The sequence below is a fragment of the Zootermopsis nevadensis genome, unplaced genomic scaffold (genome assembly GCF_977971745.1).
Source record: "Zootermopsis nevadensis isolate Lab colony 2312 unplaced genomic scaffold, Znev_1.0 Znev_ptg000058l, whole genome shotgun sequence".
In the NCBI taxonomy this organism is placed as follows: Eukaryota; Metazoa; Arthropoda; class Insecta; order Blattodea; family Termopsidae; genus Zootermopsis; species Zootermopsis nevadensis.
The window spans coordinates 122,550-356,511 of record NW_028259189.1 but is presented as its reverse complement, the minus strand read 5'-3'; the positions used below and the strand labels follow the sequence as shown (position 1 = coordinate 356,511).

The window sequence follows — 233,962 nt, the reverse complement described above, 5'->3', positions numbered from 1 at the left end:
GAGGCCGTGGGGGTAAAAACTTCGAAGTCCTCCCTCTGTAGGCCTTATCTCCGCCTGGACCAGCTTAATTTCTCGATTTCGCACGCACAGTTCACGCTGAGGCGAAAAATCCAATTGTCGGCAGTTGGTAGTCAGTCGAGTGCTTTAAAAACATTCGTGTGCACAAGAACTTGTCAATGGGGCGCATTTTCATACACCTTTTATTCTTATCCACCAAACTATGTGCTTTATTCATCCGCCGGTCAAATGCGGTAAATTATATTACCACAAAAACTTTTCCGTTATTTTTGTAACATTGCAAATTGTACAGCACTTTACTTTTGAGACATCTGGTGGCATCCGTGTTAGTCAACGTCGTCGTTTAATACGCCCGTAAAATTACCTCAGAAACAAACATCCTAACAGGGACTCGAACCGAGGACTGTATTCGTGTCCGTGACCTTAGACCCGGTAATTTCCTCTCCGGAACGAAAGAAATTTGCCTTGGCGTCGATTTCTTCTCGTGGGTGCTTTCCCGTCAACAGAAATCATCTTTGTCGGGTCTCGAACTCAGTGTCGAGGCCTTCGTTTCCGAAATCTCCTCTTCGAAGCAAAAAACTCTTCTTCTGTCTCGCTTAGTTTCGGAGCCAAAGGAGCCGCCCTTGAAGGAAATCGAACTCAGGACACTTCTTCCAGAGTTCTTACCTTCCTGCGTTCTCTTATTGGTCAAAATGAATAGTCGGGATTCGAAGGAAGGAAACATTTTCCCTGTCGCAGGGGCGATGGGTTCAACAGCGGCCGGGGCCCTCAATAATCGTCTTAAAATTAAAAAAGTATAAAAAACACGACGTTGTTTTTAAACAAGTGCAAATTAAACCGCAAAATTTACTTCAAGCCTCCTTTCATTACTTTTAAATTAATTTCCTTTCACACAGAAAATATTTAATATTAATAATTGACTTCTTACATTTATGATGGAATGTCAAAAAATTATAACTTTGAGTAATTCAATTTGTATTTCTTGAACTACAAAGAATGTGTAAATATGAAACGCAGGTGTTCTTATAAAATACGAACACGCGCAACAATCTCGGCTGGCATGCCATAAGGTTCATTTCTCATTTCTTATGCACGCCTGAATGAAACGTATTGCACTCCCTCTACTGACTGTTGCGCCATACGTGACGTCACACTTTTATGGTATAAATAGCAGTTACGCTCTACTCAGTACTCACTGGACAAGCGAGGATTGGGAGTCAGAGTGAGGAGTGGAGGATTGGGAGTGGACGAGATCCCCACCGGCACAGCCTGGAGAGAGGTAGGGACGATGCTTGCGCTTGCGCAGGCCTCCGCCCTCAGTTAGCTTTTTGGTTGTGTCCAGTGGGACTCGTGTCGAACGAGGGCTGCCAGAGGTCGCCCAAGGGCAACCGAGGGCGACCGATGTTCAGCAGGCCAGCCGAGGCCGTCCCCAAAAGACGGCCATGTCGGCACAACGAGTGGTTAGACTACTCGGCTACCCTGACTGAGGTTTTCCGTGCTTTTCCTCAGTTGTAAGGCGAATGCCAGGGTATAACTTAATAGGGGCACGGCCCGCCACCCCGACCACGATCACGGAGGCCATCAGCTGAAGTGATCTTCCCCCCATGCCGCAGAGGCCTTCAGCCGAAACGGCCCCTCCCTCTCTGGGTTCAAACCCCGGAGATCCAACCAACCAAATTCCTTTGGACAACTTGCCTGACGGGATGACCTCCCATCAGCAGCAACGGATCCCAGTTTGAATGGTCGAGGCTCCCGCCACGACGTAACCCTGTTAGCGATAGCAAAATTTCCGTTTCTTATATTAAGACTGTTTACCATTTCCAGCAATGCGCCTTGTGTGCAGGAATGGTTTCACCTAGGTAGGGACGATGCTTGCGCTTGCGCAGGCCTCCGCCCTCAGTTAGCTTTTTGGTTGGTTTGGTTGGTTTCAGTACTCACTGAATTTGAGAGTGAGCATTGGTGGAGGACTGATCAGGCAGACGCGGTGGGACCGAGTGGAGAGTGGTATGAAAACCGACCACGCGAGTGGAGAACGGACAGAGGTCGCCCAAGGGCAACCGAGGGCGACCGATGTTCAGCAGGCCAGCCGAGGCCGTCCCCAAAAGACGGCCAAGTCGGCACAACGAGTGGTTAGACTACTCGGCTACCCTGACTGAGGTTTTCCGTGCTTTTCCTCAGTTGTAAGGCGAATGCCAGGGTATAACTTAATAGGGGCACGGCCCGCCTCCCTCCCCCCCGATCATGGAGGCCATCAGCTGAAGTGATCTTCCCCCCATGCCGCAGAGGCCTTCAGCCGAAACGGCCCCTCCCTCTCTGGGTTCAAACCCCAGAGATCCAACCAACCAAATTCCTTTGGACAACTTGCCTGACGGGATAACCTCCCATCAGCAGCAACGGATCCCAGTTTGAATGGTCGAGGCTCCCGCCACGACGAAACCCCGTTAGCGTTAGCAAAATTTCCGTTTTTTTTTATATTAAGACCGTTTACCATTTCCAGCAATGCGCCTTGTGTGCAGGAATGGTTTCACCTAGGTAGGGACGATGCTTGCGCTTAAGCAGGCCTCTGCCCTCAGTTAGCTTTTTGGTTGGTTGGTTGGTTGGTTGGTCAGTACTCACTACTCTGGTGTGAGGTGAGTAGAGGAGTAGGAGTAGAGTGAGTGGAGAGTGAGTGAGTGGAGGATTGGGAGTGGACGAGACCCCCACCGGCACAGCCTGGAGAGAGGTAGGGACGATGCTTGCGCTTACGCAGGCCTCCGCCCTCAGTTAGCTTTTTGGTTGTGTCCAGTGGGACTCGTGTCGAACGAGGGCTGCCAGAGGTCGCCCAAGGGCAACCGAGGGCGACCGATGTTCAGCAGGCCAGCCGAGGCCGTCCCCAAAAGACGGCCAAGTCGGCACAACGAGTGGTTATACTACTCGGCTACCCTGACTGAGGTTTTCCGTGCTTTTCCTCAGTTGTAAGGCGAATGCCAGGGTATAACTTAATAGGGGCACGGCCCGCCACCCCCACCCCGATCACGGAGGCCATCAGCTGAAGTGATCTTTTCCCCATGCCGCAGAGGCCTTCAGCCGAAACGGCCCCTCCCTCTCTGGGTTCAAACCCCGGAGATCCAACCAACCAAATTCCTTTGGACAACTTGCCTGACGGGATGACCTCCCATCAGCAGCAACGGATCCCAGTTTGAATGGTCGAGGCTCCCGCCACGACGTAACCCTGTTAGCGATAGCAAAATTTCCGTTTCTTATATTAAGACTGTTTACCATTTCCAGCAATGCGCCTTGTGCGCAGGAATGGTTTCACCTAGGTAGGGACGATGCTTGCGCTTGCGCAGGCCTCCGCCCTCAGTTAGCTTTTTGGTTGGTTGTTGGTCAGTAGTTGGTTGGCTTTCCTCAGTGTGAAACGAATGGTGGTGTGAGCAGTTTAGAACAAGATAATTCTATATATAGTGAAAATATTTCCTGCAACGTGTTTAATTTCTTATTCAAATATTGCTGCCTGCGACATGGAGGTCTCCAGCTCTTCACAATGGGTGAGCCTACTTATTACTAATATTATTATTTCTGAGATGATAAAGTTGCGTCATATTGTGATAAATATATATATGTTTAAATCTTGTCAGTCACAATCACAATAAAATTCCTATTAAATATTATTATAATTAGCATTTAAATATTTAAAATATATTAAATGATGTTCTCTATCGAAATGTTCCATTTACATTAGAACATCACTTTTTACACGACATGTTTCAGTTCTAAAAGAACCATCTTCAGGTGTATAAAATTATATAAACTTAAATATAATTTCTTAAATGCAACTTTTAGTCAGATGTTTATCAGATTTCAAATGAAGTTTTCTTCCAGATTTTATTGTATTTTTTAATATCGTATTCGAAGTTGTTCTGTATATGTATGTCGTGCTTGACATGATTTTGTGTGGGTGAACGTTTTGTTATCATCCTGTAAAGTAAATAATATAAAGACTAAATGAATATTAATAAAATTAGAAATAGAAAATAAAATAATATATTTGATAATTTAATTTTGTTTCAAAACATGTCGTGTAAAAAGTGATGATCTAATGTAAATCGAACATTTCGATGAGAACATCATTTAATATATTTTAAATATTTACATGCTAATTATAGTAATATTTTAATATTTAATAGGAATTTTATTGTGATTGTGACTGACAAGATTTAAACAAATATTATTATTTCGTTATCTTGAGGGATTGTATGTCATTCTTAAGAATTCAAATGCTAGCAGCAACACACGTCGGCCATCATCAACAAAGTTACTTGAATTCCGGCTAAGCTAAACGGCTGATAGGGACCTATGACTGGGTCACTTGTCGCATTCAGACATTGTTAAAGGTTGTTTTCAGTCTTAATTTTTTCGTCTAGAGGAAAGTTATTGTTGAGTGAACAGCTTAATTTCTCAGGATCGTTGTTTTGTATTACAGATTAATCATAAACTGACTTGTATATTGCAATTAAAGCTTTGAAACGTTTCCTAACATGCTAATTTTAAAGGTAAATCATTGATTTAAAGGAAGCCCTCGTTATCTGACACAGCCTTAATTTCTCTTTCTATAAGTGAGGTCTTCTTAATATTTTCTGGCAGAAACGAAAATCGATAGCAGTGCAGCACAAACAGCCAAGGCACATGCGATTTGTGTGTGACTGGGACAACAATTTCATAATAAATATTAACCTCATGAAGTTGCAGAGAATTCTTGGACTATAAAATGACTCATTTTTTGTCTGTCCTCAGGTAAACCCTGCTGAAACTGAAGACACGAGGATCACTTGCTTCTTGATGAACAGGATTAGGATGCTGGCAGCAGAGAGTAAGTGTGGTTTAATTCCGTGCATGCAGTAAGTTGTGGAGTACAGTCCGTAAACCTCGTCAGTGTGATGTTTATGTACGTCTTTCTAGATGTCCAGATATGCCCCCCAGACTTCCAGCAACTCTTCATTATTTTAAGTGATTTTGTCAGAAGGAAAACCAAAAAATGTTAAATGCATTGCAATTTTGCTTTTTTAATAGTCATTCTCAGACATTTTAAATTTGCTGGACTTCAAAGAATCATTTTCTAGTGAATTATGTACGTTTACTTTGCTCTCTGAGAGTTGAGACCAGGAATACTTAATTTTGTGTCCACGTGTACCTTGCGCCTCAGTCACAAGTGACGAGGATGAGGTCTGTCTGATGGTCCCCCAGGGTAGACACCCATCCCTCTTTCGGGAAGACTCGATGAGAGCCAGGCTGTTTAACGACGTCTTCGTTAAGAAGAATGTTTTCCGGTGACCAGCATGCAAATCCCAGTTTTAAACACTGCAAATAGCAATCAGTAATGCATTGCGTAAGAGACACTGGTTTTTCCAACTGGAAGTGACTCTTAAACTGAATTTGGAATTTGATCACGGGCAAGAAAAATGCAATTTCAAAATTACAAACTCTTATTACAGTTCATTTTTTTTAACTAAACTAACTCTTTTCTTTACGTAGTAATACTTAACTCCTGAAGCTGTTTCTTGAAATAACGTCACATGAGGAATTTAACAGACCATTTGATGCAGTCGTGAATTGTTACAGACACGGAACTCAAAAACCAAATCTTGTTTGAGCGCCGGCAAGGGGAGAAACACAAAGTCAGTCTCCGAGCCGTCAGAGAGGAGAAGGAGAAACTGAGGAAGGAAAGAAATCTGCAGGCTGAGCAGATCAAGGAGCTGCAAGCAGAAAGTATGTTTGCTCTCATTCTATTTAAGTACTAAGTCAAAGATTACAGGCTGCAAATTGCCTCAGTATGAAATTCTGTTCATTACCATGTTCCTGCATGTCTCATGAGATATCGAGATATTCTCCTAGGCATTTTGTTCTACTTACCTTCAATATTTTGTCTTCGCCCTGAGTTGCAGACTAATTTATGTACCCAAAGAAGAAGAGAGTTTGCTCTCATATTTTGACCTCGAGCCTTACGAGGTGAAAGGTATTAAAGTTTGAAATTATCCATTTCGGTTGCAATCTCTGACCTGAAGAAGGCAACTCCATTGTTAGTCGAAATGTGGGATAATTTTCAACATAATCAGCTGCCACTCTTTACACCTAAGGCTGCATGAGACATGGGTTTCTGGTCTTCGGAAAACCCTCTCGTCTTTTTCCATCTTTACATTCGTAACAGTTTCGAAAGACAAACTTTCTTGTTTGTTAACATATAGTCAAAAGAGGAATTTTACTATCTAAAATAATTATCGATTGTTACAGACTTTGCTGCAAAACAGCTAATTGAGAAGCTGAAGGCAATGAAAGATGACAAAACTCAGGTACGTTTAAACTTTCTGTTGCATTGTGGGGCATGGCTCCGAGTTATTCTGTGCATTAATGAACGATTCCTTGAAATCGTAAATACTAAACAGTAACTGAAAATTGTCAGATATTGGAAAAATGAAGAGGTAAGTGCTTTCTAAGGCGTGTAAATAAAAGTGAGAAGTCAAATCCATTTCGGACTGAATCATTTGTTGAAGAGGAGGAGAAGGATTTCATCTGTAGCTGTCAGAGTGTAGTTTGTAGGACGAAGTATAGCTTAAGGCAGTTACTCGGTGACTCGCGATGTCGATGGGGTCGGACACGAGTATTCCCTGTCAAAAGAGAGGGTACCCAAGGCTTTTACGGATGAAATAGCATAATTTGGGTGTATCATCTTTCACTGATGATGCAGTTGTGAACATATAAACTGTGATAGAAAATAATAAAGTGAACAGTTCTACGTCAACTGCAGCAGAAGAAATGTTGTATTTTTTGTGAGAGGTGATGAACACAACACCTGGAGCCTAATTTCAGTCATGTACTGTTTAGGGCTTTATACATACAGGTCTCTTATTATCTGAGCTGTAGGAAGCATCGAGTAATGTATTAAATGCATGATTAAAGCCAGAAAATGGAAAAATTGTACGTAATACTGTGATCAAAACAACATTTAAGAGTGAACACTTTTGGTTAATGTTGTGTTGCTTTGGTGTCATTCACAGCAGCCTGCAGCAAGGCCAGCCACTGAAACTACAAACACCATGAGCACCAGGCCGGTCATTGAAATAAAACTCAATGAGGTGAAACTGGCGAGATGTGAAAACGCCTGGCGACCTGGGCGAAGGAAGCCGGCGACCAACGAGCAGGCTGCCCAGACTCAGGTATGTTCCTGGCATTCATTTAAGGACAGGATCCTGGAAACAGTCAATAATGCTGTATCTGCCCCAATGCAAGATGGCTGAAAGGAACAGTCCTGCGCTAAGAAACACGTTCACTCTAACTAACTAGGTGGCTTATTGAAACTGAAGGTTCATCACCAAATTAAGGAACATGCAAAATTGTAGGTCTATATTTTAATCTTGATGCTCTTAAAGATCAGACATTTCGATCTGAGAAGCTGCAAGCATTTCCGGAATTCGTCTCCTCCTAATTTCCTCATCACTTCTTATTGGAACTTTGCCACACTAAAAAATAAACTTTCTGTTTGCTTACTCTTTGATTTTAGAAGCAATGTTTACCTTTCCAAGTGTTTAATTGCATATAATGAGTATGCATTGTAATTATATTTCTCAATAGACATTGGCTTCTCATAACAACAGACTTCTTCTTCGGTGTAGACAAAACGCGGCTGGACGGCGCATGCAGAGCAACTGGCTCTAGGTTTTAATCATCTCTATGAAGGCTTTAAGGAAGTAAAACATGTTTCGCTTTATTTCTGTGTTTGCGTTCTGTCAGATGATGAGAGGGAACTTGATGTTGCAGGAGCTGTTAAAGAAGGCTCGCAGTTTGCTCAACAAACTCACGCCTGACAAGTTTGACAGACTAGTTTCCCAAGTCCAGGATCTGCCAATTGACAGCAGCGATCGCCTGAAGGGCGTCATCGACCTCATATTTGAAAAGGTGAGGCACCGGTCTTTAGCAGCTGATACATTCAGACAGAGACGTCATATTGATAGAAATTCCCTTCTTTTGTAACTTTGCAGCTCAATTTCTTAAATATTGAAGTTATCCTCAGTGTAGTATTGGAGACGCTAGGGGCAAGTGAAAATTATAATTGTTACTGTTCACTATGATAATAATCTTAAAAACCAGTAAGCTGATTGTTCTCTCTTTAAATTCACCTCCAAGCTTAGAATTTATCTGCTCTCATCTAAAAATGTTTATCTTATGCAAGAAAATTAAGGCTGTCATGAAATGTGTCTTGCATCTGACTGAGATTTTGAGTTTCTCAGGTTTAAGGGATAAAGATTTATTTTGTTGAAGCTTCATTTAGGTGGCCATCATTTCATAAATTTAGTTTATGTAACGTATGCTCAACAGAGTTGTTTTTCATAAATATAACATGAGAGCAAAGTGATAATGTTGTGTGTTTTTATGTGCAGGCTGTTGATGAACCAAAGTTCACAGAGATTTATGCACGAATGTGCAAGGTTCTCTCCGGCATAAAAGTTCCGGCAGAGCGTGGGAACAATGGCGAACCAGAGGTCACCTTCAGGAAGTTGCTGCTAGGTCGATGCCGGGCAGAATTTGAAAAGAATCCTGAAGCAGAAATAAATCTAGAAGCCACACAGAAAGAGATTGAGGAAACAGCAGACCCAGTAAGTGCTTCTCTAATGTCTTTGTCTACGGTCATATGTTACTACGCTTCTGTCCACTGATTGGGAATAGCTCCGTCTGCTTGATCGAATGGAATAGTTGTCTCCTCCCTTTTTGCTTGAAGATGAATATCTATCATTTGAAAAATTATGATTCAATATGTTGTTCAGGTTTTAAGACTTCTTGAAAGACAAGAAAGAGACATAATTGATAAAGACTGACATAAACTTAATTTAAATTATTATGATATATATGGTACCTCAAGATGAAAAAACATTTTCCTAACTTCTTAGGTTAGTTTAACTTCCTATAATGAGCACTTAATGTACTCATTTTTTTCAAAATGTTGTAAACTCTCATAATAATGGACTCCGGCTGCACTCGACATTTCTCATTAGGTCATGGCATTCTTTTGGAGGCACAAAGGCAGGGGGCTTCGTGGACACAGACTTTGAAATGCAAACTTACATATGTTGAAAGCGGTGCATTAAAGAAGGGCTCTTACAAGATACCATCAAAAAAGGCGATTTCTAATCTTTTCTACTTATTTTTTCTGCAGGCAAAGAAAACCGAACTACAGCAGGAACTGCGTAGGATACAAATGAAATCAATAGGAAACATCAGGTAACTTACATTTTTCTTTGTGATTTTGAAGCTCTACATTTGATTCATCAGTGACTCTGAAAGTAGTGAACTTAAGAGTTGTGAATTAGGACAAGACACTGAGAGGAAATTTGAAATGTTAATGGGTTCTTGCCCTCCAGTATGCAAGTGTTCCACAAAATCCAGGACAAATTTCTAAATGTGCTTCATAATGCTGCTGCTTACATGATCACACACTATCATAAAGTCTCCACTTCCTCGGTATTTCTTCTTCTTCTTCTTGGTATTTGCATCGTGAAATGGCACTGATGGCTTACCTCCATACAGAATCAAATGCAAATTACATAAAAATAATTATTTAATTTGAAATTTTCAATATTCTGTCTCAGCTGTTTTATATTTATAAACAGATACAGATTTTTACAGGACCACGTACAGAAATATTATATTTCACCTCAAAAATATATATCACACACAAGACACTGATTAAATTCCATCTATTTAAACAAAAGTTCTCATTATTTTAAGGCACAAATCTTTCTGTACCTTGTAGAGGCAAAGAACCTCGTTTCTCTTCTGTTCTTTGGACTTTTACTATTGTCTTAACTCAACCCAAGTGACATATTCTTCACTATGTTACAGGTTTATTGGCGAGCTGCATAAAGCAGATATGCTCGCCACAAGCACCATGCAGCATTGCATTAAACGTCTCCTTACCAAAGAAGACGAACATTCCTTGGAGTGCCTCTGCACTCTTCTGATGACGGTCGGCAAGGATTTGGAGAGCAAGAGCCAAGTATGTTTGTTTTCATTTTTTAATACTTTTAGTTTTAATTTGCAGTTCTCCTACCGTGTAATTTATTGCCTTCCTTTGGGCTCTATGATGACCACAGATTTATACGGAAAGTACAATGCAAAAAGCAGTAAGTGTGTCCCTTTGATCTCACTGACTTTCTGGCTTCCATTTTGTAACATGCAAGTCTTCTTAATTGTTATACATTCTTTGCACAAAATCATAGCGAGAAGGCATTATGGGCTGGTCGCACCTTCTCGTCCATCTGTCTTTCCAGTCCATTCAATTCGAGAACCAATGGACAGACTAGGATGAAATTTGATATGGAGTTTGTGGTATTCTGCACGACCTCGCATAATCCTATTTTGAATATCCTCCTAGGTAGAAAGTCAGGTGCTGCAATCTGGTGGCCAAATTGGGAACTGTCACAGAAGGTGGATTCGATGGTTGAAAGTGCACATTGTAAAGAACGCGTGAGGATGTTGCATCTATTCTGATATGAAATACCTTTCTGAGCTCGCTGACAATATTCTGAATAGTGTTTCTGTGTGATAAATGATCACCGTGACATGTTCTTCTGAAATTCTTCATACTCTTCTACACTCTAACACGTTTCATATAAAGACGCCTCATGCCGTGACTTCAACTTGTCCCCGTCTAGTGCGACGGGAATCTTGCTCAGTATTGGGTTACACTTTTACGTTTCCTCTCATCACCTCTGCTGAATCATGTCAGAATTCACTCAGTCCTGACAGGACAAAGCAGGAATCTGATCGAAGGGTCATGTCTAGGCTCAGCCACCAAAAATCTCGGTTTATGCCTTTGTTTAGATGAGACACATACTTACGTTTTGTTCGAGACAGCAACCTTCAGCTCTCAATTTAAATTTACACGCGCCTTCCCACACAGCAAGTTCTATGTGAACTACATGAGTAGTGGCAGAATTTTCTAGTTTTATGTGTAGGCTTATAAGCGTAAGAAGTTAATTATGCCCATGAAATGTGACTTTAAATTTTTGTTTTCTTGCAGGATCTGTCTGAGTTCCTTCATACAATGAAGGAACTAACAAATAAGAAGGCGATGCTCTCTAGCAGAATAAAGTTTAAGATCGACTACGTCATCGACCTGAAGCAAAGCAACTGGGCTCCAAGGAATGGACGTTAGATGAGATTTTTTAAATAAATAAATTATTTAGTTTTTTTGTTAAATACTTCAGTATTTAAATAGTAAAATAGTTTAGTTCTTTGTAAAATAGTTCAATTGTTTATTTTTTGTTAAATAGTTTAGTATTTAAATAGTTAGACTGTTCATTTTTTTTTGTTAAATATCTGAATTGTTCACATTTGTTAAATAAATAAATAATTTAGTTTTTTTGTTAAATACTTCAGTATTTAAATAGTGAAATAGTTTAGTTCTTTGTAAAATAGTTCAATTGTTTATTTTTTGTTAAATAGTTAAATTATTTAATGTTTTCTGAATTGTTTCTAATTAATATATTTAAGAATATTAAATAAAAAACATGTTCATAAACTTTCCTGTTATTATTTTAGCAAAGTAATATTTCAACGAACTTGTCGCCCTCATTGCACTAGTGGTTAATGTCGTCGCCACTGGACCCAAGGTACGCGAGTTCAAACACTGCTGAGGTTGATGGAATTTTAAGGGGTGATAAAAATCCATAGAACAACTTCCTTCGGGAGGGAACTAAAGCCGGCGGTCCCATGCCGTAGATTTATGGCACAAAAAACAATGAACGAGATGTTTCCTAAGCAAAACTCCCTGGCCATTTCTCACACAAGTCTCTCCTGATTCCTATTAGATGGCTATAGCAGACAAAGATAAGGATTGAGTAGAAATTGTGCAGAGGCAGTGGGCTGGTCGCTCACTACTGACAAATGCACACTTCGAAAAGACCAGGAAGACAGAATATCCTATCTGCATTACTATCGAAGAAGCAGTGCAGATATATAAAACTATACACGGACTGAAAGATGACTCTACCGAGTACGAAGCACCATTAAACAAGAAGGAATGGTCTCATCCAGCGGAAAGAATAACTCTTGATGAAGTGAAAGACTTCAATAAATACACTGTGGAAATCTATATAGATGGAAGTAAACACCAGGAAAGGTGAGCGCTGCCGCTGTTATCTTCAAAAATGGAGAACTAATTCATAGCTTAAAAACCAAGTTACCCGATCATTGCTCAAACAATCAAGCTGAGCAGATCGGAATTCTAGAGGCCTTGGATGCAGTAACAACTTTAAGGGAAATCAGCATTGAGGAAAGAATAGTAGCGGTGTACACAGATAGTCCAGTTTCTCTCGATCTACTAAAAAACAACTTCAAACATGGCTTTGTAATATCTGAGATAAGAAATAGATTAAGGAATCTCAAAGATCAAAATTGGACTATTCATTTTGGGTGGATCAAAGCACACATCGGAATTTTCGGTAATGAAAAAGCAGACAGATTAGCGAAGGCAGCAGCAGAAGATGGTGGAAATGTAGTATATGCAAAGAAGCCTAAAAGTACAATTATTAAAGAAACAAAGGAAGAAGGGATTATAAAATGGCAAAATGAGTGGAGCGCCACCAATAAAGGAGCAGCGTGCAAGAAATTCTTCCCGTCAGTGTGACAAACAATGAAGCTAAATATTGAAATAATTCCTGAACTGGCAGCAATGACGACTGGACATGGCAAAAACAAATCATATCTACACAGGTTTGGAATCATTGACGATCCAACATGCTCATGCCTGAAAGCAGCACAAACAGTGGATCACCTCATCTATGACTGCGAAAAACTACAACAACCAAGGCGGAACTTAATAGATGCAATAGTCAAGAATGGTGGCACGTGGCCAGTGTTGCATGAAGTAATTGTTCAGAAATTTTTAGGTCATTTTAATAAATTCATTAAATCCATTGATTATAATACAGTTTTGCATAGGAACATAGGTGCAAACGGTGGCAATGGATCATGATATTAGAGTTGTATACTCTATTGAAGTGTTTTATATTAATGCATGTAATAGTGCAATCTTGTAATGGGGCATGCTGAATAAATGTAAATAAAAAAAGACAGAATACTTTAACTTGGTATCGCAAATACACGAGTGTGTGTACTGAAATATTTAGCAATAATATTCTGGTGTGGGGGAACATTTTTTATTTCAACATTCTCAAGATAACAGATGATCGCTGCTACTTGCACTACATGACTGAAACTCTGAATACATGCTCTTGTTGGAGATCCAAAACAACCCGAAAGGCTCAAAATATTCATCACTTTTCGCTTATGTAAGACATGTTTAATTTGGCCCACAGTTTAACAACGCACTCCTCTGCATCTGTCTTATTACCAGTCATATTTCGTTCTATGTAGGTTTTGAGGTTATGACGATGCAAGCAATTTTTACTTTTTATTTTATCATACAGGTACGAAAACCTAGCTCTGTTCTGCTAACTTCTCACTGGAGTCGGCTTGCATGTTTATAAATATAAACAATTAGTCCTCTTTAATGACCGAAATAAAATAATGATTATCTGGCTTGCCACTTTGAAACGCAAGATCTAAAGTCACAACACTAATAAATATTTCACTTACGCTTACAGCATCATCATGGTACTACAGACTAATTATTCCGTGCTGACATCAAAGACACAAGTTATTTGAATACGCAAAATCAAATTAAGACTGCATAATAGTCACCTCATTTAAAAGACGCATCCAATGTTTGATAGAGATTTATTTAACGTGTTTTATTCACGGCACTCCCAGTATCGAAGAACATATACTCATAGCTGAGTAGGTAGCACACACAAAGCACGTTAACTTTGTTAATTGAAGTATCATTACGCAACTCTCTAACACATAAACGGAACAGACCTAGTGACACCTACAAACACAATCTGCTTTAAAAATAAAGAATTCAGAGTTCTACAGTGTAAACAGCGATTATTTACTTCAAAAACATTAACCCTTGTAATGGCTGAGTTGTCTTCTTTGATTTACCACTGAATGTTCAAATATTATTTAGGCGACTTTAAGCTAAAAAAATTGAGTATCTTATTGATGCTGATGTGGCTACAAAACAATCGCACGAGAAAAATGCAAATGAAAATATTAAAATATTGTGAACATAAGAAACGTATAAGAAAAAGAAAGGTCTTTACCATTCTTTTAAATAAAAAGATGGTTGACCTCAACAGGAACTGAAGAAGAAGTGAATTGTACCAAAATCACCCACAAACTGCAATTTTCATAAACACAACTGCAGTGACGGTGGAAGACCATTTGAAGTTTGTGGAAACTAGATAAAAATGTTATTCAATGTTTTTTAGAAAAACTATTGTCAAGAAGAAAATTCATGGAGAAACTAAAAACATTAAAATATGGGAGACATTACCAACCTATATAAAACCCTGAGAGTGAATATAAGGAACACAATATGTACACTGGGAACTTTTGTTTTGCAATATCATTTTTACCCATGGTTAACAGCTTGCAACAATCTGAGAGAAACTGATTTGCTGGCCATAATTGATCTTCCAAAAATGTTGAAATGTTTTGGATTTCGGGGGCCTTTAACAAACTTATGACTTACATGCTTCACGAAAAGAAAAGAAAAACACGAATCTTACGCCAAACATGTACAGTACACGCAGGTCATTCTTTATTTAAATCTCCAAAGAAATTATGAGCTTCTGGAGATCCAACTTACATTTAGTAGTTCAGAATATAATAAAGGAGTTTATAAAAATTAAGAAATATTGAAATGGGTGACATGACTTGTCTGCTGCCAGTTCAAGAACTACCATTTAGAGGTCAAGAATTATCTGAGTTGCCCCTTGACAGAAGTAATTGTAAAGAATATTTCGAACATTATGAAACTCTGCTGAATGACCTTTTGCTAAGGCACATCTCTGGCCATTGAAAATAATTTGTTAAAAGCCCTCCATGAAGTGTTGCTAGTTGACATTTGAAGACAAATTCAAGAACCACCTAATATTGGATGAAACTTCTCATTTTCATTTTGTCATGAGGTACATTCATGATAGTAACAGGTCTTTCTGCTCAAACCCTTTCTCTCTGTGTTCGCAAATTCTTACATTTTGGTTCATACATTACAGACAGGTCTGGGTATAGATTTTATTCACAAAATAAGAGAAATTCAAAGTCACGTGCAAAATGAACATGACACACTTCTCAATTTTCTAACAAAAACCAGGGAAATGAAGAAGGCAAATCCTGACACAGAAAATTCTGCAGAAGAGAAGTACAGAAAACTTTTCTACAAAATTACTGCTACTACATAAGTGAGAAAGTTTACATACATAAGTTTAAGGCTGCCTTTCCTGAACAGCATACACAAAAACTGCCCGTGTATTTTTTACATTCTATTCTTCATGAAAACCTTGACACTAACAGTAGTCCGAGCTACTGATATTGTTGAAAATAAGCCATAGCACTGAACGGGACAAACCAACAAATTAAGCAGACATCACACAAAATATCATTGCTGGGTAAAAACTCAGAGCACTGAGAAATAAACAGTCCATTCTTCTCTGTCATTCCAGCGCATGGTGCATGACGGCACAAACCTTGTGTTTTGAGTCACTAAATTCAGTAACCGATACTGAGACGAGAACAAAAATATGATCTGAGACTGTTGAAACCATAAGTATTGCAACTGTGTTTGTCGGCATAACTGTAAGTGTTTACACAGGCGGTTGAAATTAACGGATAATGAAAAATATTAAGAACTGATGATTTCAACAGAATAAAACTAATGAAAAGACACAGACATTTTTAAGATAACTGGAACTGAAACAAATGAGAGGCCTCTGAAACAACCAAGATGTTCTTGAAAGGACATCAGACACAGTATGGAAGAGACTGGAATAATGTTTACATATTTCTCAATGTGAGATTACAGACTGCAGTGCACTTTTATGCAACACTACAAAGGTGAAATGATGTACAGAAATTAGAGGAACAGAGTTTAAGTATGTGAAATTTGAGGTTCTAACAGCATTTTGAATATGTTGATGCCAGAAAATGCTGTGAGAACTTGTAGGGAGACATAAGTTCCTATGAAGCATTTACTCCCACCATTGTCAGGGCTGATGATGTAGGCAGTAGTTTCTCTTAAGTGTAAGCAGTTACATGGCTTAACACTCTAGAATACCAACATCCACACGGAGTTCCACTGTCAGGACACACATAAAATTTTAGAAATATTGGTTAACGGATGACGTGAGTATCTCACCTGGTCTTTGAGTGGTGGAGCATGAGGTTAAACGTTTGGGTGTAGAAGCAAATGGGTCACTTGATTCTTGCGCCATTCAATTCACATTCTGTTCACAAAAAGAAGAAAAACAAAATAACACCAGCAGTCAGTTCCATGCAACAGTTTGTTCAACAAACACATTCACACTTCTTATGGAGTGTTCTCACTACGATAACTCAATTCAAGTTTGAAGCAACTGTTCTTGAACTTGGCACTTCACATTCAACTGAAATATCCACCTCTTTCAGTTTGTGTCACAACCTGCTGTTAAGTCGTGCAACTACAGTCTTTTCTGACTCACTGCTACTCACACCTGAGGCCATTTCACCTGCTTCAGTAGGAAAAGTCGATCTGGAATATAATTTAATGATGAACTCAGCAACCAAGAGTTGGTTCTGTGAGACTACCAGGAAGTTTCAAGTCCGGTGTGACCTGGTTTGGTTCAGTTTCAATTGCTTCAGAGCGAACACTCCCCAGATACTAAACACCAATCACAACTGAGTTTCAAGAAAGAAAATGGAACACAAGAATCTAACAAAATATACGTGGCAATACAGAAGTTCCCTGGTCTTTTATTCACTCCCTTAGTTCACTGTAGTTTTTGACAACACTTAATAAGACTTTGGGTAAACTGCTCAACTTCTTCCTGGCTGCATTCGAACCGCGAGCTCTCCCAGTGAGGGAGGGTTTGCAGAATTATATTTATCAGTGCACTGGTGTGACCCTCCACATGGCTGGTTAATATTTATGTTATGGACACTGACAAATGATTATTGCAAAAATTTTATAGGATTATGGTAGAACACGAGTCAGGAAACCAGGAACTGGCCCATTATCACAGAATACCACTGTAGTCAACACAGAACTAGAACATCGGTACACCGCTGATGATCACAACACACACTGGGCCAGCGGAACAACAGCATACAAGCCAACACTAAACATATATTACAATAAGAAATAATAAATTGCCACCCCATAATAATAAATGTTTAATGCTCCATGTAAAGCTGGTCCCAAGTTTACATTTAGTATTGATAAAGGAGAAACACCAGAACCACATTTCACACGGCAACAATAGATTTTATACAATCCACAGACCATCCCATATTTTAAATTATTGATTTTAATTCTGTATCGTTTTTATTCTAATACTGCAACGTTCTGCATTACTGTTATTATCGTGAAGGGAAGCAACTGCCTGTCTGGAAATGCGTCCCATAGAAACCTGATCTTACAGCCCACAAATAATGCGAAGCAACGGACACAATTAATCTAGTGTCTGAGTGAACGAAATATCTCTGAGAAGAGTGTTCTGTGTCATTTTGCCCACCATAAATCCTACATGGACTGTCTTGGGTTTCAACCCGGGCTCCCACATTGAGAACTCGGCAACTAACCACATGAGCTGTGGACTTTTTCTAAGGTCAGTTGATGAATACAGCCTGCCATGATGGAATTAAACTTTTGGGAATAAATTCAAGGTTGCAAATATTACCTAATTGTGTCTTTAATCTTAATCTAAAATGTAATGTAATATTATGTATGATCTTGAGCTTTCATGGCGACTGTGTACAATAAAATCCTTTCGGGCTATCAGCCGCATCAACTGGTTAAAACATGAGGAGACTGTTTCGAGGTCCATCTCTGTCCTCATCCTCAGGGTAATGAACTGTTTGGGGCTCTCAGCAGGTATATATATGACACGGTTGAGAGCCCCAACCACTTCATTACCCTGAGGATGAGGACAGATGTGGACCTCGAAACGTTGTTCTCCTCATGTTTTAACCAGTTGATGCGGCTGATAGCCCGAAAGGATTTTATTGTACACAGTCGCCATGAAAGCTCAAGATCATACATTAAATACCGTTTCAAGATTAAACATCGTAATTCTAGGCAAAACTTGCACTGATTACACGGCCACAGGAATCTGGGAGTCTAAAATGTCAAATTTCGTAAACTGGGAGTAAAGTAGATCGTAATGCTAATTCACTTTATTGATAGAGCTACCAAAACCGGCTGAACTTCTTTATTGCCCCGAGAGATGGCTCAGCGAGTATGAACCCCTCTCTCCTCGACTACTAACGCTCATAGTACCAAGACTACTCAATAGAGTGCATCCGCTACCGCAAAATAATATTGATTTTATTTTGGCCTGCGTGAAAGAACGCTGTATAGAACACAGATTTTAAGATCACGAATGAAATGAGGCAGTGAAATTTATTTTACCCATTACTTTTACGAGCTGCATACGGACCTGTCCCTCTGATCCAGTCACCAAATCAGCCAACATTTCTTCATTAAATCTGGCGTGAACAGAGTGCACTGGAAGCCTTTTTAAGGAGTAATTAGATTTGTGTCAGCCCAGCGGAATTCGGCATAGAATTCACAATATTCTTTATTAAAATTTCTAAAAAAAGAGATTCTAGAACGAACTGTGGATTAATATAAGCCACAAAATACAACTATAAAATTGTCAAGTCCAAATTGTAGGCATATATGAAAAATATAATACCCACCTATCATATTAGCCAACATAGACATATGCTTATTTTGCATGGATCGCGTTAAAGAGCAAATGAGTGTAAGAACAGTCATTTGTTTTTTATCTTTGACTACGCTTAGTCCAGCTGAGGTCGTTGCAAATATTCCGTCCCAGTCAGAGGCCACGCCCAACATTTCGGAACAATTTCTTATTCTCACGGCCTGGAATTGTTAGCCCCGCGTCGACCCAAAGGTCGGAGAATCACCCCTTGTCGGCTGTCCGCAAATGCTTATTCGAAAACTCCGTATCTGGCGGCCATAATCTATCATGATCCTGGTTTTGTGTGGACTACGGGGCGAAGTTATCCAAGCGATTTTCAGTTCGAATCTCGTACATCGACACAATCCCCACCTTGTCGAAGGCAAATTCCTCAGCAGTTCCTAAAATCCATTTACACATTAAACCTGTCCCATTCACAATTCATAACAAACTTAGCATCCGCCATTTAAAGCCGCCTGTGAGATTAATGAAACTCTGTGGCACCAAAATCTAAAAGAAGAAATCGATCCAATTCCTGCCCCCCCTTAAAACACGCCCAAAATATCCGTTTCATCCAATCGCAGTAGACTAACATGTTGGTATCGGCTACCCCCAGTTTTCTGGTTCTTCTCAGTTACTTTAAAGCAAGCACAGAATGTACTCTCGCGATTTATCATTCATAAACATCCTGGCATATTTAATTAATGGATACGCAACATTATCAGTTGATAGAGCGTTGAAGGAACAAGAATGAAACACCATCTTCTCAGTCATGGTGAACGCCTTCTAACTGGTTTACCCATCAAACTACGTGTATCTCAGCCCTCAAAACAGTGAAGGAGGCCGTGGGGGTAGAAACTTCGAAGTCCTCCCTCTGTAGGCCTCATCTCCGCCTGGACCAGCTTAATTTCTCGATTTCGCACGCACATTTCACGCTGAGGCGAAAAATCCAATTGTCGGCAGTTGGTAGTCAGTCCAGTGCTTTAAAAACATTCGAGTGCACAAGAACTTGTCAGTGGGGCGCATTTTCATACACCTTTTATTCTTATGCACCAAACTACGTGCTTTATTCAGCCGCCGGTCGAATGCGGTAAATTACATTACCACAAAAACGTTTCCGATATTTGGGTAACCCTACAAATTGTACAGCACTTTACTTTTGAGACATCCGGTGGCATCCGTGTTAGTCGACAGTAATACAGAATTAAGCTAGGATTTATCAATGGATTTGATGCTCCTGTGCTACGCCTACTGAAAATGCGTCGTTAAATAAACCACGAATAAATGAAAAATCATTAACTACTATAACCACACAGAATCAGCAGATTAATTTGGAGACACCCGGTAGCTTATGGGCCTCATCAGTAAACGTGCGTCGTTTAATACGCCCGTAAAAATTATCTCAGAAACCAACATCCTAAGAGAGACTCGAACCGAGGACTGTGTATTCGTGTCCGTGACCTTAGACCCCGTAATTTCCTCTCCGAAACGAAAGAATTTTGCCTTGGCGTCGATTTCTTCTCGTGGGTGCTTTCCCGTCAACAGAAACCATCTTTGTCGGGTCTCGAACTCAGTGTCGAGGCCTTCGTTTCCGAAATCTCCTCTTCGAAGCAAAAAACTCTTCTTCTGTCTCGCTTAGTTTCCGAGCTACAGGAACCGCCCCTGAAGGAAATCGAACCCAGGACACTTTTCCCCAGAGTTCTGACCTTCCTGCGTTCTCTCATTAGTCAAAATGAATAATCGGGATTCGAAGGAAGGAAACACTTTTCCTCGCCAAGGGGCGATGGGTGCAACAGTGCCCGGGCCCCCCAAAAATCGTCTTTAAAATTAAACAAGTATAATAAAATACGACGATAATTTTAAACAAGGGCAAATTAAATTACAAAATTTACTTCAAGCCTCTTTTCATCACCTTTAAATTTATTTCGTTTTACACAGAAAGTATTTAATATTAATTATTGACTTCGTATATTTAGGATGGAATGTAACCAAATTATAACTTGTAGTAATTAAAATTTGTATTTCTTTAACTACAAATAATGTGTAAACACGAAACGCAGTCGTTCTTATAAAATACGAAAACCTGCGCGAGAAAGATTGGAATTCGTAAAGCACACCTGTGACGCAGACGTGCAACAGTCTCGATTGGCAGGCCATAAGGTTCATTTTTCATTTCTTATGCACGCCTGAATGAACCGAATTGCACTCCCTCTACTGACTGTTGCGTCACAGGTTATGTAGGTATAAATAGCAGTCCACACCCCCCCACTACTCTACTCAGTGGTTGGTTGGCTCTCCTCAGTGTGAAACGAATGGTGGTGTGAGCAGCTTCTAGAACAAGATAATTCTATATATAGTGAAAATCTTTCCTGCAACCTGTTTAATTTGTTATTCAAATCTTGCTGCCTGGGACATGGAGGTCTCCAGCTCTTCACAATGGGTGAGCCTACTTATTATTAATATTATTATTTCGTTATCTTGAGGGATTGTATGTCATTCTTAAGAATTCAAATGCTAGCAGCAACACACGTCCGCCATCATCAACAAAGTTACTTGAATTCCGGCTAAGCTAAACAGCTGATAGGGACCTATGACTGGGTCACTTGTCACATTCAGACATTGTTAAAGGTTGTTTTCGGTCTTAATTTTTTCGTCTAGAGGAAAGTTATTGTTGAGTGAACAGCTTAATTTCTCAGGATCGTTGTTTTGTATTACAGATTAATCATAAACTGACTTGTATATTGCAATTAAAGCTTTGAAACGTTTCCTAACATGCTAATTTTAAAGGTAAATCATTGATTAAAAGGAAGCCCTCGTTATCTGACACAGCCTTAATTTCTGTTCATATAAATGAAGTCTTCTTAATATCTTCTGTTAGAAACGAAAATCAATTGCAGTGCAGCACAAACAGCCAAGGCACCTGCGTTTTGTGTGTGACTGGGACAACAATTTCATAATAAATATTAACTTCATGAAGTTGTAGAGAATTCTTGGACTATAAAATAACTCATTTTGTGTCTGTCCTCAGGTAAACCCTGCTGAAATGCATATGAGGGAGCTGAAGAGCCTTCAAAATAACATTGGATGGCTGGCAGCAGACAGTAAGTGTCGTTTAATTCTGTGCATGCAGTAAATTGTGGAGTATAATCTCATCAGTATGATGTTCTGTCAATTATGATGCTTATGCATCTTTCTAGATGTCCAGATATGCTCCCCATAATATCATTATTTCATTATTTTAAGTGATGTTAGCAAAGGGAAAACAAAAAGTGTTAAATAGACTGTAATAAGAATTCTCCAAATAAAATCAATTTTGGTTTATTATAGTCACTGTCAGACATTTTAAATTTGCTGGACTTGAAAGAATCATTTTCTAGTGTTGAATTATGTACTTTTACTTTGCTCTCTGAGAGTTGAGACCAGGAATACTTAATTTTGTGTCCACGTGTCAGAAGCCATCTTATTTCTTGCGCCTCAGTCTCTAGTGACGAGGAAGAGCTCTGTCTGATGGGTCCCCCAGGGTAGACACAATTCCCTCTTTCGGCAAGACTCAATCAGAGCCAGCCTGTTTAACGACGTCCTCGTTGAGATGAAAACACAAAACTGTGCGTCTCTTATTCACAATTCACATATTCTCTGTTATACTGATGTTACTGAAACCTCGCTCCTTCTTTACACACAACCACATTCAGATACGTCAACAGCGCATTTTATTACTTACGCTTCATATGTCTGTAACTATTCAGTAAAAAAAGCGTCAGGTACACTGGAGATAGCCATGTTTCTTTATATAATGTTGGCCATATTCTGATTATCATAATTTTTATACATGGATTCCATCATTCTTTCAGGAAAAACTCAGGAACACCAGCAGCTGCAAGTTACAGGGCAGCCAGAGAAGATCGAAGGGAAGAGGAAGGCAAAAAGGTGCCAAAAAACACCAAAGTGCGCAAAGATAAAGAGGCCGCCTAACGCCTTCATGATCTTCTCAAATGAATGGAGAAAAGAACTGGCTGCCCTGTACCCTGCAGACAGCAACAATCAGATCAGCGTGAGGTAAGTTGTAATACAAAATGTACTTCAGGACAATTACGTGTTAATAATTTAATGTGCAGAGCATTCGTGAATGACAGATTGTCTTCAAAGATATTTGAATTCAGTGGACATGTATGATCATTGAACGTACGTGAACGATGATAAACATGGCGACGGTGCGAACCTGTAAAATTATATGTGAGAAATTTCTCGTGTTCAGAACGCGCACTTAGAAATTTGTACTTCTATTTCGTGACGACACTGATAATTGCGGTGACGATAAACTATGAAACCTTATAATTAAAAAAATATTGGCTCTTGCAAGATTTGATTCACAAAGTCAGCACTTTAAGCTGAAGGCTAATTTGCTTTCCATTGCTGGATTATAAATTTATATTTACCTTATTATAAAATGAACACAGGATATTTAGGGCAGTAGAGAAGTAGAATTTATAAGTCCGCCGGGAACTATTCTTTTACTGTAAAAGTGCAAAGATCCAAAATTGACAGAGAAAGCATGAGGTGAATTCGAATTGGATATATTATTTCCCTTTGCTGAAAATGTTCTGATCGTCGAGAACAGGTGAAACATTTTGCACGCCGTCATACGCCACTGCCTTTGCCTTTACCCAGCTGCAGCCCTTGGATGATGGTCCTCCGGTGCGTCCTACAAACTGCCTGTGTTCTTACAACTTCTGCTTTTCTATTTGCAGACTTGGATGTATGTGGAAGGCACTAAAAGGTGTGCAGGACGATTATTTTGACCGCGCGCGACAGGCGGCCGCGGAGCATAAGAAGAAATATCCCGGTAAGTAATTAATTCTCTTTTAACCTCAAAAAGCAGCAAGAAGCTTCCAAAAAATGTACCCGAGAATTACGAGGAAAATCACATTCAGATTTATTTGGGATTGACTGCTAGCGATTTTAAGTAAGAGAACTTTTCACGAGACTTTACTTTTAGCAACATATTTTAAGATTTGAGTCGATCAGAGCTGGAGTGGCAAAAGTCAACAAAAGCACAGAAGGCGTATTTTTTTCCTTATATTTCGAGTTCATTTCCTCCCAAGTCTACACTGTATCAAAATCCAGAATTTAATCATCATCCTCAGCCTCACCACCACGAAAACTCATCAAAGTCTTAAAGTGACTTCAACCTCGACACTGAGGCAGTACTTTACCCGGAAGACCTCCCTTTGATGCCACTTCAGTGTCATTAATTTTTGCTTCGTTTTAACAATCGCAATAGAAATATTAATTTTGTATTATCAGGAGCTTTCACGGCGACTAATTCGATGCCAACGTTTCGAAGAAAGATGCATTGTTCTGTTCCTGTCTTTCTGTAATATATGATTTATGAATGTCGCTGATTTTCCTTCTCTGATGTCAAATCACGAGATCACAAGCGACCGTTAACGGAATGCTGTGACCTGAATGTCATTCTTTCCGATTTCAGGTTACATCTACATCCCAAATGAGGTCCGCAAACAAAAGCGCCTCCGGGAGGAGACCCGTGATAGGAAGTTGAGACGCCAGTCAGGGAAGCGACGCTCCACCACCGCGCAGAACAGCAGCGCCCTTCCCCTCCCTATCCAGGAACATCAATGGGGAGGATTCCCAGCCACACAAGACGTCCTATCATCAGAGGTGAGTCGTCGTCGTCATTACTATTTGGACGAACTCACTCGCCTGCCATCTGCCGTCAGGTTGAAGCCTGTAATTTATATAAAAGTCCACACAACTAGAATAAGTCCAGTGTCTTTCACCTTGAGCTTCGTCACAAATTCCTTCACAACCTGCATCCTAAGAGATCGCGTGCCACGAGATATTCACCGCATGTTTTTCCATACTTGTTACCCATAATTCCAATTGCAGTTCTGATCCAAATGTTTACTTCCTTTCCAGATTTCTGACGCAACAATAAATCCAAGTGCAATTAGTGACATGGCATTTCAAGAAATTCTGAAAGAGCTTAATTTGTCTCCTGAATATTGCCCACCCAACAACTATCTTGGATTCCCAGCCACACAAGACGTCGCTTCGTCAGAGGTAAGTCGTCGTTATTACTATTTGGACGAACTCACTCGCCTGCCATCTGTCGCTTTCACATGGAAAACGAACAAGTGTGGAATGTCAGAGGCGAAAGATGATCAGAGTAAACTCCCGATTGCCGCTGTTTGTAAGAGCGCATTGCAGTGGATTTTATTTAGGAGATTCCACTATTTAAATCCCTGAAACTCTGCTCTACGTTTTAAACATTAATTTATCTGTTTTCTGTTTCTTTAAAAATAAACTGGCTGTGGACAGGAAATATATGTTACAAAAAGTTTATATTTATAAGGACATTAATTATGCACACGTCACCATTTTTCTTGACCTACGAATATTACGTCATTTCCTACTTGAGCACTGAAATCTCCTGTAATTAAACTTTTATTCCTGTTAGCCATTTCTGTTGGGTTTACATCAAAATCCTCTGTCACATTTTTACCAGATCCCATTTGGAAAGCGTGCATCTGCAAAATATCCACATTAATTTCCATCGTACTATTATATTGCATGTCGTATCAATACTTTGTTTCATTGGTTGCAGCCCACTAATCCACCACTTTCTAAATTTCAGGGACAAAATAGAAGCAGCGAATATGAACTGCCATTTCACGAAGGGTTACTGGACGCCGACCTTCAGCAGTTCATTAATGATGAGGTTAGTGTCAACTCTCCTTTGGATTACAACAATTACGTGGGCCGAACACTGATTCGTGGAAGCATTTGACCTATTTCCAGCCCTCCAGAAAGTAAAGTAAAGTTTGTCCCGCTATGCGCCATGTAGGCGCTTGGGGTGAGTTTAGGTATAGCTCCTCTCTTCCTTGACCTCGGCACTAGATGGGGGGCTTTACCCCCGGGAAAGGACCCCGGTACCCATTGTAGAGGAGGCTTGGTGGGCCCCAGAGCCAGTCTGGACGCAGAGGCTAGAGGAAAAATCCTCTGCCCCTGTCGGGGATCGAACCCCGGCAGCTAGTCACTATACTGACTGAGCTATCCCGGCTCATAGCCCTCCAGAAGTTACCCCAAAAACTGCTGAATCAGGTTGAAGCCTGTAATTTATATAAAAGTCCACGCAACTAGAATAAGCCCAGTGTCTTTCACCGTGAGCTTCGTCACAAATTCCTTCACAAGTTGCATCCTTAGAGATGTGTTTCTATACTTGTTACCCATTGTTTCAGTTGCTATTCTGATACAAATGTTCATTTCCTTTCCAGATCCCAGAAATGGACAATGAGCAATATGCCCCCATTTGGGAAGATATCCTGAATATTCTGAATTCAGAAGATTTTAGTATTTAAATACTTTGATTCTTTTTAGAAAATATGTTACAAAGTTTTTTTGTTAAATCGTTTTAGTTAAATAGTTAAATCGTTTTAGTTAAATAGTTTAATCGTTTTTGTTAAATAGTTCAATTATTAATTTTTTGTAAAATAGTTGTTTTTAAATAGTTAAATTGTTCAGTTTTTGTTAAATAGTTCAATTATTAATTTTTTGTAAAATAGTTCTTTTTAAATAGTTAAATTGTTCAGTTTTTGTTAAATAGTTAAATTATTAATTTTTTGTAAAATAGTTGTTTTTAAGTAGTTAAATTGTTCAGTTTTTGTTAAATAGTTAAATTATTAATTTTTTGTAAAACAGTTGTTATTAAATAGTTAAATTCTTTAGATTTTGTTAAACACTTAAATTATTAAATAGTTTCTAATTAAATATGAATTATATATTTAAGGATATTAAATAAAAAACATGTTCATAAAATTCTCTGTTGTTATTTTGGCAAAGTAATATTTCAACGAACTTGTCGCCCTCATTGCACTAGTGGTTAATGTGGTCACCACTGGACCCAAGATACGCGGGTTCAAATCCGGCCAAGGTCGGTGGATTTTTAAAGGGTGATAAAAATCCATAGCACAACTTCCTTCGGAGGGGAATTAAAGCCGGCGGTCCCATGCCTTAGATTTAGGGCACGAAAAAGCATGAACGAGATGTTTCGTAAGCAAAACTCGCTGGCCACATATCTCCTGATTCCTACTAGATGGCTCTAGCAGACAAAAATAAGGACTGATTAGAAATTGTGTGGAGGCAGTGGGCTGGTCACTCACTACTGGCAAATGCACACTTCGAAAAGACCAGGAAGAGAGAATATTTTAACTTGGTACCACAAAACACGAGTATGTGTACTGAAACAATTAGTAACAATATTCTGGTGTGGGGGAACATTTTTTATTCCAACATTCTCAAGGTAACAAATCATCGCTGCTACTTACACTACATGACTGAAACTTCGGGCTCTGAATGCATGTTCTTGTAGGAGATCCAAAACAACCCAGAAGGCACAAAATTTTAATCACTTTTCGCTTATGTAAGACATGCTTAATTTGGCCCACAGTTTAACAACGCACCCCTCCGCATTTGTCTTATTACCAGTCAACTTTCGTTCTATGTAGGATTTGAGGTTGTGATGATGCAAGCAATCTTTACTTTTTATTTTATCATACAAGTATCAAAACCTAGCTCAGTGTTCTGCCAACATCTCTCTGGAGTCAGCTTGATTGTGTATAAATATAAACAATTAGTCCTATTTAATGACCGTAATATAAAATAATGATTTTCTGGCTTGCCACTTTGAAACGCAAGATCTAAATTCACAACACTTACAGCATCATCATGGTACTACAAACTAATTATTCCGTGCTGACATCAAAGACACAAGTTATTTGAATACGCAAAATCAAATTAACACGCTCTGGCATTGCATAATGCAAATAAAAATATTAAAAAATTGTGAATATAAGAAAAACAAAGGTCTTTACCATTCTTCTAAACACAACAAAGGTTGACCTCAACATGAACTGAAGAAGAGGTGAACTGTACCAAAATCACTCACAAACTGGAATTATCATAAACACAATTGCAGTGATGTAAGTTTACGTGTTTATAAACACTGGAAGACCATTTGAAGTTTGTGGAAAATAGATAAAAATGTTATTCAATGTCTTTTAGAAAAACTATTGTCAAGAAGAAAATTCATGGAGAAACTAAAAACATTAAAACATGGGAGACATTACCAACCTATATAAAACCCTAAGAGCGAATGAATATAAGGAACACAATATGTACACTGGGAACTTTTGTTTTGCAATATCATTTTTACCCGTGGTTAACAGCTTGCAACAATCTGAGAGAAACTGATTTGCTGGTCATAATTGATCTTCCAAAAATGTTTAAATGTTTTGGATTTCGGGGGCCTTTAACAAACTTATGACTTACATGCTTCACGAAAAGAAAAGAAAAACACGAATCTTACGCCAAACATGTACAGTACATGCAGGTCATTCTTTATTTAAGTCTCCAAAGAAATTATGAGCTTCTGGAGATCCAACTTGCATTTAGTAGTTCAGAATATAATAAAGGAATTTATAAAAATTAAGAAATATTGAAATGGGTGACATGACTTGTCTGCTGCCAGTTCAAGAACTACCATTTAGAGGTCATGAATTATCTGAGTTGCCCCTTGACAGAAGTAATTGTAAAGAATATTTTGAACATTATGAACCTCTGCTGAATGACCTTTTGCTAAGGCACATCTCTGGCCATTCAAAATAATTTGTTAAAAGCCCTCCATGAAGTGTTGCTAGTTGACATTTCAAGACAAATTCAGGAACCACCTAATATTGGATGAAACTTCTCATTTTCATTTTGTCATGAGGTACATTCATGATAGTAACAGGTCTTTCTGCTCAAACCCTTTCTCTCTGTGTTCGCAAATTCTTACATTTTGGTTCATACATTACAGACAGGTCTGGGTATAGATTTTATTCACAAAATAAGAGAAATTCAAAGTCACGTGCAAAATGAACATGACACACTTCTCAATTTTCTAACAAAAACCAGGGAAATGAAGAAGGCAAATCCTGACACAGAAAATTCTGCAGAAGAGAAGTACAGAAAACTTTTCTACAAAATTACTGCTACTACATAAGTGAGAAATTTTACATACATAACTTTAAGGCTGCCTTTCCTGAACAGCATACACAAAAACTGCCCGTGTATTTTTTACATTCTATTCTTCATGAAAACCTTGACACTAACAGTAGTCCGAGCTACTGATATTGTTGAAAATAAGCCATAGCACTGAACGGGACAAACCAACAAATTAAGCAGACATCACACAAAATATCATTGCTGGGTAAAAACTCAGAGCACTGAGAAATAAACAGTCCATTCTTCTCTGTCATTCCAGCGAATGGTGCATGACGGCACAATCCTTGTGTTTTAAGTCACTAAATTCAGTAACCGATACTCAGACGAGAACAAAAATATGATCTGAGACTGTTGAAACCATAAGTATTGCAACTGTGTTTGTCGGCATAACTGTAAGTGGTTACACAGGCGGTTGAAATTAACGGATAATGATTAATTGATTGATTACATAAATCTATATTTACCTTATTATAAACTGAAGACATGATATATAGGCCACGAAGGCATACTATGAGCCTGAAGTTCTCTTTGTAATTTTTATATTCTTGCATTTGACCTATTTCCAGCCCTCCCTCCGACTTGTAAATTCCGTGCAGATGAAAATCACACGACATAAAAGTTACAACACCAGGCTGGTTATGACAGGTAGATGAAACAGAGGGTAAAACAGAAGTCACCCCAAAAAATGCTGAATCAGGTTGAAGCCTGTAATTTACATAGAAGTCCACGTAACTAGAATAAGTTCAGTGTCTTTCACCATGAGCTTCGTTACAAATTCCTTCAAAACCTGCATCCTTAGAGATCGCCTACCACGAGATATTCGCTGTACGTGTTTCCATACTTGTTACCCATAATTCCAGTTCCTATTCTGATCCAAATGTTTATTTCCTTTGCAGAATCCAGAAATGGCCGACATTGAATTTGCGTCCTTCATTGAAGAAATAATGAATCTGCCCCTTCAGTTACGTAGTTTGTAATTAAAAGGTTAAATAGGTTTACTTAAATAGATACATTCCTTTAGTTAAGTAGTTACTTTGTTTTATTTAAACAGTTAAAGTTCACATATTGTATATTTCAATTCATTTATTAAAGTGCCTGACAACAGCCAAAAAGGCCAATAACAGCCAAGCACTAACAACAATACAGACATTACAATACAAAAGCAAACAAACAATGAACTGAAAACATAAATGTACAATATTGATTTATTGCATAATAACTAATAAGTAAAAAACTAAATGTTATAGACAAGTAAAGTAATAATTAAACTAAAAACAGTTTAATTTTGGACAAACAACATACACAATAAAATGTCATACTAAGTAAACAATAAAAAACCATGATTATTGTTTAAAAAGCTGACTGACCTCAGCAAGCAAAATGCAATCTTTGTTAAAGATGTCGATGGTCCTACAGACTGCATTGGCAGCAGAAACACTTCTGGCAGAGGGACTGGCCTTGAAATTACGTTGTACAGTAAAGGTAGAATAGTCTCTGATAGACCTAGTAGGTATGCAGAGACTAACTGTATCAACAACAGATGAGCAACTAATTTTGCCTTTAAAAATATTCACGAGGAATAGAGTATCCAAAAGCCTCCTCCTTAAATGTAACGATAAGAAATTTAATCTAACTAATATATCGTCATAATTATAGGCACAAACGCCATTAAAGAATCTCGCGTAACACAGAGCTACAAATTTCCTTTGAATCCTTTCCAATTTAAAGGAATCAGTATTAGTAATAGAGTTCCAAACAACAGAAGCATACTCAATTTTGGAACGGACTAAGGTACTGTACAAGACCAAAAGGCTATCAACAGTGGAGAAGGAAGAAGTAATGTACCGAATCAAACCTAGCATTTTCAAGCTCTGTGATAATATATAGTTGATATGCTGGTGAAAATAGAGCTTACAGTCCAGTAGAACACCGAGATCTTTAACACAATGGGAGCGTGCCACCAGGTTGTTACACAATTTGTAATTAAAATAAATACTGTTTGTCTTCCGGGTGAATGATATAACAGTCGTTTTACTTAAATTAAGTTGCATCCCATTCACAAGACACCAATTTTGCACTGAATGGATGTCGTCCTGCAACAGTTTGCAGTCATCAACATCGCTGATACTCCGATACATCTTTAAGTCATCAGCAAATAAAAGGCACTGTGAATTATGTATGGAGTCGCAGATGTCATTAATGAATATATTAAACAGTAAGGGGCCTAGGGTGGAACCCTGAGGCACTCCACACTTAACACGATAAGGATACGAAAGAGTTCCAGATACACGAACAAAAGATTGCCTGTCAGAAAGATAACTATGGAACCAATCAACATAACTGGGTGATAGTCCAAAGTTTCTAAGTTTCCCAAGAAGAATACTATGAGGGACTAAGTCAAATGCTTTAGTAAGATCAAAGTATACCGAATCTGTTTGTCCTTGAGTACTAACTGAAGGTAAAACGGAATTAAGGTAAGTAACCAAATTTGTTGCTGTGGAATTAAATTTACGAAAACCATGCTTTGAGGGATTTAATCTGTACTTAAAATTTTTTTGCAAATGATCATAGACAATAAATTCAAATATTTTTGAAAAGTTATTAAGAATAGAGATGGGTCTATAATTACTAACAATGGAACTGTTGCCTTTTTTAAACACAGGAACAACAGCTGTTTCTTTCCACAGGGACGCAAAGGTGGCACTAGTTACACTTAAATTAAAAATATAGGTTAATAAGGGAGTGAAAATAACCCTTAATTACTAACGAAGGAATTCCATCTAACCCCACACACTTTGAGGGTCTGAGGCGCTTGATCGCCTTGCTAACTTCAGCAGGAGAGATAGGAGCGGCGGGCAAAAAATCAGAAGTAAAAGTATCGGTAGGAGTGACGGACTGGCAACAAGTGTTAAAAATTGATTCAAAATGCGTAGCAAATTCATCAGCAATGTGTTTCGGGTCACTGACAAACTGATCACCAATTTTTAGCTGAATCAAGGAGTTATCTTTTCTTTTGAAATTTGAAACGTGTTTCCAAAAATGCTGAGGGTGAGTTTTAAGACTGTCATCAACAGACTTTAACCACCGCCGCCTATCAGACTTGATGGTAGCCTTAACTAATTTACGAAAGTGTGCAAAGTTGGAGTAATGTAATAATAATAATAATAATAATTCATTTCATTTCATTTATTAGAGTGCTTGGCAACATCCAAAAGAGGCCAATAACAGCCAAGCACTAACAATAAACATAAACATAACAATACAAAAACAAACAAACAATAAACTAAATATATAGATGTACAATATAATAATGATAATATATCAATTCATTAATTTGTTACAAAATAATCAACAAGCAAATGAGCTGAATAATATGCCTAGGTATATAATAATTAAATTAAAAACAGTTAAATATAAATAATACATACAAAATGAAACTTTAGTAAAAAAAAAGAAAAAAAAAGAAAAGGAAATTGGCTAAATAAAATGCCTAAGAAAAATATTCTCCTTGTTAAAAATGTTGATGCGCTGACAGACTGCATTCGCAGCAGAAGCACACCTAAACAAGGAACTAGCTTTAAGACTACGATAAACAAAGAAACGAGAAGTAGTCCCTAATGGATCGGAGGGTACGCACAAAGAAACTGAATCAAAAACGGATGGGCAGCAAATTTTACCTTTAAATATATTAATGAGAAAGAGAGCATCAAGATGGCTCCTCAGCAGGTGCAGTCAAAGAAAATTTATCCTCACTGAAACGTCTTCATAATTATAGTCACTTAGGCCATTAAAAAATCTGGCGTGACATAAAGCAGCAAATTTCCTTTGAATTCTTTCAACTTTGGTAGAATCAGTGGAAGTAATAGAATTCCAAGTAACAGATCCATACTCCAATTTAGACCAAACAAGACTATTGTATAAAAACCAATAAGCTATCTAAAGTAGAAGTAGTACCTAATTAAATTTAGCATTCTATCTAGTCTAGCAATAAGATGTTTCAGTCTTCTTGGCAAGAACTGCAATAAAATTAATGAAACTTCACCACGAGACCCAGCTATAATAAAACATTTATGCAACTGGTTTATCCAGACAATGAATGAAGATTCACTGACCCACAAGTATTGTTCTTTACTGACAAAGCCTGGTTTTACTTAATTGGACATATGAACACACAAAATAACTGATTCTGGTAGTCAAAAAATTCCCTCATTTCATGGGCCATCACTTTTTCATATAATACTTTTGACCAACTTCCACGTATGCCTAATTATATAAAATTTCTAAACTTTAAAATGGAACCATATACTGTACAGTATTTATAATTTCATTATCACTGACCTCTCTAAACACTTTATGCAAAGTGTAGAGAAAAAAAGGTTTATATGCACGTAAATGAGTAAATAAATTATTTAAATTTGATCATTTGTCATGTAAATGTGCAGTAATAGTGATTAAATATCACTTATGAATAATAACTGACAATCATGTACAATTCTCTGCTAGCGATATTCTATAATTGCAGGTCATTATTGATAATAATATAATGACAAGAAAAATTATACAGTAAACTGAGACAAAAAAGGTGAATGAATCACTGGGTCCTACGTCCAAGAAGCCTAAAGTTTAATTTGTGAACATATGGAATTATCTCTATTTGAGAAATTTTTTTTAAGAAATACTCTTATTGCTGACTTCCTTTACTGATCAATTCTTCTTCTTATTCTTATTCTTTTAAGAATCTTTTATTCCTTACCTGCATAAAATTTTAAGATCATGTGAAAATATCCCACATGTGCTTCCTACATAATAAACTATCCATTGCATTAAAATGTTCTAATATCTGATAATACAAATTTAACAAACATCAGAATTTACTACATCTAGATATAGATAAACATATTTCTAATTATAAAATATAGGCTATTAGAATTTCATAAGCATTTTTCTTTCCAACCCCTGATGACTTAATGGTGAATATGATCCTGTAATTTTGTGCCATGCCTGTGGAGGAGTGGAAGACTGCATACCTTTTTGGTATTGTGAAGAATCTGCGACAGGTGTCTGAAGCATTCTAGTTCTTTCTTTAGGCCTCGAAGGAAGAGGACTGGACCATCTGAAAGTTACAAGACATATAATTAAAATGTTTTACCTTCTTAATGTCCATTGACAAATTCTGTCCACCATTTCCACTTCTTTGTAATTCAACTTTATTTTCCATAGACATTTATTTAAAATTTGAAAAACATGTCTTCTTGTTGATGAAAGACTCGGGTTACAAGCCGCGTCAGGTGGCTGAATGGTGAATAGACCATATCTTCTGCCAACGTTTCGAAAACAACCCCTGCTCTCATCCTCAAGGCTGCTGTGTAACAAATCTGAGCCCTGAGGATGACAACAGAGATTTCTCTCACAATGTTGGCAGAAAATATGGTTCATTCACCATTCAGCCACCTGACATGGCTTGTAACCTGAGAGTCTATCATGAAAGCTTCACTTTATACATGTCTTCTTGTTATTATCCATATGCACATACGAGAAACTCTACTCTGACAAAAAGGAGTTTTAAAAAACTTTCTGTGTTTATCGAAATACAAGAAAAATATTAAATCAATTTAACAATCAGAAACTTCAAAGTGGAACATAACAGAAATATTATTAAAGCTGAAACCATGATCTTGTAAGCATAATTACACAATTTAACAATCCATTTCCACATGAACATTCCAAACAAGATATTTACTATTTAGTTTGAAAGTGAAAACAGATGAAATACTATGGATGGCTAGGAACGTGTTCATAATTCTTTTTTAATTTAATTAATATTGTGTACAAAGATAATACAAATACAAACAATGGACAACAAATTGAACTTGTACACTTCATACAACATAGAGTACTATGGACTGTCCATGGAAAATGCAGTACATACAAAAATTGAATGTTAAATTTTCTGGGAACCATGAAAGTTGGAATTATCGTAAATGTCATTTTGATTTATTACTGGCTAATTTTATTTACATTAGACACATTACTTACATGGCTCTCACACTTTCAGAGTACAGCAAAACCAAATGTCGCCATCTATAAATGTTAGGATATTCTATAGGGTCTATATTTAAGCCATCCAATGCCTGCATTACAGTGGCATCCAACTTGGTAGGTGAGTCACTAGAAAAAAAAATTATATTTCAATAAGACTATTTTGTGCTCATATACTTAGTATTCTGGGCACTCTTTAAGGTGGTTACAGATTTTTCATCATTAGATCTAAATGTTGCTAACCACATATAAGACTACATGGCAGCACAGGCGTTTGAAAATTACAAGATGAGGAAACAACAAAACACAGCTTCTAGCACTTTAAGTGATTAAAATTTTACTGTCTACAAAAATTAGGTAACAATTAGTGTGTTTGGGTACTTCACTGTCAGATAAAGATTTTATGATTGACGAACTGCTGACCAGGCAAATATGAATTCTATGCAGCTGGCAAAAAAACTTTCCCCAACATTTTGGTTAAATAAATGTAGCAGCAGTAGTGGGTAGACAAATTATTCTACTCTTTGCTTTATGTGACATTCAGTATTTACCCTTGTATAAAAACATCTGGCCATTCGTCTGGTGTTAACATTTCAGCGTCATCGTCATCATCATCATCGCAGTATGAATGTACTTCATTTCTGCAGAGTTTTGCAGGTGTTGATGGTGGTGTGAAATATTCATCATCATCATCATCTGGAATACAAATAAAACTCACATGCATAAGACATGATCTGTTAGAGGCTAACATCTATACATTTCATAAAATTATATGGTCAGAACCCCTACATTCTGTAAATTACAACTAGTCCCTTCAGGTCTTTATACAGGGCTAATCTAAAAGATGTTCCCGATTTGAAACACGTTACTCACGTTTAATGAAATTCAGATGCACAAAATTGGTACCGATGGAAAGAGAAACTCTCCAAGTTTATGTTGGTATACTTCGCGGCCGCATAGTAACACTGTTCGCCGCCAGGGGCGATATGACAGAAAATTACTGCCAACGAAGGCAGAGGAGCCTTTTGTGTCCTGGATTTCCACATTCACCGGACCTGACGCCCTGTGATTTTTTTCTGTAGGAGTTCATCAAAGATATTCTTTGTGCCACCCTCACCACAGACCTTGCCAGAAGCCATTACAGCAATCGATCATGATATGCTGCAACGTGTCTGGGAGGAACTCGACTACAGGCTGGATGTGTGCCGAGTTACCAAGGGGGCTCGCATTGAACACCTGTGATGTACTGAAACAAAACTTGGAGAGTTTCTCTTTCCATTGGTACCAATTTTGTGCATCTGAATTTCATTGAACATATTATTTCTTTCATATCGTGAACATCACTTAGACTAGCCCTGTATTCCACTAAACCAGGGGTTCTTACCCTTTTTCGCCGCCATACCACTAATTCTAATTTAACACACTAAAAGTACCACTAACCAAATTCGTTCAGGGAAATCTTATTTATGTTAATATTATCTTCTGCTTTTCTTACTTAGTTCGCATACCACCAGTGGTACGTGTACCACAGGTTGAGAAACGCTGCACCATACAATATTCAGTCTCCAGCACTTATATTAGCATAAATTCACATTTTAAAAAGACATGTACATAAAAACACGCATCAGAAATCTTACCTTCTGAAAACTCACCACCTGATGATATGTATGTCATTTTATGTAACTTATTAGTTTCTGAATTATATGTCTGTCTCTTTTTAAAGATGCTCACTTTCAGATTACAGTGTGTTTCATGAATGGAACCTTCCATCTCACTAATTCTTGTACTATCACACTGCTGGTCAGAATCTAGTGGAAAGTACATAATTAATTAGCTTCATTATTTATTATAATGTACAATATGCTAATAGGATCAACAATAATGAACATGAGGAAGGAGATCAATTGTAACAGTAACTATATTGTCTAAAATCCCCTGAGTGTCACAGAAGAAGAATAGAATGCAATGGTATTTACAGCATTCACAGCACCATCTACAGAAGTAAAATATTGGTACTGCTAAAAATCTCTTTTTAGACATTCTAAACTTGTATGATTTTTCAAGAACAAATTGATTCTACAAACTCCACTCACTGGAAACCCTAACACTTGGAGGACTTATGTTTTCAAGAAAGAGACCAGTATATGCAACGAGTATAGGCGTGAATGGATAAGAATTTGATTTGTTACAAAGGTCGCTCAGTTACATTTGGGAGTGTCAAAGACTTCAACCTACATCACATGAACTGATTCCAACAAAAAATCTGTAATTCTCCTGCTTCATATTTGGGGCATATGATTTAAATCTTAGCCTGGAGACTAGTTATCCTAAGGTTTTTCATGGTTTTACTCAGGACTTCCCTGCAAATTCTGGGATCAGACCATGTCCACCTTCTTCCATATCCTTTCAAATTCATTATTCATTACTCATCTCATCATTTGATGCTAAGTAATCTCAACTACTGACAGTATCATTAAATAAACCACAAATAAATAAATACATACATAAACAATTTTTAGTCACATTCAGCATTTACTTACTTTAGTTCAGAGGTTCAAATAATGAAGAATTATCACTAGATGGAACTGAAATGGTGATGGATATATATTTATTTTCAGTGCTTTGTTAATCCCCGAGTATCACTACATTTTTAAGGTGGAATAAAGGTACCTTACATAAACTAATATAATTTCTACAAATAATAAATAAAATTAAATTCTACATTTATTTTATGCAAACAACGTAACAAATATGCACTCACCATTATCTTCTACAAATGTAAGTCGTCTTGTAATTCCATCTGATGAAGATTGTGTGTTAGCTTTGTCAGATGTAGACCGCACATGATTTCTCTTGAAGGACCAACCTTTCCTAGCATTTCTCATAAAATTATGATTTTGTCTGAAGCATAAGCACTGTGAAGCATCAGACCAAATCCTCATACATTCTTCTTCTGTTCGGACATGAATATCTTTCTTAGCACCACTGGTTTTGTCTGTGTCTTTACCATTTCCTTGTATTTCTAAGGCGCAAAGAATATACTCGGCAATACATTTTACCTGATTACGTTCACAATTGGTTTTTCTTTGGTGTTCAGCATATGCATGTGCATCACGGTAACATACGCTCACATCATCCTCTTCATCTGAATAAGAACATGACAATGGGGAAACCGTAGATTGAAGACCAGACACGACAAATTCCAGTTCATCACTAGTAAGCTCAATAAGCTTTGCTGCTACAATTACGGCGATTCGAGAGTGAACGAGATTAAAATCGACAGATGCGAATCTGGCGTCATCTTTAAAACTGCTGACAAGATCTTGGAGATGCCTAATTTCTGGATCAAGCATGTCAGGCACTGAATCACTAACCTGTACACTACGACCAACAACCGCGAGTCCATCAAACATTCGTTTAGCGAACACACAACAAGATTTTTCTACACTTAAGAATGGGCTAACACCTGGATTCAACAGAGTTTCATCTTCCATGCCAGCATTTGCATCCACTTTTCGATGACTGTACACATTTGATTTGGTCTTAAACGCATTCTCTACTAGTGGTTTAACTGGACTGGTGTCAGACAGACTGCACGCTTTAAAAGCAAGGCACAGATTTGACACTGGACTAATCTCATCATCAACTGACTGATTTTCACTATACTCTGTTAAAGATGATACACAACCACTCACTACACATTCTGAACTATCATAACACTCCTTGGTTGAATATGGTTTCTGTGCAGCCTCCTCAAATCTGTTCTTCAGATAAGCCTCAAGTTTCTGAAGCCCATCCTCAGAGGCCAAATTTGTAAATGTATCAAGAAATGGCCAATATTCATTCCAACCAACCCTGAATTCCTCAGCCAGGTCCCTGTAAGAAATCACAGGCACAAAATATATTATACTTTCGGGCAAAGTAAAGCAGATATTTTCTTCCTTTGCATTATGCTTCATGGTCAACAGTTTCTTTGGCCAATAACATCAAGCTACTAACTGAAACTGTTTGAGCAGGACACCATTCTACTACTAAAACAAATATACTAATATTATTTCATGTGAAAATTTCTTGCATCCCATTATTTTTATATGGAAAAACTGAGGAACACTGTCAACAAAACTGAATGAATAATAAGAGGCAGAGAAACAGCATCAAGTAGAATAAAACACGCATCTAAATACAGAAAGATAAAATGGAAGGAAAGAATAAATGGCCTTGTAATTTACCATCAACAATGCTTGATATTACTTATGATTGGCTGATGTGTGAGTAGTGGAGTCAGCATTTTCCTGTCAAACAGACTGCCTCGTGAGGTTCTAAATTTTAAAATCTATACATTCAGTAACAGTAACATATCATTTTGCTTCATAATCTAAACTTCATTTGAAATTACATATGCACAATATTCGGTTTTAGAGGTTAACTGGGACGTGCAAGGCTAAAGGTTCACATGGGGCACCAAATACACTTGCCCTTTCTCAGGTCATGGTGCATTTATCTTATAATACATAAGAAAATAACTGTTTGTTGAGTAAAATAATTTCTATATTTGAAGCTCTGACTTCAAGAACCACTTAGATTTGGGCAAACAGTGTCTCACTAAAGCAAAGTGAAAGAAACATAAGCTTGAAGTCGTCCGTATCTCCCACCTGCCAACTCTTTCTAATCCTTTCTCCACATCCAGCAGTCTAAATGCATGACAACTCAGACTTCCTGTATATGCCTGTCTGCAGGCATTCTGCTTTGGAGTCCGAGGCATCCGAGGAGGAGTCTTCCACTTCTTCCGGAACACGATTGCTTTTTCATGATTCATTGGTCCTGCATAAGCCCGGATTTCCATCCTTCCATTAAGTGGATCAGCTTTTAATACCTGATGAATAAACATTTTAGAAACATTTTAGAACAAACAGTAAATTAATAGAATGACGTCTCCTCTGATGATGAGCCATGTTTGTATGAAGTTAATTTTCTGCATTTCACAGACTGTGTCTGCCTCCAACACCAGAGACTGACAGGTTGATTTCATTGGTGATTGGGTGGGTGTAGTATAGATATATATGCACTGTCAGCTCATGGAGCCCAGTCTCCTTGATCAAGAATGGACCAAGGGGACAACAGTAGGTGGTGTATGGCGATCACCCTACCTAAAAGGACACAGTCCCTAGATTATTTCCTATAGAACTGAAAACTGAAACACAAAGACAAATAAATTCAGAAGGCATTCAAAATATAATAAAGTCAAGATACAATTAAATAATGGAAAACAGCTATTAAGCACATAAAAACAGAACGTCTACAAAAAAATTCAAAAAAGCTTTAATCAAGGTGTTTTGAGAGGAACACATTTAATCTGTACTCTTCAATGCGAGGCAATATGATGACGAAAAAAAAAATTGTGACAAAACATTTCACGTTAAGTAAAAGATTTTACAAACTGTTATATTTGATAGTTTTGGTTACATATGAAGTACACACACAATACATGAGACAGAACATATAAACCTCCTTGCATCCATCAAATAAGCAGTGTGTGGGGTCTAAACATGGTAACAGAAGTAACTGTCAACATTCCTGCTAGAAATGAATCTCCAGACATCCTGTGAACACCCTGAATTGTCTCAGCTTCACTTTGAAAACTACGTGCTCTGATATGAGAGAATTCTCTGACTAATTTAAATTTCTCGACAGGACCCTGCATAGTGAATACATGTGTAAAAACAATTTATTACCAACCAGAGGGCAAGCAGGAGAGAATGGATCACCAACAGTAGGCTGTACAGAATTATCCTCTGATCTAAGTACAGGAACATAAAACATCTCATCCAGTAAATTTGACAGTTTTTGCCTTAGACTTTCATCTGGAGAGGAAACACGACTGCAGATAACCTGGAAAAAAAGAAGAAGGAGAAATCATGAGTATGGTAAGTAAGATAGAAATAACGTTATGTACATATAACGGGTTACAGGAAGTAGCCACACTATTTTAATTGTTTCAGCTATGTAAAATCCTACATCTCAGCAAGCAGACTGGTCCTCTGGCAGCACTCCACATTTGTATTAGGGAGGTTAGCTAGTTTGAATCTTGACCAGTCTAATGACTATCTGGATTGTCATTTTTCTGTTTGTGAGTCTCTCCAGGCAATTTCATGGAACTGACATAAGCCATGACAGACTCTTATCTATTCACAATTCATAATTATCGTCACATCACATTCAATTATATCAAATTTCTAAACTTTAAAATGGAATCATATACTGTATATATATATATATATAATCATTTCATTATCACTGACATCTCTAAACACTTTATGCAAAGTGTAGAGAAAAAAAAAAGGTTTATAAGTACGTAAATGAGATCCTTGGTAAAACTCTAAAAGAAAGGTCTTCACAAATTCTTACAAACAATATTTTAAAATGTCAATGTGCTAAATACTTTATGATATACTTAATTTAATTTTTTATGAAAATCAATAACACTGGGTGTGAAATAAATTTCTGGGTTATATTATCACTTTTTTAACAAACTGAGAAATATTTTGGACCAACTAACTCCAAGGTAGAGGAATTTTCCTTAAAAATTTCTGTCATTCAAATAATCAAAAAAATTCCCTCATTTCATGGAATTTGATGCGCCATCACTTTTTCAAATAATACTTTTGACCAACTTCCAACTATGCCTTGACCTCTTGTCTTACGGTTTCCCAAACAAAACTTTGTACATATTTCTTGATTCTCCCATCATACTACATTACCAACCAATCACATTCTTCTTAGTTGAAGCACAGAGAATAACATAAATATTTTATACCAAGTACTCACTCCTGAAGAATACTGTGATGTATATATGATAATGAAAATACATGTTACTTGCATCTCTTGGTGTTTGTCCATATTTATTCCTCGCATGTCTATCACATTGTGGATAAGACACCAATACATCTACAACTGAAAGAGCTCCCAATTTAACTGCAAAATGTATCGGAGTCTCATTCAGGGCCTTATCAGGAGTATTCAGGTAAAGATCCAACAAGATACGAGCTCGGTCCTCACAGTTGGCAGCATCATCATCTCCATACAGCAACTGAATAAATGCAACATTGCTCACTGTCTGTAGAATTAGATCACATATTTGTGCGTCACAAGCCTTGGCTGCTACATGCATTGCGTTATACCGTGAGCCTTCCTAAACCCGGAAAAGACAAAGAAACAGTAAATAAATTATTTAAATTTGATCATCTGTCATGTAAATGTGCAGTAACAGTGATTAAATATCACTTATGAATAATAACTGACAATTATGTACAATTCTCTGCTAGCGATATTCTATACTTGCAGGTCATTATTGATAATGAATAGATTATTCACTTTTACCGTCAGGCAGAACAAAGCATAATGATTAATAAGTTTATAGAGTAAATTACAGCTAACGTAAAATAAATAAATAATATATAATTTAAAGACTGTGACACATCTTACTGTAGTTCCCAGTGGAATTAAGGTTGAAAGTACCCAGAAAAAATGGTAAATCCCATTAAGAGTTGAAATCAAAGAAGAACATGGATGTTCTTCTCTGTTTTACATTTGGATCTCAAGATAAATCTCAAAGAACAACATTGACTTTTATTCTAATAAAAATGCACAGCAAAGCACACTCCAGTTCACACACTGCTGCTTGCTGGGAAAATCTTGAATATTGCTTCCTCAATATTCTCTTTGATTTATTTTATGCACTTTGTCTTTCAAGCTACCCCATAAATAAAAATCACACAGTGTGAGGTCTGGGAAACAAGTTGGTCATAAACTTTCATTAATACATTTTTCAACAAACATGTCAGTTACTGTGGCCACAGAGTTATCGGTTGTGTTCACCTTTACTGAATCCTGCTGAAAGTAACCATACATTTTCTTTTTTTCTGTTAACTTAAGGAAAATCCTTTTCAAAATCTAATTAACATAACTTCCTGAGTGAAGACTATCCATAAAAGAAAAACTGAGACAATTATTCACCATACACTGATTCCACACCAAACACCAACTTCTCGATTTTTAAGCAGAATATAATGAAGGACTCCAGGGTATTTTGAGCACCAGAATCAGTTATTTTGTGTGTTCATATGTCCAATTAAGAAAAACCAGGCTTTGTCAGTAAAAAACAATACTTGTGGGTCAGTGAATCTTCATTCATTGTCTGGATAAACCAGTTGCAAAAATGTATTATTATAGCTGGGTCTCGTGGTTGTTACAGAAAAAGGTGAAGTTTCATTAACTTTATAGCAGTTCTTGCCAAGAAGACTGAAACATCATATTGCTAGACTAGATATACCAGTGATTTCTTGACAAATGCTCTAATCTTGCAATAGTATAATCAAGTTTCTCTTCTCTTTATTTTCTTATGCAATTCTAACACATTCCTTTGAATGTATTAACGAAACCTTGGGGAAATATCAACACCAGATAATTTTTGTTTAAGTTCTCTGTGATATATACATAAGCTAAATTGTTTTTTTACATAATTATAAAAAATACAAAATAACAAGCCTGTATCTTGAACACACAAATAACAGAGGGAAAAAAAAACAAAAACATTACTCATGCCAGTTTTCATAACCCTATCTTAACCCATGGACTTAAAATTTTTTTAACAAGCATGGTTTCTGTATATAATCGCCCATACAACAGCCTGGATTTCATTTAGTCATTCATAGATGGCTCCCAACTACACATATAAAAATAAAAGAAACACCTAACTTCAAAATCCCTGCTTCTGATGCTCACTCTTAATGTTGTGAAACCATTTTATTGCACAGAATGTTTTGGTAGGGCAGTCTGATTTATTTTTTGTGTATGAAAAGAGCATTAAAATCAGTGATGACCGAGTTAGGAATTCTATGTAGAATACTAACACATACATTTCAAAACTACTTATAAGAAAGCAACCTGCATACCTGAAGAATGGCTGGAGTATCTCCACTACTCACTAGGTAACGAGGATTATACCAGATGGTATTTGTGAATGTAAGAGTGTCACCACATTCTATCACTTTCCTCAGCCAAACCAAATCCTGTGATTTAGGTGCTTTGAAAGGACTTGGTTTTTCACCTATTACAGGACTGCTGGTTTCTAAATTTCCTGATAACACACATATGGGAACTACAATTTCAGGAGCTTTAACTGCAAATTCCACAGCCTCCTGTCTTGTCTTAAAGGAATTAAACCTCGCTTCCTTGTATTTTTTCACAATTTTCAGTGCTTCTGATTTGTCATTATAGACATGCAGAGTGTCTGAAAAATGAAGCAAAAATGTTTATATATACAAATGCTGCATAAATCTGTCAATGGAAATTCAACAGACAGTAATTACCTATTTTACATCCAAAAGAAAATAATTAAAATAATGACAGGTTTTAAAAGCAGAGGCTCTTGTAGAAAATTTTCTACACTTTCATTTGCAAGTGAATACATACTCTCCTTACTATCATTTACTTACCATCAGATTCCAAGACAGTGTCACTAGGTATATTTACACCGTAATACATTTCTTCACAATTAGCAGTATCACAAAATTTCTGTTTCGAAATTGCCGCGTCCTTCACATATAAAACGTTGCGTTTAAATATAAAAATCTACTGTACACATAACTTTCATAAAACCCTTCTTAAAACAAGAACTTCAAAGGATTCACGGTAGGAAGACGTTAAATCAAAGCAGAAGCTTTATAAAACTCGATTTCAATTGTTTTTCCGTTATGATGCAATTACTAATACCAACCACAGAGACGTACCAACCTCGGGATGATAGACACCATTTCACGGACTGTAAAATGCTATTTTCTTTGGTAGTATATACATCATGCCTGATGAAATCTAAGGTTCTCACGGCTTGAGTGCAATTGATTCAGTACTTGGGCATTCATATGCTAATGGAGGATTAAGTACAGGAGCTTATAAAAGTGTGAAGGAGTGAATTAATTGCATATATGAGGTTCTCACAGCAGTGAGCAGACATTACAATACAAAAGCAAACAAACAAAGAACTGAAAACATAACTGTACAATATTGATTTATTGCAAAATAAGTCATAACTAAATGTTATAGATAAATAAAATAATAATTATACTAGAAACAGTTTAATATTGAACAAAAAACATACACAATAAAATGTCATACTAAGTAAACAATAAAATACCATGATTATTGTTCAAAAAGCTGACTGACCTCAGCAAGCAAAATGCAATCTTTGTTAAAGATGTCGATGCTCCTACAGACTGCATTGGCAGCAGAAACACATCTGGCAGAGAGACTGGCCTTGAAATTATGTTGTACAGTAAAGGTAGAATAAGAAGATATCCTTCTTCTGGGTTATTGCGCTGTGTAGTCTGGTCGATGTTAACCAACGTTTCAGAGGTCATACTGCCTCTGTCATATGACCTCTGAAACGTTGGTTAACATCGACCAGACTACACAGCGCAATAACCCAGAAGATGGATATCTTCATACTCACCGCTGTGAGAACCTCAAGTCTTACAAAGGTAGAATAGTCTCTGAAAGACCTAGTAGGTATGCAGAGACTAACTGTATCAACAACAGATGAGCAACTAATTTTGCCTTTAAAAATATTCACGAGGAATAGAGTATCCAAAAGCCTCCTCCTTAAATGTAAGGATAAGAAATTTAATCTAACTAATATATCGTCATAATTATAGCCACAAACGCCATTAAAGAATCTAGCGTAACATAGAGCTACAAATTTCCTTTGAATCCTTTCCAATTTAAAGGAATCAGTATTAGTAATAGAGTTCCAAACAACAGAAGCATACTCAATTTTGGAACGGACTAAGGTACTGTACAAGACCAAAAGGCTATCAACAGTGGAGAAGGAAGAAGTAATGTACCGAATCAAACCTAGCATTTTCAAGCTCTGTGATAATATATAGTTGATATGCTGGTGAAAATAGAGCTTACAGTCCAGTAGAACACCGAGATCTTTAACACAATGGGAGCGTGCCACCAGGTTGTTACACAATTTGTAATTAAAATAAATACTGTTTGTCTTCCGGGTGAATGATATAACAGTCGTTTTACTTAAATTAAGTTGCATCCCATTCACAAGACACCAATTTTGCACTGAATGGATGTCGTCCTGCAACAGTTTGCAGTCATCAACATCGCTGATACTCCGATACATCTTTAAGTCATCAGCAAATAAAAGGCACTGTGAATTATGTATGGAGTCGCAGATGTCATTAATGAATATATTAAAAAGTAAGGGGCCTAGGGTGGAACCCTGAGGCACTCCACACTTAACACGATAAGGATACGAAAGAGTTCCAGATACACGAACAAAAGATGGCTTAACCTTAAGTTATTTACTCTTTCAAATTCAATATCTGGGCCATTTTTAAATATAGAATTACCAAACAAACGATGATTGAAAGATGAACTGTCAGACAGCACACAGCATGCTTATTTCAACAAATGTGGCCCTTACATGACATTTATGTTTACATTTTTAGAAATACTGAGAACGTTATCATTATTATTGATCATTATGCCACTGACAAGGAATCTAGCTGAAATAAGGTTGTAAATACTTAATTTCTGACATACACAATACATTATGCAACCCTACGGGCAAATGTTCAGATTTGAAACACTAAACATACACCTGTGACAAAGTTGGTGGAAGTTCAGCTGAACACAGCTTACAGATAGCAGATGTTAAAGAGATGGATCACTACACAGAAGTTGAGTGAACATAAATGTGGAATATGCTCAGATCAAAATATCACAATGTCCTGTTATGTGATTTACTGATAATACCAAGTAATTGGTCCTTGAAATATTTGCACCACCCATATAGGTCCTGCTTGGAAGCTGTAGCAGCAATGTATCCTAGCTGCATATATATAGCAGTTGGTGTGGCAGTCTGAGGGCCTTATTTCAATTTTGTGGTGCTTTGAAATCAAGTTCTCTATAAGTCTGTACTGGAATTCCAACCTAGTAATTTTGCCTTGATTTTTCTTTTTCTTTTTTTACAGGAAGTAAGAAATGGTGCAATAGATGTCAATAAAATGATGAAAGTGTTTCTGACAGAACTTCTTCAGCCTGTTCATAGTGCTGCAGGAGCTTATCAGGTAAGCATTACTCATATTCATTCCTCCTATCACTGAATTATATTAAATAACTACTTTAGGCTTCTTGACATCTCGGTCTCAAACCCTAACATGGATCAATTTTTCATCATGAGTGATACTCTTGTCCTTCCCCTTCATGATCACCAATCTGTCCTTGCATACTGCCACATTATCTCCTTTCCTTAATTTTGCCTTCCTTGTTTTTTCACGTGTTGTTCTCATGGTGTCACTCTGTTTACTAGCAAACAAAAATTTCACAACCATATCACTTCACAGTCACTATCACTCAATTCACTCTCTGAGTAAACACTAAATTAATCTCTGTTCACCACATATTTCATCATCTAATCACAACCTTTTTATTAGGTTTCACCATGATTTTGGCCAGGTAGGGCTTGAAGTCAGGACTACACAAACCACTTTATAATATTAAAAACTAAAACAAAGGGCCAATGAACATGGCATGTGTGTTTACACAGCTGAAAATCATTATATTTGTTGAATCTACAAACATCATACTATGGTAATTGTAGTGGACACACCACACCCACTGGACAGGGTAAAAGCATTGTGGTGTGAATTAAAATATAAAATAAACTTAATAATTTACCGACTGGTTCTGTGGGGAGTTTTTACCTTTCCAGAAGAATAACTGGTGATAGTGAAAATTGCCATGATAATGGACTTAAACATATTTCACTATTACACTAACAATAATTTTGAAGAAATTTGTTGTCCTACTTCTTTTTCCATGAGCACAATACAACATTTTGTAGGAGAATGGTTTTTATGAAAGCACACATTAGCAGTGCATACTATAATAACTAAACTTGCTACACCTATAATTTTTGCTGATGATACTAGCATCCTATTTTCTCATTCTAATACAAACGACTTTAATAAACACATTCATGCAACATTTGAAAATATAAATAGATGGTTTAGAATGAACAGATTATCACTAAACTTTAATAAGACACATTATATTAATTTTAAAATTAAGAGAAAAATGTCAGATACTGTCACAATAAGTTATAATAATAAATTCATTAATAATATCTTCTGTACTAAATTCTTGGGAATTATGATTGATGGTGCATTAACTTGGAAGAATCATATTGATCTACTTATTAAAAAATTGAGCAAGGCTTGCTATGTAATTAGAATTATGAAACCATATATGTCTATTTCAGTACTAAAGACAATTTATTATGCTTTCTTTCATTCCTTAATGAGCTATGGCATCATTTTCTGGGGAAATTCATCTAGTAGTTACACTATTTTTCTCCTTCAGAAAAAGGCAATTAGAACAATGATGGGATGTGGCAATAGAGTATCGTGTAGAAATATATTCAAAGAATTAGATATCTTACCGTTGGCATCACAATATATATTTTCTTTATTATTGTTTGTATTACAAAACAAAACTCTTTTTCCATCAAACATTGACTCTCATACTATTGATACTAGACAGAGACAAAATTTGTATCTACCCCAAGCCAATTTAACTATCTATCAGAAAGGAGTTCACTATGCGGGTATAAAGATATTCAATAAATTACCCACAGAGGTTAAGAATACCTCAAATAATTTTAAAAAGTTCAAGGTTGCATTAAGGCATTTCTTAATTACTCACTCGTTTTACACTGTGGATGAGTACTTAATTGGATAACTATTGTAATAAAAATAATAATTATATTGTCTTGAATTTAGTACGCTGCTTGTCTAGATGTAATTTTTTAATGTATGTATTTTATGTTTTTATACTTGAGTTTGTGACGTGTTCTATATCCACTATTGGATTCTTGGAACTTGTAAATAAATAAATAAAAAAAATAGAAAATTAGGACACCCAGAATAAAAGTAATCATTTTTTTAAGATTGGCAAATGTATTGATGATGCAAGCAGAGTAGGAACAAAATTTTGAAGTACTAAACAACTGAAAGTACTATTTTTCTTATAATAGATTATGTACAATTAGAGCAAAGAGAAACACAACACAACAAGCATACGATAGTAATACTGAAACATACCAGTACATGACATCATTCAAACAAAGCACTGCTTATTTACATGTATCCTTCAAATAATACAGCCAGTTCTTAAAATTAGATTTACAGACAGGAGCTTACATATCAACAACCTGAATAAGCTATTTCAGAAATAATAGCGTCCAACACAATACACAATTTACTTGTTTCAAATGAACACTGAATGTACAAAATTATATATTTCCCTACACAATCAACAGTTATTTCACAGATCCACCTCGCAATTTATGCCACCAGTGTAATAGAGGTTCCCTCTTCTGCCAAATATATGCATTACCCCAATAACTCCAAGTACTGAAAGAGAAGAAAGACAGTCAATACTTCTGCAGGCAGCTTCTGCGACAGGCTCAGCCTTCAACGTGAGATAAGTTATAATATTATCACAGTTTCCTTGCCACAAAGTGTAGATAATGAAGCCCATAGCTACTATAACATTATTTCATTTTTATGTGAGGATCAAGCAAGTCTAGGAAAGAGCCACACATACAAAGTGGTACAGAATGGTCATAAAATTAGCTTAAAATCACAATTTTAATAATTCTGTAATATTTATTTTTATTTTAAGCATAAGTAACCTATTTCATCATCATCAAACAGTCAAGGAGTTTGGTCTTATTGACCTGTTCTGGTCTCATAGTCTAAAAGCCTCTTCTGTGGTCTTCCAGGGTTTCTTTGTCCACAGTGTGTGTAGTTTTTAATAATTTGGGAAGTCTGTCTCTCTGCATTCTGTTAACATGTTGAAGCCAATTGTTTTTATATTTCAAAATCTTGTCTAAAATGGGTTTTGTTTTTAACTCTTTAAGTGTGTCTTCATTTCTTTTATAGGCCATCCAAGTGTACTTTGCAGTGCATCTCATAAATTTCATGTCAGCAACTGTAATTCTGTTTTTGTCCTCTTTTTCATTGTCCAGTTTTCAATGCCATATAAAATTGTTGGTAGTGCCAAAGTATTATATATTTTTATTCTAGTTCGTTTTTGGACTTCTGATGGTTTAAAAATCATGCTGATAAGGCCAGTAACTTTCAGGAATTCTGAAAGTTTGATATCTATGTCTTTTTCTGCTTCATATGATAGGGAACAACCAAGGTAATTAAAAGTGTTTATTTGTACAATAATTTTGTTGTCTATTACTATTTTACTTCTTGCTGGTTCTCAGCCACAGAATGCCATTGTCTTTGTCTTTTCTGTTGAGATCGTCACCCTGTATTTATTTATTAACTTATTCATCTTATAAATTGATATTTGTAAATCTTTTCCTGAAGTTGAGATTAGTACTTGGTCAATAGCAAAAAGGATTGTTTTTAAGCTTGTATTCTTGAGATTGGAAATCCTTTTATTTTTTCTGTTTCCCAAACATGTTGTATTTCATTCAAGTATACACTGAACAAAGTTGGGGATAGTGGACACCCACGATTGATTGGTGAAGATACAGATAACTTGGAATTAAATTTGATCTTTATTTTATTGTCTGTATAAATATCTAGTATTGAAGTAACTTACTTTTAAATTATAACTTTAAGTATAATTAATTCTAAAGAGTTCTGGTAGTGGTATGTTACTATTAGTACTGGGTTTCCAGACTTTTTCCATGGTCTAGAATTCCAAAGAGAATGTTTCAGATGGTGGATCTGCTTCCATCCTCAAGTGACAGATGCCACATTACACTTGCAACATTCCTTATGAATATGAAAGATGATATGTTGGTGAATCAGGTAGACAGCAGTATAATTCTCGAAACATGCTCACTATCTCAAATAATCAAAACTGGTCCAACATATTTATGAAGATCAGTGGACAGGTTAGGATAAAGCTAGGATTTTGCAGATCAAAACTAACAGCAGGAAAATGAAACACAAGACATTGGCTCACATGGTGTGTATGACCAATTCGATCAGCCAACCTAGTTATGAGATCAATCAATCAGCAAAAAAGATTTGCAAGTTACAGGGCAGTCCAACAGGCCATGATAGGTTATTTAAGGTTCTGTATGTTCTGTGGGTGGGTACTAATGACAAGCAGGTATTATCTAATCATGCCAATTTGAGTGTTCAAATCATCAATGTTTCTGGCTTATGTTCTTTGTTTGGTTTTAATGATTTCTGATTTTGTCTTAATTTTTGTTCTTCATGAGTATTCCTATTTGTTTTGTTAATTTTTCTTATTACTTCCTGCTGAAAAAATCTGATCATAGTGACACATAACGTTTCAGTTGACTTATTATGTCCCAACAGGAGAAACTACATAAATTCAAGCTGATGTGATGGAGAACTTGACCATTCTCCACCCATGCTCAAACCATGTTGTTAGAGTTTAGTCTTTTTTGTTCAATGCTTGTGTTCCTTGCAATCATGACAGAGTGTAATGTATAAGTGCAAGTATAAGCATGTATATAATCAGAATTATTTTTGTTAAACACATACTCCTATAATGTTTATGCTTTGAATCTCCTTTGGAGGGTCACTGACCTAGTCACACCAATTCCATGCAACAATCTGATTAATTTGCAACTTGAAAACACAAGTTAATTCTTGCAGTCCTTCAATGAATGCTGTTTAATCAATAATCAACCATAAAGAAATGTTGTTCAAGAGCGTACGGTCTACAGCATTTTTAGTAATTTCTAATTTTCAGCTTGATAATGTAAAAGAAAAAGGTACAATAAGTATCGCCATGTTTTAGTCATTTATCAACGGTGATCGTGAAATATTTTAGTAGAGCGTTATCACAACAGAAAATTAAAATATCATTTACATCAAAGGAAGAAGCAGGTCAGTTCTGAATATGGGTTCCCTCCTCTGGCCCTTTACCTTTAGTAGGGGCTCGATTTCCACTAACAAAATTTCGCAGATAACATTCAAGAACAATGTCAATCATCGGTCATCAGAAAGAGAAAGGTATCATTCACAGAAAATTTTGATTTCCTTCGGCTCGTCAGAACAAAATTCCGAGCTATTTGCAAACATCTTGAAGAAACAAACATTCTCTGGTAAACTTTATGGAACATTATTAATCAAGACTTCGATCTGGGTTTAAAGAGATTATGATCCTACAACACTTGTTCATATTAGCAAATGTCAGAATGGAGTAACTCTTGTAACTGACGTCTAAAATATTGATTGTTTCTGCAGATTCGTTTGCGTAAATGTAAGTCACGTGAGTGTTCCTAGACGGAGGCTGTATACACTGTTCGTTTTTGTGTGAATTATTTTTAAGTTCACAGTAATCTTGTTGTGGAAAAGCATGTTCTTTGTTGTTCTGATAATTTTAAAGCCTGTACATTAATTTTAGTTCATACAAATTCACTACCAGAAAATACACAAGGAAAGAAACAAAAGTATACTTGTTTCTTCATGCATTATCAATGACAGGTTTTTCACACTACTGTTTAAAAAATGGTAATTCTTGTCTTGTTGGCTTAAGGATGAAAAGTATTGGGTTCCTAAAGTGTAACTTTTTTTGATTGCCTAATATGCAAAATCAAGGTTCTTAATGAACTTTCAACCATAACAAAAATATAACTGCAACAGTCACATCAACTTATGGAAACTGTGATACAGCCATTCTTTATGAATTCAGAAGCTTCAAACAAATCAGGGAGGAACAGGCATCTTGTTAGATCCAAGAACAGAACAGACTACAAAGCAAATTTACTGAATACCATAATAAGTGCAAAACTGCATTAAAGCTACAATTTGTTCATGAACATTTTGAAACTTAACCACCAAATCTGAAAAACCTTTTCCTGCTATACTAATTGCAGACAAATTAGAAATGAATCAAACTCATTTTTTTACAGCAATGCATGAAATTTCTGTGGGACATGGTCCTCAGAGATGGGCTGGCACTGTCAGAGAACTGTGTAAGTTAACTGACTGGAGTCAAATGCTGAGTCAAATTACTGTTCATTTTTTATTTTCAAACATTATTTAGAGGGAGGGTTCTTTTCCTGTCAGTATGGTATGCAACAGTATACCATACTCATACCTCCTTTCCCATAAAACAGAAGAATACATAATAATAGCATATATTGGTGAAAAACTTGAAGCTCCCTTACCTGAGTACCAGTGCCTTGTCTACTAGACAAAAGCAAGATACTGCTCAGAAGTAGTTATACATCCAGCGGTAGCAGGAATGTAAAATAACAGCATGTGAGTGGTCTGGCACATACATATAGGTTAAAAGATATGGTCATGAATCATGTGATATGACACTATTATAAAGTTACCTAATAATGGGGTGACAATTTTAAATAGAGAATTAAATGATAAACAGACTGTCAAATTATATGCCCACAAGTGAGAGCATTTTATTTTATATTGAAACAAACAATTTTTTATTCAATGAAACTAGAGCGCTGAATGGTAGATACTTTGCCTCATGTGTGTGTGCTTGTATCAGTATACATGTGTTACTGTGTGCATATAAAAATTATAAAAAAATGTCCTTATTCTAACACTCGGGTGTCCCTGTGGTGTGTGTACCCATTTCTTGTGCTGGAAATTGCTCGGCTAGTCTTCTTGACCACCAGCTTTGTTATTGCCATGTTACTGGTAAAGGAGAACATTGCAGACCTTGGTTTACTAGGAGGCTTTGTCTTATGTAAGTTCTAGAAATCCATCGTACAAGAATTTCATGCAATATAGTGTGGTTGTACAGTTTTTTATAATAGGTTAATGTGATGTGCTCCTTATGATGTTGATATTGCTCATAATTTTTAGTTCAGTGTTTTAATTACAAAAAGTTTAAATCAAAAATAAATAGGTATCAGAGTCCTTTAAAATATTTTATCTACATTTCATTTCTATTTATAAAAAAATCTATCTTATATTCTTTGATATGCCTCTCACTCAAAGCTATGATGTAAAGACCCAGTATACCAAGAAAATGGTTAACAATCATCTTCAGACTTACTGCAGCGAAAACCTCAAATCCTACAATCTTTATTATTCTTGCATTAAAACTTGCACTCAGTCCAGATCTAAATAAGCCACTTTGGCATACTGAAAACAGTTAGAAGTGAAACTTGTATGTCGAGGTATTGTCAAATTATCATCATTAATTGACATTTCCACGTGGTTCAATTATCGTATGATAAAGTATTCTCCATTCTTCCATGTTCTTTCATAGAAACGTTTTCATTTCTCTTACTGTATAATTTCATCAGTTTGTTTTCACACCAGTCATGTATTCACAGTCTTAATTTTTTGTGCTCTCAAAGAATGCTGCTGTCATCTGTGCATAATGTACATCTCCACCACATTATACTCCATTTCACTTCACTAATTCTTTTCACAATGTTACTAAGTTTTTACCTGCAGATCTTGCCTAATATCTTGTTTTCAGATATTCAGGTCAGTCTGCTATGTACAGAAAGACATTACTCCTTTCAAAGCCTTGAAATTAGGAATATTACATTTTTTGGGAATTAAGGTTTCCTGGCAATAAAAATATGGAATTAAATAAAATGTTTATTATCTACTAATTTCCTTCTTGCCGGTTACAGTGGCCACACAGTCTGGGGCGTGGGCTTCGTGCTCTCAGACACTGGGACCATGGGTTCGAATCCCACTCAAGGCATGTCTTTCTGTGATGTTCTGTTCTGTGTACAGGTGGACTGATCACTCATCCAAGGAGTTCTATCAAATGTCTAAATAGATCAAAAAACATCTGAAAGGAGGCCCCTATGCTCAAGATAGGAATGAAAAGGGCATAAAGAAAGAATTTCCTTCGTCTTATCTTCCCCCAAACTTCGATGCAATCTTAAGGTGGAAATCTTCTGTTTTGTTTAATTCAATCCTGTTCTCCTTTCCTTCTCTAATTTAAGATATATTAACAAAATGAACACTAAAATTAAATTAATCTCTTGTCCTTCTACCCCCTTCTAATTTGAATTATTTTGGCAGAAAGTAACTATAAGAAGTAGCTAATTTAGACAGTAACATTTTCATGTTCAAGCAGATGCCTAGTTATTATGATGTAACAGTGTCCAGACTCACAGACAGTGTTTTCTAAGTGAGATTTGAAGTTTTCACATTGTGGCGAGGATGATGTTCTTTTTGGTTCTGGTGCCATGTGGACTGGCTGATAGATACCAGTGTTTCAGAGAAGCATACTGTCTCCATATTCAGAGCCGAAGTGACAATGCATTGTCCAATTGGAAAATAATGTGCCCACAATACATGTTACTTCATTTGTTTGCAGTATTTCTCTTCTACCAGTGGTTCTGTGTCCTGAGCTTCATACAGATTGTGAAGGAACTTGAGCTGGTGCATAAGATGGGTCACTATGAAGAAGGCAAACTGAATTTTCATAAATACCAGCGCATGAATGTACTGGAGCTTGGGGCAGAACGTTATCCAATGAGTGAAGATTTTGTACCAGTTGCAGACTTCAGTCGCCACTATAATAAGAAATCAATTAATGAGAATATTCGTTCAAGATTTAGCATAGAAAGTCATTACAATAATGTAATGGCCAGACCTGTATATTAGAGTAAGTCCTTGCACATTTCAGTATGGAGTCAGGAAATTCAAATGAAGACATCTGGTTCTCTACAAAATGTTTGCACTGCTTTACTGTGCAGGTAACTCTTATAATTTGTTAGCACTGTCACCTTCTATCTCAGTGCATGTTTTCCAATGTCATGACGTCACTGTGTGGTCATGCTACATGCTGCACCTTCTCACTGAGTGTGAAATTTTATAAAAGAGACAAGTCTGTGAGGAGACTTCTTTGTTTTCTTGCAACATCTGTTTGAAATTACAATTCAGTAGTAGAAAATAGGTATATGCAGCGAACTGAGGGATGACTAACACAATTCCTCAGAGAACTACATAGGACAGAATATGTTGGAAAAGGGGGTTAGAGGCTACCAACATAAAGATGTTTAAAACTGAAAGTTATTTATTATTAAATAAAGCCACTATTATACAGAAACTTTTACACTTACTGTCCAACTGGGTAGCAGTCCTTACAGTTCCAGCCTCCAACACATAAACAAAAGCTAAACCATGTTTTGTATTTTAAACAGCAGTGGAATTTTTTGTATGATATTACATGTTTGGCAAACCATGTATAATCAAATTTTCCATGTTCAACCAATAATTGTCCATATTTATTTTCACACATATAATGGAATGTGTTCTTTTCTGTATGCCCATTTGTTAGAAATTAAAATATAATTGCAACATGTGACATCTTTCTATTCTTAGTATTAATTTTTATAGCCATTAAAACTATTAAAATCTGTAATACATCACTGTTTAATTTATTTCAAACAGGTGAAACCTCTTTATTGTTAACAGTATGTTGTACTTTACGTGTATTTATATAGAATTTATCAGAAACTACTTTTATTAACTTTTCTTATGTAAGTACATTTCTGATAATGTTCTAGCTGGACTCATATTCTTTTTCTGATGTCTGCCTTATACTGCAGTACTGATGTCATATTATGTACCACAGTTGTTACAGTGTTGTGTACTTTAGAAAACATTAATAACAACACTTTCCAATAAATTCTATATAAAATAACACTTTGTATACTACAATATAATAATAACACAGTTCTCACTGCAGTGCTAGTCCCAGTTCTCACTGCAGTGCTCGTCCCATTTCTCACTGCAGTCCTCGTCCCAGTCCTCACTGCAGTCCTCGTCCCATTTCTCACTGCAGTCCTCGTCCCAGTTCTCACTGCAGTCCTCGTCCAGACACCACTGCAGTCCTCGTCCCAGTCGTCACTGCAGTCCTCGTCCCATTTCTCACTGCAGTCCTCGTCCCATTTCTCACTGCAGTCCTCGTTCCAGTTCTCGTCCCAGACCCCACTGCAGTGTTTGTAGCAGTCCTCACTGCAGTGCTCGTCCCAGTTCTCACTGCAGTGCTCGTCCCATTTCTCACTGCAGTCCTCGCCCAGACCCCACTGCAGTGTTTGTACCAGTCCTCACTACAGTCCTCGTCCCATTTCTCACTGCAGTCCTCGTCCCAGTCCTCACTGCAGTCCTCGTCCCATTTCTCACTGCAGTCCTCGTCCCAGTTCTCACTGCAGTCCTCGTCCAGACACCACTGCAGTCCTCGTCCCAGTCGTCACTGCAGTCCTCGTCCCATTTCTCACTGCAGTCCTCGTCCCATTTCTCACTGCAGTCCTCGTTCCAGTTCTCGTCCCAGACCCCACTGCAGTGTTTGTAGCAGTCCTCACTGCAGTGCTCGTCCCAGTTCTCACTGCAGTGCTCGTCCCATTTCTCACTGCAGTCCTCGCCCAGACCCCACTGCAGTGTTTGTACCAGTCCTCACTACAGTCCTCGTCCCATTTCTCACTGCAGTCCTCGTCCCAGTCCTCACTGCAGTCCTCGTCCCATTTCTCACTGCAGTCCTCGTTCCAGTTCTCACTGCAGTCCTCGTCCCAGACCCCACTGCAGTGTTTGTACCAATCCTCACTGCAGTGCTCGTCCCAGTTCTCACTGCAGTGCTCGTCCCATTTCTCACTGCAGTCCTCGCCCATACCCCACTGCAGTGTTTGTACCAGTCCTCACTGCAGTCCTCGTCCCATTTCTCACTGCAGTCCTCGTCCCATTTCTCACTGCAGTCCTCGTCCCAGTTCTCACTGCAGTGCTCGTCCCAGTCCTCACTGCAGTGCTCGTCCCATTTCTCACTGCAGTCCTCGCCCAGACCCCACTGCAGTGTTTGTACCAGTCCTCACTGCAGTCCTCGTCCCATTTCTCACTGCAGTCCTCGTCCCAGTCCTCACTGTAGTCCTCGTCCCATTTCTCACTGCAGTCCTCGTCCCAGTCCTCACTGCAGTCCTCGTCCCATTTCTCACTGCAGTCCTCGTCCCATTTCTCACTGCAGTCCTCGTCCCAGTCCTCACTGCAGTCCTCGTCCCATTTCTCACTGCAGTCCTCGTCCCATTTCTCACTGCAGTCCTCGTTCCAGTTCTCACTGCAGTCCTCGTCCCAGACCCCACTGCAGTGTTTGTACCAATCCTCACTGCAGTGCTCGTCCCAGTTCTCACTGCAGTGCTCGTCCCATTTCTCACTGCAGTCCTCGCCCAGACCCCACTGCAGTGTTTGTACCAGTCCTCACTGCAGTCCTCGTCCCATTTCTCACTGCAGTCCTCGTCCCATTTCTCACTGCAGTCCTCGTCCCAGTCCTCACTGCATTCCTCGTCCCATTTCTCACTGCAGTCCTCGTCCTAGTTCTCACTGCAGTCCTCGCCCAGACCCCACTGCAGTGTTTGTACCAGTCCTCACTGCAGTCCTCGTCCCATTTCTCACTGCAGTCCTCGCCCAGACCCCACTGCAGTGTTTGTACCAGTCCTCACTGCAGTCCTCGTCCCATTGCTCACTGCAGTCCTCGTCCCAGTCCTCACTGTAGTCCTCGTCCCATTTCTCACTGCAGTCCTCGTCCCAGTACTCACTGCAGTCCTCGCCCCAGTCCTCACTGCAGTCCTCGACCTATTTCTCACTGCAGTCCTCGTCCCAGTCCTCACTGCAGTCCTCGTCCCATTTCTCACTGCAGTCCTCGTCCCATTTCTCACTGCAGTCCTCGTTCCAGTTCTCACTGCAGTCCTCGTCCCAGACCCCACTGCAGTGTTTGTACCAATCCTCACTGCAGTTCTCGTCCCATTTCTCACTGCAGTCCTCGTCCCATTTCTCACTGCAGTCCTCGTCCCAGTCCTCACTGCATTCCTCGTCCCATTTCTCACTGCAGTCCTCGTCCCAGTCCTCACTGCAGTCCTCGTCCCATTTCTCACTGCAGTCCTCGTTCCAGTTCTCACTGCAGTCCTCGTCCCAGACCCCACTGCAGTGTTTGTACCAGTCCTCACTGCAGTCCTCGTCCCAGTCCTCACTGCAGTCCTCGTCCCATTTCTCACTGCAGTCCTCGTCCCATTTCTCAGTGCAGTCCTCGTTCCAGTTCTCACTGCAGTGCTCGTCCCAGACCCCACTGCATTGTTTGTACCAGTCCTCACTGCAGTGCTCGTCCGAGTTCTCACTGCAGTGCTCGTCCCAGTTCTCACTGCAGTGCTCGTCCCATTTCTCACTGCAGTCCTCGTCCCAGTCCTCGTCCCATTTCTCACTGCAGTGCTCGTCCCAGACCCCACTGCAGTGTTTGTACCAGTCCTCACTACAGTGCTCGTCCCATTTCTCACTGCAGTCCTCGTCCCATTTCTCAGTGCAGTCCTCGTTCCAGTTCTCACTGCAGTGCTCGTCCCAGACCCCACTGCAGTGTTTGTACCAGTCCTCACTGCAGTGCTCGTCCCAGTTCTCACTGCAGTGCTCGTCCCATTTCTCACTGCAGTCCTCGTCCCATTTCTCAGTGCAGTCCTCGTTCCAGTTCTCACTGCAGTGCTCGTCCCAGACCCCACTGCAGTGTTTGTACCAGTCCTCACTGCAGTGCTCGTCCCAGTTCTCACTGCAGTGCTCGTCCCAGTCCTCACTGCAGTCCTCGTCCCATTTCTCACTGCAGTCCTCGTAACATTTCTCACTGCAGTCCTCGTCCCATTTCTCACTGCAGTCCTCGTTCCAGTTCTCACTGCTGTCCTCGTCCCAGACCCCACTGCAGTGTTTGTACCAGTCCTCACTGCAGTGCTCGTCCCAGTTCTCACTGCAGTTCTCGTCCCATTTCTCAATGCAGTCCTCGTCCCATTTCTCACCGCAGTCCTCGCCCAGACCCCACTGCAGTGTTTGTACCAGTCCTCACTACAGTCCTCGTCCCATTTCTCACTGCAGTTGTTGGTTGGCAACTGCTATTTATACCCATACAACGCGTGACGTCACGTATTGCACAACAGTGAGAAAAGGTGCTCAATTCGGTTCATTCAGGCGTGCATAAGAAATGAAAAATGAATCCTATGGCCTGCCAATCGAGACTGTTGCACTTCTGCGTCACAGGTGTGCTTTACGAATTCCAATCTTTCTCGCGCAGGTTTTCGTATTTTATAAAAACGACTGCGTTTCGTATTTACACATTATTTGTAGTTAAAGAAATACAAATTTTAATTACTACAAGTTATAATTTGGTTACATTCCATCCTAAATATACGAAGTCAATAATTAATATTAAATACTTTCTGTGTAAAAGGAAATAAATTTAAAGGTGATGAAAAGAGGCTTGAAGTAAATTTTGTAATTTAATTTGCCCTTGTTTAAAATTATCGTCGTATTTTATTATACTTGTTTAATTTTAAAGACGATTTTTGAGGGGCCCGGGCACTGTTGTACCCATCGCCCCTGGGCGAGGAAAAGTGTTTCCTTCCTTCGAATCCCGATTATTCATTTTGACCAATGAGAGATCACAGGAAGGTCAGAACTCTGGGGAAAAGTGTCCTGGGTTCGATTTCCTTCAAGGGCGGTTCCTGTAGCTCGGAAACTAAGCGAGACAGAAGAAGGGCACCAGGATCAGAATTTTTTGCTTCGAAGAGAAGATTACGGAAACGAAGGCCTCGACACTGAGTTCGAGTCCCGACAGGATGGTTTCTGTTCACTGGAACGCAACCGCAATAAAAGAATGACGTCAATGAAAAGTTCTTTAGTTTCGGAGAGGAAATTTCGGGGTCTAAGGTCACAGACACGGATACACAGTCCTCGGTTCGAGTCTCTCTTAGGTCGTTGGTTTCCATGATTTTTTATTTATTCGTGGTTTATTTAACGACGCAAGTTTTTACCCCCAAGGGTTCCTTCACTGTTTTGAGGTGTTGGCGGACATTAGCCACGAGGGCTGAGATGTACGTAGTTTGATGGGTAAATATGAGCTGCCAATACACTGTACTAGGGTGCACAAAATGTGTCCAAAATTGGAATGTGCAGTTCAAATTCACACACATGACACCAGCACTGCAGTATTTCCAAAGAAGTCTGTGGGCCAGGTGCTGGTAAGAATGTGAAAGAGTTCAGAAACGTCTGACGCACACACACAAGCTCATAAATATATCAGAAATCAAACAGCTCACAAAACGCATCTGATAAAACTATCTACAAATCTGTGCACGATAACTGTCACAGAAATTAGAAACATCAATACCAAGCTTGTCTTGTTACGTTGATCTGTGTCTTATGCTTCTTGGTTCAAATTTAATATATATATCGGGTGTGCGATTTATCAAATCTTTCACAGCCTTACAAGTGCCTTTTGACCTGACCAACTGGACCATTCCCTTGTACGACATTTAGAAGCACAAGCAACTTGCTTTGGTCTCTGGAGTATCAGCGTGCACATTCTATACCTAAATACTGTTCAAGATTAAACATCCTAATTCTAGGCATAACTTGTACTAATTACACGGCCACAGGAATCTGGGAGTCTAAAATGTCAAATTTCGTAAACTGGGAGTAAAGTAGGTAATAATGCTAATTCACTTTATTGATAGAGCTACCAAAACCGGCTGAACTTCTTTATTGCCCCGAGAGATGGCTCAGCGAGTATGAACCCCGCTCTCCTCGACAATCAACGCTCATAGTACCAAGACTACTCAATAGAGTGCATCCGCTGCCGCACAATAATATTGATTTTAGTTGGACAGATTTCGCCTGCGTGAAAGAACGCTCTATGGAACACAGATTTTAAGATCACGAATGAAATGAGGCAGTGAAATTTATTTTACCCATTACTTTTACGAGCTGCATACGGACTTGTCCCTCTGATCCAGTAACCAAATCAGCCAACATTTCTTCATTAAATCTGGCGTGAACAGAGTGCACTGGAAGCCTTTTTAAAAAGTAATTAGATTTGTGTCAGTCCAGCGGAATTCGGCGTCCTAATTCACAATGTTCTTTATTAAAATTGCCAAAAAAGGAGATTCTGGAACGAACTGTGGATTAATATAAGCCACAAAATACAACTATAAAATTGTCAAGTCCAAATTGTAGGCATGTATGAAAAATATAATACCCACCTATCATATTAGCCAACATAGACATATGCTTATTTTGCATTGATCGCGTTAAAGAGCAAATGAGCATAAGAACAGTCATTTGTCTTTTATCTTTGATTACGCTTAGTCCAACATTTCGGAACAATTTATTATTCTCACGGCCTGAAATTGTTAGCCCCGCGACGAACCACAAGTCGGAGGATCACCCCTTGTCGGCTGTCCGCGAATGCTTATTCGAAAAACTCCGTATCTGGCGGCCATAATCAATCGTGATCCTGGTTTTGTGTGGACTACGGGGCGAAGTTCCCGCCCTCTCTGCGGCCAGTCTGTTTCTGGGGCTCAGCTAGCCTCGTATCCCCTGACCACCGAGGGTAAAGCAGGCCGAAGCGTGAAGATGACGCTTGAGCACAGGAACAATCATCGCATCAACGAATTATCTGACGCAGAATCGGAGTCAACGCCAGAAAATTCTCTAACTTAACGAAAGTTAAACCACGAAGTACTCAAGACAAAGCTGACAGGTTATCCAAGCGATATTCAGTTCGAATCTCGTACGAGCCAATCCCCACCTTGTCGAAGGCAAATTCCTCAGCAGTTCCTCAAATCCATTCACAATTCATAACAAACTTTGCATCCGCCATTCGAAGCCGCCTGTGAGATTATTGAAATTCTGTGGCACCATAATCTAAAAAAAAATAGATCCAATTCCTGTCCCCTCTTAAAACACGCCCAAAATATCGGCTTCATCCAATCACATTAAACTAACATGTTGGCACCGGCTAACCCCAGCTTCCTGGTTCTTCTCAGTTACTTTAAAGCAAGCACAGAATATACTCCCGAATATAATGACCGCAGAAACCAACATCCTAACAGAGACTCGAACCGAGGACTGTGTATTCGTGTCCGTGACCTTAGACCCCGTAATTTCCTCTCCGAAACGAAAGAATTTTGCCTTGGCGTCGATTTCTTCTCGTGGGTGCTTTCCCGTCAACAGAAACCATCTTTGTCGGGTCTCGAACTCGGTGTCGAGGCCTTCGTTTCCGAAATCTCCTCTTCGAAGCAAAAAACTCTTCTTCTGTCTCGCTTAGTTTCGGAGCCAAAGGAACCGCCCTTGAAGGAAATCGAACTCAGGACACTTCTTCCAGAGTTCTTGCCTTCCTGCGTTCTCTTATTGGTCAAAATGAATAATCGGGATTCGAAGGAAGGAAACATTTAAATATTTAATATTAATAATTGACTTCTTACATTTATGATGGAATGTCAAAAAATTATAACTTTGAGTAATTCAATTTGTATTTCTTGAACTACAAAGAATGTGTAAATATGAAACGCAGGTGCTCATATAAAATACTAACAGCTGCGCGAAAGATTGGAATTTGTACAGCATATCTGCGATGTTCACGTGCAACAATCTCGGCCGGCATGCCATAAGGTTCATTTCTCATTTCTTATGCACGCCAGAATGAACCGTATTGCACTCCCTCTACTGACTGTTGCGTCACAGGTTATGTAGTTATAAATACCAGAGCACACCCCCCCCCCCGTACTCTACTCAGTGGTTGGTTGGCCCTCCTCAGTGTGAAACGAATGGTGGTGTGAGCAGCTTCTAGAACAAGATAAGTCTCTATATAGTGAAAATCTTTCCTGCAACGTGTTTAATTTGTTATTCAAATCTTGCTGCCTGCGACATGGAGGTCTCCAGCTCTTCACAATGGGTGAGCCTACTTATTATTAATATTATTATTTCGTTATCTTGAGGGATTTTATGTCATTCTTAAGAATTCAAATGCTAGCAGCAACACACGTCGGCCATCATCAACAAAGTTACTTGAATTCCGGCTAAGCTAAACAGCTGATAGGGACCTATGACTGGGTCACTTGTCACATTCAGACATTGTTAAAGGTTGTTTTCAGTCTTAATTTTTTCGTCTAGAGGAAAGTTGTTGTTGAGTGAACAGCTTAATTTCTCAGGATCGTTGTTTTGTATTACAGATTAATCATAAACTGACTTGTATATTGCAATTAAAGCTTTGAAACGTTTCCTAACATGCTAATTTTAAAGGTAAATCATTGATTACAAGGAAGGCCTCGTTATCTGACACAGCCTTAATTTCTCTTTCTATAAGTGAGGTCTTCTTAATATTTTCTGGCAGAAACGAAAATCGATAGCAGTGCAGCACAAACAGCCAAGGCACATGCGATTTGTGTGTGACTGGGACAACAATTTCATAATAAATATTAACCTCATGAAGTTGCAGAGAATTCTTGGACTATAAAATGACTCATTTTTTGTCTGTCCTCAGGTAAACCCTGCTGAAACTGAAGACACGAGGATCACTTGCTTCTTGATGAACAGGATTAGGATGCTGGCAGCAGAGAGTAAGTGTGGTTTAATTCCGTGCATGCAGTAAGTTGTGGAGTACAGTCCGTAAACCTCGTCAGTGTGATGTTTATGTACGTCTTTCTAGATGTCCAGATATGCCCCCCAGACTTGCAGCAACTCTTCATTATTTTAAGTGATTTTGTCAGAAGGAAAACCAAAAAATGTTAAATGCATTGCAATTTTGCTTTTTTAATAGTCATTCTCAGACATTTTAAATTTGCTGGACTTCAAAGAATCGTTTTCTAGTGAATTATGTACGTTTACTTTGCTCTCTGAGAGTTGAGACCAAGATTAATTTTGTGTCCACGTGTACCTTGCGCCTCAGTCACAAGTGACGAGGATGAGGTCTGTCTGATGGTCCCCCAGGGTAGACACCCATCCCTCTTTCGGGAAGACTCGATGAGAGCCAGGCTGTTTAACGACGTCTTCGTTAAGAAGAATGTTTTCCGGTGACCAGCATGCAAATCCCAGTTTTAAACACTGCAAATAGCAATCAGTAATGCATTGCGTAAGAGACACTGGTTTTTCCAACTGGAAGTGACTCCTAAACTGAATTTGGAATTTGATCACGGGCAAGAAAAATGCAATTTCAAAATTACAAACTCTTATTACAGTTTATTTTTTTTAACTAAACTAACTCTTTTCTTTACGTAGTAATACTTAACTCCTGAAGCTGTTTCTTGAAATAACATCACATGAGGAATTTAACAGACCATTTGATGCAGTCGTGAATTGTTACAGACACGGAACTCAAAAACCAAATCTTGTTTGAGCGCCGGCAAGGGGAGAAACACAAAGTCAGTCTCCGAGCCGTCAGAGAGGAGAAGGAGAAACTGAGGAAGGAAAGAAATCTGCAGGCTGAGCAGATCAAGGAGCTGCAAGCAGAAAGTATGTTTGCTCTCATTCTATTTAAGTACTAAGTCAAAGATTACAGGCTGCAAATTGCCTCAGTATGAAATTCTGTTCATTACCATGTTCCTGCATGTCTCATGAGATATCGAGATATTCTCCTAGGCATTATGTTCTAGTTACCTTCGCCCTGAGTTGCAGACTAATTTATGTACCCAAAGAAGAAGAGAGTTTGCTCTCATATTTTGACCTCGAGCCTTAGGAGGTGAAAGGCATTAAAGTTTGAAATTATCCATTTCACAAAACATTTCCATCTTTACATTCGTAACAGTTTCGAAAGACAAACTTTCTTGTTTGTTAACATATAGTCAAAAGAGGAATTTTACTATCTAAAATAATTATCGATTGTTACAGACTTTGCTGCAACACAGCTAATTGAGAAGCTGAAGGCAATGAAGGATGACAAAAATCAGGTACGTTTAAACTTTCTGTTGCATTGTGGGGCATGGCTCTGAGTTATTCTGTGCATTAATGAACGATTCCTTGAAATCGTAAATACTAAACAGTAACTGAAAATTGTCAGATATTGGAAAAATGAAGAGGTAAGTGCTTTCTAAGGCGTGTAAATAAAAGTGAGAAGTCAAATCCATTTCGGACTGAATCATTTGTTGAAGAGGAGGAGAAGGATTTCATCTGTAGCTGTCAGAGTGTAGTTTGTAGGACGAAGTATAGCTTAAGGCAGTTACTCGGTGACTCGCGATGTCGATGGGGTCGGACACGAGTATTCCCTGTCAAAAGAGAGGGTACCCAAGGCTTTTACGGATGGAATAGCATAATTTGGGTGTATCATCTTTCACTGATGATGCAGTTGTGAACATAGAAACTGTGATAGAAAATAATAAAGTGAACAGTTCTACGTCAACTGCAGCAGAAGAAATGTTGTATTTTTTGTGAGAGGTGATGAACACAACACCTGGAGCCTAATTGTACGTAATACTGTGAACAAAACAACATTTAAGAGTGAACACTTTTGGTTAATGTTGTGTTGCTTTGGTGTCATTCACAGCAGCCTGCAGCAAGGCCAGCCACTGAAACTACAAACACCATGAGCACCAGGCCGGTCATTGAAATAAAACTCAATGAGGTGAAACTGGCGAGATGTGAAAACGCCTGGCGACCTGGGCGAAGGAAGCCGGCGACCAACGAGCAGGCTGCCCAGACTCAGGTATGTTCCTGGCATTCATTTAAGGACAGGATCCTGGAAACAGTCAATAATGCTGTATCTGCCCCAATGCAAGATGGCTGAAAGGAACAGTCCTGCTCTAAGTCTACTCTAACTAACTAGGTGGCTTATTGAAACTGAAGGTTCATCACCAAATTAAGGAACAGGCAAAATTGTAGGTCTATATTTTAATCTTGATGCTCTTAAAGATCAGACATTTCGATCTGAGAAGCTGCAAGCATTTCCGGAATTCGTCTCCTCCTAATTTCCTCATCACTTCTTATTGGAACTTTGCCACACTAAAAAATAAACTTTCTTTTTGCTTACTCTTTGATTTTAGAAGCAATGTTTACCTTTCCAAGTGTTTAATTGCATATAATGAGTATGCATTGTAATTATATTTCTCAATAGACATTGGCTTCTCATAACAACAGACTTCTTCTTCGGTGTAGACAAAACGCGGCTGGACGGCGCATGCAGAGCAACTGGCTCTAGGTTTTAATCATCTCTATGAAGGCTTTAAGGAAGTAAAACATGTTTCGCTTTATTTCTGTGTTTGCGTTCTGTCAGATGATGAGAGGGAACTTGATGTTGCAGGAGCTGTTAAAGAAGGCTCGCAGTTTGCTCAACAAACTCACGCCTGACAAGTTTGACAAACTTGTTTCCCAGGTCCAGGCTCTGCCAATTGACAGCAGCGATCGCCTGAAGGGCGTCATCGACCTCATATTTGAAAAGGTGAGGCACCGGTCTTTAGCAGCTGATACATTCAGACAGAGACGTCATATTGATAGAAATTCCCTTCTTTTGTAACTTTGCAGCTCAATTTCTTAAATATTGAAGTTATCCTCAGTGTAGTATTGGAGACGCTAGGGGCAAGTGAAAATTATAATTGTTACTGTTCACTATGATAATAATCTTAAAAAGCAGTACGCTGATTGTTCTCTCTTTAAATTCACCTCCAAGCTTAGAATTTATCTGCTCTCATCTAAAAATGTTTATCTTATGCAAGAAAATTAAGGCTGTCATGAAATGTGTCTTGCATCTGACTGAGATTTTGAGTTTCTCAGGTTTAAGGGATAAAGATTTACTTTTGTTGAAGCTTCATTTAGGTGGCCATCATTTCATAAATTTAGTTTATGTAACGTATGCTCAACAGAGTTGTTTTTCATAAATATAACATGAGAGCAAAGTGATAATGTTGTGTGTTTTTATGTGCAGGCTGTTGATGAACCAAAGTTCACAGAGATTTATGCACGAATGTGCAAGGTTCTCTCCAGCATGAAAGTTCCGGCAGAGCGTGGGAACAATGGCGAACCAGAGGTCACCTTCAGGAAGTTGCTGCTAGGTCGATGCCGGGCAGAATTTGAAAAGAATCCTGAAGCAGAAATAAATCGAGAAGCCAGACAGAAAGAGATTGAGGAAACAGCAGACCCAGTAAGTGCTTCTCTAATGTCTTTGTCTACGGTCATATGTTACTACGCTTCTGTCCACAGATTGGGAATAGCTCCGTCTGCTTGATCGAATGGAATAGATGTCTCCTCCCTTTTTGCTTGAAGATGAATATCTATCATTTGAAAAATTATTATTCAATATGTTGTTCAGGTTTTAAGACTTCTTGAAAGACAAGAAAGAAACATAATTGATAAAGACTGAATGTAGAATGCACATAAACTTAATTTAAATTATTATGATATAAATGGTACCTCAAGATGAAAAAACATTTTCCTAACTTCTTAGGTTAGTTTAACTTCCTATAATGAGCACTTAATGTACTCATTTTTTTTCCAAATGTTGTAAACTCTCATAATAATGGACTCCTGCTGCACTTGACATTTCTCATTAGCTCATGACGTTTTTTGGGGGCGTAAAGGCAGGGGGCTTCTTGACCGGCTGAGTATCGTGGACACAAACTTTAAAATGCAAACTTACATATGTTGAAAGCTGTGCATTAAAGAAGGGCTCTTACAAGATACCATCAAAAAGGGCGATTTCTAATCTTTTCTACTTATTTCTTCTGCAGGCAAAGAAAACCGAACTACTGCAGGAACTGCGAAGGATACAAATGAAATCAATAGGAAACATCAGGTAACTTACATTTTTCTTTGTGATTTTGAAGCTCTACATTTGATTCATCTGTGACTCTGAAAGTAGTGAACTTAAGAGTTGTGAATTAGGACAAGACACTGAGAGGAAATTTGAAATGTTAATGGGTTCTTGCTCTCCAGTATGCAAGTGTTCCACAAAATCCAGGACCAATTTCTAAATGTGCTCCATAATGCTGCTGCTTACATGATCACACACTATCATAAAGTCTCCACTTCCTCGGTATTTCTTCTTCTTCTTCTTGGTATTTGCATCGTGAAATGGCACTGATGGCTTTCCTCCATACAGAATCAAATGCAAATTACATAAAAATAATTATTTAATTTGAAATTTTCAATATTCTGTCTCAGCTGTTTTATATTTATAAACAGATACAGATTTTTACAGGACCACGTACAGAAATATTATATTTCACCTCAAAAATATATATCACACACAAGACACTGATTAAATTCCATCTATTTAAACAAAAGTTCTCATTATTTTAAGGCACAAATCTTTCTGTACCTTGTAGAGGCAAAGAACCTCGTTTCTCTTCTGTTCTTTGGACTTTTACTATTGTCTTAACTCAACCCAAGTGATATATTCTTCACTATGTTACAGGTTTATTGGCGAGCTGCATAAAGCAGATATGCTCGCCACAAGCACCATGCAGCATTGCATTAAACGTCTCCTTACCAAAGAAGACGAACATTCCTTGGAGTGCCTCTGCACTCTTCTGATGACGGTCGGCAAGGATTTCGAGAGCAAGAGCCAAGTATGTTTGTTTTCATTTTGGAATACTTTTAGTTTTAATTTGCAGTTCTCCTACCGTGTAATTTATTGCCTTCCTTTGGGCTCTATGATGACCACAGGTTTATACGGAAGGTACAATGCAAAAAGCAGTAAGTGTGTCCCTTTGATCTCACTGACTTTCTGGCTTCCATTTTGTAACATGTTATACATTCTTTGCACAAAATCATAGCGAGAAGGTATTATGGGCTGGTCGCACCTTCTCGTCCATCTGTCTTTCCAGTCCATTCAATTCGAGAACCAATGGACAGACTAGGATGAAATTTGATATGGAGTTTGTGGTATTCTGCACGACCTCGCATAATCCTATTTTGAATATCCTCCTAGGTAGAAAGTCAGGTGCTGCAATCTGGTGGCCAAATTGGGAACTGTCACAGAAGGTGGATTCGATGGTTGAAAGTGCACATTGTAAAGAACGCGTGAGGATGTTGCATCTATTCTGATATGAAATACCTTTCTGAGCTCGCTGACAATATTCTGAATAGTGTTTCTGTGTGATAAATGATCACCGTGACATGTTCTTCTGAAATTCTTCATACTCTTCTACACTCTAACATGTTTCATATAAAGACGCCTCATGCCGTGACTTCAACGGGAATCTTGCTCAGTATTTTGTTACACTTTTACGTTTCCTCTCATCACCTCTGCTGAATCATGTCAGAATTCACTCAGTCCTGACAGGACAAAGCAGGAATCTGATCGAAGGGTCATGTCTAGGCTCAGCCACCAAAAATCTCGGTTTATGCCTTTGTTTAGATGAGACACATACTTACGTTTTGTTCGAGACAGCAACCTTCAGCTCTCAATTTAAATTTACACGCGCCTTCCCACACAGCAAGTTCTATGTGAACTACATGAGTAGTGGCAGAATTTTCTAGTTTTATGTGTAGGCTTATAAGCGTAAGAAGTTAATTATGCCCATGAAATGTGACTTTAAATTTTTGTTTTCTTGCAGGATCTGTCTGAGTTCCTTCATACAATGAAGGAACTAACAAATAAGAAGGCGATGCTCTCTAGCAGAATAAAGTTTAAGATCGACTACGTCATCGACCTGAAGCAAAGCAACTGGGCTCCAAGGAATGGACGTTAGATGAGATTTTTTAAATAAATAAATTATTTAGTTTTTTTGTTAAATACTTCAGTATTTAAATAGTGAAATAGTTTAGTTCTTTGTTAAATATCTGAATTGTTCACATTTGTTAAATAAATAAATTATTTAGTTTTTTTTTAAATACTTCAGTATTTAAATAGTAAAATAGTTTAGTTCTTTGTTAAATATCTTAATTGTTCACATTTGTTAAATAAATAAATTATTTAGTTTTTTGTTAAATACTTCGGTATTTAAATAGTGAAATAGTTTAGTTCTTTGTAAAATAGTTCAATTGTTTAAATCTTGAAATTGTTTATTTTTTGTTAAATAGTTTAGTATTTAAATAGTTACACTGTTCAGTTTTTTGTTAAATATCTGAATTATTCACATTTGTTAAATAAATAAATTATTTAGTTTTTTTGTTAAATACTTCAGTATTTAAATAGTGAAATAGTTTAGTTCTTTGTAAAATAGTTCAATTGTTTATTTTTTGTTAAATAGTTTAGTATTTAAATAGTTAGACTGTTCATTTTTTTTTGTTAAATATCTGAATTGTTCACATTTGTTAAATAAATAAATTATTTAGTTTTTTTGTTAAATACTTCAGTATTTAAATAGTGAAATAGTTTAGTTCTTTGTAAAATAGTTCAATTGTTTATTTTTTGTTAAATAGTTAAATTATTTAATGTTTTCTGAATTGTTTCTAATTAATATATTTAAGAATATTAAATAAAAAACATGTTCATAAACTTTCCTGTTATTATTTTAGCAAAGTAATATTTCAACGAACTTGTCGCCCTCATTGCACTAGTGGTTAATGTCGTCGCCACTGGACCCAAGGTACGCGAGTTCAAACACTGCTGAGGTTGATGGAATTTTAAGGGGTGATAAAAATCCATAGAACAACTTCCTTCGGGAGGGAACTAAAGCCGGCGGTCCCATGCCGTAGATTTATGGCACAAAAAACAATGAACGAGATGTTTCCTAAGCAAAACTCCCTGGCCATTTCTCACACAAGTCTCTCCTGATTCCTATTAGATGGCTATAGCAGACAAAGATAAGGATTGAGTAGAAATTGTGCAGAGGCAGTGGGCTGGTCGCTCACTACTGACAAATGCACACTTCGAAAAGACCAGGAAGACAGAATATCCTATCTGCATTACTATCGAAGAAGCAGTGCAGATATATAAAACTATACACGGACTGAAAGATGACTCTACCGAGTACGAAGCACCATTAAACAAGAAGGAATGGTCTCATCCAGCGGAAAGAATAACTCTTGATGAAGTGAAAGACTTCAATAAATACACTGTGGAAATCTATATAGATGGAAGTAAACACCAGGGAAAGGTGAGTGCTGCCGCTGTTATCTTCAAAAATGGAGAATTAATTCATAGCTTAAAAACCAAGTTACCCGATCATTGCTCAAACAATCAAGCTGAGCAGATCGGAATTCTAGAGGCCTTGCATGCAGTAACAACTTTAAGGGAAATCAGCATTGAGGAAAGAATAGTAGCGGTGTACACAGATAGTCCAGTTTCTCTCGATCTACTAAAAAACAACTTCAAACATGGCTTTGTAATATCTGAGATAAGAAATAGATTAAGGAATCTCAAAGATCAAAATTGGACTATTCATTTTGGGTGGATCAAAGCACACATCGGAATTTTCGGTAATGAAAAAGCAGACAGATTAGCGAAGGCAGCAGCAGATGGTGGAAATGTAGTATATGCAAAGAAGCCTAAAAGTACAATTATTAAAGAAACAAAGGAAGAAGGGATTATAAAATGGCAAAATGAGTGGAGCGCCACCAATAAAGGAGCAGCGTGCAAGAAATTATTCCCGTTAGTGTGACAAAGAATGAAGCTAAATATTGAAATAATTCCTGAACTGGCAGTAATGACGACTGGACATGGCAAAAACAAATCGTATCTACACAGGTTTGGAATCATTGACGATCCAACATGCTCATGCCTGAAAGCAGCACAAACAGAGGATCACCTCATCTATGACTGCGAAAAACTACAACAACCAAGGCGGAACTTAATAGATGCAATAGTCAAGAATGGTGGCACGTGGCCAGTGTTGCATGAAGTAATTGTTCAGAAATTTTTAGGTCATTTTAATAAATTCATTAAATCCATTGATTATAATACAGTTTAGCACAGGAACATAGGTGCAAACGGTGGCAATGGATCATGATATTAGAGTTGTGTAATCTGTTAACGTGCTATATATTAATGCATGTAATATTGCAATCTTGTAATGGGGCATGCTGAATAAATGTAAAAAAAAAAAGACAGAATACTTTAACTTGGTATCGCAAATACACGAGTGTGTGTACTGAAATATTTAGCAATAATATTCTGGTGTGGGGGAACATTTTTTATTTCAACATTCTCAAGATAATAGATGATCGCTGCTACTTATGCTACATGACTGAAACTTGCTGGAGATCCAAAACAACCCAAAAGGCACAAAATTTTAATCACTTTTCGCTTATGTAAGACATGCTTAATTTGGCCCACAGTTTAACAATGCACCCCTCTGCATCTGTCTTATTACCAGTTATCTTTGGTTCTATGTAGGATTTGAGGTTGTGATGATGCAAGCAATCTTTACTTTTTATTTTATTATACAGGTACGAAAACCTAGCTCTGTTCTGCTAACTTCTCACTGGAGTCGGCTTGCATGTTTATAAATATAAACAATTAGTCCTAATTAATGACCGTAATAAAATAATGATTATCTGGCTTGCCACTTTGAATCACAAGATCTAAACTCACAACACTAATAAATATATCACTTACACATACAGTATCATCATGGTACTACAGACTAATTATTCCATGCTGACATCAGAGACACAAGTTATTTGAATACGCAAAATCAAATTAACTCGCACTGTCACTGCATAATTCACCTCATTTAAAAGGCTCGTCCAATGTTAGATAGAGGTCTCTTTAACGTGTTTTATTCACGGCACTCCCAGTATCGAAGAACATATACTCATAGCTGAGTAGGTAACACACACAAAGCACGTTAACTTTGTTAATTGAAGTATCATTACGCAACTCTCTAACACATAAACGGAACAGACCTAGTGACACCTACAAACACAATCTGCTTTAAAAATAAAGAATTCATTGTTCTACAGTGTAAACAGCGATTATTCACTTCAAAAACATTAACCCTTGTAATGGCTGAGTTGTCTTCTTTGATTTACCACTGAATGTTAAAATATTATTTAGGCGACTTTAAGCTATAAAAATTGAGTATCTTATTGATGCTGATGTGGCTACAAAACAATCGCACGAGAAAAATGCAAATGAAAATATTAAAAAATTGTGAATATAAGAAACGTATAAGAAGAAAGGTCTTTACCATTCTTTTAAATAAAAAAATGGTTGACCTCAACATGAACTGAAGAAGAAGTGAATTGTACCAAAATCACCCACAAACTGCAATTTTCATAAACACAACTGCAGTGACGGTGGAAGACCATTTGAAGTTTGTGGAAACTAGATAAAAATGTTATTCAATGTTTTTTAGAAAAACTATTGTCAAGAAGAAAATTCATGGAGAAACTAAAAACATTAAAACATGGGAGACATTACCAACCTATATAAGACCCTAAGAGCGAATGAATATAAGGAACACAATATGTACACTGGGAACTTTTGTTTTGCAATATCATTTTTACCCATGGTTAACAGCTTGCAACAATCTGAGAAAATCTGATTTGCTGGTCATAATTGATCTTCCAAAAATGTTGAAATGTTTTGGATTTCGGGGGCCTTTAACAAACTTATGACTTGCATGCTTCACGAAAAGAAAAGAAAAACACGAATCTTACGCAAAACATGTACAGTACACGCAGGTCATTCTTTATTTAAGTCTCCAAATAAATTATGAGCTTCTGGAGATCCAACTTACATTTAGTAGTTCAGAATATAATAAAGGAGTTTATACAAATTAAGAAATGTTGAAATGGGTGACATGACTTGTCTGCTGCCAGTTCAAGAACTACCATTTAGAGGTCATGAATTATCTGAGTTGCCCGTTGACAGAAGTATTTGTAAAGAATATTTTGAACATTATGAACCTCTGCTGAATGACCTTTTGCTAAGGCACATCTCTGGCCATTGAAAATAATTTGTTAAAAGCCCTCCATGAAGTGTTGCTAGTTGACATTTCAAGACAAATTCAGGAACCGCCTAATATTGGATGAAACTTCTGATTTTCATTTTGTCATGAGGTACATTCATGATAGTAACAGGTCTTTCTGCTCAAACCCTTTCTTTCTGTGTTCGCAAATTCTTACATTTTGGTTCATACATTACAGACAGGTCTGGGTATAGATTTTATTCACAAAATAAGAGAAATTCAAAGTCACGTGCAAAATGAACATGACACACTTCTCAATTTTCTAACAAAAACCAGGGAAATGAAGAAGGCAAATCCTGACACAGAAAATTCTGCAGAAGAGAAGTACAGAAAACTTTTCTACAAAATTACTGCTACTACATAAGTGAGAAATTTTACATACATAACTTTAAGGCTGCCTTTCCTGAACAGCATACACAAAAACTGCCCGTGTATTTTTTACATTCTATTCTTCATGAAAACCTTGAAACCAACAGTAGTCCGAGCTAGTGATATTGTTGAAAATAAGCCATAGCACTGAACGGGACAAACCAACAAATTAAGCAGACATCACACAAAATATCATTGCTGGGTAAAAACTCAGAGCACTGAGAAATAAACAGTCCATTCTTCTCTGTCATTCCAGCGAATGGTGCATGATGGCACAATCCTTGTGTTTTGAGTCACTAAATTCAGTAACCGATACTAAGACGAGAACAAAAATATGATCTGAGACTGTTGAAACCATAAGTATTGCAACTGTGTTTGTCGGCATAACTGTAAGTGGTTACACAGGCGGTTGAAATTAACGGATAATGATTAATTGATTGATTACATAAATCTATATTTACCTTATTATAAACTGAAGACATGATATATAGGCCACGAAGGCATACTATGAGCCTGAAGTTCTCTTTGTAATTTTTATATTCTTGCATTTGACCTATTTCCAGCCCTCCCTCCGACTTGTAAATTCCGTGCAGATGAAAATCACATGGCATAAAAGTTACAACACCAGGTCAGGTTATGACAGGTAGATGAAACAGTGGGTCAAACAGAAGTCACCCCAAGAAATGCTGAATCAGGTTGAAGCCTGTAATTTACATAGATGTCCACGTAACTAGAATAAGTTCAGTGTCTTTCACCATGAGCTTCGTTATAAATTCCTTCAAAACCTGCATCCTTAGAGATCGCCTACCACGAGATATTCGCTGTACGTGTTTCCATACTTGTTACCCATAATTCCAGTTCCTATTCTGATCCAAATGTTTATTTCCTTTGCAGAATCCAGAAATGGCCGACATTGAATTTGCGTCCTTCATTGAAGAAATAATGAATCTGCCCCTTTAGTTACGTAGTTTGTAATTAAAAGGTTAAATAGGTTTACTTAAATAGATACATTCCTTTAGTTAAGTAGTTACTTTGTTTTATTTAAACAGTTAAAGTTCACATATTGTATATTTCAATTCATTTATTAAAGTGCTTGACAACAGCCAAAAAGGCCAATAACAGCCAAGCACTAACAACAATACAGACATTACAATACAAAAGCAAACAAACAATGAACTGAAAACATAAATGTACAATATTGATTTATTGCATAATAACTAATAAGTAAAAAACTAAATGTTATAGACAAGTAAAGTAATAATTAAACTAAAAACAGTTTAATTTTGGACAAACAACATACACAATAAAATGTCATACTAAGTAAACAATAAAAAACCATGATTATTGTTTAAAAAGCTGACTGACCTCAGCAAGCAAAATGCAATCTTTGTTAAAGATGTCGATGGTCCTACAGACTGCATTGGCAGCAGAAACACTTCTGGCAGAGGGACTGGCCTTGAAATTACGTTGTACAGTAAAGGTAGAGTAGTCTCTGATAGACCTAGTAGGTATGCAGAGACTAACTGTATCAACAACAGATGAGCAACTAATTTTGCCTTTAAAAATATTCACGAGGAATAGAGCATCCAAAAGCCTCCTCCTTAAATGTAACGATAAGAAATTTAATCTAACTAATATATCGTCATAATTATAGGCACAAACGCCATTAAAGAATCTCGCGTAACACAGAGCTACAAATTTCCTTTGAATCCTTTCCAATTTAAAGGAATCAGTATTAGTAATAGAGTTCCAAACAACAGAAGCATACTCAATTTTGGAACGGACTAAGGTACTGTACAAGACCAAAAGGCTATCAACAGTGGAGAAGGAAGAAGTAATGTACCGAATCAAACCTAGCATTTTTAAGCTCTGTGATAATATATAGTTGATATGCTGGTGAAAATAGAGCTTACAGTCCAGTAGAACACCGAGATCTTTAACACAATGGGAGCGTGCCACCAGGTTGTTACACAATTTGTAATTAAAATAAATACTGTTTGTCTTCCGGGTGAATGATATAACAGTCGTTTTACTTAAATTAAGTTGCATCCCATTCACAAGACACCAATTTTGCACTGAATGGATGTCGTCCTGCAACAGTTTGCAGTCATCAACATTGCTGATACTCCGATACATCTTTAAGTCATCAGCAAATAAAAGGCACTGTGAATTATGTATGGAGTCGCAGATGTCATTAATGAATATATTAAACAGTAAGGGGCCTAGGGTGGAACCCTGAGGCACTCCACACTTAACACGATAAGGATACGAAAGAGTTCCAGATACACGAACAAAAGATTGCCTGTCAGAAAGATAACTATGGAACCAATCAACATAACTGGGTGATAGTCCAAAGTTTCTAAGTTTCCCAAGAAGAATACTATGAGGGACTAAGTCAAATGCTTTAGTAAGATCAAAGTATACCGAATCTGTTTGTCCTTGAGTACTAACTGAAGGTAAAACGGAATTAAGGTAAGTAACCAAATTTGTTGCTGTGGAATTAAATTTACGAAAACCATGCTTTGAGGGATTTAATCTGTACTTAAAATTTTTTTGCAAATGATCATAGACAATAAATTCAATTATTTTTGAAACGTTATTAATAATAGAGATGGGTCTATAATTACTAACAATGGAACTGTTGCCTTTTTTAAACACAGGAACAACAGCTGTTTCTTTCCACAGGGACGCAAAGGTGGCACTAGTTACACTTAAATTAAAAATATAGGTTAATAAGGGAGTGAAAATATCAGAACCCTTAATTACTAACGAAGGAATTCCATCTAACCCCACACACTTTGAGGGTCTGAGGCGCTTGATCGCCTTGCTAACTTCAGCAGGAGAGATAGGAGCGGCGGGCAAAAAATCAGAAGTAAAAGTATCGGTAGGAGTGACGGACTGGCAAGAAGTTTTAAAAATTTATTCAAAATGCGTAGCAAATTCATCAGCAATGTGTTTTGGGTCACTGACAAACTGATCACCAATTTTTAGCTGAATGAAGGAGTTATCTTTTCTTTTGAAATTTGAAACGTGTTTCCAAAAATGCTGAGGGTGAGTTTTAAGACTGTCATCAACAGACTTTAACCACCGCCGCCTATCAGACTTAATGGTAGCCTTAACTAATTTACGAAAGTGTGCAAAGTAGGAGTAATGTAATAATAATAATAATAATAATTCAATTCATTTCATTTATTAGAGTGCTTGGCAACATCCAAAAGAGGCCAATAACAGCCAAGCACTAACAATAAACATAAACATAACAATACAAAAACAAACAAACAATAAACTAAATATATAGATGTACAATATAATAATGATAATATATCAATTCATTAATTTGTTACAAAATAATCAACAAGCAAATGAGCTGAATAATATGCCTAGGTATATAATAATTAAATTAAAAACAGTTAAATATAAATAATACATACAAAATGAAACTTTAGTAAAAAAAGAAAAAGAAAAAGAAAAAAAGAAAAAAGAAAAGGAAATTGGCTAAATAAAATGCCCAAGAAAAATATTCTCCTTGTTAAAAATGTTGATGCGCTGACAGACTGCATTCGCAGCAGAAGCACACCTAAACAAGGAACTAGCTTTAAGACTACGATAAACAAAGAAACGAGAAGTAGTCCCTAATGGATCGGAGGGTACGCACAAAGAAACTGAATCCAAAACGGATGGGCAGCAAATTTTACCTTTAAATATATTAATGAGAAAGAGAGCATCAAGATGGCTCCTCCGCAGGTGCAGTCAAAGAAAATTTATCCTCACTGAAACGTCTTCATAATTATAGTCACTTAGGCCATTAAAAAATCTGGCGTGACATAAAGCAGCAAATTTCCTTTGAATTCTTTCAACTTTGGTAGAATCAGTGGAAGTAATAGAATTCCAAGTAACAGATCCATACTCCAATTTAGACCAAACAAGACTATTGTATAAAAACCAATAAGCTATCTAAAGTAGAAGTAGTACCTAATTAAATTTAGCATTCTATCTAGTCTAGCAATAAGATGTTTCAGTCTTCTTGACAAGAACTGCTATAAAATTAATGAAACTTCACCACGAGACCCAGCTATAATAAAACATTTATGCAACTGGTTTATCCAGACAATGAATGAAGATTCACTGACCCACAAGTATTGTTCTTTACTGACAAAGCCTGGTTTTACTTAATTGGACATATGAACACACAAAATAACTGATTCTGGTAGTCAAAAAATTCCCTCATTTCATGGGCCATCACTTTTTCATATAATACTTTTGACCAACTTCCACGTATGCCTAATTATATAAAATTTCTAAACTTTAAAATGGAACCATATACTGTACAGTATTTATAATTTCATTATCACTGACCTCTCTAAACACTTTATGCAAAGTGTAGAGAAAAAAAGGTTTATATGCACGTAAATGAGTAAATAAATTATTTAAATTTGATCATTTGTCATGTAAATGTGCAGTAATAGTGATTAAATATCACTTATGAATAATAACTGACAATCATGTACAATTCTCTGCTAGCGATATTCTATAATTGCAGGTCATTATTGATAATAATATAATGGCAAGAAAAATTATACAGTAAACTGAGACAAAAAAGGTGAATGAATCACTGGGTCCTACGTCCAAGAAGCCTAAAGTTTAATTTGTGAACATATGGAATTATCTCTATTTGAGAAATTTTTTTTAAGAAATACTCTTATTGCTGACTTCCTTTACTGATCAATTCTTCTTCTTATTCTTATTCTTTTAAGAATCTTTTATTCCTTACCTGCATAAAATTTTAAGATCATGTGAAAATATCCCACATGTGCTTCCTACATAATAAACTATCCATTGCATTAAAATGTTCTAATATCTGATAATACAAATTTAACAAACATCAGAATTTACTACATCTAGATATAGATAAACATATTTCTAATTATAAAATATAGGCTATTAGAATTTCATAAGCATTTTTCTTTCCAACCCCTGATGACTTAATGGTGAATATGATCCTGTAATTTTGTGCCATGCCTGTGGAGGAGTGGAAGACTGCATACCTTTTTGGTATTGTGAAGAATCTGCGACAGGTGTCTGAAGCATTCTACTTCTTTCTTTAGGCCTCGAAGGAAGAGGACTGGACCATCTGAAAGTTACAAGACATATAATTAAAATTGACAAATTCTGTCCACCATTTCCACTTCTTTGTAATTCAACTTTATTTTCCATAGACATTTAGTTTAAAATTTGAAAAACATGTCTTCTTGTTGATGAAAGACTCGGGTTACAAGCCGCGTCAGGTGGCTGAATGGTGAATAGACCATATCTTCTGCCAACGTTTCGAAAACAACCCCTGCTCTCATCCTCAAGGCTGCTGCGTAACAAATCTGAGCCCTGAGGATGAGAACACAGATTTCTCTCACAATGTTGGCAGAAAATATGGTTCATTCACCATTCAGCCACCTGACATGGCTTGTAACCTGAGAGTCTATCATGAAAGCTTCACTTTATACATGTCTTCTTGTTATTATCCATATGCACATATGAGAAACTCTACTCTGACAAAAAGGAGTTTTACAAAACTTTCTGTGTTTATGGAAATACAAGAAAAATATTAAATCAATTTAACAATCAGAAACTTCAAAGTGGAACATAACAGAAATATTATTAAAGCTGAAACCATGATCTTGTAAGCATAATTACACAATTTAACAATCCATTTCCACATGAACATTCCAAACAAGATATTTACTATTTAGTTTGAAAGTGAAAACAGATGAAATACTATGGATGGCTAGGAACGTGTTCATAATTCTTTTTTAATTTAATTAATATTGTGTACAAAGATAATACAAATACAAACAATGGACAACAAATTGAACTTGTACACTTCATACAACATAGAGTACTATGGATTGTCCATGGAAAATGCAGTACATACAAAAATTTAATGTTAAATTTTCTGGGAAACATAAAAGTTGGAATTATCGTAAATGTCATTTTGATTTATTACAGACTAATTTTATTTACATTAGACACATTACTTACATGGCTCTCACACTTTCAGAGTACAGCAAAACCAAATGTCGCCATCTATAAATGTTAGGATATTCTATAGGGTCTATATTTAAGCCATCCAATGCCTGCATTACAGTGGCATCCAACTTGGTAGGTGAGTCACTAGAAAAAAAAATTATATTTCAATAAGACTATTTTGTGCTCATATACTTAGTATTCTGGGCACTCTTTAAGGTGGTTACAGATTTTTCATCATTAGATCTAAATGTTGCTAACCACATATAAGACTACATGGCAGCACAGGCGTTTGAAAATTACAAGATGAGGAAACAACAAAACACAGCTTCTAGCACTTTAAGTGATTAAAATTTTACTGTCTACAAAAATTAGGTAACAATTAGTGTGTTTGGGTACTTCACTGTCAGATAAAGATTTCATGAATGACGAACTGCTGACAAGGCAAATATGAATTCTATGCAGCGGGCAAAAAAACTTTCCCCAACATTTTGGTTAAATAAATGTAGCAGCAGTAGTGGGTAGACAAATTATTCTACTCTTTGCTTTATGTGACATTCAGTATTTACCCTTGTATAAAAACATCTGGCCATTCGACTGGTGTTAACATTTCAGCGTCATCGCCATCATCATCATCACAGTATGAATGTACTTCATTTCTGCTGAGTTTTTCAGGTGTTGATGGTGGTGTGAAATATTCATCATCATCATCATCTGGAATACAAATAAAACTCACATGCATAAGACATGATCTGTTAGAGGCTACCATCTATACATTTCATAAAATTATATGGTCAGAACCCCTACATTCTGTAAATTACAACTAGTCCCTTCAGGTCTTTATACAGGGCTAGTCTAAATGATGTTCCCGATTTGAAACACATGTTACTCACGTTTAATGAAATTCAGATGCACAAAATTGGTACCGATGGAAAGAAAAACTCTCCAAGATTATGTTGGTATACTTCGCGGCCGCATAGTAACACTGTTCGCCGCCAGGGGCGATATGACAGAAAATTACTGCCAACGAAGGCAGAGGAGCCTTTTGTGTCCTGGATTTCCACATTCACCGGACCTGACGCCCTGTGATTTTTTTCTGTAGGAGTTCATCAAAGATATTCTTCGTGCCACCCTCACCACAGACCTTGCCAGAAGCCATTATAGCAATCGATCATGATATGCTGCAACGTGTCTGGGAGGAACTTGACTACAGGCTGGATGTGTGCCGAGTTACCAAGGGGGCTCGCATTGAACACCTGTGATGTACTGAAACAAAACTTGGAGAGTTTCTCTTTCCATTGGTACCAATTTTGTGCATCTGAATTTTTTTATTGAACGTATTATTTCTTTCATATCGTGAACATCACTTAGACTAGCCCTGTATTCCACTAAACCAGGGGTTCTTACCCTTTTTCGCCGGCATACCACTAATTCTAATTTAACACACGAAAAGTACCACTAACCAAATTCGATCAGGGAAATATTATTTATGTTAATATTATCTTCTGCTTTTCTTACTTAGTTCGCATACCACCAGTGGTACGTGTACCACAGGTTGAGAAACGCTGCACCATACAATATTCAGTCTCCAGCACTTATATTAGCATAAATTCACATTTTAAAAAGACATGTACATAAAAACACGCATCAGAAATCTTACCTTCTGAAAACTCACCACCTGATGATATGTATGTCATTTTATGTAACTTATTAGTTTCTGAATTATATGTCTGTCTCTTTTTAAAGCTGCTCACTTTCAGATTACAGTGTGTTTCATGAATGGAACCTTCCATCTCACTAATTCTTGTACTATCACACTGCTGGTCAGAATCTAGTGGAAAGTACATAATTAATTAGCTTCATTATTTATTATAATGTACAATATGCTAATAGGATCAACAATAATGAATATGAGGAAGGAGATCAATTGTAACAGTAACTATATTGTCTAAAATCCCCTGAGTGTCACAGAAGAAGAATAGAATGCAATGGTATTTACAGCATTCACAGCACCATCTACAGAAGTAAAATATTGGTACTGCTAAAAATCTCTTTTTAGACATTCTAAACTTGTATGATTTTTCAAGAACAAATTGATTCTACAAACTCCACTCACTGGAAACCCTAACACTTGGAGGACTTATGTTTTCAAGAAAGAGACCAGTATATAAAAATTTGATTTGTTACAAAGGTCGCTCAGTTACATTTGGGAGTGTCAAAGACTTCAACCTACATCACACGAACTGATTCCAACAAAAAATCTGTAATTCTCCTGCTTCATATTTGGGACATATGATTTAAATCTTAGCCTGGAGACTAGTTATCCTAAGGTTTTTCGTGGTTTTACTCAGGACTTCCCTGCAAATTCTGGGATCAGACCATGTCCACCTTCTTCCATATCCTTTCAAATTCATTATTCATTACTCATCTCATCATTTGATGCTAAGTAATCTCAACTACTGACAGTATCATTAAATAAACCACAAATAAATAAATAAATACATACATAAACAATTTTTAGTCACATTCAGCATTTACTTACTTTAGTTCAGGGGTTCAAATAATGAAGAATTATCACTAGATGGAACTGAAATGGTGATGGATATATATTTATTTTCAGTGCTTTGTTAATCCCCGAGTATCACTACATTTTTAAGGTGGAATAAAGGTACCTTACATAAACTAATATAATTTCTACAAATAATAAATAAAATTAAATTCTACAGACCAACACACCACACCATGACATTTATTTTATGCAAACAACGTAACAAATATGCACTCACCATTATCTTCTACAAATGTAAGTCGTCTTGTAATTCCATCTGATGAAGATTGTGTGTTAGCTTTGTCAGATGTAGACCGCACATGATTTCTCTTGAAGGACCAACCTTTCCTAGCATTTCTCATAAAATTATGATTTTGTCTGAAGCATAAGCACTGTGAAGCATCAGACCAAATCCTCATACATTCTTCTTCTGTTCGGACATGAATATCTTTCTTAGCACCACTGGTTTTGTCTGTGTCTTTACCATTTCCTTGTATTTCTAAGGCGCAAAGAATATACTTGGCATTCTCTACTAGTGGTTTAACTGGACTGGTGTCAGACAGACTGCACGCTTTAAAAGCAAGGCACAGATTTGACACTGGACTAATCTCATCATCAACTGACTGATTTTCACTATACTCTGTTAAAGATGATACACAACCATTCACTACACATTCGGAACTATCATAACACTCCTTGGTTGAATATGGTTTCTGTGCAGCTTCCTGAAATCTGTTCTTCAGATAAGCCTCAAGTTTCTGAAGCCCATCCTCAGAGGCCAAATTTGTAAATGTATCAAGAAATGGCCAATATTCATTCCAACCAACCCTGAATTCCTCAGCCAGGTCCCTGTAAGAAATCACAGGCACAAAATATATTACACTTTCGGGCAAAGTAAAGCAGATATTTTCTTCCTTTGCATTATGCTTCATGGTCAACATTTTCTTTGGCCAATAACATCAAGCTACTAACTGAAACTGTTTGAGCAGGACACCATTCTACTACTAAAACAAATATACTAATATTATTTCATGTCAAAATAGTAAAAACATTTTCTTGCATCCCATTATTTTTATATGGAAAAACTGAGGAACACTGTCAACAAAACTGAATGAATAATAAGAGGCAGAGAAACAGCATAAAGTAGAATAAAACACGCATCTAAATACAGAAAGATAAAATGGAAGGAAAGAATAAATGGCCTTGTAATTTACCATCAACAATGCTTGATATTACTTATGATTGGCTGATGTGTGAGTAGTGGAGTCAGCATTTTCCTGTCAAACAGACTGCCTCGTGAGGTTCTAAATTTTAAAATCTATACATTCAGTAACAGTAACATATCATTTTGCTTAATAATCTAAACTTCATTTGAAATTACATATGCACAATATTCGCTTTTAGAGGTTAACTGGGACGTGCAAGGCTAAAGGTTCACATGGGGCACCAAATACTCTTGCCCTTTCTCAGGTCATGGTGCATTTATCTTATAATACATAAGAATATAACTGTTTGTTGAGTAAAATAATTTCTATATTTGAAGCTCTGACTTCAAGAACCACTTAGATTTGGGCAAACAGTGTCTCACTAAAGCAAAGTGAAAGAAACATAAGCTTGAAGTCGTCCGTATCTCCCACCTGCCAACTCTTTCTAATCCTTTCTCCACATCCAGCAGTCTAAATGCATGACAACTCAGACTTCCTGTATATGCCTGTCTGCAGGCATTCTGCTTTGGAGTCCGAGGCATCCGAGGAGGAGTCTTCCACTTCTTCCGGAACACGATTGCTTTTTCATGATTCATTGGTCCTGCATAAGCCCGGATTTCCATCCTTCCATTAAGTGGATCAGCTTTTAATACCTGATGAATAAACATTTTAGAAACATTTTAGAACAAACAGTAAATTAATAGAATGACGTCTCCTCTGATGATGAACCATGTTTGTATGAAGTTAATTTTCTGCATTTCACAGACTGTGTCTGCCTCCAACACCAGAGACTGACAGGTTGATTTCATTGGTGATTGGGTGGGTGTAGTATAGATATATATGCACTGTCAGCTCATGGAGCCCAGTCTCCTTGATCAAGAATGGACCAAGGGGACAACAGTAGGTGGTGTATGGCGATCACCCTACCTAAAAGGACACAGTCCCTAGATTATTTCCTATAGAACTGAAAACTGGAACACAAAGACAAATAAATTCAGAAGGCATTCAAAATATAATAAAGTCAAGATACAATTAAATAATGGAAAACAGCTATTAACCACATAAAAACAGAACATCTACAAAAAAATTCAAAAAAGCTTTAATCAAGGTGTTTTGAGAGGAACACATTTAATCTGTACTCTTCAATGCGAGGCAATATGATGACGAAAAAAAAATTGTGACAAAACATTTCACGTTAAGTAAAAGATTTTACAAACTGTTATATTTGATAGTTTTGGTTACATATGAAGTACACACACAATACATGAGACAGAACATATAAACCTCCTTGCATCCATCAAATAAGCAGTGTGTGGGGTCTAAACATGGTAACAGAAGTAACTGTCAACATTCCTGCTAGAAATGAATCTCCAGACATCCTGTGAACACCCTGAATTGTCCCAGCTTCACTTTGAAAACTACCAGCTCTGATATGAGAGAATTCTCTGACTAATTTAAATTTCTCGACAGGACCCTGCATAGTGAATACATGTGTAAAAACAATTTATTACCAACCAGAGGGCAAGCAGGAGAGAATGGATCACCAACAGTAGGCTGTACAGAATTATCCTCTGATCTAAGTACAGGAACATAAAACATGTCATCCAGTAAATTTGACAGTTTTTGCCTTAGACTTTCATCTGGAGAGGAAACACGACTGCAGATAACCTGGAAAAAAAGAAGAAGGAGAAATCATGAGTATGGTAAGTAAGATAGAAATAACGTTATGTACATATAACGGGTTACAGGAAGTAGCCACACTATTTTAATTGTTTCAGCTATGTAAAATCCTACATCTCAGCAAGCAGACTGGTCCTCTGGCAGCACTCCACATTTGTATTAGGGAGGTTAGCTAGTTTGAATCTTGACCAGTCTAATGACTATCTGGATTGTCATTTTTCTGTTTGTGAGTCTCTCCAGGCAATTTCATGGAACTGACATAAGCCATGACAGACTCTTATCTATTCACAATTCATAATTATCGTCACATCACATTCAATTATATCAAATTTCTAAACTTTAAAATGGAATCATATACTGTATATATATATATATATAATAATTTCATTATCACTGACATCTCTAAACACTTTATGCAAAGTGTAGAGAAAAAAAAGGTTTATAAGTACGTAAATGAGATCCTCGGTAAAACTCTAAAAGAAAGGCCTTCACAAATTCTTACAAACAATATTTTAAAATGTCAATGTGCTAAATACTTTATGATATACTTAATTTAATTTTTTATGAAAATCAATAACACTGGGTGTGAAATAAATTTCTGGGTTATATTATCACTTTTTTAACAAACTGAGAAATATTTTGGACCAACTAACTCCAAGGTAGAGGAATTTTCCTTAAAAATTTCTGTCATTCAAATAGTCAAAAAAATTCCCTCATTTCATGGAATTTGATGCGCCATCACTTTTTCAAATAATACTTTTCACCAACTTCCAACTATGCCTTGACCTCTTGTCTTACGGTTTCCCAAACAAAACTTTGTACATATTTCTTGATTCTCCCATCATACTACATTACCAACCAATCACATTCTTCTTAGTTGAAGCACAGAGAATAACATAAATATTTTATGCCAAGTACTCACTCCTGAAGAATACTGTGATGTATATATGATAATGAAAATACATGTTACTTGCATCTCTTGGTGTTTGTCCATATTTATTCCTCGCATGTCTATCACATTGTGGATAAGACACCAATACATCTACAACTGAAAGAGCTCCCAATTTAACTGCAAAATGTATCGGAGTCTCATTGAGGGCCTTATCAGGAGTATTCAGGTAAAGATCCAACAAGATACGAGCTCGGTCCTCACAGTTGGCAGCATCATCATCTCCATACAGCAACTGAATAAATGCAACATTGCTCACTGTCTGTAGAATTAGATCACATATTTGTGCGTCACAAGCCTTGGCTGCTACATGCATTGCGTTATACCGTGAGCCTTCCTAAACCCGGAAAAGACAAAGAAACAGTAAATAAATTATTTAAATTTGATCATCTGTCATGTAAATGTGCAGTAATAGTGATTAAATATCACTTATGAATAATAACTGACAATTATGTACAATTCTCTGCTAGCGATGTTCTACAGTTGCAGGTCATTATTGATAATGAATAGATTATTCACTTTTACCGTCAGGCAGAACAAAGCATAATGATTTATAAGTTTATAGAGTAAATTACAGCTAATGTAAAATAAATAAATAATATATAAATTAAAGACTGTGACACATCTTACTGTAGTTCCCAGTGGAATTAAGGTTGAAAGTACCCAGAAAAAATGGTAAATCCCCATAAGAGTTAAAATCAAAGAAGAACATGGATGTTCTTCTCTGTTTTACATTTGGATCTCAAGATAAATCTCAAAGAACAACATTGACTTTTATTCTAATAAAAATGCACAGCAAAGCACACTCCAGTTCACACACTGCTGCTTGCTGGGAAAATCTTGAATATTGCTTCCGCAATATTCTCTTTGATTTATTTTATGCACTTTGTCTTTCAAGCTACCCCATAAATAAAAATCACACAGTGTGAGGTCTGGGAAACAAGTTGGTCATAAACTTTCATTAATACATTTTTCAACAAACATGTCAGTTACTGCGGCCACAGAGTTATCGGTTGTGTTCACCTTTACTGAATCCTGCTGAAAGTCTAATTAACATAACTTCCTGAGTGAAGACTATCCATAAAAGAAAAACTGAGACAATTATTCACCATACACTGATTCCACACCAAACACCAACTTCTCGATTTTGAAGCAGAATATAATGAAGGACTCCAGGGTATTTTGAGCACCAGAATCAGTTATTTTGTGTGTTCATATGTCCAATTAAGAAAAACCAGGCTTTGTCAGTAAAAAACAATACTTGTGGGTCAGTGAATCTTCATTCATTGTCTGGATAAACCAGTTGCAAAAATGTATTATTATAGCTGGGTCTCGTGGTTGTTACACAAAAAGGTGAAGTTTCATTAACTTTATAGCAGTTCTTGCTAAGAAGACTGAAACATCCTATTGCTAGACTAGATATACCAGTGATTTCTTGACAAATGCTCTAATCTTGCAATAGTATAATCAAGTTTCTCTTCTCTTTATTTTCTTATGCAATTCTAACACATTCCTTTGAATGTATTAACGAAACCTTGGGGAAATATCAACACCAGATAATTTTTGTTTAAGTTCTCTGTGATATATACATAAGCTAAATTGGTTTTTTACATAATTATAAAAAATACAAAATAACAAGCCTGTATCTTGAACACACAAATAACAGAGGGAAAAAAAACAAAAACATTACTCATGCCAGTTTTCATAACCCTATCTTAACCCATGGACCTAAAATTTTTTTAACAAGCATGGTTTCTGTATATAATCGCCCATACAACAGCCTGGATTTCATTTAGTCATTCATAGATGGCTCCCAACTACACATATAAAAATAAAAGAAACACCTAACTTCAAAATCCCTGCTTCTGATGCTCACTCTTAATGTTGTGAAACCATTTTATTGCACAGAATGTTTTGGTAGGGCAGTCTGATTTATTTTTTGTGTATGAAAAGAGCATTAAAATCAGTGATGACCGAGTTAGGAATTCTATGTAGAATACTAACACATACATTTCAAAACTACTTATAAGAAAGCAACCTGCATACCTGAAGAATGGCTGGAGTATCTCCACTACTCACTAGGTAACGAGGATTATACCAGATGGTATTTGTGAATGTAAGAGTGTCACCACATTCTATCACTTTCCTCAGCCAAACCAAATCCTGTGATTTAGGTGCTTTGAAAGGACTTGGTTTTTCACCTATTACAGGACTGCTGGTTTCTAAATTTCCTGATAACACACATATGGGAACTACAATTTCAGGAGCTTGAACTGCAAATTCCACAGCCTCCTGTCTTGTCTTAAAGGAATTAAACCTCGCTTCCTTGTATTTTTTCACAATTTTCAGTGCTTCTGATTTGTCATTATAGACATGCAGAGTGTCTGAAAAATGAAGCAAAAATGTTTATATATACAAATGCTGCAGAAATCTGTCAATGGAAATTCAACAGACAGTAATTACCTATTTTACATCCAAAAGAAAATAATTAAAATAATGACAGGTTTTAAAAGCAGAGGCTCTTGTAGAAAATTTTCTACACTTTCATTTGCAAGTGAATAAATACTCTCCTTACTATCATTTACTTACCATCAGATTCCAAGACAGTGTCACTAGGTATATTTACACCGTAATACATTTCTTCACAATTAGCAGTATCACAAAATTTTTGTTTCGAAATTGCCGCGTCCTTCACATAAAAACGTTGCGTTTAAATATAAAAATCTACTGTACACATAACTTTCATAAAACCCTTCTTAAAACAAGAACTTCAAAGGAGTCAATGTAGGAAGACGTTAAATCAAAGCAGAAGCTTTATAAAACTCGATTTCAATTGTTTTTCCGTTATGATGCAATTACTAATACCAACCACAGAGACGTACCAACCTCGGGATGATAGACACCATTTCACGGACTGTAAAATGCTATTTTCTTTGGTAGTATATACATCATGCCTGATGAAATCTAAGGTTCTCACGGCTTGAGTGCAATTGATTCAGTACTTGGGCATTCATATGCTCATGGAGGATTAAGTACAGGAGCTTATAAAAGTGTGAAGGAGGAAATTAATTGCATATATGAGGTTCTCACAGCAGTGAGCAGACATTACAATACAAAAGCAAACAAACAAAGAACTGAAAACATAACTGTACAATAATGATTTATTGCAAAATAACTCATAAGTAAAAAACTAAATGTTATAAATATATATTTTTATTATCACAGTCTATACACAAACTTATTTCAAATGTTGTTGTTAAAATTTATATAACACTATAATATCTGTAGTATAACATATTACAATAAGTTATATTATGTTATATTGTGGCGCTTTTATCCATGCTCATTTCATAATAGAAAATTGGACGTTAATTTCACAGAAAATGAACGTCTAACTACAGACATGCAGAGCATTATGAAGACAGAAGAATCTACAAATATACCTATAAATCAATAAATGCATTGCATCGAAATATATAATAGTTTTAAAATGATAAAAACGACGATATAAAGCAGAAGATGGTGTCATAAAACATCGAAACATGTCGTACAATTAATAATAAGCGCCATAATAAATGTAACATCATACTACGATAATATAACATAATATAACTTATTGTAATATTTTATACTACAGATGTTATAGTGTTATATAAATTTTAACAACAACATTTTAAATACGTTTGTGTATAGACTGTGATAATAAATATATATTCAGCAATATATTATTCATGATTTTCTCAAAAACACAAAAATATTGTATTTTAATTCAAACTCACCTTGATCTTGCCGTCCATAAGAAGTGTACAGGAATGCAACTAAATTCCAGCATGTGGAAAGCAGTGAAAAATATTCCTCTGCGTGTCTCTACTATGCTCTCTGTACAAGTACGTTCTGTGCACCTTCGTTCTCTAATCTGTGACTTCGTATTTATTAGCAGAAATAACCCTTGATAACAAAACGTTTCGTCTTATTTCATCATGTTGCACACTGAAAGACTGGTATATTCTACACCACAACTTAATATATGGGGAAGTTAATGCATTTTTCGATTGCTTAAACACAATTCGTAGCGACCCAAATTCACAGCTAACACTTTAAGCCTTCGTAAAACAGGAGCTGAAAGAGAAATACTAAGTCAGTAAATACACATAGTAACTTCAATAGTAATAATACTATATGAAAAGCGCACAGGTGTGCATAAGAAAGTTTTCCTGTATGTAGTACGTCCTAATCCTTGCCATATTCATTGATCGATTTGGTTCTGTTTTTACATTTTGTTATGTGGTATCTGTCGCATCGTTGATCACATAGTTTCGTGGTAGAGTTTCGTTTTACAGATCTTGTGGTGGTAGCCGTGAACTGCCGGGCTCTGTAATTGCGGGACGCAGTAGTTGGTTCGGTCCTGTCCATGCCCGGTCGTTCATCACGCTTGTGGTGTAGAAATCCAGCCATATATTCTCCCATTTCCACTTCCTCTCTTCAAGTAGTCGCGACGAGTTTTCCATAGATGGCAGCAGTAGCCTGTAACGCAGATCTTCCATCAGGAACGTTTCCTTCGCTAGCTCGTAGGCCAGTCTTGATGGCGCGTATTTTGAAATTCCAAGAGTAATTTTCAGGAATCTTGCCTTGACGTTTTCCAGTGATTTTACGTCTTTCAGACTTAGGTTGGACCATGCGATTTCGATTCCATAGGTTAGCAGTGGGACAGTTTTAACTTCGAATAGTCTTACAGCGGTTTCAAGGCTAAATTGTCTTAGATTTTTTATTTCTAGCTTCCCTTTGGTAGCTGCAATGGCTCTCTTTTTAATGTGGATCCGGTAGGACTTCATTGTAGTCTTCAGTGTTACTCCAATAGCCAGGCTTTCATTTCGTCCTTCTTTGATTAAGACGTCGGTGGGTTTTGTCTGTCTGAGTGTTGTGATACGAGGCGTTATCAATGACCAGAAAGGAGATTGAACGAACAGGTGGCATGTTGTTAACACAGCACTGACACAGACTGTATTGACCGACAGAAACTCCTTCCTTCCTTGAGTGGTCTGCATACTGGGCACTCCGTACAAGGTCAGGGGCCATAATCGGTGGATCCAATTCTATTTGCATGGCACATCAGAATGGTTAGCAACCAGCAGCTTGACTTGGGTCCCATGGTCCTCTTTCCTTCACCTGGTATCACAAGGCAGCCAGCTCTCCCCTTCATGGCTACCTCCCAACACTGACTTTATGTACTTTTGGCAAGAATTTGGGCACGTCTAGTCCTACACATGCTATCGGTTCACATCCCCTTTTCAAGTTGTTTTACATTTTGAATGTCCTAACCTATGCAAACTGAACTAGCGATAACTAGTCTCACTTCGATTACAACAGCTCTCATGAATCCACTGCCAGAATGTCTGTGGATTCTATTATCAGACTTGAATTTCCTAATTTTATGGCTTTTGGCCACAACAGCTCGCATTTATGTCTCTACTAGCAATGCCCAGTGAAATTCAAGGCAATTACACGTAGCCCTCGATTCACGCCGGGGATGCGTTCCTGGACGAACCGGCATAAATTGAAACTCTTTTATAATTTAAACAAATGGGAAGTCAACGACATGCGTTCCCAGCACCCAAACATTCACGAGTAATATAATGGCATTACATTTAAAGCTCTGAAATAACGTAGATAAAATAAAGGGAATTTAAAAAAATATATTTTATACACTTACAATCGGCAATTTGTTGGTCCCCGCGATTGACTGCGATTATTTCATGTGACTGATGTGTACAGTCAACTCTGCTGTTATGCGATAGTTGCATTCATGTAAGACGCCGACCTATAGAAAATCGCGTAGTAAAACTAACCCCGTTACCTCCACAGAGATTAAATTAGTCCTTTGAAAGTTTAAAGTGCCAGGAATGAAATTGCATAAGAGTATGCAAAAGTTTATATTTCACAAACAGCTGTTGCCGATTCTTCAATCTCATTAGAGCAAATTCGCGTTAACGAGACCTCTATTTTCTACAATGCAACATTAAACAATCTTCAGTTACTTAAAATGAAAATCTTCATAATGTGGAAAACTTAATTACTTCCTTCCCCTGCGGCATGCCAAATATTCTGGATAATTCTGTTCCTAATTTTAAAAACATAATAAATTAATAATTTTCCTACGATTGTATCTTCAAGATGAATAATTTTTTGTGCACCAGTTTTCTAAATCAGGCTGTTGTACATGAATTTTCAATAGCTAATTTCCAAAACTGAGAAGTCGATAATTTTTCTGATATTATCTCTCGAAGAGGAACATTTTTGTACTTATCCCGTTATATATCATGCAAAATGTCTGGCACATCTGATCCGTCTTCATTCAACCCTTTACAGCCTAGAGGAAATTCAATATGCCACATCCTTTGGTATTCAATGACTGCATTTTTCCCACCAAGTATATTTGTGTACTTGTTATGATTCTCAGAACAAACAGCAAGCATTTCCGTAACAGCATCAACAGACTGATCCTCACAATAGTGGAGTGCTGTGTTCTCTTTGAGGTAGGAGCTGATATCTGAATATTGTTACAACCAGTTGAGGTCAAAGGGTTTATTAGACACAGAATATAAAATATGAAGATTTAATTAATGACATAAAATATAAATACTCCATAAAGGAAAATCCAAAAATAGTCACACTACAACGTGTCTGCAATAAACAATTTATGCCTATGATTTCAAATTTTTTCCTGTTAATTCCTCTCCAAAAGACATCAGTTATTCTTCTTCTTCTTCAGAGTTATGTGGACTGGTGACTTCCCTCATAACCTGGTTGCGTGAGGAAGCCGTTTGTCCAAAAGAAGAGCAGGAGAGTACATCTCTTTCCGAAGTCCCAGATGTCTGGTGGGCATGATATGCTGTTCTCAGAATTGCTGCTCCTTTTCACTCTAACTGGACTGGTACCAACGGCAGAACCCTGGAATCTTTGTTACCAAGCATAAACATTAATTATAGTACAATCATCATTCTACACCTATAAATATTTTTAATTTTATTCTAAAGGGTTTTGATGACGGTAGTTTACATCAAAAATTATTCTTTGTCAGGACGTTTTCCATCGCCTGTTATTTAAAATCACGATGTTTCAGAGGCTGGTTCTGTGACAGAGACTATCTCTATCCAACGGACCCAACAGAGTATTTACCTCTCACCTGAAGACGGAGACAGAACCAGCCACCGAAACGTCGTGTTTTAAAGAACAGACGATGGAACAAATAATTTTATTTGTAATTTTGTTTCCCTACTCCTTGTTTATGAAGATCATTTTTTTAATGTTCTTCCATCTCCTCACGAACCTCAAACAGACACTCTCCTACTTTCTTCACTGTATCTTCATTCCTATTTTTTCTTTTTAATTTCAACGTTCCTACATGATCAATAAAGACTGCGTGTTCAGGCACCGAAAACTGCTTTTTAAGCACTTAACATAAGCGCACATGTACTTGAAAATATGCATTCATTTGTTAAAAATATAACAGCGATATCAAGCGACAGGTACACTGGAAAAACATGACGAACCAAATAAACACTAGCAATTTGTGCAATTCTATTTTGCCAATGATGTAACTAAACATTATTTACTGAAAACTACAAATTATATTGCAAGATAATTTTGAAAGACAAACTGCATAGAATGTTAAGTCAGGTCTAACAACCTATTTAATTTACTATCCCGTGGAAACCCACAGGAAACTTTCAATAAAGAAGCAAAATTAACGGGTACTTACCACTCTCCATTGCTGGGTTATTTTCATCAGGAAACATATTAGGTCCATGAAATGCACTGTTTCACCGATCTGCGTACCTTGGGACCGCTGCAGAATCATTCATCTCTTCGGATTCTTCAATATCCAACTTCCTCGATAGATACGAATCTGTAAAATTTTATGAACGCTTGAAATTGTCTGTAGAATATCTCCTGATAAAAGTACATAACATTTATTCTTTAGCTACGATAATCAGATCAAGAAGGATGAGATTGGTGGGGCACGTAGCATGGCAGAGATAAAAAGCACATACAGGATTTAGTTCAGAAGCACTGATTGGACAAGACTGAAGACATGAAGAGGAGGATAATATTAAAATGAATTATGAAACACTGAAAGGAAGAGGAACCTGGATTGATACGGCTCACAACCGACACCACTTGTGGTCTCTCGTGATTCTTACGGTAACAATAGCAACTGAAATCCTTGACAAAAGGATGGATAATTTTCAAAATCTGACATGTCTCATTCCCGATAGCCAAAGCCGTTGAAAACAACACACTAAAATTTCATCTTCTTTGGAAGCAAAACTCATTCTCTAACTCGGATATAAGAACAAATTTTGGGAGCAATTGGTAAAGAGCGCTGAGCAGAATATCTACATTTCTAAAGAGATATGCAGTCAAATGGTAAATGAGAGGACTTCATACTGAGGAAGTTTATAGTATGCGCTCTTCAACTTAGTAAATACACGCAATAAAAGCATACGTACTGTCTTTGTGCAGTTTGTCGATCTCACTCCCCATCCATGAACACATTGCTTGTAACGTCTTAATCACATCTGTCTGGATAGAGATCGTGCCCTCATGCTTCTTCACAACCGATTTCTGAAATCTCAATTCGTTCTGCAGATCCATTTCTGAAACATTTTAAGACAAAGTAAAACAGTCTGCTAAATTCCTTGCATGACAGAATTTCAAGAAACCACGCGCTACAGCACACAGTCTACATAGCTAAAATTTAAACAAAGGATTTAAATAAAGTGAGCATCTTCTTTGAACACTGTTTGTCTACATTACTGGATCCCAAAAACTGTCGAAATCATTAGATGGCAAAAGACCAGTGCCTTTTCCAATTACGGTGGCCTGATGTCATACAATATATACGCCCTTTCATCACCGACACAAACAGTAGGGATGTGGTGGATGGAGCATGTAACAGGCTTCAGAAATGAGAAATTCGTAAAGAATTAACTTTGTAAGCAAAATGTCATTTTGACAGCCCGGGGATAAGAACCCGAGTAATATTAAAAGGGATAATAAACACAGAGCGTCTTCAGAATATGAAAGTAACACATCTTCTTCTTCTTCTCTGAAAGCAGAACTTTATCTGTAACTAACTAAAGGGAGGCGAATAAATTTTGAACAAAATTCCAAGCAAAATATCTGCGCTTCTGAAGAGACATGCAGTTACATGGTAATTGACAAAATTTCATACTAAGAAGTGTCTGCACTATTCAACTTAAAACATAAATAGAATAAAAGCATGCATACCCTCTGTCTGCGGTTTGCTGTTCTCTCTCGCCCGCTCTTTCTCCTGCATCTGGAAATGAAGTGCGTCCCCATTCTTCTTCGCAATAAATTTATGGTGTCTGAGTTCATTCCGCAGCTCTGTCACTGTAACATTTTGTGACTACATTAGATCATCTTCTTAGTCTTTTGTAGCTCGAGTTAAGATTATAACTACGGCTTCCAGGAATAAGTCTTGCCGAATATCGAGAATGATCCCGCGTTACAGCTGACAATGGAACTACTTCTTTCAGGGTGGCAATGGCAACTTAAATATCTGCCAAAATCTTGGATAAGTTTTAAAATTTGACAAGATTCATCCCCGAGAGCCATAGTTGTTCAAAATATGACAATAAAATCTGTTCTACTGTAGAGCAAAGCTTCATCTTGAACCCACTAGTTAGGAATTTTTTTTTTAAGATAACTGGAACAAACTGCCAAGCAGAATATCTGCACTTCTGAAGAGACAAGTAGTTAATACGGTAATTGACAACATTTCATACCGCGGAAGTATATAATCTGTACTCTTCAACTTTGGACATAAACACAATAAAAATATACATACTCTCTGTCTGCAGTTTGCTGTTCTCTCTCGCCTGCTCTGACAGGATTTCTCGTAATTTCTGATTCTCCTGTGTCTGAAATCGAAGTTCGTCTCCATTCTTCTTCGCAATAAATTTATTGCATCTCAATTTATTCCGCAGCTCAGTATCTGTAACATTTTATGACCATGTCAAATTGTGAAATTCCTCCTGTGAGGGTATTTCAGGAAATAAGAAATCAAGCATTACAGTTAAAAGCAAAATTTATACACAGCTATTTGAGTCCACTAGTGAATCATACAAATTTCTGAACCATTGTGTGGCAAACAAGCAGTGGCTTCTCCAATTACAGCGCGTGACATCATACTAAAAACATGTCTCCGAGAGAGACAAAAACAACTGGGATGATGTGTGTGTCGAGAAGGCAGCACGCATGAGCCAGATGAGAAATTCATTAAGAAAATTATATTGGAATAATGTATGGGAAATATCACTTTCATGGGCTGGTAATGACACTGTTCGCCGACAGGGGCGATATGAGAGAAAATGGCCTTTTGTGTCTTGGATTTCCACGTTCACTGGTCTGTTATTAGTGTGCAATGGCGTTTCTGAACCAAGTTTGCGGCAGATCGACCCAGTGGGCATACAATTCGTAAGTGGTATTCCGAATTTAAGAAATGGGAGAGATGTAAGAGAAAGCCAACCAGCCGCTCGTCAGTAAGTGAGGAAACAGTGGAGCGGGTCCGTGAAAGTTTCACACGCAGCCCGCATAAATCCACCGTCAGAGGCAGCACAGAGCTTGGTATCCTGCAGAAGAATGTGTGGAAGATTCTGCGCAAACTTGGAGAGTTTCTCTTTCCATTGGTACCAACTTTGTGCATCTGAATTTCATTAAATGTGAGTAGCATGTCTTTCAAATCGGGAACATCATTTAGACTACACCCTGTACTTGGACCTAAAAGAGAGTCGATGATAGATGAAGGGAGAAGCGCATAATGTAGAACACCGTACTATGCAGTCTTCTACAACAGGAATCAAATCAAGGGCGATGAAGCAGGTGAGGCAAGTAATACGCATTGGGAAATGAGAACATAAATAACTCTACGGCACACACAACTTTCAACGTGTGACAAGGTTAACCCCGGAAAGCTGAAGTCAACCTATGTTCTTCTTTGGAGGCAAAGAGCTTTGTCTCTAAGCGAGACAGAACCAATTCTCAACGTAACTGGAAGAGAGTACTGGGGAGAATATCAGGGCTTCTAAAGAGACACGCGCAAACACAGAAATTGACATAGAATTAAATCATACATACTGTCTGCATTCAGAGTCCAGATCTCTTTTTCCTGCCTAACGATCTTCTCTTCTGACCATCTTTTGTCCTCAATTTGAGTTTGGAGAGATTCTTCCAATTCCCTCACAATACAGCCACTCTTGTCATTGACTGGGCACACGTGAGCCGGTTTTGACTGGAAACAGAGAAAAAATGGGTCATTCTACAGACTAAGAATTCTCTGTAACATAATGAAGTTAATATTTAATCTGGAAAATCTGTTTCAACTTTGAATCATTACAGCAAACAAGAATTAAATTCAACACAGGAAACCAGGCCCAGGCGTCTAACCAGTAAGCTGACCATAACAAGGCGAGCTCATGACATCATCCACCAGTCACACGGGGCTGGAGCCAGTACCCTGAGGACAACAAACCGTTGGTCTTTTCATGTTTTAACCACTTGGCGCGGCTGATAACCCGAGAGGATTTTCAAGAATTAAAACACTGAAGGCCAGTCTGCCTCATGTCATTTGCTGCCACATTGATGGAGACAAGCAATCATCTAAGAAATGTCTGCGAATTTCTACCAGACTGCGCAGGGCAACAACACGGAAGACAGCCATATTCCTCCGCAGATGGTTAGACAGCAATCATTCAGGTGAAAGAAACTGTGTTGACTAGTTCAAATAAGAGAGAGTGTTGTATCAAGGAACTCGTATATTACGGCTCTACGACATTGCCATTTTGAAGGCATCTGAACCTTGCTACAATGTCACGTACACATTTGCCATGCAGAGACTTAAGAAGCAAATTTTCACTAACATTTATCTTACAAGTGCATGTAGGAAAATACGGTTGCTCAGAAAGAAACATCACTAATGTCTAATGGCCTTATGATTTATTTACGTCAGTGTTTAAATGTCACATCACATATTTGCTTTGTCTTCATACTTACTTGTTTGCAAAAATCTTTATAAACAAATGTGTTCCATTTTGTTATTTTGGTTATGTTTCCTTGCATGTTTGCATACTGATTAATTCATTGTCAGGATCAATGTTAAGATATCAGGTAAAAGAAACAGTTGGAATTCTGAACCCACACGGATGGTTAACAGAAGGAACTTCTGAATTGATACAATTTAAATGTGGTAAAATTGAGGAGTAAAATATACTCTATCTAGATCCATTAAAGAAAAGATAAATTGTATTTTGTTTTGTTCTATTAACACAGCAGTGTATCTGAATTTTTCTTACACGAAGCTGCTTGTAATTTCCTTGTTTTCTTTACAAAGCAACAAGTGAGATTTGAGGTTATCATGGAGGTAAGTATGAAGATGGCCGTCTTCAGGCTTGTTGCACCATTCAGTCTCATTTCCCTGATGATACAGAGAGCTAGCACCTCTGAAACATCGGCAAGCTTCTACTAAACAATGTATTCCAACAACGCACAAGACAATCACAAATAAAAAAACCTTTCTTAAAAACAATTTTGAATAGTACAAAAATAATCCAATTACCGGAGGTCAGATTTCAAGTCAAACTATTTGTTCACTTACATCAGCTTCCCAAAATTAAGCCAAAATAATCTAAATACAAATTCCTTTAATTTGACAGTTCATCTTCTCTGCTCACAACTGAACGATAATGGATTCACATACACCATTCATCACAAGGCATCACATTACAGATATAGGACAGACTTTATTTCCCTACTGACGCCATATTGGGAATTTCTGTGCAAAATGCAGAAAAGTTTAGTCACATATGAAAACAAGCATTTTATATTACTCATAAAAACATATGTGGTCGTGATTCTTTTAGATTTCGAAATTAAAGTTGTGAAGGATAACAGACGCTTTATTTTACGAATTACTTGTCTTTAAATTGGGAGCCAGGAAACATTTCAAAGTATAAGATGGTAAAGTTACGTCATATTGTGATATAATAAGTATATATTAAATCTTGTCCGTCTAATCACAATACTTCTTATTAAATATTAAAATATTACAATAATTAACATTTAAAATATTTAAAATATTAAATGTTGTTCTTTATCGAAATATTCGATTTACATTATATACACCTGAGGATGGTTCTTTTAGGAACTGAAACATGAAAAATGATGGTCTAATGTAAATCGAATATTTCGATAAAGAACATCATTTAATATTTTAAATGTTAATTATTGTAATATTTTAATATTTAATAAGAATTATTATTGTGATTAGACGGACAAGATTTAATATATACTTAATATATATTTCAAAGTATGTTGTAGGCTATACATTGCATTTCTTGATTAGTACTTAATACAAAGTAAATGGCCATGGAAGTGCGAAAGAAAACTTTTGAAAATCGTGTCCACATATTTCAGTGAGAACTATGTAATGTACGAAAATTGCATTGCAATAACCTCTAACTTCATTTGTGAGGAAGGTAAGTGGGATAAACGTGCATAATTATATCATATTGAAGAGAAACGTGTGTACATCGCCTGTGGACTACAGAGTTTACGATTATTATACTGCCAAATTAATTTTGAATGCAATGATACAAAACATAAAACAACTGCGTACTCTGTTACACAGCCTTTACTTTTTGGTATCGTGTCGAAGTAGGCCAATACCAAATACGTTACCCCAATTAAGGGCGAGTTCCATACTTACTTTGTTCAGCGACTTTGATTTGTGACTTCCTTTGAAGTATTTTATTAAATTCTTCATCTTGCAGGGTTCGCTTTCACAGATTAACTTTTGTTTTATCTCACCACTTCGTTAGCTCTATACGGAAGGTAATGCGGCAAAGAAGTGAAACCAAGATCCGTCGCAGGCAGCAAGATTTGAATAAAGAATTAAACAGGTTGCAGAAAAGATTTTCACTATATAAAGAATTATCTTGTTCTACAAGCTGCTCACACCAAAATACGTTTCACACTGAGGAGAGCCAACCAACCACTGAGTAGAGATGAGTGGGTGTGTCCTGCTATTTATACCTACATAACCTGTGACGCAACAGTCAGTAGAGGGAGTGCAATACGGTTCATTCAGGCGTGCATAAGAAATGAAAAATGAACCTTATGGCCTGCCAATCGAGATTGTTGCACGTGACCGTCGCAAATATGCTTTACAAATTCCAATCTTTCGCGCTGCTGTTAGTATTTTATATGAGCACCTGCGTTTCATATTTACACATTCTTTGTAGTTAAAGAAATACAAATTGAATTACTCAAAGTTATAATTTTTTGACATTCCATCATAAATGTAAGAAGTCAATTATTAATATTAAATATTTTCTGTGTAAAAGGAAATTAATTTAAAAGTAATGAAATTTTGCAGTTTAATTTGCACTTGTTTCAAAATAACGTCGTGTTTTTTATACTTTTTTAATTTTAAGACGATTATTGAGGGGCCCGGCCGCTGTTGAACCCATCGCCCCTGCGACAGGGAAAATGTTTCCTTCCTTCGAATCCCGACTATTCATTTTGACCAATAAGAGAACGCAGGAAGGTAAGAACTCTGGAAGAAGTGTCCTGAGTTCGATTTCCTTCAAGGGCGGTTCCTTTGGCTCCGAAACTAAGCGAGACAGAAAAAGGGATCAGAGTTTTTTGCTTCGAAGAGGAGATTTCGGAAACGAAGGCCTCGACACTGAGTTCGAGACCCGACAAAGATGATTTCTGTTGACGGGAAAGCACCCACGAGAAGAAATCGACGCCAAGGCAAATTTCTTTAGTTCCGGAGAGGAAATTACCGGGTCTAAGGTCACGGACACGAATACAGTCCTCGGTTCGAGTCCCTGTTAGGATGTTTGTTTCTGAGGTAATTTTACGGGCGTATTAAACGACGACGTTGACTAACACGGATGCCACCAGATGTCTCAAAAGTAAAGTGCTGTACAATTTGCAATGTTACAAAAATAACGGAAAAGTTTTTGTGGTAATATAATTTACCGCATTCGACCGGCGGATGAATAAAGCATGTAGTTTGGTGGATAAGAATAAAAGGTGTATGAAAATGCGCCCCACTGACAAGTTCTTGTTCATATTAGCCAACATAGACATATGCTTATTTTGCATGCATCGCGTTAAAGAGCAAATGAGCATAAGAACAAGTCATTTGTCTTTTATCTTTGATTGCGCTTAGTCCAGCTTAGGTCGTTGCAAATATTCCGTCCCAGTCAGAGGCCGTGGGGGTAAAAACTTCGAAGTCCTCCCTCTGTAGGCCTTATCTCCGCCTGGACCAGCTTAATTTCTCGATTTCGCACGCACAGTTCACGCTGAGGCGAAAAATCCAATTGTCGGCAGTTGGTAGTCAGTCCAGTGCTTTAAAAACATTCGTGTGCACAAAAACTTGTCAATGGGGCGCATTTTCATACACCTTTTATTCTTATCCACCAAACTATGTGCTTTATTCATCCGCCGGTCGAATGCGGTAAATTATATTACCACAAAAACTTTTCCGATATTTTTGTAACATTGCAAATTGTACAGCACTTTACTTTTGAGACATCTGGTGGCATCCGTGTTAGTCAACGTCGTCGTTTAATACGCCCGTAAAATTACCTCAGAAACAAACATCCTAACAGGGACTCGAACCGAGGACTGTATTCGTGTCCGTGACCTTAGACCCGGTAATTTCCTCTCCGGAACTAAAGAAATTTGCCTTGGCGTCGATTTCTTCTCGTGGGTGCTTTCCCGTCAACAGAAATCATCTTTGTCGGGTCTCGAACTCAGTGTCGAGGCCTTCGTTTCCGAAATCTCCTCTTCGAAGCAAAAAACTCTTCTTCTGTCTCGCTTAGTTTCGGAGCCAAAGGAACCGCCCTTGAAGGAAATCGAACTCAGGACACTTCTTCCAGAGTTCTTACCTTCCTGCGTTCTCTTATTGGTCAAAATGAATAGTCGGAATTCGAAAGAAGGAAACATTTTCCCTGTCGCAGGGGCGATGGGTTCAACAGCGGCCGGGGCCCTCAATAATCGTCTTAAAATTAAAAAAGTATAAAAAACACGACGTTGTTTTTAAACAAGTGCAAATTAAACCGCAAAATTTACTTCAAGCCTCCTTTCATTACTTTTAAATTAATTTCCTTTCACACAGAAAATATTTAATATTAATAATTGACTTCTTACATTTATGATGGAATGTCAAAAAATTATAACTTGGAGTAATTCAATTTGTATTTCTTGAACTACAAAGAATGTGTAAATATGAAACGCAGGTGTTCTTATAAAATACGAACACGCGCAACAATCTCGGCTGGCATGCCATAAGGTTCATTTCTCATTTCTTATGCACGCCTGAATGAAACGTATTGCACTCCCTCTACTGACTGTTGCGCCATACGTGACGTCACACTTTTATGGTATAAATAGCAGTTACGCACGGCCCGCTCTACTCAGTAGTTGGTTGGCTTTCCTCAGTGTGAAACGAATGGTGGTGTGAGCAGTTTAGAACAAGATAATTCTATATATAGTGAAAATATTTCCTGCAACGTGTTTAATTTCTTATTCAAATATTGCTGCCTGCGACATGGAGGTCTCCAGCTCTTCACAATGGGTGAGCCTACTTATTATTAATATTATTATTTCTGAGATGATAAAGTTGCGTCATATTGTGATAAATATATATATGTTTAAATCTTGTCAGTCACAATCACAATAAAATTCCTATTAAATATTATTATAATTAGCATTTAAATATTTAAAATATATTAAATGATGTTCTCTATCGAAATGTTCCATTTACATTAGAACATCACTTTTTACACGACATGTTTCAGTTCTAAAAGAACCATCTTCAGGTGTATAAAATTATATAAACTTAAATATAATTTCTTAAATGCAACTTTTAGTCAGATGTTTATCAGATTTCAAATGAAGTTTTCTTCCAGATTTTATTGTATTTTTTAATATCGTATTCGAAGTTGTTCTGTATATGTATGTCGTGCTTGACATGATTTTGTGTGGGTGAACGTTTTGTTATCATCCTGTAAAGTAAATAATATAAAGACTAAATGAATATTAATAAAATTAGAAATAGAAAATAAAATAATATATTTTATAATTTAATTTTGTTTCAAAACATGTCGTGTAAAAAGTGATGATCTAATGTAAATCGAACATTTCGATGAGAACATCATTTAATATATTTTAAATATTTACATGCTAATTATAGTAATAATTTAATATTTAATAGGAATTTTATTGTGATTGTGACTGACAAGATTTAAACAAATATTATTATTTCGTTATCTTGAGGGATTGTATGTCATTCTTAAGAATTCAAATGCTAGCAGCAACACACGTCCGCCATCATCAACAAAGTTACTTGAATTCCGGCTAAGCTAAACAGCTGATAGGGACCTATGACTGGGTCACTTGTCGCATTCAGACATTGTTAAAGGTTGTTTTCAGTCTTAATTTTTTCGTCTAGAGGAAAGTTATTGTTGAGTGAACAGCTTAATTTCTCAGGATCGTTGTTTTGTATTACAGATTAATCATAAACTGACTTGTATATTGCAATTAAAGCTTTGAAACGTTTCCTAACATGCTAATTTTAAAGGTAAATCATTCATTACAAGGAAGGCCTCGTTATCTGACACAGCCTTAATTTCTCTTTCTATAAGTGAGGTCTTCTTAATATTTTCTGGCAGAAACGAAAATCGATAGCAGTGCAGCACAAACAGCCAAGGCACATACGATTTGTGTGTGACTGGGACAACAATTTCATAATAAATATTAACCTCATGAAGTTGCAGAGAATTCTTGGACTATAAAATGACTCATTTTTTGTCTGTCCTCAGGTAAACCCTGCTGAAACTGAAGACACGAGGATCACTTGCTTCTTGATGAACAGGATTAGGATGCTGGCAGCAGAGAGTAAGTGTGGTTTAATTCCGTGCATGCAGTAAGTTGTGGAGTACAGTCCGTAAACCTCGTCAGTGTGATGTTTATGTACGTCTTTCTAGATGTCCAGATATGCCCCCCAGACTTCCAGCAACTCTTCATTATTTTAAGTGATTTTGTCAGAAGGAAAACCAAAAAATGTTAAATGCATTGCAATTTTGCTTTTTTAATAGTCATTCTCAGACATTTTAAATTTGCTGGACTTCAAAGAATCATTTTCTAGTGAATTATGTACGTTTACTTTGCTCTCTGAGAGTTGAGACCAAGATTAATTTTGTGTCCACGTGTACCTTGCGCCTCAGTCACAAGTGACGAGGATGAGGTCTGTCTGATGGTCCCCCAGGGTAGACACCCATCCCTCTTTCGGGAAGACTCGATGAGAGCCAGGCTGTTTAACGACGTCTTCGTTAAGAAGAATGTTTTCCGGTGACCAGCATGCAAATCCCAGTTTTAAACACTGCAAATAGCAATCAGTAATGCATTGCGTAAGAGACACTGGTTTTTCCAACTGGAAGTGACTCTTAAACTGAATTTGGAATTTGATCACGGGCAAGAAAAATGCAATTTCAAAATTACAAACTCTTATTACAGTTCATTTTTTTTAACTAAACTAACTCTTTTCTTTACGTAGTAATACTTAACTCCTGAAGCTGTTTCTTGAAATAACGTCACATGAGGAATTTAACAGACCATTTGATGCAGTCGTGAATTGTTACAGACACGGAACTCAAAAACCAAATCTTGTTTGAGCGCCGGCAAGGGGAGAAACACAAAGTCAGTCTCCGAGCCGTCAGAGAGGAGAAGGAGAAACTGAGGAAGGAAAGAAATCTGCAGGCTGAGCAGATCAAGGAGCTGCAAGCAGAAAGTATGTTTGCTCTCATTCTATTTAAGTACTAAGTCAAAGATTACAGGCTGCAAATTGCCTCAGTATGAAATTCTGTTCATTACCATGTTCCTGCATGTCTCATGAGATATCGAGATATTCTCCTAGGCATTTTGTTCTACTTACCTTCAATATTTTGTCTTCGCCCTGAGTTGCAGACTAATTTATGTACCCAAAGAAGAAGAGAGTTTGCTCTCATATTTTGACCTCGAGCCTTAGGAGGTGAAAGGCATTAAAGTTTGAAATTATCCATTTCACAAAACATTTCGGTTGCAATCTCTGACCTGAAGAAGGCAACTCCATTGTTAGTCGAAATGTGGGATAATTTTCAACATTATCAGCTGCCACTCTTTACACCTAAGGCTGCTAGAGACATGGGTTTCTGGTCTTCGGAAAACCCTCTCGTCTTTTTCCATCTTTACATTCGTAACAGTTTCGAAAGACAAACTTTCTTGTTTGTTAACATATAGTCAAAAGAGGAATTTTACTATCTAAAATAATTATCGATTGTTACAGACTTTGCTGCAACACAGCTAATTGAGAAGCTGAAGGCAATGAAGGATGACAAAACTCAGGTACGTTTAAACTTTCTGTTGCATTGTGGGGCATGGCTCTGAGTTATTCTGTGCATTAATGAACGATTCCTTGAAATCGTAAATACTAAACAGTAACTGAAAATTGTCAGATATTGGAAAAATGAAGAGGTAAGTGCTTTCTAAGGCGTGTAAATAAAAGTGAGAAGTCAAATCCATTTCGGACTGAATCATTTGTTGAAGAGGAGGAGAAGGATTTCATCTGTAGCTGTCAGAGTGTAGTTTGTAGGACGAAGTATAGCTTAAGGCAGTTACTCGGTGACTCGCGATGTCGATGGGGTCGGACACGAGTATTCCCTGTCAAAAGAGAGGGTACCCAAGGCTTTTACGGATGAAATAGCATAATTTGGGTGTATCATCTTTCACTGATGATGCAGTTGTGAACATATAAACTGTGATAGAAAATAATAAAGTGAACAGTTCTACGTCAACTGCAGCAGAAGAAATGTTGTATTTTTTGTGAGAGGTGATGAACACAACACCTGGAGCCTAATTTCAGTCATGTACTGTTTAGGGCTTTATACATACAGGTCTCTTATTATCTGAGCTGTAGGAAGCATCGAGTAATGTATTAAATGCATGATTAAAGCCAGAAAATGGAAAAATTGTACGTAATACTGTGATCAAAACAACATTTAAGAGTGAACACTTTTGGTTAATGTTGTGTTGCTTTGGTGTCATTCACAGCAGCCTGCAGCAAGGCCAGCCACTGAAACTACAAACACCATGAGCACCAGGCCGGTCATTGAAATTAAACTCAATGAGGTGAAACTGGCGAGATGTGAAAACGCCTGGCGACCTGGGCGAAGGAAGCCGGCGACCAACGAGCAGGCTGCCCAGACTCAGGTATGTTCCTGGCATTCATTTAAGGACAGGATCCTGGAAACAGTCAATAATGCTGTATCTGCCCCAATGCAAGATGGCTGAAAGGAACAGTCCTGCGCTAAGAAACACGTTCACTCTAACTAACTAGGTGGCTTATTGAAACTGAAGGTTCATCACCAAATTAAGGAACAGGCAAAATTGTAGGTCTATATTTTAATCTTGATGCTCTTAAAGATCAGACATTTCGATCTGAGAAGCTGCAAGCATTTCCGGAATTCGTCTCCTCCTAATTTCCTCATCACTTCTTATTGGAACTTTGCCACACTAAAAAATAAACTTTCTTTTTGCTTACTCTTTGATTTTAGAAGCAATGTTTACCTTTCCAAGTGTTTAATTGCATATAATGAGTATGCATTGTAATTATATTTCTCAATAGACATTGGCTTCTCATAACAACAGACTTCTTCTTCGGTGTAGACAAAACGCGGCTGGACGGCGCATGCAGAGCAACTGGCTCTAGGTTTTAATCATCTCTATGAAGGCTTTAAGGAAGTAAAACATGTTTCGCTTTATTTCTGTGTTTGCGTTCTGTCAGATGATGAGAGGGAACTTGATGTTGCAGGAGCTGTTAAAGAAGGCTCGCAGTTTGCTCAACAAACTCACGCCTGACAAGTTTGACAGACTAGTTTCCCAAGTCCAGGATCTGCCAATTGACAGCAGCGATCGCCTGAAGGGCGTCATCGACCTCATATTTGAAAAGGTGAGGCACCGGTCTTTAGCAGCTGATACATTCAGACAGAGACGTCATATTGATAGAAATTCCCTTCTTTTGTAACTTTGCAGCTCAATTTCTTAAATATTGAAGTTATCCTCAGTGTAGTATTGGAGACGCTAGGGGCAAGTGAAAATTATAATTGTTACTGTTCACTATGATAATAATCTTAAAAACCAGTAAGCTGATTGTTCTCTCTTTAAATACACCTCCAAGCTTAGAATTTATCTGCTCTCATCTAAAAATGTTTATCTTATGCAAGAAAATTAAGGCTGTCATGAAATGTGTCTTGCATCTGACTGAGATTTTGAGTTTCTCAGGTTTAAGGGATAAAGATTTATTTTGTTGAAGCTTCATTTAGGTGGCCATCATTTCATAAATTTAGTTTATGTAACGTATGCTCAACAGAGTTGTTTTTCATAAATATAACATGAGAGCAAAGTGATAATGTTGTGTGTTTTTATGTGCAGGCTGTTGATGAACCAAAGTTCACAGAGATTTATGCACGAATGTGCAAGGTTCTCTCCGGCATAAAAGTTCCGGCAGAGCGTGGGAACAATGGCGAACCAGAGGTCACCTTCAGGAAGTTGCTGCTAGGTCGATGCCGGGCAGAATTTGAAAAGAATCCTGAAGCAGAAATAAATCTAGAAGCCACACAGAAAGAGATTGAGGAAACAGCAGACCCAGTAAGTGCTTCTCTAATGTCTTTGTCTACGGTCATATGTTACTACGCTTCTGTCCACTGATTGGGAATAGCTCCGTCTGCTTGATCGAATGGAATAGTTGTCTCCTCCCTTTTTGCTTGAAGATGAATATCTATCATTTGAAAAATTATGATTCAATATGTTGTTCAGGTTTTAAGACTTCTTGAAAGACAAGAAAGAGACATAATTGATAAAGACTGACATAAACTTAATTTAAATTATTATGATATAAATGGTACCTCAAGATGAAAAAACATTTTCCTAACTTCTTAGGTTAGTTTAACTTCCTATAATGAGTACTTAATGTACTCATTTTTTTCAAAATGTTGTAAACTCTCATAATAATGGACTCCGGCTGCACTCGACATTTCTCATTAGGTCATGGCGTTCTTTTGGAGGCACAAAGGCAGGGGGCTTCGTGGACACAGACTTTAAAATGCAAACTTACATATGTTGAAAGCGGTGCATTAAAGAAGGGCTCTTACAAGATACCATCAAAAAAGGCGATTTCTAATCTTTTCTACTTATTTTTTCTGCAGGCAAAGAAAACCGAACTACAGCAGGAACTGCGAAGGATACAAATGAAATCAATAGGAAACATCAGGTAACTTACATTTTTCTTTGTGATTTTGAAGCTCTACATTTGATTCATCAGTGACTCTGAAAGTAGTGAACTTAAGAGTTGTGAATTAGGACAAGACACTGAGAGGAAATTTGAAATGTTAATGGGTTCTTGCCCTCCAGTATGCAAGTGTTCCACAAAATCCAGGACAAATTTCTAAATGTGCTTCATAATGCTGCTGCTTACATGATCACACACTATCATAAAGTCTCCACTTCCTCGATATTTCTTCTTCTTCTTCTTGGTATTTGCATCGTGAAATGGCACTGATGGCTTTCCTCCTTACAGAATCAAATGCAAATTACATAAAAATAATTATTTAATGTGAAATTTTCAATATTCTGTCTCAACTGTTTTATATTTATAAACAGATACAGATTTTTACAGGACCACGTACAGAAATATTATATTTCACCTCAAAAATATATATCACACACAAGACACTGATTAAATTCCATCTATTTAAACAAAAGTTCTCATTATTTTAAGGCACAAATCTTTCTGTACCTTGTAGAGGCAAAGAACCTCGTTTCTCTTCTGTTCTTTGGACTTTTACTATTGTCTTAACTCAACCCAAGTGATATATTCTTCACTATGTTACAGGTTTATTGGCGAGCTGCATAAAGCAGATATGCTCGCCACAAGCACCATGCAGCATTGCATTAAACGTCTCCTTACCAAAGAAGACGAACATTCCTTGGAGTGCCTCTGCACTCTTCTGATGACGGTCGGCAAGGATTTGGAGAGCAAGAGCCAAGTATGTTTGTTTTCATTTTTTAATACTTTTAGTTTTAATTTGCAGTTCTCCTACCGTGTAATTTATTGCCTTCCTTTGGGCTCTATGATGACCACAGGTTTATACGGAAAGTACAATGCAAAAAGCAGTAAGTGTGTCCCTTTGATCTCACTGACTTTCTGGCTTCCATTTTGTAACATGCAAGTCTTCTTAATTGTTATACATTCTTTGCACAAAATCATAGCGAGAAGGCATTATGGGCTGGTCGCACCTTCTCGTCCATCTGTCTTTCCAGTCCATTCAATTCGAGAACCAATGGACAGACTAGGATGAAATTTGATATGGAGTTTGTGGTATTCTGCACGACCTCGCATAATCCTATTTTGAATATCCTCCTAGGTAGAAAGTCAGGTGCTGCAATCTGGTGGCCAAATTGGGAACTGTCACAGAAGGTGGATTCGATGGTTGAAAGTGCACATTGTAAAGAACGCGTGAGGATGTTGCATCTATTCTGATATGAAAAACCTTTCTGAGCTCGCTGACAATATTCTGAATAGTGTTTCTGTGTGATAAATGATCACCGTGACATGTTCTTCTGAAATTCTTCATACTCTTCTACACTCTAACATGTTTCATATAAAGACGCCTCATGCCGTGACTTCAACTTGTCCCCGTCTAGTGCGACGGGAATCTTGCTCAGTATTTTGTTACACTTTTACGTTTCCTCTCATCACCTCTGCTGAATCATGTCAGAATTCACTCAGTCCTGACAGGACAAAGCAGGAATCTGATCGAAGGGTCATGTCTAGGCTCAGCCACCAAAAATCTCGGTTTATGCCTTTGTTTAGATGAGACACATACTTACGTTTTGTTCGAGACAGCAACCTTCAGCTCTCAATTTAAATTTACACGCGCCTTCCCACACAGCAAGTTCTATGTGAACTACATGAGTAGTGGCAGAATTTTCTAGTTTTATGTGTAGGCTTATAAGCGTAAGAAGTTAATTATGCCCATGAAATGTGACTTTAAATTTTTGTTTTCTTGCAGGATCTGTCTGAGTTCCTTCATACAATGAAGGAACTAACAAATAAGAAGGCGATGCTCTCTAGCAGAATAAAGTTTAAGATCGACTACGTCATCGACCTGAAGCAAAGCAACTGGGCTCCAAGGAATGGACGTTAGATGAGATTTTTTAAATAAATAAATTATTTAGTTTTTTTGTTAAATACTTCCGTATTTAAATAGTGAAATAGTTTAGTTCTTTGTTAAATATCTTAATTGTTCACATTTGTTAAATAAATAAATTATTTAGTTTTTTTGTTAAATACTTCCGTATTTAAATAGTGAAATAGTTTAGTTCTTTGTAAAATAGTTCAATTGTTTAAATCTTGAAATTGTTTATTTTTTGTTAAATAGTTTAGTATTTAAATAGTTAGACTGTTCATTTTTTTTTGTTAAATATCTGAATTGTTCACATTTGTTAAATAAATAAATAATTTAGTTTTTTTGTTAAATACTTCAGTATTTAAATAGTGAAATAGTTTAGTTCTTTGTAAAATAGTTCAATTGTTTATTTTTTGTTAAATAGTTAAATTATTTAATGTTTTCTGAATTGTTTCTAATTAATATATTTAAGAATATTAAATAAAAAACATGTTCATAAGCTTTCCTGTTATTATTTTAGCAAAGTAATATTTCAACGAACTTGTCGCCCTCATTGCACTAGTGGTTAATGTCGTCGCCACTGGACCCAAGGTACGCGAGTTCAAACACTGCTGAGGTTGATGGAATTTTAAGGGGTGATAAAAATCCATAGAACAACTTCCTTCGGAAGGGAACTAAAGCCGGCGGTCCCATGCCGTAGATTTATGGCACAAAAAACAATGAACGAGATGTTTCCTAAGCAAAACTCCCTGGCCATTTCTCACACAAGTCTCTCCTGATTCCTATTAGATGGCTATAGCAGACAAAGATAAGGATTGAGTAGAAATTGTGCAGAGGCAGTGGGCTGGTCGCTCACTACTGACAAATGCACACTTCGAAAAGACCAGGAAGACAGAATATCCTATCTGCATTACTATCGAAGAAGCAGTGCAGATATATAAAACTATACACGGACTGAAAGATGACTCTACCGAGTACGAAGCACCATTAAACAAGAAGGAATGGTCTCATCCAGCGGAAAGAATAACTCTTGATGAAGTGAAAGACTTCAATAAATACACTGTGGAAATCTATATAGATGGAAGTAAACACCAGGGAAAGGTAAGTGCTGCCGCTGTTATCTTCAAAAATGGAGAACTAATTCATAGCTTAAAAACCAAGTTACCCGATCATTGCTCAAACAATCAAGCTGAGCAGATCGGAATTCTAGAGGCCTTGGATGCAGTAACAACTTTAAGGGAAATCAGCATTGAGGAAAGAATAGTAGCGGTGTACACAGATAGTCCAGTTTCTCTCGATCTACTAAAAAACAACTTCAAACATGGCTTTGTAATATCTGAGATAAGAAATAGATTAAGGAATCTCAAAGATCAAAATTGGACTATTCATTTTGGGTGGATCAAAGCACACATCGGAATTTTCGGTAATGAAAAAGCAGACAGATTAGCGAAGGCAGCAGCAGAAGATGGTGGAAATGTAGTATATGCAAAGAAGCCTAAAAGTACAATTATTAAAGAAACAAAGGAAGAAGGGATTATAAAATGGCAAAATGAGTGGAGCGCCACCAATAATGGAGCAGCGTGCAAGAAATTATTCGCGTCAGTGTGACAAAGAATGAAGCTAAATATTGAAATAATTCCTGAACTGGCAGCAATGACGACTGGACATGGCAAAAACAAATCATATCTACACAGGTTTGGAATCATTGACGATCCAACATGCTCATGCCTGAAAGCAGCACAAACAGAGGATCACCTCATCTATGACTGCGAAAAACTACAACAACCAAGGCGGAACTTAATAGATGCAATAGTCAGGAATGGTGGCACATGGCCAGTGTTGCATGAAGAAATTGTTCAGAAATGTTTAGGTCATTTTAATAAATTCATTAAATCCATTGATTATAATACAGTTTTGCATAGGAACATAGGTGCAAACGGTGGCAATGGATCATGATATTAGAGTTGTGTAATCTGTTAACGTGCTATATATTAATGCATGTAATATTGCAATCTTGTAATGGGGCATGCTGAATAAATGTAAATAAAAAAAGACAGAATACTTTAACTTGGTATCGCAAATACACGAGTGTGTGTACTGAAATATTTAGCAATAATATTCTGGTGTGGGGGAACATTTTTTATTTCAACATTCTCAAGATAATAGATGATTGCTGCTACTTGCACTACATGACTGAAACTCTGAATACATGCTCTTGCTGGAGATCCAAAACAACCCAAAAGGCACAAAATTTTAATCACTTTTCGCTTATGTAAGACATGCTTAATTTGGCCCACAGTTTAACAACGCACCCCTCCGCATTTGTCTTATTACCAGTCAACTTTCGTTCTATGTAGGATTTGAGGTTGTGATGATGCAAGCAATCTTTACTTTTTATTTTATTATACAGGTACGAAAACCTAGCTCTGTTCTGCTAACTTCTCACTGGAGTCGGCTTGCATGTTTATAAATATAAACAATTAGTCCTAATTAATGACCGTAATAAAATAATGATTATCTGGCTTGCCACTTTGAATCACAAGATCTAAACTCACAACACTAATAAATATTTCACTTACACATACAGTATCATCATGGTACTACAGACTAATTATTCCATGCTGACATCAAAGACACAAGTTATTTGAATACGCAAAATCAAATTAACTCGCACTGTCACTGCATAATAGTCACCTCATTTAAAAGGCTCGTCCAATGTTAGATAGAGGTCTCTTTAACGTGTTTTATTCACGGCACTCCCAGTATCGAAGAACATATACTCATAGCTGAGTAGGTAACACACACAAAGCACGTTAACTTTGTTAATTGAAGTATCATTACGCAACTCTCTAACACATAAACGGAACAGACCTAGTGACACCTACAAACACAATCTGCTTTAAAAATAAAGAATTCAGAGTTCTACAGTGTAAACAGCGATTATTTACTTCAAAAACATTAACCCTTGTAATGGCTGAGTTGTCTTCTTTGATTTACCACTGAATGTTCAAATATTATTTAGGCGACTTTAAGCTATAAAAATTGAGTATCTTATTGATGCTGATGTGGCTACAAAACAATCGCACGAGAAAAATGCAAATGAAAATATTAAAAAATTGTGAATATAAGAAACGTATAAGAAAAAGAAAGGTCTTTACCATTCTTTTAAATAAAAAAATGGTTGACCTCAACATGAACTGAAGAAGAAGTGAATTGTACCAAAATCACCCACAAACTGCAATTTTCATAAACACAACTGCAGTGACGGTGGAAGACCATTTGAAGTTTGTGGAAACTAGATAAAAATGTTATTCAATGTTTTTTAGAAAAACTATTGTCAAGAAGAAAATTCATGGAGAAACTAAAAACATTAAAACATGGGAGACATTACCAACCTATATAAAACCCTGAGAGTGCATATAAGGAACAAAATATGTACACTGGGAACTTTTGTTTTGCAATATCATTTTTACCCATGGTTAACAGCTTGCAACAATCTGAGAGAAACTGATTTGCTGGCCATAATTGATCTTCCAAAAATGTTGAAATGTTTTGGATTTCGGGGGCCTTTAACAAACTTATGACTTACATGCTTCACGAAAAGAAAAGAAAAACACGAATCTTACGCAAAACATGTACAGTACACGCAGGTCATTCTTTATTTATGTCTCCAAAGAAATTATGAGCTTCTGGAGATCCAACTTACATTTAGTAGTTCAGAATATAATAAAGGAGTTTATACAAATTATAAATATTGAAATGGGTGACATGACTTGTCTGCTGCCAGATCAAGAACTACCATTTAGAGGTCATGAATTATCTGAGTTGCCCCTTGACAGAAGTAATTGTAAAGAATATTTCGAAACTGCTAGAAAAGTATGAACCTCTGCTGAATGACCTTTTGCTAAGGCACATCTCTGGCCATTGAAAATAATTTGTTAAAAGCCCTCCATGAAGTGTTGCTAGTTGACATTTGAAGACAAATTCAAGAACCACCTAATATTGGATGAAACTTCTGATTTTCATTTTGTCATGAGGTACATTCGTGATAGTAACAGGTCTTTCTGCTCAAACCCTTTCTTTCTGTGTTCGCAAATTCTTACATTTTGGTTCATACATTACAGACAGGTCTGGGTATAGATTTTATTCACAAAATAAGAGAAATTCAAAGTCACGTGCAAAATGAACATGACACACTTCTCAATTTTCTAACCAAAACCAGGGAAATGAAGAAGGCAAATCCTGACACAGAAAATTCTGCAGAAGAGAAGTACAGAAAACTTTTCTACAAAATTACTGCTACTACATAAGTGAGAAAGTTTACATACATAACTTTAAGGCTGCCTTTCCTGAACAGCATACACAAAAACTGCCCGTGTATTTTTTACATTCTATTCTTCATGAAAACCTTGACACTAACAGTAGTCCGAGCTACTGATATTATTGAAAATAAGCCATAGCACTGAATGGGGCAAACCAAAAAATTAAGCAGACATCACACAAAATATCATTGCTGGGTAAAAACTCAGAGCACTGAGAAATAAACAGTCCATTCTTCTCTGTCATTCCAGCGAATGGTGCATGACGGCACAATCCTTGTGTTTTGAGTCACTAAATTCAGTAACCGATACTCAGACGAGAACAAAAATATGATCTGAGACTGTTGAAACCGTAAGTATTGCAACTGTGCTTGTCGGCATAACTGTAAGTGGTTACACAGGCGGTTGAAATTAACGGATAATGATTAATTGATTGATTACATAAATCTATATTTACCTTATTATAAACTGAACACATGATATATAGGCCACGAAGGCATACTATGAGCCTGAAGTTCTCTTTGTAATTTTTATATTCTTGCATTTGACCTATTTCCAGCCCTCCCTCCGACTTGTAAATTCCGTGCAGATGAAAATCACACGACATAAAAGTTACAACACCAGGTCAGGTTATGACAGATAGATGAAACAGAGGGTAAAACAGAAGTCACCCCAAAAAATGCTGAATCAGGTTGAAGCCTGTAATTTACATAGAAGTCCACGTAACTAGAATAAGTTCAGTGTCTTTCACCATGAGCTTCGTTACAAATTCCTTCAAAACCTGCATCCTTAGAGATCGCCTACCACGAGATATTCGCTGTACGTGTTTCCATACTTGTTACCCATAATTCCAGTTCCTATTCTGATCCAAATGTTTATTTCCTTTGCAGAATCCAGAAATGGCCGACATTGAATTTGCGTCCTTCATTGAAGAAATAATGAATCTGCCCCTTTAGTTACGTAGTTTGTAATTAAAAGGTTAAATAGGTTTACTTAAATAGATACATTCCTTTAGTTAAGTAGTTACTTTGTTTTATTTAAACAGTTAAAGTTCATATATTGTATATTTAAGAATAAAAATAACAAATCGTTCATAATCTTTCGCTGCATGTGTTTCTATACTTGTTACAGTAATTGCATTTCCTGTTCTGATACAAATGGTTCCTTTGCAGAATCCAGGATTGGACGACGTGGTGTTTGCATCGTTAATACAGTACATCATGAATCTGCCCAATTTAGTATAGTTTGAGCATTTGTAGACGAAAAGTTAAATAGTTGAATTGTTTAATGAAAACGTTAAATTGTTTTAGTTAAATATTGTATTTCAATTAAATTGTTTATAGTTCAATTGTTTATATTTTAGTTAGGCTAATGTAGATGGATCAGAATTGCTGGACACTTTGCATGCATTGAATGATACAAGTGATACATTCAGAGTTTTGACTGGGGATCATCAGTTTCAGAGAGGATAGTTTGAGGTAGGCAACTTAACAAACACAGGTTCTGGGGAGAGATGAGATTTTTGTTTACCACAAAGAAAAGACGACAATCCCGACCACCATAACAAATCGTGACTGTTTCTATGATGTCACCAGAGATGTCAGTGCGAGCAGAGCGCGCTCATTTCAAATCGTTTGAAAGATAATTCGGGTCACGTGATTCCTCTCCCCCTCCTCAAATCCCCTGTTGTTAGACACTGAGATTCTGATCGTTTACAACGGATACTAGAAGTAATGTTAAGCATTTGTTTCACCGCTTCACTTTGGCTGAATGTAATAATACACACAATATTCATATTACTTGAAAAAGAGTAAAACAATGCGACGTGGCGTAACATATACTTGAAGTGACTTAATATCGATTTTAGACAATCGGAACCCCAGTGTTTAGCATCACTGTAGTAATACGAAGAAGGTGGTGATGCCCTGAAAATGGAGCTATAACCCAAAACATGCCATCACAAGTGAAATGAAATCAAACCATGAATTGTATGAATGGATAGTAAAAATATTTTAGACAATTTTCAGTACATGGTGCTTTTGTATAATATTAGGTTTAAGTTTATTTTGATAGCAAAATAACACCACAGAAGAGGCGAGTACCACACAATTTGTTGTAATACTAAATCTGCTGGAAGGGAGAGTACTGTTCAGTCCGAGAGATTCGCCTCTACTACACATAACAAAACAAACCAGAGAAAGCGTTGGATTGACTAGGGTGCGCCGTATAGTTCACGGGAAACTTTAAAAATAAAGAAACGTAAAATTCCCAAGGACATCTACTCTTCATCATAATTGCCTTGCCAATTCCCTGCCTGTGGACTGTGCTGAATGCTTACCTCGGATTAGTGTCAGCTGAGAAATTTTGGGTGTTTTTATTCAACAAGACCAGGGATTATTTAATCATTAGTACGCACGGAACGACAAGAACTCGCACATGAAAACAGTGAAACTAATCAGAAGTCCGAACGAGAGAAACACAAACACTGATTGTAGATGAGAAAATGTCAGCGTTGAGGACTCTTGTTCGGTGCACAGAACCCGTCGAAGTCTCAGGGTGGTCATCATCTCCTCCCACCACTGCCCCAGCAACCAGCTTCCACCGTGCGCTGGACAACACTGTCAAGTCTCTCCAGTAGGTGACTCCCTTTCGTCAGATACATCACGAAGTCATAAGTCAGAATTGCATCATGAAAAGGATTGAAAGAATTTCTTCCACTTCGATCATTGTACTCAAAGCTGTTCTTGTACTGCGCAAGCGTACTCGACACTAACATTGCGAAGTCCCCTCTTTCTGCCATCTGTCTAAAAGTCATCCCCAACGCCAGCGCAGTGACTGCGGCGAGATAGTATCTTATCCGTAGAGTCGAAGTATCTGTCAAATCCCGAGTGGTACCCGAAATCCAATTTGGATCGCACTAGCTCATCAACGGTACGAACCTGTTTTTCGAACTCTGGATTTATGAGGAAGCTGGTTAAGAACGAGAGGTACACTGCATTGATGTGCAGGCAATATATGACCCAGATCAGATATAAAAGTCGTGTCTGAGAAGCACGCGGCTGTTCTGGTAGTGAGACCCCGAGCACGACGGCCCACACGTGAGTCAAACTTTTGAACAGAGTTTCGTAAGACGTCTCCTCGGAAAGACAACTCATGCGCCATAACAGCAGGGCCACTGCGATACTGAGGACGATGATGACCACCCACGTTTCCTTCTCAAAAATCCTGTACAAGCCTTTCCAGTGCGGCACCTGATTGGGACGTCTCACGTGCCACACCAATGCGTCTTTAAAATGAGGGTCCGTGCTTTCGAACACCTCGCATAATTCCATGTCCAGAAGTAAAGCTGCAAACCTAGCTCACTTACGTCATTGAAGAGATCCCCCTTCATGCCAGTCCACGTGTTATTGGGAGTTTGTCTCCCCATTTCTCATTTCCGGTCAACTTCAGCTGAAACCGCAAATTCATCTTCATTATCGATTGGAATAAACGTCCCTCGAGACGGTCTATCGATGTCACGCCAGGGTTGTTGCTGTAAGGTAGAATAACAAAGGGATCGATTTCTGTTGTGGAAAACTTGATGCTGCATCCTTTCAAGTCATGGGGAATCTTCTGTGGGAACAAAGAAGAACCAAGAATAAATCGTCCACTGTCTTCAAAGACCCAATAGTTCAACGTGGTTACCCGTAATTGTGTGCACGTTCTCGGTGACCCATAAGGAAACCAAGTGTACGAGGTGCGATAGGAAAGTTTCAAGACTGTGTCAATAGAGGGCGAACCGGATGTAGTACGAGCTTCTGCCGCTTGGGGGTGCGGCCTACATTCATAGTGAATCAGTGTGCCAGCCGGCATCATCGAATTAGCATTTGTTTCTTAGTTACGGGCGTTTTGGTAGTGCATTATACCGACCCTCCTGCGATTTCGGAATGGCGTGTGCATCAAATTTTGCCAAAGACTCGCCAAAACGGCTACGGAAACATATGAAATGCTAAAGCAAGCATTTGGGGAGTCCGCAAACTTTTGTGTGGCATTCACGTTTTAAAAATGGCAGAACCTCTGTCAATGATGACGAGCGTTCTGGACGACCATCTTCGAGCACAACGCCCGAAAATGTTACGAAGATTCGGCAGGCCATTCACGAAGATCGACGTCGTACCATCAACGACTTGTGCGACATTGTTGGGATAGGCTATGGGACCTGTCAGCTGATTCTAAAGGAAGAACTCCACATGCGACGCATCATGACAACGCGCCAGCGCACACCGCCCTCAAAGTGCGGCAGTTTTTGGCCTCAAACACCATGGCCGTCATCCCGCACCCTCCTTAGCTCCGTGTGACTTCTTCCTCTTTCCAAAGATGAAAATTCAGCTAAAGGGAATGAGATTTGAGACGATAGATTCAGGCAGAATCGCAGATGGTGCTTGACAGGCTGACAAAGAAAGATTTCCAGGGATGCTTCCAGGCTTGGCAGGGGCGCTGGGATCGTTGTGTTCACTCCCAGGGGAACTACTTCGAGGGTGATGGATGAATTTAATACCTGAGATAAGTGTACGGTTTTTATATATATATATATATATATATATAGGCGCAGTCTGGATACTTTCCGATCGCACCTCGTATGTAAGAAGAGCATCAGTATCAAACAAAACTTCACCAAAGTAATTTTTATCAAATGAACAAGAGACTGCAGTACGAATTCAAAGTAACTGATAACCTATAATAATCTTATATAAAGCAACTAATTTATTTCAAATCTGAACCCAAACAAGGAACATTAAAAGAAACAAGCCATGACACACCAACAGCCCATGTAGGAGAACATTTAAAACCAAATTACTTATCTTATTTAAACCTTTTCATTCCACACACAAATAGCATCCCCTCAAGTCCAAAGTATTCTCAGCACAGAGTAAGAAAGTGTCAATAAATTATGCTAATTACAAAAACACAGATGGCGATGTGCTTCTCCTGCCATCTAGACACTACATCGGAATAACACAAAGTTGTAAAGGTGCCGGTAGATGGACATGCTATATGACACACAACAAAGAATACCACGGGTATTAGATTCATATCATGTGCACAGGACATATTTCTTAAGTTCCTTTTCATCACTAGATTGTTTTATTCACCACATGTTTAAATGTGGGGGGGGGGGGATTTTCTCCCTGCTTTGGGTTTTGATTTTTGCATATAACATTTCACTTTAAGATATGAGCTGCCAAGCAAGAAATATTATCAGAATATTTGGTTTCAGGCAAAGAAGCCAGAAACTCTGAGAACAACAAACAGGAAGACATGGAAAAATTTAAGTAATTCAAATTAGAACCAGAAAAGGACCACAGTTCTGATGATGATTCTACTATATGTTCGCAGTCTTATTGCGGCATGAGTTATTGAAGCTTACGGATGTTTCACCATGTATCTGGTATTAATTGATTAAAATATCAAAGGTGCTTACCGCCTCTGAAACTTCAGTGAATTTCTACCAGACTACACGATGCAACACTCCAGAAGATAGGAAACTTCTTTATTTATCTCCATGAGAGCCTGATATCTAATTTCACTTGTTATGGTTCAAAGTAGGCTACAACAGCTTACAGACTCAAATGACAGAGCCAATACACAAAAGCTTCCTGTATTATGACACACTGTGTGTAAACCCATTACTATACACTCACTTGGCACGAGAGAAAGGACAGCCTCAAAATGTGGCAGGTTACACAATGCGACAGTCCGGAAGGGCCAGCATCTCACGTAGCTCTTTAACTCTGAATGCCAGCTGCAATGCACCTTGCCCGTCAATCAGCATCACAAGACAAACTCTGCTATAGGTTATGGGTTGATAGGCACATCAGCTACTCTGGCTATTAGCGCTCTCTGATGTTAGTACTCTGGAAAAATCATAAAATGTTATACACAAAGCAAATGCTTCAATTTTCATGCGTTGCAAACTGTTCCTTTTCGGTTTGAAATTCAATGGTTAAGCAGCTGCTAATTTCATTAGGAGTCCGTAAAAATTATTTTGCCCACAGGCTCGTTACAAACTAAGCTCCTACTTTAAACCATCTTCCTCAGTTCATAAGAAGAATAGGTCTTGTAGTATTATATCCATGTGTATGTAGTTATTTAATGATTATAGAAATGACTGACTGAATTTCATGAAATTCAATATGAACTACAAGAGGACAATAAAAGCACTCCAGAAACAGTAAACAAGATGACTGTGGTCATGGGGTGGGCATTTATTGTAATATTATCATGGAATTGTTTATATAAAACTAATTTCTATTGTAATAAATCTTTGGTTCTACTCACACCTCCACAGACACTGAAATACTTTAAAGAAAGTAGAGTTCATAAATTGTTCCCACATATTGCTCATTAGTGTCAGCACATTAAACAAATGAAATTAAAACTAAAACTGAACTTTTATCTTAACCCTGACTTTAAAAGAGGCAACTCCTTCATAACAGATATAACAGTCATAGTTCCATAATTTCACCTTCTAGAATTAAGGTAATGGCATTTTTTATTACGAAGCAGACACAATCACACCATTCCTGTTATCAACTACATTTAAAAAAAAGATGTAACACGTGAAGGTGAGTTTGCCATTATTCACACCCTGGCACTTGCAACCCAGTGTAAGGAAACTGTGGAGTGCTATTCCAACAAGATGGGGCTTAGAACAGATGATTCTTGAAGCTCAACCATAAGTCAGCCAATGGATGTAAACACAATGCTGGCAACATCCAAATCAACTTTTCCCTGGCCCAGTACTGCACCCAGCTCCACATTCAAGTTAACAGAAATGTCTGCGTCCCTCGGCAATACGTTGCACCAGCCCACAAACCTCCTGGACAAGATCACGTTCCTAAGCTTCTCACCTTTAACCCCCACAGTCCTTGATCCTCATGTGCACCACATGCCTGCCAACAATGCGACCATCAATCATGTACACCTTCATATTAGAAATGTTTTTAAAAATGGTTTATAGATTCAAAGGAAGAAAATATTACAGTTAAGCCTAAAATTTATAGACTGACTAGCTTCAAAACATTGTGAAAGTTTCTCCTCTAACAACGAAGGTTTTCAGTAATGGAAAAATATAATATAATAATAATCAGAATACATCTGTGAAAGAGAAGTCAATTCTTGCATTTGGGTCATTCTATATTAAGTCAACAAATGGAGTGACAACAATGGCAGAATTAATTATGATGCTTCTTCTTCTTCTTCTATGGCTCTCCGGTCCATACTCTGTCCATGGGCTCCTGTTCCATTCAGTCCTATCCTCTGCTCGGATGTTAGGTCCATCTGTCAGAGGCTTTGATTGAGGTTTCGAAACATCTTCCTTTTTACGGTGCAAGGTTGTTAGCCTTGCGACTAACCCCCAACCTGGAGGACCACGGTACCTGACTTAGTCTGACCTCTCTCCCTCGATCAATCTGGATAGGAAGGCCCTACCAGTAGCTATGCTACCGCCAGCTAGTCAGTTTTAATATGTGAATCCTAATGAAGTAGCGTACATCTACTGAGTTACTTATCTGGTATCAACATTTTACAGATATTACCAATTTTCAGAGAGTATACACAAAAGAAAATGGCACACATGTCATATTAACAAACATAACATGGCAATAATTTTGGAATCTTTGATAAGATTCACATTATTTTACCCTCAAACTTTAGACCTATAAGATCAATTCTGGAGAAAATCTGCCTTACTGCTCTTGGAATCAAATTTCATGGTACATTTTGGATCAAAACTCACCACAAAATTTAGTGCTTTCTGTACGCTAGAAACAAATTGATATTTATGTTATCACATATCTCAGAAATGTTAACAAATGCAAGTTTTAAACTTCTACAATTTACCACCCGAAGGCAGGCACTGGTGTGTATTAATATTAAAGTTGTAGCTTAGGGCACTACTCAGAGAATTGGGGTAAAGTAAGATGCAATCTCATTATGTTGCAAAAATTTCAACTTTCATACCCATTTGCTCATAGACATGTCATTTATACCAAAGATATGTTGACATATGGCAAAAATATACTCAAAATTCAGCACTACATTCATTCTCTACTCTGAAATAACCCTGTCTCTAAATATATCTATAAGAACGTGTGCATCCTAACCTGAAGCACACGTAGGTTCCTGTCCAAGTACCTTTGCATTTGTGGTTAGTACATGATCAATAACAACACTACTCCTATGTTCCTTCCCAATTCAGGATAATAATTCTGGTAGCATTTTATATGTTTGACCTATCTTGATGCTTGGAGCTGAACACCATTATCTTCAATCAAGAAGGAATCTTCTCTCTGAGGGGGAAAAAACAACAACAAACAAACAGAAAGTGGTCAATAAGGCTGCATAAATTTTTCACAGAACACTCTTGTTTTTCTTGAACAACCAACCATCAAAAACCATCATAATCATAGGCAATATATGTCTGTGTTGTTTAACTTCTCACACCTGTTATTTGGTGTTATAAACGATGTGGACAGAACAGAAACAGCTGTAGTGACCTCTCTGGAGTTTAATGAGTTAAAACATGGTATGTTTGAGCTCCCGGTATTGCAAGTGCATAACTATGTACAGTTATTAATACATTACAAATAATTCCTTAAAGTTTTCTGGTCAAAATATATTATAATGGGTAGTATAATGTATCAATAGAATATAATGGGTGGATTTATTTGTATTTTATGTAAACCCTTATACTATGTGATATCTTTATAACTGTACAAATTGCAATTGTATTATTCATACTTATAACACATCCTACTACCATCCAACTACCTTAGAGATCCATGCAATTAAATAAAAATGTACGCATGTATTCTAATGATGTGTATGTTGCTGATAGAGTAATTTAACAGTTTATGAGGTATTTGAAGTTGACTTGTAGATCTGCATTTGCAGCCAGCATTTACAATTCTCATGACTTGATGCAGAAAAGTATAACAACTTAAAAAAAGGAACATTTTCAATGAGCCTCGGAACCATTGTCATCGAGTTAGTCTGTCATTATGTACTGTTTGTACTCTATTGTCATATCACCAACAAGTTCAATTAGAAGTAATACTTTCAGTGTCTATGCACCATACATACAATTCTCATTCTAAGTGTTGTACACATACTTATCGTTTCATGAACTCATGCCCTGATGAACAATACACACACACACACACACACACACACACACACACACACACACACACACACACACACACACACACAAGAATATACTGCAAAGCTTACTGAAATACTTGGGTGTCTTTCTTTGAATTATACAGACTTTTTTGAGGTTATGCAACACATTTTTCTTTTTTTGACTGTCTCTACTCAGTTCTGCAGATGGTGTCAATTATTGTTATTAATTGTGTACATCATACATAAAATGTTTAATTATATCCAAGGCAAACACACAGTTCAAAGTCCAAAAACAATGTTTTATACTAATCAATACCCTGAAAGGAGTTCTTACACGCTGGCGACATCTGTCGGATATAGCGAATACTTCGTTACTAAAACTCGACTCACAATCGATACATGTATCGATTGCGGCCAGGTATTGCGCAACAGCCACTCGTCAACAACGGTTGCAAGTTTTGAAATGTGGGGAAAACGGTTTGGAAAATTTTTCGAAGAAAACTGCGGAAGAAAGAACTGGACAGAAAAAGTAAGTGTACCACAGAAAGGACAATGCACATTCCTTCATGTGGACCATTAAATCCAACCGGCGCACAGTATTTTTGCTGAGTTGGGTAAGTAATATACAGTGAACAGCCTTCGGCTCCAACATATGTAGTTTCTTTCGTGGTTAATGTTCCAACACAATATAAAATACAAGTGATAGAATAATATATAATCCTTGTTCGGATCAGAATTTGAGATAAGACTGCAAAACTACAAAAGTGCGTATTTTAAGCTACTGACATGTCTTCAAATCATTCATACACAGTTCTGCATCATTGCCATATTATAAATGTTTAGCAAGAAATATTACTGCATGTAGAATTTATAGGTATATTTTTGCTCTAAAGCATATCGCCAGGCAAACTTTACATGTATGTTTCCAGTTTGCAGTGGTTTTGCTAGTTATCATATTCACACCAAATGCAGATTTTACGCAGACACCATTCGCTACACCAAATTCTACAAATATAGGATTTCAGAAATTGCGGGCTTTTCTCTCCAAAATTATATCACGGTGTGATATTTCGGATCTCCATATGAAGTGGTCCTAGTGTGTGGAAGAAGACAAGTGGCATTATATTTACACCAATTTTTTTTTAAATCGATCGGTGCTTGAAATGCTTAAAGGACAAAAAATACACACAATGTATGTTGATTTTGTAGCTGGCATTACCATTGTGAAAGGAAAGTAGCTTAAAAAATTGTTTTCAAGATGTATAGCTTGGCACCGCAGGTTGTAATGTGCAAATTTTGTTAGGCAGAAGAGGCTCAAGTTTAGTTACTTTCCGTCCTATTTGTCAGCCTCAAAGTTCAGTTTAATAAAGTGTTTCAATGTAATGGTTGACAATACGCCTGCAACTATTACAAGTTACTCCATCAGCAGACAGTCCACTCAAAAGGCAATAACAGGAGGGGAAATGATTAACAATGAGCAATATAAGTTGTAGTATTTAACAAATGCTATTACACTGATGAAATGGATGGTGAATGTAGCACACTTGGGAGACTTAGTTGGATTTGATTAATATTAAAATAGACAGTGTGTGAGGATGAGGATTGGATTGATCTTGCACAGGAGGTTAGGATACAGTGGCTGGATATTTTGTACAGAATATCACACAACTTCCATTTCACATTCACATGGAATGCTCAGACGGTAGGGTCCATCAGAAATGTTCCTCAAGAGAGAATATTAAGCACCTAGTTTCCATACCCTTGCAGAACAATGGGGCAGAAGTTGATCTCCCATTAATGTACACTAAACAGACCATCTTCTGCAAAGTCAAAACACTCAACTCATTAAAGTCATGTTTACTGACAATTTAGGGTTCACATGTTGTTGCTGGCACTCCTGCTTCATATTTAGAGAGTCCTAGATTCACATCTGTGCCCAGAGACTGAATACCCTGACATTTGCAAATTGGAAAAGTAAATAAAAATATGTATTTAAAGGATTATATTTCATTTCATTGGTTTTATTATTTGAAATTAAAGCAAATTCTTTGAAGGCCAGTTCATTGTAACATTTACAATGGGCTTTATAAAGTCAACTTCATGTAGACCTGCTATTATTACTTTTGATACAGGTTCAACTATTTTAAGATAGGTCCCAGGGATGGATTTCTACGAAAAAGGCAATGAATGTCAGATTCTGTGGATGCAGGGAATTTATTGTCACCATGAGCAGCTACCAACCATTGAGGTCCCTGCACCAGACATTTAATGATATTATCACTACAAATGGCGCGGCTAAGAACAATTCTGGGAATACTTGCTACTGTGCAGTTCAGAATATTTTATCTTACAGACTGCAATCTATCAAGAAATGTAATAAATGTAAAGCTAAAAAAACACAAGAACTGAAACTTTATACTCGATCTCTCACATCAAGGAAAGATGACTGAGAAGGCAGTTGTCATCTGGGATGCTGCTACATGTATTCTAAGTTGAGGGTGTCTAACGATAGTGTGTTAAAGAGAACATTTGAAATTACGGGGGTGGGGGCCTGCAGAATCTGAAAATTAACGAGCTGCATAAAGTACACTCATCAGGTAGTATATGAATGATACACCATGCAAGATGAGATGGGCAGGACATACAGCACACACAGGAGAGATTATAAATGCTCTGTAGATGGAAGAACACTCATGAGACGTAGCACAGACGAGAGGGAAACATTAAAACACATCTTGTATGTGATGTGTGGGTATAGACTGGACTGATTTCAGATTAACTGTTACTTTTGTAATGTGTATGAGGAGTTTCGTAGCTTTGTCAATTTGACAACCAGACAGTGACTAATTTGCCTGTCATATCCTCTCTTTCCAGTTTTGTAAAAGCACTGAATTGGACCAAGACATGGGGTGCCCCGTCAACCATGGGGATGACTACGAGAAAAACTGTGACAAATACTGGGACAGAGACTTTCACAACTGGAACAACAAACCTGTCTCTGACTGGGACAGGGACGAACTTTATGCCTGGTACAACAAAAATGTGGAAGACTGGGACTGTACCACAGAAAACTGGGACGACGACAGTCTCAAGAACTGGGACGAGAACTTCACGGAGGACAGACCCTCAGGTATGTGACCAAACATCTTATCACTTTGTGTTGCTTGCTGTTAACAAGGGGAATATTTGGCTCATAAAAGACAGGTAGTAAAATGTTTGATACTGGACAGTTTTGCTCCTGATGCCAAGAGAACATATGAAAATGGTACATATCTGAGCTAATAGATTTTATCATCTATTTATATCTTAATTTGTGGTTTATATAAAGGATATGTCAGATGCTCATACAATGTAGCGTAGATGACAATATTTATATTCCTGCTTTTAAGTTCATAAACATGCTATTTCTTGCATGGAAATTTTAGAATGCCATCAACAAAGTGTGGAAGAATGGAGTCATGTTTTCATATTTCTTATCTTTAATTTCCAATGCATTAATCTGTTACGAGAATAATGGTTAATTGCAAATGTCTGTAAACAAACTGCTAAGGAAAATATTGTTGAATGAAGATTTCAGTTGGCAATTATTACATGTATAGCACCAAATTTCGCTGGTTATGTGCATCTCATGTTACTTTTAGGATAATAAAAGGAAGGAAGGTGGCATTTCAATAATATTGATGCACAAGGTATGCATGTACTGTGTTTGAAAGAATATTTATTATAACTGGCCACTTCATTGACGTGGGGGAGGTGGCATGGAAACATTACGATGGATTTTAGGTAAATATGTTTTGAGCCTCTGAGATGACTGGAAATGGCTGACCACAGCTTCCCATATGCAGGTGTTGTTATTACTCTTGATTAATCTTCCAACTGAAGGCTGCTACTTATAGTGGCAACGATATCAAATATTTTCCAAGTGGGCACAATGCTTTTTATTTAAGAATGATCATAATCTCCTGCAGTGGAGAACATGACCACATTATGCTACTGAAAATGTTATTATTTGATGGTACCACACCAACGACCATGAAGTTGTAAACCCAACGTCCCTGAATTAGAAAATTAATATACACACTAAATATTATTGACCAGACTGCACTATAAACAGCATTACATACATAGGAAGACAATATTAAAATCATCTCCTAACTGATTCGAACACTCAGCAAGTACATGAATTATTGCTCCTGTCAGTATGAGACCTGAGTTCTGAACAATTACCTCACAATTACGCTTTACATTCTGACAGCAGACCATGCTTGGCAATTAAGTTATAACTGAATCTATAATTAAGCCGTGCAAATACTAATTGCTGCACCGTATTTCATAAGTTCTTCATATGAATCTGTTATTGCACAAAAAATTGTGAGTAAACACAAAACAGTCATGTCTTATGTGTATTTGACATCTTGTCAATGCCTTGTTTCCTGAGACTAATGCCGGTCAATGTATAATTTTTAGAAACCATCAGAAATAATAACTATCATTAGGACTACCCGAGCAGTTCTTAGGAAGTGGAAATGCCAATATGTACGGCACAATATAGACTAGTATTATAAACTTCAATTTAAATTACAGGCTGTTTTTAGAGACAACAAAACTTCAGACCACTTAGTTAAAGAATTGCCTACTACACAAGTCCTACAGACTGTAATTTAATACATCAGGAAGGTCACCACCATCTGTGGTAACATTCCTCTTCAATTATGATGGACGGTCCATTCAATGGGCAAATTATGTGGCGTACTACGAAAATTATTTTAATCATGTTGTATGGTTAGGATGCCTTAGAACATGCCTGTAATTTTGAAAACTTTGTTACAGAAAAGAATTTTCGGCCTTACGCAACAAAGCTGAGAGACTTTGACCCGCTGAGACTTCTAGGGGAAGGAGGTAAGTATAAATTTCCATTAACACTTGCCTATCTCTGCTGATAAATATAGGCCTGATTTTCTGTAATCCTCTAGATCAAAGGGCAAAATAGTAGAAGTCGTAGCACCAACAGCTGTTACTGTATTCAGACATGTGATTATGATCAGTAGATATCTAACCACAACATTTACAAACTCTGAACCAAATATTTATTAATGTTTGAGCAAAATGAAGCTTCAGAAATATTTTCTTGCTTCAAGACGTCATGGTGTGGTTGAGAACAGTTGGAAACAACTCAAAATTCTTTTATGCTTAAATTAAATGAAAATACACATTTTGCCAACAATACCATTCTTTTTCTTATTGCCGACTATTTTCTTGAATGTTATCTGGAAAGAGTGGACTGACAAATGGTAGCCATTATTAACCGTTGTGTCTTTATCTTGGTACACATAAAGACCCACAAATTCATAATTTTAGCACAAAATGCACACAATCACACAAATGTTTGATATTACACAAAACGTTTATAAACAATTATGATCTTTATAAAGGGACAGTCTACAAATACCTCAGACCAGTATTGAGCAGAAAGCAACAAGAATCATAACCGTGTGCTGTTACAGGTTTTGGAAAAGTTTTCATGACAAGGAAGAACTGTGGCATGGATAACAACAAGACCTATGCGATGAAAATCATGGATATTCCCGTTGAAGGCGACCGAGACAAATACCAAACAGAGTGCTACGTCCATCAACTCTGCTCCCAATTTCCATTCTTGGTAGCACTCTGTTACGCCTTCAACACAGAGTCAAAGATCTGTCTCGCACTTGGTGAGTACATGAAAAACAATTCCTGATTCGAGGATGGTTGAGAAGCAAAGTGAACAATTTAACAACAGAAGTGTCAGTGCATTGTAGTGCCAAGTAATGCTGTAAAATTTACATAGTTGCAGAGGTACAACATCCTGATAACACAAAGAATAAGAACCAGGTTCAAACTTAAATTCCTAGCATTCCATGTTTTCAGAATATGCGTACTCTGCTGGAATCAAAACCTTCAAAATTCTGTTAATTAGTGTCAAAACTATTAAAGATTATACGGACAAATTTGCTGTACTTAGGCCTATCTTCTGCATAACAGTGCTTTTAGTGCAACATCTTAAAATCGTTATTAAACCTCTATCTTCCGTGAAACCTAATTGCTATTTTAATTTGTACACATCTGTATGTCCCATATTCCACATCCTGTAGTCAGTCTAAGATGTGAATCCATGGAAAGTTTGCAGATATATGTACTGTCTATCTGAGCGAAGAACTACCTTGACCTTCATACACAAGTGCCCACCTGCAGTGATGCGCATCCCTCCTAACACGCACAAGAGAAATCAACAGCTGACACTCATTAGTTTTCCAGCGATTCACCTCATTTTTCTAGTTTCGGCATTTCTTAGTTTCTCTTTTTAATTCAATGATCACTGCCAGCACCTGCAACGGAGGGAGTGTTCTTCGTGTCGTTTAATGTTTTTAGGACCACATTCAGGATGCCTTCAAGTTTGAGATAGTTATTACTTTAGACAGACAGACAGTATGTATGATACAGGAAATCCTCCTGCTGAGCACGGTGGTCTGGTGTACTGAGTGTACATCAGTTTGAATGATTCCAGTCAACACCAGTTGCGTGCTGTGGTGTTAACACACTGTCCTATCACTCATGTTTTGTGTGAGGAATCATGTTTACTCAGAATTTATAACTGTTTATAGTAGCCTATAGTGTACATAGCAGTAAAATAAGTTTCAATAACAACTGAATCATTTTAGAATGGGTAGCACAAGGAGTGACCACCATGTCGACCGGAGGACGAAGGGTCAGCGTATTATTTATTTGCTTCTCAAACATCGAGTGCAGTGTCCTGCATGGGCTGTGAGTTTTGTCTCTGTCTACAGATTGTGCTCCATCCCCCACTGACGAACAAATCTGCTGTTTCCAGTCTTCTGGAGAGGAAAACATTGCAGTAACTCCATTGTCAAATTCAACAGATAACGCAGTAGCACTCACTAGTACCCCTAGTATCATGAAGTGTCCTTACAGTAACAATAATGCATTATTATTTTTCCAGACTATTATCCTGGTGGAGACTTGTTCCATTTGCTGCGTTACTGGGGCAAGTTTACAGAGACTGCAGCAAGACTATACCTAGCGGAGATAGTCCTGGCTGTTGAACACCTGCATCAGGTATTCAGACATCACCTCACTTGTCTGCATTAAACTACTTAAGTGAATGTGGGGCTATAACTTTTTTATTCTATTCAATGTCATTTTTATTTTCTGTGGTAATCAACAATAACAATATTATATGACATCTTAGTTTAAGCGCTATAAAGCAGAAATGCAAAATAGTAGTACTACAACTTTCTGCCACATTAACCTTTATCTTACTAGCGTTCCTTGTCTGGGACATAAGTTGTGTACTCAGCCCTATGAACGTTCCCTGTGCGGAACTCAAAACTTGCAACACTGTAAGTAGACTTGGCTACGTCTTTTGGCCTCTTTTAGGGGCTGCAGATATTGAATCACTTTCTCTAGGGTTCCCACAAGTTCAACCTGAGCTGTCAACCCGGAAACTATAAACAGCAATTAACTTTGTTTATGTCAAGTGGGTTTGGGCTTCATTTTCAGTCCCCCTATTCAAAGTTTCTCACGTTCTTCCTCATGATGGGTGAAAAGAATGTGTATCCACTGAAGTAGCGGAAACAACTTTTTCTGTGTGGTCATTAGTTCACAACCATGGCTTCTATCATGTCGAATGAGCTTCAAAAGAACAAAGTAAAGTTACTAAGGCCTATTTAGGCAATTAAGATATTAACTGCATTTTTTCTCTGTTCTATTCGAATAAATATGGCTTTTATTTCGTGAATTTATCATGTTTACTTTAGATAATATTAAAGTTTTCCGTGGAGTGTGCACAAAAGTTTAAAAACCTGCAAAAAACCCCAATAGGGCTACTACCATTTTGTCGTTTAAATCCCCGTCGTGTAAAGGTTAAAAAGCAGCATATCACACTATGCAAATAACTCGTTAATTTCTTCCTTTCAGATCGGTGTCATACACCGTGACTTGAAACCAGAAAATATACTTATTGATGCACGCGGCCACATCGCAGTCTCTGATTATGGGCTGTGTAAAATCTTCAACTGCCACACAAAGGTAAAGTTAAATCCACCTTATCTTTTGTTGGGTTTACTTACAGGGTCGCATAGGCTACATGGACCACACTCTGTCTGGCACTACTCCTTGTTTAAGACTGGATAGTTTACAGGAGGACAAAATCTTTATGTAGCGATTCTTAATGGAAAAAGTGTAAACAAATGTAACAAGGTCTTTCAATTAGAGGGGATGAACTCAGAACTAATACTTATAGCTCTATTAGAGTTTCATAAATTATTGCTGTTATGCAATTCATACACCATTAACATGCTGTTTACTATACCAGATATGAAATATATTAGATAAATAAGCCTGGTTCTTACTTTGCGGAAACTACATCAGTTAACAAGTGGTTTGAAGAAAGGGCAATACTGGATGCTAAGGAGGATAGAGCAAGGGGCTAGTCCAACTAACTAAATAACTAGATGGCTTACGGAACGCGAAGGTTCATCACCGAATTAACCAAAGCCCTCCACCAGACACTGTTCTGGGGAAACAAAATCCAGTCTCCTTCAACTCCTATCTCCCAAAGATCTTGCCTGAGATTATCCTCCCATCTACGTCTAGGTCTCCTTAGTGGACCTTCCCCTCAGGCTTCCCAATCAATAACCAATGAACACCATTTGCCCCATCAATGCGTGCCACATTCCCCACCCATCTCATTCTTCTTGAATTAATCACCCTGAAGAGATTGGGGGGAAAACAAATTATTAAGCTCACCATTATGCAGTTTTCTCCATGCCCCATCGTCTTCTCTCCTAGGCCCGAATATCCTCCTCAACACCCTATTGTCAAACATCTGCAATCTATGTTCCTCCCTCAGAGTGAGATACCATGTTTTGCACCCATACAAAACAGGAAAAATTATTGTATAGTATATTTTAAACTTTAGGTTTTTATAAATCAGACCGGAAGACAAAACACTATGAACTGAACAGGAGCACGTATTTCCAGTATTTGGTCTCCTTCTAACTTCCTAATGAGTATCATTTTGATTTGTTCCCAAGTATTTGAACTGCCACACTTACAAGGGATCTATTAGCCACACTAAGATAATTCTGTCTGCTGATGAGATACAAACATAATATTAGTTTTTTTGTGAATTTACTTCTAGCCCCACCTTTCTACTAGCCTCCAGTAAAACTTCTGTGTTCCTCTTTATTGTATTTATGTCATCACCCAATAAATTAACATCATCAGCATATGCAATTAGCTGAAGTGTCCCATTCAATTGCAACCCCTCCTGCCTGTCTTGGACTTTCCTGATGGCATATTCTAGTGCAAAGTTAAAGCGCAATGCGGACAAGGCATCTCCTTGTTTCAGACCATTCTTGGTGCAAAATGACTCAGATAAATATTTAACTATACCAATTTTACTACAGGTTTCATTTAAGCACATTTTTATTTGACTCACTGGCATCTTTAGAATACCAAATTCAATTTGAATATTGTATAACACTTCTCTCTTAACAGAGTCATAGAAAATTTCGTTCAAACTGGGGTTAGTTTAGATTTTTTAGCATTAATGAAAAAATATGTGTTAGGACCTTGCATACCGTGCAGTGCATCCAAATATACAAAGTATGTGGTTTGTTACAGTTTACCAAGTATTGTAATGATAGGGCGCTTATGGAGTTAACTTAGAATGGGCTGGACATCTAGGGAGAGAGGAAATGCCGCAAAATATAGGTGGGAGAAACTCCTGCACATTGCTAACTTGGAAAAGAGGGGAGCAGATGGGAATACAGCATGAAGAGGGATCTTAGAGAAATAGGTTATGAGGGCAGCAGATGAAGGAATTGACTGTTTTCAATGCCAAGTAGTGGATGTTCAGAGCTTTGTTCCGGTTACCAAACAGTTAATTTCTAGTTGCTTCCTGTCTGATATCTCTTTTACGGTTATATAAAATGCTTTTTCTGTTAACAGGAGAAACGTGCAGAATCCGTGTGTGGGACAGCCCACTACATGGCCCCAGAAATGCTGCGAGGCAATGGATACAGCTTTGTGAGTATCTCATACCCTGATAGTGCAAGAATAATGAGCTCATTGTTTTATGTCACTGAACCAGCAGTAAGTTTAATGTAAACTATTAAGGCAATGCACTATAATATTCTGAGGATTTGGAGGCACAGATGGAATCTTCATGGAGCTTGCAATGACACATGCATAATCAAAGTAATCAGTTTACAGCACGAGACATAGAAGCATTCTACCAAATTTGGCGAACTCACAACAATTTGATAGGTATGAAGGAAATGTAAAATAATCTTATGCACTTCCACAACCAAACTCTATGAAAATGCTCCTGTTAGCTTAACCAAGTCTGTCCACGGGCGATATTTTGAGAATTGCTTAACATATAATGATAATTTAAACAATGCTTAACCAAATGATTTCCATGTTTCTCATTGCACATTCATCGGAAAATGTAAGAAACGTCAGCAGTCTCCATGTCAATAGGAATCAAACCTCTTCCTATATTAAACAGATAAATGAAGAATGAGTAAAAGTCATACACGGGAAAGTTCAATATAAAACTGGAGGCAAGAAATGAACAACGCAGATCCTTCCACAATTTTTTTCTTGATTCTGGAGACCCTAATGAAAATGTTTGACCGTGTGATGAAGTGAAAATGAGTGCAATTTGAACTGTTGCAGGAAGTCGACTGGTGGAGCGTGGGAGTCGTCACATATGAGATGTTGGCAGGCCACAGGCCCTTTGAATTTGATGCCAACAAAAGAGATTGGCAAACACTCTACACGTAAATATCGATGACCCAACGAACGTGTTCCCTGTGAACATCAGTCTCGTATTAACAGTTACGTGCAGATACCTTTGCGGCCAACACATTACTGTCTATTTCAATGCCAGGAAAGCAGGTGCACATTTTAATCATATGCATAATTAGCCTTAGGCAAGGAAACAAAATGCAAGCACAAACATTACGAAAGCAAATTTGTGCAGGACATCGATAAAATGTAAGGGGTCTGTAAACTAAAGTATTGCAAAAGCTAAGAACTAACATATTTTGACAAGTACAATTTTCCTTGACTCTTGTATGACCTGCATCAGAGTTCTCCATGCAAATTACACATAACTAAGCAGTTTACTGGAACCGTCACAGGCATTAGAAATACTAATTCTCAATGCATGTTTAATAAGAATGTTTAAATGGTAAATACAATGGGCCTGTCTTTTACAGTAAAATCGTATGTGACACCATAGACATTCCCACATGGTTGTCGCCAGATGTGGCAGACCTTGTCTGGAACCTCCTGGACAAGAAACCACATTGCAGACTTGGCGCACTGGACATCAAGTGGCATCCATTCTTTGACGTGAGTTCTTATCCCATGTCTGACATGGTATAATAAATAATACAGAATATACACATGTTTCAGTTCTGAACTGTGCTTTGTCCATGCAAATCAAGCACAGAGGCACAGCAGAGCAGTTCATGCCTTCTGACACTATTCTGGACAATCTCGTTGTTTGGAAAGTTCAGCATAATTTACATTCCCAGACAAATAAAAATAACTTATGTGATGGGCCTAACACCGTCAGTACATAAGCAGTAAGACCGCAGTAAAAGGTTTAGAAAGGTGACGCATAATATATTGCCAGAGCAGAATTTCAAAGGTGTCTCTCAGTACACAACAATTTTCTTTGATCCTTGAAGGCAAGATCGGATGTCCCCAAAGTTCCTTGTAACTGCAGTCCAAAGTTTATATCCAAGCAGAAGATTGCAATTCAATTCCTTGTACTTCCTCCGTGATTGAAGGGTCTTTTACGTCGAAGCATTCTCCCTTCTACCTCCCCATACTTTAACTCTGCAATCAACAGTCTGGTCCATGTCACTGACGTTTTTGCTTCATCCTACAGGGACTCAAGTGGAGTGACGTGATGGCAAAGAAATACCAGATGCCACGCCCTCCACCACGACGACCAGTCGGCTCTATTACGTCCAGTCAGACAAGAGACAGTATCTTCAACCAGAGTGAAGACAATTACGAGGTAAGTAAGAGTACTGTGTGATGTGCCACATAGCAACGGTGTTTACACTTGGTGATTCTGTTACATTTGGAAAATGTCCTGGAAGCTGAAGGCCATGTTTCCATTAAGGTGTTTTAGTAATTAAAAGTTCTATGGCTGTCCCGAGTCCTATGCTAATACGCGAGTGGTGGATGACATGAGATGGCTTATGGGCATAAAAATTCATTAGTGGTAAAAGAATGAAATGCAATAAAGAGAGTCTACAATTAAGATACAGCTTTATAAACAGGTTTCAACATAACCTAACGTTTGTACCTTATGAACACTATAATAAACAAGTTGCACTACAACTGAATTTACTTATATATATCTCTGTAATTCATTTTGCAGGTATGCACATATGTTGCGCCCGTACTTATACCACATTAGACACATGACGGAGACATCGAATAGCCGCACCCAAGACCAAGAAATGGACGATGTTCAACTCGCGTCTGTCATCGAAGAAGTCATCACAATACCATTTGAGAATAGTGAAGTACTTAAATAGTTAAATTGTTTTCACTTAAATACTTAAATTGTTGTTAGAACATAAGTTAAATAATGTATTAGTTAAATTGCTTTTCGTTCACATATTATATATATAAGAATAAAAATTATAAAATATGTTCATAAACTTTCGCTGCATGCAATTGCATACTTGTTAGCCGTAATTCCAGTTCTGATCTGATCCAAATGTTTATTTCCTTTGCAGACTCCAGAAATGGACGACGTGATGTTTGCATCGGCCATTTAAGACATCGTGAATCAGCTAAATTAGTATAATTAGGGCATTTTTAGTTGAAAAGTTAAATAGTTAAATTGTTGTAATGAAAACGTTAAATTGTTTAGTCAAAAACTGTTTAATTAAATTGTTTTTGATTTAACTGTTTATATTTTAGATAAATAGTTCAATTGTTTGTGAAAAAGTTAAATTGTTTTTAGTTCACATATTATATATTTAAGAATAAAAATTATAAAATATGTTCATAAACTTGCGCTGCATGTGTTTCCATACTTGTTACTCATAATTCCAGTTCCTGTTCTGATCCAATGTTTATTTCTTTTCCAGATCCCAGGGATGGACAACATTGAATTTCCGTCCTTCACTGAAGAATCACGAATTTGCCCATTTAGTTACGTAGTTTGAAATTAAATGGTTAGATAGGTTTAGTTAAATTAGTTAAATACTTAAATTCCTTTAGTTAAGTACTTACGTTGTTTTATTTAAATAGTTACAGTGTCTTTAGTTAAATTGTTTTTAGTTCACATATTATATATTTAAGAATAAAAATTATAAAATATGTTCATAAACTTTAGCTGCATGCAATTGCATACTTGTTAGCCGTAATTCCAGTTCTGATCTGATCCAAATGTTTATTTCCTTTGCAGACTCCAGAAATGGATGACGTGATGTTTGCATCGGCCATTTAAGACATCGTGAATCAGCTAAATTAGTATAGTAGTAGTATAGTTGAAAAGTTAAATAGTTTCAGTTAAATAGTTAAATTGTTGTAATGAAAACAGTAAATTGTTTAGTCAAAAACTGTTTAATTAAATTGTTTTTGATTTAACTGTTTATATTTTAGATAAATAGTTCAATTGTTTGTGAAAAAGTTAAATTATATTAGTTAAATAGTGTTTTAATTAAATTGTTTTAGTTTAATTGTTTATATTTTAGTTAAATATTTTAATTGTTTCAGTGGACAGTTAAATTGTATTAGTTTAATTGTTTATATATTAGTTAAACATTTTAACTGTTTTAGTAAAAAAGTTAAATTGTATTAGTTAAATAGTGTTTTTAATTAAGTTGTTTGTTTATATTGTAGTTCAATATTTTAATTGTTTTAGTAGAAAGTTAAATTGTGTTAGTTATATAGTGTTTTTAATTAAATTGCTTTAGTTTAATTGTTTATATATTAGTTAAATGGGGCTGGAAGTAAATTCAGAAAAAACTAAGTACATCTTAGTATCTCGTCATCAGAAGACAGGCGGGCAAAATTATCTTAGGGTGGCTAATAAATCCTTTGAAAGGGTTACAAAGTTCAAATATTTGGGAACAACAATAACAAATCAAAATGACACTCATGAGGAAGTTAGGAGGAGACTAAATTCCGGAAATGCTTGCTACTTCTCAGTCCAAAATATTTTGTCTTCCCGTCTGATTTCTAAGAACCTGAAAATTAAAGTATACAAAACAAAAATTTTGCCCGTTGTTTTGTGTGGGTGCGAAACATGGTCTCTCACTCAGAGGGAGGAACACAGATTGCAGGTGTTTGAGAATCGGGTGTTGAGGAGGATATTTGGGCCTAAGAGGGAAGACGATGGTGCGTGGAGAAAACTGCACAATGACGAGCTTAAAAATCTGTACTGCTCCCCCAGTATTGTGAGGGTGATTAAGTCGAGAAGAGTGAGATGGGCGGGACATGTAGCGCGCATGGATGGGACAAGAGGTGTGCAACGGGTACTGGTTGGGAAACCTGAAGGGAAGAGACCGCTGGGGAGACCTAGACGTAGATGGGAGGATAATCTCAGGCGGGATCTATGGGAGATAGGAGTTGAAGGAAACTGGATTTTGTTGGCCCAGGACAGAGTCCGGTGGAGGGCTTTGGTTAATTCGGTGATGAACCTTCGGGTTCGGTAAGGCATCTGGTTGGTTGGGTCCACTATTTGGGAAGCCTGAGGGGGAGAGACCTCTGGGGAGACCTAGACGTAGATGGGAGGATAATCTCAGGCGGGATCTATGGGAGATAGGAGTTGAAGGAGACTGGATTTTGTTGGCCCAGGACAGGGTCCGGTGGAGGGCTTTGGTTAATTCGGTGATGAACCTTCGGGTTCGGTAAGCCATCTAGTTAGTTAGTTAGTTATATTAGTTAAATATTTTAATTGTTTTAGTAAAAAAGTTAAATTGTATTAGTTAAATAGTGTTTTAATTAAATTGTTTTAGTTTGATTGTTTATATATTAGTTAAATAGTTTAATTGTTTTAGTAATAAAATTAAATTTGTATTAGTTGCACAGTGTTTTAATTAAATTGTTTTTAGTTTAATTGTTTATATTTTAGATAAATAGTTCAATTGTTTGTGAAAAAGTTAAATTGTATTAGTTAAACAGTGTTTTTAATTAAATTGCTTTTAATTGAATTGTTTTAGTTTAATTGTTCATATTTTAGTTAAATATTTTAATTGTTTCAGTAAAAAAGTTTAATTGTTTTAGTTTAATTGTTTATATATTCGTTAAATAGTTTAATTGTTTTAGTAATAAAGTTAAATTGTATTAGTTAAACAGTGTTTTTAATTAAATTGCTTTTAATTAAATTGTTTTTAGTTTAATTGTTTATATTCTAGATAAATAGTTCAATTGTTTGTAAAAAAAAGTTAAATTGTATTAGTTAAACTGTTTTTAATTGAATTGTTTTTAGTTTAATTGTTCATATTTTAGTTAAATATTTTATAATGTTTTAGTAAAAAAGTTAAATTGTTTTAGTTTAATTGTATTAGTTAAACAGTGTTTTTAATTAAATTGCTTTTAATTAAATTGTTTTTAGTTTAATTGTTTATATTCTAGATAAATAGTTCAATTGTTTGTAAAAAAAAGTTAAATTGTATTAGTTAAACTGTTTTTAATTGAATTGTTTTTAGTTTAATTGTTCATATTTTAGTTAAATATTTTATAATGTTTTAGTAAAAAAGTTAAATTGTTTTAGTTTAATTGTTTTAGTAATAAAGTTAAATTGTATTAGTTAAACAGTGTTTTTAATTAAATTGCTTTTAATTAAATTGTTTTTAGTTTAATTGTTTATATTCTAGACAAATAGTTCAATTGTTTGTAAAAAGGTTAAATTGTATTAGTTAAACAGTGTTTTTAATTAAATTGCTTTTAATTGAATTGTTTTTAGTTTAATTGTTCATATTTTAGTTAAATATTTTATAATGTTTTAGTAAAAAAGTTAAATTGTTTTAGTTTAATTGTATTAGTTAAACAGTGTTTTTAATTAAATTGCTTTTAATTAAATTGTTTTTAGTTTAATTGTTTATATTCTAGATAAATAGTTCAATTGTTTGTAAAAAGGTTAAATTCTTAATACAGATTTGCAAAGTGTGCTTTTTAATATATTTGAAAAATTCGGAAAATGAGGCATTTAATTACACAATTAACAGTGCATGGCCCAATTTGACATTATGATGATGTTGCCTTGGGAGTGATGAGTAACTGCCTGTATAATGGTAAGAAGGACTGAACATAACAAGCACATTTTATGCTTTGCGGAAGATTTATTATGTCAAGACACAGGATAGCAAAATGAGAAAGATATTGTACTTAAAATATGCAGTTGCATCACAGTACACTAAAAATAAAAATGTTACCTAACGTGTAAATCATAACAAAGTTGGAATTGCTGCAGAGTGGTAAGTCTTTGCTGTCAATCAAGGCAAAAGTCCTTGTGATGCTGTACGTGAAAAGCAGTCCTGCTACACCCATCTAGGTCATTTGGGGGGAGACAGGGTAGAGCGCGTAATCATTCTTGACCTCAGCACTAGATGATGGTGAGTAGTCAGCATCATGCCCTGGTCACTCTTTAACTCAAGGAAAGGACTCAGGTACCCAACGGATAGGAGGCTGGGTGGGCCCCAGAGACGGTATGGACGCAGAGGCTAGAGGAAAAATCCTCTGCCCCGGTCGGGGATCAAACCCTAGTTGTCCAGCTCACAGCTAGTCACTATACTAACTCAGCTATCCCAGTAGGTGGCACAGCATAATTACAGGCAGCTGGAGAAAGCCCTCAATGTCCTAATGACAAGCAAATACTGACAGCCAAAGACTTCTATGAATTTGCACAAGAAAACATGAATGCAATAAAACACTTATGAGTCTTATTAGGGCTAAAGGAACGTTTCAGTAATTGCACATTAGTATAGCCTCCATGTAAAGATACAGAAGAGCATAACTGAAGAAACTGCTTTCACTGTATGATTAAATGCTAGCACATTCATACAACTCCAAAGAAAAACACTATACAAGTCATGATACACTTACTTAACCAACCTTCTTTTCTGCTTCTCTGATAAAGACTTAGGGGCTTCTATTTCAGACTTTTCTGATTCCTCATCTTCATCTTCATCTTCACTTGGAATAAGGTCTTGCAAAGAAACAGTACATGCACTTGTAGCAACTTTATTTTAGTCATAGACCATAATGAAAAGTCATGTCAACACAATCATAATCTGGATGCATCACGATTATTTAGTACACATGTACTGATGCTTTCATCCCGGAATGAGTATCTGCCACAATTTTCTCAGCTTACATTCCTCCAGTGCATTTTATTGTGAACATTAGAAATTCATCGACAGAGTAAAAGGAGTGTGTAATTAAGTAATTTTTTTTAATGCTAGTTTAAATTGTGCCTTTTTATTTACAAGATTTGTGTGATTTGATGGTAGACTGTTGAAAATTTTGATCCTGCATAATATGCACTCTGCTGAAAACATGAGAGGTTAGCAATTGGTCTATGAAGCTTATTTTTGTTCCTTGTGTTGACACGGTGTATAGCAGAATTAGTTTGAAAATGTTCTTGGATATTTACAATAAAGTTCATTAACTTATTCACAAAAGTCGGTAGTTGAACCCTTCCCACATACTGTAGTTCCTCAAAAACATTTTAATATTATCCTTCCTTTTACACCTATGTTACACAAGTGGTATCTTACCTTCAAGATTACACAATTAGAACTTTCTAGATGTGTGTATTTCTCGTAACTTCAATGCTTCACACTCCATCTGTGTTACCCAATGGGCTTGATGCTCTTAAAATTTCTAATTCCGTAAACGTAAGGAATGGATGAAATACAGAAAAGAAAATTCATTCCCTTTTGCAGTGTTAGTATTAGTACCAGGAACGAAGTTAAGGATCAAATAGCTGCAATATTATTTTCGTACTTGTAGCTCGATTAGTGAACAAGGGAATCTATGAAGCATTTACTTTAATGCTGGAGTTTATTGACGGTACAGTAGAAACAGGATTGTAGTTTACCAAAGTTTTAGAGGAACATACAATTCAGTTTACTGTCCATTTCTCATTTTGTAATTTGGATTTCTGTCTTCCTTCCTCTGCACTAACAAATGAACTGGTTTCTTCTTTACAATCATGGACTCTGCTTGACACATCTGATGACTTCTTTGTAATGTCCTGACTATTACTCGATGTTTTATTACCTTACCCTTTAACACGAGGCTGGCGGGCCTCCAGCCTCGTGCTAATCACATCCAATTTCTCAGCAGCTGGGTTTAGAATGGTTCCTGGCACTGTATTAAATTGTAAAATAGGGAAAAAATTAGCTCTCTGCGATATATAAAAATATTTACATTCAGTAGGTAAAACCAAGTCTTAATACACCCCCCCCAAACCGATAATTAATACTGCCGCCAAGAAAACAAAACTTTACATTAATATGTAGAAGCAAAATATAAAGTTGTTCCCTTGCCTTGAATATGTGTAAACATGGAAGTAAGGCACATGAACACTAAATGGATACAAGTGAACAGCTTCACACTCTGGCCACTTCAATCCTTGGGGAAAGAGTTCCCAGTTCCCACTACATAAAAGACTACGGTGGCCAGTCCGGATGTAGTGGCAAGGAGAAAATCTGAAGCTGTCTTGCCAAATGGCATTCATTAGCATGTGCTCTTCCATAGTTTGTACCAGTAAAGTCTCACTCTACATCATATTTACAGAAGAAATAAATAGATGTCTAGGACAGGGACATTACAGAAGTGTATCAAATGTAATATAACAAAGAACAAAGTATGAATATAAAGTAATGGTACAGCTAATGCACCAACACTAGTGAAGCCAAATTCAGGAAAGAACCATTTTTTTGTGTTCTTTATGATGGATAAAAAATGGTACTCTAGTTGCCTTAGAGTTTTTTCATGTTCTGTCCTACAAGAAAGAAAAATAACATTTGGTATTAATGATACCAGAATACAGTCTGACTTATTTCACTCAGAGATTGAACACAAATTTCAATATTTTATGGCAAGTCCTGTCTAACAAACTACATTTTTTTATTCAGCTGTTCACATAACTCTGTGATGTTATGAAACCTCAGGCAATGTTCATTACCACATTCACAAAAGCCCAGAATTGACACATATCTTAAGTCAAGTACTTCATCACTCATGCATTCTCAAAGAAGAGAAATTCTCAACCTTTCCGCATTATAACAATTTTTGAACACAAGGAAAGCTTAGCTACAGCCTAAACTGATGCCCATAAATTTTTCTACATTATTCTGCTAGAATTGAAGAATTGAATATTTCAATAGATACATTATAATTTGTGTGACCAAATTTCATCATCGAATTCCCTTAAACATGCTCGGAGCAGCCTTAGAGTCTCTTATCTCTTTCTTCTTCTTGATAGGATGAGGAGCAAAACATTTCCACAATCTAAAAGTTTCATCTCCACCAGCAGACGACACTGTGCTTCCATCTGGAGACAGCCAGTTGCAATACCCGTGCTGTGTGTCCAGTTAATTCAGCAACATGAAATTAATTCAAGACTTGATTTAATTAACTTAATCAATGCTCTCATTTTACTGATAAAATTGTGCAAGGACCAGTTCTCCAGCTTTGGGGTTTGGCAATAAACTCTTGCAGTAAAAATACAAACTGACTCTGCCCGCAGAAGGTGGTACTGGTATTCGTGTTGTGTTAGTGTTTTGTTTGGACGACAAGATCCTGTCTGACATTTAGATGAAAAATATTTTATGGAAATACTTTATAAATTTGTACGGGGACCACAGAAGTTATTAATGTCTGTGGTTCCTGTACAAATTTAAAATATTTACCCAGTGCAATGATGAAAATAAAAGAGTTTCAATCCAAATTTAAGGATCATAATTCTTATGTTAAATAGTAAAATCCTGAACTACTAGATTAATGGCAGCAGAGATGCAATTTTGAAGAAGCAAAGACTGAAATACTAAAAGAGATAGGATAAAAAATTTAAAAAAATGAAAGAGAATCTAAGTTAAATGCCATGGAAGAAAAACTAACAAAGAACAGAATGAGATGGTATGGGCAATGGTTTATTAAGAATGAATAATAGACAAATCCCAAAGAAGGCTTTGAACATGAAAGTGAAAGGAAAATGTTCACAATGGAGGCTGTGATAAAGATGGGAATGACAGGTTAAAAAACACAACAGAGAGAGAAGGAAGGTCAAGAGGAAGAAGCATAGGAGGTGTGGGTTGAGACCAAATTGAGAGCCCAGGAAAACCACCCCATTTTCTTCTTTCATTCCCTCAAGCACGGCAGAGTAAAGGTGATGGGAACAATATCAAAATAAACATAAATTACAAAGTTTGCCGTGACAGTATTGGAAAAACGTTTTCTGAGATTTCAGGTTCTCATGTTGGTGCCATGTACTGCGGCATAAATACGTATACTGACTCATGATTTAAGATGAAGCAAATAGAGAGTGGGGGAAGAAGACTTTTGGTTACAAAATATTTGTTAATCATCATCATGTTTTTGGTGCTAAACACTAAGTCAGACAATAATATACAAAAGTGGCTGTTAACACAAGCCTGTTCTACAAGAATTAAATCTCAGCCACAGGATGCTGAAAAATAAGTGTGAAATAAATTTATCTTCCAACTAAACAATTATATATGTATAATTTTAAAATACATGAAAATATCCTGAGTGAACTTTCGTAGACATCTCCCAACACAAACCTTTCAGAAATAACCAATTCATTTTCAATCCCTTCTCTATTAACATTTCATCTCACTAAAATTATGATCATTTACCTTTGTCATTGATGGATATTTCCAGATAATTAGTTGATTATTTGCGTAACCATGACCTGAGATGAGTTCTCTGTATGTAGCTGACCACTGAAGACTGCATACCTGTAAGAAATTTTTTACAGTGTAAATATTTCAGTGGATTCAAGGAAGTAACAAAATCAACTAAATAACCCAGTCCAAGGAGACAAATGACTGACAGATTTAAAAATTCAAGACAATTATGAAGTAAGAGGATGAAAAAATGTTTAACACACACATAAAGATTTTTCATTCATAAACCTTCCCTTAGTGGTAATAATGTCTAACAAACAGAAGACAGTAGTTGAATATGAAGGTAATGGCCATTTTATTACAAGCTTCAACAAGATAATCATGCAGTAGTTAGGCAACAGTCCACACATTTGAGATGTTTGTAAATTGACAAACACAAGTCACGTTACTTATTTGTTATAAAATCTTCTCAAATGACCAGACATGTCAATGTGGAGTGAAAAATCAACGTTTCAGAGACTAGCTCCGTCTCCATTATCAGTGTCTCTGAAATGCTGGTTTTTGACACAACACTAACATGGCTGCCCAGATTTTTAAATAAAACAATAATTATTCACTTAATAACTATAGATGTGCTACTGTACCTTCCAAACTTAATAGTGCATCAGCCTAAGCAGTTATGTACTTTCTATAGTCATGGCAGTCAAGGGGTCTTAAATACAGTAAATATCCAGGCCTTACCTGAGACTTAGTGTCGATGGTGTTGAAACAACAACCAGTATTGCAGTTCCAAAAGCGAATGCATCTGTCTCCTGTTCCACCACCGCTTGCCAATGCCTTCACAGCTGCTTGATGTGCACTACAAACAAACACTGGAAATTACAACACAGCAGGAAAATAAGCATCTCTCTATTGGAATGGAATGTCACAATTTTTGCAGTGCAATTCTACTAAACTGAAAACGTGTTTGTCATTCCCTTGTGAAAATCATTTGTGTGTCTAGAGCAATGATCATGGAGAAGGAGAAGGTCCCTGAAACAATGGTGACTTTTAATCAACTGATATGACTGACAGCCCAAGAATGTTGGACTAAAATACAATCAAGTTACCAATACTGGAACAGTTTCAAGATACAATATATGTCTACAATCGCATTTTATTATTTTCATGGAGTTTATATGATAGAGTACGACGTCCACTCATATCACAAATACGAAACTACATCATCAAGTATCCACTTACCTGAGAGAGTATAAAGGTTGGGAGTGTGAGTAAGCTCGTCCTGCAACAACTGGCCTAATGTACAGCATATTGTCATTTCCACCACTGGCTAGGTATCTGCCATCTGGAGACCACTTTAGTCCACAAACCTGAAAACAGTGAAGTTATCAATAACACATCCAATATAAATGACGTTATGAACGTGGGAGTTTTCTCAAGAGACTGCATGCATGTGAATATTTTAATCTAAAAGCAGAGGTTAAAGAGGGATGTGAGGGGGAAAATGCACATTTGTCAACGTGACATAGCATTTTAGTAACACTTATCTGAAACATTCGTAGCGCCAGTGTTCCTTCCCAAAACTATAATCTGTTCCTGCCATGAATATATCACTACCCTGTACAGAAACTTAGGTCCCTGCAGTTAACAGCGTAAGTTATGGCATGACCTTTGGTGTGGTGGGGAGGGATAGCAGACCAGGGTACTGTTAAAACTGGCCTACGTAATGTTTGTAGTTTGTCAGCAGAAGTGATTAAATGATGGATAGTAGACCTTCATTTAGTTGTGGGAATGAATCTGTCTGTAAACATGCCAATGGATTCTGCATAGTTAGCACAAACTATTGTCTCCATCCTCCGGGAGTTCGCTATGCACGGTTTCTCACCTCTTGTGTATGAGAAGAAAACACAGCCACACTGTGATCTCTAAGTCGAACATCATCGTGAATGATCTGACCACTAGCAGAACCACTGCTCAGAATGTAGGAATTCCACGACAGAGAGCTGACACGTGCAGAGTGACCGCCCATGATACGTACTCGCTTCATATTGCTGCAATCCCACAACTTTGAAAGCAAAACAATTCAATTAATCATTTTGAGTATTCTAAAATTACAAAACAATGAGAACCCAAAAATATTCATTCAAATGTCATGAAATGAGAGCAGAACTTCTTCTTTTTCTTATTCTAAGTTAGTCCATAGCCACCACTATTTTGAATGTTTAACGTCAATATTGTCACATTGGTAGTCATATCAAAGAATACAGGTGTTTCATCCACACCTCCCACTTAACTTGAAGGTAACATCTTTCAAGAGCAGGCAATTTACACGCAGCTAATTCTGTTAGTGGATAAATATATACTTTTTGGGTAACATAACAAACATGTATAACTCCCATACTTGTTCCCACAGCAAGACAATCTCCTTCTTGCATCCAATTCACAGAACATACAAAATCACTCCCTTCCAGACTGAGCAACTTCTGAGTAGCACCATTACCAACATTCCACAGATACACACTGGTGTTAAGAGCAACTGCCAGAATGTTGTTCGGACTCCAATCGACCAGGTTCAGATCTGAAATAACAAGGACTATTACAATAAAATCTATGACTCAAATTTGAACAAAATTTTTAAAGAGGCACAGTGTAGTATGCATAACCAAAAACTGTGCAGCTGTAAAAATACATTACCTTTTTCAGCAAAGACTCAAACTTTAACGGATTATCTCAGATTCAGATAGAACTAATTATGTCCACTGAAGGACATTCTCTGTATGAACACACACATACAAAGAAAAATAAAAACAATGGAGATATATATGAGGTAAAAAACCTTTTACAACGTAACAGAACAATATGTACATATACTCTGACTGCAAAAACATGTAAGGTGAACCAGATTCAACACATTGCTTGAGTGGCGTCCATTGTATATTAATTCATTTACACAGGGTTTGTGCATACAATATATTGAAAACTGCATCGCACAAATGTTCATTAAGTGGAGAAAATCACCAGATTATTGGCTAGGGTTGATGGAAATAAACTGTACTGAAGTGCTGATTTGTTATGGTAATATTATAAATAAATGTATCCACTAAAACCACCGTAAGTGGCACCAAGGGTTTTCTTCAAATAAGTTGCATGAAATAATGAAACTCCTTCAATCTTCTGTAAATGCCCTTAATTGACATAAAGAAAAAACAATACAAACCAAAATATTCTTGTCAACCAGAAATAAAAGGCCTTGAATTATAACCTAATATCAATGGATTAACATAAGCATAATAGGCAATGTTTAAATAAGTGGTCTGAAATTTTGTTGTCTCTAAAATCGGCCTGTAATTTAAATTGAAGTTTATAATATTAGTCTACACTGTGCCATATATATTGGCATTTTGACTTGCTAAGAACTGCTCTAGTAGTCCTAATGATAGTTATTATTTCTGATGGTTTCTAAAAATTATACATGACTATTTTGTGTTTACTCACAATTTATTGTGCAATGACAGATTCAGATGGAGAACTTACAATATTTGATGTACTTGCTGAGTGTTCGAACCAGTTAGGAGATGATTTTAATATTATCTTCCTATGTATGAAATGCTGTTTGTTAAATAATATTTAGTGTGTTTATTCATTTTCTAATTCAGGGACGTTGGGTTAACAACTCCATGGTCAATGGTGTGGTACCATCAAATAATAAAATTTTCAGTAGCATAATGAGGTCATGTTCTCCACTGCAGGAAATTATGATCATTCTTAAATCAAAGGCCAAGGAGTACAAAATATACATTGTGCCCACTTGAGAAATATTTGATATCGTTGCCACTATAAGTAGCAGCGTACAAGAGTAATAATAAAGAAGACTTCCGTCTTCTGGGTTGTTGCGCTGTGTAGTCTGGTCGATGTTAACCAACGTTTCGGAGGTCATACTGCCTCCGTCATGGCACATGTTTTGGCCTTCTCAGGAATAGAACGAGAAAGGGTGGAAATCCTGGAAACAAAACTAAAATATTAAGGGAATCATTCTTCAAAAGGAATAGATATATTTCTTGGTGTTGAAGTAAGTTAAAAGGGGCAAGAGTCACGCCAATCTTAAGTAGCAAAGAGAAGATGCAGAGAGGCAGAGGCAGAGGCAGGATGGGTTGAACAACTGAAAAGAAACTGCAGTTGACACTCAAGATCATGTGAGTTAATACAAAAGATGAATGCACTGTGAACACTTGTCATAATAAAGTTCGTAAAAGCAAACAGTGCTTGCTGACACAATATACACCATATACTTAATTAAGAGGGCAATAGGTCTAGTAATCTCTGTCCCTGACTACTCACTTCCTGGTCAGAATTAACATTCTGTCAGCAGATGACTGTAGATTACTTTTTAAAGCTTTAAGTGATCAGATATTTTGAATATTAATATTGGTATATGGTAAATATCTCTCTGTATTCATTTTAAATTTACTTAAGTGTTACAGTTTTATATTTCTTGAAGGTCTGGATGCAAGAACTTAATATGACGATGATGAGTTCCCTCTAGAAAGATCTGAAGACTTTCTGGTCATTAGATACTAAAATGCAGTGACAGATTTGCTGATGGTACTAATGAATGGTCATTACAATTGGTGTCTGTTCATTTATCATAATTAAATGAATAAAGTTTAATCAAATTACACTAATTCCAGTACAGTCTACAGTCTCTTACAGCTAAGAGTTCTGACTCTGTGTTGCTGCTTCTCGAACTTTAACATGGCCTTTGCAATTGTTCCCTCCTTGAGAGCCTTAAGTGCGTCTTCATAATGGCAACAAAGAGTTTGTGTGTGTTATATATAAGGATTGTGTTCGACTCCTAAAATCAAGCCAAGATGAAGCTCTTATAATCAAATGGTCACAGTTGCCTTGTTAGAGGGTTCAGTGATGAAACATCAGTTTAAAAGTAATATTTGGACAGGAATAGCAGGTGATGTCCTCATATCACTTTATTTGTTGGTGTTTCAACTCTTAGAGTGTCTTATTTACATTTGAACAGAATTACATTTAATATTGTTGGCTGTGCCATTGACAGTGTAACAAACTGTGGTTTACGAATGGGGAAGCTCCTGTTCATTTTACCTGCAACTTAAAGCAGCGTTTGGACTCTCATCACACATGCTGATGGACGAGATGAACCAAATTGATTTTGTGGCCTCTGTGGCCTGTTTTTTTAGACCTATCAACTTATTCCTCTCAGGGCATCTCAGGGGCATAATTTACTTGGAACGAGTCAACATGAATGACTAGCTTTGGCATTTGAATCAGTGGCTGTGACAACAGAAATTTTTCAGGGTCCCAGTGCCAGCACAGAGCTCAGTTACGCATTCAAAATAACAGACATTTTCAGAAACATTAAAATCCTGTTTAGGCATTTTTACGTGAAAGAAAGAATGTGCTTCTAATAAGCTGTTTTATTTGTCTCATTTGATTTACTGATGCTTCCAGTTGTCACCAATGAAGGCGTTTCAGCCGTGTGTTTACAGGAACTTCCTGGCTTTATTTTAGGAATAGAACACAATCATGTTTAATGAATACAATTGAGAAGCCCTACTATGTGGCTATTTGTAATTATTTGCATATATTATATAAAATGCTGACCTAGAAAACATCCTATTGTTATATTTCAGAAGAATTACATAACTGCTTTCTGTTACATTTGCTAATTCATTCATGTTGTAAATGAGTTTAATTTTTCCTCCATTCATATACTTTTACAGTACCTTCTTATGTACAAACTTTCACATAAAAGTACCCTCCTTCACATTTATGTAGTCAGGGTATCTTGCATGAGGCATCTTTGTAGATTACGGACTTTTAAAGTACTACCTGTTAATATATCCACTTAACCAGTCAAGAGCTGGAGACTACGAGTTGCATCTGAGAAATCACTATTTCCAGCCAAAAAGTCGGGGAAGAATGCTTTAACATTAGATCAATGTTCTCCTCCACTAGTGCCGAGAACAAAAAGCACAATTCTCATGTGCCTAGTTGTGTCAAATGCACATAGAGAGAATAACAGAAGGACATGACTTGAACCTGCAGCAAACATTCTAGGTGTTGAACAGTGCAGCTTTTCTTGTTTACCTAATAATGTTGAATATTGCCAAAAGATGATTACAGTAGGAAGAAACAATCAGCATTCTAGTACACAGAGTTTAAAACTCTGGGACTTTTTTATCCCTCTGTATACTTAAAATAACATTTTGTACTGTGATGTTTCCTTTGGTACAATTAGAGCTCTACAAACTAATTTGTAGAATCAAAACTCTATCCAAGACAACATTCTGAACTGTTTTGTCTAAAACCTAAGTGGGACAATGAAATTTTTCTTTTTACCCAATGGGCATTGGTAACCCATTCCAATTATTTTATTTAGTGTTCTGTCTGATGACAGGTCCATATGAACAGGATCCTTCCATCCTTTTCTCGGACTGGGACCTGTTCATATACCTTCTTGGCAGGTGATCCAGAAGTGGTTTGCCATTGCCTTCTTCTGTGTGTGAATGGAGTAATTGTTGGGATGCCACAGAGAAACTGGGGAAGCCCCCGGAGGAAAACTCCATGTTGCCTAGAAGAAGGGGTGTAACACTCAATCCACCCTATCTCAGCAATGGATGGAAGTGAGTGATCAGCTTCATGCTCCGGCTGATTTATACTGTGAAAAGAATTCCTTCTGTTTTCATGAATGGAATCCCAGTTACCTTTCTTGCCCAGTGCAGTTTTATTGAGGCTCATACTTTGAGATATGGGGGTCGGTGCATGTAGTTGCTTTACTGTATTATTCAGTAGCTAAGATTTCAAGGAGCTTTATCACAGCATCTAAACAACAATGTTGCATTGGAACATAGATCTCTTTGTACCCTTCTGTTCTGCAATTGTATTATAATGACGAAATTTCAGTGTTTTAATTTAATTTGCATTTAAGGTGGCTTTCCTTTTGAATACATTTTTTTTAACAGACAAAGTTAGGAGTTGTGGATTCTTAACCTTAAAACTTCCTAATATTCATCAAGCATGTCTGCTTCTTCCTGATGCTTTCAACGAATCTGGACAAATCTTTACACTTTGGTGACTAATTGCATGTGGTAAGTTCAAATGGTGTGTGTTACTAGTAAGTAAATACAACTGAAAATCCAGGTTAGGTGAGTTAGTTCAATTGAAATAGTTTCATAGGCTTAGTAAAAGTAAATAAACCCCCAAAAACAACAACAGATAAATGTGGTCATTAAATGCAAGAATATTTCCGATATTTCTTTCATACCCTTTATGATATTTACAAGTTATCTTGGGCTAGAAATTCAATAGCAATGTTTGACAAAGAAAGAAAAAAATTATGGTCATTACCCATACAAGACCTTAAATTCGTGGCAAGGCTGTTTATGACCGCACTAATGAGTTGTAAAGAGAAGGACACATCTTTACATGGTCCACGGCAATGCTCTGGTGAGTAATTCATAGTGACATAACTAATGGTCTGAAACAGAAAACGTGCTATTATGGTACAAAAATTAGGTTAGATTAGTTTTAGGTTAAAGTTTTTTAATTTTTGTTTTTAAATATAATTTGATGTCTTGATGGTTCCGAACATTATCTGGGGATGAACCAACTTTAAACCAGCCAATCAAGCAACTAATCGTTCAAATATTAGGGGTGAGAAGGATGGTTTTTAGCATGAATTATCCTAGAAAATGTTTAATTTTTCTGGACCCAAATCATGTAGTCAGGTAACTTTAAGCTTTAGATTCTTGGTTAATATACAGACACCTTAAAATGTGAAGTCATTAACATTTTATGTGTGTCACCATATACAAAGATGTGATTTGACATACCACTGCTGTGTGCTGCATCTGTGAAATCTGAAAGACATTGGAGCCATTTAATGTTAGTTGTGTAGCATATACAGGTCATAAAACTGCAGCTAATTATCTTTGTTGGGTATGGTGACAGTTCTACAAACCTTTGAAAAACATCGTTTTTACCATTATGTGTCTAGTTTTGAAGAAACATCCAATTTCAAATTGTTGTTTTTATTCCTGTTAGTATATACAGTGACTAGATTCTGCACTGTTTTTGTTAACCATAAAACAGGCTTTATTTGGCATGCAGAAGATTTCCATTCATTTATACACACATTGAAGAGGGTTATTCCTGCCAGCATCTGTGCAAATAATCTTGCTGATCCTTGGGTCCTGCATTAAACATACTGTTCACTGTATGTGGAACACTGCGGTCATGAAGAATTAGTCATTAAGAGTTAATTTTTTCTGCATCATGCAGTTCACCAGTTGTCTTCAAATGTATTCTCTGACAGTATACTGGTAGCACTCAGCAAGAGTCTGGTTATTTGTGTTTGTGTTGCATTATTAACTAGAAACAATGAACTGTGATAATTTATTGGATTAGTGTGTAAGCTTGGAGCCATTTTTGCAGGAAATCTGAGAATGAGTGGTCTCATTTTAAACATTTTTATTGAGGAAATAAACAGAACGGTTCTCACCACATGAAACAGCACTTCGACTTTGAGCTCTCTTTGTTACTCGCACAATATAAATCTGGTATTCAAAAGACTGGAAAGTGTTGGCTCAAATTTCAACATAATGGATGATGCAGTTTTTCACATCTTGCAAACAAGTGATTTGTGTGCCCCTAAAGGAAGAAATCCATCGACGTTAATTCCGGCGAACTTGCAGGTCGTGCACCTCTTCCATTCTATCTTGCAGGAAACGTTGTGAGTTGCTGTTTCATGCCGTGAAGACTGGATGCTCCTGGCTCTGTTTATTTTCTCAATAAAAATGTTATAATTGTGTGCACTCTTTCTTGGACAACCTATATATTGACTAACACCTCTGTTGTTGATAATTTTATCAAAAGATAGATTTCATATTATTGGTGCATTTATATATTTTGTTGACATGTCATTTGTACAGTGAAGATCCTCATCTCAAACATAAGGACCTGTTACATGACCAGACAGTTGGTCTGTGATGTGTTAAAATTATGAGAAGAAAAATATTTTATGATGCAGTCAATTAAGAGCAGTATGTGAATATTATTTCACAATCCTTGCATCAGAAATTAAATGAAGGTACATCCAGCAGACCTACTTGTGAGTAATAACACCTTTTCACTTGTCTCATATTCTGACTCCTCGCCCATTTGACATTGTCATTACTTTGTGATTGATGAGAGTGAATGTGTTGATGTATTGCAAAGTCTGATCTAACATTTAAACGATCTGTTTTCATTTAAGATGCCAGCATCTTAGTGTAGAATACATTCACAAAGACGTCAGAGATCGGATATTGTTAAAAACTTTTATGAAGTTAGGATGAGAGATGCAGAAAGGGAAATTAATGATGTGACTGTCAAAATTTTATAATTAATTACAGCAAATGCAAACAAGAGTCCAAACAATGGAGATCCGTAGAAGGTCCCTTAGAAGGATTATAAAATGAGCAGAACATAAGAAACAATGAAATTCATTTGGGCTCCTATAAATAAGCATAATGTCCCAAAAATAAAGATAAACAAAAAAAAGTCTATCTTCAGGTTTGCAGTAGGATTTTGATAAGCTGTTTAAATGTGTTACTAATTAAGGAAATTTCAAGTGCCTTACTTTTGTTGCAGTGTGTATAGGCAACATCCCTATTAAAGCAATTTATATAAGAATTAAGCTTCAATAACTCTCACCTCAGTGAGAGTGGAAAGAATCATCAGAACAGTAGTCCTTTTTCTGGTTATGAATTCAATTACTTAGATTTTTCTATGACCTTTTGTTTTGTCTTCTCAGTGTTTCTGGCTTTGTTGCCTGAAAACAAATATTCTGATAATATTTCTTGCTTGGCAGCTCATATCATAAATTGGAAAGTTTTATGCAAAATCAAAACCCAAAGGAGAGAGAAATGCCCCTCTGCTACTAATTTAATCATGTGAATAAGACAATGTAGTGACGAAAACCAGCAAAGAAATGTACCCTATGCAAATTATATGATTATAATACCTATAGCATGCATTAGTTTTTGGTTTGATGTAGTGTGTCATAGACCACATCCATCTACCGGCATCTCTATGTCTTTGAGTTATTTGGAGATGGAATGTCTAATAGGATTAACTGAATGAATGTCTACCTCGAGGATAATGACTAAAGAAGAACGATTTGAATTCAGCGCGCTCTGTTTGCACTGACATCTCTGGTGAGAGCATACAAACCGTCCAGAGCTATTATGGCGGTCTGGTTGTAGTCGTTTGTGCATGGTGAAGAAAAATTTCGTTGTAGGCGCATGTCTTCTAAGTTTTAAAGTTAGAAGATTGCACGGTAAGTGTAACTGAGTGTTCGTTATTCATAATACAAGTGATTAGATTTAAAAGTACAAATATATATATGTCTATCGTGAATCTGCTGTCTTGTAACACATATTTTGTGGTTATGTTTTGTGATGATACATTAAAATACTTAAAATTAACATACAAAATACGGCGAATAAGTAAATTCACCTGTTAAGTAAAAGCGTTAACTTTATCTTGGGTTTTGTATAAGGTGGTGTTACCCCAGGCACATGGCAGAATTACTCTGTATGCCGGGGGAATTCCGTCAAATGTGTTTTCGCAAAACTCTGTCAAATAATCAAACGTATAGCAGAAATGATGCTGTCATATGCTGACCACTCACCCCCGTCTATTGCCGAGGTCAAGAATGAGTAGGAGCTATACAAACTCTCTCCCCCCCCCCCCCCCCCCAAGCGCCTACATAGTGCATAGTGGGACTGCTTTAATTCTACATTTTAGAGCAGAAATTATTACAAAATTCTCTATGTGTTATCTTCATGATGAATTACTCTCTAACATTCAGCGTTTAGCTATTGTAAACAATGTTCATAAAGCAAGTAAATTAAATTTTACTAATCGAAAACCTGTACATGCAGCAAAAAGTCAAAGTGAGACTGGACTCAGGAGACACCAACAGCGTTGAGATAGGTAGAGGTGTAAGACAGGGATGCTGCTTATCACCAATTCTTTTTAACCTGTACGGGGAGTGACTTGCCAAGGAAGCTCTGGAGGGAACACGAGACTTCAAAATTGGAGGAAGAGTGATAACGACTGTAGAGTATGCAGACGACTTAGTAGTATTGGCGAAGGAAGAGGAGGACAAGTTAGTGGAAACAGGTGGAGAGTATGGAATGGAAATCAACATTGAAAAATCAAAGGTAATGAGGATAGCACCGAGAGCAGAACCATTGAATGTTGTAGTTGGAAACCAACAGCTGGAGAATGTGGAGCACGACGGACGCTCTATGCACCAAGGAGGTAAAGGCCAGGATAGCCATGGCCAAGGCAGCTTTTGTCAAGAAGAGGATACTTCTCACTAGCAAGTTGGGCTTGGAGATGAAGAAGAAACTAGTGAAGTGTTACGTATGGAGTGTCGCGCTGTATGGAGCAGAGACTTGGACACTCAGGAAGAAGGAACAGAAATACCTGGAGAGTTTTGAAATGTGGTGTTGGAGAAGAATAGAGAAGATCAGGTGGACGGATCGAGTGACCAACGAAGAAGTATTGAGGAGAGTCTACGAGCAAAGAAACATTCTGCAGGCGATTACACGAAGGAAAGCTAACTGGCTGGGACATATTATGAGAAGGAGTGGGTTACTGAGTGATATCATCGAAGGCCAGGTTGAAGGAAAGCGAGGACTGGGAAGAAGACTGACACAGCTAACAACGATCTTAAACAAGGAAAGAAGATGAAGTTTCAGGAGTTAAAGCGAGAAGCCGAGAATAGGGACAACTGGAGAGCTCTTTTTGGGCAGAGCAATGGACCTGTCGTAAGACAGAACACTGAATAATAATAATAATTAAGGTGATGCGATTCCCCCACTCTGACTAACCTTCTGCATGTAGGTGGTAAGTACAATTAGCATTTCCTGCTTATAAAACACCTGATTTCTGATCCGTTAAGCAGTGGCTGTTACTGAAGCAAGATGATAGCAGCCCAACACGAGTTCACTATCATTTTCTTCTTATTCTTATTCTTAACTGTGTACAAACCTTAACAATTATGAATAGCTGAATCTAACTATAAATTCATGAACCCAGCCAAGTCTTTGTTGATGTTGCATAAGATTCTTTTATCAGAATTATTGGAGATCTTTTCTTTTTTTCAAGAATTCATAACAAATCACTGAAGAAAATTGTAAAAGGTACAGATTTTGTTAACCCTAAACTAAGGCAATCAAAAATGTTTTTTCCAACAGTATCGATCTTTCTGTGATGGTTCACCGCATTCTTGAAGCCTTTTCAGAACAGTGGTCTGGCAAAAGCAAAGTGTTTCCAATGCTTAATCATTGCCCTGTTGTTTTATCACAAATCCTGTGCATGACGTTATGAATGATTCATGACTAATTACAGGGGGCGTAGATCAAGATCCTCAGTGACACTCTTCAGCATCATGGATGTTTTCAAGGACATAATCACTAAGACCTAGAAAGAGACAGGAATACACATTAAGGTGGATGTTAGAGAAAAAGGTTGTGAGGGTAGGTGATGGACTGAACTGGCTGTGTGTTGCTTCCATTGACAATCTTGAGTGTTTGCAATCCTCTGTGTTATGCTTCTAGTACCACAGCTAGTGAGAAGAATCTCTTGAAGCCCTGTCACATATAGCTTATGCAAGATGTTGTTTTGTCAGCTGGATAAACCAACATACTTCACAGTACTTGGCCCCTGAAGCAATGAGGGGATGGGGCACAGCATGGTAATTATTCCATTCCATGAGGATGTAAAATTAATGATACAGTTTAATTTAACTGAACCACCAGTGGTTTCTGAATCTGGTGCAGTTGCCTGCCTGGTATCTGGTGGATTGGCTAATGCATATTTGTCTGTCCGTCCAGATTGAAGAACCTGAGATCAGATTTTCATTATATTTGTTAATAATGTGGACTCATTTGCTGAGGGCATCAATGTCAAATGTCCTTGAGCAGAAAACAAGGAGGAGAAATAATTTTTCCTTCTTTGCTGCAAACAATATTTCTCTTTATTTTATTTTCTTTTATAGATCCTACATCAATTCCCAGTTTTCTACATTATTTTCGTAAGGTACTTAATTAAAATTAATGTGTTCGTCGTGGTTGTAATCAACTGCAAACTACAGGCAACTCTCGGTTTACGAACGTCACAAATCATTCAAAACTTCTTAAAGTCGCCAGTAGATAGAGTTCCTTATAAAACAAAATGCCAAACGTATAGTGAACATAATTGTAAAATGTAAAGAAATGAACTTTAAAAATGTATTTATTACAATAATTATCAGAAAATTATTATATGTTAATTAGTACGTGGTTTTAATGCTTTAAAATGGCTGCTAACGTATACGATATGTATCGTAAAAGCTCAGGAATGCAAGATGCACATAACGAACAAAACTTATAACGAACAACGTCTTGGAACGCAACTCGATCGTAAAACGAGAGTTGCCTGCTTTTTTACCCAAACCAACAATTTTTTACGTTACTCCGCCATCTTCTCATTGCATTTCTCTTCCATTAATTTGTCTCTGTGTTTGTAGGCGTAATCTCTTGCGTTCGGTAGGTTCTTGATGACACAAGTCGACAGAAAGGATCTCCTAACATTCATGTTTGCCGCCTGGTACCTGCAATTTGAAATATTAAAAGTGAAATCAAACCCTTTTTCATCGTCCATCGGTATTATCTACACTGAAGACAATTTTTATCACATTTCGCGGACACAGTTACAGAAAATATGTAGCTCCACATGCGATGATGAATCTCATGAAGGAATGCGTCTTCTGACATAAATAATTTATTTAATAGAAACATAATTTGAATGTCAGTGCATTTATGTAAAGAAATTATTCATTTTCTTAAAAATATATAAACTTTTACTTCTGGGGTTCTAAAATATCAGAGATTTCGGTGTCGAATAAGCATAAAAGAATTATCTTTGCGAGTCGTAAAATGTTTTGCCCCAAAAATATCCATGTCTGATGGGTTGGCTCTGTCTTTGGGTTGAATGGGAAACTGCTTGAAGCTAAGGGCACAGCTTCCACCGGAATGTCGTTGCTTGTAATTTGTTTCCTGACAACCTAAACAAAAATTCCCCTAATCGGAATTCGATATACGATTGCCTCACCATATTTCAGAACAGTTCCCACGTGATCTTTCTTTCACTCATGCGCATAGAACCCCGGCCAACGTCCTATTATGACGTAATACATTTTATTACATTAAAGTGGAGGGAGAGGTTATGACTATTTTAAAACGCTGTCAAATGACTTGTGTTCTGCGCTAACTACGTTTCGTACACTTCATTAAGCCATTACCTTCGGTCAGAATAACAAATTTAATCACACACTTTCTTTGAAGAGATAAGCACGTCTTGTTTGAGACACGCCCATGACAATATTTCCCTCCTTTAGGAATATATTTTCAAAAAAATTTTGTCCCACCAAAAATAGTTCTGGAGAGGTTCTGCTACACGTAAGATAGACAAAAACCAAAATCAAACGAATTTCTGTGGGCTTTCTGGCTCTTGCACAAACAAGTGTGAAGAAATTTGTCTTCTGGGATGTTTTCGGAGCTCCTTACTCAATCCGTCAACAGATGGCAGGAGACTGTCAAACACGGCAAGAGACAGCCATTTTGAAATAAACTTCGATCAAAAATGGGAACATGAGACTAGCCTAAGACTTTGATGAAAGCGGAAGATTGTGGCGATGCTGATGTGTCGAAAGCCAGACACTTCCTGCCCAAGAGAGTGAGATTGGTCAGAGAAACTTAGTCAAAGAGCTTCTTATTAATGCAGTTACAGTTAGCGTCTGATTAGCATTTCCCAGTCATTCGCCCTCTGCTTTAACGATTCAGCTTGACCGCAACGTCGCCCTGCCTGCGTTCATTCTACCCTCTTCCTCTCACCCATTTTTCGCGTGCTGTATTCAAGTCCCTGATTAGCAGTAAGAACCTCTGAAACGTCGGTCAGTTTCTACGTCACTACACGGCGCAGCATCCGCAAGATCGCGGTTACCTTGACCGGAAATGATTCACTTCCTAGAGCTTTTCGAAAGTAACAGTTTGTGATTGTACAGTCCTGAACAATAAAAAAAGAAACAAACCATCGATTTTCCTTGTCATCGAAACATGCGACGCGGGATTCGGAGTGGCCCTTGTCAAAATATCTACTGATGACGAAGATCGTGTCGTCGAACACTTCTGCATTTAAATAATCTGAATAGACGTTCATGCCAGGGATTTCGGTCCACGTGTCCTCTGTAGGGTCGTACTTTTCGGTACTGAGCAGGGATGATGTCTCGTTGAGTCCTCCTGCACACACAAATTCCGTAATAGGCCACAGGATATAAAAAAGCTGCCAAAGGGAACTTATTCTAACCCCATTCAGCGGGGCCCCTCTTGATATTTGTAACTGTCACCTGGCCACGAAATGTTTGGTCTTTATGAAGCCACAAGTTTCATTACCTTATTCACAAAAGTCGATAGTTGACCTCTTCTCACATACTCTAGATCCTTAAAAACATTTTAATATTATACTTCCTTTTAAGATTATGTATCACAAGTGGTATCTTACTTTCAACATTACCAATTATAACTTTCTAGATGTTTGTATTTCCCGTAACTTCAATGCTTAATCAACGGACTTTGCGCTCTTAAAATTTTTCGTAAACGGAAATGCAACGAAGAAAATTCATTCCCTTTTGCACTGTTAATATTAGTACGAGGAACGAAGTTAAGGATGAAATAGCTAAAATATTATTTTCGTACTTGTAGCATCAGGCAATTGCGCCTGACATCTGTCGTCTGCTTCATGAAACTACGTGCGAAATTAACTTTAAATATCAACACTAGATGGACTGTTCAAAAAGGCGTTACACAAACAAGTGACGAATATCAAAGACTGCGAAGGGACTGCTTTAAACCATCGGCTTTTTGGGGATAACAGCGCGACGAAACTGAATTTTCCTTGCTAAAAGAACAAAATATTTACCTTCAAAACTGGGACTGTGTGAAAAATGAGGCGTACCTTAATATAGATACCAGAAGAGATTATATAATGTTAGTTAGTTAGTTAAGTGTTCTTTGTGGAGAATTTAATCGAAACCACGAATCGGGTTTAAAATTACTGACAAACTGACTCTGTAATGACGGGAGAAAATCCTGTTGATAAAATCTCAGTCACTCTAAGAAAACCAGGAAAACATTTCACAATAGCGATTTCTGTAAGAAGGATAGAGGAGCATCCCTCGGAATGTCCAGAGTTCTCACCCAGGGCGTACAGACAGCCGTGGAACGCGACGCAAGAAAAAGAGTCACGTTCAGAGAGCATTGGTGCAACGAACGTCCATCGGTCGGTGTCCGAGTCATAAACTTCCACCGAGTTTAGACAATTCTTATAATATGATCCACCAGCGACGTATATTTTGTCTGAAACAAATTAGCTATAATTAAAGTGGTTCATGCAGAGCACAGACATGGGACAATCCCTACTTAAATTTGTAAATCTATTAAGTCCCCCTTCGAGTCACAGAAACTGCACAGACACGGCCGTCTCTGTTCATCTGTTTCTTTGTTTCGAATGCAGACAATAAGCGTCTCAAAGGAAACGAGTTTAACAGATAAAATTTAATATAAACAGCACAAAGTGCTTACATTAATGCGTAATGGAAATCTTCTGTGAAATGAATTTTATTAAATTTGGTACCGGAGATGAACGGTACGAGGTGCCAAAATTTGCTCTACATTTATAATAAAATGTGCTATTTACATGAGATTATTAACCGTCTCAAAAACATATTAAATCTATATTATATGAGAGCCAGTTTGATAGTTTGATGGTTGCTTACACTCAATCCTAGTTTACAATAAAAAGGCAGAAGACCATGTCGAGGGACAGCTTACGAGAGCAGAAGAAACCATCACGCACTCGGAACTTCAAGCCGTTGCAGTCTGTGAAATAACGAAGTCCGTAGCACGGATAAAAGAAGGAGATAATAGAAGAATATTGGATAATGGAACTAAGTTCAAGAGCGAAGAGGAATGCCTTGAAGATGAATGTATAAAGTTCGTCTGAAACGTCGGCAGAAGCGAAACGACAGGTATCTTCATACTCCCCGCCGTGAGAACCTCAAATCCTGAGATTCCTTCAACCGTCCTTGCGATATTACACGCTCTAATTCACACATTTATATTTAACAGCATTTACGTACCATTCAGTACAGCTGCACTTGCACTGGATCGCCCTGTGTTCATGGGAGCGATCCACGACCACTGGTTTGTCTCGCAGTCGTATAATCTCCACCGCCAATGGCGAACACTGCACCTCGCAGAACTGCCACACTTAATCTGCGTCTGAAATGGTAAAAGTACACGCTCAGCTATGCTCATTTACTGCTGATTCAGATGCATTTCCTCTCGCAGAACGCAATTGTTCGCTTGACAATGTTAAATCTTAACTCAAATGAATTAAAATGCAAATCGCATTCTTAAAACCAACTTTGTCGCAAAAGTCCTCCGACCTATTCACACTTCGCACGATGATCCTGTGTGTGAGTGGTACAATTTTAAATCCCCTGCCCAGATTTATATTTTGACTAAGAGAGCGACTATCAGCTTTTGAATAAGGACTCTGCTCCAAGGAGTTCCTTAGCTAGAAATCTGCATCTTACCTTCGGGCATTCATAGGCGCCACCTCGCGGCATGTCTTCGTAACAGCGTTGAAGCAGAGACATGAGTCTAAGTCTTTCCTGTCGTATAAACCTCCGATGACGTAAATGTCGAAACCGACCACTGCCGTGCCATGATTCATTCGACGACCGATCGCGTCGACCCCCTCCACCTGCAGGAACGACAGGTAATGGTTTTACGTTTCTTTGGGTCATTCGGTCTATTGAAGTGAAGTCCTTACATTAGAGTTCAGGCGACCAACCACCGGCGCAGGGGTGCAACCCCCAACAGTGGACCGAAATTGCTACACCGTGGAGGATGGCACTCGACAAAGACCGCGAGAAATTCACTTGGAGCAAAGGTGGAAACAGGAAGACCCGAGGAGAAGCTCTCGTCAAGTTCAACAGACAAATGTAGAATTAATTTCACGTTCGTAAGATGGCAAAGACAGATTTTGGTGTTTTGGGTTTTTCGACGCAAAGCTGGAGGCAGTACGTCCCCCACCCCACACCAAAGCCTTCTAATTCACGAGGCGTTACCACGCAGATGGCCAGCATCGACACTGATCAGTGCTTCTTTTATTACGTTGAAATCCACTGACGATCACCGATGACTTCGTTCCATGTCGAAAATCAGCAGACAGGTCGCCATGACAGTTGAAGTAGGACGCTTATTGTAAACGGTATTTAAGGAAAACTTCACATCCTTGGTCGATTCCTATTAGAACTTACATTGTACGTGAGACTCAGAATTTGTGTAATTAATGTATTTATTTATTCTTTTTAATTCATGTCTTTGGAGCTTCTCTTAAAAAAGGGTTCACTGCTGATGGAAATAAAGAGGCTAAGAGGTCATTGTGATTAAGTTTAAATAAACAATTACTTCGTAAAAATTAGCAAAAAGTAGGAAAAGTAGTTTTTGTCGTAGGCGTCATTTAATAAGGCACGGTAAGAGTCGAAATCTGTGCAACTCACCACAGTCCACCGGTGTGCTCGTGCGTCGTACGCTTCGATCACATCTGAAAGCCTTCCGTCGCGATACCCACAAATAGCAAACAGAATGTCCTGAGGGATTCGCGGGCGGGCAATCCTTGGTGTCACGAGGTCCTTGTCGTCCTTCGGCAACCTTTCCACGTCGTCCAGGAATTCGAGCGTCTCCGAGATCAAGGGTCTGCACGCCTCGTTTTCAGTCACGTAAGGGTGATTTGATACCTGTTGAACAGTTCAATGTGGACCTTATGAACTTTTAGGAAGGGATTCCATGTTCCAATGCAGAGGAGACAAGAAATTCACAAATAATTTGGTTCTGAAATCACCGAAATAGACTGTGACATATACAGGAAAATATGTTTTTTGGTTTATTTAACGACGCTCTTAACAAATGCACAGGTTGAGGGGAGAAGCGAAAACAAGGTTAAATCGATCTTAGAGGAAACTATTGAAATGTGTTTTAACCGAAAGTTAAATACTTCAGTAAGGGCTGCATTTTGAGTTACATTAAAAATTGTAATTTATTCATCGTCTCTCCCGTGCGAGATGCACATTCTTTTTGATTCGATAACTTTAATTAGTCGTCAAAATTACGTAACATCTAAAGAAAATTATGACAATTAGTTGCTTCGAGTTTCAAGGGAGGCAACCTTCTGCATGTTGATGGTTGGGTGGAAGGCCCGTCAACACAATAGCGTGTGATTATGGGCTCGATGTCTATTAAGGGCCATTGCATGTTTCGACCTTAATTGGTCATCATCAGGTTTTTCTCTTTAAGTGTTCGAAACTGGTAGATACGAATGATAAGTTGTAAAGACATTTGAAGCAGATAACATTTTCATGGATCCGTGCGATTGTTTCACAAATATTCGTGAGAGGTGAGAGCCTGAAATCACAGGGAATTTGACCTAGAGTAGAAACTTTTTTCCTCTCGGGTTAAAGCTCGTTATGAAATGGAAGAAAGAATACCATAAGTTGTAAGGTTGGTTCGTGAGAGTACGTTTAAAATGTTAGAATGTTAAAGTTGACTATGAATTTGAAGCCCCTGGGGTAATTTATTCTCGGAGGTAGAACGAAGCCTTCTTGCTGCACTTTTCCGATATCTGTTGTCCCTATGTGGTCAATCAGCTGAGGATTGTCATACTAACAGTTCTCGGGTTGACTATATATATCGTCGGAGATACGTGAATTTGTTATAGCAGCTGAGACACGTTTCTTATGGCAGTAGGATCTTTGGTTAAGTAGAACGCTGCGCCAGAAGACGTGATTATCTGTTGGAGGATTTTCCTATTCAAGCTGAGTGGACGTTTGAATGTAGTTAACGATGGAATGTTGTAGTTGAAATAAAACACGTAATCGATCTTAATAAACGCTGAGACTGTAATAAAAAATTGTAGCGCCGACGGACTATCAAACTTACAGACGATGAATAAAAGGCGATTATTAATACCAACCTCATATCTGAATAAAAGGACTAATCGAATATTTGTTTTGCACATACTCACATGTATGCGAGCGTGTTACCAGTGGCATTCCACAGGTAGTTACTGTAACCATGGTAACTAAGGGAATCTGGGGATTTCTTACGCAGGAAATTTTGCCCGGAATAAGGCATTGAAAACATTGTGTACTTTTCACGTTGTTATTGTAAGATTTTAACCAGAATTGGAATATGTCAACAGAATCTGTTAAAGCTTATCAGCATTAAATCAAATGAATATCCGTTCAGACGTTCTCGAGCTGGAACTGCGAACAGACAGACGGACACGTGACGAAGAAAAAGGCTCCAGATTTGTATTAATTAGTTATGAACACGTGTGAATATGGAATTAAAATGCGGGCTTCACTTCCTATAGACATCCACGATTTCAGGGGCAATACTGACCTCCTTGAAAACTTTTGTGTCCAGACGTCCCAGTCTGACGCCCTTCAAAAGGTCCGCGATATGACCTTTCCTGTTGTTCGGGTCGTGGTTGATCCACCGGAGAATGCACTCCCACACAACTCTCTCGTCCCTCACGTTCAGTTCCTCGGAATCGATTATCGCTTGCAGCTTCTCTGCAGGCAGTTCCAGCAGTTCTTTGCTCTTCTGAGACACTTCCACGAAGTGGCGCAGAACGAGGCTACGAGCACGAGTCTCAAGGTCGGCGCAGGCGAGTGTAAGAGCCGACTCAGATTCGATCTCCTTCGAACTCTGAGATATTGAAACCCTGCAGCAGGAACTGGATTCTCAAGGATATGCACACCACAGTATTTCGCCTTCAGTTTTTACCTTAGCCCTTTGAAGCCCGAATGAGTGAGACTGAGAGCAGACACGTGGAGAAGCAACGATGAGATACGCTCCGTTTAACCGGAGGAAAATAGAAAGTTTTCGGCTCTGAAGGTTCCCAGGCAATGCCCGCTCGTCCTCGTGAAAAGGTTATAGGTTGAAACAAGGGCTTGGCGTACGCAAGTGAAGAAGGCAGTGAGATGAGGAGTGTAGAACTTTTAATTCTGGCATTAAGCTTGGCGAAACGACGTTTTGGTAACTGTGTATGTTAATCCCGTGAAACCTCGTTTAAGCGGACTATGTGGGGGAACCCCGGGTCGGATGAGCGAGGGAAAAGGGAACGTGGTCATGGATAAGAACAAATACCTAGAGACTCAATACAAATTTTCCTCGGCAGCAGATGATGAGGGCTTTTCGCTCGCACAAGCCGATGGTAAAAGTCACTCGTGAGCGCTGTTCGAAGGAGTCCCTGAACTAAAAGAGTGAATTTATAAGTCATTCTGTCCATCGCATGAACTGGAGGTTCTGGTGTGATTCTGTCGATGTCAGTTGATTTGCTTGCTGTGTTGTCCTGAACAAGAAGGAATAAGGGTTCAGCACCTACGGGACCCAGCGGGTCGGTCTTTGTCTTTGCCGCATAATAACCAATTCTCTAAATGTCCTAAAGTGTTCATAATAATCAGCAAAACCTGTGGTGAGGTTAGATCAATGAATTCTACCGCGTGGACATCGCTTTAAACACTCTCGCCGATGGAAATCCAATCGCAACCGATCTGGTTGAAATTCGGTCGCTTAATGCGGGAATCGGATAATCGAGGCTCGGTTAACAGAGGTTTTGCTGTATGCAGAAAATGTGGGGCTCAATGTTGATTTTGATTTTGGGAGAATTATGTAAGAAGCAAGGAATTCCGCAGAGAAAGAAAGAAAGAAGAAAAGGAATTCGAGAGGAAGACAAATTTAATTGTGACCATGAAATAGGTCATGATTCACGTTCTACATGGTGAAATTAGTCATCTGCTCGTCGTAATAACGATCGAAATATATGCAGTTAAATCAGAAAATTTAAATTACAGGCACATTAATAACAACCTGCCAAAGTTTATAATTTGCCGAGTCCTCAGTAAGAGGCTTTAATCTCCGACCCGGCACTCGACTGCTCTCTTGAGTAAATGTGATTCGCTCCAGCGACGAAGACTGGCGTCACAGCGAATGACAAATGAACATCAATTACCTTGCGAAATGCATGATGCCGACACAGTTGTCGACGTCCATCGCGTTCTTGAGGAAGTCGCAGCATACTTTAGGCACGTCCGGATTACACAAGTACTCAGCCGCCTCAAGCAGCTGACGAGCGTTGTCGGAGTGGATGTCCACCTCGCGAAAATAAATATAATCCAGTATCTGGATCATCACATCTGAGCTGACTCCGTGGAGGAGAATGTCAGTCTCCTCAGTGGTGTTCTGTGTCGTGAAGAGGTTCCTGAAACATCAGGAAGCATTCGTTAATTTAAACTGATTTCGAGAAACGGCGAGCAGAAAATTACAAGAAAAGCTCATAAAGTTTAAGTTTTATAACCCACGTAGCTAAATAAAAGTATCCTTCTGTCAATGTTGTGGATGAATTATTGTTATCTGAAGATTCAAAAACTCCCAGAACGTGTACTAATGGGACCAGATTAACTGCGAGGGGTTCAAGAGCGGGCGTAGGCTTAACAGAATATAACTTACGAATCGGATGCTCACAGAAAACAGTTTAGGTCAGTACCAGAAAATAACCCTCGAATCTTCGAAGAAATATCTGCGGTTATAACAACTACTACAGAAATTTTAAAGTCAACCAGCAAATTAACACAAATATTTCAACATACATCGCAGGTTGTACATTCCACTGACTGAACAGTTCGTAATAACTTACTACCTAAGTAACTAGATGGCTTACTGAACCCGAATGTTCATCACCGAATTAACCAAAGCCCTCCACCGGACCCTGTCCTGGGCCAACGAAATCCAGAGTCCTTCAACTCCTATCTCCCATAGATTCCGCGTGACATTATCCTCCCATCTACGTCTAGGTCTCCCCAGAGGTCTCTTCCCCTCAGGCTTCCCAAATAGTGGACCCAACCAACTAGATGGCTTACGGAACCCGAAGGTTCATCACCGAATTAACCAAAGCCCTCCACCGGACCCTGTCCTGGGCCAACAAAATCCAGTCTCCTTCAACTCCTATCTCCCATAGATCCCGCCTGAGATTATCCTCCCATCTACGTCTAGGTCTCCCCAGAGGTCTCTTCCCCTCAGGCTTCCCAAATAGTGGACCCAACCAACCAGATTGCTTACGGAACCCGAAGGTTCATCAGCGAACAAACCAAAGCCCTCTACCGGACCCTGTCCTGGGCCAACAAAATCCAGTCTCCTTCAACTCCTATCTCCCATAGATCCCGCCTGAGATTATCCTCCCATCTACGTCTAGGTCTCCCCAGAGGTCTGTTCCCCTCAGGCTTCCCAACCACCTCTTGTCCCATCCATGCGCGCTACATGTCCCGCCCATCTCACTCTTCTCGACTTAATCACCCTGACAATACTGGGGGAGCAGTACAGATTTTTAAGCTCATCATTATGCAGTTTTCTCCATGCCCCATCGTCTTCTCTCCTAGGCCCAAATATCCTCCTCAACACCCGATTCTCAAACGAGGCGATGCGAGCATACGAGTATGCCCCTGTAAATGAACCAAAATTAACCAGTCCATCGGAGGTCGCCCAGGCCATCAAGGGATTCAAGCTTGGCAAGGCTCCGGGCCCCAACGGTATACCGAACAGGGTCCTGAAACATCTTCCACGACGCGCGGTAACCTTTCTCACGAAAGTGTTCAACGCGGTCCTTCGCAGGCAACACTTCCCCTCGGCATGGAAACACGCTCGAGTGGTGTCCATACTGAAACCGGGGAAGGACCCCACGCTACCTTCTTCCTATAGACCCATCAGTCTTCTCGACACGGTCGGCAAACTCTGCGAGAAAATCCTACTAACGAGGGTCCTACACGAGGTCAGTGAACGCGGGCTGCTGCGCGACGAGCAGTTTGGGTTTCGACCCAGACACAGCACATCGTTACAGCTGGCTCGCCTCGTCGAAAGGGTCAACAGAAACCTTGATGAGAAGCGGCTAACCGGCGCGGTTTTCCTGGACGTGGCCAAAGCCTTCGACACAGTCTGGGTCCAAGGCCTCCTATACAAACTGACCGTCCTCAACTTCCCGTCGTACTTGGTAAAAACCATCTCTTCCTACCTCGCTGACCGGACATTCCAGACATCCTTCCAGTCGGCCACGTCAACACGTCGTACCATGCGGGCTGGAGTTGTGCAGGGCGGAATTCTCTCCCCTGTGCTCTTCAGTCTGTATGTCAACGACATACCCACACCGTCCCGCCACGTCGAGTTAGCACAATACGCGGACGACACGGCTCTAGTAGTCACGTCCCGTAGCCCAACGCTTCTCGTCAGGTATCTGGAGACCTACCTCAGTAGACTTGAGCTCTGGCTCAGGGCCTGGAGGATTGCTATCAACGTCTCGAAGAGCACCGCGGTTCTCTTCATTTCCGCGAGAAGACACATCCAACAGCCCCGAGCAGTGCAGTTCCTCGGACAGCCGATCCAATGGGTCAAAACAGCGCAGTATCTGGGGGTCACCCTTGACGCCGGGCTTACTTGGTCGGCGCACGTCAACCAAGTGGGAAAGAAGGCAGCGCAACGATTAGGTGTGCTAGGCCCGCTTATCAATAGGAGAAGTGGCCTGTCAATCAGGAACGGTGTACTACTCTATAAGCAGCTCATCCGTCCCATAATGGATTACGCATGCCCGATCTGGAGGTCAGCTGCCCACAGCCACGTCCAGAAGCTGCAAGTTCTGCAATCCAAGTGTCTTCGAATTGTTACTAACGCGCCCTGGTACGTTAGTAACAGGCAAATACATGAGGATCTGGGGGTCCCTTTCTTTGCCGACCACATCAGAGCACTAACTGAGAGGTTTGACTCGAGGTTAGCTGGTGTGGGGAACCCCTTAGTTCGGCAACTCGGAAGACACTCGTGCCGAATGAGGGCTGCCAGAGTTCACCCAAGGGCAACCGAGGGCGACTGATGTTCAGCAGGCCAGCCGAAGCCATCCCCAAAAGACGGCCAAGTCAGCACAACGAGTGGTTAGACTACTCGGCTACCCTGACTGAGGTTTTCCGTGCTTTCCTCAGTTGTAAGGCGAATGCCAGGGTATAACTTAATAGGGGCACGGCCCGCCACCCTTCCCCCCGATCATGGAGGCCATCAGCTGAAGTGATCTTCCCCCCATGCCGCAGAGGCCTTCAGCCGAAACGGCCCCTCCCTCTCTGGGTTCATACCCCAGAGACCCAACCAACCAAATTCCTTCGACAACTTGCCTGACAGGATAACCTCCCATCAGCAGCAACAAATCCCAGTTTGAATGGTCGAGGCTCCCGCCACGACGAAACCCCGTTAGCGTTAGCAAAATTTCCGTTCTTATATTAAGACCGTTTACCATTTCCAGCAATGCGTCTTGTGCGCAGGAATGGTTTCACCTAGGTAGGGACGATGCTTGCGCTTGCGCAGGCCTCTGCCCTCAGTTAGCTTCTTTGGTTTGGTTGGTTGGTCCATATTTACGGATTGAGGGTTGAGAGTGAGTTGAGCTTTTGTGCTGGTAAAACGTTTTAGAAAATAGAAAGTGCTTATCTTATATAAGAATTATTAAGAAATCTGTGACGTGGACGTCGTGGTCTCTTACAATTGAACAAAGTTTGAGAAATCTGTGACGTGGACGTCGTGGTCTCTTACAATTGAACAAAGTTTGAGAGACATGGAAGGAGGTGAGCTGGCCTTTCTGAAGGCCCACCTCCCTGAAGTGTTCCAACAGGTCCAGAAGCAGATCCTGGACGCCATCGCGGCGGAAAAGCAAAGACAGCGGGCAGCAGTGGCAGCAGCATTAAATACAACAGCTACGACCGTGGTCGGAGGGCCTACTCGAGCCAACACTGGCAAGAGGAAAGCCAAAGAGTTGGACTTGTCCAATTCGAGCGGTTCGTTGGAACCCGCATCCAGGCGCCCGACGCCCGGGCCACTGTCCGGAGCCCAGTCACCTTCTCTGCCGGCACCGGCAAAAGTTCATCGGCCCGATGGACCGTCGGTAGCAGCAACATCATCCACCGCTTCCATGAGCAGGACAGTGCAGCCCTCAGCCAAGGGACCCGGCTCCCAGCCGGGACCCTCTTCCTCGATGGAGGTGACTGGGGACCTGTCCGGGCCGCTCACTGGTGTGTCATCTGACGCCGCTTCTTCTTCCAACGCTCAAGTGGACAAAACGGCTCCGGGGGAGCGCCGTAACAAAACCCCGGTGTACGTCTCTGGGGTGAAGGACGTACGCAGCTTCCTGCATAGGATTCGCGCGGAGTTGGCCTGCGGGATCGTGGCGCAGATGAAGGGAGAACTTCTGGCTCTTGTGCCTGAGACCGCCGACGGGTTCCGGGCCACCGTCAGGGTCCTGCGGTCCCTCGATGAGGGCGAGGGTGTGAGTTTTCACACATTCTCCCTCCCTGAGGATCGGTGCGTGCGCCTGCTGATTAAAAACCTGGGCGTGCGCATGCCTGAGGCCGAGGTACGCGAGGAGCTGGCCGCCATGCACATTGCTGTGCAGGGGGTCATGCAACTGCGATTGAGGCGCCGGGCCATGGACCAGGACGGTGACCGTCCCCTTACGCCACACTTTATAGTGTCGATAGCACGAGGCCCCGACGTGGCGAAAGTGCGTTCCCTTACTGAGATCTGCGGTCTGCGGGTCAAGGTAGAAACATATGTTGCACCAAAGGGGCCCATGCAGTGTAAACGGTGCCAACGCTTCGGGCACACGCAGCGGAACTGCGGTTATGCACCCAGGTGCGTGGCCTGCGGGGACGCTCACCCATCCGGGTCGTGTGCCACCCCCAAGCAACAACTTAAGTGCTGCAGCTGCGGAGGCAACCACACTGCGAACTATAGAGGTTGCAGTAAGTGGAAGGAAGCCAAGACGGCCGCTGCACAGCGTGCAAAAGGGGATCGCGGCCGAAAGGACGACGTCTCCACGCGCCTGCCAGCGCCCAAATCGGCGCTAGCTAAGCCTTCCCTCGAGCAGGAGAACTTGGGCCCTGGGTGGAACCACGTGGTCCGTGGTGGCCGCGTCGTCAAGGCTGCGGCTATGAAGAACCCCGCCCCAACGCCAACTGGAGCCATTGTACAGACTGAGCGGCAGACTATCCCCAAGGGCGGCCGTGCCAAGCCCGCTCGTCCTGTGGCGCCGGTGGCAAATCCCACAGCACCTGCTCTCAAGAAGACTGACCCCACCCCACCCAAGGGTCAATCACCGCTCCAGGACATCTCAGATATCCTGGAAACCCTCTCACCACGGGTCTGCATTGAGTTGACACGACGTCTCCTCGCCGCGATCCATTCACTCCCCCCCGGGGGGTCTCGTCCGCGAGCCCTCCTCAAAACCGTTCTCCTCTTCATGGCCGACAATGACTGCACGGCCTAGAGGACACGGTAGCAAGGCCTTGCGGCTGGCTTACTGGAACGCCGACGGTGTCCGCGACAGGAAGCTGGAGCTGGAGCAGTTCCTCGGTGACTACGGAGTCGATGTTTGCCTCCTGAACGAGACGCACCTCACGTCGGGTCGGGCCTTGAGGTTCGCGAACTACGTTTGCCACCGTACGGACCGCCCGACGCTAGGGGGTGGCACAGCGATCCTTGTCCGCAGGGGCATTGATCATTACCCTGTGCCGGTATCGGGTCTACAACAACTAGAAGCAACCGCCATTCACCTGGTACTGGCAACCAGGAAAGTCAAGCTAGTGGCGGCATACCTCGCACCCACCCGGCCATGGATAGAGTCGGACCTGACCGAGTGCTTGAGCGGGGGTTTCCCGGTCCTCTTGGCTGGTGACCTCAACGCGAAACACACGGACTGGAATTCTAGCCTTATCTCTACTAGGGGCTCGCTCCTGCGTGATTACGCCAACAGAAATTCCTGCTTCATCTACGGGCCGGATTCTCCAACCACGGCTCCCTACACACACAACGCCACACCTGACGTCCTTGATATTGTCCTCATCAAGGACTTCGTCCTACCGGTGCACCTGACTGTCTGCCCCGCACTCAGCTCAGATCACCTGCCCGTCCTCGTCGACACCACGTGCCGATCGTCCTTTCAAAACCTGCCTGATCGCCCGGACTTCGCGAGAATGGACTGGGCTGCATTCCAGGCTTGCCTCGAAAGCAGACTACCGGGGAACCCCGTGGTAAACGACGAGGAAGAAATTGACAAGTGCGTCGAGGAGCTGACCAGTGCTATCCTGGAAGCCACAGCAGCGTCCGCTCCCAAGCTTCGACCCCGCATTGACAGGCGACCGCTTCTACCCGCTAGTATTCGAGATGAAATACGCCTGAAGAACCGGCTGAGGAGGCGATGGCAGGTCACAAGAGACCCCGCTCTTAAGACCCAGGTCAATCGACTCCAGAGGTCGGTGACCTATCGTCTCAACGAGTGGCGGAACGAACAGTGGAGCGACACGCTCGAATCCTTGGACTGCGAGGACCAGTCGCTTTGGAAAATGACCAAGCGTGTGATGCGAGTCCCCACTCCGTCGCCCCCCTTCTTAGTGATGGGAGGACTGGCTCTCTCGAACCCCGAGAAGGCAGAAGCCCTAGCCGACAGCCTTGAGGTCCAGTTCCAGCCGGTAGACTACCCGTCGGACCTGACTACAATTGACATGGTTAACGAAGCGATGCGAGCATACGAGTATGCCCCTGTAAATGAACCAAAATTAACCAGTCCATCGGAGGTCGCCCAGGCCATCAAGGGACTCAAGCTTGGCAAGGCTCCGGGCCCCAACGGTATACCGAACAGGGTCCTGAAACATCTTCCACGACGCGCGGTAACCTTTCTCACGAAAGTGTTCAACGCGGTCCTTCGCAGGCAACACTTCCCCTCGGCATGGAAACACGCTCGAGTGGTGTCCATACTGAAGCCGGGGAAATACCACACGCTACCTTCTTCCTATAGACCCATCAGTCTTCTCGACACGATCGGCAAACTCTGCGAGAAAATCCTACTAACGAGGGTCCTACACGAGGTCAGTGAACGCGGGCTGCTGCGCGACGAGCAGTTTGGGTTTCGACCCAGACACAGCACATCGTTACAGCTGGCTCGCCTCGTCGAAAGGGTCAACAGAAACCTTGATGAGAAGCGGCTAACCGGCGCGGTTTTCCTGGACGTGGCCAAAGCCTTCGACACAGTCTGGGTCCAAGGCCTCCTATACAAACTGACCGTCCTCAACTTCCCGTCGTACTTGGTAAAAACCATCTCTTCCTACCTCGCTGACCGGACATTCCAGACATCCTTCCAGTCGGCCACGTCCACACGTCGTACCATGCGGGCTGGAGTTGTGCAGGGCGGAATTCTCTCCCCTGTGCTCTTCAGTCTGTATGTCAACGACATACCCACACCGTCCCGCCACGTCGAGTTAGCACAATACGCGGACGACACGGCTCTAGTAGTCACGTCCCGTAGCCCAACGCTTCTCGTCAGGTATCTGGAGACCTACCTCAGTAGACTTGAGCTCTGGCTCAGGGCCTGGAGGATTGCTATCAACGTCTCGAAGAGCACCGCGGTTCTCTTCATTTCCGCGAGAAGACACATCCAACAGCCCCGAGCAGTGCAGTTCCTCGGACAGCCGATCCAATGGGTCAAAACAGCACAGTATCTGGGGGTCACCCTTGACGCCGGGCTTACTTGGTCGGCGCACGTCAACCAAGTGGGAAAGAAGGCAGCGCAACGATTAGGTGTGCTAGGCCCGCTTATCAATAGGAGAAGTGGCCTGTCAATCAGGAACGGTGTACTACTCTATAAGCAGCTCATCCGTCCCATAATGGATTACGCATGCCCGATCTGGAGGTCAGCTGCCCACAGCCACGTCCAGAAGCTGCAAGTTCTGCAATCCAAGTGTCTTCGAATTGTTACTAACGCGCCCTGGTACGTTAGTAACAGGCAAATACATGAGGATCTGGGGGTCCCTTTCTTTGCCGACCACATCAGAGCACTAACTGAGAGGTTTGACTCGAGGTTAGCTGGTGTGGGGAACCCCTTAGTTCGGCAACTCGGAAGACACTCGTGCCGAATGAGGGCTGCCAGAGTTCACCCAAGGGCAACCGAGGGCGACTGATGTTCAGCAGGCCAGCCGAAGCCATCCCCAAAAGACGGCCAAGTCAGCACAACGAGTGGTTAGACTACTCGGCTACCCTGACTGAGGTTTTTCGTGCTTTCCTCAGTTGTAAGGCGAATGCCAGGGTATAACTTAATAGGGGCACGGCCCGCCACCCTTCCCCCCGATCATGGAGGCCATCAGCTGAAGTGATCTTCCCCCCATGCCGCAGAGGCCTTCAGCCGAAACGGCCCCTCCCTCTCTGGGTTCATACCCCAGAGACCCAACCAACCAAATTCCTTCGACAACTTGCCTGACAGGATAACCTCCCATCAGCAGCAACAAATCCCAGTTTGAATGGTCGAGGCTCCCGCCACGACGAAACCCCGTTAGCGTTAGCAAAATTTCCGTTCTTATATTACGACCGTTTACCATTTCCAGCAATGCGTCTTGTGCGCAGGAATGGTTTCACCTAGGTAGGGACGATGCTTGCGCTTGCGCAGGCCTCTGCCCTCAGTTAGCTTCTTTGGTTGGTTGGTTCCATATTTACAGTGCAGGGGGTCATGCAACTGCGATCGAGGCGCCGGGCCATGGACCAGGACGGTGACCGTCCCCTTACGCCACACTTTATAGTGTCGGTAGCACGAGGCCCCGACGTGGCGAAAGTGCGTTCCCTTACTGAGATCTGCGGTCTGCGGGTCAAGGTAGAAACATATGTTGCACCGAAGGGGCCCATGCAGTGTAAACGGTGCCAACGCTTCGGGCACACGCAGCGGAACTGCGGTTATGCACCCAGGTGCGTGGCCTGCGGGGACGCTCACCCATCCGGGTCGTGTGCCACCCCTAAGCAACAACTTAAGTGCTGCAGCTGCGGAGGCAACCACACTGCGAACTATAGAGGTTGCAGTAAGTGGAAGGAAGCCAAGACGGCCGCTGCACAGCGTGCGAAAGGGGATCGCGGCCGAAAGGACGACGTCTCCACGCGCCTGCCAGCGCCCAAATCGGCGCTAGCTAAGCCTTCCCTCGAGCAAGAGAACTTGGGCCCTGGGTGGAACCACGTGGTCAGTGGTGGCCGCGTCGTCAAGGCTGCGGCTATGAAGAACCCCGCCCCAACGCCAACTGGAGCCATTGTACAGACTGAGCGGCAGACTATCCCCAAGGGCGGCCGTGCCAAGCCCGCTCGTCCTGTGGCGCCGGTGGCAAATCCCACAGCACCTGCTCTCAAGAAGACTGACCCCACCCCACCCAAGGGTCAATCACCGCTCCAGGACATCTCAGATATCCTGGAAACCCTCTCACCACGGGTCTGCATTGAGTTGACACGACGTCTCCTCGCCGCGATCCATTCACTCCCCCCCGGGGGGTCTCGTCCGCGAGCCCTCCTCAAAACCGTTCTCTTCTTCATGGCCGACAATGACTGCACGGCCTAGAGGACACGGTAGCAAGGCCTTGCGGCTGGCTTACTGGAACGCCGACGGTGTCCGCGACAGGAAGCTGGAGCTGGAGCAGTTCCTCGGTGACTACGGAGTCGATGTTTGCCTCCTGAACGAGACGCACCTCACGTCGGGTCGGGCCTTGAGGTTCGCGAACTACGTTTGCCACCGTACGGACCGCCCGACGCTAGGAGGTGGCACAGCGATCCTTGTCCGCAGGGGCATTGATCATTACCCTGTGCCGGTCTCGGGTCTACAACAACTAGAAGCAACCGCCATTCACCTGGTACTGGCAACCAGGAAAGTCAAGCTAGTGGCGGCATACCTCGCACCCACCCGGCCATGGATAGAGTCGGACTTGACCGAGTGCTTGAGCGGGGGTTTCCCGGTCCTCTTGGCTGGTGACCTCAACGCGAAACACACGGACTGGAATTCTAGCCTTATCTCTACTAGGGGCTCGCTCCTGCGTGATTACGCCAACAGAAATTCCTGCTTCATCTACGGGCCGGATTCTCCAACCACGGCTCCCTACACACACAACGCCACACCTGACGTCCTTGATATTGTACTCATCAAGGACTTCGTCCTACCGGTGCACCTGACTGTATGCCCCGCACTCAGCTCAGATCACCTGCCCGTCCTCGTCGACACCACGTGCCGATCGTCCTTTCAAAACCTGCCTGATCGCCCGGACTTCGCGAGAATGGACTGGGCTGCATTCCAGGCTTGCCTCGAAAGCAGACTACCGGGGAACCCCGTGGTAAACGACGAGGAAGAAATTGACAAGTGCGTCGAGGAGCTGACCAGTGCTATCCTGGAAGCCACAGCAGCGTCCGCTCCCAAGCTTCGACCCCGCATTGACAGGCGACCGCTTCTACCCGCTAGTATTCGAGATGAAATACGCCTGAAGAACCGGCTGAGGAGGCGATGGCAGGTCACAAGAGACCCCGCTCTTAAGACCCAGGTCAATCGACTCCAGAGGTCGGTGACCTATCGTCTCAACGAGTGGCGGAACGAACAGTGGAGCGACACGCTCGAATCCTTGGACTGCGAGGACCAGTCGCTTTGGAAAATGACCAAGCGTGTGATGCGAGTCCCCACTCCGTCGCCCCCCTTCTTAGTGATGGGAGGACTGGCTCTCTCGAACCCCGAGAAGGCAGAAGCCCTAGCCGACAGCCTTGAGGTCCAGTTCCAGCCGGTAGACTACCCGTCGGACCTGACTACAATTGACATGGTTAACGAAGCGATGCGAGCATACGAGTATGCCCCTGTAAATGAACCAAAATTAACCAGTCCATCGGAGGTCGCCCAGGCCATCAAGGGACTCAAGCTTGGCAAGGCTCCGGGCCCCAACGGTATACCGAACAGGGTCCTGAAACATCTTCCACGACGCGCGGTAACCTTTCTCACGAAAGTGTTCAACGCGGTCCTTCGCAGGCAACACTTCCCCTCGGCATGGAAACACGCTCGAGTGGTGTCCATACTGAAGCCGGGGAAGGACCCCACGCTACCTTCTTCCTATAGACCCATCAGTCTTCTCGACACGGTCGGCAAACTCTGCGAGAAAATCCTACTAACGAGGGTCCTACACGAGGTCAGTGAACGCGGGCTGCTGCGCGACGAGCAGTTTGGGTTTCGACCCAGACACAGCACATCGTTACAGCTGGCTCGCCTCGTCGAAAGGGTCAACAGAAACCTTGATGAGAAGCGGCTAACCGGCGCGGTTTTCCTGGACGTGGCCAAAGCCTTCGACACAGTCTGGGTCCAAGGCCTCCTATACAAACTGACCGTCCTCAACTTCCCGTCGTACTTGGTAAAAACCATCTCTTCCTACCTCGCTGACCGGACATTCCAGACATCCTTCCAGTCGGCCACGTCCACACGTCGTACCATGCGGGCTGGAGTTGTGCAGGGTGGAATTCTCTCCCCTGTGCTCTTCAGTCTGTATGTCAACGACATACCCACACCGTCCCGCCACGTCGAGTTAGCACAATACGCGGACGACACGGCTCTAGTAGTCACGTCCCGTAGCCCAACGCTTCTCGTCAGGTATCTGGAGACCTACCTCAGTAGACTTGAGCTCTGGCTCAGGGCCTGGAGGATTGCTATCAACGTCTCGAAGAGCACCGCGGTTCTCTTCATTTCCGCGAGAAGACGCATCCAACAGCCCAGAGCAGTGCAGTTCCTCGGACAGCCGATCCAATGGGTCAAAACAGCGCAGTATCTGGGGGTCACCCTTGACGCCGGGCTTACTTGGTCGGCGCACGTCAACCAAGTGGGAAAGAAGGCAGCGCAACGATTAGGTGTGCTAGGCCCGCTTATCAATAGGAGAAGTGGCCTGTCAATCAGGAACGGTGTACTACTCTATAAGCAGCTCATCCGTCCCATAATGGATTACGCATGCCCGATCTGGAGGTCAGCTGCCCACAGCCACGTCCAGAAGCTGCAAGTTCTGCAATCCAAGTGTCTTCGAATTGTTACTAACGCGCCCTGGTACGTTAGTAACAGGCAAATACATGAGGATCTGGGGGTCCCTTTCTTTGCCGACCACATCAGAGCACTAACTGAGAGGTTTGACTCGAGGTTAGCTGGTGTGGGGAACCCCTTAGTTCGGCAACTCGGAAGACACTCGTGCCGAATGAGGGCTGCCAGAGTTCACCCAAGGGCAACCGAGGGCGACTGATGTTCAGCAGGCCAGCCGAAGCCATCCCCAAAAGACGGCCAAGTCAGCACAACGAGTGGTTAGACTACTCGGCTACCCTGACTGAGGTTTTCCGTGCTTTCCTCAGTTGTAAGGCGAATGCCAGGGTATAACTTAATAGGGGCACGGCCCGCCACCCTTCCCCCCGATCATGGAGGCCATCAGCTGAAGTGATCTTCCCCCCATGCCGCAGAGGCCTTCAGCCGAAACGGCCCCTCCCTCTCTGGGTTCATACCCCAGAGACCCAACCAACCAAATTCCTTCGACAACTTGCCTGACAGGATAACCTCCCATCAGCAGCAACAAATCCCAGTTTGAATGGTCGAGGCTCCCGCCACGACGAAACCCCGTTAGCGTTAGCAAAATTTCCGTTCTTATATTACGACCGTTTACCATTTCCAGCAATGCGTCTTGTGCGCAGGAATGGTTTCACCTAGGTAGGGACGATGCTTGCGCTTGCGCAGGCCTCTGCCCTCAGTTAGCTTCTTTGGTTGGTTGGTTGGCAGGGGCATTGAGAGTAGGTGGGGAGTGGACGAGACCCCCACCGGCACAGCCTGGAGAGAGGTAGGGACGATGCTTGCGCTTGCGCAGGCCTCCGCCCTCAGTTAGCTTTTTGGTTGTGTCCAGTGGGACTCGTGTCGAACGAGGGCTGCCAGAGGTCGCCCAAGGGCAACCGAGGGCGACCGATGTTCAACAGGCCAGCCGAGGCCGTCCCGAAAAGACGGCCAAGTTGGCACAACGAGTGGTTAGACTACTCGGCTACCCTGACTGAGGTTTTCCGTGCTTTTCCTCAGTTGTAAGGCGAATGCCAGGGTATAACTTAATAGGAGCACGGCCCGCCACCCCCACCCCGATCACGGAGGCCATCAGCTGAAGTGATCTTCCCCCCATGCCGCAGAGGCCTTCAGCCGAAACGGCCCCTCCCTCTCTGGGTTCAAACCCCGGAAATCCAACGAACCAAATTCCTTTGGACAACTTGCCTGACGGGATGACCTCCCATCAGCTGCAACGGATCCCAGTTTGAATGGTCGAGGCTCCCGCCACGACGTAATCCTGTTAGCGATAGCAAAATTTCCGTTTCTTATATTAAGACTGTTTACCATTTCCAGCAATGCGCCTTGTGCGCAGGAATGGTTTCACCTAGGTAGGGACGATGCTTGCGCTTGCGCAGGCCTCCGCCCTCAGTTAGCTTTTTGGTTGGTTGGTTGGTCCATATTTACACATTGTTGGTAGTTGAGAAAAATTACTCTAACTTATAATTTGGTTACATTCAATCATAAATTTAAAAAGTGAATAATTAATATTAAATGTGTTCTTTATATATAAATGTAAAAATAATGAGAAAGAATTGAAATTTCATTTTTCCTTACTTAAAAATAACTTCGAGTTTTATTATATTTGATTAATTTTAAAAGTAATTTTTCAACGCCCCCATAACCCCTGCGCCAGAGAAAATGCTTCCGGGGCCCGCATGCGGCCTGCGGGACACATGTTTCTATGTTCTGGAGTAGGCAATGGAATGGCAGATCTCTCTTTTCAAGGAGGCTGACAAGGGAATGGTCCATTTGGTCATGCCGAAACCTCACCTGAAATTTTGCTTATCTACAGTATACTGACTGAGCTATCCCGGCTCATATGTGAGTGTAGATTACGTACATTCACAAAATAAGAGAATTTCAGTGACCCAAAAATGGTCACGACAAAGTGTTGTCACTTCAGTGACACAACTCACAGAAATTAAGAGGGTAAAATCTCAAATGGGATATTCTGTAGGGGAAAAGTACAGAATATTTTTCACAAAATTATTGAGAAAGAAATCAGTCATCTGTCGTCTTCTCTCTGAAGCAGTGAAACATTTAATCTTCCAGTTTCCTAAATATGTAGATTAAATTATCCAATGGCAGTAGCTCGAGTGGCAGTCACTCCGTCACTATATCGTGTAACATTGCAGTAATATGGGGAAGATTAGTGTGGCCCCTGCACAAGGATTACGCGCAAGATCGTGAAGTGTTTCATAATTTTAACTTATTCTTAAAACATCCCAATCTCTACAGTTTAGCATTTCACAACAATAAATGTAACTTTTAATGGATTTTGTTAGGTGAACGTTCCTTGTAGTAAGTTTAAAACACTGACCAATGAATGACAGCCTGAGTGACATACTAGTGTCCTTTCCGATTCATGACTTAGAATCATCCTACATCATCTTGTTCATAATATTCCTCAGTCCTGGGAAATTCCAGGATAACACCTTAAAGTAGGCCACACCTGCTGCCTCTCACATCCCAGACATCTTTTCCTCAGAAATTTTCACACCTCCACAAATTACCTGGACGTCCAGATTATTGAGTATTTAGAATTGCCGCATTTTCATACCGGTCAGTTTTGGTCTCACTATTAATTAATGCGTATTGTAATTACATCCTCCATTTTCCCTGTACTTCAACCTTAGACTGCAGCGCAGAATGTGTAGCTCTTATCGGCACTGTGCACAGTGAAAAATCTTCCTTATATTTAATTAACATGGAGTAGAGTTCTTTTTAGTAACTAATAATTCCTCAGGCAGTGAAGGAATTTTATTCTTCTACAGCACCAAAAGATTCATTGCTACATTAACATATCCTGCCTTCACCCACATGAATCCAGTATAAATCTTCACACCCTGTAATGGTAAGATGCATTTTAACATTATCCATCTGTTTATATCTAGGTTTCGTATGTTCTCTTCACTTCAGGTATTGTAACTAAAAGATTGTGAGCATTTTTGTCTTTCCCATGCATCCTCCATTTCCCTAGCCATATCTTCTTTCTTGATTTCATCACAAACAATTTTTGATGAAGGGTATGAGTTAGGAAGGCTCTCGTGATGAGTTTTCTCCAACCTAATATTTCTTTCTCTTAGGTCCAAGTGTTCTCTTCAGCAACCTGTTCATAAAGACCCTAAACCTGTGCTAGTTTCTTAATGTAAGAGACAAGTCTCTCGCCCATACAGTCCACGACTGTAATCTTGTGACTTGTGGGGTGAGGAAGTGGGGTGAAGGAGGAGAGATAGCGTTTGCCTTTAACGCTACCGACTTTCTGCATCTTAGGATTACAGTCGTGGACCGTAAGATCAATTTCTAATACTTTTAATATTCTATATTTATAGACAGGAGACAGCAAAAGAAAATTTGCTGGAATGAATTGTAGCGAGAAGTCTCCAAAATTAATCGACTCTAAATTTTTTCAAGATTATAACTTAAATATATGATTTGAAGCTTTAGCGGCAACTGAACTCAAGAAAACCCTCTCTGGCCAGCAACTGTATCGATTGGTCTAAAGAAATCCACGTTTTTGGGAACCCTCTACGTAATCAAGGACCTGTTGTGACTGGGTACCTTAAAAGCTCCCTATATATATATCTGCCCAGAACCAGTGTTCGTGGCTGGACACTGGTCAGTAAGAGGTAATAGGTGCAGTCAAGTACTTTCTTTGCTTTTCTTTGGCATTGCACTGGGCTGCTTGGCACAGGATGTGTTCCCGCCTCAGGGTGATATCTCTGATACTACTGAAATTACTGGGGGGCAGTTGGATTTGTATTGTGGTCCACATGCCCTGTTGCTTTTCCAGTGTAGAGATGCTGTGGTCTACTATAGTGGTCTGTGTGGCTGAGACATATGTGTCCCATATTCTGTTTGATTTTGGTCTCAGTGATTCTACCACGCTGACATGCAAATATTTTGTCACATCTGCAGGGGATTGAGTATCTTCGGACCTCAATTGAATGTTGTACTTGGCTGTAATATGGATGATCGTGATATTGTATTTAGCTGAACTTATTTTTGACAGATTGCCTTTGTGATACACCAGTTGGGTACTCCTGCTGCAGCTGTAGTTTGTGCTTCAAATGTAGGGTGTGATTGATGTCATGCTTACTATATCCATTTTGCTGTAAGTCCTTCTGTATGTGTTGAATTTTGCCCTGAAAGCTTCCAGCATCAGAGGTTGTTCTCACACGCTGGATAAGTGTAGTTACTACTGCCCAATTTTAGGCTGGATGATGTTTAGACTACATGTAGGTGTAGATCTGTGTGTGTAGGTTTTCTGTACACATTATGTCCAAGTGAACAATCTGGCTTCTTGCTTATTGTGACATCTAAGAATGGAAGTGACTAGTTCTGCTCAATCTCCATGATGAACCTAATATTTAAATGTATGTAGTTTATATGTTTTAGAAGCTCCTAGAGCTCTTCTATTCCATGAGACCATGCAAAATATTTGTCATCCACGTACGTGTACAGTGTGCTGGTTTCTTTACTCCTGAAGCTATTGCTTTACTCCTCCCACTAGCTCCCATTGGCAAGAGTCCATCCATTAATACTGATTCCGGGCATGCGTACATAGGGTATGTTAAAGGTATCCAGTCACACCAGATCCTTAAAATCTGATGGTTTGGGAGTGTATTATTTAAATAAGCATCCTGGACATTATCCATCTTTGTAATATAATTAAAACATGATATTTTGGAGTCTGAAATCTGTATCCATCCTTAGACCATTTTTGCATAGGTTTAAATGGTAAATATGTTGCCTTATAAACTGTGTTTCAAAATTTCTGTGTGGTTCATATACCGAGAGCAATTGGAAATAGATAATAAACTATATAGATAATGGTATTAAAAGCCGAATGTTTAATCGTTGTCTTTCTGTAAAGCATGTGCAGGCCAGCAACTTTTGTTAACAAGTAAAAAGTTATTACCACTGTATTATTTGTGCTGCATTGGTGTGGCTAGAAGTGTGAAGGAAGAAGGTATTTCTTTTATTTTTCCAGGATTGTTTCTTTATTGGCATTTTGATTTAAAGGTTCCACATTTGATTCTGACTGCAGATAAAAAGATTTATTTGCAAAACACATATCTTAGGGGCATTTTTGTTTTGTTATGTGTACCAGTCACACAAGATATGCATTAGTATGTTAATCTTCGAAAGGGTCATTTTGAAGACAAGGCATCTTTAATAATTTGTCTAGAATCCCTGAGCTTCATCTGCAGTTTTCGGTCATCTTGAAAAGACTCAGTTAGACAACAGACATAACATTCAAATGAGGCAATGTCATCCCAAGACTCTGACACAAGTCCAGAGAGCATTTCATTCTTATTCTTGGAGGGACATCAGGCAACGTTTCCTGCATGGTTTTCTTCACCACACGCCAGTTCTACTTAACCTCACTTATCCTTGGTCAGGCACTTGTAGTGGCCATTCAGTGAGTTTGACTTCAGCCTGCTGTGATAGCCTTTCTTGAATCGCATGAGAATCATGAATGGGGGAATGGCCCACTTGTGATCCACGCTGTTCTCAGCCCACGCTACATGTAATAGTTTAAGTTTAGTGGTAAGCACACCCTTCACTGCATAGTGTCGTAATGTGAGACCATCTTCTCTTAGTCTCAGTATAGCTGTACATTTATGTCCAAGACAGCTGATAGCAGCCTTAAGCTCCCTTGCACTGGCAAAAGGGTTCTTTGAGGTTTGGCTGCTGATGCAGCATCACAGACTGGACTTGATACGTGCTATAACCCAATTTCTTTGCACCTCTTAACTTGCCCATCTGTCAGTATTTCTGTAGCATTGCTCTTGTTGTGGACCCTGGGACACCATTCGTCCACCTGCAGTGATAGCATTTAACCCACCTTCTTCAACAAGAGTGATGACTTGCTCATGAGTAGATGTGTCATGGTGATCCACAGTGATGATAGGAGTTGTTCAAGCCTTGTGCACTGGTTGTATTATAGTAGAATGACCAAGAGATGTTCCATCCCCCATGATAAGTAATATAACTTGCTGCTGCATTCTTAGCTGTAAACAAGTAAGATTACATCAGGTGGCCATCAAAGTATATGAAACCCTCTCTAAGTCTCTGTTATGCAAATCAACCACACTGTTATCCATCTCAAATAACAAGTCATTAGTAACAAATGGAAGCCAGTGTAAGGTGAGTTAGCAGTGAAGTTGCTTCATTTGAACATTATGTTAGATCTGTAATTGAGTCCATACCAAGATGAATGACATCTTATTAAAGATGGCAGGTCATCAAAACAACCAGTGTAAGTGCTAACATACCAATTCGTATTTTGTGTAAGAACCTGGTATAATTTATGAAACAAGAATATTTCTAAAGTATGTGCTTTTACAAATAAATTGTTTATTTGCAGTTATATTTTAACACAGAACCTGTTAAATAGAATCTGGTTTTTGATTTATAAAATTTATAGTGCCTGGTTTTTGTTATATGTGTTATTTTCATGCAGAATATGCACTTTATCTTGATATTGGTGCAGTGGAGATTTGTGTATTTTCAAGCTTTGAAATTTAATTGTACTTTTGTATCAAACATCTGCATACAAGAGTCTGAAAGAGTGGAATTTCTCAAATGGATGATTAATTAAAAAAATATGATGGCCCTTGTATTTAGAGACAATTTCTCTAATGTTATTGTTTTTTCCTCCAGCTGCACTTTGTAGTAGAAATGAAAGGCCTTATAGACTGATTAAACTTTATAATATGGGAAAAGGTGGTTTAAAGTCCCACATTAAGGGCCTATCAGCTGGACTTTATGGTTAACAGTTCAGCAATATGCAAGTGCAATGCACGTCCATCTGGACTGTGTATGAAGTAACACAAGGACAGCAAAGGCTAACAATGCTTTTTTAACTGTTTAAATTATTGAGGTTATGTGAGAGGATGATATTGTGAATGATGAATCGGAAGGAACATGGAAGGAATTTGTAATTGCATGAAGTATTCATGACTTATTTTACAGAACTATCCTGCCACTTACATGCAAGGACAGGAGAGAAACATGAAACATGTCAGGATACCTGATCTCTGAATCAATATATGAACTCAGAACCCCCAAAATTCAATGCAGGATCACTAACATGTAAATGTGATATTTGGTAAATGAGAGTTGAATCTTTCTTTGTTTCTGTTGCAGGAGTATGAAAAATGTGAGGACTATTGGGCAAACAACCTGGAAGAGGAACGTTTTCTGTATGAGCAGGAACAGAAACTCAGTGATGAAATTTTTCAGAATTGATGTCCAAGATTAGAGAATGTGAGGAAATGTTTGGTGCACAAGAAGATGATAGCGACATGTTGTCAACAATAGAGGAGAGCGGAAGTCTCGAGAAACAGGTAAAGTGATTGCAGATCATAATCAGAATGCCTATAACCGTAGATTCATTTCATAGAAACACAAGTAATGTTATCAATGGAGAATTTGAAACTGTTTCAAAATTTAAATGTGCAGGAATAGCTATGACAAATAGAAGTAAGTTTCATGTTAAAAGTATGAATATGACAAATTTTGGAAATAGTTTGGGGAACTTCATGATATACACACTCATTCAGTAATGAAATGTAGCAGGTTGTGATGGGTCAGATATATAGTTTGGATGTGAGGGACAGGACATAAATACAGAATTTTTGTTGGGAAACTGATTTAAAATCGGCCACTTGAAATATAAAGAAACAGGTGGAGAGATGTGGTGATAGATTTTAAAGGTGAGTGGTGGATACAACTAGATTAGGATTGTGTACAGTGGTGGGTTTTATGATTGGAGGTGTTGACCTTCTGGTGCTGATACCAGAGAGTTGGTACCGGCACCAGTGACCCAGAATTTCTATTCAAGGTGCTTGCAACCAGTGAATCATCTGCCTCGTTTGGTTAGTGTGCTACACGTTTCTCCCATATCATGTGTTCTGTTTCTTTGTATATGACTGTGCCTGTTTCCTACCACTAACTTGCCAGCCATTCATCGCCCAGATGATGGAGGCAGTATGACCTCTGAAACGTCGGTTAACAACCCAGAAGACAGAAGTCTTCATACTCACCGTTGTGGAAACCTCAAATCTTACAATTTGTTCTGTTGAGAAATGTAACATTTACCGCAAGCCTTTTCAGCAACGTCGGTGCGAGTAACTGAAGTTTAATATGGGAGTAACTTTGAGGGTGATGGCTCCTGAATCCTTTTTGACGTAAATACGTCTATACGGAAAGGAAGTTTATGTATTGGCTTTATTCTAAATATTTCCTTTATACTTTATTCCTACCAGATACGTAGATTTGTGAATCAAGTTTCTCTTTATATGGACGTTGAAACTGTAATCATCGTCCAATTCTCTAGGTAGTAGCGTTGCCATATTATTAACATCTACTGGAACATTGATAACTTGTCCCAGTATCCCAAATGCACCCAATTGATGTCTTAACCTCCCAATTTGCATAAATGGAAGTAATGTAATGTAATGTTATCTTCAATGTCATCCATCTTGTTACGAAAGTGGATTGTTGACGGCAATAATGTAACACAACAATGCACGCAAACTGACCATTGTTGTCGGTCCATGTTTACACATTGTTGATATGGATCGACAACAATGGTTATGTTAGCTAAGAAACTAATTGTTACGTCATCTGTTTACTCGGCATTGTTGCATTAGTATATATTGTCGTCAACAATCCGCTTTCGTCATTGCGGAAAGAGTTGAGCTGTGAATCGGTTGTAAAAAAAGTGCGTCGTAGACTAAATAATTTTGACATTGTGTTTCATTACATTACATTTCATTTCGTTATATTACATTACATTCAGCTACCTTCCTTTCATTGTCTAAAACGTCAGAACTGTTTAAGAAATGAAGAAAGGTGAAAGAAAACGTTATCAACTACTTGAAGTACCAACAGCAACAACTTCAACAAGGTAGACTGATACTCGTTCGATATATTACGATTACGAAAACTCTTATGAAAACTGACTTTATGATCGATTTTAAGACGAAGATTTGCAAGGGTGGGGTTGAAGGTAGAAAGTTGACTGACCAAGAACAGTTGGCCTCTGAACAGCGAAGTAAAGAACTAAAACATCAGACCTACTTAACAAATAAAGAAAAGCGAAAGAATACTTACATTGATAAACGAGACCATATTAACGACACACGTAGAAAAACAGGCGAAGATTTGCAAGGGTGGGATTGGACGTAAAAAGTTGTCTTACCAAGAACAGTTGGCCTCTGAACAGCGACGTAAAGAACTAAGACATCAGACCTATTCAACAAATAAAGAAAAGCGAAGGAAGACTTACATTGACAAACGAAATATTAAATATCAACAGAAACCGATAGACGAAAAACGCGAAATTATCGAGAAGGAAAGACAAGGACTCTAGAGAATGCGCTCCGAAAAGAGCGCTTTGCTCTAATCTCTTATATAAAAGTCTGATTTCTAAGAAGCTGAAGATTAAAGTACACAAAACAATAATCTTACCTGTTGTTTTGTGTGGGTGCGAAACATGGTCTCTCACTCAGAGGGAGGAGCACAGATTGCAGGTGTTTGAGAATCGAGTGTTGAGGAGGATATTTGGGCCTAGGAGAGAAGACGATGGGGCATGGAGAAAACTGCATGATGATGAGCTTAAAAATCTGTACTCCTCCCCCAACATTGTTAGGGTGATTAAGTCGAGAAGAATGAGATTGGCGGGGCATGTAGCGCGCATGGATGGGACAAGAGGTTTGCACCGGTTATTGGTTGGGAAGCCTGAGGGGAAGAGACCTCTGGAGAAACCTAGACGTAGATGGGAGGATAATGTCAGGCGGGATCTATGGGAGATAGGAGTTGAAGGAGACTGGATTTTGTTGGCCCAGGACAGGGTCCGGTGGAGGGCTTTGGTTAGTTCGGTGATGAACCTTGTTCGGTAAGCCATCTGGTTGGTTGGGTCCACTATTTGGGAAACCTGAGGGGAAGAGACCTCTGGAGAGACCTAGACGTAGATGGGAGGATAATGTCAGGCGGGATCTATGGGAGATAGGAGTTGAAGGAGACTGGATTTTGTTGGCCCGGGACAGGGTCCGGTGGAGGGATTTGGTTAATTCGGTGATGAACCTTCTTGTTCGGTAAGCCATCTGGTTGGTTGGGTCCACTATTTGGGAAGCCTGAGGGGAAGAGACCTCTGGGGAGACCTAGACGTAGATGGGAGGATAATGTCAGGTGGGATCTATGGGAGATAGGAGTTGAAGGAGACTGGAGTTTGTTGGCCCGGGACAGGGTCCGGTGGAGGGATTTGGTTAATTCGGTGATGAACCTTCGGGTTCCGTAAGCCATCTAGTTAGTCAAATATAAATGTTTCAGATTTGGAATTGCGAATTTTGATAGTATCAAGTATGGGCTTATTAGTTGCCCATTTTTAAATACAACAAACACTTGCAGGTAAATTATATTTTACATGTAACTAATATTTCCAATTTTTAGAAGATTTATGTATGACTAACCTACCATTTGCTTAAGGCCCTGAGGAAACCCAGAAAAAATGTTACAACAGTTAACCTGGTAAAAATTTGAACCAGAAACTCAAAATATAAAGGCGGGGTGATAAGGACTTCGCCACATTTGGTTGTGAATGTATTGAATGTTGTTGTTTTCTGGGTTCTGGTGCTGTCATTACGCTTGAAGATCACAGTTGACATCTTCGTGGCAAGAGTATCAAATATCAATCGGTCTGTACTCACTTCCTGGTTAAGTGGTACTTTATTAATATTGTTAAAAGGTATCCACGTTAACATATTTATTTTTAGCAATGTAAAATTTGCTGCAGAGAATTGTGAAAAAAGTTAATTCTAAAATCCATGTCATTGAGAGATTGTTTTATTCTTGGCACTTAAAAGTACGCAGTTGAGTAGGAACCTTAAGTCTAACCTACATAAAAGCATTTAAATTCAGATTTGTGAAATCCAGTAATCTTGCCTGCTCAGAAAGTAAGATCACCGAAGAAATGGTTTTGGGTGAAATTGTAAAATTTATGTGACAACATTTATTTGCTTGTGATTAATAATCTCTTTCATGATAAAAATTAACGTTTGAAACAAGTTTAGAGTTAATTAATATATATTTATGTTGTAATTTTTTTATATTTTGTTGTAGATATTCTGGTCCTGACATGGTGAGGAAGAACGGTAAGCTGTGGCCACTTTTTGTCTTGTTTGATATAATATTAAGGAGACCCAGTTCTCTGTGACCTTTTACTTTTTGAGAACTTTCACAAGTAGCTGTATATCTTGTTACAGCCTATCCATTAGTGGGTAGAAAACAGTTTCTGTTCTTATTAATATATTTATTAATTACACTGTGTACCGTTGCAATAGTGAAGGTGGCCATTTCTGAGATATGGCCCTATGAGGTGGACTGCTACCTCAGATTGTAGGTTAAAGAAACTAATTTTAAAATTTCTGTTTTCATGAGTCCTGCAAATGCCCTTATAGCAAAACATGCCGAGCTTAGTTTAAGGATGATGTATTGAATATGTGTTTTCCAGTCTAAATTGTTATTAATTTGTAGGCCAAGAAATTTTATTTGAATCAATTTCCTCCATTATTTTATCTACTCGTCATACCATATATTTCGACTTACACAAGTTCTGCTGTTAGTACAAAATTTCATGAAATTTGTTTTGTCACAATTTAATGTGAGTTTACTGGCTTCAATTTATTTGTTTAATCTAACAAGGACATCATTTATGTAATTTTGAAAACAGGCAATTTCTGGATGTGAAATAATAATATTAGTATCATCTGTAAACTACTAAAATAACCTTTATGAGTTCAGCCTGGAACTCCATCCTTATGTTGAACTGATCTCAGTTTTATATTCTTGAATAAAGAGTATTTATAAATTTTAAATATATTTTGTTGTTCATTGATGAACTTGCAGGCACTGTAAAGCAACAGACTGGAGATGCTGATGTTGCAGCTATAACTAAAGGAATGCAGACATTAAAGATCCCAAATAGGACAGGTTGTGGGACGAAAGGAAGAAAAACTGTTGTAGAAACCAACTATTTATCACTGGACTTGTCAAAGCTTCGGAACAAAATTGCAATTCATTATGATGTGGAATTTAAACCGTCACCATTTCCAAAAAGACTTTTGAGGTGTGTATAGCCCCATTATAGTTTGCATATGATATGTACAGGTAAACTTTGTATGATTTTTATGGGATAATGAATAATAATTATGTTAACGTTAGATTCAAAATGGTTATATTTAGTTTTACAATAATTCACTCTGATTTGCATTATTTGGTAACTGGTAAGATTTTAATTGTACATATTTCAATGCACTGTTGTTTTTTTTTTAAATTATCTTACCCACAAATCTAGGAAGTAAATCAGTTTTTACGATGTTTTGAAGATATGTTGCGTGTGAAAATGTGTTTGCTATAATACCAATACATTTAAATCTAACAAATACTGAACTTTTCTGCCTTCAAAGACTTTGTACATCCATGGATATTTGTGTAGCTAGCAGCAAAAATGAATTTCTTACCTGTTGTCTATCTTGTTTAGGTCAGTTTGAACAATATTAAAACTTTTAATGACTTGCTTCTCTGATAACTCAGAATACTATGATGTTAATTTTCTCACAGTAATTTGTGTGTTGTTGTTAATAAGTAGGAGGCTGAATGTTATGTTTTGTATTTATGCAATTTGGTAGAATAAATGCATTGCTTATATACTTACAGTTTGTTATTGTCAACATTGTCAGTGTTTGTAAAATTCATTACAAGTTTAGGAGCTAGCCAAAACTTTAGGGACCAAACGTAATGTGGTTTGCCAGGTGTTGCTTCATTTAACAGTACATTGCAAGCAGGTCCTTTCTCATTGTGATTTTGAATTAATGACTGCTGTCTCCATTATAGCATTATTTGTAGATGCATGTTAAAAAAGTCCTAAATTTTTGTTTTTGTAACAATACATACTCTAGTCCAGTGATTTTGAACTTGTGGGTCAGAATGAATTGTGAGGGTGCCTTGAAAGGGTCACAAGCTTAACCTTTTCCTCACTGATTGTTGCATTTGTAACCACACTTGGAGGATACAATGAGGATCTTTGGTTAGTGTATGAACTGTAGTGATCTGATAAGAACAGTTCCATTATTTAATAAAACTATTAATGATAAACTGTTTGCACAGCTTTATTCAGTCAGACTTTCATGAAATTCTTCAGGTGTGGGTCCATTGCATGCGCTTTATATAAACTATGTTTATTTGTCATAAGAGATATTTTGATTTGAGGTTATGTACATTGTTTTGTATAACAATAAAGATTCAAATTATATAAGTTGATATATAAACTTATAGTATGTAGCATCTAGCTTTCTTGAAGTTCATGACATTTCCAGGTACTAGCATTGTTAAGACCAAAGTAGTTAGGTCTGTAATGTAAAAAAATCTTGCTGTTTTATTATGCCTCAGTAGAATCTTGGTAGATTAAAGGTGTTAAAATGTTATTGCACAGTGTAGAAGACTAGGTTGCTTCTATTATAAACATGTATGTTATGCAGATTGTGTATGTTGTATTGAATTTTTATGCTTATAAATATATCATGTTTCTGTATGTTTCTAGTTTTGTTAGAATTACTGTTGAAACTGTATAACATTTTGTGTAATTATACATAATCTCTTATTTCAGACGTGCAATGGAAGAATTCAGGCGGAGAAACTTTCCTGATCGATATCCAGCTTTTGATGGGAGGAAAAACTTGTACAGTACTCGAGAGCTGCCAGAGGTATGTTTGGTTTAATTTAACAACAATAAGCTGTTGCTGCTGGTAATGTTGATGTGGATGTAAAGACATAAACCTTATGATAGAGGCAGTACGCTCGTTTGAAACATTGATCATTTCCTACCAGACTACACAGTGCGACATCCCAGATGACAGCCGTCTTCATACTTATCATTATGAAAGTCTCAAATTTTGCCATATCAGAGTTAATTAAAAAAGTTGGTTTTCCTGTGTATTTGTTGTAAGATTTATAAGTCTTCAGTTCTGAACATTGTGGTACATACAACTATTGAAAGAGGTACTGTGATACTCTGTAGCAAAGTACTGAAGTGTTTTTTTTTTCAGATAACTGATCATTTCACGGTGCAAGATGATGAATCTGTTAGGGTTAAAGAGTGTGAGATTACCATCAAATACACATCTCAAGTTAATTTGGAATCCCTCTCTACATATATGAGCAGTGAGCGTACACTGGAAATCCCACAGAAAGCTATTCAGGCTGTGGATGTTGTGCTGCGCAATGCACCATCTTTGCATGGGTAAGTAGTTAATTAGCTGTTTTGTGACTCTTAGTGTACCAGAAACATCTGATTGGTCTGTAAGGTATTCATCAATACTGTGTCAGTTACAGAGATTGTGTAGTGTCAAATGAAGTGAATGAAAGTATGTAAAGACTTGAAAGATGTCTACCTCAAGATACTCACTGGTAGTGCCTGCAGGGCCAAGAAGAGCTAGAAAGCACTGAATCATGGTAACCAGAAAACCTGGCTGAGATTTGATCATGAACTTGAGGAGGATTGTGACATGATAATTGTTAGTTAATTTTAAAACGTGCAAAATAATTATGAATGTTGATTAAAATGGATATGAATATTGTAAAAACTCTGCATGTATTTAGTTATTATTCGTAGAGAGATTTTTTGGTTTAAGGGTCAATCTGCAGGATGATAGAACTGGAATTTTTCATCCCAAATTTCTATGGCATTTTAAATAATAGTTTGTGATATAAAATTCCAATTGATTCTGTTCAAAGTACTTTTTTCTGTGATCAGTACATTTTTATCAATCAGCGTTGAGTTGTCAATGATTTAACTTACAACAGTGCTGTTTGTGCAGGGCCGGATGGGTCTTTGGTAGGTATGTTTGCGTCTGTGTGGGTGAAAAGGGGTTACTGGTGAGATCTCTTTCCTGTCAGGGTTAACATGGGGAATAAGGATGATCACCAGCTGGATTGTAGAAAATTGCTGTGAAGTGGTGAGGTTGCAGGAGCGTCAAGTTTTGCCACAGTTGTTAACACTGGTATATACTATATAGTATATGGTTTATTAATGTTGATGAAGATGATTCTCGTACGTACAACACAATGTTTATCAGAAAGAACACAGCCAGCTTTACAAAGAGGATGAATCCACTCTAATTTCTCGGATTGCTGCCAACTAGGCCACAATGCAACTCTGTTATTCCCAAGTGTTTGGGACTGTTTCTACCAGTTGCCACTTCCCTACCCTCTTTTTACTGAAAGATTCCTGGAAAATAACTGCTCAGTACTTAGGTTTTTCAAAGGAGTAGCAGGTATATGGTGTACAGAGTGCATGTGGATACCTGCGTTTTACAGCTTAGTTGTGTGTGCTTGCCCCCTGGGCTTGAACTCAGGGGTCCATGGCAGACTCATTGGCTAGACCAGTTATAAACTGTGTTTTATCTCTCCAAACCTTTCATGACTATACATTATTAGAATTCTGAAAGGATTTTCCCTTTTTGAAGTGTATTTACAAACTGCTAAATCTTCTGTTTACTTGTTCCTTGCTTCAGCTTTATGTCAGTTTTATCTTGGAGTATAATTTTGTTTGATTTTAGTTTTACCTTAAAACACTGTATCAGTAAATAAATTGACGTTCTAAAATTTAGCTCTGCTTCTTCAGATGTTAAACAAGAAACACGAATTGTATGAAGTACCAGTAATCAGCTCATTATTGGCATGTCATTCATATTTTTCTCTCATTTTCCCAACAAGATACTTAAAAATATGGCTTTGCTGCTTCCTATATATCAACTAGAATTCATGATGTAATCGCAGTATAATTCTGTAAATTGTGCAGTAGACATGAAGTGCTGAAGCATGAGAAATAAAGAAATCTATTAGAGTTTGAAGTGAGTTCATAATGAGTCTTTAGCCTGGTTTCTGACTAAGTAATTTGTGGTTTTCCTGAGTTTCTCCACCAAAATTCTGGTATAATGCATTAAAATATGTCAGAACTACTACTTCCCGATTTCATTAATTCTTTCACTGAACGCTGTATAACATGAGGCATTTAAGAAGAAGATAATTCTGTGTTTTTCTTTGACAGTCGGATGCTGTCTTTTCGCTATGCAGGCTTGGTCTGCAGGGGATTTATGGTGGATAAACTGTTACTGAAGTGGGTTTTTTCTGAGTTCTTTTGTTGTATCCTGTCAGTTATTGATTAAAAAGTGTTCCATACTGTCAGTGAAGTGTGTGACTATGCAGGACATTAACAGTCTCATACCTGTTGAGACTTCAACCCTGAAGTTCGCTTCAGTGATGATTGTATTTCATGTCGCTGTTTTGTTGAGGTGCATGAAGAATTTAATTTGAAACTTCTTTTCTGTGTTTAATAAGATAATGGTATTAATGTTTATCTTGTTAGGTTTGTGCAAGTTGGACGCTCATTCTATACTCCTCCAAGCGGTACAATTTTGAAACTCGGTGATGGACTTGAAATGTGGTATGGAATGTTCCAAAGTGCCACTTTGGGCTGGAAGCCATTTGTGAACATTGATGGTCAGTATATTTAATGGTTGGTAATACTTGGTACTTGATACAGGGGCTTGTCTTAGTGTTAGCATTACCCTCTATATTTTTAGGTACCTTGTTTAGTTGGACATCATTACTCAACCCCATGAAAAATTTATTGCAGATATTGTCAGTAAGCATATTTGCAAGTTAAATGTCAACTCTAAACAGAATCACATGTGCACCAAAATACATAACCAGGTACTGAAAAAGACACTTTTGTGTTTGCCTAAGATGAGGTGTTTTTCTGAGCTGGTGTGCCAAGATTTATAGTAATGTTTATTATTAATGGGTCATGTGTACTACAGGCTGCTGAACATTCTTTGGGAAACAAAATACATCAGGCATTGAAAACATAGAATACATATGAGCTTTTATTGAAAAATAAGCAATATTTTTTCCATTGTTATGAATTCTTGGTATTTGTTACATTTTTCATTTTCGTTTGTTATTGTGAATAACATTTTATTTTATAAAGGTTAATTGTGAAAAAGGTCTATCACTTCTTTTTTAAATAATCCAGGCCATAAAATTGTTTCCAATGAAATTCATTATCCAGAAGACAGAAATCTTCATGCTCACCACTGTGGAAATCTCAAATCATTCTCATTATCAACAGTTTGTACAACTGCTTTAAAATAATTTGGCACCAAAGGGGCTAAGCACATAAGTGGTGACAAATAAGGCATTTTTTTTATCAAAAGCTTTGGGTTGGTGGTCCAGTTTTTAGCTCTGAATACGAAACTTGGCATGATTTTTAATGACTTACAGGTTTTCTGCATAAAGTTGTAAATTATTTTTCCTTGTATTGAATTAAAATTATATCACATTAAAAAGATTTGAAATAAAAGTTGTAGATGTGAATGGGATATATGTATTACTTGTAAATGTTTTTGTATGTGATGCTTATTTTGAGAAGCTTGATAAAGTTTGCAGAGTTGTGTAAAATAAAATAATTTATAGTCATGTACATTTTTAAAAATTGGCCATCTGTTATGTAGAACCCTTCAGTGGAACTGTAAAATCGGTGGACGAGTATGAATACTGAAGTAATCATACTGCAGCACTAAGTTTATTTGTGACATTTATTTCTGATTTAATTGTGATAATTATGTTTGACAGTGACACATAAAGGTTTTCCATCACCACAAAATGTTGTGGATGCCATTTATGAAATCTGCAGACCTCAAGATCACAGTGAGTTGAACTACAATCAGAAGGAGGATTTCAAGAACTATATCAGTGGTAAGGTTGAGAATAGTTACTGAAAAACTGCATTATCCCTTTTAGTACCAAGCCAGTACATTATGCCATAAGACTGCGAAGCAATTTTATTGAAAAGGAAGACCTGTAGTTAAGAGATATATTTTTCTTTGGAAATGTAGTTTACACATTCAACAGAACTGTGTTCATATATGAGCTGTTAAAAGCAAGTAAAACGTTCATTTTGCAAAATACATTTTCAAATTAACATTGAATTTTCACATTTAAAATAATGTTCTCCAAAGATCAAAAAGTTATGAACACAATTAATACAAGTTGCTAGGAAACCACAACAAACTCATTGTCAGCATTGTTATTCACAGCAAAAGCATTACAGAGATCAGTTGGATAATGCTGTGTAAGGAAATAATTGCTGTTTATTCTGAGAATTATTAAAACCATAAATGCAAATTATAAGAGATATTGATTGTTAAAAAAGGTGGAACATGTAGTTAACACTGAACTTCAAATACTTAAAGTTATGAAGAAAATAATATGGTTGAAAACTCTGTTGATCAGGGACCATTATGTCCCTTTAAAATTCACTTCTTAAGGTTTTCAAATGTGGCCTCTTCAAGTAAGGTTTTTGAACTATAGGGTCCGTGCTAACCATATGCTGGTCTTTTAAATTGTGGGCATAAGAGGAGAAGTGACATTATATACTTTTCTCAGGAGGGACAAAGTTATTTTAAATACTCAGCAATGTGTGTAGGCCTATTGTTAATTTATTTACATACAGATTTGTGTCCTCACACTATAACATCTGACTGTTGGTTTAGCTATTTGAATAACATAACATGAAGATGGCTGTTTTCTGGGAACTTCTGCCAGACTGCATGGCACTATAACCCAGAAGACAGTCATCTTCATGCTCATCACCTTGAAAATCTCAAGTCCTACTAAGCAGCAACATTATTTGGTACATAGGAGTTATCTCCTTTTTGCATGAAGGTTTTGAATTCTAGTTTAAATAGCATTTCTGAAAGCTTAATGAAACTGCAGTCAGAGTCCTCTATTAAAACTAACTTCTTTTAGAAGTTAATATAGCCAGTTAGCTTAGTATGACTAGTGTTAGATTCCCAGCAGAGGCAGAGGATTTTTCTTCAAGTCCCTGCATCCAGACCAGCTCTGTAGCCCACCCAGACTTCTTTCCCGTGGGTAGTAGATGGGCCTTTCTGCAGGGGTAAAGCTTGGATAGGGCATGCCGCTGAACGAATCATTCCCATGTAATGCAGAGGTCAAGAACATATGCCAGCTTGATGTCCTGTCCTGTCAAGTGCCTTCATTGTATGTGTGACAGTCTAAAAGTATACAAGTTGTTGGTATTGAATTTTATTTGTTTCAGACTTAAAGATTGATTACATGATCCCTAACAACCCAACCAGCAAGCGAACATTCAGGGTAAACGCAATTGCTGAATGTCCAGCAAAATTACGGTATGTTCAATCTTTTGTGAGCTACAGTCATATCTTTATGTTCACATGTTTTTCATCAGTAGATAGCTGTGAATGTACAGGAATGTTTCTGACTTCACATGTGCAGTTATATGAAATGAGAAATATGATAGCTATAAGTTTGCCTTGATAATTTCTACCATCTGTTGAAATCTCTTAAATTATTTTTCCTGGAAATAGGGATCTGTGTTAAACAGAAAATTTTTTAAAATGGTAAAAATTTAGTTTCCCTGGGATTGCATTATGAGTATATTTTATGATGTTACAGGAATATTTTGATTTACATGTAATGTTTTTTATTATAAAGATTTCAGTTGGATGACGGTCAAACGATGTCAGTTCAAGAATATTTTGCCCATGTCAAGCGTATACAACTGAGATTTCCACATCTTCCATGCCTTCATGTTGGTTCACTTAAGAGAGAAAAGCCAATATATCTTCCACCAGAGGTATAGTACGCTACTGTAATCTTGAGACTTGCAAGGAATGCAGGAAGTCCAAAGTGTTAAAGGCTGATGTTATCTTTCCTCCTTCACCCCAATTCCTCACTCCGAAAGTCTCAAGATTACAGTCTTACACTGTAAGAAACATTGTTTTGAATTGATATATGATTCTTTATGCACTGTAAATCAGCCCCTATAGAACAGGGTGGGACTGTTTACTCTCTGACTGTATTTGGACTGTTTCTTAATACAGCTGACATTATTGTCATTTTATGTAGTAGAAAGGGATTTTCCTTTCCATACAGATGGTAAATTTTGCTGTTCCATTTATTGTATTTGATTATTCCTTGGATTTCCTCTCATTGGTGTGGACTGTCTTATAAGAAAACCTTCTCCATTCTTCACTCTCCTCTTGTATCTGTATGTCTTCTTTCACTTAGTCTGTCCTCATGCTTGGTCTCCCAGTCTGTTTTTCAAAACACTAGAAGGTGTTTGTGTTCTTTTACTCATATTTACAGTGCTTCATTTCAAATATTTAAAAACAGAGTTCTAAGAGTACCAGATGTAAGAAAAATATATTTAGTGGTTTGTGAACTGAGTTAAACAATGATTTATACACTTTCTGTATCGCTAAGTTAGTTAAAACCAGGACATATTTCTAGAAAGAACTGGCACAGCTTTTATGGCATGTCTGACAATTTTAACATGTTTTGACAATCTTTATTTTTTATATTTTAAAGCAAAATTGCAGGTATTCCTTACTGGTGCATGCTGCCACAAAGAAAGCTCTGGTTACAGGGGGCTGAAAAAGTAGATCAGGTGGGGAAGCAAGAAATACAAGCAGAATTTTATTTGGGATACTCTTGGAAAGCAGTATGTGTTTAAGATTTACATTTTGGGCATATTCCTGAATGATTTCACTTTGCTTGAAACCTGTAATTTACATGAACATGCATTGATAAATTTCATGATATTATGAATCTGCTGTGATCATACATTGAAATGCAGTTCTTTTTTACAGTTGTGCTCAATCTCAAAACATCAAGTGATTAATAAGAAAATGAGTAACAAAGAGACTTCTGCAATGATAAGGCATACTGCAACAAGCACTGATAAGAGAAAACAAAAAATAATGGACATGGTATGTTATCTTGGTTGTCTTTCTTACTGTAGCTGATATTGTTTTTTTATTTTGTTAAATTACCTCAAGTATGTCTTGCATTCTGAACTTTTGCTTTGTACATGACTTGAACACACATTTCATAAAGTGAAACACACACACTTGAGTGATTAGTACTTCTGCTGAATATTTGGGAGGTTCTTGGTCCAAGGCCTAGCTATTGTGGCTTGAGATTTTAGTAATTCTCTTCAACTTCTCCAGGTAAGTGCTGGGATAGTGTTTTAAGACAAGGCCATGCATGACTGGTTACTTCAACTTCCTTCACAATTCAAAATTCTATATCTTCTCATTCAGCAGTATATTCTCTATATAAACTGTGCAATTAAAAAAGTGTTGTTTAATGAGCAGCACAAAACACATTCATTGTGCCAGTATTTTCTTACCTACGTTGGACTATTTCAATGTTGGACACCATTACATAAATTTATTGAACAAATACTACAAGTGACAGTACAATGAAACGACATACAGATGAAAAAGGTAACCTTCTAGTTTGCATCAAGGTAGAGGTTTACGATATGGAAGCCATTTAACACATGGCAAACATAAAGGAATTATTTAATTTCTTGCATCACTTTGTCCAAGGTGTCACAACTTCCACTGAATTTGGATATGTGTATTTAATTCATGAAGTATGTGTGGCAGAGGAGGTTAGTAAACTGCATCCTTTGCATAACCCCATTAGTGTCAGGTCAGGGGTTCTGGGAGGCGACGTGCAAGGCAGGTTTTCATTAAGGTAGTCACCGACTTCCAAATGCCAGAGTTGCAGTGCACAATCCTGCTGGAACTAGGAATCCTCTTGTGGAAAATCTTCTAACAGTTGTGGCATTAACCACTATTGGAATTTGATGAGATACATGATGCCTGTAATTGTGCTCTCTTCAAAAAAGGTCTGACCATAAACCATTGTTCTGGATAAATAGCGTGTGGCTTTTTGGTACCCCAGATCTGGATAGTATGTGTGCTCACACATCTAATCAGCAGGAAAGGTGTGGAGAACCTGTGGGGTGTACTCCTCCTGAGGGTACCTTGGGCTTTCTCACCGAACTTCAGTCCATGGTCCAACTCAAACCCAATCTTGTCCCTGAAATTTAATTTGTAGGCATCCGTCTGGCATGTTTTTCAGCAAAGATCATGGTTCCGTGTATCTCTTATTGTATGAACTTTTATGTTCTGCCATATATGTTGAGAAGGGCTGATCATAATTTGTCATGGAGTGAATTATGATTAGAGGCCATTTCATATTCATACATCTCAAGTTCTCGTAATGAATATTACGAACGTTATGAATGTTTGGACTCAACCCAGCATAATGTATTAAGTTACTTTGTTGTTATAGTAACATCAGAAGAAAGTATGTTCTGTGGATGGAAGTGAATTAGTGAGCTCTCTAAAAATTAAGTATTGCATTTCTGTGGTGTAATCTGTAACTGTATCACTTTTGCAGATTAAGAGGATAAATATGTGAGTGTGTGAAAAGAATAGTGATAGCAAATGGAAGGATCAATTACTATTCCTATATATGATTAAGGGGATAATGTTAAGCAGTGTGTGGTGTAAAGTACACTTTTGTAACCTTTGTGTCTTTCAAAGAGTATTACTTTTCAATTTTGATGTTGCTTTAACATAAAAATGAGAATGTGAATTATGTGATGAAGTACAATATTAGTATTTTAACAACTTTATATTTTAAGATGGCTGTCTTCTGGTTGTTCCACTGTGTAGTCTGGATGATGGAAGAAGCAAGGACCTCTGAAATGTCAGTAAACTTCTACCAGACTACATGGTGCAACAACCCAGAAGACAGCCATTTTCAGAATCACCGCCATGAAAACCTCAAATGCTACTTAACTTTGTTGGTTTCACACACATTGAATGTAGTGAAATATGTGGTTGTTGTGTTTTATATACAAAAGTATTGTGGGTTGCTTCGATTGAGTACATACTTAAGTAATGTATGTATCTTTGACATCCTCAAAATTTTGCATAATTTGTTGTTGTTCAAGCTATGCAGCATTTACTACATATTTGAGTGTGTTTTGGTTTTATTTCAGTTAAGGTCAGTGAGATTCAATGAAGACCCATGTGTCAGAGAATTTGGTCTCTATGTTGGAGGAAAGTTTGAAGAAGTAAGTGCTCGGATCCTGGATGCTCCGAAGTTGGAATATGAAGTGAGTACATTAATTGAAACTTCATATAGTGAGTCTCCTTGTAAACATTGTTCATTTTTCAAGGACATATTATATTCAAGCATTTTATTTTTGGGGTTTATTACACAAATATGTTTAATGTAACTTGTAGTCTTTCATCACATACAACAATAATTCAGTTATTATCACAGATGTATGTTTTTGAATAACATGTTTCAGTATAATAGACCATCTTCAGGCTTCCATTTTACAAAATATAAAATATGTGAAACAGAAGGTCACTGTGTAATTTTGATTATTATTGTAGAATAGTTTGCTATCAGTAGGTTGTAATAAAATTTTAAAAATATTTTGTTGGATCCAGCATTACAAATTTTCATTTTTAAATACGTAGATGAGATACGTTACATATTTAAAAACATACATTGAAAGTGTTTAAAATGAAAATCATTGCTAAGTGGTTAACAATCCTATTTTTTATTTGGGAGGCCCCATGTTAAAATCTTGGCCTGGAGACTGCCTATCCTGACTGGGTTTTTTGTAGTTTTCCTCAGTCCCTCCAGGCAGATACAGGGATAGTACCTTAGATTAGGCCTTGACTATGTCATTTCACATCTTTCCAGTTCAGTTTTGTACAGTTGTGTTTTTTAACATAGAGTACATAAAATGGACTTAAATAGAATTGTTATTTTCAGAATCAGAGATCTCCTACAATACCAAGGAGTGGTGTGTGGAGAGCATCAAATTTTGTTATCAGCGGTAATTTGAAATCTTGGATAATTCTCAACTTAGACAGTTATGTAAAAGAAGATGCACTCGGGTGAGTATTAACCAAATGTGATGGCAATTATATTGCTTTGATTTTAGCAGAGAATTATGAAATATAATGTGATACATAAGATTGAGGTGAGAAAGCTTTGTTGTAAGACTGCAAGTACTTCTGAAATATCAGTAGATGAGTATGATGATAATAGTTTATAGACAAATCAATACTTTTCATCTAATGATTTTTTAAATTTTGTCTTAATACAGTACTTGAAGAGCCATCTGACTCACCGTCAACTTATAATTCACATATTTTATTTTATTACAGAACTTACATGTATTAGGTAGAAGCCTGTTTAATAAGAAGTTTTTGGAAGAATTTATGAAGCCTGATTTCCTTCAAAATTCTTGTTCTGTATCATGATTTTAGCATTAGTGTAAATTAAAAATTGGGAGAGTAGCCCATTGCAAACAATGGGACATAAAAATATCAGTGTTGGTCTAATATAAGTTGTATCTCGTTCCAGAGAAAGTCACCACCCCTTGCTCTAAATAGGTTGAAAAAAATTAGAATGAAATCATATAGTTCTCAGCTTGCAGCCTGCTGATATGTATTATATATCACACATTAATTTTTGGTATTATTGTATCACCCTGCATGATGATATTTATGTACTTTTTAAGTGAGTGGATAATAACAATGTCAAATCAACTAATTTTATAAGGAAAATAATTGAGTAAAATGTTTATCTGTTTCTAATTGGAACTCCTCACAGCACAAAGCATCATTAAATAAACAACAAATGAGTAAAACATCCTCATGCTCATCTCCATTAGTTAATCAACTGATAGCCATCAAAACAAATATATATATTGCGAAACTTACCTGGTATTGTTGAACATTAAAGAAACATGCCTTAATGGAAGTAATACTTTTTAAAAATTAAATGGCACACAATATTTGAAGTGCCTGCATATGAGGTGTTTGTGTCACCCCAGCTTCAGACGTTGTGGCACCACGGCAGTGTTACTGATAGTAGGAAATTAAGAAGTAGGTGGGGTGTCCTTTAATGGCATGCACTTCATTTTAGTTTCATGAAAATCTTTCCAGAGAAGGTAGTAGACTAAAATAGAACAGATGATGTTAAATCAGATGACTTGAAATACACTGTTCCAAGAATAGAATGATTAATAATTATCATTAAAGAGTGACTATTCAGTTGGAAAACTAGTTATTGTCTTCTGTTTATGTAATACTACCACTGAGTCTACAGTCATTTATCCTATTCTTTCCATTTCATTAATGGTTTTGTATATTTAAAATTAAAATTTGCAGGCGTTTTGGAGAATTAATGCAGAAAACAGGGAAGAAATTTGGGATGAATATTGCACGTCCATTGCAATCACGAAGTTTGCGGTTTCTAGCAAGGGATACATCTGAATTGCAGGAATTCTTCACTTCAATGAAACAGAGAGTTGATCTGATTGTTGTTGTGATTCCAAATGTGAAAAACAGTTATGGTAAGAGGTCTATTGTATGAATAAAGCACTCTTCCACCCTTGTTTAAATAAGAGGTTCTTTGATTAACTTTTGTCTGTTGAAATGTTTTGGTCTGTATGGTGAGGCTAGCAGGAACTAAATTAATAATTATACGCTTTAGTGTTCCATGTATGTATATAATTTTGGCTGATACACATTTTGAATATTTTAATTTTGCCTGATATAACCTCAAAGTTTGGAATTGTTGACATATAAACATAAATATTACTGTCTTACAGGATGTTGTGCTGTATAGTCTGGTACAACTTTACTGATTAAGAAATGTGTTCTCTATTTTATTATAATTTTTGTGGTCTTCTTGTTTTGTTGTATGAATTAACATTTGTTTTCAACTGTGTTGTAGCCAAGGTGAAGCAAATTGCAGAACTGAATGTTGGAGTGTTAACTCAATGTATAAAGTCAACAACAATGCAACGTATGAATGAAGCTACATGTTCCAATATTCTTCTGAAAGTCAATTCAAAACTGAATGGAGTGAATCACACACTTTCATCTGTGTCAAGGTAAGTCTCATTTATGAAGTAACTTTTATCATATTATTACATATTTACATAATATTTAACCTAAGGGATCCATAACTACAACCATAAGATTTAGTTCTTCCTCTCTGTTTGTTTATCTGTTGTACTTTCTCATAAACGTCCAGTTAATTTTCCTTTCTGACTGAAGTAAATATCTGAAACTGAACATTAACTACATTCTGACTAATGTTTTGAAATTACACTGTATTTACCACAGGAAAAGATATTGTACTGTTTATTTCCAGTTTCCAATTAAATACTTGAGTCAACTTTCCCTCTTTGATACTTTTGCAACTGCATAGATTATGTAGTGTCAAGTGGTGGGATCGTTGTGGGTTGGAAAATGATTTGGAAGTGTTCTGTAGGCTATGTTTAAGGTAAAATACAAAGTGAGCCACCTGCTCTGCTGCAAATGTGAGTAAAACTTTTTTAAGGAAACTGGGACATGAGCTCATGTATTTCTTCTCTGGAGAGATGTAGTAATATTTTTGGGCATAAGTAGTTGATTTTAATTAAATTTTAAAATGATTTCTACCTTGTGAACAGAAGGCTTTTTAACATGAAAGTCCAGTTTCAATCCCAAGACAGTCCATATGTGGTAGTATTACAAATTTTGCACTGAGTACTTTGTCTTCTTTCTGCCACTCATTATTTGATCAATGCTCATCTGTTCTGTTGCCGTCTCTGAGGTGTGTATCAGACCCTGGGCTGTTCATTTAATTTGTGCACAATACCTCTCATCACTTTGTTAGTCATTACTGCTTTCCAGTGCCACTTTATTGCCTTTGAGTACCCTCTTTCAGTGCCATAACTTCCCTTCAAGTACTTTATATAAGTGGTAAGTACCTGTTTATAGCCTCCACTTATTACATTCTGAAGTGCTGCTCTTATACGTGAAGATCGTCATCCAAATACATGTCATACCCTTGAAAGCTTTGGAAACAAATAAGAATCATGTAGTGCCACATTAAGTGTAATAATCTTCACTGTTAGAAGTGTGTGGCCGAACATTATTGTCTTAATACATGACGCAGGTCTTCTTTCACAGGTAGCACATTGAAGTTTTTAAATACAAGATTTTAACTTAGGCCTTCCAATTTGATAACCTTAATTCATTATTTATTCTGGATGAACAGTCTGATTTGAGGTGGTTGTGCTTTGTGCTGCCTTTACCACACAGTGTGCCATGAATTGCCATCCCTTTTACAACCACCTGTGTAAGTGGCAACAGCATTTAAATATCTGCAACATAATATTTATTTGGAGTCTTGTATTTTTAAACTCAGCGCATGAATTAAAAGAGCCTCCCCAGTAATGTGTGTCTAACATGTGTCCATATAATAGCATTGAGATTACCTTTGTTTATGTAACAAAAATTAAGTGTGCTGTAGTTTCAGCTTACAGCTGGCTTTATGATTAAAACTAGTATTTTTTTTTGATAAGAAATGAAAGAGTTTTCCTTTGTTCTCAGGCCGCCATTCTTTGAATCTCCTGTAATGATACTTGGAGCTGATGTGACTCATCCTTCACCTGATCAAAAAGATATACCCTCTGTTGTTGCTGTAAGTATGTGCATACACGGTCTGCATTCTTTTCTTGAATCGAATTCATCAGATTTATATGGGCATTAACCGTTTGATTGGTTATCAAAAATAAAGAGTTTTCCCTGTGAATAAAACTCTGGCTCATTTTTGTGGATAAAATTTTTAAGTTGTTAGGGAAGTCACTGCGATAGAAATGTAAGCAAGCATAAAATTCCCTTTCCTTCTACACAGATTCTTGTATGCAACACTTGGTTCAGCAGAAATGTGAGTATCTTCTTGGAAACAGAGTTAGTGAACCTCTTAAAGAACTAGGACAGAAATATATCAAATGCTGCTTCAATGTATTTTAAAATATTTGAATATAATATGCATTTATCTGTTTATCATTACACATTTTATCTTTTAACACCATGTGTTGGTATTTAAATGGTTACTTGGTCACTTAATTTGCAGTAATGTTATTTTTCTATGTTAATGTTGATGTTTACTTGTGTGTATTATCCAAAAATAAAGTTACAAGATCCACAAGTTTGAAGATCAGAGATTATTTTCATATGCTCCTTGTTGGTGCAAACTTGAACTTGAAGGCTAGGTTATTTAAAAATGATCATAAATATTCCTTAATGTTGCACAGAATGTGTGCTGTCTTGTCTCGTGTGACACACTTGATATTCAAGTGAAGTGGTTTAGAAATGAAACTGACGTTCAGCCATGCTGCGCATGTAGACTCTTTGTGATGATAATGCACTGCATGCAACTTTATGGATGTTTTGTATGTGTACACTATACGGGGAATATGTTGTCAGTGTAAAATTGATAAATTACAAGAAGATTTAAAACCAAATACTGATAAATGGTTTTGCAGTATAGTGAATGAAGATAGGTTATCCAAAATAGAATTGAAATTGATACCAAAAGGTCACTATGATAGGCTTTCCTCCAAGTTCTTGATGGTCATTGCACCATTGCTCCTTTCATAATTCCTGACGAGGTACGCCAAACTAGCCAGGATGTAAACATAACCTTGGTTATGAGATGGAACTTCATTTCAGACCCAAACTTTTCTTTTTAATTTGATGATGCAAGAAACAAGTGTGCAGTAGATGTTATACTTTGTTAGATCATCAGGGGTCTTGCTGTGTTATCTGTAGAAATTCCTTTATTTTAATCTAATCAACTTTTCTGTACCTTTTGCAGGTGTGTGCCAGTCATGATCCAAAAGCATTATTCAAATACAACATTCAGATTCGACTGCAGCCTCCGAAAGTTGAGATCATTCAAGACTTGGAAGCTATTATTAGGGACCAGCTGTTGTACTTCCATGACGTCACACATTATTTGCCAAACAGGATAATATTTTATAGAGATGGTGTCAGTGAGGGAGAGTTTGCAAAGGTATATTTTAGAGTTACAGGATTGAGGGGAATTAAATAATGAATTTATATGAGTCCTCAGGTTTGGTGACAATATACTGTGTTTACCTGATGTTATGCTGATAATTTACAGCGCAAATGGTTTCTGTGATCTCTGATAAGTGACAACACGAGTGATAATGTTATCAGTCTTCTGATAGTTATGGCATAAAAAATACAGAACTTCATTAACTTGTTAGCTAGTTTGTATGGCAGTAAGAGTAAGCAGAATGTAATGATTTCTGTTTCTGAAATAGCCTTATTGATAAATTATTCTGTTTTTGAGTTTTTGTATTATGTCTTGTTTTCCGAGATATCACTGAATCAATCTTTTACACATTTTTCTTTATGGTTATAATATACCCCTATTTTTAATGAGAATAAAGTAAGAAAACTTTGTCTTATAATTGGGTAAATATGGTATATTGTCTGTTGTATAGTTGTTCCTATTGAGGGGTTGATGTGAGTTTGAGAGAACACGGGAGGGAATTTTGCAGTTTCTACTGTACTTTAGTAGTTTTAAATCTTTTCTCTTTATATTGTAACCAAACATACAATGTAGAATTAAATGAAATAAGTATTGTTGTATGATTGGTGTGGTCTGTTTTTGATTGCCACCGTGAATTGAATCCCAGTCATTGAGCTTGAATCCAGCCATTTTACTGAGCTATCCTGTCTTATTCTTAATATGGAGTTTGGTTAAACAACTTTTTTCTCTATAATACTGCTGTCTATGTTGTTTGGCCAAGAAGAAATTTTTACTGAAAAAGCTTATCTGTTTCACATTATTATTTTACAGGTTTTGAATAGTGAGCTGACTGCTGTTAGACGTGCCTGTTCTTCAGTGCAGCAAGGATACAAACCAATGGTGACATTTCTTGTTGTTCAGAAACGACATCATACTAGATTTTTTCCCACACGTAGGGAGGATGAAGATGGGAAGAACCGTAACGTACCCCCAGGTACTGTGGTTGACTCTGAGATCACACACCCTGTTGAGTTGGACTTTTTCTTAGTGAGCCATGCCAGCATACAGGTAATATATTTATTATTAGTTTCCATTACCAGTATACTTCAGTATAATTATTAATTACTTCAGTAACATCAAATTGAACATATTTTAAACAGCAGCCAACTGGTTTTGGCTATTCTTTAGTGATCATTAGGGACTTGTACGCTTTAAGAAGTTATTAACCTTTATTGCATAGAATTTAAATACTTTGTTCATTATCTTACCACTGGTTTAAATTACCATATAAAGGTGTCAAAGTGCAGAATACTATAAAATAAATTGTATTATTATATTTTAAGCCAGAACCTCCACATAAAAACTCAGTTATTAAGAATGATTTTATTTGCCTGTATATGAAGATATAAAGTAACTAGTCTTTTTGTATATCACATAAAATTGTGTTTTATTTGTTGCATACTCCTCTCCCTATGTTACATATATTAGCAGGAAGAAATTGCTAGATTGGGATTTTGGGTGTCAAACTCATTAACTTTACTGTATTCTTTTAAATATCCAGTGTGCAATTGAATTAGACCAAGTTTTAGTAAGCGATGCCTAAGCTTTCACATACGGCGGCCAGTATTCTGGCAACAAGTATTTAAAAGGTTAATGCCAAGCTCAAAGGAAAATTGGTCATCCACAAAGACGGACTAATGATAATTGAAATAAATTATTAAAATTAATGTTTTTATAATATTCTCACTGGTATTGGAATAGATTGTCAATTACAGTCTATATAACTTTTGCTGTTAATGTGTTTTTACAGGGTGTGAGTCGACCAACCAAGTATCATTTGTTGTGGAATGATGATAATAATATGACAACTGATGATCTTGAACAGCTTACATATTACTTATGTCATATGTTCTCAAGAAGCACACGCAGTGTGTCCTATCCAGTTCCCACATACAATGCACATTTGGCTGCATCTCGTGCTCGTGTGTACCTCGATGGGTGAGTATAGAACTGCTGTTATGAAATTAAAAGAAATGAGTAGCTTGAAAAATCTATACATCCTTGGTATAGTTATTATCCACTTTGATTATCAAGGTTAAGTGGGAAAGTGAATGAAAATGGCACGTGATGCTTTATTAACAAATTATTGACATATATAGGATCAAGGTCCTAATATTTATCAGAAATGATTTCCAATAATTTTATTAACAGAGCTCTTATAGGCTCAGTGGTCTGATATTTTCATGTAGGTGGTGTGTAATTGTGGAAATGCCAAAATTAAAGTTTAACCAAGTCAAAATGGACCATTAAATGATATTGCATATGAGGGAAGTTAATAAGAAACACTCCATCATTCATCATCCTTATGATGGAGGCACTAAACACCTCTGAAACATTAGTGAACTTCTAAAAGACTACGTGGTGTAGCAATCCAGATGACAGCCATCTTCATATTTGCTGCTGTGAGAACATTTAAATCTTGCTATGAATAATTTATTTACATTCCATGGGTCCATAAGACAGTCAGATGACAATAGGATGTGGAATAAGTGATAATAATACAATACATGTTATACAAGTACAAGTCATACTATTATATAAATGTCACATAATACAAAACAAAGTATTCACCTAGAGAAATGATAAGCTACAAATAGATCTACCCATTATACACAAGAAAAAATTATTACTTATTTGTAAACAACATAAATTCATCGACAGAGTAAAAGGAGTGTGTAATTAAGTGTCTTTTTAATGCTACCTTAAATTGCTCCTTCTTATTTACAAGACTTGTGAGATTTGATGGTAGACTGTTGAAAATTTTGATCCCTGCATAATATGCACTCTTCTGAAAACATGAGAGGTTGGCAACTGGTCTATGAAGCTGATTTTTATTCCTTGTGTTGGCACTGTGTACAGCAGAATTAGTTTGAAAGAGTTCTTGGTTATTTACAATAAAGTTCATTAACGAGAATATGAAATCTCTTAAACAGACTTCTACATGAATTTCTAGGTTTTACACCAGCCAATAATCTAATACTTTTCTTTTGTAAAGTGAATTTTTTTTTACTGTTTGATGAATTACCCACAAAAATTATTTCATACTTCATTAAACAGTGAAAATGGCAAAATATTCTGATCTGAGTGTGTCTGTGTTTCTCACATGCAACAGTGATCTAACTGCGTAACATGCGCCACTTAACTTAGGTATCAGTTCATCAATATGATTTGTCCAATTTAGGTGATTATCAATTTGCAAACCCAAGAATTTTGTGTTTATTGACTCTTGTATATACTAAGATACACAGTGACTGATCTGAGTGGAAATAACTATGCTAACGATGATGATGATGACAGTAATAGTGACTCTGCTAGTTACACTGATAGAAACAGTAAGAATATTTTATTAGGAAGAGTATATCTGTTAGAAACCCATGTATTGTATGTGCTGAGAAAAAATTAGTTATATTCTAGTAATGAAGGTGATTTTGTAATTAGTACGAAATATTCCATTGGAATTCCTGCACAGTCTTTAAATCATTTGGGTATAAGGATGTATTCAGCAGTTATGGTTTTATGAAATATTGCTTAAAATTACAGTCATGAGCAAATAAGTGGAATGGTTGAGCTCTCATTGTGTTATTTAGTATCATCAATGATATTATGAACTTTAAGTCTGTGGGTCTTATATTACCTATAGTCTGTTTTCTATAGAACATTTGGCTTTTGATGTAAGTGACCAAAAACAGAATTATTTACTTTATTTTCATAATGCTTCTCTCAGTCTGAAGGACCTTGAGTTCACGATAGTCACACTGTTTACAGCAGTTAAGTAGTCAAGATATCAGACCTATGCCATTTGATTACTTGACTCTGACTCCACGGCCCTGGTTATGTGACTCAGTGAAGATCCCTTCAGAAGAATATTTAGAAAATGTGCCCTAAAAAATTAACCTAAACACCGATCTGCTTTCCTGTTACCATTAAACCTTGGAATTCCCCAATGTGTTATGTCCTGGGACTGGAATATTGGTGGCAGATCAGGCTATCTTTATTCTACAGAATATGAAAGTAATCATCTTGTTTTCTCTTTTCAGGAGAAAGATAACATTGACAAATCTTGCAAACGAGCAGAGGAAGTACTTTGAAAGTTCTGTTTTGAAAGCGATTATAAAGGACTTTCCTATGTATTTTGTATAGAAAGGTAAGTAATATAAATTCTAGATCTAGATTTAAAGTATTTAAGTTATTCCTGTAAGAAAGACATTTGAAAACTAAGATTTTATTCTGGTCATTGATTTTCTTCACATAAGTTCCCAGGTTTTTTCCTTCCTCGAGACTGGTGGAGATATCGTGAAGTGTCCAAGACCTAGTTCAATTCCTACTACTGTTCTCGGGTGTTTATTATTGGTAGTCATTGAACAAATTGTGGAAACTCGGTGCATGTGAAGACATTATTTCTATAATTGGCTCATAATGGAAATTTGCATCAGATTTAATATGAAGGTTCTCATTATGTTAAAGATAGTTCAGTTGTTTCAGTTACAATGGTTTAGCTACAGTTTATACGCTTTTGTGGTTATCATTTAATGAACTGAGAGGACTGTGTAAGGTGAACTGGAAAGAAATGGATGGAAGCCATTCATAGCTTATTTCCTGGTACCATTTGTCTGCATTGGATTAAGGAAAACCATTGCCGAGAATGTCGGATGTGCAAGACTAGTCAGAAGTACTTCGTGAATACTTCAGACACAGGACTGCTACAGTCATCAGTCTTTGTAATTAAAGTTGGAGGTAACTGCATAGGTTTGAAGTCGCTTTATATGTTGTATGGCATTGAAGGGGAGGATGACTGTGACAAACCAATCTATGAAGATTTGGAGGAAATAGTCACTGCTATTTTAAGACATTATCTTAACATTTGCCTGGAGAGACTGAGAGGACCTCAGGATAACCAGACTCTGGTCTAAGAATTGAACCAAAGATGAAGCTGGAATGCTAACTACGTACATAACACCAATGTTTAGAAACTGTCAAGTGCATTACTGTCCTAAATGTCCTTATTGTGAAAATCAGTTTGAAATTTTATGTGTATTCAAATTCTTTTCAAGCTTTTTTAACCGCGATGTTTTGATTTCAGTTTCAGATCAGTATCACGTTTGAACATCAACTGTGTATTTCGAAGAAAGTGTTTCTCTTGTATTTTGTTATATGCCAGATTGATAGAATTCCATTAATTCAGAATGTGAAAGGTGCATAGAATAAAATAAAGTCATAGTTATGTGTGTTTGTGTAAAAAATGACGTAGAATGAACTCGTTATCAAATAAAATAAACATAATATATTGTTATCAATTTCTTTAATCTTTTATACATAACTAACTAGATGGGTTATAAAACCCGAAGGTTCATCACCGAATTACCCAAAGCCCTCCACCGGGCCAACAAAATCCAGTCTCCTTCAACTCCTATCTCCCACAGATTTTATAAGAATGTTGGCAGCTTTATCTGTTGGCAAAATGTTTTGGGAGGAATTTACTTAAGTACTTTACTGGAAGAGAGAATGTACAAATTTGTCAGTTAATGTCATAATTTCTAGTATGTACTCATTTAAATTTTATTGCTGGATCTGTGAATTCACACAATACATATATAGTTTTTCATATACTTCGTAAGATGTAAATCAGTAAATTGCATGGCGTATAGTGGGACAGCTTTACTCACATCCATAAGAAACATTTCAGAGAGCAGTCTGTCAAGAAATTACATTTTAGGAGGGTTCATAGGAACTTGTCAATATTCCCTAATGTCAGCCAAATTATTACAGTCTTTCCCCTTTGTTTAATTTCAATATACCCCAGTCTATGCCTATCACAATACTTCCAATTTTCGAGATTACTTACAACCACAGTTTGTTACTCTGTGTCGAGAATTAATAACAGAAAGCAAGAAATGCAGAATACTTTAAACCATGTGTCTATGTTCAAGAGTAGGACTGATGCATTATTCTCATGATTGTAAACGTCAGGCACACACTAAAGATGGAAGCGATTCTTCTTTATTACGCCGTCTCCTTTACAGGAGGTTGCCGACTTATTATGAACAGGATCCTTCCATCCTTTTCTCGGACTGGGACCTGTTCATATACGTTCTTGGCAGATGATCCAGAAGTGGTTTGCCATTGCCTTCTTCTGTGTGTGAATGGAGTAATTGTTGGGATGCCACGGAGGAAAACTCCGTGTTGCCTAGACCACGGCCTTGCCCAACACAAGTTATAAATTCGGGCACCGTCGGAAATCGAACCCGAGACCCCAGGATTACAAGGCAAGCGTTCTAACCGCTAGACATTCTGTAAAAAGTTGATAGCCACCGACAAGGCTGCCTGGTGTCGCAACCCAGCGGTGAAGAGTGCAAAATATGGAGTTCCTCTTCTCGTCTCTCTATCATCATTGTAGGTTTTAGCTACATGATAGGGACAAACCGATGACTTTCGTGTTTTGGAATTAAAGATTTCGAAGTGAAAAAAATCTTGTAACTTCTATCTTCCCACTTTTAACAAGACACTCACTTCAGCTGCATTTCAAAAACGCCTACGTTTTCGTCACTTTAGTCGGTCTGTTCGCAAGTAACAGCATCCACATTACATGAATGATTTTGACAAAACTCGGTATGATATTCAATTTTGTCATTGACTTTACTGGTTATTGTTATAGATTGCTTAACTTAACCTAACCTAACCTAACCGCGTTTCAAATCCACCGTCACAAGAACCTGAACGTTCAGTGAAGACGTGACAAAACACTAACCTGAAGACAGGGATGCCCATTCCGCAGGCGGCCGATTTATTTTTTGAGGCCCACGTAATTTTTCTCTAATAAGTCAATAACTGGTGGTTGTAAATAGAATAAAATCCGCAACTGGAAATGGAAGTGTGTGTATATTTACAAGAATAAATATTGCACACAGTGAGAGAGCTGTAGAGACAGCGGATCACAGAAACTTCTGTTTAGAGAATTCCACTTGACAAATGAATGAATGTTTGGCAGCGCATGTCCTTGTGAACAGCTGTTCATCTTAGTGAAGAACGGCAGGACTCGTCTCACTAATGGGCATGTGGAGAGACGCGTGCGAATGACAGTAACAGAACAGAAAATAGAACTGATCACTCAAAAAGGGCACTGAGTAATGTGTGAATCTCTTTGCAGTAGTTGGTCTAAATTTGTAGGACTCTCGATATAAAAATATGGGGCCCTGACGAATTGGTTCCATTTATAAACACGCAGCCTAAATTTCGATAAGAAGGGGTAAATGTTGTCCCAGTTATGGAAGAGGTTCAGGAACCCTGCCTTATTATGACATCGGCGATTAAAACATTCTTCCAAACAGTATTTCATTAAGCCGTCATCTGGAATGACTGGCAGCATGATCGAGTTTCATTCGGTCGTAAAATCAAGGTCTTCAGTTTATGGCTGGATCACCGAATAAAAAACGTAATTGAAATTTTAATCTGAGACAGCAAAAATTTTAAGATTTACGTCTTGGAAGTCACGTGCTGGGAATTGAAAAGTTGAAGAAAATGAATATTAAAATTGAGTGAACTCTACAAAGTGCGTTGTTATAACAATATTAAAATTAACTTGATCACAATATAGTTTAAATTGTACTATATTTAGTATAAAATATCGAAACGTCGTATTATTTTTTTTTCACACTGTTTATGTTCTCTGACACCTTTTAAGACTGCGTTTTAATAACAGTTAAATATACGAAAAAATGTTTTTTTATATTCACATTTCAAGAGACCATCGAGGCTTTTTGGTGTCACACGTGCACTGAATAGTCTGCTATGAAAATGGTTATTGTGAGAACTCTGGCGTTTGGCACCAATTGCAGTTGCACGTGGCATCCTAGCAGTGGCCATCTGTGGCCAGTTTTCGTCTGTGCAGCAGCATGAGACATGATATGGCTAAGAAAGGTATTCCTGGTAGCTTAGCTCATTCTATTAATGCAAGGCGTTACAAAAAAATGTGTAAAAATATAATTTATTTACAAAATGAACCGGTTTTGATAAATTAAAAATGTTGGACTAAAGCTACATACAAGAGTTTTAGTGTCAGTAATTTAAAATACGAAACACAGCGACGTGCGGGCATGACTCCACACTGAGCATTCATTTCATGAACTTCGAGTAACCATCCCACCCCAAAGCACTACACCTTTAACATTACAAGTCGTATAAATGACAAATATCTCACGAGCTGATTCTATGCACTCAAGTATGGGCGCCCCCGAACACAACTTGTTTCGGAACCCAAATGAATAAAAAAAATTCAATTAGAGGGAACACTATAATGGACACTATTGCCATACGCGTTTCGACCTCAAGAGGTCATCATCAGTGGCATCGGGGAAATTAATACATTTAGTCAAATGGTTCGAGCAAATTTCATAATTAAAATAGAAGGTAATTGACAAGATGACTGCACTAGATGCTGTTATTCACATTACTTGTAATCTACGTTCTTCCTTCAAGATAAGAGACCAAGTTTCACAACCATACAAAATCACTGTTTTATATATCCTGACCTTCAGGATTTTGGGTAGTGAATACAATCGAGCGTTTTCCGATTGAATTCTACTCCTAATTTCATCATGGACCTCATTTCTATTTGTTATTGTTGTTCCCATTGCATTTATGAAAATTTAAGCTTCAATTAAACAATAATTATTTATTCAAGAGTTGCCATTACAACATGCTTTGGCGTCAGTGACCGTCTTCAGGTAACGGGGAACTGACAGCATGACGCACTGGTGCAACGTGCTCAATACACAATTATCGTTTAGAGTGGCAGTACTGTTAATTAAATAACCAGGAAATAACTTCCCTGCCTGGAGCGGAGTCTCCATAACGATGGCAGCTTTTGGGGTTGTCGACTTTTGGTCAGTGCAGTTGTGCTCTTTCACCTTCTTATCGCATAAAACTGACAATAACATTATAAATCTGATTCAAATACATTCTCATAAAAGCCCAACTACATTTATAATAAATAATTAATAATATCTAAACGTATTGTCTTTAAAGGACTTAATATACTGAACAAAAGCACAAAAATAAATATTCTACACCGTCCATTACAGGCGTTTTCGGCTCTACTTAATATTTCGCAGTACATTTAAATTCGCGACAAATAAATTACTACTCCTAGAGAACGAAATTTTTCGCCTTGTCAACTTGGAAGTTTATTCTGATCCCTGTTTTAGTAATTGTATTTCCCAGTAAGTTAAGAATAATTTTGTTTGGATAAACTCATCTCACTTCCCTGTAAACATCTTCTTATCAATTCAATTCAAAGCAAACAATTACCCATGATCGAAAGCAGCTGAAACATTAATTCGTTCTTGATAAGAAGACAATTAAAACAAAACACTTCAACGAACAGCGGATGCACAGAGACGGACGGATCGAATCGCAAATTCACTTTTCCTTACGCGACAATAAACAGCCAAACCACAACTGACAACAACAAACACTCGCAGGTCAGAATCCTCAGAAGGAATAAAGAAATTTTGGTGAGGGAATCCTGTAACTACACAGAAAGAAAGAATGTACCAATAAACTGATTACCAGGTAGCAGAATGCACACTGCTACACTGAATTATTAAAACTAATATTTTCAACGCTCAGTGGCGAGCTCCTGTCTTCTGCAGCTGGTGCCACAGTTCGATTTTCGTTCCTTGCTGCTCCTCTGACCACTTTCTCAAATTATACTTCGACCCAGAAGTTAACGTTGAGTAATAGAGCATTAAATCACGTGTTCCCAACAGAACTAAAGTCATCTTGTGGCTAAATAAAAAAATAATGCACATGTAAACTGTGGGCTTGTATGAAGAATACAATTCTCAGGTAACATATTAGCGAACATAGACATATGCTTATTTTACATGCATCACATTAAGGAGCAGATGAGCGTAAGAAAAAGTAATTTGTCTTTTATCTTTGATTGCGCTTAGTCCAGCAAATTGGTAAGTTGCTAATATTCCGTCCCAGTCAGAGGACACGCGCAACATTTCGGATCAACTTATTATTCTCACGGTCAGGAAATGTTAGCCCCGCGCTCAACCCGCAAGTCGGAGTATCACCCCTTGTCGGCTGTCCGCGAATGCTTATCCGAAACACTCCGTATCTGGCGGCCATAGTCTATCGTGATCCTGGTTTTATGTGGACTACGGGGCGAAGTTCCCGCCCTCTCTGCGGCCAGTCTGTTTCTGGGGCCACCTAGTCCGCTATCCCCTGACCACCGAGGATCAAGCAGGACGAAGCGTGAAGATGACGCTTGGGCACAGGAACAATTATCGCATCAACGAATTATCTGACGCAGAATCAGAATCAGTTAGTAGGAAAAGTCAGGGAAATGACAAATGCCACGTAAGGAAAGTATTAAGTATTACTGTGTAGGTTTGGAAATTCAGGTGTAGATCAACTCTGCTTCAGGCTCGTTCAGACTCTGCAGAAAAGACAAGAAATAATTTTAGTCTGTGGATATATTACCCCTACAGGAACAAAAATCAAATTTTTATAATGCTTTTTCTCCTGTAGGGTGGTTAGCAGCAACTTTTAAGTAACCTTGTCACTTCACAGTCTTAATTTCAAAATTACAAAGCAGTTCAGCAGAAATGTGTTCAGAACAATATGTTTACTATTTGTTTATTTTAACCGCAGTGTTCTTTTTAAAAATACAGACGACTGACACAGTCCAAGAATTTAGTGTTCTCGATGCCAAAATTACACTTTTGAGTACTTTAGTTTTTGTAATTATATAGGAGTTAGGACAAAAAATTTTGGACTGAATAATAGCAATCATTCTCTGGATTTAATCTTCTATGGATTTCATCATGAATTGCCCTACTGACTTGTTAGTGTAATATATATTATTAGAGAGTAAAAATTATGTAGCCCTGCGTTATGCAGTTTTCTCATGTCCAATAGCATTCAGCTTTCTCTTGTATGACGAGTCTGTCGCCGTAATTGAGCGGCAACTTCTCTGACAACTCCGTACTGCGTATAGGCTAGTGGATGTCTTGCAGGGGCACCCAGTCTCTGAAGACGTATTTGAGGTTCTCACCGCGGCGAGAATGAAGATGGCTGTGTTCTGGGTTGTACGAGGTGCGATCGGAAAGTTTCAAGACTGTGTCAATAGAGGGCGAACCGGATGTAGTACGAGCTTCTGCCGCTAGGGGGTGCGGCCTACATTCATAGTGAATCAGTGTGCCAGCCGGCATCATCGAATTAGCATTTGTTTCTTAGTTACGGGCGTTTTGGTAGTGCATTACACCGACCCTCCTGCGATTTCGGAATGGCGTGTGCATCAAATGTTGCCAAAGACTCGCCAAAACGGCTACGGAAACCTATGAAATGCTAAAGCAAGCATTTGGGGAGTCCGCAAACTTTTGTGTGGCATTCACGTTTTAAAAATGGCCGAACCTCTGTCGATGATGACGAGCGTTCTGGACGACCATCTTCGAGCACAACGCCCGAAAATGTTACGAAGATCGACGTCGTACCATCAACGACTTGTGCGACATTGTTGGGATAGGCTATGGGACCTGTCAGCTGATTCTAAAGGAAGAACTCCACATGCGACGCATCCTGTCTGAGGACCAGAAGCAGAATCGACTTCTCGTTTGTCAGGAGCTCAAAGATCTTGCAAGAACCTACCCCAACTTCCTTTCTAAGCTCCGTGTGACTTCTTCCTCTTGCCAAAGATGAAAATTCAGCTAAAGGGAAGGAGATTTGAGACGATAGAAGAGATTCAGGCAGAATCGCAGATGGTGCTTGACAGGCTGACAAAGAAAGATTTCCAGGGATGCTTCCAGGCTTGGCAGCGGCGCTGGGATCGTTGTGTTCACTCCCAGGGGAACTACTTCGAGGGTGATGGATGAATTTAATACCTGAGATAAGTGTACGGGTTTTTATACGCGCAGTCTGGAAACTTTCCGATCGCACCTCGTAACTAGGTGTAGTATGGTAAAATGTTACCAACATTTCAGAGGTACTTACTGCTTCCACTATCTTCCAGCTTCACAAGCTACTCATTGCCTTTACTATAAAGACAAGTACTTTTGAAACGTCGGTAAACTTTTACCAAGACGCACGGCGTTACAACCCAAAAGTCAGCCATTTTCACACAAGAGAAGACTTGTGAAGTATGCCAAAGTTTTAACTTTTCTTCTTCCTACGGGTAAAAATATCGCTGGCCCAGTGTATGTTGTGCATCAACCGACTAAGAGCCAGTTGCTGGTTTGTAAGTCATTGAAGTGGAGTACAGTCATGTTCAGAACTGGAGGCACAGGTTTAGGCATCGGGTTAAGGGAAAGAAGGTACGCTGGAACGCAGAAGGTCACCTATTCGAACACTTGCTGTAGTGTGAATTAAAGACTGACGTTTTAGACTAAGAGTGTATAATGGCTGTTATGCGGGACTGCGTCTGACAGTAAGTGCCATACTGCGAAGACTAGTTTAAGGGGCCGTGTTGAACCCAAGGGCCCAACTCCTGGAACTATTTTTGGTAACTAATACCCAGTTTTCGTTATCTTTAACAGTACTTATCTAGAAATGAGAAAGTACCACAGTATATGCTTATATATGAATGTTATTGAAGTCTGCACATATTATTATAGCGTTAATTTATGGAGCATCTTGTATTTGACACAACGTCTACCAGGAAAAACTTAAATTTTACATTAGGGCTTTTAAAAGCCAATAGCATTTGTGCCAATTGTACGTAAAACAACAAACGAGATATGGATCGAATTTTCATTTCAGACCCTTCGTAGTAAAGAAAATAAATGAACGTAGTAACTAGTAACGAATTAACAATTAATTTCACGGTTCTATTTACAAGTCGTATTGGGCCTGATGTGTCCCACGGACCGATATTTGGACAACACTGATCTCTACCTATTGTTGATGTCAGTGTTCGTAGTTTTTTAAATTCTGTTTCTGAATTAAAAATTAATATGTCATATGACCTTACCCGGTCCGTCATTTCAGTACTCGTATTTATTTGGCAGAATGAAACAGAATGGTGGAAGATGTTTTAAGGTGGCCTCTTCCCGACGACAGGCACATACTACGGAACTACGGATCGTATTACCCGTGGTGTGCAGGATGTGTTGGAAGCCAGGGGATCTCAAGGGAGAAATGTAGTGGGGTGTGGTCGGAATTCCGTCTGCATGAAACTGTCTGCAATGTTTATAATTTCACTAAATGTGTTCGTGAAAGGGCGAAACCTTCTGTCAATGCATAGTAGTGTTGCCATGGAGTACACCATACTTGTCAGGATATTATAAAATTTCGGATAATGCATTCCCGCAATATATTTGCTTCTGAACGATATCCTTATTCGTTTCGTTACAGACGGGAATTTGAAACAAAACTTCTTGGTTTAGTCTTCCGGTGTCATGAATTTCTTACGGAGTTTTACGCTAATCCGTTACTGAGAGAAACTGATAAAGTTGAATGCTGCCCGGCTCCCGGAAATGATAAAATATTGTTATATTATTGGTGGTGAGTTATGCAGTTCTAGCCGGAAGCCGGCAAGTGACAGTCAGTGAACGCACTGTATAAGAACACAAACGGACACATTCACGGAAGGCGAGCCAGTTGTTTGTTAACTATTCGTCGTTTTTCATCACCAGTAACTCTACCGTCACTGAAGGACCTTTTGCCGCCTCATAAACGGGAGATTTCTTAATCTTTTTAAACATTACTAGGACCCCTTGGATGAATGATCAGTCCATCGCAAGGCCAGGACAGGACAGCACAACAGAGAAAGACGCAGACTAGCAACCATCCATACCTTGAGCGGGATTCGAACCCACGATCCCAGTATCCGAGTGATCAAGGCCCATGCCTCCAGACCATTCTGGCATTTTTTCTTGTTTTAATATTTTTAAAAGGTTACCTTTCGCGTAAGTTTTTAAACTGTTGTCGTAGGCTGCGCGGTGTCGCCGTCGCCCGTGGCCTGGGACTGAGGTCAATCTCCCATACGTCACAAGGAGCAGGTTTGCTTCAGGCGGGCCTTAATGAACCTCTCTTACCCGGTACGGAGAAAGTAGTATTAATTTACTTGTAGAAGCTTTCAACGTCAAACAATTTCATTTGTGAAGATGAATTTAACTTTGTCTTTAAAAGCCTTTTTACCCTTCCTCCAGTCACGAGTGGGTGCGTTTTAAACTCCGTTGTTCCAATTACCGGGAACTGCGAGGAGAATAGACCGACCCCCTTTGCCCGTAAAGGAATTGGCAGTCGACAAGAGATACTACGTGTTCTGGTGGGTTATATAAAGAGTGAAGTTTCCATGCTTTTCCTCAGTTGTAATACAAATGTCAGTGTATAATTCGAAAGAAGCAGGGCGAAAATCCAGAATGATTCTTCCTGAAGCCGTAGGGGTTTTCAGTCAACCTTTCTGGGTTTAACTCATAGACACCCATCGACCTAAAGTTCTTTTAGTAGGAGGGCGAGTTGCCTAATGGGGTCATCCTCGCACAAGTAACAGCAGCCCGTGGTCTGAGCATGTCGAGGCCTTCAGCCAAGACAAAACTACCCAGTTATAATTTACAAGGCACTGTTTACCGATTCCACCTATGCGAATTGTCTAAGCTAGGGAATGTTAGGTTCTTGGCTCTCTGATTCGTGCTCTGATGGTGCTTGACAGGCTGACAAAGAAAGATTTCCAGGGATGCTTCCAGGCTTGGCAGCGGCGCTGGGATCGTTGTGTTCACTCCCAGGGGAACTACTTCGAGGGTGACGGATGAATTTAATACCTGAGATAAGTGTACGGGTTTTTATACGCGCAGTCTTGAAACCTTCCGATCGCACCTCGTATATAGAAGATTTGTTACACGTGCCAGTGTATATCAAGTTCGCTCCATGCGTTAATAGTTGGAAAATATTAAAGTTGAACGCAACTGTGACTTCCCGGTTTCCGTCAGGAACTGCTATAAACAGCTAATTTAATTTTATTTCTTTTGTGAAGCGATAATTTACTGATGTCGGGAAAACCTTGTAGCCCTTGACGGTGAGTCATGCAGTTTCAGCCGGGAGCTGGGGAGTGACAGTTACATTTAAATTTATCTGCGAACGCACTATATTACAGAGAATACAGCAAGAAGGGCACACAAGACGTAGCTACGTCCAATCGGTACGATAACTGCACGAAGTATTCCAATACCACGCAGACTGCAACAGAACACAAATAACATATGAAAACGAGGTTCAGTGCATCACAGTAGTGACATCTACAAATGCGAACTACGAATGACAGTCTACGGGTGATAATTTTAATTCTTTATCAGTGTTATTGACATATTTAAAACTAATAGAACATTATCCATAACTTTTTGAAATGTGCTTGGTGCTTCTGAAAGTCCAAATTCCATAGCGAAAACTTGCAAATGGTGTTACAAATCCAGTTTTGTCTCTATCCTCAATTTTGATAGGAATATTCCAATACGCGTTTTAATATCTATAAGAGTAAAATATTTGCTCCCTGCCATGAGTGACAAGTTATTTTTCATATCCGGAATAGGATAGACAGGCGTTTGAGTCACTGCTTTGAGTGCTCTGAAATCTGTACAAAATCTGTATTTAGGAGATCCATCTGGTGATTTCTTTGGTACCAAGATTACTGGTGCTGCCCATGGCGTAATTACTCCTTTAGTAAGCATTTCATCTAATTGTCTTTTCATTTCATCTTTGAGCGCAAACGGTACTCGGTACGGATTCTTCTTAATTGGTAACGCATCTCCTGTGCGTATCTCATGCCAACCTTTAGTCGTACAGGGTAACTCTCCTGTGTCTTCATCCTTAAATAAATCTCTGTACTCCTCGAGTACTGGGGCTATCGCTTCAAATTCGTCTTTTGTCAAGTGGCTTAGCTTCTTCCCAAATGCATGAATCATATCCTCTTTAAACTTTGACGGTTTCTTACTCACCGTACTTATCTGACTATGGGCCCATGTGGTTACAAATAGGTCATCGTGCAGGATTTCCGTGGTTTCTAACACAATATTCTTCCATTCATGAAGTGACTGTTGGGGGACGAATCGGATCGTCATATTAAATTCAAAATTTATGAACAGTTACGTTGCGGGGGTATTTAAAGCGGGATCGCGTTGGTGCATTCTTCTTGCCCTTCTTGCTCTCGCGCGCGCTCAGAAAGTTTGATTCGTCAAGGCAAGCAGACAGTTTCTGCTTCATTCTTCAAATTGCAAGTATAAGTACAACAGCCGAATCATTACGCTGCCTCCGACCAGAGTAATTGCAGATTCCACTTGTCGCAAATCCCGCTCCAACTATCACAGTCCCCATATAATCCCTGAGAGTCGGAGAATCTTGCTCTCCGACAAATCCTACACCAATTATTCCTTATATCCTTCCACATATCCAAATTTATATCTCGCGCTGTAACTGCACGCTACTGGGTTTGATCCCGGGGCATCCAAAGGAAGAAGACGAGTCGTCTACGAAAGGGCGGTGACACGACGTACGGTGGAAGCATCTATATTAACCCCGTGAGACAATCTCCCTTTTGATGTCTCCACTGGTCTATGATACTAATTCTTCGAATTACACTAACATCTCTAGGGGTGGTTTTCCTTTTTCTATGGGACATGTCCACGGATCCCGTCTCCTTATGCAGCTTCATGATCCGTGAAACGCTGGATTTCCCGACGCCGACTGCTTTTGCTATCTGCCTAGCAGTAAGTGAAGTGTTTTCGCCTAAAGCGATTGATTATTTTAGCTCGTTTACGAGGCGTGATGTCCAAGATGTATTTAATAAAAAAGTTTTCCAATGAAAATTGTGAACTACTTAATCACGTCCTCAGCCTATGAAATATCAATTCCGACTAAAGTGGAAGTGTAAATAATACCAGAGTAACACAACAGACAGATATCGCTCTGCTGCAAGTCTAAACTTGCGCGTGTCCATTGCAGAGCTTGGACTTAGCGTTCCTTCGCTTGTCCCAACTAATTCGCTCAGTACTGTAGACTGAAAGGTTGCTGGGGCCGTCTTTAACCCGAAAGGTAGTCTCTTGTAGGCCCAGTGACCTTGCGGTTTTTTCTCTGTCTTCTTCCCGGAGCTCGATCTGGTGGTGTCCCATTACCATGTCCATGCACGAAAAATACTTGGACTGTCCTAATTGATCCGATATCTCGGATGTTTCAGAAAGTGGGTGTGCATTTCCCACCGTTTTCTCATTCTGACGCCGGCCTCCGGGTTTTCTCTCCACTCGCGTCTAACTTCTTTGGTCCTATCAAAAGTGGACTGTTCCTTCTTCTACCAATCTAGTCACTTGTCTTTCTACCTCCGCCTTTTGGGATTCTGGTAGCCTCTGCGGTTTTGTGTTTTAACGCGTTAAATTCTTTATGAAGTTCTTTTTTTGTATTATTTTCCATTTCGGAAATGAGATTCTGCTTGGAAGCCGTGATTGGTTTGTGATCACGACGCTCTGATTGTTAAGTTTTCCCGTGCCTTGTAATATGGTATCTATTGGTTCCTTATCAGGACACAGGATAGTGATGGTATCCTTAGAAGGAATAACATATTTAGATCGGGTAAATTTCCTGGCCACTCCAATACCTTAAAATGTTGCTGGGTAAAAAGCTCTTAGCAAGCTTAGAATTGTGGCATGGAGCCAGATCCTGTTGAAATACCCCATCGCCGTTAGGAAACAGCTTCCGTTGTGTATTTAATTGTCCGTTTTCCTCAATAATGTGTTTTTTATCTCTGACAGTCCCCTTGCAGGAACGAAAACTATCTGCTCCTTTGAAAGCTCTAAAAGTTAACTTGTTCCAGCTCTGAGTAATATTTTCCATCCTGTTCGTCCAACGTTCCGAACAATGTATGCGATATTGTCCCTGTGATCCAAATAAGCTTCTCTTAAAACGGTCTGAATTCGAAGCTCGTTGGGTCAGTTCTGATAACGTAACTTTCACAGACTCAATCTGAAGTAGATTTCTATGTACATGCTTGATCGTGGACCTGTATTTTGTTAAATTCTCCCAATCTTAACGTTCGTGTGTTTGACGAAACTCTTTAGTGAACTCGGCTTCTTTTCTAACGGTTTCGAAATTTTCATCAGCACGAGCTAAATCCACGTCACTAGACAGTCACAATACATATCATTGATTGACAACACGCATGGACGTGCACATCACATAGTTTATTTGTGTTTGTACACACTCGCGTTTCTGGTTTTCTCATCGTCAATCTCGATCTGTTTTTCATTAAATTTCATAATTTTTTTTTCTTGTCTCGTCTGTCCAGTCTCTTTCGCCTAAGGGCCTCTTGCCATAAGATATTTTTTGGCATCGCGAAGTATGTATTGTCACCTTTAATCTCCTTCACTATGCATTTTTTCTTTAAAAAGTCTGTGAGATTCTTCCACTGCGTATAAATTATATGTACATGATCACGCTGCCGTCTATAACCCTCGTTCACATGATCTTATCGAGCATAGCCTGTGTAATCCATGCCTTCCTTGGTATCCTTTTCATCCTACCAACCTTTTCTTCTAGTGCCACTGTTAGGCACTTCTTGACATTCCTCCATTCCTCTTCAACGCTTTCGCCTTCACTTTCACTTAATTTTCCTTCCAATTCTGCTCTTACTTCGTCTCGCGCGCTCTCCAGGTCCCATCTCTTCTTCATCACCCCCCTACTCCTGATTTTCTTCATTCTGGGGCTGACGTTTGCAACTAACTGAGTCGATGTCCGCTGATGGCACTGTCGTCACATCCTTTACGCTATTCCTAAATCGTTGCTTCACTAAGATATAGTCTATCTGGTATCTGCTCCTGTCTCCTGTGATGCTTCTTGAACCATTTCTTCGGCAGAAGTCAACCATCATGTCCCCTCTCCTATTCCTTATTCCCAGTCCATGATGGCTGACAATGTTGTTTTCTGCTCCTTTCCCCACGACACTGTTCCAGTCTCCCATTTTTATGGTTTGCACTTTCCCTCTTCCTTCTGTCTTCTCATATATTATTTCCACTTCTTCATCGTCATGATCCGATGTTGCATTATCAGAATATCCACTGGTTCTGCATTCAACTTGATATACATCAGTCTGTCACTACACGCTTGCACTTTGATTATACTTTTCTTGATCCATTTCTGCATCACTATTGCAACACCTCTTTCAGAACTCTCACCTCCCGAGTAGTACATGATAGTTTCCAGACTCGAAATCACCTTGATCCCTCCATCGAACTTCGCTGACACCCACAATGCACACATTATTTTTATCAATTTCGATCTTCAGATTTTCCAGTTTTCCTCCCTGTTGTAGTGTCCTGACGTTCCACGTTCCTATGGTGAATTTCGTAAAAGAATTCTCCTGCCTGATACCTTCTCCCGAGACAGTCCTCGCCCGGAGATCCGAATGGAGGACTAGTTTACCTCCGGATTGTTTTGTCTCTGGAGAAAGCATCATGCACATTGTGACTGCTCCTGTTGGGCAGAAGCTGTCCTGGAAAAAAGTACTGTGGTAGTTTTTCCACATCGCAGGACCACAACCATTAAAGCTGCTCCAGCCTCGAACCGGTCCCGGATCATTTCCTTCACGCTTCAAGCTGGTAATAGTGGTCGCTGCTGCCCTCCACTGTGCTAGTGTTTGTCCGCCCCGGGTATTTCATTTCCCATATCTGGGAAGCATTCCCCTATCCGCAACCTGGGGAGGCGCCCGATGGGGGACTAGCAACCCCCTGAGGGTAAAAAAAAGTACCGAATTAAAAATTAATTATAAGGATAAGTTAGTGCTTTATTGCAAAGACAAAAAATTGCTAAACACACAACAATTTTATTGCATCCTCCTTTACTTTTCATTATGTAATTTACAAATTTGTGTATTGTCCAGTCCATGAACTATTCTTCCTTTGAAAGGACCTGCGGTGACGCCAGAGCCTTGAATCCTGAAACCAGCCACTGTTAGAAGGAGTGTTTCATTCTTGTTCCTTCAACGCTCTATCAACTGATAATGTTGCGTATCCATTGATTAAACATGCCAGGATGGTTGTGAATCATAAATTGCGAGAGTACATTCTGTGCTTGCTTTAAAGTAACTGAGAAGAACCAGGAAACTGGGGTTAGCCGATACCAACATGTTAGTTTAATGTGATTGGATAAAGCCGATATTTTGGGCGTGTTTTAAGGGGGGGCAGGAATTGGATCGATTTTTTTTAGATTATGGTGCCACAGACTTTAATTAATCTGACAGGCGGCTTCGAATGGCGGATGCTAAGTTTGTTATGAATTGTGAATGGGACAGGGCGAATGTGCAAATGGATTTGAGGAACTGCTGAGGAATTTGCCTTCGAGAAGGTGCGGATTGGCTCGTACAAGATTCGAACTGGAAATCGCTTGGATAACCTCTCAGCTTTGTCTTGAGTACTTCGTGGTTTTACTTTCGTTAAGTTAGAGAATTTTCTGGCGTTGAATCTGATTCTGCCTCAGATAATTCGTTGATGCGATAATTGTTCCTGTGCTCAGGCGTCATCTTCACGCTTCGTCCTGCTTTACCCTCGGTGGTCAGGGAATACGAGGCTAGCTGAGCCCCAGAAACAGACTGGCCGCAGAGAGGGCGGGAACTTTGCCCCGTAGTCCACACAAAACCAGGATCACGATCGACTATGGCCGCCAGATACGGAGTGTTTCGAATAAGCATTCGCGGACAGCCGACAAGGGGTGATCCTCCGACTTGTGGTTCGTCGCGGGGCTAACAATTCCAGACCGTGAGAATAATAAATTGTTCCGAAATGTTGGACTAAGCGCACTCAAAGATAAAAAACAAATGACTGTTCTTACGCTCATTTGCTCTTTAACGCGATCCATGCAAAATAAGCATATGTCTATGTTGGCTAATATGATAGGTGGGTATTATATTTTTCATACATGCCTACAATTTGGACTTGAGAATTTTATAGTTGTATTTTGTGGCTTATATTAATCCACAGTTCGTTCCAGAATCTCTTTTTTTGGCAATTTTAATAAAGAACATTGTGAATTCTATGCCGAATTCCGCTGGGCTGACACAAATCTAATTACTTTTTAAAAAGGCTTCCAGTGCACTCTGTTCACGCCAGATTTAATGAAGAAATGTTGGCTGATTTGGTGACTGGATCAGAGGGACAGGTTCGTATGCAGCTCGTAAAAGTAACGTAAATGGTTTCACTGCCTCATTTCATTCGTGATCTTAAAACGTGTGTTCCATAGAGCGTTCTTTCACGCAGGCGAAATCTGTCCAACTAAAATCAATATTATTGAGCGGTAGCGGATGCACTCTATTGAGTAGTCTTGGTACTATGAGCATTGATGATCGAGGAGAGCGGGGTTCATACTCGCTGAGCCATCTCTCGGGGCAATAAAGAAGTTCAGCCGGTTTTGGTAGCTCTATCAATAAAGTGAATTAGCATTACGATCTACTTTACTCCCAGTTTCCGAAATTTGACATTTTAGACTCCCAGATTCCTGTGGCCGTGTAATCAGTGCAAGTTATGCCTAGAATTAGGATGTGTAATCTTGAAACGGTATTTATGGATAGAATGTGCACGCTGATACTCCAGAGACCAAAGCAACTTGTGCTCCTAAATGTCATACAAGGGAATGGTCCAGTTGGTCAGGTCAAAAGGCACTTGTAAGGCTGTGAAAGATTTGATAAATCGCACACCCGATACATATGTTAAATTTGAACCAAGAAGCATAAGACGCAGATCAACGTAACAAGACAAGCTTGGTATTGATGTTTCTAATTTCTGTGACAGTTATCGTGCACAGATTTGTAGATAGTTTTATTAGATGCGTTTTGTGAGCTGTTTGATTTCTGATATATTTATGAGCTTGTGTGTGTGCGTCAGACATTTCTGAAGTCTTTCACATTCTTACCAGCACCTGGCCCACAGACTTCTTTGGAAATACTCCAGTGCTGGTGTCATGTGTGTGAATTTGAACTGCACATTCCAATTTTGGACACATTTTGTGCACCCTTTTATAGTGTATTGGCAGCTCATATTTACCCATCAAACTACGTACATCTCAGCCCTCGTGGCTAATGTCCGCCAACACCTCAAAACAGTGAAGGAAGCCTTGGGGGTAAAAACTTGCGTCGTTAAATAAACCACGAATAAATAACAAATCATGGAAACCAACGACCTAATAGAGACTCGAACCGAGGACTGTGTATCCGTGTCTGTGACCTTAGACCCCGAAATTTCCTCTCCGAAACTAAAGAAATTTTCATTGACGTCATTCTTTTTCGCGGTTGCGTTCCAGTGAACAGAAACCATCCTGTCGGGACTCGAACTCAGTGTCGAGGCCTTCGTTTCCGTAATCTTCTCTTCGAAGCAAAAAATTCTGATCCTGGTGCCTTTCTTCTGTCTCGCTTAGTTTCCGAGCTACAGGAACCGCCCTTGAAGGAAATCGAACCCAGGACACTTTTCCCGTGTTCTGACCTTCCTGTGATCTCTCATTGGTCAAAATGAATAATCGGGATTCGAAGCAAGGAAACACTTTTCCTCGCCCAGGGGCGATGGGTTCAACAGTGCCCGGGCCCCTCAAAAATCGTCTTTAAAATTAAACAATTTTCTCCGTGGCATCCCAACAATTACTCCATTCACACACAGAAGAAGGCAATGGCAAACCACTTCTGGATCATCTGCCAAGAACGTATATGAACAGGTCCCAGTCCGAGGAAAGGATGGAAGGATCCTGTTCATATGGACCTGTCGTCAGACAGAACACTAATAATAATAAAACATAAAATACGACGATAATTTTAAACAAGGGCAAATTAAATTACAAAATTTACTTCAAGCCTCTTTTCATCACCTTTAAATTTATTTCCTTTTACACAGAAAGTATTTAATATTAATTATTGACTTCGTATATTTAGGATGGAATGTAACCAAATTATAACTTGTAGTAATTAAAATTTGTATTTCTTTAACTACAAATAATGTGTAAACACGAAACGCAGTCGTTTTTATAAAATACGAAAACCTGCGCGAGAAAGATTGGAATTCGTAAAGCACACCTGTGACGCAGACGTGCAACAGTCTCGATTGGCAGGCCATAAGGTTCATTTTTCATTTCTTATGCACGCCTGAATGAACCGAATTGATCGCCTTTTCTCACTGTTGCGCAATACGTGACGTCACGCGTTGTATGGGTATAAATAGCAGTTGCCAACCGCCAACTGCAGTGAGAAATGGGATGAGGACTGCAGTGAGGACTGGTACAAACACTGCAATGGGGTCTGGGCGAGGACTGCATTGAGAAATGGGACGAGGACTGCACTGAGGTCTGGGACGAGGACTGCAGTGAGAACTGGGACGAGCACTGCAGTGAGGACTGGTACAAACACTGCAGTGGGGTCTGGGAGGAGAACTGCAGTGAGAAATGGGACGAGAACTGCAGTGAGGACTGGAACGAGGATTGCAGTGAGAAATGGGACGAGGACTGCAGTGAGGACTGGGACGAGGACTGCAGAGAGGACTGGTACAAACACTGCAGTGGGGTCTGGGCGATGACTGCAGTGAGAAATGGGACAAGGACTGCATTGAGGTCTGGGACGAGGACTGCAGTGAGGACTGGTACAAACACTGCAGTGGGGTCTGGGCGAGGACTGCAGTGAGAACTGGGACGAGGACTGCAGTGAGAAATGGGACGAGAACTGCAGTGAGGACTGGAACGAGGACTGCAGTGAGAAATGGGACGAGGACTGCAGTGAGGACTGGTACAAACACTGCAGTGGGGTCTGGGCGAGGACTGCAGTGAGAACTGGGACGAGGACTGCAGTGAGAAATGGGACGAGAACTGCAGTGAGGACTGGAACGAGGACTGCAGTGAGAAATGGGACGAGGACTGCAGTGAGGACTGGTACAAACACTGCAGTGGGGTCGGGGACGAGGACTGCAGTGAGAACTGGAACGAGGACTGCAGTGAGAAATGTTACGAGGACTGCAGTGAGAAATGGGACGAGGACTGCATTGAGGTCTGGGACGAGGACTGCAGTGAGAAATGGGACGAGCACTGCAGTGAGAACTGGGACGAGCACTGCAGTGAGAACTGGGACGAGCACTGCAGTGAGGACTGGTACAAACACTGCAGTGGGGTCGGGGACTAGGACTGCAGTGAAAACTGGAATGAGGACTGCAGAGAGGACTGGTACAAACACTGCAGTGGGGTCTGGGACGAGGACTGCAGTGAGAACTGGGACGAGGACTGCAGTGAGAAATGGGACGAGGACTGGGACGAGGACTGCAGTGAGAAATGGGACGAGGACTGCAGTGAGGACTGGGACGAGGACTGCAGAGAGGACTGGTACAAACACTGCAGTGGGGTCTGGGACGAGGACTGCAGTGAGAACTGGGACGAGCACTGCAGTGAGGACTGGTACAAACACTGCAGTGAGGTCTGGGACGAGGACTGCAGTGAGGTCTGGGACGAGGACTGCAGTGAGAAGTGGGACGAGGACTGCAGTGAGTACTGGTACAAACACTGCAGTGGGGTCTGGGCGAGGACTGCAGTGAGAACTGGGACGAGGACTGCAGTGAGAAATGGGACGAGGACTGCAGTGAGGACTGGGACGAGGACTGCAGTGAGTACTGGTAGAAACACTGCAGTGGGGTCTGGGATGAGGACTGCAGTGAGAACTGGGACGAGGACTGCAGTGAGAAATGGGACGAGGACTGCAGTGAGAAATGGGACGAGCACTGCAGTGAGAAATGGGACGAGCACTGCAGTGAGAAATGGGACGAGCACTGCAGTGAGAACTGGGAC

The 233,962-nt window shown here is 38.5% G+C and overlaps 14 protein-coding genes, 1 long non-coding RNA gene and 1 other non-coding gene across 44 annotated transcripts; 9 read left to right on the top strand and 7 right to left on the bottom strand.

The window, feature by feature from the left end:
* The first annotated feature begins 6,392 nt into the window (after window positions 1–6,392).
* On the top strand, window positions 6,393–10,129 carry LOC147871336 (eukaryotic translation initiation factor 4 gamma 3-like). Its single transcript, XM_087339981.1, has 4 exons — window positions 6,393–7,208; window positions 7,810–7,947; window positions 8,430–8,645; window positions 9,203–10,129. Exons 1-4 carry the CDS (start codon window positions 7,089–7,091, stop codon window positions 9,269–9,271), a joined length of 543 nt encoding a protein of 180 aa, XP_087196107.1. The 5' UTR covers window positions 6,393–7,088; the 3' UTR covers window positions 9,272–10,129.
* An 11,014-nt stretch (window positions 10,130–21,143) lies between these two features.
* LOC147871335 (uncharacterized) lies at window positions 21,144–29,924 on the top strand. Of its 4 annotated transcripts, none has more exons than XM_087339985.1 (8): window positions 21,144–21,297; window positions 21,886–21,958; window positions 22,709–22,913; window positions 23,606–23,700; window positions 24,346–24,536; window positions 24,795–24,938; window positions 25,513–25,596; window positions 29,816–29,924. In XM_087339985.1, exons 1-8 carry the CDS (start codon window positions 21,271–21,273, stop codon window positions 29,894–29,896), a joined length of 900 nt encoding a protein of 299 aa, XP_087196111.1. In that variant the 5' UTR covers window positions 21,144–21,270; the 3' UTR covers window positions 29,897–29,924. The 4 variants fall into 4 exon arrangements, 3 of the variants coding, with proteins under 3 accessions (XP_087196111.1, XP_087196110.1, XP_087196109.1); XM_087339984.1 differs by lacking the exon at window positions 29,816–29,924 and adding an exon at window positions 26,153–26,305; XR_015532456.1 differs by lacking the exon at window positions 29,816–29,924 and adding an exon at window positions 26,153–26,171 and having other exon boundaries at window positions 24,795–25,596.
* A 2,166-nt stretch (window positions 29,925–32,090) lies between these two features.
* LOC147871334 (ankyrin repeat and LEM domain-containing protein 2 homolog) lies at window positions 32,091–44,699 on the bottom strand. Its single transcript, XM_087339982.1, has 10 exons — window positions 44,453–44,699; window positions 43,910–44,247; window positions 41,836–42,147; window positions 40,695–40,847; window positions 39,611–39,831; window positions 37,720–38,834; window positions 36,596–36,766; window positions 35,510–35,654; window positions 34,956–35,087; window positions 32,091–34,032 (listed from the first exon to the last, which is right to left on the bottom strand). Exons 1-10 carry the CDS (start codon window positions 44,499–44,501, stop codon window positions 33,843–33,845), a joined length of 2,826 nt encoding a protein of 941 aa, XP_087196108.1. The 5' UTR covers window positions 44,502–44,699; the 3' UTR covers window positions 32,091–33,842.
* A 701-nt stretch (window positions 44,700–45,400) lies between these two features.
* LOC147871333 (uncharacterized) lies at window positions 45,401–56,340 on the top strand. Of its 5 annotated transcripts, none has more exons than XM_087339897.1 (3): window positions 45,401–45,493; window positions 47,003–47,098; window positions 55,353–56,340. In XM_087339897.1, exons 1-3 carry the CDS (start codon window positions 45,446–45,448, stop codon window positions 55,383–55,385), a joined length of 177 nt encoding a protein of 58 aa, XP_087196023.1. In that variant the 5' UTR covers window positions 45,401–45,445; the 3' UTR covers window positions 55,386–56,340. The 5 variants fall into 5 exon arrangements, 4 of the variants coding, with proteins under 4 accessions (XP_087196023.1, XP_087196020.1, XP_087196022.1 ...); XM_087339894.1 differs by lacking the exon at window positions 55,353–56,340 and adding an exon at window positions 49,362–52,171; XM_087339896.1 differs by lacking the exon at window positions 55,353–56,340 and adding an exon at window positions 49,351–52,171.
* A 7,252-nt stretch (window positions 56,341–63,592) lies between these two features.
* On the top strand, window positions 63,593–70,549 carry LOC147871332 (eukaryotic translation initiation factor 4 gamma 3-like). 2 transcript variants are annotated; one of them, XM_087339899.1, is made up of 7 exons: window positions 63,593–64,395; window positions 65,141–65,287; window positions 65,663–65,721; window positions 66,318–66,473; window positions 67,068–67,205; window positions 67,689–67,904; window positions 68,491–70,549. In XM_087339899.1, exons 1-7 carry the CDS (start codon window positions 64,365–64,367, stop codon window positions 68,557–68,559), a joined length of 816 nt encoding a protein of 271 aa, XP_087196025.1. In that variant the 5' UTR covers window positions 63,593–64,364; the 3' UTR covers window positions 68,560–70,549. The 2 variants fall into 2 exon arrangements, with proteins under 2 accessions (XP_087196025.1, XP_087196024.1); XM_087339898.1 differs by having other exon boundaries at window positions 63,595–64,395; window positions 66,315–66,473.
* Window positions 70,550–76,005: 5,456 nt separating this feature from the next.
* LOC147871331 (ankyrin repeat and LEM domain-containing protein 2-like) lies at window positions 76,006–90,379 on the bottom strand. The gene is made up of 10 exons (XM_087339880.1): window positions 89,981–90,379; window positions 89,438–89,775; window positions 87,417–87,728; window positions 86,278–86,430; window positions 85,195–85,415; window positions 83,796–84,406; window positions 82,670–82,840; window positions 81,579–81,723; window positions 81,025–81,156; window positions 76,006–80,122 (listed from the first exon to the last, which is right to left on the bottom strand). The coding sequence occupies exons 1-10, from the start codon at window positions 90,027–90,029 to the stop codon at window positions 79,933–79,935; spliced, it is 2,322 nt and encodes a 773-aa protein (XP_087196006.1). The 5' UTR covers window positions 90,030–90,379; the 3' UTR covers window positions 76,006–79,932.
* Window positions 90,380–93,958: 3,579 nt separating this feature from the next.
* Window positions 93,959–125,573, bottom strand: LOC110838007 (uncharacterized). Of its 14 annotated transcripts, none has more exons than XM_087339952.1 (11): window positions 125,509–125,573; window positions 124,203–124,357; window positions 122,346–122,959; window positions 121,709–121,921; window positions 119,395–119,639; window positions 98,552–98,705; window positions 97,263–97,409; window positions 96,683–96,805; window positions 95,902–96,048; window positions 95,151–95,297; window positions 93,959–94,346 (listed from the first exon to the last, which is right to left on the bottom strand). In XM_087339952.1, exons 5-10 carry the CDS (start codon window positions 119,452–119,454, stop codon window positions 95,212–95,214), a joined length of 717 nt encoding a protein of 238 aa, XP_087196078.1. In that variant the 5' UTR covers window positions 119,455–119,639; window positions 121,709–121,921; window positions 122,346–122,959; window positions 124,203–124,357; window positions 125,509–125,573; the 3' UTR covers window positions 93,959–94,346; window positions 95,151–95,211. The 14 variants fall into 14 exon arrangements, with proteins under 14 accessions (XP_087196078.1, XP_087196077.1, XP_087196076.1 ...); XM_087339951.1 differs by having other exon boundaries at window positions 122,346–123,428; window positions 124,172–124,357; window positions 125,301–125,551; XM_087339950.1 differs by having other exon boundaries at window positions 124,172–124,357; window positions 125,301–125,551.
* Window positions 97,683–99,718, top strand: LOC147871330 (uncharacterized). The gene is made up of 2 exons (XR_015532451.1): window positions 97,683–98,136; window positions 98,813–99,718. It is a non-coding gene; the product is annotated as an uncharacterized LOC147871330 (long non-coding RNA).
* LOC147871329 (eukaryotic translation initiation factor 4 gamma 3-like) lies at window positions 103,448–111,830 on the top strand. 2 transcript variants are annotated; one of them, XM_087339948.1, is made up of 8 exons: window positions 103,448–104,060; window positions 105,307–105,382; window positions 106,128–106,274; window positions 106,809–106,867; window positions 107,576–107,731; window positions 108,333–108,470; window positions 108,953–109,168; window positions 109,726–111,830. In XM_087339948.1, exons 1-8 carry the CDS (start codon window positions 104,034–104,036, stop codon window positions 109,792–109,794), a joined length of 888 nt encoding a protein of 295 aa, XP_087196074.1. In that variant the 5' UTR covers window positions 103,448–104,033; the 3' UTR covers window positions 109,795–111,830. The 2 variants fall into 2 exon arrangements, with proteins under 2 accessions (XP_087196074.1, XP_087196073.1); XM_087339947.1 differs by having other exon boundaries at window positions 107,573–107,731.
* An 8-nt stretch (window positions 125,574–125,581) lies between the features above and the next one.
* Window positions 125,582–140,452, top strand: LOC110826768 (RAC family serine/threonine-protein kinase homolog). 4 transcript variants are annotated; one of them, XM_087339945.1, is made up of 13 exons: window positions 125,582–125,721; window positions 128,067–128,322; window positions 130,023–130,091; window positions 130,697–130,903; window positions 132,190–132,305; window positions 133,167–133,277; window positions 135,204–135,281; window positions 135,936–136,039; window positions 136,481–136,616; window positions 137,161–137,292; window positions 137,662–137,804; window positions 138,026–138,469; window positions 138,703–140,452. In XM_087339945.1, exons 1-11 carry the CDS (start codon window positions 125,656–125,658, stop codon window positions 137,698–137,700), a joined length of 1,314 nt encoding a protein of 437 aa, XP_087196071.1. In that variant the 5' UTR covers window positions 125,582–125,655; the 3' UTR covers window positions 137,701–137,804; window positions 138,026–138,469; window positions 138,703–140,452. The 4 variants fall into 4 exon arrangements, with proteins under 4 accessions (XP_087196071.1, XP_087196070.1, XP_087196069.1 ...); XM_087339944.1 differs by having other exon boundaries at window positions 137,662–137,809; window positions 138,026–138,446; XM_087339943.1 differs by having other exon boundaries at window positions 137,662–137,809.
* A 2,016-nt stretch (window positions 140,453–142,468) lies between these two features.
* On the bottom strand, window positions 142,469–152,445 carry LOC147871328 (cell division cycle protein 20 homolog). 3 transcript variants are annotated; one of them, XM_087339939.1, is made up of 6 exons: window positions 148,521–148,647; window positions 148,005–148,184; window positions 147,362–147,489; window positions 146,861–146,978; window positions 146,129–146,230; window positions 142,469–144,832 (listed from the first exon to the last, which is right to left on the bottom strand). In XM_087339939.1, the coding sequence occupies exons 2-6, from the start codon at window positions 148,164–148,166 to the stop codon at window positions 144,668–144,670; spliced, it is 675 nt and encodes a 224-aa protein (XP_087196065.1). In that variant the 5' UTR covers window positions 148,167–148,184; window positions 148,521–148,647; the 3' UTR covers window positions 142,469–144,667. The 3 variants fall into 3 exon arrangements, with proteins under 3 accessions (XP_087196065.1, XP_087196066.1, XP_087196064.1); XM_087339940.1 differs by having other exon boundaries at window positions 142,469–143,615; window positions 148,005–152,445; XM_087339938.1 differs by lacking the exon at window positions 148,521–148,647 and having other exon boundaries at window positions 148,005–148,308.
* Window positions 148,369–154,057, bottom strand: LOC110838523 (cell division cycle protein 20 homolog). The gene is made up of 3 exons (XM_087339941.1): window positions 153,985–154,057; window positions 153,500–153,629; window positions 148,369–148,697 (listed from the first exon to the last, which is right to left on the bottom strand). Exons 1-3 carry the CDS (start codon window positions 154,000–154,002, stop codon window positions 148,369–148,371), a joined length of 477 nt encoding a protein of 158 aa, XP_087196067.1. The 5' UTR covers window positions 154,003–154,057.
* Window positions 154,058–158,977: 4,920 nt separating this feature from the next.
* LOC147871327 (kelch-like protein 36) lies at window positions 158,978–162,515 on the bottom strand. The gene is made up of 3 exons (XM_087339942.1): window positions 162,442–162,515; window positions 161,277–161,484; window positions 158,978–159,797 (listed from the first exon to the last, which is right to left on the bottom strand). The coding sequence occupies exons 1-3, from the start codon at window positions 162,500–162,502 to the stop codon at window positions 159,656–159,658; spliced, it is 411 nt and encodes a 136-aa protein (XP_087196068.1). The 5' UTR covers window positions 162,503–162,515; the 3' UTR covers window positions 158,978–159,655.
* A 19,861-nt stretch (window positions 162,516–182,376) lies between these two features.
* Window positions 182,377–182,483, top strand: LOC147871326 (U6 spliceosomal RNA). Its single transcript, XR_015532457.1, has one exon. It is a non-coding gene; the product is annotated as a U6 spliceosomal RNA (small nuclear RNA).
* Window positions 182,484–187,444: 4,961 nt separating this feature from the next.
* On the top strand, window positions 187,445–214,472 carry LOC147871325 (protein argonaute-2-like). Of its 2 annotated transcripts, none has more exons than XM_087339937.1 (20): window positions 187,445–187,632; window positions 191,411–191,442; window positions 192,197–192,416; window positions 193,956–194,052; window positions 194,395–194,588; window positions 196,716–196,849; window positions 197,984–198,106; window positions 199,470–199,560; window positions 199,886–200,027; window positions 201,043–201,162; window positions 203,256–203,372; window positions 204,047–204,171; window positions 205,453–205,637; window positions 206,021–206,180; window positions 207,670–207,760; window positions 208,940–209,137; window positions 209,954–210,190; window positions 210,933–211,120; window positions 213,220–213,326; window positions 214,263–214,472. In XM_087339937.1, exons 2-19 carry the CDS (start codon window positions 191,427–191,429, stop codon window positions 213,320–213,322), a joined length of 2,541 nt encoding a protein of 846 aa, XP_087196063.1. In that variant the 5' UTR covers window positions 187,445–187,632; window positions 191,411–191,426; the 3' UTR covers window positions 213,323–213,326; window positions 214,263–214,472. The 2 variants fall into 2 exon arrangements, with proteins under 2 accessions (XP_087196063.1, XP_087196062.1); XM_087339936.1 differs by lacking the exon at window positions 187,445–187,632 and adding an exon at window positions 188,970–189,197.
* A 13,371-nt stretch (window positions 214,473–227,843) lies between these two features.
* LOC110838597 (protein CFDP2-like) lies at window positions 227,844–228,626 on the bottom strand. The gene is made up of 2 exons (XM_022081910.2): window positions 228,340–228,626; window positions 227,844–228,228 (listed from the first exon to the last, which is right to left on the bottom strand). Exons 1-2 carry the CDS (start codon window positions 228,624–228,626, stop codon window positions 227,844–227,846), a joined length of 672 nt encoding a protein of 223 aa, XP_021937602.2.
* Between the last annotated feature and the right edge of the window lie 5,336 nt (window positions 228,627–233,962).

Bases quoted from the DNA above. Each gene is read 5' to 3' on its own strand.
- LOC147871334 (XM_087339982.1), bottom strand. From the start codon at position 44,501: ATGTATTACGGTGTAAATATACCTAGTGACACTGTCTTGGAATCTGAT. The intron at 39,832-40,694 runs GTTGGTAATAAA...TTTATTCATCAG, and splicing joins TCTCTCCTGCTTGCCCTCTG to GTATTAAAAGCTGATCCACT. The intron at 35,088-35,509 runs GTAAATACTGAA...TTTTTTTTCTAG, and splicing joins CCAGATGTTTTTATACAAGG to TGACTCACCTACCAAGTTGG.
- LOC147871325 (XM_087339936.1), top strand. From the start codon at position 189,133: ATGAAGAAAGGTGAAAGAAAACGTTATCAACTACTTGAAGTACCAACA. The intron at 189,198-191,410 runs GTAGACTGATAC...ATTTTGTTGTAG, and splicing joins ACAGCAACAACTTCAACAAG to ATATTCTGGTCCTGACATGG. The intron at 205,638-206,020 runs GTAAGAGGTCTA...ACTGTGTTGTAG, and splicing joins AAATGTGAAAAACAGTTATG to CCAAGGTGAAGCAAATTGCA.
- LOC110838597 (XM_022081910.2), bottom strand. From the start codon at position 228,626: ATGTGCATGATGCTTTCTCCAGAGACAAAACAATCCGGAGGTAAACTA. The intron at 228,229-228,339 runs GTGAGAGTTCTG...AGTTGAATGCAG, and splicing joins TATCATGTACTACTCGGGAG to AACCAGTGGATATTCTGATA.
- LOC110838523 (XM_087339941.1), bottom strand. The intron at 148,698-153,499 runs GTAATGACCATA...TTGTTATTTCAG, and splicing joins GAATTTAAGGTCTTGTATGG to ATCTGAACCTGGTCGATTGG.
- LOC147871329 (XM_087339947.1), top strand. From the start codon at position 104,034: ATGGAGGTCTCCAGCTCTTCACAATGG. The intron at 104,061-105,306 runs GTGAGCCTACTT...GTCTGTCCTCAG, and splicing joins TCTCCAGCTCTTCACAATGG to GTAAACCCTGCTGAAACTGA. The intron at 107,732-108,332 runs GTATGTTCCTGG...TTGATGTTGCAG, and splicing joins AGCAGGCTGCCCAGACTCAG to GAGCTGTTAAAGAAGGCTCG.
- LOC147871335 (XM_087339983.1), top strand. From the start codon at position 21,271: ATGGAGGTCTCCAGCTCTTCACAATGG. The intron at 22,914-23,605 runs GTAAGTTGTAAT...TTCTATTTGCAG, and splicing joins AACAATCAGATCAGCGTGAG to ACTTGGATGTATGTGGAAGG. The intron at 24,537-24,794 runs GTGAGTCGTCGT...CTTCCTTTCCAG, and splicing joins AAGACGTCCTATCATCAGAG to ATTTCTGACGCAACAATAAA.
- LOC147871328 (XM_087339939.1), bottom strand. From the start codon at position 148,166: ATGAAGCGAGTACGTATCATGGGCGGTCACTCTGCACGTGTCAGCTCT. The intron at 147,490-148,004 runs GTGAGAAACCGT...CACTGTTTTCAG, and splicing joins TTTCTTCTCATACACAAGAG to GTTTGTGGACTAAAGTGGTC. The intron at 144,833-146,128 runs GTAAATGATCAT...CTGGACACACAG, and splicing joins AATATCCATCAATGACAAAG to CACGGGTATTGCAACTGGCT.
- LOC110826768 (XM_087339945.1), top strand. From the start codon at position 125,656: ATGTGGGGAAAACGGTTTGGAAAATTTTTCGAAGAAAACTGCGGAAGA. The intron at 136,040-136,480 runs GTAAATATCGAT...TGTCTTTTACAG, and splicing joins GATTGGCAAACACTCTACAC to TAAAATCGTATGTGACACCA. The intron at 136,617-137,160 runs GTGAGTTCTTAT...TTCATCCTACAG, and splicing joins AGTGGCATCCATTCTTTGAC to GGACTCAAGTGGAGTGACGT.
- LOC147871327 (XM_087339942.1), bottom strand. From the start codon at position 162,502: ATGCTCTCTGAACGTGACTCTTTTTCTTGCGTCGCGTTCCACGGCTGT. The intron at 161,485-162,441 runs GTGAGAACTCTG...TTGTGTGTGCAG, and splicing joins CGGCTGTCTGTACGCCCTGG to GAGGACTCAACGAGACATCA. The intron at 159,798-161,276 runs GTTTGTTTCTTT...TTCAAATTGCAG, and splicing joins GATGACAAGGAAAATCGATG to GTACCAGGCGGCAAACATGA.
- LOC147871333 (XM_087339893.1), top strand. From the start codon at position 53,693: ATGTTACTGGTAAAGGAGAACATTGCAGACCTTGGTTTACTAGGAGGC. The intron at 53,751-55,352 runs GTAAGTTCTAGA...ATTTGTTTGCAG, and splicing joins ACTAGGAGGCTTTGTCTTAT to TATTTCTCTTCTACCAGTGG.
- LOC147871331 (XM_087339880.1), bottom strand. From the start codon at position 90,029: ATGTATTACGGTGTAAATATACCTAGTGACACTGTCTTGGAATCTGAT. The intron at 86,431-87,416 runs GCAAGTAACATG...CTTTTTTTCCAG, and splicing joins ATGGACAAACACCAAGAGAT to GTTATCTGCAGTCGTGTTTC. The intron at 84,407-85,194 runs GTGGGAGATACG...GATTTCTTACAG, and splicing joins GGATTAGAAAGAGTTGGCAG to GGACCTGGCTGAGGAATTCA.
- LOC147871336 (XM_087339981.1), top strand. From the start codon at position 7,089: ATGAGCACCAGGCCGGTCATTGAAATAAAACTCAATGAGGTGAAACTG. The intron at 7,209-7,809 runs GTATGTTCCTGG...TTGATGTTGCAG, and splicing joins AGCAGGCTGCCCAGACTCAG to GAGCTGTTAAAGAAGGCTCG. The intron at 8,646-9,202 runs GTAAGTGCTTCT...TTTTTTCTGCAG, and splicing joins TTGAGGAAACAGCAGACCCA to GCAAAGAAAACCGAACTACA.
- LOC110838007 (XM_087339952.1), bottom strand. From the start codon at position 119,454: ATGGGGAGACAAACTCCCAATAACACGTGGACTGGCATGAAGGGGGAT. The intron at 97,410-98,551 runs GTATGTATGATT...AAAATGTTACAG, and splicing joins CTGGACTCTGAATGCAGACA to ATACTGAGCTGCGGAATAAA. The intron at 96,806-97,262 runs GTATGTATATTT...AAAATGTTACAG, and splicing joins CAGCAAACTGCAGACAGAGA to TGACAGAGCTGCGGAATGAA.
- LOC147871332 (XM_087339898.1), top strand. From the start codon at position 64,365: ATGAACAGGATTAGGATGCTGGCAGCAGAGA. The intron at 65,288-65,662 runs GTATGTTTGCTC...CGATTGTTACAG, and splicing joins CAAGGAGCTGCAAGCAGAAA to ACTTTGCTGCAACACAGCTA. The intron at 67,905-68,490 runs GTAAGTGCTTCT...TTTCTTCTGCAG, and splicing joins TTGAGGAAACAGCAGACCCA to GCAAAGAAAACCGAACTACT.